The following is a 288,358-nucleotide window of genomic DNA, read 5'->3' on the forward strand; positions in this document are numbered from 1 at the left end:
ATGAACATAATTTAAGAAATGGTGGCTTTAAAGAGGAGTTAAATTAACCAAATCTGTCCCAGTTGTGCAAATCATTCTCCACAAACAAAGGTATTTCAGATTGCTTTGAATTGAACACATTTCTAAAAAATTTATTTCCTGCATTTTGATTATATACTCCCTACATCCCCTCCATTTAGTAATTTCATCGAGTTCTACTGAAGGTACAATCAGTGATCTTAAAAGTTAACAAAGGATTTGCTCCAGAGCTAAAAGCCAAAACCTTGAAAGGTCTTTCAAAATGTAGACTAAAACAAAAGTTATTATTATTTTCAGATGCTAAACATTGTTTTAAATCAGTAACGTTTGTGCCGAGTAAAACAGGTCAAATTCTATATTTCATTGTTTTATTTATTAGATTTGAAACACACATATTTCATGTTTTGTCAAAGTCTTACTGTAAATGAGTGAAACAAGGGGCAGGGAAACATCACTGACTGATGTATTTCAAAACATAAAGTTGAGTATTTACTTGGATTCGTGTTTCTCATATGCAAGTCAAATATTCACTCTACTTTGGTCTCCACCAGCTCATGAGTAGAAATATCTGGCTCTTTAGCTGCTAAATGTTTCACTGTGTTCAGCAACCAGCAGTCCCATCTGCAGCTGAACCCGTGAGACTGAACCACGACAGTAAAGCTGGGGGCCATAAAACCGAAACAACGAGCTGAAAGAGGCTAGAACGCAAGAACTAAGCTATAATCCTCTTTGTTCTTCACAACAAGTGACACCTTTCACGTTACACACAGCCATTTGACTCATTGTTAATGTTCAAATATTGATTAGTGCAGATTTAAGTTATATTTGTGAATACATCTGTATTGTGTATTATTATTTGGGCCTTAACAGTAAACAACACAATACGCTGCATTTATTCAGACGACATCAGTCAGGGAACAGATCCATCTCTCAGCAGCTCTCACACCAAACACTTTGGTGCCAGACTGTTTACACTTGTAAGATTATGTGCATAATGAGGCTGCATTGTCTCAGCAAAGTGCTGCTTTAATTCTTTGAAGCTGAACAAACTGTCCCTGGCACATTTGGGTAGGGGTGGAGAGATATCAAAGTCACTTTATTGAGATGAAAGAACTGGCCTAAACTGCAATCTGAGACATTAGTCATTCCTTCTTCTCTGTGACAGAAACATGCTCTCAATTTACGAGTCAGGTGCTTCCAGTGATTTCTGCCCTTCTTGTTCCTCCACATCATAAATTCCTCTTTATGCTCACTCATCCCACAGGCGGACCCCTATTCTCTGGCCTGCCTTGTCAGAAAATACACCCCGTGTTGGCATATTGGATGTCGTCCAGGCTGTCATTAGCAGTTACTGAGTCGCGTATACCATGGCGTACACTATGAAAGAGCACTGAATTTAAATAGACAGCAGTGATGGCGCCCCTAGGTGCACATTTGTACTTTTTTACAGGTTTTCTATCGGCACTTTAATTCATTCTTTCTATGGTGTTGACTCTGCAGAGCTCCCACTTACACTGTGTTCATTTCCTCTAAATGCTTCACGTGGAGCCACTGGCTCCCAATTTATGTAATGAAGGTTTAATAGCCAATTGGAACATCCAATATCATTAACAGCCAGTGTTAGTCTCATCCTGAATTTTTTTTTTTTTTTTTTTTTGATACCTAGAGGTGCAAATGTTTGATAGGTGGAATGTGTGATTAGCACCTGCTGTTCAATGTATGTCCTCTCTCCTCTGGAGCAAGAAACCACATTTTACCACTTCTCACGTTTTAGTACAGTGTTTGTTCTTTTTCAGCCTTTGTTAATCAGCATCTCTATGATTTCCTCTTTCACCTCTTCAAAAATCTGTTTTTTAAACCTAAAAACATTTTCAACCTTGTTTTTTTCTCATTATCTAACTCTTTTCTATAAAAATGATTATTCTAGCAAGTACAGGTAGTTATTTTTGGATAACGTTGGGGCACAGTGTGTCTGACACTTCTCACTACCGTCTGCTTGTCATGTTAGGGATGTAGGAGTTGAAATGTATTATACTGGACTTATTATAAGTTCGCAAAAATAAGAGCAGTGTCTAAACGTCTGAAATGGAAATGCAGGAGGGACAAAGCAGCAGAATTAGAGCACAGTCATGTTTGATTTTTTTTGTAAGAAGCAGTGCAGAAAAAGGATCTTCTGTATCTCTGTCATCGTGTGTGTCTTCTGCAAGTTTTATTTATTTATTGCGACATTTACTTGCCTATGTTTGATCTGACGGGAGCCCTCGGTTGTTTTAATTTACTGCGCGCCACTCGTGGTCTTAAAACTGCTAACACATAACACAGAATTAAAATAGAAGTACTTTTTTTTTCTCTTTCTTTTGTAACAATCATGACTAGATGAAGATTATTTCTGACAGCCGCAATAACATGAAAATATAGATGGACGTTATTCAGTTGTTTACCACATTCGGTTCATGCATGGACATGGACGAGATTCCAACAACAATATCAGAGAGGTATAGTCACTCTAACAATCACACTGCAGAAAACAACACCACTCAAAATATGTTTGCTTTTTCCATTATGCCCTCTAATGCATACTGACAGACTCTTCTTATTTGCATTGACATTTACGTGTTTCGCAGTGATTACCAGAGACTGATTGGAAAAGACAGAAAGCATGATTGAGATGGAAATACACTATCAACATAAACAACAAAATTAGCAGGAGAAAACATTAATAAAATTGTTTTCTGGTCTTCGTGTGGAATCCACAATATTTACATAAATACAATCAGCATATTTTTATGGTTGGCTTGAGAATTTCCTTTCGATGTAAGTAGCTATGCATATAATATGAGTATTGCAAGCCTATAAATGCTTCCATAAATGCTCTCTCATAATGACCTCGGGGCAGGTCTGTTCATTGGAGCAGTATCAGTCTTGCGACAAGGATATGTTAGCTGTAATAATGCTTGTCAACATTTCAAGTTTGAAGTGTCTTGACTCCATTTTCATTCAAATAATCTGACATCACTCAGGACCCGGCAGCCTGTCTCTGTGTCTTTTTTTTTTTTTTTTTCCCTCTTCTGGTCACACGATCACCCGGTGGGGAGGTAGGGGGTGTCACTGTGGTAGTTGTAATCTGGACAGACCTTCTGCACCAGCTTGTAGTCGGTGCTGTAGAAGGTGATGAAGATGCAGATGACTTTGAAGGGCTTGGAGCACAGCCAGGACACGTGGCTCTGGGTCTGCTCCTGCGGGCAGCTCTGCGACGGGTCATGGGCACACAGTGAGTTCCTGGTGCCCTTCTCCACCTTCTCGTACTCCACCCTGCAGTTGAACAGCTTGGTGTCTTTGGTCTCCAGAGCTGTCTGCTGCTGCTGCTGCTGGTGATGGTGGTGGTACTGCTGGTGCTGCTGGTGGACCTGGAACTCCACAGCTTTGGTCGGAGGAACAAGTCCCACGGACACGTTGCCCTGACCGGTTGAGTTATGGCGAAAGTAGACGCTGAATGTCCCATTGCCGTGATCCACGATTTTACCAGTGATGAGAAGGTTGAGCTTCACCGTCTTGATGTTAGAATGAAAGTCGCCCCAACCAAACATCTTCTTGAACTTGCCGGTCTTGACGATGGGTCTCCTTTTGGTCCGGGATCGAGGGTCATGGGGGTTTGAAGCGTTGTAAAGCCAGTTCCACTGCTCCTGTTTAGAGAAGGAGTCTGCATCATCATAGTTCAGATCCAGGGAGGTGAAGTTCTCTTTGCCATTAAGTGTCTGGGACAGCAGACGGCTGATGGAGAAGGCCTTGCTGCTTTCAGTCCAGTAGGTCTTCACTTTGGATTTTGAGCTCTCTCTTAAGTCCGAATTTCCTGAACTCGGTGAATCAGCACGGGCAGCCTGGAAGTACAACAACAACATAAAATTGTGAAAATTAGTGAAACTCTTAAGCTGCACAAAACTCAGATAGGTTGATGGTGGCTATACTTTTTTGGAGCATGTATGAATTTTTTCTTGGAATAATAGAGCATGGTGTAAGGATAAAATGTACAAAAATTTCAAGTGTGTCAGACTTATGACTACTGACGTCTGTCCATTTGAATTGGACTGTTCTCGAAGACACCTTTTGATGAGCATGGATAAACAATGTCTTCTAGTAACAAATTCTGTTGTTGAATTTGGAGTAATGGTTTATTTGAATCTATCATATTGTATTTACATAACACCAGCGAAGGTTAAAATGGCATTATAGTTTGCAGAATTGCTTCCAGTTGACATGTTCATATGCCAACGAAATCTTGTTCCAATCCCACAAAAATCGGTGGATATGGCTGAGGCACGTCTACTTTTCAAGCTAGACATTAGAAATGTGTCTTGTAGCAGTCCGACTATTAAAGGGGCTATAAGTAAATTTTCTCTGCCACCGAACATGGTTTCTTGCCCGGGGTGGGTGGTGGTAATTGTCACTTGACATGAGCTTCAGCTTTTGTTGCGTTCACAAGACAAGGAGTTATAATATGCCGTCTGAGCAGAGCTACGTCTTCAGGGCAGCCTGGAGGCTACAGTGAGTGCCTATCTGAAAGTGACGAGACCGCCTGCACTAGCTGGTTAGCTGGTTGGTCACTAAATTCAGTAGGTGTGATCAAGACGACAAATAACAGTGGCGTTGCTTTCCACTACCGGAGCCAGCTCTTGGCTAGTTAAGGAATAAAGTTTGATACTGAACTCGCAACGTTTTTACAAGACTGGTTAGTAAAGAGTTGTTAATGCTAATGCTGGCTATGTAGCAACAGCAAAATTTACAAATAGCTCCTTTAATGTTGGCTTTATTGTGTTGATTTTTGTTAGTTCATTTGCCAGAACGATGATCCTTCCCTACCCTTGACCGTACTGTAGTTGTAGTGCAGGGGTATTGTAGAAAACATAGAATTTAACAAACATTTTCATTAAATGTTATCTGGGTTTTTGTAGAATTGCACAAGGTCAGTGTGTCATTAGTGCAGTGTGGGCATAAGCTCGCTTAGTGTTCCCTCATAATCTGGTGACATCCTTCTAACCTAATCTCCTTGGTGATAGTAAAAAAACACCAAAAAAAACCCCCAACAAACACAGATGATTTATCTGTCCACAAGCATGTCAGCAAACAAACGGTGTTAATGCTGTAACTAAGACTTACAGTGTGTGGAATGTCTCGTGCAGGGCATCCTAATCAAGATTAAGGGTATTCCTGCCATACATCGAGATGAATGAAGCGCTTCTTGGGTGCAGACGTGATGCAACAGCAGACTATTACCTGCTGAATGTGCCCTGAATGGATGATTGATGATTCATTCTGTGTCTCTCCTCTAACAATCACACAGATGAGAGAGCTAAGACTCCCCCGTGCACCCCACAGAGGCTTGTGACAGTGATGTCCAAACCCCGGCCGAGGAACGTGACAGCAGATCTATCTGGTCGAAGCGTTTATATTTCGTACCTGCACGCTGCGATCAATACTCTGAAAATAAGGTCTTCTCTCATTCAGAAAGTTCACTGAATGACATTGTAGTACCGTAGACCAGAGTACAAGAGGAGCTCTCGCTAACTAAAATGTTGCAGGAGTTGTGATCTTCCTCCGACGCCTGCGTTCATTTTATGCACTTGGCTTCAGAGTGGAGGAGTTTGAAAAGATGGCCTCCAGCTGTTTTGAAGAGACCTCGATGATGAATGACCTCATGTGAACGAACCGTTAGTGGCTTTGTGGAGACTTTGGCTTAGTAGCTGTTTCATCTTCCCCCCTCTCTGAATAGAGATAGGCAGCCCGAGCCTTCTTTAAATGCAACATGATACACAGACATTGAAGCCTTTCAAAACCCAGAAAAAAGTTTTGAAACAGCCAGATCTTTGGAGCCAGTTGGTTTTATGAAAGAAAAGGGAAGCTGCGAGACCTTCACAGGGAAATGCGTGTAGTGATGAGGTGAAGAGAAATATGAATTTCAGCAGTTTCCTTGTGCAGTGGGGCAGTTAAACTGTATTAATGAACCCCTCCTTTTGTCTTCCATTGCTGGAAACAAAAGTCTGTCATGTTGCGTCTCTGGTGATGTATGGTAAAAAGATAAAGTGGGTGTGAGGATGAGGGAGGCTTCCTGTTCAGGATTTATTGGCACCATTATAGTCAAACATAAAGCTCCTTAGGAAGTAAAAGTTCAGTGAAATAGTACCTTATAGACTGTCGACCAAGGAGCTATAAAGTAGATTATCACATTATAGTTCAGTCTTTATTTTTTGGGTTTAAGAATATTTCATGTTTGATCATGTTTCAGTTCATTGTTCATTTAATGCTAGAAATTAATAAATTTTATAGCAAAATAAAGCAGCTAAGTTAAGTTGATGGGCTAACATTTTAAATCCACATATTTAAGAGGTTAAATGGTTTTATACGTAGCTATAGTGTAGTTATAAACAGATATATGTGTTTATTAATGCATTGCAATTATTGTTGCATTATAATGTTTTATTAAATGTTAAACTGCTTATTAAAGCTAAATAAGAAGACTTTGAGTTTTACACTTGTTAATGACAAAACATTAAAATAATATTAGATTTTTATACACTTTTTATGTCACAAGGTGAAAATATATGTTACGGAAAAACCTGTGAACTTATGTCCAAATGCAAGAGCAGGATTTGTTTACATGGATTCCTAACACTTGATCCTTTGTGAGTTTAAATGTGATTTCAGTTTAAGATGTTTCCAGTCATTCTAAAAAGGATCAACTGTCACTAAATGACCTTTGACCGCTAATGCAAACTCTAAGCTCCATTTATTTATCGCGAGTTTTTCTATTGTGAGTCATTTAATGACTGTAGTCTCCAGTGATCAAATGAAATATCATTTTCCTAGTGCAGTAATTACTGATGCTTCTCAGTAACTGGGTTTCAGTCTCAACGGAGTCCTGAAACCAGATCAAGGGATATTAGGAAACTGCTTTGAGCTGGTTTAAGTGACTGTCAGGCTGATAAGTGGCAGTGTGTGTCTGTGGATACAGCGTTTCGAAGTGTAAATGTGAAGAACATTTTCTAAACAGTGCAGATCCAAGCGGGTTTACGAGTCAGGTGGTTCAAGTTTTATCATTTTGTCAACCAGGAAATTAGATTGCCTACAACATTATGTTTTGAAAAGCACTATAATTTTCTGCAACTTCATGTGATGAATAATTTTGTAAGAGGAGGTGTCACTGGAATCAATTTTTCCGAGGGGATTTCTTCACTATTTTTTTCCAAGATTATCAAAATTACACAGCACATCTGAAGTGCGTGCCCAGTCATCGTCAGACCTAATTCCTTGTTGTGGAAACTCGCTCTGTTGTCACTGGCGTTATGTATGGTCCCCAAACTGTGACATGCAATTAGCTTTCATCTAAAGCACCTGACAGTCTCTGGATCAGAGCACTCGGAGGCACATTCACAGAGACCCCACTTCACGGATTAGAGCCCAACCTGTAATCCAGCCCGGGGAGATTAGGCAGATCAGAGGCAGTCCTGACTAAAGCAACGTTTATATCCAGAACACCCCGACTGACTGCACCAACACTCGGAGGGCCAAGATTTACCTCTTGCTGGCTTCAAAAACATGCAAGTGAAGCACAAAGAGAGAGTGTGAGTGTTAGATGCATGAATGTGTCTGGAGGAGATACTGCAGAGAGAGAGAGGTAGAGAGCTGCCGGATAAAGGACAGGGGAAAAAAACAAACATGGAAACGTAAAGGTCAACAGTCACACTTTGATAACTTTGGGTTTAACAGATATTGGTTTGTCAATAGTGGATTTTATTAAATATCAAATAAGGGACAAACAATATTGTCCATGGCTAAAGGTGAAATTTATTTTGCATATAATTGGCTGTCTTTAATTAAAAAATTTATTTTCTGACTTTCTTTTTTTAAAGCAGTTTCCCTCAACCTTTTGGTCCAGAAATTTCCTTAAAACTACTACTTGCTAATATTTGTCATAGATTAGGGTTATGTCTATGAATTGTGAGCGGTTCAACAGAAGAGCGAATTTCTGGTGACCAGAGAAGATACAATGATCCAGTATTTCACCAGAAGAAAGCAAAGACTAGAGAAAATGTGAAAAAATGAATTACAATTTTCTCATTAATAATCTTGCAACCCCCCAGTTGCATGTTGTGACCCACCCTCCCTACTGTCTGGTTGGGAACCACTACCTTAAGGAATCTTGCCAGTGGTTTCACTGCATTTACTATAAATCATGAATACTTTGTAAAATATCAGCAATAATGTAAAAGCCAGGAAAAAGATTAGCACACTGAACAGAGAGCTCTCAATATATTTTAACAGAACACTATTTTGATATGAGATCTCTAACGTCATTTAGAGCTTAAAACGATTGGTCAATTGACCATAAAATAATAACATGAAGCTATTTTGATAATCAGTTAATTGTTAAAATCATATGTCAAGCTTTTCTTTGTACTATGTGATAGTAACGTAAATTTTTAGGATTTAGGATTGTTGGTTGGACAGAGCAATTCATTTGAGGTTGTCAACTTGAACTTTCAGACAATATAATGTAATTTTTATGTCATAGACCAAATGTATTAATTGACAAAAAAAAAAGAAGTCTGCCAATTATTCAATAATGGAAATGGTTGTTAGGTGTAGTCCTAATTTATACATAAATATACATAATCACTCATGTGCTTCTGACCTACATAATTAAAAGTCAGTGTTGCTGACTAAAACTGTCACTCCTTAAGGGGACATAGTAACATCATATTTACACTTAAAAGAGAAACAATTTAGAAAAAAAAAAGTAGAAGTGACATGTAGAATCTACTACATCATTAAAAAAAATCAGTAAAACACAAGTCATACATTATCCAACAAAGAAAAAAAAATGATGGAAGCTACAACAAAGAAAAAAAGGGAAAAAAATAGCACTTATTTAAAATGGTATGAATTGAAAAAGTACAAACTAGCAGTTAAAACATTAAAATGACCTGCAATGTTTCACTGGGTGACATGTTCCAATACCACGAACATGGGCACTAGTTTATTTTGAATCAGTCCCACATACATTTTCCTGCAGCTGTAAATACTCAGTTGTGCACCAAATGTGTATTAATCCGCAGCTGAAAATAGTTCTGAACAAATGCAGTACTTTCTCCTTTTCGAGTTACAGTTGCTAACAACTACATCACCCAGGTGTTTTAGTAAATTATTTAGCCTTTTTTTTTTTTGGTTTGCAAAAAAAAAAAAGTACGTATTTTGAGCTATTCTTAAAGATTTACATCTTCAGTGGGAACCAGTGAACTTGGGGCTAAGACCCATATACACGGACAAGTTTTGAACCCAGTCGCTGCCAATTCAGAAATCTAAAACTGAAAATCAACAGGAAAAATATCAAATGTCTAGTTCAGGCGCTAAAATATAAGTCCTTAAAAGAGCTGCTGAACCCTGAGAACGCATTTTCTAAATCATCTTACAATGAGTGAGTTTCTATATGAACAGACCATTTCTGCCAAAGTTTGAACAATTTGGGTTAAAACACAGAAGAGATTTTATGTTTTTGCTGTTTTTTCTGAGCCATTCTCACTGGTGTAAGATGGGCAGGACTCGTTCAGAAAAAATGTGACGTCAAATACTTCATCAGTCAGGATTTAGCAACATTTGAATGGAAACATAATGACAGTTGTTGGGTTGTTTGCTCATGTCCACTGTCAGTCAAATCATGAGTTTTGTATTTTAAACTCTTAATAAATAATAAGTACATGTAAGGAAATAAATATTAAATAAATATTTCATGTTATGGAAGAAGAAATGCTTTCTAAAACGGAAAGAAAAATAAAGAAACAAAATAAATAAATACTATGAATTGAAACCGTACTTCCAGGGGCTTTAAAGATATTCCATAAAAGTAAAATATATTTGTTACCAGCAGCCTGGACTCCAGTGATTTAGTATTGCACCTCCATATAAGTTTGGCAGAGGCTGAGATATCCCGATATTTAATCCCTAGTGTCGGTGTAGACAATATTTTCGGAAAAAAACAAACAAAAACATCTTTTTGTTCGACCATAACTATCTCACTTTCAAACTCCATGCATACAGTTTGTAACACAGACCTCTGTGTGTGTGCCAGAACAACTGGTGTCTCACCTGCTTACACAAAGTCATATCGGTCGAAGCCTTTTGTGCAGCAGTATTAAAGATGTAATTTATGATGTATATTAACTATAGTTGAAGATGTGAAAGATATTCAAACGTAGCTTCTGGTCATATTAAGAGGCTTTCATTTCACACCTCAGAGTTTCTCCAACTTTTCGACCTGCAGTTTGTTAAGCAGGAGTCCCCCCCCCACCACCACCACCACCCCCCACCCCTTAAAAACCTCATTTAACTGTTTGTTAATATTGTTCCCAGGTTCGGTTTACGAGGCCGAATCCCTCGGCAAGATAACACAAACAGCATCAGTATGCAGAAGTCCTTTAGGAAACGACTCACAGATTGCCAGATGCAGCATATAGGCAGGCTGTTGGAGAAACCTAAATGCTATCTACTCTTGGCGAGACTGTGATAAGGCGCAGGCGTCGGCTCTTTGAAACAGGAAGATAAACAACCCCGGCTTCCCTCGGGAGCTCGGAGGATATTCTATGGGCTGGACCTCCAAACAGCCAACAAATTCCACCTTTAATAGAACCACCGGAGGAGCCAGATGACTCGGCGCTGGGCTGTACACAAAACCTTGCGAGGAAGAATGAAAGTGTGTGTCAGTTTTCATTTACTTGAATGCTGCAGCTGCTGTGACTTGTGTGTGGGGAGGATTTGTGAATGCGACACTTCTAGTTTAACAGAGTTGGAATGGAGAGGGACTGGGCTGATAGCAGATTTGGGCTGCCACTTTGCAGTCTTGATTGCATACTGTGTGCTCAGAGTTCAGCTGCAACATTCAGGAATTAACAGAGTTGTTTTTCTTTAATAGTTTTTGTGCATAAATGCTGCACTGTAAATATTTTGAAAAGAAGAGGAGAGTTCTGTGGATTTATTTAGTTTTAATATTTTAGGTATTAAACTGATGCTCTTATCCAGAGAGGCTTAAAGTGTGAGGGGCTGTTAGAGCTTGGATCAAGGACATGTGGCTGTTATGGGATCAAACCTGTGACCTTTGGGCGATGAAACAGTCACTAACCTCTGGCTTCATCTCACAGTAAAAGCTTATTTTAATCTAATTTGTGACTTTCGGACGGCATGAATTGAAAAAAAAAAGCTATCTATCATGGGACTTTCAACAAGAAGAGTTCAAGAAGCAAAACAAAATGTGTTGGTTTATTAAATATCATCTTTAATCGAGAGCCACGTTTCCTTTCGACAGGGAGGCTGATGCTGTCCTTCAGAGCGTCTTCTGACTGAGCACTTGGGATATGATTGTCGTCATAGTCATTTACAGAGAATTTAAGTTGTTTCGCCTTGTGAGGTCCCCCTGTAGTCGAGCTGATGGATCAACTAAGGGCATTTGACACCCACTAAGAGTTTAGGTCTATATTCTCCCAGTGATATCAAAGTGTTACCTGAGGGGGGTCAGAGATGATGACAAATCAAAAAGTGTGTCAAGACATCACAGGCAGCTGTGGATGGAGCCGAGTCCTATCACTGCAGCACCACTTTGAGAGGCCAGGGCACAATTATTACCATGACTTCTGAGGAGGATAAATACTGTGCACGGACAGACTGCAGGATATTAGAGCGGGGCAGTTTGAAGAAGAAGGAGGAGGAGGAGGGAAAAAAAACCCCTAGCCACCAGTTTTCCAACTTACCCAGAGGAAAAATGCATAATCATATTATTTCACACACGACTTGGTTCAAAGGCGGCCAAAATAAGTTTGTGAGGTTCCCATGGGTCTGTCAATCTGTTGAAGGAGCTGCAGGCGAAAGCTTAGGATGCACCGAGTACGAAACAATTATGATCATCCCATTAAAGCATAGCGAAGCAATTTGGCAGCCCAGTCTGGAAAAAAAAACATTCCCATCAAGTGATGCTATGAGATCAGCTCGCACTGCCATCATGCTATTGTACATACGACTCACATATTTAATCATGAATGTTTGTCTCTATATTGTGACAATAGGGGAAAACATGTTAGTTAATGTTATTGCTTCTAAAATCGAAGAATCCTTGTGTCCCTTCAAAGCAGGAAGGGCTTCGTAAAGTAAAAGAAAAGGGGGTGGGGGGTGGGGGGGGGGGGGGGGGGGGGGGGGGGGTGAAATGATTAGTGTGCTTAGTCAGCTGTGAAATTGAGTTTATGGTTTTCGAGACGGTGAATTCAATTCGATAATGGGTATTAAGTTGTAGAGAATAATTAATAGTAATTGACTTCTTTCCATCACTATGCAAATTAAACACAGATAACACCACGGGAGCTTTTTAAGGCCAGTCAAGTTTGTAGGGATTAAGTTTATGGAATTTTTGTTGGAGAGAGGAGTGGCTCCTGCTCGGCTTTGATTGCTTTGTTGACAGATTTATCAGTGGGTGAGGGGTTACTGTCTTTCAGAGGATTAAAGGAATTGGGTTGTCACAAACTGTCAAGGCATTGAGTTAGGAGCATTCTGGTGTGTTTGTCATAATGGGCTCAGGCTGTTCTCCACCGTACTGTCAAATACATTCTTATTGAAGCGCATCTGTAAACGGGAGAAAGGAGGGGAAAATGCAAAGGAAGGACTGAATTGATAGTGCTGAGGGAGAAATATCCAGCGGGTCTGTGTGCAGGTGGATTTGTCAAGATGCACATTTGAATTTGGAAAGCTTGCGTTCACACTGACATTCGTTAATTCATGAAGAAATTAATGAGTCATTGCATGGAGCAGTTAGAAATCTGGCTTGGGGGTGTTAAATTTATCATCACAGGTATCAAATTTTCGAAAAAACAATGTAAAAACATGCCTTTAACTCTACTACATCAGGTAAAATGACCTGGAGAAAGGAAGAAAACAGCGAAATGACATTATGCTGAACATATTTGTAGATTTTCACATCATCAGAAACAAACTTGATCTTGAAATGATACATTTCTTGCTTTTACACCATGAGGTCTTTGCACTGCCTGAAACTCTCTTGTCTAAAACGTCTCTTTGTGGACAGCCCTTCATGTTCCTGCTACCAGATGAGCGCAAACATCAATCACAGAAATCGTGGAAATATTAGAAGACATGAAAATAAAATAAAAAAAAGGTCAAATCAAAATGACATTTAACTCACCAGTGAGATAACTGACAGCAGCACAGCGGCAGCCCACAGACATGTGGTCTTCATGCCTCTTTGTTGAACGTCTCCCCTCATGTCAAACTGTCCTTGATCTTCTCAGCCGCAAAAAGAAATCTCCTCCTGACTGAACCGGTATCAGCTGCCGAACTTGAGGAGAAATAAAGAGTGAGGAAGGTGGTCCTGGGGCGAGACAGCAGAGATGAATCTTCTCAGGCTCATTCAGGAGGGTCAGATGTCTGATGTTAAAACGGTTCAAGTGACTAACTGGGGTGTTCTTGGAGGCAGTGGAAGCGCTGTGGTGAGAACGGAGGTGTTTGTAGATCTGAGTGTCAGTGTGGAGGAATGTTTTATATAGTGCGCTCTGAGGTTCAGAGAGAGAGAGAGAGAGAGAGAGTGGGGGAGAAGAGGGAGGGATGGAGAGAGAAATGGAGTGGGTGAGGAAGGGGGGAGGGAGACAGGAGAAAGGGGGGAGCAGGGAAGGAGGTTCACATTATAGACTTTTTATAGGCAACTTTTCCTTTAACGTCGTCAGGGGCTGACATCTAGTGGCCGTCGGCTGCAGTGGCTTTTCTTTTTCTCTGCATCACTTTCTCTCCATCAGGAGGCTCAGTCAGATTCATGCAGAAAATTTAGATTTGCGTCGACTGTAGTGTGTTCAAGTGTTAAAAAAACTGTCAATCATATCAATCAGAGTCAATCAATACTTATTACTCAACAGTCCAAACTTGTGGAGATAAGTGAAATTACAACATTTTAAAGTTATTTATTTTGGTTTAATGCCTAATAACAGAACATATTCGACTTTTTTAAAAGTGTGATTTTTTTTTATCAAACAAACAAAAATAAGCTACTTATTGTTTTTAAAACTATAAATACATTTGCCAGACAGTGAGATACAAGTTTAGTTCACTTTATGTCTAATGTAATGTTTTCTGTATGCTGTGCTCCAATCAGGTATTAAGCCTTTGATAATAGCATCAATAACAGGATATAATCATAATAAGATTTTAATAGTAATATTATATCAGTAATAGCTTATCGTGTTTATGAATGACTCATTACTAATAACATGGAAACGAGTGACCTGAAATCACAAAGTTTTAAAGGTTATTTAGGTTTTTATGCCAAATACAACAACAAATCTAATAGATCTGTCTTTTTCTGTCAAAATCAGATTCAAAGTTTTTTTTGCTATGCAAACAAAAAATAAACTGCTTTAATAATATCCTTGAAATATAAAGACATATTTTGCTTATTGTTTGTTGTTTTTTCTTAAAGAACAGGAAAAAAACTAGGTCTGCAGACCTTCACTGAACAGATAAAACAGGTTTTTAGTTGGTAAACAAACATCAAGTCCAATCACTAACTGACAAACATCCCTTAAAAGAGTGATTTAGTGTTTCACTCACACAAAGGTTGGGACTTTAAGAGACGGACAAAAAAAGAATAATCAAGATTGAAACAGCAGAAGCGGATACATCCTGACTTTTAAGCGGCAGCGTGGGTCAAACTCCAGAACCATTAGATCCAATAAAACAACAAGATAGCATCTTTCATCGGACCCTTCCTGTCTGCAAAATGCCCTCGTCTTTCAAACTTCATGGCTTCGTAACACAGACGTCAGTTTAAAATCTTAAAAGGCTTCAGTCCCAAACAGCGATTAATCAAGTGATGTCACTTTGGAGTAGTACAGTGACTTGTAAACTGACAGTAGTGCCCCTTTAAAACAGCTTCAAAACTACTTCATCATCTCATGAGTTCCACAGACACATCTTCATTTCGAATCTAAATCCAAAAACCTCTCAATTTAGTTCGTCAAATTAATCTTAATTTATAACCATAGTGGAATTTTTCTGAAAGAAACCTTAAAGGGCAGGTTCACAATTTAATGTAAAAACAACAAGTCCAATGTGAAACTGTTTTGTTCCTCTGGTTCATACTGGTCAACAAAACATTGCATACTAGCACATTACTGATGGAAGAGTCTTCGTCCTGAAGCTAAAATCAAATCAAGTGTGTATCTTTCACAGTTATAGGCTTCTTAGTGCAAATTTTCTTCCAGTGTTTCTGTGCTGAGCTGCAGTGGAAGGATACCAACACAAAGAGGGAATCTGGTTCTAAAAACACAGGAACTTGGAGGATCCCCAGTTGATTTGATTAACTCAGGCTGCTGAGGCCTCATTTCAGCTTCAGATAAACCTCTGAACATATTTCTGCACAGAACGAGGACTGTGGATTCTGTCATTTACATTGCAAGTGTATAAGAAAGAGATTGTTGTGATTTGGAACTATATTAATAACAGCTGACTTGACTTGATCTGTGAATGTCCAGTAGGAATGATTACAACAAGCAAAACCAAAAGATAAGCATCTGACTATTGTTTTTAAACTGACTTTAAAATTGTGGACCCAGTCTTTAAATGGTTAAAGCCCCTGACTGGCCCTGTAAGAGCAGACTGTGCTGCTTGTAGAGATTCACTTGGGTGTTTTGATTAAGTTGATTTAGTTGTTTTTCTCCTTTAAGTGACTTTTTGTTACTGTTCCATCTTTAAGTATAAATTCAGCGATATTCCATCTTTATTATTGTTAACAAAGCTCATGAAAAGACCAAAACCTGTAATGAATTGATTCTGCTAACACAGTATGATGTTTGTATCCAAAGCCTTATAAACTTCATATTTACTCCTCTGTGCCACAGAGCGCCACTGTTGCCCAAACACTGTTAAAACACGTAACTGTCCTGCTGATTATATGTAGGACACTTACTAGCTTACAACTAATGTGTATTAATCCGCAGCTGAAAATAGTCCCAAATAAATTTAATTTTTCCTCCTGTTTGAGTAACTTTGGCTAAAAACTACAGTGTCCAGCAGTTTCAGAGAATTACTCAACATTAAAGAAACAATATATGTGACCAATTTTTACAGATTTATGTTTTCATTAAGAACAAATGGACTTTGGGCTGAGAGCCACAGACAGGATAGGGAAAATATTGGCTGTTATTATCTGATTGCAGTTATATTGGTGCTTATTGTGTTAACTAAGAAGATTAAGGTATTTCAGAAAGTGTCATCGTTAGCTAGTTTGTCCACCAGACGGCGCTAACAGGTTTATTTTTTAGCCGTACTATATCTTGGTCACAATTCCTGAAGAACAAATCTAATCAAGACTGTTTACATTTAAAAAAAAAAAGACTAGTGGTCGATGTATTTTGGGGATTTTTTAGTAATGCTCAATTTTATGTGTCAGTGTATTCCAATTTATTTTAGAAGTTTCCTGTAAAAAACATATCATTAGGTCATAATTACAGGTAAAATATGAAGTGGTTAATTGCTACATTTCCAGTTATTTGTGAATGCTAAGCTAGCTAGAGCAAAATGTTAAATAAGGCTGCAAACAAACATACGAGTCAGCATAAATGAAGACTAAAGTTTCAGTAACAAATGAAAGAGTTATAAATATTCACTGATGTTTAAATGGAGAACTTTCAATCATGGAAATTCATTGGGAAGTTGATAATGAACTCAACACAACTAAGTTATTAGGGAATAATGGACCTATAAAATAAAGGGTCACCATTTTTTAAAAATGTGCAAATATTGTTATCAGTATTGGCGTCGAAGATCCAGAGGCAGACTAACAAATTCTTGGTTTTGTGCTTTTCATGCGATTTGTTGACAAAAAGAAAAATGTAAAAGAAAAAAATTAACTTATCCTTTAATGTTCTGTTCTATAGTGAACATATGAAAATAGACAAACATGGCTTCAGACTAAATAACTTTACCATTGTGTGTTTACAACCGTGTCCTCGTTTATTTTCAGTGATTCTTCCCATACATATAAACAACCTGTACAAAACGGCTGAGCCTTCGTCTTTTTCTGCTTCTTTTCTCTTTCCTTTTTTGTTCACAACATACAACTTGCATCATGATAACAACAATCAGCAATATCATACACCCACTTTGCAATAGTCAAACTAAACATTTTTTTGTGCAATACAAAATAAATGTACACATACTTTAATTTTTTTTTTTCCCAAAAAAATAAAAAAATCGCTGTTATTTACAAATCCCACAACAAAAAAAGTAAACATTCTCCACACCAGTTTTGCTTTTTACGTTGAACTCAGCAGAAGCGTGTTCTCTTATTATTAACATGTTGTATACGTTTTGTTTGTACAGATATTTTTTTTAATTATATTTCACCTCATGTAGTATGGCTGTAAAACAGAGGAGCTATGATACGGTTACGACATGAAAACAGTTTTAAAAAACTCAGAGTCATACTTTCCTCAAAAGAAAAACAAATTTAGTCTCTCTGTATGTCTATATGTACTACAGTGTATAATGTACTACAGTGTATCATGAACTGCAGTGCATAATGTATGCCCCATTCAAGTATTACAAACTGTATTACAGGACTGTTAGTATTTAGTTATTGTCAGTAAGGCAGAAATGACATTTGCATGACATGAATGGTTTAAATTTACTGATCTCTCTTTTTTCTTTAATCACTGCATTATTTCAGCTTTTCCACAATGGACTTCTGTAGATTAAAAAAAAGTAAATAATTTGAATTTAATCTGAATTTTTACGGGTCAAAAGAACTTTAAAGCAGGCGATTCATTAAAAGAAGTCACCTGCTGAGATCAGAGTTAAAATCGCATAATTGCATCTGGGCAGAAATACAGTGATAACACCAGACGAAATCTACAAACCACAAAAGGTACTTTACTACAACCAAAAGATCAGTTGTGAGAAATAAAATCTATACATATATTTACTTGAGATTCACACTTGTTTTGTAGGATGTGAGACATCTAAACATCTTTTCCTGTTGCCGTCGTTTCTCCTTCGAATGTCCTCATGTTGACCTCGGCTGTTCCTCCGCTGTATGGTTTTGTCTGTGGAAGAGGCAGTGTTTTATGGCAATAGAAGGTAGAAGTCACATGTGAATATCATGCTGCACTAATATAGTGCAATGTTGCGCCTGAAACAAAGCAAGAGTGGAGGCAGGCAGGCAGGCAGTAGTTTCCACGAACAACTGATTGCAGGCTACTCCTCCATCGGCATCGTACAGATCAGTTTATCCCACAAACTCAGGCCTGTGTGCCTCTGAATCAAGCAAAAAAAAAAAAAAAGAAAGAAAGAAGAGAAGAAATGCCTCCCTTTTGTTCATGACTGTAAAAGAGATTTGAGTCAAAACCCAGTTGAGGATTGAGAAAAAGGAGTCCAAACCTTTTTATGGAGATTTTCCTCTCCCTCCTCCTCTTCCCTGCGGTGACTTTTGGCAACATACGAGCCGTCAGAGCATCCTAAGCCTCCAGCTACTCAGCATTTTTAGGGACAAGCAGAAAAGCGTGGGGGAAGAGTTGGAGCTTGTGCTGCCATGTTCAGAGACAGCAGGAGAGAGCTGGGTCTGTCTTCTGCACCAAGCCTCTCCTGCGTCTCAAATCTTTTTGATTAAACAGATGTGGGTGTGTAGGGGGGCAGAAAGAAAAAGGCATTTCATTGAACACGGTGGAGGTCACAAAGGCTCTTGCAAAAGAAAATATTTAAAAAAAACAAAAGTGGGGCTGAATGGATCTCTACTTGAAATGGTTAAACCTCACTAGTGTCTCTGCTAAGAGGATTTTCTGTAATTTCTCTGCTCTGTGACGTGTCCATTCACGATGCAAACATCCATGTCCTTCACTGTAATGGCGTGATGAAGTTGGTTTCTATGACAGGTGAAGCATCTCCCGGAGGACTACATGTCCGTGTCCCCGTCGTAGGCGAGAGTCAGAGGTTTTAGTCGGTTGTTCTGTTGCCTCTGTCTTTGAGGTCTCTTTGGCTTTTTGCTGTGTGAAAAGATTAGAAACAGAGTCAGAGAGGAACCTGAAATCTTCTCAGAAAAAAACTCCCCTAACCACAAACTACCACACTAGTCATGCACTTACATATGTTTCAGATGAATGTGTGTTGTAATTGTGCAGAATAAAATGCAGGTGGTAAGGTTCACATCATGTGACAGTGGAGCAACAGCACATTAAAACTCAATAACTGGAAAGTAGCTTTATCTGAATGCCCAGTGAAATACATTATCTTTCTTAAATATATATTTCTCAAGACTCTGCTCTGACATGATGTTAAAACCAACTTTGGACTGAAACGTCTGCTTAGTTGACGTATGTGTTAACTGAGTAGATTGAAAAAATGAATTATCTAACTTTATAGGTATTAATAATGAAGCAACTCATTAGCCCCCATCCTGAAGGCAATGATAGCCACCACAACCCTCAAAAGAATAAGGCTGTCATTAGTGTAATTTCCTTATCGTCAACAAATCTCATGAAAAGACCAAAACTAATGCTTTAGTCTCTCTCAACACTTTTCAGCCTCTCTACTCTCTCTGCCTCTCAGCCCTACACCCAGCGGTTCAATGTAAATCTTTAAAAACAGGTCACAAGTGTTTCCTTTTTTTTTTTAAAGGGCTATATAATTCCCTGAAACAGTGGGAGCACTCTAGGTTTTAGCAAACCAGGAGTAAAAGTTAAATAGTTGGGAACTATTTTCAGCAGTGGATTAATACACATTAGACTGACCCTAAATAATCTGCCATAGGTTGGATCCACCCACCTGCTTTTATGCACATTAAGCCTCGACTGAACAGATGAAAACATCAGGTCTGTGAGGGGCGATGAGGAGACTGTAACCCTCAAATGAACACATGAAACAACCTGAATGACATATTTCCATCAGGCTTGATGGTGTGAGTGGTGGTCTTTTAATCGCATCATCTTGTTGCATCCAATTGTGGTTTAATGGCACACATCTGGAGAATTGGCTTCACCAGCTGGTTATGACAGACCAAATCCCAATATTTGCATAATACTAATGGTTGGAAATGTGCATTAATTTGGATTTTCTTCTGCCAATTTTCTCAAAATTTGGTCAAATCTGTGCTATATTTGGATTAATACCTAACTAGTGTCATTCAGTGTGACGACGTGGCTCACTGACCTGTCTTTAAAAGCTTTGGACAACAATTAAGCTTCATGGCACAGAAGCATAAGCTACAACAGGCTGTGGATACACAGACGTTTGTTAGGAAGATCAGGTCCTTGAGGGTTTTGGTCTTTTCACAGCTTTGTGGACAAAAATACAGAAGAAGAAGAAGAACTACAGTCAGTTGGCTGTTTGGAGAAATGATCAGAAACAGCCAACTGACCTTCAGACCTAAAACTAATCTAATCTTGTCAGACAATTTCTAACTAGATTATGAGAATAACAAAAACGCTTGCTTCTCCATTAAATATTATAAATCTACACAGACACAATCTGTACCGGGAGAAAACTGTCTAGAGTCTGGACCACGATCACTGCAGAGAGGGTACAATATATAAATATATTAACGACACTACAGGTTGACAGTTTCACACAGACACGGTTTGTTGTCATGAAAAAAGGACGCTACATCTAAAAGCATTAAAAAGGTATTAGTCAGTTAATTTACATGCACACTGCGCACGTGCTAGACATTTGCTACTTTGCCTCCAGGGGGGAAAGGCACCTTTAGAAGACGACGCCTGATTTCTACCTTTGTGCTTCTCAGAGCTGTCAGCGCTGCCTTTAATGCAAGATCACTCATTCATGTCTCAAAGTAATACAGTGTGTAATGCAGTATTTTATGTCCTCGAGAGAACGGCTGTGAAAGACAGAGAAGCTAATATTTAGCAGTACTATCTCTTGTATGTATATCGTCTCATATTATCTCAATCATGTATCTACATCTTCACCGATGTATCCAAGCAGAAATGTCCAATTAACTCTTCTAAACATGAAAAACTTTTCCCCAGACTTTCTCCCAAAGCAAGGCAACAGAGACGTGATGGAAAGGTCTCTGGAGAACAAGAAGAATATTCTGGAAAGAAGAGTCCTGGGGGGGGGGGCTTTCTCTGGATAGTTTCAGTGCTGAGGAGCTGAAAAAACCACAACCCGAGCAAACATTCAAACAAACTGAAAAAAAAGAAATTCTGCTGCCACAAAAATCAGCCTGGCTCTTTCATCTGTGGCTTTGGCAAAGTTATTCATGTTCACAGATATTGACTGAATACCACTCAGCCTGCAGGAAATGATTACTTTCAATTAACTGTTTTGTCTATAAATTTCAGAGAATAGTTAAAAAGCCTATCACCACTTCCCAGAGCTGAAAGTGACGGACGGACTGTATCCAGCTCGTTTCTGTCCAACCAACAGTCCATATCTCACAAATATGTTGAATATCATAAAAGTCAAAGAAAAGCAGCAAATTATCACATTTGAGAAGCTTAAACCAGCAAATGTTCAAAATTCTTGCTTAGAAAATGACTGAAATGATAAAAAAAAATAGTTGTTGATTAATGTTCATCGATTAATTGACTATTTCTGCCAGTTTACTACAGAGATACAAATATAGATCCAAGTCCAGGTAAGTCCAGTAACATTATCATTGTTCAAAGCAGAATAAAGAGAAATAACATCAATACATATATGTGAAACGGATAATGAGCTCTTAATATGAAAGGACGTGATATGGGAGGAAGGAAATGTGTTGCCCTACTTCCTTATTTGGCCACAAGAGGGCAGTGTGAGATCATGCTAGGGAAGCACAATCAGGGAGACGTCAGTGACTGTGGGTTTACGTTTGCTCTGTGAAACAGGAACAGATCCCTGCAATGAACTCATCGTCTCTGTGAGTCTGCTGTCACTATGTCATAGGGCTGTACTTTTTACAGCTTTAACACGTCTGTGTTACATTTATACTGACCCATGGAAAGTTTGAGTGAACAGCTACACAAACACACTGACAGACCCATGAGCTTGTAACAACACAATGTGAGCACAAATAATTATGTCTGGACCAACACTGTGTCATTACATCCTCGTGTGGAAACACAATGTCATGTGCTTGTAATAATTTTCCACAGGCTGATGCTCTGGATGACAGTGGCACTAAATGTTACCCAGGGATACTATGCTATGCTAATATGCTAATTCACTATGTTTACACCTCCTTTTGAAAGGGACCCATTCATGATCTTTTTGCTAACCAGTGGCGTGGATCACGGGCCCAGGAAGAACCCATTCAATTCTGAGGCAGATCCAGATCATTTACTATGAATTTGAGTTTTTTGGCCTTAGCACACTAGTTTTCATTATCAATGCTGACTATTTCCTTGATAAATTAATTCATTGTTCTCTAAATAAGATATCAAAAACAGCACAATGTGCCTGTTATAATACAGCTGATGTCTTCAGATGTCTTGTTTTATCCAACTAATGGTCCAAAACTCAAAAGATATTCAGTTTACAATCAGACACCACAAAGAAAAGCTGCAATTTTGTTGTTGCATTTTTGCTTTTAAAAACAAGACTCATAATAACTATTACTTTATCACAATAATAACCAATTAACTTTCTGTCAATCGACCAGTCAATCAATTGATGTCTTTCAGAAATATGATAAAAATTGTTATTTGCCTTTTGGAATTTTATCAAAACAGAGAGTAACTTTTATCTGAACTTGTCTGATCTTTATTTGACCTGTAAGTTAAAATAAATATGGTAAAAAACTAAAATGAACCAAGGTGCCGCAAAATTATGAATCAGTGTCAGAAAGAGATAAAAACGTTTTGCTGTAAGCAGCTGTACAATCACTTCAGTCTAAATTTATGATGTGAACTGAGATTTGTTTGTATTTCTACTATATTTCTATATTTCTTTTTACTTCACTACATTTAACTGGTATAGAATTTTCAGATTAAGATTTTATAAACAAAACCTTAAAATGTGATGCATTGTTACAGATTAAACTTCTTCTTCTCCACCTCAACCAGCTCCACATGTAAATACCACTTGTATTAATGTATCAAATTACTCAGTAAATGGAGTCATTCTGAGTACTGATAAGTTTGATATGTAAAAACTTTGAATGCAGGTCATGTAATGCAGTATTTTGCAATTGGACTATTTAAATTTGGGAAAAACGCTTTCTTGCCAAGAGTTAAATGAGAACTTGGTTAGGTTAGTTTCCAATAAAGTAGTAAAACTAGTGTAATTAGTGAACTTAAGTTGTATTGATTGTTGTATTTTAGCACTTTGCACAGTCCCAGATCAGCTGTTTACCAAGCTGAGTGCCTCCTGGGCGCAGCTTCATATTTATACCGATCTTCTCCAAAAAAAAGCAAAAAAACACTTTCCCTTAATGTTGAATGTTGATGACCTTCAGGTAAAAGACCTCAGTATTTCCTCCACCACTGTTGGTGAATACAGTAATACAATACTGAAACTAAGAATTTGTGTGTGGGCTGCACAGACTTAGTAATTTTTGTCTGTGAGGGTTGTTTTAAGTCTCTGTGACGTGACGGGATCAGATATGGGTCACTTTTAAAAGCAGTTGTAACCAAGAGGTTGGACACTCAGATATGGGCAAAAAAACTCAACTAATGATCAAAGGCCTTTCATGTAAACCGGTGTGAAATCAACAGGTTTATCAACCATCTACGTGGTTTTCACGCTCTAAAAAATCTACAAGGACTAAAAACGTGGAAAGTACTCCTGGGCGTTTGTCCTCACCTGCACCAGCAGCTTCACTCAGCTAGTCAGGCAGGACATGTGACACTTTCACAGAGGTCACAGGGAAAGGTCAAGGAGCGCAGGCACTTATACTGGAGGGTGTGTCGGGGAGTTGAACCCCTCACATCCTCATTAGCTGCTGCTTTGAGCCAGCTCTTGGCAATCGGGACAGGTGTAAATCATCTCATGTGCATTTTGGCCCATCCAGACTGGCGTCCCATTGGCGTCAGACTCTTGGGCCTTAAGAGAGCGATGCACCTTGGCACAGAGGCTGCTGCTCTCACATGGGGATGGCATGAAGGAAGCAAAAAAGAAATAAAAAAAAGGACAAAACCAAAACTGTGACGAGAGGGAGGGGATGCTTGACTCAAAGTGGGTGGGGTTAAATAAGGACGGATTGGTTTCATGAATGAGGATGACGATAAATAGGGGGAGATTAAACCGGTCAACTCACCAAGCTAGGTATATCATAGACACTATGAATATGAGGAGCACAAAGGCTCCGGCTGCTACACCATACACCCACATCTTCAGCTTCCCATCTGTGGAGGAGGAGGCTTGTCAGTTTGTCTGTTTACACATCAACATGGCACCAACCGCCATTAGAAACTGAAACAATTCATTCTGTGAAAGCTTCGCAAAACATTGACACATTGCTGCAACTGCTACTTTTTTTTGTAACACTTAATAATAATAATACAGCCCATGATTTACAGTGTAATTTCATTGTGTTACCAATGAAATGCTCACTGGTTTCTCATGGTACTTGAATAGAGGTACAGTGGAATAAAACATGACCATGGAGAACACAGCAGTACACAGTCTGGGTATTTTAGAAAAAGGAGAAATACATCTTATCTGAAGGAACCTGGTGTTTATTTTTGTAAATGATTGTATCATTATTATTACTGTGTTGTAAATATTTTGGTACTGTGTACCATAAAAGCCGGTCAGGGTTTTCCTCTATAATAACTACAGGTGTTGAAAAAATATTAGAAATATTAGGGTTGTGTGGTGCTGTGACGCCGCACAGCAAAACAATTTTAATTAATTTAGAGAATTTTAATCATTCAAATTTTCTGTTAATTGGCAGTAAAATGTTACACCATAATTATTTTTCCCAGGCTTCAGTTTTGTTTCCCAGAACTGTCTGTACCCAGCATTTACAAAAACACTTATTTATTAATGAACTCATTTATTCATTTCATTTTCCTCTAAAATGCCCAGTTGTTACTTTCCTGTTCCCCACAGCTGTTTTCTTCCACTGTACCACTGTAGGAAACGATCAGTATTTTATTGGTACCTGAATCATACACGATTCACTAATTTGTGGGCTGTATTATAAACTGTTGCCTTTGTTCTTTTTCACAAAGGCTGAAAACATGTTTTAAATCATACTGTAATTTACTCTGTAATAGCAGAGAGTGTGCTGCATAAAAAAAAGCAAACATTTGGAAGATAAACGACACACGGGTTGGTGTATGTGATGGCATATGTGGAAGTGTTTGCTCCTGACAGACGTTAACTCAATCTGTTCTGCATTCTTGGATCCTAAATGTTTATTTTGCTGTCATGCACCATCAGTCAGGACGCACTGTGCAGACACAGTTCTCAAATGTTAATGTACCAGCAGCTCAGAGGAGGCGGGGACATCCATACATTCATCTGAGAAGTCTTGCAGATGTGAAAACATGTCTGATTGTCAGTCAGTTGTATTTCATGCACAGTTGCAAGCACAAATATGTTAAACCTAATGTTAATTAAACTCTGTCAACACTAAATCTGCCTGACGTGAAGAGAAAGTAAAGCACGTTCTGCTGCCGACATGTGAAAACCTCTTGGCTTTATGTCTTAACTTCACTTCAAGGATTACGTGGTGCTCTGCAGGTTGAGAAAATTCTACTAACTCTGGGCTTCCTAAAACCTTTTCACTTTAGATAAACTTCAAAACACATTGTGGACACTCAAATAATATAGAGGCTGTTTCTCTTATCCACAAGTGCAAATATTTTAAGTACAAGTTCCTGACTTAAAACTTTCCCATAAACATGACGTTGGAGCTTTGGAAAGGATGGATGATGTTTTACTGACCTTTTCATTCTTTATCTTGATATTAATTGCATTTCTGTTTCCCGTTTACAGTCATCACTGGCTGGCTGTGTTTTATTTCTACTTTCTTGTTGCAATCTCAACCAACCATGTCTGTATTCTCCTGACTCCCTCTATGTTTCTGACTCTGAAGCATTTTCATGTGGTGGTTTTTGTAAGTACGACTTGACAACTGAAAAATAGGAGCTTCTGCAGAGAACATTAAGGCAGGGTTGGTTCCCCAAAACATGACAGTTAAGAGATTAAAGGTTTTCACTTGACAGCAACAAAACACTTCTTCAACAATTCTTCACAACTGGATGTGTGGGATCCATAATTTTTGTGAAAAGAAACTATTTTCTGGTAAAAGACCAGTGTGGATTTGAACTCATCATAAATCATCATAAAGTGCGTGATGTGGTCTGACCTGGTCCGTAGGGCTGCAGGTACCAGGTCCGTCCGCTGCGTCCGGGCTGGATGGTGCTGGGCATGGTGGGGTTAATGGCACGACTGGTCTTCACATCGCCCTTCTTGTCCCCCGCTGTGGGGATCTCCAAGACTGGGATGGGGGCGCACTGGTCCAGCTGCCCAGTGGGCGACAGCACCTCTGTGAAACCCTCCTCGCACATGCAGATACCGGCCTGCAGGGGGCAGCACACAATCATGTTCGGTTTGAGCCGCAGCTCCAGCACAGCACAAGGAGGTGATGAGCAGTGTCAGAATGGAAGTGAAATAATCTGGGGGGTGGGGGTTTTTGGAAGGTGTTAAAGTGACCAACCTGTTACTGTTTGGTCACATGTTCAACCCCCTGTATATGTACTGTTGACTCGTCTTTATCTCATTTATTCAATCTAGATAAAAGCATCAGCTTCCACAAAACCCAGAAGCATTCCAGAGCATGTTTGTGACCTGTTGGCCTCACTCCCATATATTGTATTTTCTACTAATACCTGTTTCCAATTCAGCCAGAAAACTACAAATGCCTTGCTCCAGAGCAGTCTAACAGTAGTAATGAAGGAGAGGCAAGAGCTGCTCATGGACATCCATGGCTACACTCAGTTGTCAGTTCATTGGGTACCTAATAAACTGATACAATCTAATACAAAGTTAAGTGTCTATTGAGAGGTGTTGATTGTACTCTTTGATCATTTTAGAGGATGTAGTTTATGATGCTGTTGTTCTGCCTCATACAGAGACATGTTTCTATTATTCAGCCTATAGTCATTGAAAGAAATTTGAAATACCTGTCAGCAGAAAACTGACCATTAAAATCTTCATGAAGGTGGTTTTATTACAGGACTGCATTCAGTTAAGTCAGATGTACCTAATAAACTGGCAACTCTGGTCTGGGGATGGTCCGGTGACCTCAGAGGTCATTTCTCATCAGATCCTTCTGACCTGCTTATTCTGTAGTTATAAAGTCTGTCTGCACTACAACAGAACAGCTGATAACCAGCCTTCCCTGCTAAATCCAATTGTTGTTGTTTTTTGTTTTTTTTTTTATATACAAGCCACTAAAATTGATAAATTTTGTGAGTTACCAGCTGCTGTATCTATTGAACAAAAACGTATTCTCCTCATTTGATGCAGCGCAGCTAAGTGACACTATGGAGAAATAGGTTTTACATTTCCATGCTGCCATCATTTCATTCTGTGCTGCATTCAAATTCAATTCTGGCAGCAGTGTGTCACAGTGAGTACACAGGCTGCCATTCATCCACAGGACCTGTGCTTCCAGGTTTATGTCTCTTTATTGTTTTGTTTTTTATGGGGGGTTTTATTTATGCTGTTTATTGGATTTTTATTGTACATTTTTGTCACCAAACCAAATTTTTCTCCATAGTATTTTCTTTTTGTTGTTTATATTGTCGGTTAAATTGGTGATATGAGAACAAAGAGAAGCTTACCTCACTGCAGAAGGACTTTGGCATGAGACAGGGAGGGTCACAGGAGCTGTTGTCCATCGGAGGGTTTATAGGAGGACAACCTCCTGTGGGTAAAAAGACAGTCAAAGCCACAGGGTGTTTTTAAAAGGAATACAATGAACATCACTGTGTGTCCAGGTGGATCCACTGCTCTCTGTTGCTGATGAGTGCTACTGTTATTTCTGAATCACATTTTCATATTTAAAAGTTACAACTGGGTTTTATTACACAGCTTGTACATGAATCCTTTTATGCATTTAAACTGTATCTATAAGTCGATACAGCTGATGCAGCCAGGTTTATTTCTGAAACTATTTTAGGTGAGTGGGCACATGTTCATGTTTTATGCAGCAACCAACAGCTGCATAGGCTGCTGTCGCCCACCACCTCATCTTCGTATAGAAATAAGTCCCTAGTTTTACAGAAGAGTATGTTATATTTCTGACATATTTTGTGTAAATTTTACCACCTACAGAAAACTGCCACCTATGCTTCAGGCCTACTGCTAAGCTACAGAGCTGCTGCAGCATCTCAGTCTCTCACCTTAAAGATAAATTAAGCAGCAGCGTGTTATCACTATGTCAGAACTGTAGGACGGTGTTTCCCAGATATGTTGGTGTGCGACACCCCGTCACCAGTCACATGTCTACCAGTTGTGACCAGTTCAATCAGACAGTGATTTTATTCTGTAATTCTGTTTTACCTGAATACATGTTAGAGCTGAAACCATTAGTCCATTAATAGGTGGGTTCACTGGCAGACAATGAATCAGCAATTTTCATAACTGGATAATGATTTAAGTCTTTTTTTCAAAGAATAAAATGCCAATTGCAGCCTCAGATATATGATTATTTGCTGGTTATCATTGTCCTCTATAGTATTAAACTGAGTATCTTGTATTTCTGTTTTATTGCTCAGACAGAATAAGAATCTCAATATATCAACGTGAGTTTTGGGAAGTTGGGATGATCATTCCTGCTATTTAATTGACCAAATCAATTAATCAAATAACCAGCAGAATAAATGATAATGAAAATAATTGTGAAGTCATCGGGTTATTCACAAGAAAAAAGGGAAACATTTCAGAAAAGTCTTTTTCCTCAAAAGTTGTGGGACAGAAATCCCACCAGATTTATTTCATGACCTGTGGTGAGGGTCCTGGCCCGAGTTCGGGAACCTCTGATGCACAAAAAAAAATGTTTTGTCGATTTCACAAGTAAGCCAACTCTTCCAGGAATCTGTAAATGTGCTACTGTATAACACAAGCTCCTCTGACTAAGAGTTCCTTACCAGTGACATTGAATCCATCTGAGCGCTGACACCACATAAAAGGGCGGCTGGAGTTTGGACGAGAGCTGCTGAACCATTTGTACTCATAACATTCGCCCCCTGAAAGCAAAATAAAAAACACTCAACAACCATAAAGACTGTACAGTGGGAGTCTTCAGTAAAGACCATTAATCATGTGAATGACGGATTAATAAAGCAGCTGCTAAGTTATGGTTGTATAATAGGCTGCTGTCATATAATATCACTATCAGTGTGTCTTCACACAGAAGGGTCCAGTTCAATGTTTTAATCTTCAGTAAGAGCTTTTGCTTAATGACTTCCTATCAATGCTATTATGACTTTATCAATATCTCCATCAGTGCAGTAAATGACTGTATTTCCCTACAGAGTCCTGTGTAACCAATCATCAGTCCTGCCCATTCAGTTAGCTTAAATGAACAATTTAACCTTGAACAAAGGAAAGATCTATTCCCCACAGGCCTGGTACAGTATCACTGCTCCAGTCGATGGCACAGCTCTATCTGCAGCTTTCACGGGACGATTTGTCTGCAGCTGAGACGACTTCTCCCTTTATGTTCTTTACTTTTCTCATTTCTTCCCTTTTTCTTGCTGAGGTACAGCAGAGGCCGTTTTTCAGATGTGTTACGTTATCATTGAATCACTCACTTCAGCTGGGACCCTCCACCATCCTTTACGAACAGAGTGGGGCTTTATTACTATAGATATATTTATCAGAGGAAGAGCTGCTCTGGAAGCTGAAATGATGTCAGTAGTTGTATTAACCCCCCCAAAAAATCACAGGTTTTTGAAACATGACTGAGAGTCTCTGTAAGAGATAAAAGAGGAAAAAGCTGACTTTCTATCATTATAACCATCTTATATAGCACTTTCCAGTTTGTCTGTCACATAGACCAACACAGATATCGTGGCAGAGCATGACCTAGACACAAGGAGGGGCACAGTGTCCTGCTGAAGGACACTTGGACAGGAGGTGTCAGGGATGGAATCAAATGACCCATTCTACCATTTGACGCTACGCTAGCTATTTAGCTAATTAAGCTCCAAGCCTCATGAATCAATGGCCATTCATTCATTAGCGTAGTTTGAGCTTTTAGACACACGACCATCGAGGCTCTGGAGGTTTTAACATCAGTCTGTTGGTCCCTCAGTCTCCTGCTTTAGTCCAGACTGGGTCAGACATTCATGTTCCCACAGATTGAACTGTAACATTTCAACTTTTGAATTTTCCAAAGGGATTAATTAAGTATTCTATCTATCTATCTATCTATCTATCTATCTATCTATCTATCTATCTATCTATCTATCTATCTATCTATCTATCTATCTATCTATCTAACTCCTGATTCTTCCTCTCATCTAGCGCCATCATCAGGTCAACATTTCAGTGTTCCCAACACTTTGACTTATGATCAAAAACCTGAAAACTAAACCCATTCCCACTAGCCTCAGCTCTCCATCGTTTTTGGTGCTAATTAGCAAATGTTAGCACGCTAACACGTTAAGCTAAGAGGGTGGATAGGGTGATGATTATACCTGCTTAACATCAGCTTGTTTCATTGTCGTTATGAGCATGTTGGCATAGTGATGTTAGCATGTAGTTCACAGAACCACTGTGGCTGAATAAAAGCCACATGAAGAACTGATCATATTTGTAATGATCCAAATGAGCAGAACAACTGAAATCGTGTTGATGAACTTGCCTTATATTACTGGCAAATTTTATATGAGTTTTACTTTACTATTGCTTTCTTTTAAGCTGCAGAGTAAAACAGCTTTAATGGTGAAAAAATGATGTGCAATCAATTACCAATAACATGTATGGTGTTTCTAAAAAAAAACATTTGTCCTATCGAACCCACACCTATATGATATACCTGTACTAATACCTGTGGTCTGTGTGAATGTGTTGACAATACTGTATTTTGGCGGTTAGTATTAAGGGAACTGATTTTGTACAACAAGGAAATGATGATACAGGAGTACTCCAAGAGATGCCAATCACACTGCAACCTTAGACCTGCGCTGATTGATTTTTCTTGGCAGAGTTATCATTGTTTTGTTGTGTTTCTGGCCACCTGATGAATGAGTGTTTCTCCAATATTCCCTCTTCTTTTAGCTCCGCTTTGGTCTCAACAAATATTGATTAGTGCAGCTTTAAACCACTGCCAGTTTCAAATTTGAAAACCCCATAAAAAGCATGAAGAGTGATTCATCAGGGATTTACTTTCATGGTGCTGAAGCTGCTGGAAACCATCTACAATTTCTTTCTCAGCTGTGAGCAGCTCCTTTGTTTCTCTTTTTCGGGTTGCATAGAAGTAAAATGGTGCAGAACAAAAATCTAGTAATTTTAGTCTGTGCTGCTGTTTTTTAATTGTTGCATTGTGAATGAAGCATGGTAAGAATTCATATACAGTAAAGTGTGCAACTGGGACACAGCTGTGGTTTTGTTTTTCTCAAGCGAGCCTCACATCAAACCGCTCCCTCCCTCAGTCCCCAACCTCCCTTTCTCTGTCACCGCCCTCCCTCTTCCCCTGCCTCCGTTCTCTCGCCCTCCTCCGCCTTCACTGGTCTTGGCTGGGCCACTCCTCCCCCCTGCGCCTTGAGTGATGCTGTGAAACCAGGTCAGGCTGGTGAGCAGTGCTCTGGGGCTGTGTGTAGTAGCCAGGCAGGGAGGAGAGGAAGAGTTGGAGGAGAGGGATGAGGGAGGGGATGTGAGGGGGTGGCTGCTCCACAGACTGAGCCTATGGCTACTGTAGATGTTGAGCTTTGGTGGTGGTGATTCACAACCCACGCTGCACCTAATGGGTGATTAACGCGCCTGGGAAGCTGCAGACATCACAACAGTAAATGAGCGTGTGGGTTTCCTCTGTTTGGAGACCTGACTTGAGTCAGTCCCATCTGGGGGGCACCAATTGACCCAGTGTACAGAGGGGAAAAACAAAGTGATTGTAGCAGTGTATTGCTTTAGTTCCTCTCAGTCATGTTTTAGACTGGGTGCCAAGGTGGCTCAGTGGTTTGTACTTTCACCTCGCAGCAAGAAAAATCTTCATCTGATTCCTGTCGCCAATTCCTTCTCCACAATCACAACACGTTTCGTGTCTCTCTGGGTTTCTTCTGGTGTTCCAGTTTCCTCTGACAGTCAAAACGTGCAGGTTCAGATGGATAGAGGACTAAACAGCCTACAGGGTTGACCCTGAACGTAAGTGTCTTTTTGTGTTAGCCCTCTGCAGCACTGACAAGCAGTCCATCCTGGTTCCCTGCCTTCCAGCCTATAATGTCTGAGACAGATTTCAGCTCTCTGTGAGCATGCATATCAGGGATACTTGGCTAAAGAAAATTCAAATTAATAGAAGTTTGGGGCTGTCAGCTGATTTGCATGCAGTAAAAGTTCACTTTTCAAAGGGAGTTTGTTTCTGTTAATTTGTCAAACTTTCTGGCTGTTAGAAGGTTGAAGCTGTCACTCACCTGTGCAGGGCTGAGACTCCCACGCCTGGTCCGGACAGAGCTGCAGGTTCTCAGGCTCCTGGGCCAACACAGCTCGCGAGCGAACCTGAACCGAACCAAAGTCCACACCTGCCCCTTTGACGCAGATGCTCACACATGAGCTCCAGTCTGACCACTCCATCAGGTAGCATTCACCTGCAGCAGAGAGGAAACAGATCACATGACAGGGACGTTAAGGTGAGGCCTTTCTGGTGTCAGAGTATTTGACTGACTGTCACTGAAGATATACAGCACTATATTACAGAGACGTTACTCATCATAATGTCTCAGAACAGTAATGAGCGTTATCTATCTAATGTTAAAGGTTAAACAGTAGAGCTGAAATAATTAGTCAAATAATCAATTAGTCATCAATAGAACAAAAGGCTCAAAACTATCTTGATAATTGATCAATCGTTTCTGTTCATTTCAACATCTGGTTCCAGGTTCTCTAGTGTGAAGAGTTACAGCTTTTCTCTGTTTTAAATTACAGTAACCTTCACCTTGGACTTGCACAAAGTCTTATGGTCTAAACAATTAACCCAAAAATCACTTGGCAGATTAATGGATAATGGAAATAATTAATAACTAAGTTTTTCTGTACAACAAACCATTTTATAAATTACACACAAAAAACACTATAATTTCTCTATTAAATTTTTAGATCAATGAATAAATAAATTAAATGGTGCAAAAGTATATCAAACACAAAAGATGTCACTTTAAATGTCATTTAAATGAATGAGAATTTACAATAAATTACTGTAACACACATACAAATTAACTGCGATAGCACCAAAGGTCCCAAGAGCGTTAAACTCTGAAGAGTCTGAAGTCAACCAGACCACAGGGTCAGGTGTGTTACTAGATAGATAATCAATTACTAGTCCCACCAAACTTACATATGTGCTCAAAATGGTCTAAATAAAGACGCTACAAATGAAACCATTGCAGACAAATGATGTTTCTTCACTCTGACATCTTTTCAAACGGTGCCCGCTCACGCTTGAAAATTTGAAATAACTGACAAATGGCCTGTAAAAAATTGTGAAGTCTGGCCTCGAGCCGTATCACAAATCTTTTAATTTCCTGTAAGTCAGTGTGTGGCCTCAGATCCTCAGGCAGGGTGGCCCTTCTGGCTCTGGGGTTCAAGACTAAAAGGTGACCAGGTTGTTGCCATTAGGGGCCCTGGCTGATGGGATCAGGATTATCTCAGAATTCACATCTACTAGATTAGATGTCTTTTATTTTATTATCACTGTTTTTATATTTGTGTCCTCCATATATTGTGCTACCTGTTTGTTTTCACTCATTTTCATTGCTTTTATTTGACTGTTAAAGGAGTGTTTATCCTATTCAAAGAAATACCTGTATAGCACCTTTAGTGTGAATGTTTTACCTATTTACTCATTTATCTCTGGATGAGAACAGTTGAATCTAGGTGAGATGTTAAGCTAGGCAGCAGAGATGCATACAGAATTTGTATTTACTATCTACATATCAAATCATATGATGGTTCAGAAGCTTTGAAGAGTTTCAGGCGGAGGAAGGTGTAAGTTCAAGATGCAGGGTGGGTTGGTTTTGATCACAGCTGACAACTGCAGCTCATCAAACAGCAGGGGAAATAGAACATAGGTCAAGGGTGGCAGTGCATGAAAGTGTGTGTGTGTGTGTGTGTGTGTGTGTGTGTGTGTGTGGATGCAACCTGCCAGAATTCCCAAGCTGTCCCCGGCCCTGCACAAACAGCCCTTGAATTTCCTCCCAAATCACTCTACACTACCTCCCTGCACAGAAAACAGTCTGTGCTTTTGATTGCTGTTTGATACTTCAGTGCTCCTGCAGTTTGGCAAAAGGGGTTGGACTGACTTGTTATCTGGGGCAGCGTTTCTCAGTGTTTTCCATCTCAGGGACCAGCAGACATCTGATGATTTTTTTTTTTTTTTCTCTCCAAAATGAGAAATCCGCCAGTGGAACTCATGCCACACACTCAAAATATAAAATGAATTTTAATGGTGGTACTTTGAAATGAGTTGTGGGGTGAAGAAAGGACAATATTCACCCCCCCCCCCCCACCACCCCCCCACCCCTATAGTTTAGAGATATTGAATGCTGAATGATCAACGATGAACTAAAATAGATACAGAGCACTTTGGAAATTAACTCCACATTTGTATCCTGTCTTTTGGCAGAAGTAAGGAAAAATAATTCCCCCTTCAGGGACTGCTAACACTGAAAATAACACATTTATATTTAAGCGGCACTGTGTGAAAATACACACTTGTTATCAAGCTGAATCAGACAGTAAATTGGGGGTTCAGTCTGCCATCGTTTCTTGTTGAAATGCTGCTGATATGCCCTATTTACCCAGAGGAAACACACATGTTCACTTCTGCATGTGCAGCACGATATCAAGGCTGCATCATCACAATATGAAGAGCGATGTTGTGGTTATGGGAGGGGCGGTTAACCGACCCCTTGGACAGAGTAGAGTTCACCTGTCTGCTCTGCTCTGCTCTGCCCTGCAAAGCTACATCAAAACCCAGCAGCTGACAAGCCTCCGTCACAAAACCTGACAACAACTCATCAGACCCAACCTTTGAAGTGATAATCCCATCTGTGAGATGTTTTTTTTTTTTTTTCCAGAAGGGGGTTGACATCCTTGGTGCTAAGATGATATTGTGCCGTTTTTGTGCTGCAGAGCTGTCAATCAATGTATGGTCCATAGGCGTCTTCTGCCTTACATTTTGTATTGATAAAGGCTTCAGTGGAAACAGTGATTACTGCTGTTATTGGTAAATAAAAATGCTGTCAGTGCTGCTGGAAAGGATCCATCACTGTTAAGACCTGTGATGCCCAATACTGGCTTTTAAAACAACACTATGAATGTTGTCATGAGTTATCGAATCACTGTGTTGTCAATATATCTATATAAAGTGTTTACAGTTTTTATTTGAGAGAAATTATTCTATTTGTTGCAAAATCTGAACTTCAAATATGTTATTTTTGTTTATTTATGTCGACATAAACACTTCAGCTATGGCCAACGGCAGTCTGTTTTTTTCCCTTTTTAAACCTAAATTAAAGGTTGACCTGGAGCACAGACAGTGTCCAGAGAGGTGGACAATTTATCATTTGAATGCCTCCTGCTTCATCTGCCTGCAGAAAGCTGCTGGTCTCCTGGAATCTCAAGCAGCATTTCTCTAATAGCACGTAGAGCAGAATACAAATCATGAGGGAGAGGCGATGAGAAAGTAAGCTGCTCAGCTTTGGATCGTTTATAGTTGAAATCTTTTGTTAAAAAAAAACACTGAAGTTTGTTTACTGCTAAGTGATCAATGCTCACCTTGCAGAGAACAACCCTGTAAGTGGGCCACAGGTAATTTGAATACAAGACCCCTCTCCTAAATTATTGTTGTTCAAATAATGTACGAGTTTTGTGGGTGGCATGAACAAATAAAAGTGAAGCTGCTAACAAGTGCTGGGTAAATTACCTGGGAAATTAAAATATAATCACCACTCTGCTGTTCTGAGTTCCTCTTCTATCCTCTTTCACTTCTAACTGCTTCTACTTTGCCATTTTTTTGAGTGATGTTAAGCCACCAACACTTCCTGCAGATATTTCACATTAAAAGCCCACCAGGAAAGGAAAGGACAGTGCAACGACCAAAAGAATGACAAAGTGCAACAGACTGAAATTCATCAATAAAGGCCCAGTTATCTGTATAGTAAAAGACTTTAACTTCAGCTGAATCACTGCTGTGTTGTATTAATCAATGACACGCAGCAGCTAAAACTGTCTTCATAGGAAAATGTTATAGATTGTGACTTTAAAACCAGGATGCTGTCCACAAAGATGCAGAGAGCTCAGTGGTCTCCTGAGTCTGAGGAGTGATGTTTGTGAAGGCGACCGCCGAGGACGGAGGGAAATGACGCCTGGCAGTCAACTGAAGGGAAAGCCTGATAGACTCCTGAGTTTAAGATTCTCATTCTCAAGTTATATCAGACCTTAAACTGCCAGACTGTTTGTTTACTTTGCTAATCAGACTGCAATAAACCTTCAAAGGGCTTATAGTGATTAAATAAAACTGCGCTGTGTAATACTTAAACAGAATTTGCTTTGCATGGTCACATATCATGTAAGTCACAACAGATGTCCAGCTCAGCATAACGACTGTGCCGAGACCTAAATCACTCACTGAAATAAAAAAAAAAGTCATCCTGTGCAGGTCGAGCGTTGAGTCACACTGCCAGGTTTGAGGGTTTGTTACCCACTGGGGCTACCCATGCTGAAAATGTGTGCACACATGGCGCACTAACAAGCTCTGGGTGGAACTATCGACCAAATGGTGCAAGGCATCAGTCTAGTTTTAGGTTTTTGTTCTACGCTTTATCTGAGTCTGCTTAACAATTATGAATGAATAGTTTGTTGGCATCTATCACATAAGGCTTTAAAAATAATGTTAAAAAAAAAAAAAAACCCACACAACCTACAGCTACAGTACATTCACTATTCTCTAAAGACCCTAACCTCAGAATTGACTGTTTATAGCTTTTAGCAACCATAAGTGGTCAGAGCTGACTTGTCAAGCTTTGGATTTGAGAAGCAAGTTATATATCAAAACTGTGGCTAAATAACTTACTAACTCCAGTAGCAATCCTAGCAATGTGTTATTTTCTGTAGTGAAATATGCAATTAATTAGCTAATACTATATTTTGTGGGGATACAGGTCAGGTTAGGAAGAGATCTTTCCAGGACTGTGTGGGAGCTCCTGGCTGCTACTATATCAGACTCTAGGCCAACGTCAGAAGCTCTGTCCTGCTCTGTATTGGACCTGGGGAAGTTTACACACCAGCAACGTAACACCTCAGTTAGTCGTCATCCTGAAAGTCTTTGCTGTTAAAAAGTGTAAAGACGCCGTTTGAAAACACAAACGAGCAGCTAAACTGATTTCTGTTAAAGTGCAGTAGCAGTCTTTATAATACCTGGACTAACTAGCTCTACACTACACATGTCTGAATGTAGCTTAAAGTACATATTTAAGATCCCTTTTACAGGATTCCTGTTTTAAGACAAATCAGCTTGAAACTGTGCCAGAGAGAGTGTTCAACTAATTCATGAAGCTGCAGTTAGTTTAATTATCTACTGAGACTTTCCAGTGCTTTTGAGGCTTATAAGTAGAACTTCTACCCTTTTATGTTGTGTTTTTAATGTATTAAGCTGCATTTCTCATTTAATGCTTTTATGCTGTATGTTAATCACATTGAATTGCCTTTGTGTATGAAATATACTATATTAAAGGCCTTACAGAGAGTCTGCCAAATATGGCGCTGCGTATAGTTTCACATGAGTCACGTCTATAATCAGCAGTGAAAAATACGTCCTCATTCTGTTCTCTTCTTAATCAGCATCTCTTTATTGTCATTTACAGCACAGCCGATTGTGATTCAGTGAGGTCGTGTCTTAGCTTACCACCGTGTCCTGTTTAAAAGCCCTTAGGGTTTTTGTTATCTCAACCGCACACATTATTGATTGCTGCCTTTTTCAGTTATTTTATCTCTGTGCGTCTGTGCGTGTGTGCGTTTTAATCACTTTGCTTCTGTGTTTCTTGACTGTACAAATGGAATAAATTGAATTGTGGGGGTCAGAGCTTTCATCTGGATTCGTCTCTCAGTCTATTTCACTGACAGAGCAGGTGGTCCAAATAATCTGTGCATTCCACATAAAACAGAAAACAGTTCCTGACAGCGGCGCCTCTGGCTTGGTCGGGAGCTTCGACAAACACAACTAACAATGTTCACTGGTTGGCAGGCCTGCGAGGAATCGTCTTTTGACTGCCGCACTAGTGAAAACCACAGTGGGTTTTACTTTTCTCACTGTGAGGTAAAAGGAAGTGGCTGCAGCTTCTCAGCTGCTTCATGTAAAAACCGCAGAAAGATATCAGGCAAACTGTAAGAAAATATGGAAAACTGGAACCAAAAAGACTCAAATATGAGACGCAAATCTGCAGGTACAATACAGCGGAACGTCTGTCATGATTCAGACTACTTACTACCCTGGCAGCGGAGAGGAGAGTACTCTGTGAACTGGTACAGGCGATGAAATACAGAAGCTACCACTAAATTTAATTCGCATAAAACACCACAGCTACACAAACCATCTGCCATAATGTAGTCCATTTATTCTGCCTTCAGGTAGGCTCCTACCTCTTGTTTTAGAGGTCATGAAGAGACACTGAGTGGTACTGGTTATGGATAATATGATGTACCTTGTGACAAAAGTATTTTTTAGCGTCTGCTTTTTCATGTACAGTAAATCAAACTGCTGACAAGTGTCAACTGAGTTCTCCTGGTTGAACCTGAAGCTGAAATAAATGGACATTGGGTCTTCTTGTTTGTTTCATTCAGAGGACTAACAGTGACTTAGGAGCTCAGGTAAACAACACACAGTCAGCCATTGTTTACTGTTGTTTGTGTGCCAGAGGACGTGGTTGTTTGAGTATTTCTTGTGCAGCAAAATTGAGAATATAATTGATTATTTTAGTCACATTTCTATTATGTATAAATAACAAACCCTAATTGCAGCTGAATTGCATAAGCTTTTAATATTATATTTAGTATCTTTGAGTATCATAATAGTATTTATATTGTATCACAGAGCATATATTTAAATGCAAACTGACTCATCTGAGTGGGAGACACACACACAGCCCTACTGCACACATACTTGCCAGACCTATGAAAATGATGTACAGGTCGTGAAAACATCCTTACTAAAATAATTCTGCCTCCACTCTGTCCGGTGTTCGGACATCATTTTTCAGGGTTGCTCATGCAGCACAGGAGGCTCATTTGTTGAACAGTATTATTACCTGGACAGGGAAGGATACAGGCTTCCTTCAGCCTGATCTGCTTGTCTCCATCCACAGCCAGCTCCAGGCTGCTGCACAGCTCCTCGTCCACCAGGCTGCCGTCGCCGTAGCTGGAGCCGTCTGACACGAAGCAGGACAGGTTTCTGTAGCGCATGCCGTGTCCACACACCACACTCTGACAGGACAGGAACACCACCGAAGAAGAAGAAGAAGAGGAAGGAGGAGGAGGATGAGTTACCACAGTCAGGGAGAGGACTTACATGAACCCACAGCCACTTGTGGACAGCAGAGTACTGGTTTGGCTGGACAATTTGTCTATTAGTCATTTTAATAATTAATCCAAAGTCATATTATGTTTCCAGCACTAAAGCTGCTCATATGGCAGCAGCAGCCACTGATAAAAACATATTTTTTATGTCTGAATTACAATAAACACAGTGGATGATAGATGATGAAGCAAAGAGCATTTAAATATTAACTGTCTGCGACTGACAGACGTGTCTTTCTGAACAGGCAGGAGGTTTGAGTTTCGTTCTGAAGTTTAAGGAAAAAAAGCCTGAACAAAGAAGCTCATTGTTTTTCCTCTTTCAAAATTATTCTTGGCACAGTTTCCTTCAGTTCATCAACGACAACAAAAGATTCTGCCAACTGTTTGTTGTACATTAATCACTGCTAAAGATACCTCAAATGTGTGTGTTGTGATGCTTAACACAGGCCAATTTGTCACTGACTCTGAACGTGACTGGAGGTAATAAACATAAATTAGATAAATGTTTCTGTTGAAATTGAGTTTCACTTTGAAGACAAATTAACTTGATAAGTTGATTATTTGTTACTTTGAGTTAAAGACTCTTAGAGACTTCTAAAGTTGTTAGTCCAATGATTTTCATGAAATGTGAACTTTTTTCAGCAGTAAACAATCACTGTCCATTCTGTTGATGCACAAATGTAATCCAGCATTTCTGTTCTTAAATGAATTGTATTAAGCTACTGTAAATGCAAAGCAAACACTTCCTGAAGATGCTGCTTCACATTAAAAGTATTTAACTGGTGAAACATGCGGTGCATGTTAGCGTTCATCAAGAGCGGGTCTACAAAACAAGACAAATCATTTTCACCATTTTTGAAAGGTGGTATTGAACAGGCAGGAGCAGCTGCATCAGCAAGTTAAACTTTACTGTGCAGAGGCTCGTCTGACTGTCTGTCAGGTTACAGTTACAGTTATCACTGTGACATCACTCCTGCTGTACTCTCACAATCACTCAAGGATCTGTACTGCAATAGTTACACTGCGGCCTCATTTAAACAACATGGATTTGTTTGGCAGCACTGTGAACAGATACATGTGTCTGACAAAGTAGCTGCTCAGCCAGTGTTTGCTGTAGTATTAAACCTCATATGCTGTTACCACAGTAACGACGGATGTTGCCAACGTAACTAGGATTGAAATCTGAAGGATTTCAACCTGCAGATATAGTGTATCACTATCTGAATGACAAGAGACTTCACTAGTTGCTTTGATGGTTGTGTAACATCTAAATGAAAGGACAAAAACAGGTCTGATGGTGGTTCATGTGAATCATGGGTAATGGCTGATCTCTGAGCTATCTGTTTCTGTGTCTCTCCATCATTAGTGAGATTATAAGACATCTGATGTGGTTATGTGAGAAGAACAGATTATATAAATGACTTATTAAGTTCTCCCTTTCTACCCATAAAACTACAACCATGCCTTCACGGTTTTGTTTTATGTCATAAAGCAATGTGGCAGACTTCTTTAACAATCTGACCTGGTGGCACAAAATGCAAAATGATGTACAGAGGTTGCCAAATTCCTTGGCGATGGTATTCGTTTGCAGTAATGTATCGGCATTAAAGGTGCATTAGATTGATTTTTGCCATCCATCTCTCAAAATAAGTGTATGAGCAACGATTTTATGAGGTTGTTCATCAATACTAAAGGCTCCATTATTTTTTCCAGATGCTGAGATTTCTTTCTTCCAAAATCCACTCAAACTCTTCTGTGTATTGATCTCAGCCCAGCCAGTGGCCTGTCAAAGTTGCATTCCATGTAGCTGACAGAGGTCGATATAATTATTAATATTTAATGTCCCTAGATTATGGTATAATGTTATGATTTATTGACCTACCTCCACCCGACACTCAGACCAGGGGCTGTACTGCCAGCGGTAACAGGGTCGGACGGGGCAGGGCTTCCACTGCTCCATCTGAGAGGGGCAGGGCCGGCCGTCGCCCTGAGATGCCTGAACCACCGACCGCCGCCGCCACATCTTACCTGGAGACAACACAAGAAGTGACATCATGAGTGTCATTTTTCATGCTGTACTCACACAATCAGTCAAGGATCTGTACTGCCATAGTTACACTGCATTCATTGTTTGTAAATGAGACTGTTCAATAAAACAATTATCACAACAGTTAAGACCCACTCAAGCCAGAAAAACAGTAACTAGCTCCTCTCCATCTAGTTTTTCATGTCAGTATAGAAACTGGAGTCCTGTGCTTTAGCAGCATGATATAAAATAAATGTCCAGTGATTTTTTTTGTTGCTCTGCGCCTTTAGAGGTTTGGATTTCTGTCTAAAATAATAATAAGATCTCACAGAGTGTAAAGTGGCTGTGTTTTCCTCATAATAAACTAAATGCAAACAGATGGGACACATGCAGTGACCATTGCGGTTTACCACACAGCAGTCATCCATTCCCTCTGTAAACAACTCATTTTAGAAGCATGTTTATTTGAATGCTTTGAATTAATCTGACTGTGCACAAGAGCACTTCACTTAACAGAGCAGGATTTTCTAAATAGCCTGAAATACAGCACTTTCTCTCTCCTGTCTTTGATTGGTTCTTGGTCCACTTGACTAAAATGGCTTTTTTCTCCACATCAATCAGCAAACTCACTTTAAATAAATCCAATACGTCACAGCAGCTAACACCTCAGGGACTGTTTGTTCTAAGTGCAGAATTAATGCTATGAATTAGCTAAAAAAAAAACCCCACAAATCTCTGGACACGCATGCAGACATCTCAAAATCCAACCTTCCTGTCTACCTGTTTTTTAATAGCCCACTCTCAAATCTCACAACCCTTTATTTGTTGCATATCCCACTTTCATTTTCACCCTACCAGGCCACCTCAGAGTGCCAACCTACAACATCTTTTGACACACAAAACACAAACCAGCCTTCCCACACACAAACTGCACAAGCTCATATCCTGTTCCAACAAGAGAACATCACACACACACGCATCAAATATGATCGCCTCTCGCTCTTTTAGCCATTCTTAAACTTTTATCTTATTCCTTGTGAGTTAACTATCACTGTGGCGCCTCATCTTCAATGTCCTCCCCAAAGCCCCAAGGTGCAGGAAGATGTAATGGGGCAGAATCAACTGTGTGAAGTGCTGGAATAACAGTCAGGTAAACAGGGGAACAAAATTTCACTGGCCGTTTGGTAACACTGTAATGTTATTTAAACACTTCCTCTGGCCGAATGCCTCCAGTGTGAGCAGGAAGTGTGCTACTTTTTTTAGTTACCAAAGTACATACTTCCTGCTTTACATTCATACCTGCGTGGATGGATTATGACACAATGGGCCCCTGGGTACAGACATGTAAAGGGCTCTGCTCCCCTCCAACCAGACAGCAAAACCCCCAAACCAAAAGAGGTGCAAAAGGGACATAAAATGATTATGAGCTGCATCATTTGTTGTAATTCTGTGTCTCTTTCAGTGACATTTTTCAAGGTGAATGTGAACTCTCCAGTTCTGATGTTAGTTCAAACACTGCAACTGGGTTTCTGTATTTAGTTCACAGTGGAGATGAAGGGAGGTTGTCTGACTCCTGCCAAAGCTTCCTGCCACAGCAACACTGATCTGCACAGGTATTATACTAAATACCACAGCACATTACACAAAATAATAAAGGAGTACATTAAAGACAGGCTGAGATGCAGGTTCGGTTTTTAAAGTAGAGCTATTCTGCCGCTCTGATTTAAATTGCTTAAGTTATTTGCCTATATTTTAATTAAATGTTGCTGTAGCCTCGGTATGCAGCTGGAATATGAGGGAGGAATGTAGAAACACTAATACTGGGTTGGATTCAGTTGGCAAATACTCAATATTAAATTACTCTGATAGGGATCAGGAGCAAAAAAAGTAACCACCACATCCTAACTTTCTCTGAACTCTGCGATTGCAGATAACAAACTGAAGGTAACAAAAAATGTTACCTTCATACAGAGCCTCTGGCTTTGCCTTCCAGGCCTCTGCCCTTCAGGCCTGTTCAATAATCCATCCACACACACGTTTACCTTCACAACTTGGAGCTGCCAAATACAGGTCTGGTCTTCTGGTCCCTACCACTGAGCATCATAAAGTTTTATTGACACTGTAGCTTATTTTAGCTGGAGTTTCTTGATTGTGTCTTGACTGGACTCTACTGCAGTGAAAACATATGTGCATATATGTTTAGGGGTTTAGCTGAACTCACAGCCTCTCTGTCACCAAACCAAGTGATCAGGGCTTTCTGAGCTACAGCAGCTCTCACTCAAGTAATAATTAGCTGACAACATCATCATAATGATAATAAAACTCAAGTCCTCACATTAACAATGTAATTATCATCTACTTGATGACATGCACACCTGGGTGGACGTGACCCTTGCACTTTGACACATTCACCTACACTGGTTTATTCTTGTGCGTTTAATGGAGACGAGATGACACCAGCCAAGTGATAGTTGTGTATAGACCTTTGAACCCCTTAAAATAAAGTTTCTCTCTTTTTCTCCCTTTAGTTTAAGGTTGTTAAAATCATCTTACTCCACACTGTGACAGTGTCAAATATATTATATATTCTGTAACAACTTGTTCAAGCTATCATTGAAGCTGCATGACGTTTTATGGCTGCACCATTCAATCAAATGGAAATATTCTTGATGCTGTGTGCATCATTTTATTACATATTTACCCAGAATTCATCCTGACATTTTTGGTGTCTGTGTGTAACTTTATGACCTCCATTGGAATTTACAATTCACAGTTCTGTGGGTTGGAGCAATGTTTGGCTGCACAGTGTAAGTTTGTATTGACTGAACCAACAGCAGGTCAGTGAGGTTTAAGCTGGATCACAGGACCTTGTTGCCTGTTACACTTTCAAGATTTAAAACTAGATGTGTTCGGCCATTTGCCATCAAGACTGTGAAGTGATGAAGCTCAGCCTGGCTAAAATGGCATCATCTTTTATGTCATATCTTAAAGCGCATTTATAAAGTAGCTTTTATGTAAAGATGTTTTATTATTTGTCCCTGAGCTCATATTCTAAGTGCTCGTTTTTACCTTGCCTTGCTCTGCTTTTACTGCAATTTTATCTCATCAGCATACATGAAAAGTGCAGTGTAAATACATTTCACTTTAGTCATCATTTCAAGATGGTGCTTGATTGATGATGAAAAGGTGAACAAGTGTCTTGTTAGTTAGAGGTCACAGATTTTCTTCCTGTTACCAGTGAGTCCTGTCAGTTCCTTGATAACACTGGAATGCCTCAAGATAAAAATGCTAAATGGTAAATGTCAACAATGTTCGCACAATTTCAGCTGATCACAGTGTTGAGCAGCATCTTTTAAACGATGAGTCTTACCCTCCAATCCGCAGGTCTGTGAACACTCTGACCAGGACGACCAGTCTGACAGCTGACAGTTGACGGGACACTCGACCACGCAGGAGATGTTCATCTGCCACTTCTTCTCCAAATTCAGCTGCAGCACATTTAGGAAATGATGTCGGCAATTCACGAGACATGATCGAGTCATTCACAACACAGATGAACGGTCATGGCAACAATCAATCTATGACTGCCAGACAGCAGCTTGACCTCTCAGAACAACAATTCCCAGAAGCCTTTGTTCTGGCAGGGGAAAGACTGTGCTGAGCATCATCTGGCCAGCAGAGTTGGAATATCGAAGCTGCTGTGAAAGCCATCCTGACACTGGGTTTTTGTGAATGAGCCAGATGATGAAGTGGGCCAAGGGTTAAATAGCTGTGGGGACGGCTCTGCCACAGCCCGCCGGCTACAATTACAGGGAGCCGAGACACATTATGAATGAATAAAACACTCAGCCTGAAGCAACGACAACAATCTCTGCACAGGAATACGTCTGAATATTTCATGTTGCTGTGGGCCTAGTAGCACTAGAAGGGTACAGTCATATATTGTAATGACTGATGTGATTAAGTCATTAAGAAAAATGAGTGTGTCAAACAAAAAAAGTAAAAACTAAACTGCCAAAGAAACAAAAGGGAAAGTACCAAACGAGACACTTGAGGAATTTCTGCAGGCCTCACCTCCTCGCAGAATTTTATATCGACTGATTTTCCGTCGCTGCGAACACAGTCCAGCATCCGGGTCTTGATGCCGCTCCCACACACAGCGTTGGGACTCAGCTGACATGTGCTCCAGTCTGAGGAGAAGCAAAATATATTCACATTTACATTTTTGGCAGTAATGTTCATGCAACTGCCAAAATAAAGTGAACTCAGAGTGCTTGATACAACACTACAGAGATCTGTTAGTACCAAGCATAAATACCAACACCACAGGAAATCCCCTGCGACATAGTATGGGTAATACTGTTTATAAAGGATTACTACATAATGATGTAACCACAGTCTTGTAGCGCTGGCCACTGAGCATCATTAAGATGATGCATTTTCTGAATTTGATTCCTTCCTGTCACAAGCAGCCCAGGGATTGTCAACAAAACATCACATGGAGGTTGATCGCGTCTTGGTTGGACTTGGTTGTGCTTTGGGCTGAGCTCTGTCAGCTCTCACCCAGATATTAATGAACTAGTCCACATAATTAAAATGCAGTCAACAATTAGCATCCATGTTATGTAACTAATTACATCTACTTCCTGCAAATAGTCACTCAAAATAAATGTCACTGAAAAACCCAGCACACTGTCATCAGTGGAACATTTGCTCTGAACTTCATCAGTGCAACTCTCGGAAAAGCTCATTTTCCATCAAAGCATACATCAGAGCTGTTTTGAAGTCCTTCGGGGGAAAGTCCAAATCAGATCTCAAGTCATCTGAGACGTGTCTAAAGTCAAGTCTTAAGTAAATTGCAAGTCAGGATGCAAATTTTTTCAGGTCTGAAAACTGACAACCAAAATGGCATGCTATTTGAACATTTTTCTACACTGAGACGGCGTTCTTTTTAAATGTGTCGCTGTTTGTGGCTTTTCTGACACTGTCTAATTTATTTATTCTAACAGAACAACTTGAATCTTTTTGGTTTCAGTTGCAGATGAGTCTCAGTGCTGCCAAATCCAAGATAAGTTCACTTATTTGTGACTAAAACCTACATTGACAAATTTTTTCGGCCCCTTGGTGGTGTGGGAAATGAACATTTTAGATTGAGGAATCAATGTATTGATTTGGTGTCATTGTATGGGTCTGAGTGTGAGGATGTCACGTGAGCCAGCTGAGAAGTTAACATCAAAGGTCATTGCACTGAGAATGGCGTGATTAACACCTGAACGTATGACTGACTGAGCCAACTTTGTCATGAGTCAGGAACTGTTGCTCTTTTGTTTGCCTGACAGTAGATAAGGCAGAACTCTGTGGAAGTCTTTAGAGAACAAACATGTTAAGGTCTCTTCTCCGTGCTGCATGACTTAAAGACATTTGATTCATCACAGCACATCTTTATTTCTTCAGGGGACTAACAAATCTCAACATTTGAAAAGATATGGGTAATTTGTTAGCAGTTTACACATCTAACAAAAAAGCACATTAGCATTCATTTGAAGTTGTGTTTGTGTCCATTTGATGAATTTAAGTCCAATATTTATTTTGTTTTTGGTCTCTACCAACTCCTGAGGGAAATACATGACTTGATCATCTCCTAAATGCTCCATGTTTAACCAGCTAGTCGCTAACTGCGTCTGTCTCCTACTTGATGCTGGGCAGGAAGTATACAGCAGGTTTAAGAGCCTTTACACTGAAAGCGGCTGCGTGTTGTGTCTGAAAACGACACTGATAGTGAGAGTGAACCAGCACAGTGAAGTTTCAGGCTGGAAAACTGGAATAATGAGCTGAAACATGCTAAATGTTCCATAGACCTGATGGGAACTGCAGAGTCGGGTGATAATTCTCTGGGGCATCAGCACTACAAGTGACCACAGCTATTTGATTATTGCTAAAAAATATTAATTAAAGCTTAAGTATGACTCACAGGCCAAGTCCTAACTCTTTTGTTCTGGCTAACAATGCAAGGGACAAATTAAAATTAGAATATAAATACTCTTATGATTTCTATTATTCATGAGAAATGTATGAACATGAAAACAGACATTAAAAATCAAGATGAACTGCAGTAATGGTTGAAAATGTTTCCATCTTCTCTCAGTCAGGTAGCTGTTAAATCCCCAAGTTCACTTACTACATCACAGGTTCTCCAGCTACATTTTATAGCACTATATTATCCTCACATGATAAGTGTTACCCACCAGCTTGAACAGCTCATAACTTTACCACACACAGCAAATATTTATTAGTGTTCAGCAGGTTGCTGCTGTTCATATTACCGTCCTGGGTGCAAGCAAAGTTGGAAGGCGGAAGGGAGTCATGGTTTTGACAGGAGCAGGAACAGCAGGGAGAGAAAAGCAGTCAAGGTACAAGAGAATTGCATTTCACTGGTGTTCTGCTTCTGTAGTGGGATGTATTTTGAATTGAAGCAGGATGAAGCGCCGGGGACAAAACACAAGGAGAGGCCGTTCAAAGGTGTTTAAGTGCTCGTTGAATGAATAAACCCCGGACAATGAGAAAACTGTGGTGTCTTAGCTTTTAAAGGGCAAACACACAGAAACACACTGTCGCACCATGTTGTCCTGTGTTTTATTTGGTAGGTGTTTAACTTTAGATTTGAGATGCAGATATAGAATCTGTCCCTGGATGTACAAAGACTAAAAAAATATATGTATAATCTATCAATTAATTTGTAGATTCTTGATGAGGTGCATTGACACTGTGCAACTCTGTCAAATGAATTATCAACTTCTGTGCTGGCATAAACAAAATCTTCATTCCTTCACTGCACTGTATCTGGATAGATGTTTCAGGATGGAGGTGTCATGCATACAAATGAACCACTTGATGCACGCAGATGACTCAGCAGTAAGGCGAGCATGCCTTGTACGTGCCGTACTCTAAGTTTGACTTCAGCTCATTACCTTGCATGACCCACCTCCTCCCTCTGCCATCCTTTCCTTCTGCCACAGCCTTCAAATAATCAGCCTGCGTGTGCCTTTGTTGACTGTTTGGAGTCAGACCCTTAACCAGCTTCTGGCTGGCAAAGATCACTGTCAGTGACAGATGATTACTCTGTCAGCAAAGAGGTCACTGGAGGTTTAAAACTGCTCACTTAAATCCAATAACTGTGGCTGCCATCAGTGTCCTTTTATGCTGGCATCATTAGTGAGCTGCGTGGGCAGGCGGTCAGATTTAAGTTTCCTCTTCTGAAAAGAAACCAGGATTTAAAAGCAACATCACTACAGGTTTTGCTCCATAAATCTCAGCAGAAAATTTTAGAGCTGAGGGAGGCTGAACCTTTCCACTCTCTCCTCCAAAAAATAGGATTTCTATGAAGTAAAGAGACAACGTTTTATTCCAGACATAGGGTGCAAATGCCTTTAAAACCACAGCGTGCATGCTGCTGTTAAAAAAACCCTCTGTGAAAACAGGAAGGCTGAAGTATCACTCATGAAGTGTGCCCTCCGCTGACAAAGATGAGTGGCTGTTTTTAGCTGCAGTGAGCTCGTTTGCAAGCTCAACTCGGGGAATTGTGTCTCCTTCTGCTGAGGAGCTTTGTGGCACTCTGGGGACTGAAAATAGGGAGACTGCAACAAGAAAGAGCGACAGTAAGAGACAGAGAGAAAGGCTGCAAGAAAAGGAGAGAAACACTGAAGGAAGGAGCAGCCTGGATGGTCTCGGCATCAACTATGAAAAAAAGGAAAGTGTGCTTTACCCAATAATAATCCCTGCTTCTATAATATGTAAACACATCTTGGGAAGCCTGTATGCCACTGTGAACCCAGCAGTAGGGATTATATGTCACAACTCCTGGTATAACACAAAAGGAAGGGGGGTGGGTGAGAATATGAGGCAGCAGCAATGAAGGCAACACAATAAAAATTTCAACAAGTGAAATATAGGAACATTGCCAATCTCTCTTTTTATTTTTTTTTAAATAGTTTGTTACAGTTTCCAGCATGAACTGTGAAAGAGTAACCTCTGTGACATGTGATACCCTGCAGATTAGAGAGCAGTGCCTGAGAAACCTGCAAGCTCAAATCTTCTGATTAAACTATATCAAAAATGTAGTTTCTGTTCTCGGCAGTCACCGCAGAGGTGCCACTTAACCCACAGCAGTCACAGTCAAACGTTTTCCTTGTACTTGCATTTTTCAGGCTTTAAAGGTCCCATATTTTACACTTATCTGCCGTTTTATCTGAAGTGTTGAAGTCCAGATATTTGTGGTTTTAAGAACTGAAGACCATCTCAATGTAGTTTTACATCTCCTCTCTCTGGCTTCTCTCTGGAGCTCTAGTAACAACACGTCGGCTCTGAGTCTCTCTTTTGATTGACTGACTGTTTTCTGAGTGATTGAAAAAAAATATAACAGATTTCAGGGAAACACTCAGAGAAACCATATCCTGCAAGGTTGGATGGTGGGTCCAGATGAATAGTTGTGACATCACAAAGTTACAGAAGTCCTTATGGCTGGTTTTAAGGCTCAGTTTCTGAATACAGGCTGTGTGCATTTCTCTGTGGACTGAGGCTTTGATACTTTCAGAGAATGAATATAGAACCTAGACTTGCTTTATAATCAAAAAATACATGGAAATCTCACTTTATACAATATTGGACTTTTAATGGTCGCAGTTGCAGGGATCTACAGAAAAAAAAAACAACAAAAATGTGGGCCCATTCAACATTTCCTTGAAAAGTAGAGCTACACTCAAAAACAACCAACAAACAAAAGAATTAGTCTGTAATCAGAGTGGAGCTTTGCAAAGAGCAGCTGTGAGCAAGCACTCAAAAGAGCTCCATTAGCATTACATCATCATTACACAACACAAGGTCTGATAAAACCTCGCAAGGGTTGCAATTATCTTACTTAAAGAAACAAAAGTGATGAGGCTGTTGAAAACAGAAAAGCAGATAAGTCAGTTATTGATTCCTTGTCTTGCTGTTAAAACAGATGAACATTCTCATTCTGAATGCAGCCTGTGTTCACAGAGATGTTCAGAGTGTTTTGAAAGCTCCAGTTTTAAGAGCTGTTTTCATATTAGTGATTTGATTAAAATTGAGAAACATTTAAAACAAATTTAAAAACACTTAAAAACCTGCTCTGTCCAAAAGCTTTGTCATTATGAGGCGTCAGACATCTGCCACAAACTGTTTTGATGATGTTACAGAGAAGGAAACTCCCACTGCAAAGCTATGGAGACTTTGCATTCTTTGACGTTTCCTTTACCTGTGATGTTGTAGAAGTAATTGAAACAGTTGAGGTTCAGGCTGCACGGCTCCCCATCAGACGTGTCTGGACACTGCCTCCCCACACTGGGTGACCGGAGGGTGTATGCCGTCCGCAGTCGACTGTTGGTTCTGGTACAGGGCTGAAACAAAGACTGACCATCAGAACCTGGAGCCTTTAGATGGCGGTTCATATTGCAGAATCATAAGAACTGAATACAGACATATCCCTGGACTGAAACAGAGCCATAGAGCTCCTGTCACTCTGATGCCCCCATTTATTTAACATTAAAGCTGATAACTGTGACTTTGCCTGCTTCTGGATTGTTTCCCAGCTTATTGAGCCACAATTCATTTAAGATGTCTTGTCAAGACATTCTCAAAGAGTCTGCGTAGGCCTGGTTCCTAGGGATTCCCAGTATGTGGAATTAGATTTTTTTTCCAGCGGGAAATGACAGGACGGCTGAAACGGATGTTCTGGAGGGATGGTAAACCACCAGTCTACACAGTCATTCCTTTCTCAGAAGAGAGTTGGGGGAGAAAATGACAGCCTCTGAATAACTCCATCGCTGCCACGATGAATAAAACATGTACAAGGGCCCGCTGGTGCCGCTGCAGACTCCGTGTCGAGATTGGAATTGTGGGAAGTCTTTGTGTCAAGCACTTTGAGAGAGAATGGGGTGTGATTAACAATGGCCAGAGTGATGCTGCGAGAACAGCAGGTGAAACCAGAGCAGTTAAAATGGCTTTTTACCACAAATCAGAGGTGTCAGGGATGGAGGAGCTGAACAGGACGTTCTGACACCTTACATGTTTTTTTGTTTTTTTTTAAGTGAGAATGAAGACTACGTACATGCTACAGCTTGTAGCTTGTGTGCTCTGCTGCTGTGTTGGTGTTTCTTCACAAATCTCAATTTGCAAAGTCTGAGTTGGAAAAGGATCATTGTGTATCTTAGAAATATCTTATAAATCAATATTTTTCTTAAATGTCACTAATCATTTCGACAGTCTGTAGTGGATAATCGCAAACAGCCAGATTTATGTTTGCCACTACATCACTTCCAATGTAGAGAGTGTTGTGTGTGTTTGTGTGCGTGTATATGTAAATTAGAAAACCTGCTCAGGAGTTTTGAGTCTTTATCATAAATCACCTTCCTTCCCTGCTGAACACACAGTGAATACAGGATACTATAGGTGATATATATATAAACCATTTTCTTCCTGCCTCCCAGTTCATATATCTCTTTTATTCCTCCATGGTGGACAAGAAATAGCCTGTTGACAAAGATTCAGTCACTGCTCACAATAATACAGTGCAGTTACGCTTTGAATTCCTCGAGCCTCAGAGAAAATATATCTGACAAGAAAAAGATATCATGATAAATCTCAGTGGGCTTCACAAAAGACTGAGGCTCCCATATCCCCTCTGTGTCAAACAGCTGAGCGGCTGCTTTCTGATCTGAGTTCAGCTCTCACCAGGCTGCAGCGGCTCCAGGGCCCCCAGTCGTTGAGAACGCAGTCCTCGGGGCAGGGCAGCCGGCTCTCCCTGGCCCCCAGGGGCATCTCCTCTGGGTCACATAGGTAGTCCTCCACGGGCTCTGACGGGCCATCTATGGTGTTCAGCATGCACCTGTGGGATTGGTCGACAGACACACTGAAGCTGACCTTATTTTAGCAAAGCTGATGTTGTGCTCCTGGGAACAAAGGAGAGTTGGGGTTGGTTGGTTGTGAGTGTGTTCCTCAGCGTAACAGGTCAATTTTAAGAAAAAACAAAACAAAACTAGAATTAACACCTCGTGGTTGTCGGCCACTGCCAACCACGATCTCCCCTTCCTGAGTTACAGTACTGAATAATGGCCTGAGGTGTTTTTGACCATTTGGATATAAAAAATCATCCTGTTAGACATTTGTCTTAGATTGTGTCATAATTAGCATATGCATTTGTAAATTACGGCCAAAAACGTGTGAGGTCACAATGACCTTGACCTTTGACCTTTGACCACCTAATCATGTCATCCTTGAGTCTGAATTAATATTTGTACCAGATAAAGTGAAATTCCCACTGGGCGGTCTTGAGATATCACATTCAAGAGGGCAGATGAGTTTATCCTTTAGTCTAAGTGAACTTTTTGAAAAAATATTCTCAAACCATCAGTGAGATACTAAGATTGTGTTACAACGGACAAGCTGAATTACAGTCAGTCATGAAATGAATTAGCTAAATTAGCTGAATTAGTCAGTCATAGAATTTCATTTCATGACTGACTAATTATTTCATCAGTAAATTTAATACCTATGAATACACTACTCTACAGTATAGAAATACTGTAAACATAGACAGGACAGAAGACAGGTTGATAGATACCTGACTTTTCTGGTCTGGACGCCTTCACCGCAGTTCTCTTTCAAGTCCACGTTGCTGACTTTCCACACACTCCACGGCTCAGCCACCCACACGTACTGATTGCAGTCGCTCTGACATGGCACCACCTCATACACCTGAGGACAGGACAAACTTATTCATGTGCTCAACACTTTTACATGGATCTAGTGGCAAATTTTCTTACAGCAGGATTAACCTTGATCGGTAGGTCTAAGTGACGAAGTGGCCTGGATAAGTTGTATTTTCACAGATATTTTTGCCTCAGCAATGCAAGTTTGTCAGTTAAGTTTTGCCTAATACATAGTGATTCAGCTCTCTGAGGTTTAACTCAGCCAACAAGATTATTTCTGCCCCCGGAGCAGCTCTGCCTCTGAGAAATGTCTGTAGAAATAACACTCCCATCTGCTGTAGTACGTTGTTTACTTACAGTGAGGATATTGTGACTGTGTACATCTATTTGTCAGTGACCCACTGACATCAGTGACACTTAACATCTGTGACTACATTACAAATAGCTGAGAAAAGCAGCTCTTACCTGGGCCTGCAGCAGTGAGTCATATCCAGTGAGCATTGGGTTGGATTAAAAGGAGACAGATGGATTAATGAGCACATGCCAACTGTTCATATAGTGCAGAACCTATGATTAATGCAACATTTGAGAGGACATAATCAGAAAAGCCTCTGGCATAAATACCTGTGTGAACTTAGCAGATACACACACACTGCCAGGCATACATCAGCACCACCTTAATCTGAATCTGCTGATACTCACAGGCCTGGAAAGCATTTCATTTTTGCAAATCATGGAAACCTGAAGGAGTCAACTGGCTCTCATTGCGGCATTAATATGTTGGATGGGATCCATTTATAGCAGCCATTGCTTTTTGTACTGTTGCTGCTCAGCAAAAAAAAAATGAGTGCAGCAATAATGAGAGGAAGGTAAAGCAAAGCTCTGCAGACTCAGGCTAATTATTCATTAATAATGAATTTCTTTCTCCTTCCCTCTCTCTCCTGCCTGTGTTGGATATGTATAATATGCATCAGACTTGTAATAAGTATAAATGTATTGTTGCACAGTTCATAAATATTCAAGTAACCATGGTGAGCAGAAAACCAGCCTCAATCTCCTGCTCAGGCTCCAGAAAGCTTCTGCTTCAAGTGTCTGCTTCACCTGGTTGATGTGGTCCAGTTTGGGACAAGGCCGGCCGCCGTTGTACGGCTTCTCTCTGAGCCACTTGGAGCGAACTTTGACCCCGCTGCCGCAGGACTTGCTGCAGCGTGACCAGTTGGACCATTCACTAAGTTTACAGTCTGAAGGACAGGGGATGATGCACGCCTCCTCAATATAACCTGAGAGGAGGTGAAGAAAAAAAAAAGAGGTTGTGTTAGAGAAATCAAACAGATCGTTACGGTGATGATTCTGGTTTTTAACGTGTGACCTGTGAACTGAAGGGGGTGATGATATGTGGGCCATGAGGTGCAAACACCTATCAGAGGAAAATGACTTTTCAAGCTATTTCAATTATTATTTAGACAGTGTATAATAGTCTGTTATTAAGTATTTCAGAAGGAAAGCGCATTCACTGGAAAATTGATTCATGAGAAATTACCTTTGAAATAAAACCTTTGTTCTCTCTTTATCCTACAAGCAGCCTCACAGGTTGAGAATGACTGCTTTAGAGAAAAACAACCTGGGCCGGTTCTTGAATCCCTTAGAAGAATCTTGTTTTCTTTTATGAAACTACATTTGTCCTAATTCCCAAAGCTCAATTTGTCTTTTCAATCTAACAAGAGATCATTAAAGTTCGAGAACTCTTTAAATGCTATGTCTGGAAAATACTTAGTTGTAATAGCACTCAAACTATTTACAGATAGTTCACAAACTAATCTAAATGCTCTTATTGATTTTCAGCCCAGTGGAATGAAAACAGGGCAAACAACAACTCAAAGGCCAAATTTTACGGTCTGTTATATAAAAGTCCAAAAATCTAGCAAGGCAGTGGTTAAGTCTGGCAACAAGCTTCATTATTTGAATCTATTTTCCCCAGCTCACAGGGTCATGGCACAGTCAGATAGGGTGGATTTAACCATCTCACTCTGCTTGTTCCTCTGTTTTTTTTGTTTTCCCATCTCTTGGCTGTGATTTCCTTTGTTTTTGCCAGTACACAGGTCAAATGTGTTGAAAGAGATTATTCTTCTGAATCTTTGGCTTTGTGCATTACAACATTTTTCCACATATGTTTTCACTTACTCAGAGAGAAAGTAAGAGAGATAGAGAGAGATCAGAACCCGATTCATTTTTGGGCTGTAACAGCACCGGCCTGTAAATGAGTTAATCCTTTGATTAAGAAATTCGATGAGGTGAATAGGGGGCTGCCTAAATGCCTCCTCTTTCTGATGTGGGCTCTTTTACACTGCTTTGCTTTATACTGAGAGATGTGTGTTGCTAAACTGACTGACGGGTTTGCTGTAAACACACTTCCTACGATTTTAGAGGAATCCCACATCGGCTACTCAAACCTTACAGAGTATTTTTCTCACTTTATTTAACCTGGGAAAAGTCTTGCTGAGCACATATGTTCCTGTGTAGCACCATCATGCTTCACTCTGACATACTGAGCTGCCAGGTACAACAACACATATCCAGTGCTGGCCACTGAGAGCTCTGCTGGAGCAAATGGAGGATAACTAGAGAGGAGAGTGGCAGTCGTTCATATTCTTTGTGCAGAATTCACTGTGTGAATTCATTCACTCTCAAAGCCGTGTCATGTTCAGACCCAAAATAGCGCTGCAATAAAATAGAAAAATAACCCGTGCAGCTGTGTTGATGCGGTTGTGTTGCAGGAGGTGCTAAGAGAAGATCGAATACTATCTACAAAGTAACAAATCCACATGTTTTAAGGCTCATCAGATGCCAACACATTTCACACCAGCTAACAATGCAATGGCACAGTGTCCAGTGTTGTGCCGCTCAGTGTACATGCTTGTTTTTTGGTGAACGATGAACTAAATAAAAACTTGTGTCTGTTATGGTGTCTAGTGCTGGCAACACCAACAGCACAGCGACTGGTCCTGCTGAAGTCAGTTCGTATGAACATTTGAAAGACCTTGAACAAATCAGTGCAGATACTGACGGAGAAAATCTCACCGCCAGGTCTGAATAATCAGCCACATCAGTAACGAATCTGAAACGACACATCAAGTTTAAGAACCCAAACAGTCTTTTGAAATATCTGTGAGTGAATGATGATCACAAGAAATCATTAAGAAAGGGTCAAACTATGTTCCAACAGCTGCAGAGTTCCTCCAACTGAGTCAAACTCACAGCATAGACACATAAAACATATACTCACGTTGGTTTTTCTTATCTTTTAAAAATGATCTCTGTCTGTGACAGTGTAGTTATATACAGTAATTCATGTAGTTTGAGAAGTTGCAATAATTTGAGGCTGGGATGGATGAGTAGGAAGAGCTTCTACTGAAAAACACTGAAGAAATGAACGTAAACTAGTTCATTTTTTTGGACTGTGAACTTAGTACAAATTCAAAAGTGTGAACTGTGAACATGAACTTATTCATTTTAACCTTTGTGAACTGAACTTTCAGCTTTGCTCTTGTTACGTGTGAACTTGCACAACACTGACAGGATCTTACAGCTCTGGACAGACAATAACTTTATCCTCGATGACTTAAGAAAACTAAGCCATTTATGTCGTGACATAATCCATCCAGAATGTGACATTTACTTTTGACATTTTTTCTGGATGATTTAATCTAGATTTGTGTAGACAGAGTCTCCTGATGTGCTCTGACTAAAATCGTTGGGGTGGTGATGTATTGTCAGTGTTTCTCTTCCTTTCAGTTTCAGCCCTCAGTTCAGTATGTGGAGTAATGCCTTTGGGCCCATAATAAGGAAGTGAGTGTGAAGCCCAAGAGAAAAAGCTAGGGTTTGTTTTACCAAAGCTGGAACATTTTATAAAAAAGCAAACTGAAACTGACAGCTGGATGTTTACCATTCTTCTCCAGCCACACACATTATTATAGGTGGCTTTTATGATGTAGTGCGAGTGTTGGTGTGAACCCAGCCAGAGCATTGCTTAGGACGGTAGTTGTTTGTCACTGACGACAATGTATGCATGAGACTAACCCTCTCAATCTGGTGACCAAAACCAAAAAAACCTGCATTTTCTTAACACACACTCACGCTCCTACGTGTCCTTTCATTTTTTTCTTTTCTGTTACCCTCTTTCATCTGTGGTCGACTGCTCCCATAGGTGGTAGCATCTTGCTCAAAGCCAGTTTAGCAAGATGGATGGCTGGAGCTTAAACATAGGGGTTTCAACTGGGCTGAGCTGAAGAGGACAGTTGAAGGGTGATCCTGTCGCCCACTCCACAGGCCGAGAGCTGAGCGGTAAGATGCATTGCAAGCTAATATGATTAGAAAATAAAACGTCTGCTTAATCCAGTCAAGACTGGAGTCCTGGCAGCACTTTGGCACCAACGAAATATGCAGTGACAGTGACAGATGCACACACACGCACACACACGCACACACGCACACACACACACACACACACACACACACACACTTCTGCCTGACCTCCTCACACTCTGGTGCCCCATATGTCCAGATCAACATCTCTACATCAACACCTTGCTGAGTTCAGCATAAGCTCTGAAATAGGCTTCATCACCTTTGACCGCCCACTCTAAGACCCAAAAGTTCACACAGTGCAAATGCGGCAGCACCACATCCTGCAGTCCACTTGTAGTTCAACTGATATAAACTTGTTAGGTGTCTTGCCAAGCTCTCAGGGAGGTTTTTGGGCTGAGTCCAGGTAGGAGATCACCCCTGTTGCCATTAGAAGTCAAGTTGCAACCTGGCACAAGCTCCCGCTGCACCTCCCAAAGCAGTTGTCACTGCTGTAGAAAGCTTCCCTGACTGCTGCCCCGCTTCACCTGAAATCTTAACAATTTCACTGCCCAGCCAATTCTACAACCTCCCAGTGACAAGTGGGATATGTGCCGAGACGCCTCTAGAAGTAAACAAGTTTTACACTAACAACCAAGATCAATCAACATTTTGCTTACAACACTATTTTGCAAACATCATATTAAAGTAATTGGGTGTAGGCTACCTTGTTTAAACAGATCACATTTTAACTTGATTGGTATGACACCACTATCAGTTACATGGTAACAACACTGCGTTTGTCTTTCATTCCTTATTTTCTCTTGGCACATGCAGGAACCCACTGGCATCTCTAGCATGTTGGCACAACGTTTAAACTTGAAGGGGATAAACTGATGCAGAAAAAGAAGACAACCACTTAATGTGGCAAATACAAAAAAGTGCACAAGATTGATCACTTGCACAGGGATCCATTTGCTAAATTCCCTGAAGCACCATAACTTCTTGGAATCCGTGGCATTCCTCCCAGAAACTTTCCAAACTCATATTTTTCAATTTCTTCAAATTTTGTAGAGGTTGCTTTGACGAGTAAGAAAGTAAAAGTGTGATTGCTTCAGGCACGGCTGGTTTAAGAACTGCATGGGACAACGTGAGGCACTGCAGGTTATTACACTACTGTGCATTTTTCATTTAACCCACATTTTTGTCTTGGCTTCACAACCTGTAAAACATTGATGTGTGTGGTGCTACAGAGAGCAAAATGCCTGTGTAGAATTATTACACATGTTTAAACCAATCACAAGAGAATGTCTTTATATACAGTGTACCAGTGGAAACGCACAGGTGGTTATACACTGCTGGACTGACGTTTATACCCACAGCAGTTAATAATGTGACTTCTCCAAATATTTCTTTGCTCTCTTTTTGTACTTCTGAGGACCCACTAGGATGCTGGGCCCCTAGGTGCACCCTGATGATATCCTGATTGTACATCCAGCCAGAATTTGGACTGAAAGTTTCATCCACTCGACGGGTGCTTGGCCAGTGAAGCTTTACGTGAACCTTTTGACTCCAGGAATCCAACATTACTTCCTGATTTTGACCTATTACTCCCCCTGCACAATCATCTCCATTGCAATGGGGCAGCCTATTCCCTGGGAGCTCTGAAAATAACTGTGCTGCCTCTATGCTCAGGCTGGAGCACAGAGGAAGGAGATAGAGTCACTAAAGGACAGAGGGAGCCTTTCATGTACATGACTAACCTTATCAGACACCGACCTCAGCCCTCAAACACTGAGAACACGCTGTGAACATGTGTTAATACTCAAAGCAGAATAAACTCCATTATAGGGCACAGGCTCTCAGTGTCTTTCTCTTGTTATTACAAACATCACGTACTGACACATCTGTTGCCTGCAGTTCTGCTCAAGTTCACAAGGTCCTCAGCAACATCTTTGGCTTGAAGTTTTAGCCTTTACAGCTTCACACAGTGACCGCTTTCCCTCCCCCTTCACCACATCCTGCTGAGATGAGGCTGACTTAAGTCAAGGAAAAGGTCAAGCCATTATGGCTCGCTTGCAGGCATTAATACAAGACATATATGAGTAATGTCATATATATATAGGACAGAGTAAGGGACTCCCAGGGGACTTTCCTGACTGTACTGTGGCCTTTGGCATGATGCAATGTTTGTTGTGTAGTAACATTTTGTTAAGCAGTTACATACTGTAGCTTTATTAAGTAGTTCCATTCATTTGTTGAGCAGTTACAATGTTTTGTTGAGTATTTATGTTTTTGTTCAGTAGTTACATTTTTATTGTTAAGTAGTTCCCCCTTTTGGGCAGGGCATCTCTGTAACAAAACAATGCTTCATTTATATAATGGTATGCTGTGACACGTTTTACTTTTATCAAAAAACTGCAGCTCCAACCATTTGGATAATGCACTTGGCCATATTGCAATTTCGATAATATTGTTTTAATGGTAGTTACATTATTTTGCTGAGTAAAGTTAAGTGTTAAACATTCATACATCTGGGCGGAGATGTCATTAAACCACATTCTTCATTTGATATTTTTGAAAACAAAAACCATGAATGGTGGAAACTGTGTCAGTTTAGACTCATATTATATTGGCAGACCAACACATTTTCAGTCACTGCCTTGAACCGTCTGTTGATTGGTCTTGATTCTTGACTGGTCTCAGTTGTGACTTTGCCTTGATTATATTCAACTTCTCAACACATGAACTAAATCTTCTAGTGGCTGACTGCAGTCACTTCTGGGAACTAATAGAATCAGGAATTTGTCATTCGGATGTTTGTGCTGCAGATTATTACATCACTCAAGCTTAACTTTGATCATTTAGATGGTTAAAATACATAATACACACTTTTTAAAAAAATCCTTCTTAATGTATTATTCTCTGAAGTTCACGATCCTAAAATAGTTTCTTGCTGCAAATGTGTTAACTCAGAATGGCACTCAAGAACATTCAGTGTTATCTCCCCTTATAATATTCACTCCCTCTCATAGAGGAAGGAGGCAATCTGAGAAGTGAGCAGTGCCACAAAGCTTGGATCAGTGTGCACTTTTAATGAGAATCTCCGTTTTTCTGTTGATGTCTGTGGAATACAGAGATAACAGTGGCACAGTTTGCCTGATCGACATCATTGCCGAGAGCATTGTGCCAGCAGCAGAGTCAGAGTCGTAGAAGGACCATGTCTCCTCCTTGATCGAGATTAAAAGTGATGATGGCTGCAATGGAAAGAATGGAGCCGAAAATGATGGAGGGAGTGGTAGAGCGAACGGGGGAAGAGCGACTGAATGGTGGGGATAAAAAGAGCTTTAGTATCTTTGAGATTCACATGTACTAACGCCAACCCCTCATGAATGTGTTTTTGTTTTTCTGTGCACCTCAAGGAACAATTTTTTTTTTTCTAAGCTCAATGATGCTTGAAGATGAATGCATGGGTGCACACACACATGCACTCACAAACATTCACATAGGTGTAAAAATACACAGAAGCTGACAAACGCACACAAACGCACACAACCCTGTCTTTACAATGTGCTCTTGTCACACCCACACTCAGATTAACTGACGCATATCTGAATCTGTGACTCACACAAGGAGACTAAAACCATGTTTATATATGCACAACACTGATGTTTTCATTTGAACATCTCCCGCATTCTATTTCACAGCAATTTCACAACGAGTTTCTGGGCCCGGATTCTTTGCTTGAAGTATTTTGGATCTAAGATAAGACCTTACAACGTGGAGACAAATGATTCTGACAGGAATGTGCCAGAAAAAGGCCTCCTTATGTGAAACTCGGTATTCAGAATGAGTCGCTAGCCTCCGTGGGAGGGGCTCTCATATGTGCACAAACAAAATCTTTCACTTCAGATGAATATTTAACAGAACAAAAAGTTATTCTTGCATCTGCAGCTTCCCGATGTGCTACAGTATACTTCTCACCTGAAACTGAGAAGTCAAGGCGGGAGGCTGGAGGCTGGGAAAAGATCTGTTTTGCTGCATACTGTTCTACACCTAAGAAGTCTATTTGTCTTTAGTGCAGATTTCTGTTTCCATCACCAGGGCTTACGGGCCAATCTTAAAATGTCAGTTCACCCAAATTATGAAAAATGGCATATTTGGTGACTGGCCTGGTTTTATGCAACCAGATAGTTTTGTTTTATTTGTCCAGGTTAATACCACAGCAAAATCTCTTTCCACACACAGTTTCGAAAGTGATCCAATGAAAAACTAATCACAGCAACTTTTTAATGACTTATGAAAAACTGTCTTTCAGTCTGTCTCCACCTCCTGCACACATTTGAAAATCAACCTAAGTGGGGCGGAGGAGAGGAGGGGTGTCAGAAGGCATGGCTTTGCTCAGAGATTCACCATCAGGACAGGCAAACAAGCCAAATGCTTGGGGCTCCCAAGGGGAAAAGGCCCTGATGGCCCCTCATATTGGCACATTTTGCAATGATAACTATAAACCTCCTTAAACCCCTCATAAAGACACTATACAATCCACTATTGTTGCCCCAAGACCCCCCTAAGGGCCCCTGATGCTATGTGCTGTAGCTAGTGTCTACCCATTGCCTGCATGTGAGGCAATTAGGGAACATCTGTAAATCGCAGTGTCTACTGATAGCTTGCATGTGAGGTGTTTAGGAGTCATCTGTAAATTGTATGGAGGGTGTTAAACTCCATTTTTAAGCAACGATTTATACCTATACCAAGGTGTGAGCCCCACAAACAAAAATCCATTTAGCTCCATGGTACTGCAGTGGCAGCTCAAAGGGAAATCTGTCAAAACCTGAACACATAAAAACAACCTCTGCAGTGACAAACACACAAACATGCACATGAACTCACCATGACTGTTGCAGCGCGAGGTCTCCACCAGCCTGTTGTCCTGGTCGTAACACACCATGGCCTGATAGCGGTAGCCCTGTCCACACTCCTTGATGTCCCCCTGGACCTTCATTCCCAGGATGCTCTCCACTCTGCCTCCCTCAGGCAGGATGCAGTCTGACCAGTTCCCCACCGGCTGGGCATTGTATTTGTCACAGGGACAGTACTGGGTCTCACTCAGAGGATACATTTGCGTGTTCTTGCACTTGTCTTTCTTCTTGCTCCTCCCTAAGCAGTGGAGAGGAACAGAGAGCCAAATTGCCTTTAGAGAGGTGACTCCACTTGTTTACTGGTGTCAGTGGGTTTGTGTCTCCCTCAGTCTCATCCTGATGTGCTGAGGCTCCTTTCATGGCCTTCTTTTGTGCAGTGTACTCACTGACAGCAACAGCAACTCTTGAGGACATATTATGCTCTCCAAATGGTTTCAAGCAGGGTGATTTTTTACTCAAACAACTTAACATTTCTTATCCTTAGGCATGTCAAACATCGTGGACTGAACTTTATTCTTGTGGCAGTTTATCATTAGGAGTAATTTCCCATATAAATAAGGAGATATGGCATCTTTACCTGCGGGTTCCAATCTCCATCAAACTGGTTTTCTTGTCTTCTGGTTTTTTGTATTAAATCATTCCAGCTAAGGTCTGACAAATTTATCCTGCATGGATGAGGCTCCATACTGCTGTGTAGTGTGTTACAGTATGCCTGTAAATGTCACAGTGATCAAGAGGCAGCAGAGGAGTGTGTGTTTTGCTCCTCTGACTTTGTGTTATCTTGGTATTGTTTTGGATTGAGCTAAGATTACTAAGATTAATAAAAGGACTCATTTTTTCACTAGAAAAGGGTCTGAAGGATGGGGCAACATCTAACATTGCGCTGATAACTTTTGGCAAATGTAGCTGCAGGATTCTGGATAAAACTACAAAATCCTTGCTCTCTTCTTTCTGATATAAACCATAAAACCTCTTCAAAGAGTCTAAATATACCTTACATGACCTCTGCTCCTTTATACTTAGGCGAATGGGTCAAAAGATACTCAACATTCACATCATGGGAAAACAAAATCCATTCAAATCCACTTTCTCACTGTTTAAAGTTGACATTTTAACCTCCAGGAACCTCTTGTGGAGGTGCATTAATGCATTGCAGCACTTGTCATTTTTGCTTTTATGGTTGTGATGCACAGTACAACTCTCTGGGGGGACACTGATGGATATCAAAGGCTGAGGAGTCATTTCACATTTGTTGCCTTAATCCCACTGGAGCATTTAGCTAGCAAGAACTACGTGAACAGATTTATGACCTTGTGTTTCACTTGGAGTGCTGCCCACCAACATAACCCCCGAACTGCCTTGTGCCTCATCAACACTTAAACTACAGTGCAAATAAGCTTGTCTGAAAAGGGTTCACATCAACAGCCCATTGTGCGCACTGTGCCACTCTCTGTTCTCACCTATCAATGCCCTCTTTCTGGTGCGGACCCCTACGCAGTCAGCTGTGCAGGACGAGAACTTGGACCAGTTGGTCAGCTGGCAGTCATCCTGGCAGGGGAGCTGACAGCTCTGAGTGATCGCAGGCATGGCCTTGGCGAATTTCAGACACTCGCTGATGTCGGCCTGTGTCCCGTCCAGCTGGCGACAGGACACAGCTGGAAGAATTAGAGGAAGTCGTGTCAAAAAGGCTCCATTAGAACGTGTAGGCCATTACATAGTTTAATGCTGATTGTTTCAGCAGACTGATGGATAGTCAGAGCACATACTGAAAAGTGCAAAGACAAAGATGTATGGCAATAAAGGAGGAAATGAGGTCCAGACACACCGCAAATACAGCTTTGCGGTACTTGTACTTTACTTCATCTATTGTATGTGTAATAATAATACAATATGAGTCATTCTGCATAAATGTACTTTTCCTTTCAACAGTTTTGACAGTTTAGTACGTTAAAAATAGTTTGACATTTTGAGAAATTTGCTTTCGCATTGAGAGTTAGATGAGAAGATCAAGGCCCCTCTCACATCTATCTGATAAATATGGTATTAAGTTAAAGTCAGCAGCCGGTTAGCTAAGGTCAGAAGGTCCAGCGCTGACTAATTTAATAGTCTAGCACATGTCGCTCTATGAAAGCAGGAATAGTAAGATATGACATGTTAATTATTGAGCTTTAGAGGTGCTGGTAGGTGGATTTTGGCACCTTTGCACCTTTCCCTTACCTGCAGTCTTTAAGATAGGCTTAGCCTAATCTTGTTTTTTATAAACGGATATGAAAGTACGGTAATATCAATCTTCTAATCTAACTCTTGGAAAGAAAGCAAATAAGCCCTTTTCCCCCAAATTTGGTTTTAAGAATCAAAAATCATCTCAGTGTGGTTTTACATCTCCTCTCTCAGCTTCTCTTTGGAGCTCTAGTGACAACAGGTCCATGAACCAATCAGTGGAGAGGCTCTGAACCCCTCATCTGAATGGCTGACTGTTCTCTGAGTATTTGAATAAAAATATAGCAGATTTCAGGAAAACAAATTTTCAGAGAGAAACCAAATCCTGCAAGGTTGGATGGTGGGTCCAGGTGGGCTGGATTTGAGGCATGGCTGAGAGCGGTGACTGCTTTGTTGTGACATCACAAAGTTACAGAAGTCCTGATGGCTCATTTTAAGGCTCAGTGTCTGAATACAGGCTGTGTGCATTTCTCTGTGGACTGAGGCTTTGATACTTTTACAGTATTAATATAGAACCTAGACCTGCTTTATAATCAAAAAACACATGGACATCTACTTTATACTATACTAGATGTATACCTATAAACATCTACCTTATACTTACTATACTGGGACCTTTATGGGACACTAGTAATTTAGTATTGCCCCACCATAAATCAAGTGATGACTTGAGCCCTTTTCTCAGATGAAGATGAAGCTTCTTCAGAGCCTCAAAAGACACAATACATCTGTTTCTCAGGCTTCCTAAGGCTCCCTGTGACTAATAAAATTACTTTGATATGTAAAATAAGTGTAGTGCCACTTTATGTAGACCCTAACACTTCTTCCCCCTCTAGTGAGCTACATAACATCAAATATAGATTTAAAGAGGGGAACGAAGGAGTTAATGAAAAATAGATCAGAACCGCGCTCTTCACATTAGATCTCATGAGGGCGAAATAACAATTATGAGCACAACAGACACAAATGCATTTGTTTTGAAGCCCAAGAGTCAGTTCGTCTTGGCTTGCATCATCCCAGTCTTTGTTCTATCAATTAAGGGTATTACTTGTGTTGCTGCAGTATTTCATTTTCCTCTGATGCTGACGTTGTGCAGGGCTGTACCTTCATAGAAAAATCAATCCCTAAGCACATTTTTTTGCTTAACCCCCGTGGGCGGTGCTGTTGGTTTGGAAAGCCTCCGTCTGATGGTGTGTGAGGTAAGGTCTTATCTTGTGTGAGAGTGTGTGAGCGTGTGTCTGTATGTGCAAGAGAGAGAGGGAGAAAAGCAGATGCTCCCAGTTGTTCTGTGTGCTTAATAGTGCCACTACAGTGTTTTTCTCCTTTAAGGAAACCTCTGTCCAGGTAAGCAACACAGCACACTACCAGAAAACACAGAGCAGAAAAGACAGTGTGTCTCATTTGGTTTAAGTCAATGACAAAATGATTTCTGCCATTTACAAGTGTCAGAGGTGTGAAAACAAGTGCAGGAGGGCCTGGACATCAGGTGCCACATGGTATCAAATCAGTGAAAAGCTGATCTGGAATAGTCTGGAATAGTGCGTTGAGTGGAGCCCCTTTTATACATAGATCCCCCATTAAGAAGGCCCCCCCCACTCCGTGTTCCTACCATTTATACAGAATATATGTGTGACATTCCCGCCTTGAACAGGCCTAAAGTGGACCTTGAAGCATTTTCATGAATAGACAGATTATTCTGTCCATTAATGTAAGTTAGCGAAGAAGAAAGTGAAATATAAGCACTAATAACGGCCTTCTATAGGAGCTGTAACGTAATGAAATTGATCATTCTGCGTGACCCCCTGAAATTGGATTTTTCTGAAAGCCTCCCAGGACGACATGGTTCATCCATCCTCTATAAAAAATAAAAAAAAAACAGGCAAGAGGAAATTTGCTTTTAAAGAGGGAGAACCACAACTCCTTAAAAGCACTTGTCACTTATGTGTGGAGCCCATATGAACAAGAGGTTGAGCTGCTGTATGCTATAGGAAAGGTGCAGTGTCTTCTTCCAAGTTTCTGCAAGAGACATTCGATTAAAATTGCATGACAAGAGCCTGAGGTGAAAAAAACCAGCAGTGAAACAAACCAAACTGTCAAACGAGTCTCAAGAGGCACCGTTTTGAGTAGTGAACACATTTCCTTCCACACTTAGGAGGATTACAAAAAATAAGAATGAAATAAAAATATAACCAAAAAAAAAACTCCTGGTGATGTTTTTAGGGGTGTCAGCCACAGTTTATGTAGTTTTTTGTAAGTGGAAGGATTTGATGTGTGCTCTAAGTAAATTGGCCTTTTCTCTAAACCTTGGCACATCCATCTGCTGCCTCGGGGTGAGGAACTGGTTCACAGAGGACGCAGAGACAAATGGAAGATGAAGATATTGGTTTCTTTACCTCTTGTCTGAAGTCCTTGACCACAGGTCTCCTGAGCACCGGGACTGTCCTGTCTGAGAAACCACGGGACCAGCTGGCACTTCCTCCATTTGTGGGTTTTCCACCTGGAACGAATCAGGACAGGACACAGCATCCCCTTTTTTTAGTCAGTCAGAGAAAAGTTAACTTTGATCAGTGAAGCTCACATTTATTCAGGTATTACTTTAGTATTTTACCTGACATTACTCAGTAACCTTCAAATACAATCATGACATTGAAAAGTGGCGTGGCACCTGTTATACCTGTATATAATCCCATACATATTCATAGCTTCATCCTGAGCTACGAATATGTTTATACAAGTATAATGCTCATGTCACAAAGTCACATCTAACAGTGGATCATTCTGCTGTCGACACCTGGTGATGCTGTCGACCGCTCTGCACCTGCTTTGAATCATGTGAGATAAGAGGTCTCAAACAGCTACACTATGAACCTTAAAGTCTTCAGAATTTCTCAACCCATTTACATCAATTTGCCAAAATTGGGAGAAACTTTAATCTGACATTAGTATTATGGGATTACTCCAGTGCCTTTACCTGAAACCTGGACAGACGGCGGGCACCTCGCAGTCCCTCTCCTCCTCCAGCACCTCTGGACAGTCCTGTCCCCCGTTGGATGGCAGCTGGATGATAAGACGTTTCCTTGATTGCTTTCTCTTCACAGCATTACCAGCTGCACAGACACAGACAATTCTTGAATTAAAATAAGAAATGTCTGCATGGGAAAGTGATGAGAAAAATGTCAAAATGATAAGCTAGGCTGCTCAGTTAATAGTCCTTGAAGAATGGGCTTGGAGACCACTACTGCCAAATCTAATTGACAGCCATCGTAGACAACATGCACGTCTGATTACTTAGGATATCAAGCCAGCAACGATGATGTAGAAAAATCCCATTAGAGCTTGGAATTGACTCAGATTGAATTTATGGTATTTACATGTGAGGAGATGCCCTCGAGTAGTTCATTAAGATGAAATGAGCCTCTGGGTGCTCCTGAACCCAGCTTTAAACCTTTGTATGTGGGTGGTGTCTAATTCTCTGCACAAGGTGAAGATATCAACAGCATCGCATTAAAATGCACAGTCGCTGGTGCAGCACGCTCTGAGTGAAGAGATTTATGTCGGCGTGTCAGATGAAGAGGTCATAAAAATATGGATAATAATGATTCTCAGTTGTAAATCAATGTAATGTATTTGCCAGTGTGTAACAGCTTGGGCGACGGCTGCCTGACAAAGGTGACCTCCTCTCAATTATGTTTTCTTTTCACAGCACGAAAACTACAACAACGCCACACACTTGCTGACACTTGTAGCCATGGGCGAGGCGGCTCGCCAGGTGCACTAAAGGAGGTCAGCCCAAAGATTGTTTTACATGCCAACCTGTCAAACTAATTATGTGTAACGAGATGTGAGTGCATGTGTTTGTGTGGTAGTTAATGTGCCTGGCTCTGTCCCACATCTGTAGTTTTTCTACATTAAATTAAAACTCGCTTCTGTGTCTACCTCTAGTCTGGGATAGAGTCATAGCAGTACATTATTTGATAATCATATTATAGTTCACTATTGTGACCTAAAGCAATGATACCAAATCCTGTGAGCATCAGAAACCTTTACCATATACATTAAATTAAGTAATAAGAAACAACCAAAGACAGACTGAAAACATGAAAACAACATGAAACTAATCAAAAAAACATTTCCTGTGGTCAGTATGAGGCTGTATTACTCCACATCAGCTGGGTCATCTCATCCCTGCAGGTGATTGATTTTTCTTTTCCACTGTACCTGCGTCGCAGGTAACAGGACATGGTGTCCAGTCGCTGAATGGGGTCACGATACAGTCCTTCTTGCAGGGCAGCTGACATGGTCGCACAGTGCTGGGGCGAGGGCCGTCAGGACACCTAGGGAACAAAAACACACACAGCAGGGGCTGTAGGGTCACACTGCTGGGGGCTCATGCTGGACTACACATTCACCAGAACACAACAGTGAAAGGTCTGAGGCCAAAAAAAAAAAGAATTATATTGAAGAGTCTTGCTCAGTGGATTTCTTGAAGACACTCAACCTCCAGAAAATACTGTTATTATGACTGAATCTAATCCATGGTAAAAACCACTTTAGGTAAATATTAGACTCAAATCACTGACTGCTTAACAAGAGCACTGGTTCCACCTCAGCTGCTCTTTGGCCTCAGAATTGTAGAACCAGAATTTCTGCTCATTTTCAAGCTGTAGCAGGGAGAGCCAGTAAATTCACTCTGTATATCCAAATGAAATCCCAAATGTGTCTTCTGGGCACGTTTCTATTGAGCTCTCACAGAAGGCAGCAATTTGACAGGAGAAAAAAAGCTTTGTTCGCAACTGCAAGATGATGTTTCACTGCACACTGAGCCCATATAAATATACCATCATGGACCTTTTATTAACACTGATAATATAAAATTATGAAAAGGCACTTTTTCATAGGTAAAGATCATTGAACATACAGTATATTTTTATGGGCTGAGTGTGCGGTCACTACAATATAGAAACTGCTACTGTCTCAGATCAAGAAATTTTGTCTCTTGCATTTTGGTATCTGTTGGTACAATGTTTTACTGTAATCAACTTATCTAGTAAAAGCGTGTGATATGTTTTGTTTTTTTTTACAGTCCTTTATGCTGTTGTGATTTCTGGTTACTGAAGGTCAGTATGTTAATGGGATTTTTGTCAGTTTGTCAGATGCAGCTTTAAACAAAATATAGGTATTTTCACTCAATTGTGCCCCAACTGGGACACACTGAAATGGATCTATTATAATAAATGTATCATATATTAATTTATATTGTTATTGATATTCTATATTATATGTTTGTGTATTTGGTTATGTTATGATTATTGCAGCAAATGTTTTGTCAAAATGAAGATGTTTCTGAATTTGTTTGTGTTTTTAAGTTGCAGTGTGTTGAGCTCTCAGGGCCACCGTACCCAATCCCCAGTGACTTTCTCATAGTGAGGACTCAATTGACATTTAAAATGTTGACTGCTAGAAATATAAACCATTCATTCAAGCTTTAATAAACATCTGTGTAGAGGTTTGGCACACCAGCCGTCTGGGTATTGCTTGAATGCAGAATGTAATTATTTCAGGCACAATCTAGGGCAATAAAAACTGAGGAAAACCTTCGTAATCACATCCAGTTTATGACTGATGAATGCCATCTGGCTGACAGCAGATAGAAAGAATAGATGGTCATATCCCCCAGCAGACCACTGCAGACACTACAGGCAGTTCTATAAGAGGATGCTTTACATTAATTACTCTCTGCTGAGGACGCTGTAACACACAGAGGTCCTCCAGGCTAAATGTAGCAGACTACAGCCCCAGGATAGAAACTCCCTTGTTTTAACTGGGTTCTGTTGTCAGTAAGTGATAATCCTTTTGATGGCACAGAATACAGGGTCAAGCCAAGGTTTTTCGAACAAGGGTTATGGTTAATCTGCAGTCATTTAAGCACCTACGGTCCCCTGTGCATACTACTGGACCACGATAAATAGGTCGAGATAGACCTGCTGGAAGACATCTTGTAATATGATCCCTGCAACGCTGCGTCCCCGTTTTCGCAGCTGGATGTTGCCGTTCTGTTTCCTCATCTATGGATGACACGAAGATCATCTGGGTCACGTTTAATGTTGCTAAGAATGAGCGTTCTCCTCTGGGCCTTCCATACTCGTTAGCATGGTGTTATCAGGCGAAGCGATAGGGAGCCTCACAGGCAAAATGTAATAACGTAACAGTGACACAAGGAGAGATTTATTTTTAATACCAATAGACAGAGCTAAATCCCTCTCGAGCGGAACAAATCCTCTGGTGTCTTCATACAAGTGAATGGTCCCCAGGAAAAAAAAAAAAAAAACAGCAGCTGCTGAATGCAGCAGGGGGAGGATACCTTTACATTGTCTGCATCCAGCTGATGCTCACATCTGTAAAGAAGTAAATGCACAGGTTCCTCACTCAAGGACACTTCAACAAAATGCAAGGCTGGTGAAAACCTGTGAACTGAGGCGGGAGGGACTGCTAACCAGGATTTATCAATTTGTACAGAAACCTATTTTAACCTCTTTATCAAGGCAAACCCAGTGTGAAGATGAAAATAAACAACACAAAAGAAATCTACAGGATCTAAATACAATCAAAGTTTATACAGAACAAAGAGAAAGGCAGTTTATTATGTTAGAAATCCAATAACCAGGAGGCTGATATCAAAGCTGCAGGTTCGAGAAACAAACTTATCGAAGAAAAATAAATGCAGCTTTTCATTTTGTGTCATAAGTTCATTTTTAACGGTTTTCAGTTCACAGTAATAAACCAGTTATTTCAGCCTCAAACTATTTTGCTGTGAGTTCACCAAAGTGGTTATTATTAGGATACTGAGTAAGTTTTATTGGCTGGTAAAAGGATTACACTGAGCAGATATCACAGCTGAAGGTGCTGCAACATCATTCACATCAAACACATTTTTTGTGTGTGTGTGTGTGTGTGTGTAAGCGATCCCTAAAATATCCAGCATAAAATCTTTTCAAACTTCTCTATTTCAGATTTTTTGTTTTTTTAAAACAGCAGGAATTATTTATACTTTATACAAATGTCAGATTTTTCATTAATTGGTTCTTGAGTCTGACATACAAATATCTCCTCGTGTAATGAGGAATCAGAGCACTGGTGCTATAAGATGCTCTGACTCCAAGAGCTGTTTGACGTAGCGGGGATTAAACATTTGACCTTGTTAGACTCCCTGTGCTACTCCAAAATGGTAAATGTCCGAGGATGAGCTACAATCTAAGACTCCAGTGAGATCTTGAAAGGACATGCGCAAGAAAACTATATTCCTATTTAGTTAAAACGCTGTGGTTTAAAAATGCAGCTTGACTTTTGCCTTTGAAGCAGGCAGAACATCCCCTGAATACCAAAACAAAACCTCGGGAACTGTGAAGTGTGGTTCCCTGCGTTTTAGATTTCACCTTTTCAGTGTACTTCCCCCCCCGGTCTATGTTCTGGTGAGCTGGTCTTCAACAGAGAAACAACAGCATCGATTGTTGGTTCAAACGCCTCACACAACCTGTGTTTATGTTTTTGCTGACAAGGAAAAAAAAAGTTTCTCCCGGATTCGACTGAATTATTACTGTTGTCTCTCAGAGGTGAAGGTGGAGACAGGGCGGAGGGCTGGGTAAGCAAAGTGTGTGACTGAGACTTGGGAGACCACTGTTCACATTTTGTCTTCTGCTGACAGTCAACATTGATTTTTTTTTCCAGGCATGATAACGATCTCTTACTGAACCTTAACATTTTAGTTCCTTCAACTAATGAGCCTTCAACTGCTGCTGCTGTCCCCCTCTCTCCCTCTCCCCCTCTCTCCCTCTCTCCCTCTCTCCATCTCTCCATCTCTCTGTGTAGGTTTCATTTGGGTGCTACAGTTTTCTCCCACAACTCAAAAACTTCAGATATTGTGAGCTGGAGAATCTGAATTATCCATATGTGTAAGATAAAGAGCGACAGTGTTTGTCTGTGTTGTAGCCCGACTGCACCTGAAGACAGTTTCACTGTCCTTTATGTGTAACTGTTCTTTTGTTTTGTTTGCTTTTGTACAGTTATGGTGACAGACTCTCTCTCCAGCCCCCTACACTCATATTTCATAACTCATAACACACAATAAACAAAGTTAAAGATGGATTTGACTGACTGCCTTATCTACCTTTTCATTTCTTTTCAAATTCTTTATAGATTGATGATTGATGACTTTTACTGCAAACCAAATTTACCTACGGGTACAACCCAGATAGATAAAAATAAGTCTGGCCAATACTTGGGCCACAAGCTTGTTGTCTTCTGGCCCAGTATACACCCTGGTTCCATGGCCCAGATCTGGCCCACATATAGGACGATTGTCAGATGCTGCTTCCACATCTGGTCCTGTTCTGGCGCACACAGAAAATCTTCCGGCTGTCAGTCAATACTGGAGGATAACAGCTGGAAACTGCCCAGATGTAGAAGTATATGAGCCAGACGTGGTCTGATGAAACCAGGCTTATGTGGGCCAGAAGAATCATTTAGCTATCTGGGAAATAAAGTATCCTGACCTGAGAGAAACCTCCTAAACTCCACAGCACGGACTCCTGGAGAAAACTAAAGATCGGTTAGGGTAAAAAACGACTGGCTGGATGATCACTTCCTCTGTGACGCCTACATTTAGATATGGTGAATAGGGATGGATGCTTCTCTCTTCCTTTACTGTAACATTCTCACTGAGTGCAGCATTCACTCTTACATTTGTTCTGTACACTCCACTTTGTAACCTACCTGTGTGTTTCACACACAGGGCAATGAGTTGACTCATAGCAGGTTTCGCTCCACGGAGAGAGGCTCCCCCTTTTAGTCTAATTATATTGTAGCCCCACTAATGATGGGTATTATCCAAATTTTGATGATTAAAATCCAATTAAATTCCAGTTTTCAGCGAGAGAAACCGGCCATGTTTGTTGGCAGAAACACAAAACCAGCCAGAACCACAATGCCTGGCTGGAAGACCGTCTGTGGGGGTGTGAAAGCTAGCAGTAATACTGTATTGTCATTGATGCATTTTTTATTATGTATACATTTTGTTGTTCCAGTGGTTTCCAGCTTTATTTCTCCTGTTATCATTTTTGCCTGTAATATTAAATTCTTTTATCCTTTGTTTTTATTGTTTGCTTGAAGAAAGAAAAAATGTTTATTTACAAGGAGCTTGGGGTATTTTATCCTGACTGCACAATCTTCTATTATCCATTTCTGTGTTTATCACTGTGCAAATGCTCAGCACTGAAATGAATGAAGCTCCCCTCCCCACTAATGGCATGTGGTTTTAACAGACTCGCTGGATCCAGTCAGTGTCACAATCTCATAATGATCTTTAAATGTCATGAATTGTAGCGAAGCAAAGGACATACACGACATGGCACTGGGAGCTTGTCCCAGAGCACGACATTAAGACGAGCAGCCAGGCTAATGCTTATGTTTTGCTTGCTGCTATTAGCGTGTTGAGTAATCTGTTCAGCGAGAGGCTGTTTTTTTAAAAAAAAAAGAAAGAAATGAGCAGATGGTTGAGCGGGATGAAGAGAGGAGATTCAAAGCAAAGAACTGTCAGTAGTTTTAAGAGAGTGCACGCACAAACAGGAACGAAAGTCTGGTGGGAAAAGATAAGGCCTAATTAATTTCATTATTAAAATTACGGACTACAAAACAATAACATCATTTGTTTAATTTAGCATAAAACAGTTGCAGTTCTTCAAGGACCCTTTCAGTGGTGTCTTTGGCCTCCGTCTCAGGGCCCCTCAGCTACTGTATCTATCATAGTCAAAAACAAGGAGTGAACACAGCCTCCATTAGACGACACGGCGGGGAGATGATTGACTGGGCTTAATACAGCTCCTGTCGAACATCATAACCATGAATCATTCAGTCTCCTTTTTCATAGATTCCACAGCATCAATGTGATTACACAAACACACATTTGGTACCATTCAGCACACAGACTGTCAGAATCAATAAGCAGACGTTGTTGTTTTTTCCTCACACCACAACAGCTTTCTCGATAGGATGATAGCAGCCCAACCCTGAGGCACTGACATATTTCTCTCTGTTGTGTCTGCGGTTTCTATTGGGCGCTGACAGTCAAGTGTTTATGAGCGTGTGTGTGTGTGAGTGTGTGCGTGTGTGTGAGTGTGACATGCACTCTGTGAGGTTCACTGCCTGAGGCTGCAGGAGGAAGACAGCTCAGATCCATCTGTGAATGAGACAGGGCACATCTGCATATGCAGGGTGCAGGCGGCCATGTTTGTTTGTTCTGTTGGGATCCCATGGGTGCACTGATCAAGAATACCTGCCAGTTGGATGAAGACATGCAGGGCAGAGAAAAAAACAAAAAACACCATCACAAGAAGTCACTTCTCAGTGCAGGAGAGGAAATACTGCCTCTAAGCAACAGATGGCCAAGAGACCAGACCTGTTTCTTTCTTTATTTTTTAGGTTTGTTTAATCTTGCAGCCTGAGACATGTGTCATTAAGGTCTGTCAAATCTACTGGGTAAATACAAGGTATCAAACACTTTCGTGAAAGAAGGACCATAAGCTTTACACAACTATGGACAGATGACAAAGTGAAAGAAAAACCTGAATAAATGAGTGGAGGAACATAATGAATTCAGATGCTTTCATACAGGGCACCAGGGATCAGTGGATGGTGTGATGAAAATAATAAATCATACACTATGATCTATGAGACCTCAGCCCAGCTGAACACCTCTGGGAATCTTTGAAGCAACAAGTTAGACGGCGATCTCCACTGCCATCATCAAAACACCAAATGAAGGAATATCTTTTGAAAGAAGAACACTGCCTGATATGACTTATTAAACTTTTGTTAAGTATATCTGCTGATGTTTCTCCAGGCTTTGTGCTCCTTATGAAAATGTCAGAAAGTATTGAAAAATGCTCATCAAGTCGTTTGCAGGTTGCTTGTTCTGTCCGCCCTACAGTCCACGACCAAAACATATTCAGCTTATTATCATATGGGAGAAGGAGGGTGGTGCATCCTTATATTTGAGGTGCTAAATTAGAACATTTTTTGGCTTAACTGACGACAGAATCGAGGCTGACTAATTTTTCTGTCAATCAGTGAATCGACTAATTGTCACCGTAGTCTTTTGTGTATTATCCCAGGTCAGTACTTCTGGCATATAGTACAAAGCAATTATGAGAGGCCAATTCTTCATCTTCAGTGTTTGTCGATTCATATTTAGGACCTTGATGTTTACACGAAGACAGGAATCCTCTGAGGGTGGAACTGCTCTGTACTTGCTGTTACTGATTTTCAATAAAAATATATTGCAAATAAAAACTGCCGATAATGAAGGTGTATTTGTCTGCCCTTTAGATACCATACATACCATCAGCTTCTGCTCATGTTTACAAAAGCAGTTTGGCATTTTTAGACCATTTCCCTTCACATACATGTTTAGTCTGTATCTTTTTTTTTCAAGTTAAGAACAGATGACTTGGCCTTTTTGGAGTTTTTTTAAGGTTGCTGATTAACAAGCTGAATGCAAGGTGCAAACATAGTGAGCATCAGCCTCATCCAGATGGGTTTTGATTCTGCTGACTCTGGAACATGTGCCATTGCAGTCTGTTAAATTTACAGAGTGAAACAAAACAAACACTTTTAAAGACTATAGATTTTTTATAGTGCTATTCAAGTGCGTCCCTTTAAACCATCAATTCCCCCAAATAAAATAACAAGATATCTATACCCTCTAAAATGACAAATAGAGTTGTTTTGATGCACTTATTGGCAAATCAGCATCACTTAAGTCTGTGAAGAGCCTCAGTCATCCAGGTCATGGTCATCCAAGAAAAGTTTAATCCAGGACAAATGGACTTGAAGACATTTCACCTCTCATCAAAGAGGCTTCTTTAGTTTGGACTGACTGTTGGGGAGACCCAGGTATTTAACCTCTGTGGGGTCATAATCAGGGCCACTGATGTCACTTTGTTCTTCAGCTCCTGGCTGTTGTTACAACAGTTGTTAGAGTCACCTCTTGGAGTGAGAATGGTTACTAACTCTCCTGGAAATGGATGAGAGGTCGGCGCTGTGGGTGGGGGATAAGTGGTATTGATTAAAACATCATTTAAGGTTAGAGGAAAACTGTGATTTGGGTAAATTGTCTGCTCTGTTAAGGTAAAGGGAGCTTTGTCTGACTGTGGGTTTGAAACAGGAAAAGAACAGCCGTCAGAACAGTGGGAACATCCACCCCAGTCTTCCCAATATATGGACTTTACTGGGAGGACAGAATCAATAAACTGGATATCAATAACATATATTTTCAACCCTCATATTGTGTAGGTCCCTCGTTACTGCCAGCTCTTGACTTCTGACTCGTTGCAGTTTGTGTTCATTGCATGTTGTCATTATATTTTCAAAACTGTTCCTGTCAACATATTAAAGTTTTACTTGTTTTTGTTTTGTCATGCATGTTGAGTACAGATGATTTGGCCTCTTCCAGCTCTGTTGCTTTGAAGACTTGCTTATCAAAGTGTTGATTGCCAGACATCTCTCATAGCAGACAAATGGAGCTAATTGGCAATCAACCTAATAGGACCCATCTTGGTGGCAACATTTGTCATTGCAAGTTTAAGATTCAAAGTCATTTCCATGAGGGATGTGTGTGTGTGTGTGTGTGTGTGTGTGTGTGTGTGTGTGTGATAGTTCTGGGCAACAACCAAAACACTTTTATGTGTTCACAGCTACAATAAAAGAGCAATGTTCTACGCCCAGAGACCTTTTTTTCTGTTGTGCTGGCTCACAGCCTGTTACTGGGCCCCTGCCAGTGACTGTGGCCTGATGAAAATCCACCTCAAGCCTAACAAATATCTTTGAAGAGTTGCAATCATCAGAGTGCCAGCAAAAAGATACAAGAACAGACACTGAGGCATAGCTGAGGGTGAAAACAGGCAGAATAGGAGCAGCTTCTTCAGCACCATGGACAGGACCACTGGCCCATGAAGGCAGGTGAAGAGACGCCTCACAGTCTTGGAGAGACTGTTTGACAGCAGTCACAGCATCTGTCAGTCTCTGCTTTTGCCGCCAGGCAGATGGAAACTGAGGCTGCGATGACAGATACACTTTTTTTTCTGTGATCCAAACCGTAGTGGATCATTTGACTTTGTTATGTTTTCTCTATTATTTTCTCTATTCACTTCCTAATTATGGAAGGGGAGGGGGACAGGAGCTATAAGGACCTGGGGCAGATCAGTTAACATGGACACTCTGCACAGGAAAGGGGCAGGGCTGTCTGTGTTTCCTGAGGAGGCTGGGGTCAACATCTGTACGAGATTACTGCTGATGTTGTCTCCAGCGTTCTTTTCTATGCTGTAGTGTGCTGCAGAGGCGGCAGCAAGAAAAAGGATGATGTGTGGCTACAGTAGACAGACTGGTGAGGAAGACGGGCTCTGTGGTGGGCCTGTAGCTGGACTCCTTGGTGACAGTAGCAGAGAGAAAGACTCTGGATAACCTGCTGTCCACCACCCTCTGCAGAGCACAATCACCAGGCAGAGAGTTTGTTGCTGTCCCAGTCCTGCTCCACAGACAGACTAACGGCTGTACAGCTCCTCCCAGCGATGGTGGCGGGTGGGTGGGGGTTTACTGAAACTGACTGACTGGTTAACAAATGCTCACTTGCTTAGCCTTGGGCACAACAGGCATTCGCACTTTTCTATATCTCTCTATTGTACATATCCCTTCATTGAGACAGCTCTTTCCCTCTGCACATTACATTACCTTTGCATTTTGCAGTTGATTTTTTTTTTCAGGCTATAATGACACCTTACAGTTCAACGGTGTGGTTCAATGGTGTGAATGAAATGAAGCATAAAATCAGACTACAGACTGGCATTCAGCAAACTGTCATCTAGAGATTAAGATTGTCCCAGTGTTACAAATGAAAATCCAAGGACAATTCTTTAATTTGATTAAATACTAGATGAAAAAAGGGCGACATGAATGTTTGTATTATATTTTAATGCACTGCATCCAAAAGATATTTCACTCAAAACATCAATCTGCTGGTGGCACTAGAGGAAAAGTCAGAGGATGACCAAAGTTATTAAGATAAATGATCTAACATCCATGAATATCTGCACCATTTTTTTCCCCCAATCCATGTAGTCAGTGTGCAGATATTGAACCTGCTCCTGGCACCAGATAAAAAGCCCAGAGATCACTACAGTCAGTAGGAGTCCTCCTCTGGGGACCATGACTGTCTGTGCAAAATTTGATGGCAAGTTGTTCTTGATCTGTTTCAGTCTGGACCAAATCAGTGAAGCGACCCACCAGCTCATGTTGCCATCTCTAGCACCTCGCTGCCAGTGTTGCTGAAAATCCAGTCAAAACACAACTAGAGCGAGTACAGCAGCTCAAAGGTAATTCATGAAGAAGCTCAGAACCTAACATCTTTGTAGTGAACAGTTTGGGTGACACTTTGCAGTTTTCACTTCAAATAAGTGGTTTGGAAAATATGGATTTGTTTACACCCAGTGTGATAGTCTGACTATTTGTGTTGTTTGGTCTAACAGACTCTCTTTTGATTTCCGTTACCACAGCAGTGTCTCACTGATTCATCCATTACAAGGCAAAAAAATAAAAAATAAAAATGAAACGACAATAACAACAACACAAAAGACGTTGAAGATGTTCTGTGGTAACTGCAGATCACAGAAGTGACCTTAAAAACATCCATCCATCCATCTTCTATACCACTTATCTGAAACCGGGTAGCAGGGGGGGCTGGAGCCAATCCCAGCTGACATTGGGCGAGATACAGCCTGGACAGGTTGCCAGTCCATCGCAGGGCCGACACAAAGAGACAAACAACCACAACTACTCATTTACACACCTAAGTCACCAATTAACCTAAAGCTGTGGGAGGAAGCCAGAGTACCCTGAGGGAACCCACGCAGACACGGGGAGAACATGCAAACTCCACACAGAAAGGCCCCAGGCCTGGGGTGCAAACCCAGAACCTTCTTGCTGTGGGGCGACAGCGCTAACCACTGCACCACTGTGCCGCCCCTTAAAAACATTGCATCACTAAAATGTACACAGGTTGAAAATAGCTCCTGGAGTATTTGAAGTCATTACTTTAAACCTCAGTCTGACTCAGCTCAGGTCAATAACACCTGCTGAGTGGCTGAGTGGGTGTTGATGGGGGTCCACTTTGGTAAAATATCTTTTCGCTCCTCATTAGTGATACTGTTACATGTTGTTCTTTTGCCCTTATTATAAATTATACTTTATTATATTATTATATTTATATCATCATTATTATTTGTAGTTATAGGCCAGTGAAACAAAAGATAATGGAGGTAAATAGACTGGAACCTCTTTCCTTTACGCCTCTACCACTGGTGCTCTCCAGCCCCCTGAGCTTGTGTTCGTCTCTGCTCTGTTTAAAAAGTAAAATAGAGGACATCCTGGACTTCGACCTCTCTTCTGCAACCTGATAAGTGCAGCTGCTGCGTCTGGGTCAGCTGCTGAACCAGCCACCGCTGAACTGGACATTAATCTTCATTTTATCCAGTGGTGTTCTCTGTGAATCACATTTGCCTTGTACACAACGCACTCCGACCCTTTAAATAATTTATGTTCCCGTCCTCTCCTCACTGATAACTACGCCTGGGGCGGGGGGAGAGTGTGATGAAGGAGGAAGAAGATTTTTCCTGGTGTAATGTGAGAGACTAAAGGAACACAGTCAAGGAGAGTGTACATTAGGAGCCCCTTATTTGTGAGGAATAAATCGGTCTACTCTGGGTGTCATTTGCACAGAACATGATACAAGCAGATCCACTCCTTTATCTTGTGCTGTGGAGTGAATCAGTCAAGCATAATTGACACCAGACCAGAGCTGAACTTTCCGGCGGATGTTAAAGCAAACTCGACGGCGTATTTTGAATCAGCCTCATGCAGTGTGGTCTTCAGAGCTAACCACAAACATCTTGTCTCTCATCTGCCTCATGATTAAATTGCCTTAAAGTATCAATCCCTTTTAATTACTGTCATTATCATCAATGAGAAATTACCAGAGCCCAAAATGGCAGGGTTAATTAGGCTTACAGGGACGGAGAGATTATTTATTTATCTGTGGTCGCCTGTGCAGGGAAGATATGAATTGGGAGGTAACTTCACGTAGAGTCTGCTCAGCTTACTTATCCAGCTCTGTCAGCGTCTCCTTGTTTTGTTTTTTTCACTTCCTGACTCTTCCTTTGTTTTGTAATCTCGCTCGTTCTCAATGTCACACACACACACACACACACACACACACACACACATCTGCTTGCACCATTCAGTCTTACCATGGACAGTTTACCACTGATGTCCTTTCAAATAAACAAACAAAAAATACTTGTGTTTATAGCTTTGAAAGGATTGCTCTGTTCGCTTACTCATCCTAACAGATGCTCACAGATCTCTGTTTGACCTCGCCATGTAAGAAGAGCTTTTCCTCCATTCATCAAGCAAATGATTTCACACATCAAAAAGCAGCCGAAGCTCCCCTTATCTTCTGCTCGTCCAATCACACCTCTAGATTTCCCTGATTAGTTTCTTCCATTTTGGATGAAGGTGACCAAATCAGTAAAATCAGCTGTTCTGGAGATTTGTCTGAAATGGAAGCGCACCTACTCTTTGATCTTGATGATACATGATTGAGAACTGCTGCTCAAAGCAGGTGGATTTTACTCCTAAGAGGTGACACAATATTCCAGGAGCTGATTTCACATGTATATACACCTACAAATCAGAGAGGCTAGAAATAACCACTAACTGCTGCAGGGAAAAGCAACTTGCACACATATTTATGGCACACACACATGGCTTTTAAAAGCAAACATGCACTGGTGTTAGACTGCTGAAAGAGATGGAATAATAGATAGAAAAATGTAAAAAAAATAATAAAAAATGCTTACTTCTTAGGAGGCACCTGTCCCACATTGACCCGCACGCAGATGACCTTGCGAGTCTGCAATCCCATGGAGCAGGGGCCCTGACCGTTGCTGGCACGGACGCTTGTGGAGGTGTTGAGGGACGAAGAAGACGGGTCTTCGGTGCAGGGGCCCCATAGTCCGGTCTGCCAGTGGTAAACTGTGCAGGCGTGTTCGTTACAGTTCCGCACCTCCTGCAGGGCACTGCTGTTTGGACACAGGGCACCACCTGAGAATACCAAAACACAGTGAGGGTCAAAATGTGACGGGTGATAAATCAAAGCTGTTCTCATGTATGAGAGAAACTAAAACTAAACCAATCACTATTTTTATTACCATTTATATATATTCCTATATTTTAAAATACAAGATAATAATACAAAATCTGATATATAGATGTATGTGTAGCTTATCTGATTCTACAAATGGTATTATTTAAACCCTGAACTGATCTCCAGGTTTCTTAGGTTCTGGTTCCACAACCACCAAGTGGCCACAAAAAAAACAAATCCATTAATACTGCTTTACATCACCAGCCAATTAGGTGCTTAAACGTGCTCAAGTAACAATGAACTTTAGGCGAAACAAACACCTCGGTAACTCTAGCTGACTAACTTCACCAGCACAGGACCTCCATCAACGTGTATTACAGAAACTAATAACATAAACAGCTTCATCACCTATAGGTATATTGTACGGACAACTAGGTGTTGCCAATTTGTTTTATCACATACTTGAGAAATATCATGACTCAAGACCAGAGTTATAATATGTCTGGAGTTATCTGCGACTCAGACTTGGGGCTTGAGCACATTTTCCCACCAGTAAGGGAAAAAAAAATCCAGCACAACTGGTCTGATAATTGCTGTTAACCTATTTTTCTCCCTGAAACTCCTGGATCTGTGACACATACTGAATATAACCTACACTCCCACACGATAGCACCTTTATAGTAAGAGTTTCCTGGAGTTCTATTGTTTAAGAGACTCTTTCAACAGATTTTCAGCCGTATATATGTAACTTGACAGCGCAGAGCAAAATGATAATAGCTGTGTTTGAACATCAGGATTTTATGTACGTAAGTGGGAACTAACCATATGAAAATCTAGCTTTTAATGCCCAGAAACAGCCTAAAACTCACAAGCAATTAAACCTAAAAAATAATACTGTTATGCACAACGAGGAGGGAATTGTTGAACAAACAACTCTGAAAATAAACAATAAATGAACCAGCTTGAAGTTTCAAGAGAGATGTGAGCGTTTGTTTCCCTGCGGCTACACACTGAGGCTCAGGCTGATTGATTTGTATGCAGCTGCTGCTCAATCTTACGAGCTGAACTGTGATAAAGGCCCGAGATGTCACTGCACTCTCTTTTCACTGCGCAATCTTCTTTTTTTATTTGATTGTTATCTTTATAACTGACTATCACTCAATGTCCATGCATTTTGTGCATCTTGTATTCACATATTAATTCTTGGCAGCATCAGTCCTCTTTCTCTGGTCCCCAGTGTCTCTGGGATTAAAGGTACGAATTCGTTTTGAAGGGCATATTATAAACTATTGTTCCCAGAAACTTCAACTCAAGATAATCCTGGAAACTTTGGAGGTGTGAGCTGGACACGTGTGATTTCAATATTCTGAGGGTGCTGCCAAGAAATCAATTTAAGCCCCTGAAAAGCACCAGTCTGAATACAGATAACTTTCCCCACTTTTTTTAAAAAATTTTTGTCTGTCTGAAATGTTTGTTTTAATTCACAGACTCTGAATACAGCATTCATTTACATATCAATGCATATATCTATTGTGTTTTCTACAAAAATAATCAGTTTGTACATGTTTTCACCAGCAAATGCTTTTGCCATTAATTCTGTTTGACAGAGCAGCTTCATTTATTTAACACTTTGTGCAACTCAGTTGGACTTCAAGAGGAAACCTACACACATCGATTAGCTGCTTTAAGAAAAGAAAGGCTGGAGCAGAGGTTCAGAGAGGTTTTATATATTTCAGTTTTATTTTACTTTATTGTAGATACTGGTAAAACAAAACTGAAACTATATCATAGACATATAGGTGTGTTCACATACTGGATGACCAGCTCCTCTCATGCAGGAATTTTGGGTGTCTGGAGACTTTTCATGCTCATGACAAGAGCTGCTGAATCCAGCTGCAAGTCACAGGTCAGACTTTCAGTGCATTAGTTCTTTGAGTACAACCTCCATCTATTGTTTTTCTCATTCCTCTTTACAATCTGTCTCCCTCTCTTTTCTCTTCTGAGGCGGCAGTCAGTCAGTCAGACAGCTGTTGGGTCGATGGACTGAGAGAGCCCTCTCCGGTTAAGAGTAATTGCTGACACTTAGGGCTTTCAGCAAAGATTGAGAGGCATTGCAGGACTGTGAGTCCTCCGCACCTGTATTTCGCTGCTGTAGTTGACAGAGAGCCAGCTCCGTAATGAGTGGCGGTGTGCACACAGTTGGGCCTGAATCACAGACTAGCTAATGATTACTGAGAATTAATTCCTCTCTGCTGACGGCATCGTGCCAGCTTAGCTGAGAAACAACGGGGCGATGCCAGTCCCAACACTGGCATGACGAGGTGCCTAAAATGACCATTAGCTCTTCTTAAAAACGGACCTTTAAAAGGCTGTATGTTATACAGTGGGGAAAATGTGAAGCAGCCTTAGGTAGAAGAAACATAATGGGGTAATAAACAAAGCCGGCAAGAAAGCTTCAGCCAATCAATGTTAGTAAGTGTGGTAGTTAGTAAACACAGAATCTGAGTCATTATGTCTTATTTTGAAAGTTTAAACAGGTGGTTTTGATTTGTGGTTATTACGTTCAAAATTCCACGTCAATTTTGTTACTCAGAAACTGTGAAACTGTGTTTCCAGGTAGCTCAAAGTTTGTGTAACCAAAGTCTCTTATGTCCTCAGTGGAAGCAGGTGGTTTTGCATTTGATTATTACTTTTCAAACTCCATGTGTGACTTATTTAAACGTATTTACATTTGCAGGATGGATTACAATTTACTGGAGCTGGAGCAATTTCCACTTAGGACGCATCTTGAATATGATTCAAATGATGAATGTCAAACAGTAACAGGCAGTTGGGCTTCATAAAGTCCCGCCATAATCACCAGAGGATTCAATATAAGCAGTTATGCTAAACAGGTCCTTAATTAGGCTTATTAATGTATTAATTAGTACATGAGTCTGTGCTGACATATTGCTGGTTGCATATTAATATGAACCCTGTATCTTAAAGCTTTGAGTTCCTGTAGTTTCAACAGTTTTATTTCCTCATTAACATGCAAAACAGCAGCTGCAAAATCTGCCAAGAAGCTCAAAATCTAATCAGATAATCTACTTTGCAAGGGGAACCTGTTGTGGAGAGACAAAGCTTCTCTTCAGGTATTGTTCCTGAGTACGTGTGTTCAGAAAAATGTGACCGAATAGACAGAAAAACATACTTGAATACACTTTGCTTTTCTATTTCTCCTCCTTTCTAAAGCTACTTCAAGTACAACAGCTATATTTCTGGTCTACAGTCAACAATTTACCAAGAAGTTCTGGAAACTTCGGCACCCGTGAAAGACCTTTGATAAACACAGATATTAGATATGTTAATGTGACAGGTGAGATATGCAGTACATAAACTAATACTACTGCAGAACAACAGAAAACTGCAAAGACAATCAAGCTATTTCACACATGGCCAACACGCCTTGACTAGACTGGATGAATAAGTACTGAATCAATTATAAGTTCCCCTAAAGCTGTTATGGTAATGTACATAGTTTTTATATCTCACAACAAGCTAACAATTTTCATTGTGCTACATGTAGACACATAGCTAGAGGTTTAAAACAGCTACCAGCAAAACTTTAATTACAAACGTTACCCTCCATCACTGTGATCCACGCTACAACCATCGCAGTGACTGAGAGGAAAACACACACCCAGATAAGACACGGGAAAACGTTTGGTGACATGACAAAACAGATAGACACGCAGACAAGCAGACACACACACGCACACACAGATTCAAACCAGAGAGAACAAGCATATGCAAAGAAATGATCTTAGAAACAGATTAAAAAAAGTGAGTGTCAAGCAAGGAGACAGACCAACAGCAATAATCACCGGGACAGATAAGCAGACTGTTTGAGATAAGGACAAATGCACATGCAGACAAGTGTGAAATCCAGACATTCAGTGAGTGACAGCAGAGGACAACTTGAAAGGCCATGACTAAGCCAATATCCAGGCCTCATCTGCATATATTTCCATACGTGATGGTGCGGGAGACTGTCAGCAGGTGGAGACTCACCTTCCCCAGCGTTGTAAGCCAGGATGGAGCGGGTCCTCATCTGCTTCCCCTCGATGGTCTTACTGGAGCAGGTCTGAGAGCAAGTGGACCACGGGGTCCAGTCGCTGAGCACACAGTCTCTTGAGCAAGGCACCTCACAGGGCACGGGCTCCGGAGCCGGGGAGGACGAGCAGAGGCTTCTGTCCACCACCTCTCCTGAGGAACAGAATATACAACAAGGTCAAAGCCTGAAGCTGCACTTTAACACTGTCAGCTTTGGTACAACTTGGTAATAAGAAAGTAACAGAGGGTGATTAACTTTTGTTACAAGGTGACAATGGGGAACAACATGATGGCTTAACATGTGTTAATCTGCTTACAATCATAAGGATATATTGCAGTAATGGGGGTAATATTAGGGTACTGTGGTAATGATAATCATGTAATATGATAAGTAATATAATTGCAATATTTCATTCTAGTGGGCTTATGTCAATTTTATACCATTACAATAACAAGACATTTTCAGAAAATAGAAATCAGTAATTACTAAAAATAATTCATCAATAAGGGAAGATGAATTTTAGTGTTACTTTTGGTCATTTCAGTGAGTTTTGTTGTGACAGCAAAGGTACTGTCCTGATATTGAGCAAAATTCACATCATATTACCTTTAAATAAAAGATTAGCATGATATCCTCATTAGTATTTCTACATCACTGCCTCTTTATCACCCTGCATGAATTACTGAGCTGCAATGTAAACTGCTGAAATTTCAACGTGAGGCGTCACCTTCTCCTCATTATTTTACTGGTCTATGTACCAAAATTAAATCCCAGGGTCTTTCACAATGTTCAACACTGTGTCCTTAATACATTTATGAAAATATTTAAAGACCAAAAAATAAATCTAAATCCACAAACTCTGATGAGGGAGATCATTAAAGGTGCTACTAGTTTAATGAGAGAAAAAATGAGCCCAACGTGAAACAGGTTGATTTTTATCAGTGTCAATAAAAGATCCTCAGTTATATTTTTGAGCGCAGGTTCATTTTTTTCTGATTATGTGATAAAAGTGTGCCTGCTAATTCTGGATACACTGGGTAGTAGCTTGGACGATGAGAATAAATTTTAAGGCACAAAGATTCATTGCAAGTATCAAATTATCCCCCTGAAACTACACTTCAGTACAGAGACAGCAAGAGCAGCTGGGAAAATGAACAGCTGTGTGTCTTAATTGATAGCACAATGTCAAGCACACAGCCCATTTCAAATTGCAGAGACGTGCTTGTTTTCTTAAGACGCCTGTTCTGCCCAACACAACTTGGGAGGGATATTCTCCAAACTGGCACAAGCATCGACTTGGCATTCTTCGCTCGCCTCGTGTGTCTGGTTTACAAACTAGGAGGAAATCTGCAGACAAGAGGCGCAGATTTGAAACATACAATCAATGCACAATACAAGCTGTTTCATAAACAGCAGGTAGAGGAGATTCAGTGCTGAGGAAGCGGTATTTATCCTACCAGTGAGTTATCTCAAGTGTGATCTTCTTTACTTGATTATTTCTATTTTATGCTACTTTATAGTTTTACTCCACTGAATTTCACAGGAAAATATTGTACATTTTACTTCATTACATTTATTTCACAGATGTTACTGTGACCTTTCAGAATAAAACCTATTTTTTTTGTAGCAGTTTTTCTTCATTCCTCTCCTATTAATACAATTTATGACTTCTCAGATTAACTTCTTCTTCGTCTCACTGTGCCAAAGGTTGTCAACCACTGGATTACAACCTATAAAAATAGATACAAGTAGCTCCACTGTGACCTGCTACAACAGCGAAATACTGTAAGTACTCTTACTTTTGATACTTACAGTAAATTTTGCACATAATTGTGAACAAAGGACTATTACCATAGCCTGTAAATAAAGGTGGCCATAGCCTTCCTGACGTCACCCACAGGTTTCTGAGGAGTGGTTTTGAAGAGTGGGCTGCTCCACTGTTGCCATCTTGGCAGTGCCGTACTCTGCCACATCCAAGCTTATCCAAAAATGGTCAAAGAGGTGGAGCGTGTATGGACCTGAGACTTAGGTGCATGCTGGTTTCTGGCAAGCATACGCTCACCCATCTGTTACTCATAATTATACATAATTTTAAGCCTTGATAAAAATTTAAACAGGCATGTTATATAAAAAAATCACCATTTGTACCATTCTCATGAAGGAGGAAATTAGCTATAGAGACCAAAACATATTTTTAGTACCAGGTTGTAAACATGTTTATTTCTGCTGTAAATATGGACATATTTAACATGAGAGTCTTTGGGGATTGACTCAGTTTGGAGGCAGCTTCAAGCAGTCATTAGAGGAACTGCAGTATTTAGCTCTTCAGTGTTAGCTTCATTTTTCAGCCCCGGAAGTTGCTGCTTGACTATTACTTGTAATCCAGTAATTTGAAATTGCTATAATGATATTTATATTTACAGTAGGTAAAGGATCTGAGAACTTTTTTCCACCACTGTCAGTCTTTTGACTTTCTGCTCTTTTTACATTGTTTGCAATTCTAGACCCAGCCAGGTTTTCAAACATACAGAGGCTCAGTGGGGATTACTGGTTTCTCATTTAAAGGTTTCTGGGGGATCCAAATATATTTTAATGGATTACAAAAATTGGAAAAGTTATTTCTTCGTGTCCTTTGGAGCCACCAGGCTGTAAAGCTGCACTGTGCCGCCTCAGGTCATCAAAACGTGTTGCATTGATGAGAGCAGAGGAATGGAAACCTGAACTAGGTGAAACCTTATTTGCAAAAGATGTTTAATCACAGACTGATTTGATGAATCTGGAAAGCATCAAAAATCTCTAGAATAAGCACAGCAGAGACATCGTCTGATATTTCTGGGTTGATCCAATATTCCTGGATTTACCTAAGCTGTGCTTCACCACAGAAATAATTCAAAACATTTCACTTGTGTTTTTCATATTGACGTTGACAGCTGATTATTATGAGCCTTTTTTTATGGATTATCTTTAGAATATTCATACTGATGCACTTTTGACTCCATACTAAAGTAGCACTGAACATGCTAAGAGTAAATCCACATGGGATTCCCACATTTTTTACACTACTGTTCATGTTTTATTAATGACCTCCTAGAACCAACCACATGTGAATAATATTAACCCACATATTCAGTCTATGTTGCCTCGTGTGCTGCCATGAACCAAGCAGAGAATATTTTTATTCTGTAAACGATGCACACAACCAGTAAAATGTAAATCTTTTAATGGCTGAATTGAAATTTCAAGCAGTGGAGATTCGCCTGAGCTTCACAAGTCAGACCGGGCCTGACTTTGCATTAAGATGTCACTTTGACAGATATGCAGTGAACCAATCATGACTGAACTGAGAAGGCATGGAAATAAGAAGTGACAAGGAATGCTCACAGTTTTTAGGCTCCCACAGAGAAAACATGAATGAACAGAACACCCACCACCGGAGGAAGACCTCCATGCTTAGTGTGCAGGGAAGAAACAGCTCTCTGCCTAAGTGGGCAGGCAGTCAGCATGGGGAATATCAATAGCCAGTTTCAATAACATTTGTATCGACCTTCGCCTGTTGTCTGGGGCCCGGCTTTGTGGCCTTTTCTTTTATGACTGGGACATACTCGCAGAAAATATACTGCCGACATTGCAGTGAAAAATCTCTGAGGCGAAAAAAGCAGAGCTGAGAATCCAAACAGAACAAATCAATTTTCATCAGATGAGGGAGTGAACGTGGGAGGGATCAATCACCCGGAGTCGGGGGGGTGGGTGGGGGTTAGAAAGAACAGCACAGAGTTTCTGTTACTCCAGCAGCACAGGGGGGGCGAGTATCCACTGGACAGACTTCACTGAGTACCTGCAGCTGATGCATGAACTGTGATTTGTGGGAGACGTTAGAAGGACAAATCAAGCTCTCTAGTGAGGAAAACACGAACACAGTCATCGCACTGGATCATAAAATGAAGATTTACTGAGTGCATTTGGATGTGAATGACATTCCTAGTGCTGCAGATCTGTCTAACTTTCCATGCTGAATGAATAAACATGGTATGTAATCCACAGCTTACCAGGAAAAAGAAACTGAATGAAAATCAATAACGTGTCGTACCTTATTTTGTCTAACATTTGTGCACAACCCGAAAGCAAAAGGAAAGATTGGAAAGCATCTCGGCAGGAACCAGGCCTGATATTAAAGATTTACAGTAATAAAGAGTAGCAGTAAAAATCAGGAGCAGCAAAGGGCACAAGATACCCCAAGACCCATGGAGGATTGATTTGATTTAGTGTGAGTAAGGTTTAATTGTGCGTGCTGAGAGAGGAAGACTGTAATGAGAGAGACAGCGTGAGAGAGGTGGCAACTCTGAATCGAGCAAGCGTTAAAGTAGGAGAGGTTTAACAGGGAGAGGAGAGAGGGGGAGGGAGGGACGAAGAGGAGTCTGGAGAGAACTCCTCGCAAAGTTGATGAATGGCAAACCAGGAGTCCAGCCATGGAAATTTCCTCACGTACAGAGGCGTACAGCCGGAGTCAGAGGGGTCAGTGGAGAGGTGACTTTGAAAATATAGGATTTTTCACATAAGGTCAGACCTGCACTTCCGAAAGCACAACACACTCTATAGATGAGTAAATGAGTGAATAGAAAGTAGGAGTTTGCTCGATAAGATCAATCAATAAACACGGTCTCTTTAGAAAGAATATGTTCACAAATTAACCATTTATCTGAGGTGTGAGGTGGCAGCATATTCAACTTTGGAAAAATGTCATCATCTACTTAGACGATGAGACTGAATTCTCCCGTCTCACCGTTGCTGTTGACACACTGGACCTGTGCGAGCTGAGTGCCGGGCCCACATGGCTTCTCGTCTTCAGGAACACACTGATCCAGGCTGACCAGTTGCCAGTTGTAACAAATGGGCTCGTCGCACGGCACCGCTTCCACCAGGTGTGGGCAGTTTCCAGGCCCTCCTGTTGGCTCGTTGGTGATCTGTCGTTTCCTCAGTTTAAAACCTGCAGCACGGCAAAGAAAATAAAGACAGTGCTGTGCTGCTCTCATGGAGAATTACACCAAATCTATTAAGAATAAGTTCACAGAACATCATCCTTCATATGTAGGATGAAAGCAACTAATTTAGCTAAATATATACAGTACACATACAGTATATTTTGTGGTACTTTCTACTTCCTTTCCACTACATCTCAGAGAGAAATCTTGTACTTTTTACTGCACTATATTTAAGTGACAGCTTTAGCTACTAGTAACTTTTCAGATTAAGTTTTTAAAATTCAGATTTTGTATTATTCAATATAAAAACATGATATATAATGAAGTTATAAGTCATCTCTCCAACCATTTTGACTTGTGTCTAATTGGAGCTCATTATCACAAAATAAACTGTTCAAATATGTCAAATTATCCAATATTTTATGACAATATAAAAATATAAGTTTGTATAAAAGAAATTTGTTTTTTCATCTTTTCCACCTTTGATCTTCTACCTTGTGATACTTGAAATACATTTTGCTAAAAGTACTTCTGTCCTTGATGTAGGATTTTCGATCCAGGACTTTCACTTGTGAAGGGGTAATTTTAAACTGTGGTGTTGGTACTTTTACTGAAGTAAATGATCTTCCTGCACTGATGATAGATGGTTGTGATTAGCTGGGTTTGGTTTGATGGCTGACTTGCCCAGATAACTCATTAATACTAATGGGAATATAAGGGAAAAAAATGGGATGAGCTTGAGGCTCCAAGAAATCTCACCCCGCCCATATTGTTCCGGTGAGTTTTTACCTTTAATAATGTCACAGATGAGCAGTTACAATGCACACGTGACCAATGAACCAAGTCACGCAGAAGCCAACCTGTGACATTATTTTTAAGCTTCAGTGAACACTATATATTTAATTGCTCTTTCACATATGTCACATTAGATTTATGTGTAATTTTGCATGAACATTTTACATTTCCCTTACTGCGAATGCATTGATTGGATAACTGGCAGATGCTGTTATAACAGATGTACATTTTAGAATGAAAATGTTATTCTAACGTGGCTCCACCCACACAAATCCTATGTATTTTTAAACAAGATGACCTGCTATGTCTACAATCATGAACTATTCATGAAGAGAGATGGTTAGGTTATAGCTGGTATAAAAATAATAATATTATGTTGTAAAACTGATGATGAAGACTGCAGACTGGTTCATTAATGCCTTCAGACTCAATAATAATGTTTACACAGTAGTGGATACTAATTATATTGCTCTCTTTAAAAAAAAAAAAAGTGTTGGATGGAGCATGAACAGCATTTACTACACTGTAAAATCAAATTTGTTTTATTTACCACAGTGAAAGTTACTGAAAGACTATATGCATTATAATCTACTTTATTATTTCCACATCAAATTTAATGCATTGGTATAATTACTGGAAATACAAAAAGGGAACAAAGTAAGAGTTTGTTGCTTTTTCATCACATGATAAAACTGTCAGAATTTAGCTCCGTCTAGGTCAGAAGGACGAAGGAAAAAATTTAATTACTCAATAACTTCGTAAAAATGTCCAACACTACATTGCTCTGAGCCTCTCTCCTGACTGGCTGACTGTTTTCTGAGTGATTGGATGAAAAAGAGTGATGGAAGAGAAAAATATATACCACGGTGTGGCTGAGAGCGGTGACTGCTTTGTTGTGACATCACAAAGTTACAGAAGTCCTGACAGCTCATTTTAAGGCTCAGTTTTTTAATACAGGCTGTGTGCATTTCTCTGTGGACTGAGGCTTTGATACTTTCATAGTATTAATATAGAACCTAGACCTGCTTTATAATCAAAAAGGACATGAAGTCTGATTTCTTTATCACATGGGACCTTTAAAGTAATGGCACACAATAACTCTGTTAATGTTTAAAATGTGGACATGATGATCTATTTACATATATGTCTTGGTACCTTTCTTTCCAGCCTGATCATCACAGTTTTCAAAGGTGCAGGGGCCCCAGGCGCCCCATGGCGACACCTCACAGTCGATGGGACAGGGAATGTGGCACAGTTGGGACCTGTTGGGGATCGGCCCCTCACACAGCCTGTTCTCCACCGGGCGGGAGGCTGAGAAAACGAAAGGAAAACGCCAAATGAGAAGCAGATAAAATGAATCCGCTTTACTTTGATCCTATCCCAGTTTTTCCTCTTGTGGGGTATTTTTACCAGCATTACAATCAACAGGAACAAGGGACACAAAATGCTTATTTACTTTTGTTCCTGGCATTAAAATCCCTACAGAGAGCAGACGAGAACCACTGTGAAAAAATCAAAAAACAAACAAACAGTGTCTATGTAGTAGACACTATTATCCCTTTGTTTTGTTTATCGCCTCCCTGTTAGCATGTCAGAATGATAAATTAACAGTGATTATCTTGTGCTGCGCCTTGCTAGCAACATAAAACACTGTGGAGTCCTGCCCACCGACTCTCGATGGAGACAGGAGAGAGGATTTAACAACAAAACACTGAAGGTGTGAGAGAACGGTGACGATGTCTTGGCTCAGGTTTATTCCATGAGGTGTGATTTGGCATCTACTTTCCCTCTCCATGCCACGTTGGACTTTAAAAGCCCTTACCATGATGCAACTGTTAAGTGCGTGTCTGTCTGAACTCCCACTGAGGAACTTTTTCGAAATAAAATGGAGAGATGCTATCGCCATGCATAGGCGCAGCTCTGTGACAACTGTGCAGATCACATTTCTCTGCTGAGCTGTGGCATGATAAATAAATTTGATGTGTGGATTTTCTGAAAATACTGAGTTGATGCATTTATGCATGCACATTTTGTATGTATGCTGGTGTCAGTGTCATTTCAAAGTAAAGCTACTGTATCTTCCAGCTGTGTGAACAGGTTTTTTTTTTTCAGTAGATGCTAGAAAGGAGAGATTGACAGAAAATACGAGGACAGGAAAGGAGAAGAGAAACTCTAGTATGTCTGAATCCCAAAGAGTGATTGGAATGAGTCTTTTAGGGATAGTTTGACATTTAATCTTACAGACTGGAAAGAAGGGGAAACAGCGAGCCTGGCTCTGTCAAAAGTTTAGAAATACACCTACCAGCACCATAAAAGCTGAATAATTAACATGCTGTGTCTTATTTGTTTAATGCTAACAAAAAATGTGTTAAAATGACAAGTTGTGGTTTTACAGGAGGTCTAGGCTGGGAGCAGCCATGTGTTGATGAGACAAGATCATGATAACCTGTTAATGAGTCAACTTTGGAGGCAGGAGGAAGATTCTGTCACTGCGGAGCCTGGCAAGCTGTTTCTTCCAGTTTCCAGTCTTTATGCTGAGCTCAGCTGACTGGCTGCTGACTCTCACTTCATAATTACAGAAGAGTTATGAGAATGGTTTTGATCTTCTCATCTGACTCTCATAAAGAAAGCAAATATTTCCCCAAATGTTCAAATGTTCCTTGAAACCACCAGGCCAGCAGTGCACCACTTCCATGCTTCCGGGTTGTCATTGGTGGTAAGACTTCATCCTGCAGACGGGTTCAGCTGGTTCCTGTCTGGAGCTCCACACTATGACTGACACTTCTGAGCCTCATCTGCTTTACAGCTACACACACACAGAGCGAACACGCCTGGCTGTGCATTTAAATCAGATTTTAGTCTAAAATACACATTCAGAGCTAATGAATGACTGGTATAAAACCGTGTAAAAACATGAAAATAGAAACACGGTTTCGTGCCAGGAGTGGATGAATCTTCTTCAGGGCAGATTGGAGGCTATAGTGAGTCACTACAAGAAAGCAGCAAGACAGCCTGGAGCTAGCTGCTTAGCGTTAGCATCAGAAGAAGAAAAGAGGTGATAGATAGGTGAAGAGTTAACATGGGTGTTGCTTTCCACCTCTAGAGACAGGTCTGAAGTGCTGAAGTTTGATGCTGAACTTGCAATGCTTCTTCTATACTAATAAGTAAACAGCTCTTAATTCTAACATGCAGCAGTCTATGCAGCAATAGCAACACAGGTCCTTTAAGGTTAGGTCTAATTAGACTTGAGTATCTGGAACACTTAATGACATTACAGTTAAAGTGGCCACAGCTTTACAAGGTGAAAACTTGATTGGATTTGTTGGACATTTCTGCTCAACCTAATGCTGTAAAGTTTACCAAGTAAACAGCTGTTAATGCTAATGTTGGCTATGTAGCTATAGCAAAATTTAAAATTATCTAAAAGTAAAGGTTATAGTCTATAGTTTTGTTGTAATTTAACAGAAGACACCAACCATCAGAATCATTTAACTCTCCTGAAAAAATGCTGGCAGTAAAGTTAAACTCTACAGTAAATATCAAAGATACGGCAGATGTTTTGAGACGTATCCTACAAAATATTGTAAAAGATGAGTCTTCTGTAATCAGCTCATGACACTGCAGTTACTTCATCAGCACCTGTTAGTGTAAGTAGACTTTGTTTCATTTTAATTTGATGCTACAAGAGAACGGTGTCTAAATTGGTGCCATCTGTTGTTGTGTCTGTTACTTGGTATATTACAAAATCTTTCCTGCACAAAAAGAATTTCCTCTTTGTTAAAACTGACTTTAGTCTTAAGAAGATGTAAGTGGTGGCATGAAAGTTAAATACACGTATACAAGACATCTGTAAGATTTTTCTCTACAAAGTACGAGGAAGGAGTGATCTCCACTTTTCAAGTATTGAGAGAAAAATTTCAAATAGTTTTTTTTTTTTTTTTTATAGTGGATATTTAGTGATTCATACCAAAAAAAAAATCTCTTCACATGTTCCACCTGAGGCACTTTATTTCCTGTATTCCAACTGTTTCTACAAGACATCTAAGAGCTTAAAGTCTCACATAGTCATAAGAGTTGAATCATAATTCCCTCAGAACTGTACTGGGGAAGGTAAGTGAGGCTTTTGAAATGCAAAATGGCTAATTCCTCTTACAAATACACTGCAAGTCAAATACTGAGTTTGCTGAGCCACTGTTAATCCACGTCTTATTGGGGGAACTACACTGACTTCAATCTTTTAACATCAATCCATTTGTGAATACAAAATTGGAGACCAACAAAGTTTCGGTGTCTGTGTGATGAAGACAGAAAAAAAAAACTTTCTCTATATCCCTCTTCTCTATTAGTCCATTTTATAGTGTGTTCCCCAGTGGGTTCATTTTTCTATTGTGTGGAAGTGACAGCAGAGGAATAAAAATCCCTCGTGCGAGTGAAGCTTACTGTCTGCAGCGGTGGAAAATGTCTCACGTCTCACTTTCCAAATTCTGTTTGTGAAGGGAACAAAGTTTTTCTTACAGTCCCTTCAAAGTTTCCAGTCTTCTGCCAGGCTTTTTGTGGGAGAGTACAGAACTTTGTTGTAATACCACTTATCCCTTTGTTGGATTTGGCAACAACACTGAACACTCTGAATAAAGAGCTGCAATCTGGGCTTGTAACTTTGGTTGGAAAGAACAGATTTGTATTTTTGTTACTACTACACTACACATGTCGTCATAAATCTACAGCACCACAGTGGTCGTGAGAACCTCCGAAAACGGGTTGCTAAAAATCAAAAATGATTTTGTCTTCTTTTTCCTTTTGTTATGTTTTTGTTATAAAGGAGAGGAGAGGAGAGGAAAGGAGAAGAGGAGAGGAGAGGGAACAAGGATGGAGATTATAAGAGGAGAGGGAACGAGGAGAGATTAAATTACTGGAAAAAGGAGAAGAGAGGATAGGGAGGTGAGGAAATGTGAGAGGAAACAAGGAAAGAGGAGAACAAGAGGAAATAAGGATAAAGTTGAGGAGATGAGAGGAAATATGGAGAGAGGAGAAGAAACAAGGAGAGAGGTTAGGAGAGAAGATGATAAGAAATTAGATTAGGAGAGGAGAGGAGAGGAGACAAGGAAAAATTAGAGTAGAGGAGATGAAACACAAGCAAAGAAAAGGAGAGGAGAGGAAAGGGGATAGAGGTTAAGAGAAGAAAGGAAATTAAATGAGTTGAGAGGGAAGGGAAGGAAATAATGAGAGAGGAAAGGAACCAAGGAGCAGGAAAGGGAAGAGGAGAGGAGAGAACAGGGAACAAAGATAGAGGACAGGAGAGGAAGGTAGAGCAGAGGAGGCTGACGGTGAGAAAGGAAGTGGATAAAAAGGGGACAGGGGAGTAAAAAGAGTAAGAGGAGGCCTGGGAGGCATAAAGCACGGGGAGAGGCTGGGGCTCCGTTATCAGCGTGACTAAAAACACCTACCTGTAATCTGGAAGCTGATGGAGAGGAGAGGGGGGACACTAGGCTTCTGCTGTCTTTGGGTCTGACCCGCTGCAATTACAGGGGGAGATAGCGCTTTTAGCTACGCACACACAGGGGAGACGGAGGCATTACCAAGCAAACAGGGAGAGTGAGGGGAGACCGCACACCAGAGACAAGCAGAGACTACGGCAACAGCCACAGCAGGGGAGGTCACAACCTGAGTTTGTTCACAATCAAATGCTTTAAGAACAAGGCGCTGTCTCTCGGTCTGTTTTTTTTTTTTTTGGTCTACGCGATAGGAGAAGATTTTTGTTTGTGATTCTTTTATTTTGATAGGGCCAAATCAGACTCATGGTTTATGAAGAAAAGCCACACAGACGTTTGGTCACCATGTCATCTGATCAGGTTGGAAATGTTGGTGGATCAAAAGAAATCTGATTACAGTCTTTTTAACTTCAGAGTGACAGATTTGTCTTGGTTCTTTGGCATGATTTCACTTCTTTGTTTCACGGCAGCTGATTAACTCCTGATTGTCCTGATTTTGTGTTGTCTTTTAAGACTTTTCAAGCATCCAGCCATTCTGGGAAATGTGCTTATTTGCTGTGTTTCCAAGAGAGAGATGAAAAGATCGACAGCACTCTATGTGTTAAGTACAGAGCTGCAGTCAGGACGTGTTTAGCCTAGCTTGGCATAAATACTGGAGTTAGGAGAAGCAGTTAGCTGGAGCTCTGTCCAAACTAAGCTCACTGACACATCTGAAGCTGACCAATAAAAATGATTCACCTGCACAAAAAACTGAAAAGGTAAAACAACAATTTGTTTTAAAATGCGTGAAACTACGACTAGCAGCGCAGTGACTGTGAATGGTCTCCCAAATTATTGTCATCCATTGTGACTGCACAGAGAGCACTGTTTACACCTGTGCTCGCTTAGTTTATGTAGCAACCTGCTCCATAGCTGTAAATGCTGCACAGACAGTGCTGGGTGTTCCAGCAGCTTTCTCCTACCAGGAGAACTATCGTTGTGTATTTTCTTTCTTTTTAGGAGGAAGTGTATTAGCTCTGCCTCCATCACTTCCTTGGGATTCTGATTGCTTAGCCCTGACACCTTTTTCCTCTTGTAATTGTGTCTCTGTGTATTAATTCTTGATATGTATTCTTCCATTCACTCCTTTATTTATTTAAGCCTTGAAAATCATTCAGGTGTCCCTCGTTTGCAATGATGTCGATGTCGAGATACCAAAAAACACAATTCAAAAGAGGACAAAACTCTGAGGTGAATGTGCGTTCTTTGTTCAAGATGTAATAACTGGTCACAAAGAAGAAAAAGAAATAGCTCAAACACAAAACTGAAGAATAAAATCATGAATTGTCCTTTTTTACATCTGTGTAAAAAAGACATCTTCAAAGATTTAGTTTTACTTTGGACAGAGCCAGGCTGTTTCCCATTGCTTCCTGTCTTTATGCTAAGCTCGGCCAACCATGTCGTGACTCCAGCTCTTTATGTAACATGCAGACATGAGTTTAATATTGATTTTCTTATCTGACTCTCAGAAAGACAGTGAATAACCATAGTTCCTTTAAACCTTGTGTCACTCCAGTCTCCCACACTTTGAGGTGAATTTTGGTTCCTGCTGAGTTCTCAAGATATTCTTCTAACCTGTATTGAGGGTATGTAGTTAAAATTTAAATAAACCTCTCCTGATGCACTCGGCATTAATGCACCGTAACATGACTTTAAAGTCAATCTTCTGGTCAGATACTGGGAAAGGTGACCAAAATGAGAACTCCCACAGGGTTGGAAGTAGTGCTGTAGGGTTCCATTTGCTCCAGCGCCTGAACATACCCAAACCTTCAGCTACACAGCCTTAGCTGAGGAAAGGCTAGATGAAGTTACTTATGCCATAGATACTGATCTGGGGTCAGATCGGAGCTACTCCCCTGTAAAGATTAAGGTTAAGATTTAGGAGGTGGTAAGCTGATTCCAGATCATGCCCTGAGGGTATCCTACTCCCTTTGCATGGTGATATTTATGCATGAGAACGGGGAGACAGAGAGCGCCGGTTGCAGCAAACTTTCACTTGAGCCACTGTCTGCCTCTCTGTCTCAGTGGTATGCTGGGAGATTACCCCCCAATGGAAGGAAAAGAAATCCTGCGCCAAGAAGATAAGAACTTCGTGTGCATGTGTGTGTGAGTGTGTGTGCGTGTTCGTGCAAACTCTCACACATAAGTCACGCACATTTCTGCACAGCCAGCCTTGGCAGCGCCTCTCTCAACATGGATGTTTATATGAATCTTTAACTGTATCTTAACAGAGGTTAGAGGCGCCTCAACATGTATGATCGCTCCAGGTTTTTGCAGGCACATGTACTGTATGCTCTCACTCGCCCTATAGTCCTTATAGCACTGCAACTTGAAGGGAGAAAGGAGGAGACAGACAGAGAAAGGTCTCACAGGGTATACATTATACATTCATCCATATGTTATACAATATACTTTGTCCGTCGATGAATTTAATCTTTGCTACCAGACTCATTATTCTTTAATTAGGGCAGATACTCAGAGAACCAAGGGGCCGCAGATCAATTCAAACCGAGAGAAACGTTGCTTGAGATTAGCAAAGGCACTGCCAGCTCTTCCCTCACAAGTCATTTATTATAAATGTATTCAACACGACACTTTATAGCTTTAGATTAATATTACAACCTTAAAGAAATAGTAAAATAAATGAAGTGTAATAATCTAGAACATAAATGTGTCCACCATTAATCACCGGTGGACACATGAATATGCTTTTCCTAAATCCATTCCTACTTTATGCAATTATGTTTCAAGTGATCTACTGAACATGTTTGCACTAAAATCTATTGAGTAGTAAGACAAACAATTTATTAAACTTGCCTCACAATACTTGTTATGCATTAACGTAGGTATTATGCTGGAGGAATGTGTTTTTCAGGGATAGTATGGATTTAGTTTTGAAAGTGTGGGTAATATCCAATTATCCTAACCTAGCCCTGCTAATGTTGTTCGCATAAAGATTCGTCATTTGAAAAGTATTGTGTCATTTTTCCATTATTAAACATTATTGTATCAAGTGTGAGATCAGATGTTTTCATCATATTGTTATATTACATCTGACACTCGAGTTGGTAAAGTTAGCTACAAAACTGTTACACCTGTAAGTTCCTTGGTATATTTATCTATTAACAGCTAATCTCCATGTAAGAACTAGTTTGGGTTGTGTAACCTGTTTTATTTTAATGATGCTTATATCACACTTTGCTAAATTTGAACTTACAAAGCACTGGTGCATCTGGCTCCTAACTCTTCCTCATGATCTTGCACATGATGTAATGTGTGTTACAGTGTTGTTAAGAGCACAAAGTCTCTGGATCATGAATAACCAGATAAACATATCTAGATCAGAAATTCAAAAAAATAAATAAAACATTGCTGTTGAGTGTTTCATTAACTATATAGTCTGTTTCTGAATTTTCAGAAATTAAGATAGGTCTGCTGTTGTGCTCCGAGCCACTGAGGGTTTGAAAGTAGCATGAAGAACTCTAACATCACCTTCTGGTGCTGGAACCAGAAAAATGGCGACAGAAAAATGAACGCAAAAATGGCTAAACGTATACAGCTCAATACAGCTATACAGACCTTTGTACCTAGACTTACAGAAATAACTCCCTAACTCTTTAATTGACATGTTTCATTACTCGACTTGACAAACATTAAGTCTGTTGCTCCTTGTAGCTGCTACATAAGCTTATTTGATTTTAAATTCCTTATTAAAAGTAATTTTCATCTTAATTGATGATAAACGACTATAAATGTAACATAATTATCATTTCTATTTCTATTCTATTCACTTTTTCATTTCTTGCTTCGCTGTAAAGCACTATGTGACTTTGTTTGTGAAGTATTATATAAATAAAGTCATTATCATTACTGGCGCTGGTCGGGGCAAAACTAAGAGGAGAATCTCTCCACATTTGGCAAAAGTGTCGACTGACATCTCACCTCCACTTAGACTCTGTCGCTCTCTCACGCGATCAGCACAGTTGGTTTCCATAAGCTTAGTCTCAACTAATGTCTTTAACACCCTCTTTAAGAGGGCAGCTTTGACTCTAAGCTGGCTTGACAAGTGTCAGAAATGGAGGCCTTTGCACTTGTGACCACTGACAAGTCACAGCAGGACACACGAGCAGACAAATCCCTACTCTAAATGACTCCTGATTTGGTTTAAAGGGAGCGGGTGTGCTGTTCAGACAGAAAACTTGAAGCTGACAGTGTAGCTACGGTGAGATATCTGAGGACAGAAGATCAAAAAAATACTACAGTGACTATTAATGCAGAAGCAATATTATATGTCATTGTATAATTGTAAATGAATTGAGACAACACGGAGGCTTATGTCAGCATTTGATATGCAATTATCTGCTACAAGTCCACAGAGGGACTGCAGAGGGACTCATATGCTGTGTGGGGGGGTGGGAGCATATAAGCCTTCATGTAACAGCGCTTGATCAAATTTGTGTTACACTTGAGAATTCAACTGATTTATATCAGACCAGGCTGTGTGATGCTGCTCGTATGCAAAAGTGGTGCTGGCTTCAGTTACAGTGTGGAACGACGATGACTAACTATAATGTGCAATTGACAAAAAGGGGATTCTTTAACACAACACGCCCATTTGAGGCGCAGTTATAGGAAAGCAAAATTGAAAAAGCTTCAGATGGCATATGATGATGCATTCAGAATCATATGTTCCTACCTTTCATACTGTGCACGAGGCACACAAGGGCTCTCTATGTACAGTATGACGAGCTGGAAGTCAATAACCTTGCTTCTTGTTCAGTTTTTATTTTTTCTCTGACTATACATTGGCTAGAAGTGAGAGAGTTGCTGATCATGTAACGCTTTGTAGAGAGGGTAGGTGTAATAAGCTATAGCTTAAGCTTACACCTTTTTGGCCAGTGCATTATACTTTATCTCTATGTGTATTTACTGTGTATACATATTAATAAGGGCCAAAATAAACTGAACTGAACTCCTCCTCTAGTTTCTGAAAACATTGGAATAAATGTATGGATTTGTAAACTGTGATGATTTTATTTTTTTGAGTTATTGCCCTGCATTTGGTCATTTTATTTATTTTACTTTTAAAGTGATACAGACATACTTGTCTGAAATAAAGTTTTTACCACTCATAATAATATAAAAATCACAAAGGACAGAGGGGACATAGGAGAGAGCAGTGGACACAGAAACAGAGACTGGAATAAAAACACATGAAAGGATATAAGACAGGAGTAGTGGAGTGAGTTATTTTCATTGCTTATGTCATAGTGCAGTTCAGCATTGTGAAACAGTGCGAGCATACTAAAAATTGGAAGCCAAGATTTCAGCGGCTTTAACATGGTGCATGAGCTGCAGACTAATAGACTGAACGTGTGTTCACAGTGAAATCTAAATAAATTCTATAAGTGGTGTAATTGCGTATTGCAAGTCAATGCAAGGATGTGAGTGGGTGCAAACAAATGCAAATTCACTCTGGACAAAACAAAGGGTACAAAGGGTAAATACAGATAAAAAAAAAAAACTTCTAGTTCTTCATTCTATACAACATTTATGCTGCATTTTCACTTCCTTTTTTTTTACCTTTGTCTTTTTCTCTGAGGTTGTTGAGGTATTTTAGAAGCTCCGCATTGGCTTGGACACAGTAAACTTCTCTGGTCTGCAGGCCTCCTCCGCAAAGCCCCGTCAGGTTGCTACGTCGACGGTCCTGTTGGCTTAGCAACAAGTCGACCCGGCAGTCGCTCCATTCCGTGGTTCTCCAGGTGTAACTGCAGACGAAGAGAACGTGGAGCAGCAGGGGTTGGGTGGAGGAGAGTGTGAGTTCAGTGTGGGTGGAATGCAACGGCAAATTCACAATCTTGCAGAACTAACTTTAGCACATAAAGATGTGTTGCATAGTTACAACACATAACACATAATTTTTTCTGAAAACATTCTAAACTGTGGTGCAGTATTTACTGTGTGCAGGTATATTCAGAGATGTGAAAAGTCAGCATCTTAAACAGCCTCTTTACAGTTTAATTATTTATTTACTCAACAGAAGAACGCTTGTGACGTAAGAGTTTTGTTTATTGAGGTGAATATTTGAATCATAATCACAATCAGCTGGTAGTGACGTCATGAAGTGGTTGGACAGTAATAAGTGTCAGTGGACACCAAACTCTGTGAAAATAAACTATTGTTTTTTTCAAAAAAAAAAAAAAGTCAACTAAAATAAGCAGTCTGACAGAAAATCAAACAGTCTAGGATGAGAGTGGGAATAGGTTATTTGGCAGGAGGTGTGTGAAGATGATACAGGACGAAACTGAGGGAATGAAGGCCATCTGTGAGCCTGCGTTTTGAATCTTGTGTGAGAGAGTTTGTAGGACTCAAATACCCTTACAATCTCCCTGCATTTGTCTCTACTTTGTGTCTGGCACCAGCCCAAGCACTTATACTAATCTATCTCCATATGCTGTCTCCTACACACAGACACACACACATACACACACATACTCCTCCATGGGCCACCCAGGAGAGCAAATTAACTTGGTGATATGAGTAAAGGGAAGTCAACAGGAAACGTGTGCAGCCTCAGTTAGGTTGAATACCAAGCAGTTTCATTTTACTGTATCTGAGCCCGAGCTCTGCTGGAATACAGAATGAATCCCTGCAGTGTGTTTTGTTATAGAGTGAGGTCTTGAGAATGCTGTAACCAAGAAGGAAGGTATTATCACAACTTAACATGTAATTGTATCCCTGTGAAACACGAGCCCCAGTTGGGTGCTAAGCTACAAAACCCACATCACTCAAATTCAAAAGGCCTCTGCTCACGCCCTGCTGTGCCCACCCCCCATCCTCAGAGCGAACTCACGTGGCGCAGGGCGGCACACCATCCCCCTGAGGTTCACAAGGCTCAGACTCCTCCAGCGGCGGGCAATCCGCCCCCTCACCCACAGGAAACTGGAGCACCTGTCTGCTCCGAGTGCGATTTCCTCTGGGAGACTCGGGGTCCACACAGGTTTTGGAGCAAGGGCTCCATTCGGCCCAATCGGTCAACTGGCAGTCCTTGGGGAGGACGCAGGACTGGACGGTCAGAGGCATTTCTCTGGATGTGCAGAGGCTGGGAGAGGATAGAGAGGAGAGGGGCAGGAGGAAGAGGAGGTATGGTTATGAAGATAAACTTGGAAGAATATGAAGTGCATTAATGTCACACCAAGTATTTAAAAATACACCAGTTTCCTCTGCTTGGAACCCAAACAGCACTACAAGAGAAGAATGCTCCACACGTGTAACAGGCATCTTGTAGATTGCGGAAATATCCAAGCAATAGCCGGCACGTAACCCCTCAGTAAAACCACATCTGTCCAGATTAAACAAACAAATACAACATGTTAATCCCTCAGTTCCTGTTACTTGTGGCTCTGTGTGTGGATGCGGGCGGGGTTGTTTGTATTGCTGTCATTCTGTAAAGAACTTTGTGTTACATTGTTTTATATGAAAAGTGCTATAAAAACAAAGTCTGACTGATTGATTGATTAATTGAATTAGTGAGGTTATTACTGATGAGCGGACTCTCTAAAGCTTCCTTTTTTAGTGCACAGGTATGAGAGTGGAATCAATCTCAGCATATTTCCCAAAATGTGAAATAATTTCTCTCATTTTTTTTTTAGTTGATCTGATATAAAAGACAGAAAAACAGCTGAGGCTGAAACGTGCAGTATTTCATTCTTTCTTGCCAAATGATTTAAACAATGATTCTTTTTCTCTTGATTGACTAATTATTTGACTAATTGTTTCACTACAACATTTCTCTACCTGCACTGAAGGACAAGCTAAGCTTGAGAATGAAATGTTCAAATAAGCCGTACAACTCTCCAAAAGCAGATCCTTTTATCCTTTTGTTATCCTCTGGCATCAACTGGTCCCAGACCATTTCAATGGTAAACAGAGTGAAGTTAAACCTTTCAGTTACTCTCACTGCTTTGTTAATGTCACTGTGCCGAGATGCCTCAGAGCCACACTTTCTGGTCTCTGAACACGTTGTGCGACACTGCGAGTGTCGTGCTAAGCTTCGCTCTCTGCCCTTGACTGGTGCCACATTTTTGTCATTAGCTGCTCTCATTAGCATACGCGCTGCATAATCACTTTTACATTAAGAGTAAAATAGGGGTGGTGTGGCATCCTTCAGTCTTAAGGGTTAAGACAACCAAAACAACCTCTGATCAATTGCTAACACACATCTTTTGATCATCTAAATAGCATTTAGATGTAATGAATAACCCGTCCTCTTTGGGCCCCTTTTGAATCATTAGAAATTTGTTCTAACTAAAGCCGACTGCTTTCTGCTACTAAGTCTGGATGTCTTTCCCCTCGAGGCGATGCAGCTGACGAGCTATTAGTGCTAATTACAGCTCTGCTTCATTTAGAAAACTCTCATTTAGACATTGCCACCACACTTCACCTCCAGCAACTCAGACTTTTGGTATAAATGAGGAAATGTATGAGCTGAGTATGAGCTGCATGTTTTTTTCTTAACTCCTGTGTCTTTAGCGATTAAAACACCTCTGTAGTCTTTGAAGTGGTACTGAAGCGACACTGTGAAAAATCATGGTTTTGTTTTTCTGCCAAACACGCTCTGTGTGCCGGCACTTTTTTTTTTTCCCCTTGCATCTGAGAAAAACAATGAGGAATTTAAACATTGACTGTGAGGCACTGAGGGTGATGGCTCGATTTCCTGTCTCAGATGGAACTTCTTGTGTTTTAAAAAGCCCCTAATGCAGCCAATGACCCATTTTCGCTGCAACTGGATCCTTTGAGTCTTCTCCGTTTGTTGTGTGCATGCCCGAGCATTTTTGTGGAGATTTCAAAATTGCAAAAAGAAGTCATTATTTCTTCATCTCAGTCATTGAGACAGAATGAGGACACAATCATTCTCTATTTAAATAAGTGAGATGATGTCTTAAAAAAATGTTCATTTTTAAGTCTTTAGGTGGACTCTGAGGGCTTTCAGACAAAATACAGGCAGTCAGAGTCGTCATATTCCAACACTTGCGTGCTCATTACTTGATCTGCATTCATCAAAACAGTGTGCAGTGCAGAAATGGTCTAAAAACATAATTCTATGTGGGTCAAGTGGTTATAGAGGCCTTTAAACCCTTGGAGGAAAAAAAAAAGAGAGAGAAGAAGTTGTGCCACAAAAGATGAGAAACAAAACTCAGCATTAAATGCAATGATGTAATGTGATACACCCCCTCAGTGGCAGGAAAAAAAATTGAAAGGTCATGATGCATGATGGTTAACACAGGACAGACACAAGCAGAAGACTGAGTTATAAGGACGCAGCCTGTTTGGGACGAGTGGAGCGCTGTGGAGAAAGTAAAAGCCCAATGACAGATGTTCATCAAACAAAATTGGAAATGAAGTGAGCAAGATGTTCAGAGAGTGTCTGGTTAAGATATGACTGGGTTATTGCTTCACTGGGAAGTTTGTTCCACTTTTCTGAAAGTGGCAAAAACAACTATGAATATTTCAGAACAAGAAATAAACAAGTCAAGGATTAATATTTATGCTCCTAAGGGCATGTGAGTTGTTTTCACGGTTCCTTTGAAATATTTGATCCCAGTCACTGCTGAGAGCTTGGCGCCAACAAAGCATTAATGAATAGATTTAGTACATAATTGATCAAATCTTAGAGTACAGTGGCATGTGACGGAGATGTGATGTGAATGGAGGCTTGCTCTGGTGACACTGTCACTGATTCTTTCCTGGAGATCAGAGACCTTATGAAAGCCCCTAATCCAAGTTTCTGGGGAGCGGTGCTGACATTTTAAGTTACCGTCAGTCGAGGAACAGAAAAGGAGATGAGAGATCCACAGAAACATTTCTTAAAAGACTTTCTGACTCTTACACTCATCTAATGTAGAAATCAGAGGGTTATTACGGGTAACATCACGACACGTTGTCTCGACAAATATAATTAATCTCTTAGTGTTGTAAAACTTTTTGTTGAATCTGGTCATCCAACACTCTACAACTCTCTACAGCAGCTATGGATTTGTAAGCTCTTGACACTGAACACTGAATTTTAAAATTGTACCAGACAGTAAAACAAAAGTTTGTGTATTTAGGTGATGAAACTTTCTTTGTTTCAGAAAGAATAGGGCACAGATGAAATATTGAGTTTTGTAGTTCAAATCATAGAAAATAGGATTTGTTCTACAAAATCATATTGTCTGTAAATGTTCCCAGTTGCAATAAATCCTCCACATTTATGTGTAAGTGCCATGTATATATCATTTTTTAAAAAGGGGATCAATCTGTCGAGGCTAAAAGACTTGTTTGGACAACACTTATCCTGGTTTAGGAGCCATTTAGTAGACATACTTGATATTAGGCATTTGACATATTGCATCCTTGATTTGTTTTCCTGGGCTTGATGCAAATTAGGGTCAGCCCTTCTCCAGCCCCTGAGAGTGGTGATGATGCTGAAGCTGAAGCTGTTTGGTAACTGCCTGAAAATGAAGAATATTTATAACAATGTCTACAACATTTAGTTGTCTAGCGAACAACAACTGTATCCATGAACTAGCACACACTCACACACAAAACCTGTGTGGAGGCTCTATACAGATCCCTGCTCTCACAGCCACATGAATCCGATAAATGCTAGCACATGTTAACGTCTTCTGCAAGACCATATGTCAGACGTGGGGAAAACTGACTAATTTCATTGTCATTTGGGCTGCAGTTATCACAGGAGGCACACACACGCAAAAAAAAAAAGAAACGTCTGCTGCCCTTAAATGTGTTTGGGAAAGAGATTCGGGTGCCACGTTTGATGAACAGAAGTGGGATAGAGTCTGAAGCAACTCCTGTGTAATGTCAAAAAAGTTTAGGGTAAGCCTCACACAAGTTGAAATCTTCCATCGTTACTTGTGGAACCTCAATGGTTTATTTACAGACTTGTTTTAAGAGATTCTGCAGCCTATTGGATATGTAGCGCTCACACATACACTCTGGACATGCACCAAAATCCGTCAATGGAGATGCACTGTTAGATTTTTAATTTCATAGTCATACATTTTATATTTTGCCCAAAACTTTATATTTTAGGAGATTGTGAAGGAAGGCGCTGCCTACTTTCCCGACAATCACTGAAGGACTGGACCCAGACAGCAATAGCAGTTGGATGGCAGATTATTGGGAGCTAGGAGAAGTTGCTGCATATGAAAGAAGGATGTGTGACTGGACAGAAAAATACTTGGGCATGTGTATTTCTTTTATAAATGCATAAGTGAGGGATGAGCTGGAAGCACACTGATGATGATGATGATGATGATGATTTCCTGTGCATTTTCTCATAATATTGTCCTGTTGCTTATTTTTAATCTTTCTTTGCTCTATTTCTAAGAAAGCCGCTGTATTTTGGTTAACCTCTCTTGTTTCTGAATTTAGAGACGATGGTCCTGGGTCTTTTTTTGTGATGCATAGTACTGATGTTATGTTTCAAAATGAATAAGTCATAAAAAAAGACTGTGTGCAGTTACTGTAGCTCCATGTTTACTGACATAGTTATACCATTGGAAGAATGACTGCAAATGTGTCGTGGAGAGATGGATGCATTTACACCTGCATTTCAGTCTAACACATCTTGATTGCTTGGCTTTTCTGATGTTGGATATAATCCTGCGAGATGCAAGTGTAGATGTGATAATTAAGTATAATGAATGACAACAGCATTAACAAGTAGGTGGAAATATGTTTTTCTTGACTGATTTTGTAGGAGACACTTCTGACATCAGCTCAGCTGGAACAATCAGACTTGTAGGGAATTTACCAAAGCCAGGGTTTTACGTTACTGGTGCCTTCCTCTCTGCAGGCTGGTGGCAGACTCATGTCTTGGGAGTAAATATTTAATGTGCATTTCATGCAGAGACTTCTTCTAAGAAAGAAGTGGGAATTGAGAGCCATTTGATCTCTCTTCTTATCAGTCAGAGAGTGTGACTTTGTAGCTCACAGCAATAATAAAGACAGGGCAAGAGGTTAGATCCCACTTTGGTTTACCAACACTATAAATGGAAACACTCATAAAGTTACAGCTTGTATTCTGGATACTAGTGTCCATTCAGTTACATATTCAAGCATTTGTTTGATGGATTCCAATTTTGAATTTTATGATACTACTTAAAGGGCCTGTATTGTAGAAAGTGAGATTTTCATGTCTTTTTTTATTATAAAGCAGGTCTAGGTTCTATATTAATACTGTGGAAGCATCAAAGCGCTCAGTCTGCAGAGAGATGTACACAGCCTGTCAGAGACTGAGCTTTAACACAAGCTATCAGGACTTCTGTAACTGCTCCCAGTCACACCCCAAACCCAGGCCAACCCAGACCCGTGATTCAACCGTGCAGGATTTGGTTTCTCTGAGTGTTAAGCCTGAGAGAGGAGATGTAAAACAACACTGAGATGGTTTTTGGCACTTAAAAGCACAGAAATATCTTCTTATGGATATCAACGCTTCAAATAAAACAGCACAAAAGTGTAAAATATGGGTTGCTGACTTGTTTTATCCTTCACAAGTCAGCTAAAGGATGTGTTTGCAGCGTTAGGTTGACTCCTAAACATTTTTTTACACTTACTCCTACTTTTGGTTTTGAAATATCCGTCACTCTTCATCTCAACATGTTGGCAACTCAGACGGACACTACAATACCTGCATGGCTCAGTATGTGAGAAAATATCTGTCCTGTTATTTGGGTGAACTGAACCTACATCTCTGGCAGTTGTAACCTTAAAACCTTAAAATACAGTAAACAAACCTTCCCTTTAATGTTTAGAAGATTTACTATAACAATTTGACTTTATGATTTAGCATGGTGACATTTTGAGTGACCCTTGATTTGTTCACACGACACATATCATTACACACCCATTCAAAACCCAGAGGAAAAAAAAAACAGAAAATTGCCTTATTTTAAAAAGTGCCACACAAAGTCGTGGCTGAGATTGATTTCATGTCACAAAATGAGTTTCTTTGCCACTTCCATCCTCGGAAGTTGACATCAAATACACTGTGGTAGTTGTGCCTCATTGCTCTGACAGCACGGCAGTGACAAAGACACAGCCGATAAACATCCTCCCCTACGTGTCACCTCCTGACAGCGAGAAGAAAAACTTGCAGGAAAACAAATTTGGCATCATGTTCAGCTCTTAGAAACCCAGTGACTTAAGGACCACTACACCTAAACATCACAGCTACACAGAAACAATGACAATGATAAACAGATGATAGAAATACAGATATGTAATACTTAACGAATGAATGAATAAAATAAATTAACAAATAAAATATGAAAATAGACAGACATATAGATGATACTAATACTCTGTATGAATACATCACCTCTATTAAAATGAAACAACCAACAAATCAGTTCATTTAATTTTAAGATGTAATTTTGATGGATTTTTCATCAGTGCCCCTGCAGGAAGATTAAAGGGTTATACATTGTAATAGTGCTGCAGAAAAAACCCCAAAACATATTAACTTTAATGTCACATTAACATAAAAATAGTGCCACTCACTTGCGTCCCACAGCGCTCCCATTCCTATGTATGCAGATCACATCCCGAGTCTGGAAGCCCACCTGAATGTCCCAGAAGGGACTCTCTTGCCGGTTGAGGCGGTTCCTGGTTCGTTTCTTCTGGATAAGCTCCCTGGTCTCTGGATCTTTGACTCCTGCTCGCTCCCTGAGCCCCTGCCCTTTACCTTTCCTGCGTTTGGCTTGACGTGCTGTCCGTGTCTGTGGGAGAGCGCAAGTGCTCCACGGTCCAACCCTGAGACTGTACATGCCCTCTGGACCAGTGCAAGGCCCCAGTTTACAGGACTGGAACTCAGTAAGGTTGGGGCAGACAGCGCCTCCAAAAAGAGGGGGAACCAGGACACTGCGGACCCTGTTCCTGAGGCCTGTTCCACACGTTTTGGAACAGGATGTCCATGGTGAATACTCGGAAACCACACAATCCTGGGGGCAAGGGATCAAGCAAGCCTGTTCCAGGCGAGGCTTGGGCTCAAAGTACTCACAGATGGCATCATCTGCCGGGGAGCCGTCTGACTTGAGTGTGCAGCCTACCTCCCTGGTCTGAATGCCCTCTTCGCCTCCACTGCATGTGAACGGCCGCGGGGCCCCAAAGGTCCTTGCCGACACTGGCACGCACTCGTTCCAGGCACCGAGTTTCCAGTCATAAAGGTCCTTGTGCCAGTCGCACACGCGGAAACAGTTTCTCTGGTTGGACGGGCGCTGGCCCTGGTCACAGTTGGTGTGAAGCGTCGTCCAGCCTTCCACATGGGCACACCAGACTGCCCGGCTTTGGCTGCCACCCGGGCCACAGTCACTGCCCATGCACCTTCCCCATGGACCTGGGAAACAAATGAACAGGCTGACATTACAATGAGGTAACACATGAAACAATAAACCTTGTAGCTTCAGATGTAACTCCAAGAATATCAGTCTGGTGCTCCGTTAGAAACCCCAAGTGTAAAATCCTTTATCACATAACAAACCAGAGGCAAGACAGACTGAAGGGAAAACATCTTAAAGTGATAGTTTGGTTTATTTGATGTGGGGTTGTAAGAGGTACTTATCTATAGTCAGTGTATCACCTGCAGTAGATTCAGATTCAGATTTAGAGAAGCAGCTGGGATCACCAGCGCAGAAGCTGAGTGATGTACTGGACAGGGCCATCTGCAAAAATGTGTTTTAGCCTAGGAAAAATTCCCACAGAAAAAACGTATATCAGTTTAAGTGTATGCTTTGTTTTGAGTATTTTCACTGCTTTATCTTGCCCTCAAGAAGCCCTTTCTTTTAGAACTATAATTTGTGAACTGTTGAACTATCATATTACTACGCACTGTATTATTCCACAGATCAGCTGTTTGAGTCAGACAGAGCTAACTGTACGTCCTCTCGTGCGTAATAATATGGTAGTTCAAAAAGTGAAAAAATTGAGTTTCAAAAGAAAGGGCTGTTTGATGGAAAGATAAAGCAGTGAAAATATTCCAAATAAAGCATACACTTAAATTGACGGGAGCTTTTTTCTGTGGGCATTTTTTGAAGTGACTAAAATACATTTTTTGCTGTCCTCATCCACAGCAGCACATGTCTCAGCTTCTGCGCTGGTGCTCCTGGCTGCTTCTCTAAACTGGCAGTGTGCTGATCTTAATCTACTGCAGGTGATAGACTGACAGTAGATATGTACCTCACACAGCCTCACGTCAAATAACCTGAACTATCACTTTAACCCTTAGTTCTACTTTATGGTTGGAAATCAGAGTAGTGATGCTCCTCATATTGGAAAAATTGAGAGGTTGCATTAAGGCTTGTTGTTTTGTTATGGATCATTTCAAAATAAAATATCACATAACTGCACAGAATAAAATGACTGGATATGTAGAATTTACAAACATCCTGTAGTTAAACTAGTAACGATCAATAGAGATAATGGCATTTGAAAATTCTTAGGTGCTTTTTAAACAGAGATCCATATTATGCGAGCACCAATTATTGAAACACTTAAGACTCCGAATACCAAAGCAAGACAGAAACAGTTAACTGTAGTTCGTTGTTAACTAAGGAGAAGCATATAATGCATGTTCAAGGATGACACCATAACGTCACAGATTCTTCTAATTTGGTCCTTGACGTAAAAGGTGTTGAAAAGCTGTTGGCAACCGACAGCAGATGATTTGTGAGAACAGAAAATATGTCAAAGCCAATAAAAAAAAATTCACTGCACTACAATGATACGTTACACTCAAAGTCAGACTCCACAATTCTTGAGAGCTTAGTGGTAAAAACTGTCTAAGTAGCTACATCACGGGAGCGGGGAGGGATGATCAGGCAATGCAAATACAGCGTGCAACAGTGGAGATTATATGATCAAAGAAAAGTGTCTGAAAGCCAATTTACAGGGGTCATGAGTAATCTGTGGCATGTATCAAACTCTATTGGCAACCTGCAGGAACTGCCACAAATATCAATAAAACTTATTTCTCTCTCTCTAGCAAAGCCTCCTCTCTCTAGCAAAGCCTCCTCTTATCCCCTCTTGCTCACTGCGATTTAACAAACAGACCTAAGAACAACACTGGGGTAGTAAAGAGGTGCTCATACAACCATACATCATCATAGACCATCATACATTTAAGTAGAAAAAAATACCAGCAATACTTGGCTCAAGAATGAAGCTTTTTAGCCTTAAAAGAGTGAGGCTGACAGAATTCAATATTTTTCTCATTGCCAAGAAATCCCATGAAAAGACCAAAACAATTAAGCGAACACCTTCCCTTACTACAATGAACATGGTAGTTTATTTACATTCAATCCCACATACACTGTTAATACTGCCGTAAAATACTCACTAGTGCACCAAATATGTATCCATCACTGAAAACAGTCTCCAACAAATGCGGAATTTATTCCTGTTTGACTAATATTTGCAAAAAATGACGCTAAAACAAAGCTTTTTTAAAAGGAAATCATGTTGCTTTTTTAAATATTTGGAGCAACAGCTACATATTCACAGAACTGCATCTTCATTAGAAACCAATGGGCTTTGGACTGAGTCCCACAGACTGGGTGGGGTAGTCAGGAAGTAAAGAGGAACTAAATAACATAGAGTTTCCATGGTATTTGTTGTCTATAAGAGACATATAGGACAACCCCAACTTTATCCTTTAACAGCTGAAATGTTCTGAAATGCTGGTTGCCTGCTCAGGTTATCATCCTTCAGTTATTTAATGATATATTGATCAGCTACCCTATCAACCCTGCACAGATACCCAGTATTATGTTTGCTTTGTGTTTACCTGTTGCTCCTCTACAGAAGGTAAATATCTCTTAAAGCTCAAAAACAGACAACTGCACTGCTCACTTGACTCACTCGACTGCTTCATTACATTGCTATTCAACTGCATTTAAGCTTTTTTTCATCACAGGCCTTCTGGTGGTTTACCTTCTATAACCTTTGACTGAAAGCCTGTTTGGAAAAAAAGTAGAGCAGGCAGGGCCCAGTTTTCTGTTTCTCCACAAAGAAAACTTAGCTGACACCATGAAAACTCTCTTAACCCAATCAGCTCAACTCGATAATAAAACATTAATTAACACAGGGTGGCTGCACTAACACAGTGTTATCAAAAGGCTATTGATACTACAACAGAGAAGAAATCAAACTGGGCAGCTTCACATTTCACCTCACATTAACCTCTGAGGTAATTGATTGTATTAGCATGTGGCAAGGGGCTGATTGGACCCTTAGTGGCCAGTGGGCAGGTAAGGGTGAGGGCAGCTCATGTTGACCTTCGTCCACGCAGAGCTCAAAAATCATGGCAGGCAGACATCAGGGCACATTTCTGGCAAAGAGTGTCTCTGATGAGACCGCTTGTAGCTTCGTTGCTGATCTCAGCTGCTGATAGAGCCGACAGGATCTATCTTCAATCAACAGGATGCCGCCTTCACAGGAACCTCAAAGCATAGTCTAAATGACTCACCGCTGTATCAACACAGTAGATCAATGTCCTATCATTATGTGATTTCTAGGGTTTCTGGCCATCTATAGCTCCAGATCACATCACGCTACTATATACTTACTGCTCTTTTAAAAACGGTGGTATTCAGAGGGTAAAATACATTCAGTATTCCTCAGGCAAATCCTTTCAGAGACCATTAACATGTGATGTTTATTTTTATTCCAATAATTGAAAAAGGCATCCTGGAATTCTTGCCTTGACAATACAAACTGTTAAAAACAGAAAATGTTATCTCAAGACTTTTCAGGAAAAGACAGAAAATGCAGCAGAGAAAATGCACATTCTAAATCTAAAATGCAGTAGAAGGGAGACAGGCTGTCTAGTACGAAAATAAAACACCTCCCGCCCCAAATCTAATCCATCCCAGACGGAAGTTATCTTCTGCAAGACAATTCCCTGGCACAGCTTTTACATTCAGCACCCCTCTAGCTCAGCAATGTGGAATAAAACAGGTCCTCAACAAATAAAAGGTCACAGTGCGTGACCATGTTTGACCCTGTAGTGTGTTCTCTATCCCGTCCTTTTCATCACATCTTGTTATGTCAGATCTTCACAACTGTCTACAGCCCAGCGTTTACACACAAAACTGAAACTTGGTCTTTCTTCTCCAAATGCAAAGCAATGTGAAGCCCTGGTCACCTACAGCTAACTTTTCAATATTACATGCAGTCTGACAGCACCATTTGACATCCTGAGAACAAACAATGTTGCACCTCCATTTATCATAAATGGATACATGGAATTTCAAAGAATATTAAATTACTGTCGGGTCTGTTTCTCAAAAAAAATGTAAGATAAATAATCATCTGACGTGGAAATCAAAAGTATAATGACTGTTATTAAGACAATAATTATCAAAAGTCCCCTTCATTTTGATAACAATCCAGTTCTGTCTTTCCCACTATCAGGTCAGTACTTTATCATTTGTATTCATATGTTATTTTTGGGGAAAATCAAATTGAAAACAAATGAACAAACAAAGTTGCCACATTTAAATCCTGGTGAAACTCAACATTTGCAAGCATGAGCACGATCTTGCAGGGGCTTGCATAGATTGCATATATAGAGCTTAGACCTGTGCAATCTAAATGTAAATTTAGTTTTATCATTCAGCAACAAAAAATATCCTTCTCTGTGTGTTCATTACTGTAGCTGATAGTAAATTTACTGATAACCTCTGAAGACTTTGCATTCTTGTCAGATTTCATGTTAAACAGGAAGCACGCACAACTCAATCAAAAGTGAGAAAGCTATAGAAATACTGTATAGAGACAAATAAAAATCTCAAAAGTGTATTATGCATATAAATGTAATATTTCAGAGAATATAGGGTTCCTTTGTAGACTGGCGACTTGTCTCGGGTTTGCCCTGTTGTTAAACAAAAGTGTGCTGGAATAGGCTATGGACTCCACAACCCTGTATAATGACAGGATTAGTGGTTATGAAAAATGTAATCATGTAAATGTCTCCAATTAAAAAAACAAAAAACAAAACAAAACTTCATGCATTGTTTCTAACGTCGCTTCAGAACAGAATATGCAAGTGTTTTGTGATTTGATGCCCCTACTGGCAGGACAACAGCTCTGCCTTCCAAAACTGTTACACTTAAGTTTAAATCAAAATTAGTTTTATGATGTGACAAACCCGCGGCTATGGTTCGATTAAATTTACGCACGTAAAACAACTTGGTTAGGGCTCATGAAATCAAGATCATGGTTTGTGTTAAAATAAGAACTTACTCACAATTGCAAAAACCTCTTGGTTTGGGTTAAAAGGACTGCTTTGTTAAAGAGGCCATTTCTAAGTTTTCTCTGCAGCTAAACATGGTTCGTTGCTAGGAGTGGGTGGGGTGACTGTAGCTTGACAAGAGCTTCAGCCATTGTTGCGTTTACAAGACAAGGTGTTTAAATAAGCCCTCTGAGCAGCGCTATGTCTTCAGGACAGATTGGAGGCTATTGTCAGTAGAAGATAAATAAAGTTAGGGGACCTTAATTATTACATGGGTAATCATATGGCTAAAGTGAGACATTGATATAGGTCATGGCTAAAAGAAACAAATAAGCTGTCAGTTGTCACTGACCCTTAAACTTGAATATCTAGGACACTTAATACAGTAAAGCATTAAAGTGGCTACAGTTTTACGAGGTGAAAACTTGTTGGGATTTGTTGGAATATCATATACCCTGTATATATATTTGCTTCAGAAGGCAAATTAAAAACCCAGGCATGTCTGAAGTTTCAACCTCTGTCAACGAGCTCATGTTTGTGCTGAATTTGCTGTCACCAGAGCATAGTAAGAGCAGCACTGGGGAAAAAAGAGAGGAACGCAGGACAGTAGCAAATATATAGGACATGTTAACCTGGTGACCTGCTCTGACCATACATTTATGATGAAGAAGGAAAATGAGTTTACATCACAATATAGACCAGAAAAATGTTTAATTTAGGAAACTTATAGAAATGCCAATGAAACATGCCTATAACGGTATATAACTATAGATGTTCCAGCATAGTGTAAATGAATCAGCTGTTAAGCAATCCGCACCAAACCTTCAAATTGTATTTTATCAACTGTCAAAAATGTAATTATAAACACTGGCTTCTAATTATAAACCCCAGTGGCCACAATGAATCATGTTGACATTATATTCCTACTCATACTTTTACTTTTATTTGCTCTTTCCTCTTGTGATGAGATTTTTTAAATGCATTTACTTAATATATGTTACCATAGAAAGAAAATTCTTTGTTTGAAATAAAAACAGAAGCCAAGTTCCTGGGAAACTCAAGGTCCCAATTAAGATTTAAAAAAAAAAAACTGAAAAGTGACCAAAAAGAAAAAGAAAAGTCCTGCAGGCAACTTAATTTTAATCACGATAAAATTATCTTTTGTTTTACCCGAGGTCCCATGGAGCCCTAAACAGGTCCCCTGGTAGTCCGCAGGCTCCATCCTGGGAACCTTTGCTTTGAACAATAAATGTGGAGTGTAATATCCTCACTGTCAGGGTGAGAGTCTGATCTCTGACTGGTCCTCGAGTGTCTATTTAATGAACAGCTTCTTTGTCCCAGCAGGGTCAGCTTCACTAATGAATGGGTCACTCTGTATCTCTCTCACTCTCTCTCTTGCTGCTTGTGTTTGTTTATTATTTCTCAAATCCACAGCAGCTCACTCTCACACTCGAAGACAGGAGTTTTTTCTGGATGGGGTCAGGGTTCATCTCAGGATCATCTCGTCTGTCTGGCTGGCACTTCACTGTGCTCCTATAGTCGGTAGCTGTGTCCTGACTTCAAATCATTTCTCTGTCATTTGTATGTGAAAAGGGTCAAATGAGATACAGGGTGGTTGGCTCAATCAGTAAAATGAAGTTTTGGTGAAACACTGCAGGGCCACTGCGCTGCTAAGAATAGTGTATGATGTCCTTCCACCTTTAGTGGAAACTTGGCTGCAGCACTGTCAAAACTCCCACAGTATATTGTCAGTGTGAATCTATTGCTGCACAGTAATAAGAAGCAGCAGTCTGAAGTGTTTGAGTTAATGTACACTGCCTTGCCAAAGTATCCACCCCCCTTGGTGCTTTCCTGTTGTGTTACATTACAACTTGGAATTAAAATGGATTTTTTGGGGGATTTCTACCATTTGGTTTACACAACATTGATTTACACAACTCTGAGGCTGCAAAATATATTTTTTACTATGACACAAACAATATAAAAAAAAAAGAAATCCTGAGTGTGCATTGTGTATTCACCCCCCAAAGTGAATACTTTGTAGAGCCAACTTTTGCTGCAGTTGCAGCTGCAAGTCTCTTCAGGGTGTGTCTGTATTAGCTTAGCACATCTCACCGCTGAGATTTCTGCCCAGTCTTCCAGGCAAAACTGCTCCAGCTCCATCAAGTTAGATGGGTTGTGCTGGTGCACAGCAATCTTTCAGTCATGGCACTCTTAATAGGATTGAGGTCTGGGCTTTGTTTAGGCAATTTTAAGACATTTACATGTTTCCCTTTAACCCAGTCCAGTGTAGTTATAGCAGTATGTTTTGAAGGTGAATCTCCCTCCTGGTCTCAAATCTCTGGCAGACTGAAATAGGTTCACCTCAGAAATTTTGCATTTCCTTCAATCCTAACCAGTTTCCAAGTCTCTGCTGATGAAAAGTATCCCCACAGCATGATGCTGCCACCATCGTGCTTCACTGTGGGGATGGTGTTCTTGGGGTGGTGGGGAGTGTTTGCTGTGATGGTCTAAAAGTTCAGTTTTAGTCTCATCTGAAAAGACAACCTTCCTCTGTGTGTTTGGGGATTCTGCCACATGCCGCTTGGTGAACTCCAGATTTGTTTTCTTAGTTTTTTTCTTAAATAATGGCTTTTGTCTGGCCAGTCTTCAACAAAGCGCCACTCTGCGGAGTGTTAAAAGCGTGTAAAGTGGTTGTATTGACAGATACTCCCATCTCTGCTGTAGAATCTGTGCAGCTCCGTCAGTGTTATCTTTGGTCTTTGTTGATTAATACCCTCCTTGTCAGGTCTGTTAGTTTTGGTGGTTGGCCTTCTCTTGTCAGGTTTATAGTAGTGCTGTCTTATTTCCATTTTGTTAAAATGGGTTTCATGGTGCTCTGTGGGATGTTCAAAGTGATTTTTATAACCCAATCCTGAGCTATACTTCTGGATCTGTTTGGAGAGCTCCTTGGTCTTCATCTTGCTTGTTTCTTGGTGTTTCAGACTCAGGGGCCTTTCAGAACAGGGGTATTTATCCTGACCCTAAATCAACCATTATGTGACTTCTGGACCAGATCTTATGGTGGGGTTTTATAGGAAAGGGGGTGAAAACATATGCACTCACAACTTCTCATTTATTTATTTATTCATTTTTTGTTATATTTTTTTTAAACATGATATTTTTTCATTCCATTATTTCATTAGGTCCATTGCATAAAATCCAAATCATTTAATTCCAGGTTGTAATGCAGTAAAACAGGAAAAACACCATGGGGAGTGGAGTGAATTATTTAGCAAGGCACTGTTGTGTAAGGCTTGGGTCTCTAAGGATTGGCTCTCCCACACAGTCCCAGTAAATGAGAATGAGTTCAGTCAACTTGTCAGATTAAATCAAAAGCTTAGAAACATGATTCCATAGAAGTCTGATTTTACGGATGACTATATTTATTTTATGGCTACGACTGCTAACAAACAAACCTTCTTATAGTGTTTTTATAGTATTTTAAAAATATGTAAAAAGCTGAACAAATCATCCCAACACTCGAGTGAAGCTTGTTTAATGAGTAAAAGAATATCAGTGGTGTTTTAAATCAATCTATCAGTTCCAGTTATGCTGAAAGATGCCAGCTTGATTATATAACCCTTCCTGGTTTCAAAGCCTGACTACAGCGTTTGAAACTACTGTGTTGCCGCTCTTTGAATTGTTAAAAAAAACAACTTCAAATTGAGTTTCTGAATGTTCAACTCTGTGTAGCTTCACAGTTTAGACAGAATTAACTGTATGAACCACAATGCGATAATTGCATGCTTGCATAGCCTTCGGGAGAAGTAAGTATTACCACACTGAACTTGCCATGTTGAGTCACATCAAACTCAGCACAGCATTCGCTTGCCAAGAGCTACAAAACAAATCTGTTTTACACAAGGCTAAGGCCAACTGTGCATTGTTATTGTATTTAAAGAGCACAGCCAGCCATAAATACTGTTGTCAGATGGATAATGCTGCTATTCACAACATCCTATTCCTTATAGAGCTTGGTCAAAAAGTCACTATTGCGCACCAGATGTACATTAGGCTTTTGGTCTCATTGGGCCAAAGTGTGCATCAGAAAAGAGCAGCATGGAAAAGAGCAAAAGTTAAAGGAGAAAGGAAAAGAACCAGAGGCTAATACTTAACATCTGAAGGAATACTTTGAGCAGCTTAGCATTCATGGATGATTGTTAACCCTGGCCTGCATTCAGTGTGATCGGTGCCCTGGGCTGTGCGGCACTAAGCTACATTGACTAAGGCTCTCCACTCACACTTGATCTAAATTTCATTAGCTGTAATGCCATGATTGTGCTTGCATGGCTCGAAGGAGCTTCTTTGATGACTCTTTACTCATTACATCCAGCACCTAACTGCGAGGCAGACATTTCAACAAGGCACACAATGTTAAACAGTCTTCTCCATCTTTATCTTCACTCCTCTCCACATACAGTATATTCCATATTACCATCTTACAATGACAACTGTCTGCAACAGTCACTTAGTAACTGATAGTGGTTTTTGTTAATACCCATTTGAACGAAATATTGAATCTTATATCTGTGACACTAATTTAATCAAACTGGCTTGGTTCAGTCATATCATATCAGCCATCATGTTGATCTTGATATGTTGCACTCATAAGTTAAACTGCTGTACCAGATCCCTCACCAATGCTGCTGCAGTGTGTCTTTGAAAAAATGCATTTCCACTTTTGAGTGATCATGAACATCACTTCAGCAGTCAAAACAAAGTGGTATCCTTTGTTAGAGTCTTTTCAGTACAAAGTTCACATTCACATGATGGAAAAGCAGCATCATTACATTTCTGAGCACCTGGACTTCAGCTGCAGCAAAACAAGACATGACAAGCATTGGAAGAAGCCAAAAGTGAGCAATAGAAACTGGAAGACCAGCTTGTTGTTCTGTTGTTTACAGATAGGTTGTGTTTTTCTGTTCTCAGCTCATAAACACCCCCAGTTGATGGAGGAGTGACAAGTTAAATTAGAGAGAACACGCTCCAAACCACGGAACGCCTACATGCTCGGTACTGACGATATCGCTATTGGCAGCATCAAAGAAATTCACCAAGTTTTTGGAGTCGAAGGGTCAGGACCGGGCATGGAGCCAGATTCAAACACCTGCAGCCTGCAACGCTTCTCCATTTGTCACCACAACAACAGCGACAACGAAGTGCCTGACTTCAAATGAGCCTTTCTAGCTTCACAACTTAAACTATCAGCGTCTAACACACACAGATGCCCACAAGTCAAAAACATTGGTTTGTGCAGAGGTTCTGTCAAGAAAAATGTCAGATGCTGTAACATTCAGCGGCAAATCAATGCACTCCATAATTTACCATTGTACACTTTCCTATTCCTCATCAGCCTAATAAATGACACACGCCACTGTTAAAGCGACACGCAAGTGCAGAAGTTGACACAATGCATCGCTGCACATACATGCTCCAGGAAAGACGCCTGGTTTCCCTCCAAAACAAACCAGGTAACCTTGACAATCCTGAAAACAAACAAAACAACATAACAAGAATTATCTTGGGAACATCAGTCTTCCAACATATGGATGTGTCCTCTAATCTTTCGCACTACTTCACTGAGACCACAGCCCCTAGTACTTAATTGTTCACACTCTATTGGTTTTTATTTATGAGGAACAGACAGTCATGGCTTCCACTGAAGTTTAACCTTCACAACATCCTTCTACATTTTCAGGTAGACCTTAGTTTTTTGTCAATACACAGATGGATGGATGGATGGATGGATGGATGGATGGCTATGAAGAGGAAGTATAATGTATCTCAGTGCAATCAAACCTTCAGCCTGGTGTTTGACCTGCAGTGGGTGGTGACTGATGTAGCCGCCTGCCCCAACTTTTCCCACTTGTTGAAAACTCAAAATTTCTCTTTCTTTCCTCGCCACTGAGCCGAACTGTTTTTATTACTGTGAAGCAATCGTACAAGTTTATGGATCAATCAATCAATCCATCGTTATCACCCGCTGAGATGAATCAGACATATCAAGACATATCATGTATTTTTGTAGTTTAGTCGCTGGATGACAGCGTAAATAATTTGCTCATTAATAAATCACTTAGTTTGAGAACCAAGTGAAGCAAAAAACTGGGAAAAACCCTAGGTGCATCGATTATTCAGTTTGTTCACATCTATTTTATTTCTTAGTTTTGATTGTGACAGATTCCTCATGGAATAGGATGTTGTGAATGGCAGCAAATTATTCACTGTGTGAACCTTTATTCTTGAATCTTGACCACAGGAAGCTTAGCAACTGCTAATATGGAGACTAATGTGGATACAAATAAACCAAACACTGGTCTTTTGTAAAAAGAACAGGGGTGGGAGTTTCTCATGCTGGGCCACTGTACTCAACATGCCAGGTTTGTTTAAAGAACATGATGTCTAACCAGCCTCAACAGCAACAATGCAGGTGGCTGTCATGAGGTACAGTAGCCAGTCTCACTAATGAGGGAGTATTTTTTTTCCTCCTTAAGGCTGCTTAGGCTGGTGCACAAGAAATTATTGATGCTATTGTGACAGGAAGCAGGACTGGCAAGAGTTGTCTTGTTCTCTTTGGAATAGATGTCTGTGTACCGGATTGATAAACAAATTGCTTTTATCACAACTAATAGTTTTGATGCTTCAATATGCATAAAATTCAGGGAGTTGATCTTTGTTACACAAATTAGCCAGACAATGTTTTTCCTCAAATCACCTTAATGCGTGTTAAAAGTAAAACAGACGCTGAATGCCACAGTAACATAAAAAAGAAATGTCAAGACTTATGAGTAATAAAGTCCCCAGAATAGTCTTTAAGGCTGTGGCATGGAAAAGTACCCTCTGAATTTTAAGTAGTGACACTGAAGAGAAAATAGAATAAATAACAGTGGCCGTGCCCGTCACTGTCAAGGTAAAAATAAATATGAGTGTGCTCTGTGGTGCACTGTTTTATCTTTATTTACCAATGAATTCTCTTGTTCTGCAGTGAGGTTATACAAACAATATAAATGCATTCATACCCAAGAGCTGCCCAGTACATCTCGAATCCTCCACTACTGGTCACCAAGAAGTTTCACATGTCTGATTTTGTTGTCTTCTTGACTCAAATCTGTGCTGACAGGCCTGTGGATGTCTTCCCTAAAGGGGTGTGATAGTCTGGCAAAGGCTATGTGGATCGGGGAATTGGGGTGAGGGAAGTTTCAGTGCCACACAGGGAGTGTCAGAGGCTCAGTGAATCTGCCCTGTGGATGAAAGCCTCCGGTCTGTGAGATGCTGCACTGGCAGGTTTTACAAGAGCAGCAGTGACACAGACAGTTCGAGGCGTTTTACTGTGAGCAAGAAAACCAGAGAAAGAATGAGAAGTGCACACAGCAGGGATGCTTGTTTTCCCACTGGATGATATTCTTCTAGTCTGGGTGTGGTATTTCATCTCCATCTCAGCCTCGCAAACATACAATATGTATGCGACTGGTTGCAGCCATTCGAGGGTAGATACGACAACAAAGGCATGATGACATGTTGTAGCTCTGAGCTCAAACTAGGTGTCAGCCAGGCAGCCTCCCTAAACAGACATCCAGTCTGACATCCATTTTTGTGCAGTTTATGATATCTTGTCCACCCCTGGTGTCCGTGGGTGGACACAGTATCCACACCTGTACCGTGTAAACGAATCCAACACAATGTCCCTGGAAAAAATAGCTGAGTAGGAGGAGCACTGATTCGAATATATGGTTATTTTTTGAGGTTTTTGTTTGTGGCGTGGGTCTTAATTTCCACTACACTGCACGGTGTTCTTGATATTTTATAAGCCCTGACTGCCCAACTTTACGTATGTGGAGTGGTAACGGGTCGCAAGGGCAGTTTTTCAGTGGTCAGAGTAATTACATAGAGCCACAAGCCTTGATTACATGCATTTCCAACTCAGTGCCTCTGTTGTGGTCCTGCTTAGTAGCGGGATTGACCACAGCTAACCTGAGATGGTCTCTGCTTTCAAACTAAAGCCTTGTATTACGCTAAATTACTTGACTCATCAATTATTGGCTGTGATGACAACTTGGGAACTTTTCTTTTAATAGTTTATATACGTCAGCTTTCAGTACCATTATAGTTTCTAACTGGATCTTTGTGGTTTCAGTTTAGATTCACCCCTATGTTCATGCTCCTGTTTGCACCTCAGATATAAGTCCTGCTTTACTGATCACTGACACAGCTATATCAGAGCTGTGTATGTAACCCTGTCAAACTCTTCTACTTTATCAATGTAATGACAAAATGTTGTCAATTCATGTGCTATTTGGAAAATCTTGATACTGAATGCATCAGTAAAATGTTCACCAACAACACATTTTGTTTCTTCACTGCCAAAATATCCAATCTTGCAATACAATATCCACTTGTAGTGACTACAGCAAGGTTAGAGATAGAGTGTGGTCTTGGTTTATTACAAAAAAAAGTCCAGAGTGACTTGAGGTGACTTGGTGTTCATCACCGTAAGTGCTTTTGTTGCCTAAACCTAACATCAGATGAGATGAAAATCTCAGACTCTGGTGTCAGAGTCCTGCACTGCGTAAGCCCATCATCCACCCTGACCACCTCACATGTGACTCCAGCACAGTACATAAATGTAGTGCTTCGTTCATTCACAAAAAATTCTTTGAACATAATCCAGGCAGCGATTACGTTTGCCATCACAGTGTATCTGGGAAAGCAATTTAGTAACGTCTGGGGGACAGGGTTGATATAGGAGTGGTGTTAGGTCACTCCTGATACAAAAAATCTTTATCTTTATCTTTTCCACTGGTGAACACGTAGGAGGCTTTTTATTGTGAAACAGCTACAGAAACTGCAGCCTATTTGTCACATTTGTGTTAGTGGGACTTTGTTATCAGTGCTGTGGTTAAACAGAATATGACCTACACAGCAAGATATAAAATTATTCAGAATAATTATTTTATTTTCAGAGGATATGTTTTAAATATTGCACAGAGGATCAGTGCAAGACAAAACACCCACAGTGAGCAAGTTAAATGAAAAGTGGTACACCTCCAGCATGTCATCAAGGTAAACAACACTTTTTATCTTGTTGTGGAAAACCACTGACTCCCAGTAGACCTACATATTCTGGCTAATGTGAACATAGATTGAACAAACTTAATGCTCAAACTAATGGTATCTAGCCATATAAATATTTTAGGTACACTTCACATGTCTCTGTGATTTCTGCTTTCACTCCAATCCAAAAGTGCAGGGAATTTCTCAAAATATTGAAACATTACATTTAAAAAGTTCAACTTTCTAGATACAAGGCTTCTGTTGCTCTGGGTAATCCACAGACCTCAGTGTCCCCTGATTTCACTGGAACTACTTTCAAAGTAGCTTTGAAAACTGCTGCAGAGTAACAGGGACACTCTCTCTGGGAAGACCGGTCACTGTTGAATGTTTTAAATGTAATTGTTCAATTCCATGGACCACCGATGTATTGGGGTGAAGGCAGAAATATGAGAGACACATCCATAGTACTATGATTCTAAAGTACAGGGCAAAACATGGATAGACACCACTAGTAAGTGAGAAAATCATGCTAATGAAAAACATTTAATATAAACAGATTTAGTACAGCATGTTGCAGGGTTATTGAATTATACTCTGCAGGTGCTGATGTTATTGTGTAATTTAAAGGAGCTATTTGTGAGTTTTGCTATTGCTACATAGCTGGCGTTAGCACTAACAGCTGTTTACTTACCAGCCAAGAGCTCCGCAATTGTTGCGTTTACAATAAAAGAGCTTATAATAACAGACTGGACAGTGACTCGACATCAGAAAGTGAGGAGATGGGCTGACGGGGCCAGGGTTAGCTGGTTAGCATGTGAACTTAAGAAACAGAGGGAAAACAAGAGAGTTGCTTTCCATCTGTAAAGGAATGAAGTTGATGCTGAACTTGCAAAATTAATAAGACTAGTAAGTAAATAGCTGTTAATGCTTAAGTTGGCTACGTAGCAATAGCAAACCTTACAAATAGCTCCTTTAAGGCTCCCTGTAACGTGTGTCTACATTTTCTCATATGCTGTTACAAATCCCCTTTTGACAGTAATATCCATCCATGTGTGTGAAGTAGTTGGATAATCTTTTGTATATTGAGGATTAAGCTCATGTGTGGATTTTCTTGATGGGGGATGCAAAGGAAGTTACAATCTGTGAATGAATTTACATGAAAGGAAGGAAACAAGGCTGCGGGATTTAATATTTCTGGTGTGGGATGCAGTTGTTAGAAATGGTGGGTTACAGGTTTGTTTTTCTTTCTGTGCATCTGTGCACATGTGCTGCAGTTTATCTGCATGTGTTGTGCTGTGCAGGTGCCACTGTTGCTTTTGGAAAGGGGGGGTGGGGGGGGGGCTTGATGATGTAGCTGTCACTTTATTAAGATAAATTTTCCAATCACATGGCGAGATCTCCCACCCTGAGGAGTGCCAGCATTGGGGATTAGATTATCACCTCCCACAATGCATCACGCTTTACATCACAATCCAATAGGCATGTAGTGCTCGAGTGGGGATACTGTGCAGCCTCCCCTTCTAAAACGAGGGGTTTAAAATTAGCTCCGGGGACGTGCAGTAAATCACAATAACAATGAGAATCACCATGATAACACTCTTAGGAATCAGCTAATTTAAAAACACTGAATGCAGGAGCTGTTTCAACAATATATTGCTGTGAAATCAGTGGTGTTCGTGAACTTAAAGAAACAGCTGTGTAAATATAAGCATCACAGATGAGTGTTATTTGCTGCATGCTTGGACTGTTAATAACAACTAAAAACTAATTCATTCAGACTGGTAAGGTCGCATATGAAGTACGAGATGAGAAAGTAATGAAATATGGCAATAAGAATAAGCTCACATGGGATATGCAGTGGAACATCACACCAATTGTAATTATTACTGTTCACTCAAGACTGATATTGTTAGAGAAAAGCTTACACAAGCTGCTTTTAAGAAAGTCAAACAGCAATTTCATTATTTTAGTGAACTACAGTGAGATTCAAGTATTCCCAAAGAGGCACCTCATATAAAGCCATGTGTTGGGACCGGAACATTTTCATTTTTCTGCTTCAACAAAGCTTGGAATTACACAACAATACAATTAAAATCAGCTCATAATCCTGTAGCAATGACCTATAGCATAGGAGATAGTCTGAGTAAATGGGGGAGATACCAATGAAATATTGCTCAAAGTAAAAAAATGATATTTAAATTAACAAATGAAAAATAAAAGAAAGCCCATAATAAAGTGCCTTAACAGAGCCCAGATCTGGATCAGAGAATGAGAGCTGAAATCCATAATTTCGAGCGTGCTGTTGGTAGCAATAGTTGAAATGTGTGTACTATATCAAAGACAGCAGAGCACTGAGAGCTGTGTTTCTGACAAGTATCTGGCTAGCTGAATGTCCTTGGGATGGAGTGGCACAGATTTTGTGATATAAAAAGGAATTCCCCACTAATCTACTGTATGTTTATGTCACTCTGCAGGGAAGGGCTTCATTTTTGGTGGTATTGTTAGCCAGACAGCTTGCAAGCTCCTAACCAGAGCGATGAGACTGAGCAGCAGCCCATAGATAACTACATTTCTAAATGATTGAGAGCTTCATTATGCAGATGACAAAAATGAAAAGGGAAGGCGAAGCTTTATAGCCGAACCAGAAATAATGTAATGAGATTAAAGCTGGATTTATACTGGAAACAAGGTTTTAATGAGAGTCCAATCCACAGGTTTTGATTCATACTTAACTGCAACATAAAATGTATGTTTTGCATATGATCAGTCTATATCATGCTTTATATCAGCGGTTCTCAAAGTGGGGTCCAATTTCAGGAACAATTCATTTTCATTATAATTCCATCCATAAGTAACACAATGACAGAATTTATGGCTATTTTGGTCATGGATTTCAATCATAAAACAAAAGCAAAAATCTTGTCAGATGGGGGTTCATGGTACAATTTGTGTCAGTTTAGGGGTCCTTGATGTGAAAAAGTTTGAGAACCATCGCTTTTTATTTCCCACAATAACTGTGAATTACACACATAGATTTACACCGATCAGTCACAACATACATTTAATGCCAACCCATCCAATAATTTCAGTCTGGCCTAAAGTGGTGGACTCACTGACCAACACTGCAGAGAGCTATGACACTAGCGTGGCTAAAAACAAATCCATCTAATCAGTCTAAATCATTGAAGACCATCCTTTAATTTCCAATTCATTCATTGTAGAACCCTAATTTACCCTCAATAGATTCTACTGGACACAAAAAGGAAGAAATGCATTCACCCCAAGAGCACAACATTAACACTAATAGCAGTATGAAATGCTAGCTGCCATCATTTTGGTATTCTTTCTATTCCAAAGCATCACAGTTTGACCAAAGTGTTAAATGTGAATGCTTTCATGTGAATATTTTACACAAGACTTTTTGTATTCTAGTTGGGTTTTTTTTTCTGTTGTTTTTAAATGGGGGCGTAGGAGTGGGAAGGTGGCAATAACAAGTTTGAGACTTTATTGTTGAATTTACACTGAATTTACACAGATTTTGAGCATTGTTCCCAACAGTGAGGCTTTAAAAGTGTAATAAAGTTCAAGAAATTAAGTCTGCTACATTCTCTTGTTACAGTTAATTAAACTCCTGGTGATACAACATTGATGGAAAATTACCGCCTGTCAGGTTATTAATTCAAGTAACAGTGGGGTTTTGTGTTTCACCAACCAGCCGAACTGACTGTATTTAAAAAAGTAACACTTCTAGGGCAAACTTATTGAGGGGCAGGCCCACTTTTCAGGGCCTACAGGGGATCCTTCTTGGACTCCAATTCGGCAGCAGTAGTTAGGTGGGAGGTGTTGGACAGAGAACTCTGATATCAGAGCCAAGCTTGATTCAAAGCATGTACATAAACATGCACACACAATCAAACATGCGTATGTATACGCACGTGCACACACACATACACGTGCGCACAGCAGGCCAGGGCAGACAGACTGTGATCGTACCACCACATCGACCCACCGCCTTCTGTTAGCTCTTTTCATGCTTGCCTTCATTTCGTGTCACGCTGAAGTGTATGATGAAAACAGAGAATAAGAAGGTGAAATCAGGCTGAAACCTTTGAATTTCATAATTGGGCCTCCAAATTGCAATCAGAAACATTCCATTGTTTCATCTCTGTTGCATTTGATTGTCTTTGTTTTTTCATTTGCTTTCATTTAATCTTCCTGCCAAATGAATACATTTTACTTCACTTGGCTTGAATTCCTCACAAGTAAAAATAGGTCATATGTAGAAACCAGATGCTGCGTTCACACTCCTGCATTATCAAAAACTTACAAACTAAGCAGAGGACAGATGCCTGTGCGTGCAGAAAGGGTGTGCAGCGACATGGGGGAACCTTCGCCAATCTTCTTCACCTGTTCTTTCTGCAAAAGTACACAGTGTAATTTATTCAGTTTAGAGACTAAGGTCAGGTAGAGGTAGCTGCTGATCCCTTGGGTTATTCCTTTATAATGACTTTTTTTGGGCAGGACAGTTCACACAGAGTTAACTGTGCTTCGTTGAGAACAGTTTCTGCTGCGTGTGCTCAGCAGAGTAATGAGACATTTCCAGCCATCACAGATACCAAATTGACAGCGTCACTGACTGGTAGTCCACTGGGAGGTCTTGTTAGGATGTTGAGCTATAATTGCACGATATGTTGGCAGGGTGGGGGGCAAATAAAGAGAAAGGGCAGAAGGGATACATTTTTGCATCTTGTGGCTGGGTTGCCGATATTTCTGGTATCTGCCGTGGATGGTTAACCGTGTAACTATTTATATTTTGTCATGTTATGGACAGTTATTCCTTTTCATACTTTGAAGAGGCGAACACAACTCCTGCCTTTGATACCTCTGAATAATAGGCTCCTTTTATTTTCTCTTTGTCCTCGCTCATATCAAATTCTGTAACAACCGTGGGACAAATGATTGATTACTATAAAACCTGTCAGGCTCCCTCAATCCCCCAGTTGTGTGAAGACTCCCACAGCCCAGAATAGATCTAAAGACTGACAGCTGCCTCTCCCATAGGACACCAGCCTCTTGCTTGTGCTAATTTGTGCCAGTGCCTACGCATGTGGAGGTGTGAGCATATAATACCAGAGAGGTTTGGGCACACTTGTCAGACTCAGTCAGTCTGCCTTGATCGAGTGCAGGTTTCTGGTGCAGCTGCTTCTCATACAGGTCCATGTTTACTATGCAGAATGCGTACATCTTTGTACATATATCATGTTTAATATAGCGTGCAGTGCAGAGGCCTTTGTTCTGACGCTCAGTTTTGCATACAGGAGTTAACGTAAGATGTTGCCCCTCTATCTTACAGAATACAGTAGTGCATTCTCTGCGGGGGATCCAATAGTTAAAGAGATGACACACAGCAAACTCAATGTCAACTGTGCAACTGTAGGAACTAAACGTTTGAATAATTCATGGGAGCTTGCTGCATGCATTCTATGTGCCACAGAATAAGAGCGATAGTCCCACCATGGCATCTCTGCGAGATAAAAGAGGCGCAGGGTATAGTGCATTGATGTTATTGTCTGGCTTTCACAGAAGTGGTGAATACCTGTCAAACTGTGGCGGCAGATGAAGGCCTTCTCTGAGATGGTGGTGAATTTGATCCAGTGCGTTCCTGAACGATTCTGCCAGATGAAGGCGGATTCAACAATCCAACTGTGAACATTAGCGTTTAGCAGGAAGCTTTTTCAAGCAGTCAATTCAAATTTAACTCATTTAAGGAAACTTGAGCTGTGCCCTTGGTCGATACGTTGCAGGGCGTATGCAGTGGTTAACCTCGCTAGTAAGGCTGTTTCTGTTTTTGTATCAACGCGCAGCAGCAAAGATTGAAACAGCTTAACTACAGGCAGGTGGCCAGAGCTCTGGCTATTTGTTCCACATGACACCAGACTGACAAGTGGCGCTGCACCTAATCAAATCAAGAGGCTGAGATGAACACGGAGAGAAAGATGCCACCTGGGCACCGCAGAGATAGCTGGGGTGTAGACTGGAAGTGATGACGCTGTGATCTCAGTCTCAAGCCTTTTCGTGCAGAGTATGAAGCCCAGATCCCAGTCTCTGCTCCTCTGACTCCCCTCTCACACCCTCCTCACTTGTTAATTGGCTAGATAGGGGAGATTATAGAGCCCCTGGGAGATGGTTGCTAGGATATTGATGGCACTCACAGGGCAGACACAGCTCTGGACATTTCTTGCCTCTCCTTGGCGTAAAGGTCTCTCCATTCGATTTTCCAAAGGACATTGACGGCTGTGTTTTGTTTTTTTTCATTTTCCGTCAGCTTTGAATCAGTTAAGTTGTCTAATTCTGCGCAAAATAATTTAGAGTCTGAAAAAAAAATCTATGTCCGCAATTAATACTAAAGTTCATACAACCTTTTAAAAAGTCATCCTGTGACTTGCAGTGCACTGTGAATTTTCATATTCCTTTAAAGAGGAGATTTTAAAGAGCTCACCAAAGACATAATTTGCTCTTAGGTAACGGATTGACCAGAGGGCAAATCTATAACAGCAAGCGGCTGTTTGTACACTTCAGCAGAAGCATAAATCTCTGTCCAACAACATGAACTGCCAATGTTACACAGCAGCAGGTTTAGTGCGCCTTCAGAGCTACTCAACTGCATGAGTGGTGGGGAAGCTGCCATCATTTCCATATGGCACTTACAGCCATGTGCTTGGACACATATGCTTAGTGTAAGCCAGGGTGGAGAGGACTGGCTGCGAATATGTTCGTCTACTAGTGATGTTTGCTGGAAGTAGAAAAAATAGAAACACTGCCGATGTGAAAAGGTCAACTGAACAATAAAGAGGTCTGAAGCACTGAAATTAGTGAGGAAACAAGCAGCGAAGGCTAAAAGTTCATGCAGCTTGTTCTGCATTATGTTGGTCTTGTTAATTTGCACAATTATGAACTTTCAATTTTTGCATTTAAGCAACGTCAAACTTGTTAATGATTTTATTAATCTTTCTGACAACTTGACAGATATTTACTACGTACTACTATTACCGTGGATACAAGCTTTTACAGCTGCAAAATTTATGATTGTCCTGTCTCATACCATAAACTGACATACTGCATATATTGGTGTTTCTGCATGACAGCTGTTTCAATTAAATTTCTTGCTTTCAAAACTCACTTCCCAGCCTATAATCTGCAAGATCTTTTTCAGGTTTCAAGTTTTTAAACCCTTCTTCCTGCTCACACCATCAACAGTTCAGTGCTGGAGGATGGTGCCATGAACATGCTACCGGCATTACAAGAGATTTCATTCTCAGGCAAGCAGATCAACAGAGAAAGGAGCAGACTATTTCTATTGCTCTATTTTTCATGGTAATATTCATGATTTTCTTTTTCTTCTCAAATTTAGGTTTGCAGTTTTTGTCAATTACTGTTTGTGGCCATTAAAAGGTTTGGATGTCTTTGGATTTGACCAATTTGAAACACAACATGACCTCACAGAAAAGCCAAAAGGTATTGCAGTGTGAAAATACATACGTCTGCTATTACAAATATAGAGTATACAAACCTGTAACTGTGATTTGTCTCTTTTGAAAACTCCCTGCACCATAATGTGTTTTGAGCCAAATTTGGCTTTTTACAGGGAAAGATGATATATTACTACTATATTACAACTTATTTTCCTACATACTATTGGGTACGACCTCACTGATTAAGTGCACACCTCCAAGCCTTTAAAATACATCAACAGAACATCACAAACCAAAATTGCCTATGTAGGGAATTATTAAAAGCAATTCCAAACACAAAATGAAAAAAATGTTTTCATGTCATAAAATAAAGAAAAAAATTACCAACCCAAACAGAACACTGATACTAGAAGATTAAAGAAGCTATCTGTAAGTTCTGCTGTTGCTACATTGTCAACATTAGCATTAACAGCCATTTACTTATGAGTCTAGAGGAAATTTTGCGAGTTCAGCATCAAACTTCATTCCTTTACTCACAAAGAACTGTCTCCGGTGGTGGGAAACAACCCTGATGTTTTGTTTCTGTTTCTATCACTCTTTTTCTAGTACGCTAACCAGTTAGCAATGACCAAGTCAATTTCTGATACCGAGTCACTGTCGCAGCCAGTCTGTTATTATAACCTCTTGTAAACGTAACAATGGCTGAAGCTCTTGGCAAGACTGGTAAGTAAACAGCTGTTTATGCTAATGTTGGCTATATAGCCATAGCAAAACATAAACAGGTCCTGTAAGCAACACCCTGTATGCAACATTTTTTAATGGCGATTTAACAACATTTTTTCTTACTTTCTACAATATGAATCACATCACCCCCAACTGCTGCTAAAGTATTTATTCAAGGATGTCAATAACAAAACAACTACAGGACAAAATTTGTGTGTGGTATAAGACTGTTGAAGTTATAAATATCTTCTCTGAAAATATTAACAAGTGAACTGAAAGGACTGACTAAAGACTTAATCAAATATGTCCATCAGTCTAAACCATTGTTTACAAAAAACATTTTTCCACTTGACTTCATTGTTGGGTCACCTGACCTGCAGACTTGCAGACCTGCCAGACTAATCTGGCTGAAATAGGTGACACTGCCTGCAAAATAAATAGGAAGTTGCTGAATGAAAATGAGTGACCTGGCTTAAGCATCCTACAAATGTTGTTTTAGGTTATCTTAATGTCTTACCTGTGTCCTGCAGGGTACTCTATACCGGAGTGTTTTTTGTTTTGTCTCAGTGGTATCTTGTTCTGTCTTTCAGTTGTTTTATATGTAACTTGTTCTCAAGCTGCTTTTTGTTGTTGATGAGCCAAAGACAATTTTCCACTCTGGTGGACAATAATGTATTCAGTTGTGTTCTAAGGGGAGCACTACTTTCTGTCTTGGCACTGAATGTTTGTGTTGGACACACATCTCTAGGAGAGGAATCGTCAAATACAGATGTAATTCCTCAGAGATGCTGGCCTGAAAAATTCAAACATATCAACAAGAAGGCAAAGCTGATGCTGTCTAAATAACCCTTAAAAAAGGAGCGTTTGAAGGGAATTCAATAAAAATGATAATAGCAGACTTTGTAAGATTGAGACTCTGAGATGTTAAATTTAAGACATGGGACAAGTTGTCTGGACCGTAAAGATCAAGATGGAGCAATCCAGGTAAGAAGATGTAGGACTGAACTGGATGGTGCATTTGAATACAACCAGATCTCTTTCAAAGCATCTGCTGTATATATTACAAGCTTGCTCTGGGACTTGCTATACCTGTACAGTACATGCATTTCATCATGTCACTCGCATCTGATCTTCCTCACTTACCGGCTGTCTTCTCAGTCAGTGAGATAACAAGAAGTGACATCACAAGGAATATCATTATGTATAAATGAGCCACCCACCACCTCAGTTTCCTCCATAAATTAGCAGGACGAAAAAGAACAAAGCTTTCAAGGAATAGCAACACGATATTAAAATCCTTCCTGCTCACTGCATTGTGAGAGGAGCTAATGGACAGCTCATAGTGAGCTGCAAGAAGGATACCACTGTTGGATGGATCAGATAGAGCAGGAGGTCCAAGGTGATGGAGAACACACACACACACGCACGCGCTGCACGCGCTCAGTGTTATGATCGCACCGGGGAGGGGGGTGTGAGCTGTAAAAACTGCCACACTCCATCTGAAAGCACTGAGATAAATGAGCACACGGCTCTGTGTTTCTGCCCTTTGATTCCACTGCTGCGCTGCTCCAGGTAAACATGAGAGGAGAGAGAGAGGAGATGGGGCCAATGAGCATGTGATCTCCCACACACACACACACACACACACAAGGAAAGAGGGGAGATGGGAGCTTTGACCATATGCACATACTTTAACTTTAACACACACACATTCTGCTAACATCTACCCAAAGACGAGCTGATTTGTATGAGCCTTGATATTTTGTTTCCCCCTATGGATCCAAATCTGGAGAGAACAATCAAGGAGAACACTTGAGTCTGTTCTGTATTTGCAGCCTGATACGCCACCAATAAACACATAAATCTCTCTTCCTCCTCCCTGTTTGTCGCCAGTCTTCGACAGCTGAGCGATCAAACAGTTTTCTTCGGAGTCCGTGTAAGTGGAGACAACACAATCGGATTAAACACATACAAGATAATAGCTTCTCTGTAACTGTGATTGAACAAGCTGCCTGGGGAGCCAATCGATTCGCTCAACTCGAACCGGAAAAGTCTGCTTCGACTCATCTAATGTAGACACTCTTGCCTCTTCCTCAATCCAGTCGTAACATCTGGATTATAACACAGTAAAGGTTTAATCAGGGGCAAGCATCGGGACAGGAGGAGAGAGTGTGCTGAATCCATTAAACATGGATTAGAGTGGTAATCGCCAGAGAGTGGGACAGGAGGGCAGAGGGAGTATGGGAGTACAGCCAGGTGGGCGAGCTGGTGTGACATGAACCACAACGGGGGGGAAGAGAGCAAGAGTGCAGCAGGGGTGTGGCAACAGTGTCCTGAACATGAAGACTCAATATTAGCGTGTAGAGGGCTACATGCTAACTTGTGGCTCCATCTGTTCAAGAGCAAACAAGGGAGCAAAGGAGCAGGTAAATGTGAATAAATGCAGCATCTGAGAGCTGATAGCAGCAGGAGTGAGTGGGTGTCTGGGATTTGTTTGTTTGCGTCTGTGTGCCTGCGCATGTAGCCCACAGAGGGCATTTGATGTGACAACACTGTGCAATCCGGGAATAAATGTGGGTTAATGATGCTGCAGACCAGATGTGTCTCGCTCACATGTCGGACGCTAAGCAGATGCTACTGAAAAGTGAATGGCTGCACCACCACCACTGCATAATTTCACACTGACAGCTCAATGTCTTATTTCAATCTGTAAAAACACAGGACGAGTCAGTGGCTCAGTGATTACAGACCAGGCCTGTCGTGCTGGCATGAAAACTGTGCATTGAATGTTTATTTTAAATGCAACAAATGATGCATTGAAACGGAAGCACGATGCAAGTTTCAAATGCAGATTTAAACGACATTGTTCAGATTTGTTGTTTGTATGTCTGTCTGCAGAATATATGAAAACCTCTAAATAGATTTTCATGGTACCAGGATTAAAGGTGCTACAGGATTTTAACTACAAGGTGTTACTCAGTACAAAAATAGCTCCATGTGACAGAAGGACAGAAAATTAATCGGTTACTGTTTTGATCATCAGTTAATAATGTCAATTCTTTATTGAGCACAAACTCCAAATGTTCACAAGTTCTAGCTTCTCAAATGTGAGGCTTTAATGCTTTTCTTTGTATGTGTGATGAGTTTTGAAGTGACACTGGGCTGCAACAAGTAGTCATTGTCATTTTTGTCTAATCCCTCAGTTATTTTCTCACTTAATCAATTATTTGTTTGGTCTATAAAAAAAATCAGAAAATCAGTTAATCAGTTAATCAGTTACCATTGATATAAAAATTGAGCAAAGCAGCACACCATCACAAATTATTTTTAGTTCCAGACCTTCAATGAATAATTTGTCCATAAGTTATTATTATTATCAGACATTAAAACACAGCCCAGCAGACAAAGACAAACTATCATAGTAGCAGCAGAATCATTAGATCCTCCATCATAACAATGTGAAGTTAACAGAGGAAGTACACTGTCATTGTTACAAAGCTACACACCAGGAATGTGACCTTGAACATATTGGATTGTCCAATGCTTGGGTCAAAGGCACAGCATTTCATTGCAACAAAAGTTGAGCCAGGTTCAACTTCTTTGTCTGCCAACAAGTTTTGGTTTTTTGCCAGATCCCCAGGTACCAGGAGGCTCGCCCAAAAACACAACCTTACACAAGCATCACCCTTCAGCCGCTGCTATAAATGTAACATAGACCGAGACTTGATTCACAGTTGGTAGCTATGTTTGCAGAATCAAGAAGCACATTTCATTTGAAATTCGGCTTTGGGTGAAGAAGCTTTTCAGAAGAAAGCCAACTCATATGAAATCCTCCATATCTGAGGAGGTAAAAAAAACTAAATTCCATATGAAAGAGAGTTTCTGTTGGATTTGGCAAAGAGTGTCCTGGTTTGGCCACCAGCGAATTTTGCTTCAAGCGCAGTCCTGAGCAAAATTGTATTTTGGAGACAAGACCCTTGACAGATCGTTCTTCCCTACACAGAGTCACTTTCAAAGGTGCCCCAGTAGGTGGAGGATCAAAGCAACTCAATAGCTGGACCATCATCTTACACACCGTGCTTTTTGGAAAATCAAACACTCTGCAATATTCCCCACCATACTCAGCAATGAGAGTAGGAAAAGAATTTGAAGTAGGGATTAATGGGTGATACGAGAGTCTGCTTTTGACATTGAATTTGGAGAAGACATAAAGATGAAAGACTCCATGAACTATTATTGCTCATATTCTTCATCTTATGTGCCTGTATTTACCTTAGCTTTATATCTACTGTGGAAACAAAATTCCAGATTTGAGGTCCCAGACTGAATTGACAGAGAAATGATCAAACTTGACTGGTTTGAAACAGTATTGCCTCAAAGGCCAACATGGTGTCTTTGAAGGATGTTTGATGGTGGCAACTTAAAAGTCAGCCGACTCTTTTGACAAGCAGACTTTGACAGACATATCAGGGCATAGCGGCAATATCATGGATAAATTGAACCTGACAGATGGAAATAAATTTCAGATGAAATTGAAGAGTGCTCTTCCCTCTCATCATTAAAGCCATGTAGGAAAACCCTGCTGCTGGCAATATATGATCAGTGTTAATAAAGAGAGGAGCTCTGACTTGATCAATCATAGCATTTGGCAGTAGAGTACACCAAGGGAAGTCTTATTATTTCTCTCCCTTGAGTATGCTGCTCCATCCTGAGAGGCTGCATTCATTTTCACAGTGGGTCTCTGTTGTCTCTGCTGCTCTCTTCCTCTTTCACACCCATTCCATCATCTCTATTCTCTTAGGCCTTTCCTCTCTCTCTCTCTTTCTCTCTTTCCCACCTCATATTCCTACCAGTTTCCCTTTACAAACAGATGTACCCCAGTGGGGTCGACCCATACGTGAAAGGCATTTGAAATCAACTCCGAGAATGGGAGCGTTATAGAGTCAAGCACCACTAAAGGTTAATACTGTCAATTTCCACGCTACAGACTTAAAGCCTTTGATGATAGCCTATTGCTTTTTTTTTTTTTTTTTAAAGAGATGGTCGTGTTGTTGAGAGGGACGGATGGAACCGGGAGAGGCTTGTCTAGTCTGAATCTTCCTCTTTGTCCTCATCATCATGCATTTTCAGTTCAGTTTCTCTTTCTTTGAAGAGTGATTAGCTGTGGTTTTCCTGCAGTCATGAAGGGCAAGCTGCTATGCTGCAGAACAATGTGTGAAAACCATTAAAATAACTAATTAGGATGTTCAAATTAGATAAAGAGTGCAGGGAGAGTGAGGCTACATCCACAATATTTTATACTGTTTTAGTTTTAAAACGCATCACTTTTGCTTTGTTTAAGCCTGGTGTCCACACCACTAGTTTTTGAGTGCTTCACACTGAGACGTTGCGTTGTAGACTGATCAGGCAAAAACAGAGACCTTCGGAAACGATGACATAGACATCCACAGCCACTCCCTGATTGGGTCTTATCAGTCACAACTACCACTAGCCAACTGCAGAGCAGACAATCTGCTTCCTGTTTAAACCGGCCAATGAATGGCCAGCTTGTGTGAAAGAGATCATTTCTGATACAGAGCTAAAATGGAAATCATGACAGCGTTTTAACAGCTATTTTAAAATGACAACAGAGTAGTATGGGTGTAGCCTGAATCAAGGTGGGACAAGTATAATGCTTTGCTCTTGGTACATCATTTTTAACTGCTCTTAAAAACCTTTCACAAACACTCTCTTGGGCTCATAACAGGGCTTCACCTAAATCTTCAGAAGTCAAACCAAAGCCAGGACAGTGGCAGTGCAGACGGAAGAAGAAAGCTTCAGAAAAAAAACAAGAATAAAAACATATCATACTGTGATTTATTTAACCCTGACGGAGTTTAAACTACTCCACAAAAGAGAGGCAGAAGAAGGGAGGCAGTGGTACATGAATATGTCTTTGTTACTTTAAAACAACTGACAGCAGAAATTTCCTAACTTAAAAAATAAACAATAGATGCACTTTATTAATTTTGGCAATCAGTTCTAATGTGACATTTGAAGATTGGCACCATTCATGCTAATTCATCATACCTCATTATGAGGAACCGTTTCTGTTAACATCCAGAGAAACATGGTTTTTTAATTCACCTAAATAATGCATTTTGGACTCCTCAGGCCTTCTGTTGGTCAACGGTGCAAAATGTGCATGTCATTTCAAATTTCACCAGAGTTGAAATGAACAGTAAGAATAAAGGCAGATTTACTTCATTCCAGCAAAAATGAAGTCACAAGCCATTTAAACTCAAGATTATGCATGCTGTAGCGTGTAACTTGGAAGTGTTAGTTGAAACTCCAGAGCCTCCTTGTCACTGTCAATCATGAGTTTGTTAGTAAACTGCACTGTGAAAGCTGGCATCTACAGCATCTTATTACTGTACACAGCACAGCTACCAATAAATACATCTAGTCATTTCCTTCCTGTGTTAGTGCTGCTTACAATTCACTCCTGCACATTTTTCTGTGCTGCAAAATCCCATCAGGACATTGTAACACAAAACTCTCATCTATCAGGAGGAGACACCGCGGGAACGGTCCTCGCGCAACCTTTAGTGACAACGAAAGAAGCAATACAACATATTCATAGAGTGCAGTGAAACATAAAGATGTGGAGGTCAGGGTGGTGGATGGGAGTAGATGGGTTTGTCTTTAGCATCTGTGGCCTTACTCTGTGTCCTGTGTCATACTGGCGGTGCGCATAGGTATTATTGTTATCATTCACCATGACCATGAAGTCCTCCTCCCCACGCTGGCCCTGCAGAATTTCCGTCCGAGATGGGAGACAAGATCCACAGTCCTCGGAAATGTATTCTGAAATTCAGCTGAGGCTCATATGGGTTGTGATTCTACAGACTGTTTTCAGGCTGAGCTGCAAAAAGAGACATTAACACGATAGATCTTTGTACTAATTTTGCTCTGAAAATACTATCACCCTGGAGAATCCCCACTTCATTTGGCTGATTCAGACTGCCTCAGATATGCTTCAGCAACAGGAAGAGGACTGTGGATTGTGTATCTCATCTTTTATAGGAAGGTGTGACTTTATGGCCAGAAGACTCTTATATTATACGAACACACACACTTGTTTATTTTTGTCACTTTTTGGGAAATGACATAGATTTGCATTCATTTTCTAGAGACTCTAACCCTAATCTTAACCTAACCTGAAACTTAAAGTGATAGTTCAGGTTATTTGACGTGGGGTTGTGTGAGGTAGTTATCTATAGTCGGTGTATCACCTGCAGTAGATTCAGACCAGACGGAGCAAAGTGTAGGTGCGCTTCTGCGAAGGAGTACAGTCGTTCAACGTTTGAGAAAATGTAGTTCCAAAGGAAAGGACTGTACGACGGCGCGATACAGCAGTGGAAATATTCAAACATACACTTGAACTGATATTGGCTTTTCTCTTCAGACACAAGTGGCTAAAACACGTTTTTGCAGCTGTCCCCATCCACAGCAGAACATCAGCTTCTGAGCCGATACTCCTGGCTGATTCTCTAAGCTGGCAGCTCACTGATCAGAATCTACTGCAGGTGATACGCTGACTATGTATAACTACTGCACACACAACCCCACGTCAAATAACCCAAACTATCACTTTATACACTCACCAAAAAATCTGTTTTTCCCCACTTGGGGACACAGCTTTTTTGTCCCCAGTTGGACAAGCTGTCCCCAATTAACTTGTCTTTAGTCTGAAATTTGCCCCAAAAAGTGAGATCTACACAGACACCCATGCACACACACACACACACACACACACACACACACACACACACACACACACACACACACACACACACACACACAAACTGCAGACAATCTTTTAGAAACAGAGGGCAAAAGTAATCTCCCTTCTTTCTCCCACGGCTTCGCTCAGTTTAATTCATCCATGGATCACACCAACACTACCCCTCTCTCTCATTCTCTCTCTCTCTCTCTCTCTCTCTCTCTCACTGTCTCTTTCTGTTCATCCACTCCTCCTTCATTTCCCTCCTCATCTGCCGTCTCCAATCACGTAAACAGCTGCAGGGTCTTCAGGCTGCAGTTTTACTCACTGTGGACTCGGCAGTCAACAAAAAGGCCATGAGCATGGACGAGCAGGCTCTAATGATATTAATGCTCCGTAAATTAACAGTGGACTAAGGGAAGATTTCATCAGAAATGAGCTGCTCTTAAATAGTGTTCAAGAGGCATGAAGAACTGACCCATTGCTGCTGGTGCTATTTATACAGCTTCCTACTGTGATTTAGATGTCTTATTGCCGGGCTGCACTATTTTTTTTTTCATATAGTGAAAAATTAAAAAAGCAGATGTGGAGGATCAATGGAAGTGTCCACATCAAACCATGCGTCCATGTTATGAGTGCACTCATGCCAGTTCAGATTGTCCACTGTCTGACTGGAGGGTTCACCAGCAGGCTACAACAGCAAGACTGACCTACATTTCACACACACACATAAACATACAAACAAGTATTTCAGCTACAGTTTTATTCTTTTTGGAACAGAAAAGCCTCCGAAAACAACATCTGGATCAACACAGGATGGTAAAATTCCCAGCTGTAACCTAGAGTGAGAAAATTTGTTCAGGGATGTCAGCTGGTCTGAGCAGAGAGACCAACTTCACCTATTTACTGGGTAACTCTTGCATACACAACTTCACACACGCACACACTTGATGGCATAGCGAAGACAGGTTGATGTACACAACTGAAAGCAAACCCAGCAGAACAGGACGGAGATGAGATAATTCTGAAAAACAGCCTTCCCTCAGGTTGAGAGCAAAGATTTTCAGATACTATGTAGAGTTATGAAAAGGGAAAGCAGCACTGGAATTTTGTGACATCCTTCAACTTATCTGACAACTTGAAAATCGCTCAAACTTTCACTCAAGAGTCACAATAACACTCACACCCTGAGCCTGACAACATGAAAAACAGCCAACCATAAACCTTAAAATCTCCATATTAAATTACTATGGTAGATGATTCAGCTCCATTACAGCAGTAAAACACTGTTTATAGACTAATACATCAACAAGGAAAGGATATATATATATATTTATTATATATTTCTTCTTACAGCCAATACTTAACTTTTAATTAAGAAATTATTAGAATGCAGAACTTTTAATTACTTTAAGAATAAGGCAAATGTCATTTTTTATTTTTCTCACTGTCAACAAATCTCAATATTTCACTGACATTTTCTAAATCAGAAGTCCACTCATTTCTACTGAAGACTGAAACTACAAATATGTACTTTCATTTTTAAAACAGGTGGGCACAAACTGGAGATTACTTATGGATATGCATATTACTGAGTTTTATCTAGTTTTAATAGCAAGTTTTAATATTAATAATGTTTTTGTTATGGTCACTTAGTGTAATGGTGTGGAGCTTAAAGACACAGGGGAATAAGCTACATATATAAATGGGTAAACACACAATACTCATCAGGGAGATCTAGAGTTAAAAGTAATGATTACTTTCATCATTGACTCATCTGTTAATTATTTTCTCCATTAATCGATTGGTTGTTTGGTCCAGGAAAATGTCTCATTAACACTTCAAAACCCAAAACTCAGATAGAAAATAGAGAAAAGCAGGAAATCTTCTGGGAAAAAAGTCATTAAAAAAATTCTAAATAATAGATGATGCCTCTTCTGTCCATCAACTAAACAACTAATCGATTAAGCATTGCAGCTCTGGTAAGAGTAATTTCACCATTTTTCACTGTGGTGCTTCTGCTTTTACTAGCGAGAAAACATGAGTTATTCTACCATCACTGGTATTCACTGTACAAACCTAATCTCTGTTCTGTCGCAACAGTTACAGCAAAGCGTCTTGTCAAACAATTACAATATTATGAAAAATAATGAGAAATAAGATTACCCTGAAAATGACTCTTTGTTCTCACACTGCTTCTTGATAAAAACCAGACTTCTAAACAACCATACATAATGGACTGTGGCACCTTAACATATTCCCATTAAAGAGACGTCAAATCAGCGAAGCAGGTGCGGTCACAGGTAGCAGGGCAGAGGCTTTGACATATATGCAGCCATCATGTTATCTCTGTTGCTATGGATACAGCTGTCAGCAGCTCGGATGGTGGGGTGTGGGGGCTGAGGGGGCGGCGTGGATATGAGGAGGTGGAGGGGGCAGCTTCGAGCCTTGACTGACAGCTGTGACAGCTATATAATCCTGGTGGAGGAACACACAACACACATACACACACACAATCACTGAGTGAGGCAGGTGCCCGGCCGAAGCAGGGCTGGGTCGGCCTGTTGGCTCTGCGGCCTCTGACAGCTGACGAGAACTTCAAATGACACCCTGTACTGGAGAGCTGAGGGTCCGTGTACAGAGGGATGTGGGCTGCGTTATTTCTTTACTTTTATTCCACTTGCTGCCGAGGAGCAAGACAGAGGCCTGATGAACGCATGATGTATGGTCTAATAAATAGTGAGCAAGACGCTGCTCACTGAATTCCAACCGGCTAAGTGATGAAGAATATGGCTGAGATATAAAATAAATGCTCCAACAGTCCCACTGGGAAGGTTTACCCTTACTGCTCTTTATGGCTCAATCATCACCAGCTTTATCTTCCTCTTCTCTGCAGGTTGAAGGAAAAAAATCCATCCAATAATGTAATGTGAATGTATTTGTCTTAATACATGTAATAACTGCGCCACACTACAACAATAAATGATCCCTGGAGAGTCAGGTCTAATAATAACTGCAGTGTCATTAGCATTTCTATAGCTGCAGTCATACAGAGAGAGAAACCATCAGAGAAGCCATGATACCACTTTACAAACTGACAGCAGCCACTAAAACCACTAAAAAATGCATGACATCTTGGGTTTTCAGTCAATGGTGGGGATCATGCCTTTTTTCACCTATAAAAACTCTGGCTCGGTCAACATTTTCTCTCTCTCCACCGACTAACAATCATCCTTGTTCTCTGGGGGGTTTATGAAGAGTCTATTTGGGGAACAGGAAATTGCCAACTGAAGCAGAAGAAAGGTAAAGTAAATTACGACGTTCAATCACAAATAAAATAAAGCCTCCACAAACTGATGGCACCCAAAAGTGTCAGATCATCAAGGGTTGAGTTTCTTCATTTAAAAGAAAGGAAGTTTGGAGCACACAGTGGCATGCCCTCCAAGAACTTCTGGCACAGCTGAAATTCCACAAAACGTAGTTCCCGTTCTGAGCGTGCCAGAAAATGGGTGAATGCCTGTAGAAAACTGGCAATTTTTCACTGCTTCCAGGAGGAAGCGACCCTATTCCTCCCCTTCCTCTGTGTGACCACTGGATTTTCAATAAGGGCCCTTTCAGAAAAATGAACTGGGGAGAATGTAAACATGGAGGTGATGGATGACATTTTCCAAAGCTTTGTCTTGCAATTAGTTGTGGTTCAAGTGCTCTGAGGCCCTTCAACATCTTCGGACATTTTTTCTTTGATGACAAAGATTTCCTGCTGTGGTGTTTCCAGATTAGTTTTGTCCAGCTACACACAGGTACGAATCTCCCCAAATTATTTGTGTAGCTCCAATTCTTCACCAAGATCAAAGTGCCAAAAAACATGTTTACCTAAAGATTCTGCTGACAGCCAACATCACTGGCTGACCACCACTGGACAGAGCTCTCTGTGAGCACAGGAACAAAGTCTGATGTTTAACTCCCAACATTTCTTCGAGACTGGTAAGTAAACAGCTGTTAATGCTAACAAGAGCAATAGCAAAGCTTACAAATAGCTCCTTAAAGGTTGAAATAATAGTCATACTTCTACTGAGCAAAGGTCAAAATGAACATAACACAACACTTGCGTGCAAATACTGCAGGATGCTGCTGAGAGATACACAGTATGTCCCTCCAGGAAAGGCAGGGGTCAACATAAGCATGTGCCACTTTGCATCACACAAGTCTCTAGTGACACGAAATGACGTCGTTATTGCAGTGACTGGTTGACTTCCAGCCATGAGTCATGTGTGATGTACGGAAAGATCAGCCTCAGAATAATTCTTATTACTGTACATTTATGAGATGGAAAAAATTTTCTTTTTGTCAGCATTGCTCAAAAAATAGAACAACTGATGAAAGCAAAGAGGAAGGCAAGGAGACAACATGGCTCACACGTTAGAGATAAAAGGAAACGTTAAGAAAATAAAAAGGCAGCGAACGTGATGAGGGAAACTGAACATCTCAAACCAGAGTAAATAGTGCCACAGGGTGTAAGTATCTAGTACATTCCTGTGTGTCTATGGAGGATGCAGAAGGGCAGTGTGAGAGCAGCCAGTGCAGGAGAGAGGTCACACGTGCCATGATGAATTACAGTACCCGCGGTTGTCTTGGCTGCTTGTTCATTAATGAGTCCTCTTAGGGGAGTACGCTGCGACAACACAAAAGGACACATCAACGCTGCATCACTCCTAATCTGCTCTTTACAGTGCGTCTCTTGTGTGCTGTTTGTATTGGATCTAACTGTGTGCTCTCATAATCGAGTACAGCTCTTCTAATCTTAAAATGACAAAAGCTCATTTGCATATTTTATGGATGCACTCTAATTTGCTCTCAACACTTAGGAGTGGAAAACCACTGACAGCATTACAGGCCCTATCAAACGCTGCATTATTTCCATTATATTCATGCCCATAAGTACCTCATACAAAACATGAAATACTGAATTGCTGCTAATCAATCAATCACCATGTTGGTCATATTAGTGAGATCGCATTTATGACAGCTTACAACGACTCATACTGTCCAAACAGAGAAAAGATACAGTAAGATCCGACATTAGACTGCACATCTCTCTATAAATATACTGTTTGTTTGAATTCACATGAGTTGGCTATATATTGTTGTAGAATGTGCTGAAGCTGAAGCATCAATTCCAATAAATGTTTGATGTATTTACGCAAAATAATTCAGTGCTGCATGCACATCACCCACGAGCCACCCACCGACCTGACTATGATAAATACTGTGGAAACTACAGGTTGATTCATGGGCCTACAAAACACTGCCTGACTGAACTCTCACTGTGTGATTTATGTTAAAAGAAATCACAATAGACAAACAAAAACAACAACAGAAAACAAAAAGACCATCCTCCCCTCTTTGTTTTAAGAAGTGGCTCTATCCCATCTGACTCATACTGTACATTTTCTTTTATTGATTGTGTCAGAAAGCTAACTGACTCAGCTGTAACTACAAAGTGTATGTTGACATGTGTGATGTGAGTGATATGTGTATATAAATGTGGCTCACTGTACGTGTTATTGAGCAACCTTTTAAATCGTTCTCATAGTATATATCCCTCAACTGTGACAATCATCAGACATTCTTGTCTAAGAGATTCTGATCTGGATCTGCACCAAACTGTGAAAACTCACAGATCTCAAATCCATAAATATAAGATCCATTATTTCCTGAGAAACTAGCGAAAATGTGGAAGACAGCCCTATCTCACAATGTTTAGGGAAGTGATAAAAATTTCCTAACTACTAATTTCCTAAGTACTGAACCCAAATCGGTTCAGTACTTTTTGCATAATTCTCCTGACAAACAAACAAACAACGAAACAGACACAGGTGAAAATAAGGTAATAACACCAAGAGGTTTTTAGGATCTGCATTGCTATTTGCTGTTACAAACTTGACTTGTTCTATATAGCAAACAAAAATAACCTGAAAAAAAATAGAGTTGTCTTTACATTCGTTCTTAAGAATTTGTTCTTATACTGTTTCGTCCGCGGCTGCTTGTTGATTGACAGTGCACCATGCAGCTGCCATGTGGGCGTTCTCCCTCCATTAGGGTGAGTTTAGGTGTTATCCTTGTTTGGGTTTATTCAGGTTGGGTCTGACTATGCTCACTTGCCCATCAGTTCAGATCTATCTGTTTTAAAAATTTAAGCAGGTTCACACCCGTCTATTTTCGATCAGGTCAAACGTTTTGGATTTGTGAAGATCTCTACGATTGAGATTGAGAAAGTAAGAGGGAGTTCAGGATCTAAGCACAAGGTTGAGAGTCGTGATACTTCTGGCAGTGGAGTTAATATACCTGGTTTTAAAAAGGTAGCCCAAATCAGGGCAAGTCTCAAGTCTTCTGGGAATTTGTTCCGCGGGAAGTATTTTGGTCCTTGAGATTTAGAGACAAGCAGTGGTATTTTAAACTATATTCTATAGACCTTCATTTAATATGTTTATAAAGATCCCAGAAGAAGCATTTTAAATGGCATCAAGTTGTCGGGTAGAATTTTTAAGGAGACCTGAGAAATGAATGTCAAAATAAACCAAGTTGTTAGAAATAAAAGCATGGATAAATATTTCCTGGACATGAATCTTGTGATGGTAACAGGCAGACTTTGAAATTCATATCTGAGTCCATGGTTACACTAAGATTTCTTATCTACTGTATTAGCCTCACAGAGATAAGAAAATCTGGGTGTCATCTGCATAATTATGATTGATGATTTCACTGTTTTGCATAATCTGCCCTACTGGGGACATGTAAAGTGTAAATAAAACACAAGACTCAATGACTGAGCTTTGGGGATCGCCTAGTGTCATGTTTGTTTTCTTGCAAACAGACAAGTGGTTGACAAATGAGACAAAGACGTTCCTCTCTTGTACATATGCTTGAACCACTTCAGCACTATTTCAGAAAGTCTAAGACAGTTCTCTAGTTTGTCCGTTTGTATTGTAGTATAAATTATGTTGAGGGCAGTGCTCAGATCAAATGGGTCTAGGACTAGAACCATAATGAGAGCAGTGTCTGTGCCAGAGTGGAAGTTAAAAAAGAATCCAGACTGAACATTTTCAAAGTGACACTTTGAGGTTAAGAAATTGCTTACTTCCTTACTAGGTGCAATTTAGCTCATTCTTTCCTTACACAGATTTTTCTGTCATCCTAAATGTTTGAAAGCATCATATTATCTTGCTCTCAGTGTCACTTATGCGTTTCAAATTAAAATGCTTTCAAAAAATTATTATATAAGGTAAATTGCAATTTTAAAAAAGCTTTTGATATTCTAAACTCAGAAATGATGTGGGGTAATGACAGCAAATTGCAGGAACTACCTTGATGTTTACCAGTGTTCCTTTTCCAAGTAGTTTTTATAACTCAGAAACACAATAAAGGAAAGGCAAAACAAAAATTGATTAAAGGAGTTTGTACTTCATTTTTCATTCTAATTTCACTTCCTTGTTGACAAAAAGTATTGTGCTTGAGTCAGAAATGAAAAACAAACCACAGCCAACCTAGTGAGACTGAGTGACTTCCTCTCACAGATGACATGAGTTAAGAATGGATGAGAAACAGCCTCTCCCACAATCTGTCACATACTAGCACTGAGCTACAAATAACTGGAGGTGTGACCACTAAAGAATTCTCTTCTGTAACTGCTAAAACACATAAAAAGCTCCTTGGTTATCGACATTGTGTTAAAGGGAAATGCCAACTTTATCTCTATGGATTACAAGTGTGGTCTTAGTGGGATTCACTGTGTGTATGTGTGAGTGTGTGTTGATTGGGGTAAGTGTTTGCCAGAGACCAAGCAAACGAGTGCAGGCCCACGCCAAACACCCACAGCACAATGGGTAGTGAGAGGAAAAAGCTAATGGAAGAACAGACGAATAGACATTTGAATCAATGGATGGATGAAGAGCTGGATGGAGTTCAAGATAGTAGTTTTAGTTATGCAACCATTTAAAAGCAGCAGGAATAACCTTACTGGTTAAACAACAAAGGACACAGCCAAAGAACCAGAAAGTTAACTTCCTGCCAAATTTAAATAGTGTGTATCCGACTGGATATTTGCTCAAGCCACCACTACTGTAGTCTTAAATGGGATGTTATTTATGTTCATAATACACCTTCATGCAATACGTAACCTTGCGGCAATAAACATGTCATTCTGACCTGAATATCGCACTAAGAAAGAAGAATGTCAACTGTCTTTACTGGAAAGGGAAGTAGAGCTTTGACAGTCACTGGAGGCAAAATTGAAAAAGTCATTCTATTGTGCTAGAATCAGTGTGTGTGTGTCTTTGGGAAGCGCTGGTACACAGTCGTGGCCATGTTATGCATCATTGTTAAAGCGGCTGCACATCTATACTTTTATAACACCAGTGCATCAAATGAGAATGTGAAAACAATGTGACAGTGTGAAAGGAGTTTCTCACAGCAATGAACCTCAGAGAATTATCATCTGAATCAGCAGCTCCCCTCTGCTTTACAGAGCTTTATAGTGAATTTCAGCTTTAGCTGTTGGGTGCACAACGTTACTTTTTTGTCGGCATTTTTTAGGTTCACCTTCACTGCTCTTATAGTGTCATTTTCTGCTGCAGCAGGGAGTTGTTTCCAGTGAAAAATCTCCAAAAACCCATTGGACAGTACTGTGTCAGAGACCAAAAACACAGCTAAAAGAGAGTGAACACTGGTTTTAAATTCGCCAGGTTGCCACAAACATGACTTTAAATGACAGATAATGATGCTACCGGATATATAAGTGAGCAACTGTTCAATAACAAGTTCACATTACAAACTGGTAATAATGATGAGGTGATGATATGTCAGTGATGTACTCTTACCTTCTTTCTGCTGCCCCCTAGGGCTGGTGAACACAGTCATGTTTACTATATACAGTACTTCCTGTCTGAGCTACATCAGCAGTCATTCTGTACTAAATTGATATACTATTTGCATCTTAGACAGCATACCTGCTCAAGGTGCTTCTGCCCTTTGTGGTCAGACATACAGAGTTGTATAACATCTAGTTAGCTAAAGTAGCTAGCACCCTGAAAGTGGTGGTTGTTGTATGAGTGGCAGATTAAAGTTTGTAGAGCAGAAACTATTAGTTGATTAATTGATTAAATGATCAACAATGTTGATAATCGGCGCATTGTTTAAGTGAATAATCAAGAAAAGACACCCAGAGTGCACTGCTTTTAACTGGGATTTTAACTTGATACCCCAGACTGTGGAGGCTTTCTGATGTCTGAGCTACTGTAGCTTATCGATGATAAAAATAATCATTAGTTGTGGCCCTGAATATTTGCAAACCACAGACATCTAAATCATAGTGCGTTGTGGCTGTGTCAGTAAATCAATGTACGGGTGGGCAGCGGCCACCACAACACTGGCAAATACTCCACACACGCCGTGCTTGTCTGCTGTAGGCATGAGGAGTTAGTGAGCCTTATCAACCTACTGGGATATTCATATACGGTCAGCCTTGCCCTGCCTGGGGCCATCTGCTGCCCTGCCTCTAATCCAGGGGCTTGTCACTGGTGATTAGCCAGCCACTCTATCACTCTCTCTCTCCCCCCACCATTATATATTTCTATCTTATTATGTTGATACCAGTGTTAAAGCATGCCATGGTGCACTCTCTCACCCTGAACTCTTTTGTATGGATTTTTGATGCCTACAAATCCTCTATGTTTCCCCTCTCCGTCTCTCTCTAACTCCCTCATTATTATTTCAGGCCTATTATGCTGATGTTAGGGCTTAAATGAAGTGTGCTCTCTCTCAAACTATTTTCTTTTCTATGCATTTTTAAGTCGGCAAATTAACCACCTTTTCCAATTTTCTGTTGGCATGTGCACGTTTAATAGGGCTAAGTGTTTCTTGGCACAAAAGCAACTTGTGCAGATAAATGCAGATAATGCAGATGAATTTCAGCAGCAGTTTCAAGAATAAAGCACATTCTGTACTCTGCAACAGAATTCAAAGCAGGTCCATATTATCAAGAACTGATAGGTGTATTATCAACTTGACTTTCAATATCTATTTAAAATCTTTTTCTCTCTTGAAGTAGGGCCTGTTATTGTGAAGGGTCGCTATGTGGAGAGCAGTGGGGAACTTATGTAGTAATAAGTAGGATTAATGAGGTACAAAGACAACTCTTGGAAGAACTACATCATATTACCTTGTACCTTGTGTTTACATGCACAAATTAGTATGTTGTTTTCTGTCTGTTTACAGTCACATTCACAGCATGGCACTATGTATGGCAATGTGGGTCAGTCTCCCATTCTGGTCCAGACGTATCTATCTCATCAAGTACTGAATAGAATGCCATGAAATTTTGCAGAGATATTCTTGGTGCCCAGAGGATGAATCCCAATAAGTTTTGAGATCCTCTGACTTTTCATGTAGCTCCACAGTGAGGTTTACCTTTCTCATTTTGAGTGAAACTATGTCAGCATGGATGAATGGTTCAATTATGCCCCCCAAAGGATTAACTGTAATAACTTTGGTGATGCTTTTCATGAAGCTCCATCTTCTGGACAGAAATTTAATTTGTCCAGTACTTTAGTTTATGACAAAATACCTGCAAAAATGAATCCTAACAGCATCAGCTGTACTTTAAGTTCATTGCTAATTAGCAACTATTAACATGCTGATTGATGGATAATACCATAAGCATTATCCTTACTAAACATCTGCATGTTAGTCCTAAGGGCCTTTACATGTCAAATATTATCCTGGTTATGATCTTATATTTATTATATCTTGTCCTGGTTTCAGAAACCTGGATTGGGTCTTATCCCAGTTTTTATGAATCTGGATATGCTCTCTGGAGGTCTCAGACAGACACCAGGATGTTGTGGCATGTAAGCACTGTGTGCAGTTGAGAAATCAACACACAGCTGCACACAGATGAACAAAAACCTGGATACTGTTAGAATCATGTACACAGAGACATAAATAACCTGGTTTGCCATGTTTTAAGTAAACACTATATCCCAAATATGATCAAAACCAGGATACTGGAACTCATTGCCATTGCGATCATGTCAGCATGCTGACGTTAGCATTCAGTCCAAAGCACCACTGTGCCTAATTACATCCTCACAGAGCTGCTAGCATGACCCTTAGTCTTGTTAGTTACTGTTCTTTCATCACGTCACTGCATTTTGTCATTGCACAGTGAAACTAAACAAAAGCCAAAGCTCCACATGCACAAATCAGAAAACAAAGGGCTAAACATTATCCCACAGACTGACACCATCAAATCAGGGATTGGCAAACACTGTCACAAACAATTACCTAAAGCCACTGTCCTGTCACTGTTGCTTAGGGCACTCTGAGGAATTACTGCACCATTTTTACTCAACAAGCCAAGAACCCATGGTCCAAAAACAAGCAGAAAATCATTCAGAAATGGGGTCAAAACTGAGCCTGTACAATGTGACTTTCAATAACAAAAGCTTTGTGGTTATATAAGATTCAAACCAGCAGCAGCTCAGCATCTAATGTAATATTCTCATGATATTCAGTTAGACTTAGTAGGTTTGATATACCATTCCTTAACCACACAGTATATTATAGCAGTCTGTGTTTACAGTTCATCACATGATCTAATGATGAATTAATCTTCTTGCCGCACAACAGTGAGTGCTTTCCAGAGCACCCAGTTCTCCATCAGCTTACCCACTATACACCAAAGCCACAATACTTGAACTAATGTGATACAAGAAGGCCTTATGTTCAGGAAAGACTATATAAAATATGCCCCATGACTGTTCACCACAGCTGAGTAAAAACAACTGATGGACAGTGGAAGAAATGAAGGATTAATGACAGGGCTGCTGCATGGATGGGAGGATATTTACTCCTGGGCCTCCACCATCTCTTCAGCTTTATTAGAATTGCATCGGAGGAGGCAGCAGTGGCTCTTTTCAGGTAAATGTCACGGCTTTCTTCAATGACGCCGCAATTCCTCTCAGCCCACTGAAGCCGCCTCTTTGCCTCTCGAGGGAATCGAGGGCCTGTTTTGAATGCCACTCCCTGACCACGAAAATGCTCGGGTTCCCCAGTATGGGCGAGGGATTTCTTTGTGTTTCAACTGGCGGCTGAGCACAAATTTAAGTGTGTGAGGAGACACTGTAAGGACACTACTGTGAAACAGAAAAACACAAACCCTCTCTTTTTTTTTTAGAGAAGACTGGAGAAAAATAATACATAAAACATGGAAAAGTCAGGAGCAGATGGTCTCCAGATTTGAGTTCTGAGGAAGTATGAAGAAAATCCAGGGAATGGCCTCAAAGAGCACCTCAGCAAGACACTTAATCTTTACCTTTTAGCCAACTGTTGTAGATTAACGGACAAAGTGATCTTTAAACAGTGTCCAGGTGTGAGTAAGACTAAATATGAATCGTCAAGCTGCTCAAAATTGAACTACATTAAACGGTAGGTCAGACTTTTCTATCACATACTAATCTTTTTATCAGCACGTGTCACTTTGATATATCAGGTCAAGGCTGATAATGAGAGCAAAAACATCCTTAGATAAAACAAATCTTCCACTGATCTGCTTACTCACGCCATGACCGTCCACAAAGTCCACTGCTAGGGTAGCAGAATGACACAGTGCCCCATCAAAAATATGTTATGAGCTATTTGAATATGGCAAAATAAAGCAGTGGAAATCCTCTTATGTCACTCTAAATAAAGTTTTTTGGATGAAGTGTAATCTCTAATCCTGCCATCCTTCCTATATCAGTAATAGCCAGGTCTTAGTGTAAGCTCTGCCATTTAGATTAAACAAACTCTGGCATGTCTTTGGCATCTTTCTCCGCTGGATGGATTGGCTATTTCAGAATTGTAGCCGTTTGGAGTACAGAGTGGTAGGGTAATATCTCTAAAGCCACAAAACAGATCAATCTGGGTCAAATGTGACGTATTGTGCTGCAAATGCTTTTAAAATCAAGTGCAATGTCACGGTACAATGTTGCCTGAGTCTGTATCATTTCTGCTGCAGTGACACTGACCCGCAAACCACTGGAGCTTGAGGAGGAGAGGAGCACTCTTTCTTTTTTTGTTGTTGTTTTTTGTGTCGTTTTTTTTTTCCCCACCAAGACAAAAAGTAACTTTGAAAAATAACTTCCTTCCTGTTTTCACCAGAAACTTGCTGAGGCCACATGGCTACTGCTGAGTGCTCACTTTCTGATGGTTGTAGGGCCAGACACACACACAACACAATTAGTCTCCATTTCCCACTCCAGCTGAACTACATGTGAAAACAAAAACACAGGCATGCTGAATTAAAATAAAACCCACTGGCATACTCTGTAATGAAAAATGAAAATCCCAAGGAAATTGCCTTAATTTATATGCATGGCCTAAATTTGTTGCCTGTTGCTAAGGAATTTTAACAGTGGCTAGCCAATTACCTACCAGACTCTTGCCTGCCCTCTGGTGCTATGCTAATTAGGGTCAGAAAAGGTCACATTTTAATGCACTCGCTAAAATGAGGCGGGAATCTCCAAGGGATATTCTCATTTGGGATGATGCCAGTCACATTCCCGCTGCTATCAAAACTACAGCCACTCAGTCAGACGTGTGTTTGTTTCTGGCTCAGTTCAAGACAACCGTTGGACGTAATGCAGGCACGCAGGTATTAGCACACAGTTATTTAAGGCACAGGATATTCAGGGCGCACAGAGACAGAATATTCTAATTTAAACTGGGGACCATAAGTGAGGCAGGTGCTAAGGTCAGGCGAGGACATGAATCAATCGACTATGCAGACGAAGAAATCCGTTTGTATAATGAGAAGCTATAAATGGAAACATTAAGTCAAAGTCATTCCACATAAATTTAGATGATCAGGCAAAAACACAGAAAGTGAGACTAGAGAAGCAACTTTATGCTTAATTAGTCGGAGGAACCCCTAAGAGATCAATACTGTACTATCTGTGCTACCTCCAGGCTTTATGTTTGATCTCAGCTGGTCTTGTGTTCAGTTACTACAATCTGCTTGGCTGGAGGTGTTTTGCCATATTAATGACCTTGGCTTGCTGTATTGAACTTGCGAACCCGTCACACCCACTCTCCCTCAATTTCCTGGATGGCCTCTTCAGTGGGTCCGCCGTAATAGCAGGTGATTGTGAGAGAGCCACTAACAACCCACAGCGAGGGTGACATCCTTCACTGCCGGTGCCTCCGTGAAGGGAGGAATGTATTCGGCTAACAATGGCCTGTCAGCGCTAGTCGCCCTGTCCCCGTGCATTCAAAGGTGACATCAGCGGAACGCCGTGACACACAGAGAGCGCTGAAAGCTGTGTTGGACTAAAACTCCATTGTTTCCGTGAAGCGACAGGTCATTAGAGATGCGGGGCTGACGAATGTAAAGACCCTCATGTGCAAACACACACACACACATGCACATAATGTGGATACACACTGCAACTAAATGATGAAGAATATTTTAGGGAGTTTTAAATCTAGAAATCTTTATTATTCATAAAGTCAATTAATAATGGATAGAAGTGTTCAAGTTTGTGATTCATGATTCATTTAGTTAACCATCCAGGAAGCAATGAAACAAAAGTTTAAGTGCCAGTGCTCTGTAAAAAGAGCGTAACAGGTGGCTAATTGGGAGTCTGTTTGATACAAAGCCATTGGATTGCTCTTAGCTTTCTAAACTTTGTCAGCTCAAAAGGTCTCTTGATGTAACTTGCCAACGTGGTGGCTGATCAAACGCAAATTTTGCCAGCACTTTGCTGGGTGTTAACGTCCGACACTTCATGACCTCACACACAAACACACACATGCAAGGTAAGTAAGCAAGCTGGAACAGTTGGTTGAATAGCCTGTGCTTGACTCAGGTGAATTAATAGGACTACGGCAGAGAGACACGTGCTCAGATGTGTGACTTGACCCTGTGAGACGAGACGGTAAATGAAATGAGATTGGCCAGAGCGGAGGCTCCGCACGAGTCCTGCATAATCTGAATGACAGATAATCTGGATCCCAAGAAAGATTACGGGCCCAAACTCAGGGAGGGTGGGAGTTGATAAACACTGATCATATCAGGATGTCAAATCAGACTGAGAAATGATTTAACACCTGTTGATGTACACGAAAACATTTAAAAAAAGAAAATTGTAATGTTGATTTTCACAATGGTAAAGTTTCTTTTGTTGTATATATTTCAAGATCCAGTGAAAAATCAACCTGCATGATCGTCAAACTGCAATGCTGAGTTTAAAGAAGGCTCACAGTGAAGTGAACAGAGAATGCCACAGTATGGAGATGTTATAATGTGTGTTTTCTTGAATACACCATCACCTCCTCTACCACCTGTAATTGCTTTGTCCTCAGGCAGACGTGTGAGGTCTTGACAGCTGAAACCTGGCAACCTTGTCGCTCCAACAACAGACTCTAATGAAGCCTGCACACAGAACCAGAATAGGAAAAATACACCTGCTGTGTGTGTGTGTGTGTGTGTGCGTGTGTGTGTGTGTGTGTGTGTGTGTGTGTGTGTGTATCTGCATGTGTGGCAGCTCTCTATTACACATACATTTGCAGGATGCAGCAGTATTTGTTAGATCCATTGTCATCCTGGTGTTACCTCTTGACTATTGGCAATAGAAAAGGTTCCTTTGAAATTTTACTGCTGCAGTTATTGGAAAAAATTGTGGCTCTTAAAACAGCAATGCACAACATAGTAAGAGCACCAGACAGGGAAACAGAGCGATAGAGATGCAGGGGAAGAAGTGCATAGGGGGTGCACAGTTGAGAGGAAACGACAAGAAGAAAAATGGCGTGAAAATAGCATCTGAGAGGGAGACGCATTCCAGGCAATCTCTCAAAGGCCCCGGAAAAACTGTGGCATGCCATTATCACCATCATCATCACCACCATGGTCCTCATGGTGGCTATAATCATTCTCGTTTTTTCTTCAGTTATCCTCACTGCCACCTTCAGAAATATCACTTGCAGTGTCAGGCAGAGCCTGTTGTCTCTATCTGCCTCATCTGAATAGTATTTTCAGAGCAAAAAAAAAAACAAAACACAGCACTGAACTGTCTCACCTTCCAAAACAGATACATCATATTTTCACAGAAGGCAGTAAAAGCAATGCAGGCCCAATTCCCCACAGTTTTGAAGACAGGGGCTATATTTCAGCTAGACTCATCAATATGCAAAACATCAGAGCATTGCTTGCCACAAGAATATTCTCTCCACTGCATACTCTGCAAATGTGCACAAACATCATCACATTTTGTGTTTTTTTTTTTTAAACACGCCTCGATTGGCAAGAAAAGTATGCAAATCTTGTGCAAACATAATCACATTTTGATGAAAAGCTCTGGGATTCAAAGCCCTAAATTGCCCTATGTGATTTTAATACTCTGCAGGCAATTGTCAAACCAAAGAGGCACAGAAAAAAAGAAGACTCCAGGGCTGAAATCAATGCTCTACCTTTTATTTGGGAAGAAGTGAACAAACTCCCAACACTGGATTACATTTCAAAGCAAGAGCCTAGAGCTTTTCAGTTGTGGAGCATGTATAGTGTGGGAGAAAGGTGTTGTAGCGTGGGAGAGAGGCGTAATCACTATGACCTACAGTAGGGTAGATGTAGGTTAAGTTAGTCCCTCTCTCTGCCTGCAGTGCTTGCTCTGCCTTTCTCTTCCTCAAGTCGGTTCCCTGGGCTGTCTTTCCTGGGTTGTTAAATCCCTGCTCCTTTAATCTCCTTACTCAGCTACATCCTCTTTAAAGATGCAGAACCACAGGAGAGACGTGGGATACGTCAACTGGGGACTGGTGCTGGGCGAGGCGGGGCAGGACAAGTGGAGCGGGGGTGTTTGAGTTAGGGTTAGGGAGAGAAGTTGTGTACTTGTATTGAAGAATTTTTTTTTTTTGTAAATTGTCATAATCAGGGCTCAATATACTCAACAATCTTACAGTAGTGCTCAGCATCTATTACTGGCAGTGTGCCTCCCATGCACATCAACCGTGATAAGAATATTTAGTGGATCCCCACTGTGTTCACTCCATATGATCCTTTTTCTGACAGTTTATCACAGCTACAGTCAGTGCTGAAAACGAGCATGTGCAAAAATCAGAACTACTGTAACCATCCATCTGCACATCTACAACAACATGTATGAATCTCACACACGACCCTCCCCTTTATTCACCACTGATTCTGCATCAGTATGATCAAAAATCATTCCAGTCCACTTCACAGTTGTGCAGCAATGCCTATCAATCATCCGCACGCTGTAACACACAGCAGCAACATTTCAATAATGGTGCATCACCTGAGACTCAGGGAGATGAAAGTAATTCGTTCAAAAATGGATCACGGTTGTTCTGCATGCCACATGCTGTTCAGTATGAGGAGACGGCTCTACTGTAGATTTCTGGGTCATCTTACAGCGTATGCATCTTAGAAGTTCAGCTACGTGGAGTCATATACCTCAAATAACAAATTCATGAGACAACCAAAGTGTGTCATCCGGAAGCTTTGTAGACCAGTGCAAGTCAATTAAGCATGACAATATGTCTGTGTTTGTACTAGAGCCACAAAGCTTTTATTTGCCTGATAAAAAGGCAACACTGTTGGATGCACTGATTTGAAATATTCCCTAAAATCGAAAAGTTACCACACCGTCTACATTTTCCACAAATGCTGAACTGAATCCACACGTGATTACATCTGACTGATTTAGAGAGTTCACGCACCACAGCAGCACTAACAGCATGCACTAATTCACCAGCAACTGTTATGAACGCTCCATATGTAAAAGAATGGATCAAATATAATCTCTAATTAGTGGTTTAGTGGTACCTGTTTCCCAGAAGTAGACAGACTTCCCATCATCCGTCTGCGCGTGAGCCTTCCAGAAACCACAGAACAGCAGCAATGTCACCAAAAGGTACCAGCTCCCCTCTGTCCTTTTTCGGAGGGTCCCTGCTGCACCCCTCCACCCCAGCCCCATGGTCCGCCACAGGATAAAAGTAAATCCACTCAGCTCAGAAGGTCAGCGAAGGCAGTGAGGAAAAAAAAGAAGAACAATAACAAAAAAACACACTAGTCCAAAAAGGCAACGAGAAGTGAAGTGTGCTGTGATTGAGGGCGTGAGTAAGTGTGTGGGAGTGTAAGAGAGGGAAAAATAATGAGGAGTGTGTGTAGTGTGTGTTATCAGTCCTGCAGGAGTTCAGGGTCCAGTGCTTGGTCTTGTGAAGGACAGAGAGAGTAGTTTTCTCCTTTTTTTTTTTGTCCTTTTGCTCCCAACTTGGCAGGATGGTCCCAGAGGGAGGCCGTCAGTGTCGGGGGCTGAGCTGCAGATGGATGGTACAGTCTCCCTCCTCCATCGTTTCCGCTTCCACTCTTGCCGTTGCTGCCTCTGTCCTCTGGCTGTGGAGCAGTGACAGTGGGCGAGTGTCTGCAGTGTTGTTCGCCTCCCTCCCTCTCGCTTGCTCTCGCTCACTCACTCCCTCTCTCTCTCTCTCTCTCTCTCTCTCTGTCTCCGATTTGCTCACTCATTTGCTCTTCTCCCTGTTCCACCCTGCTTTTGCTCTCTCTTTCTCTACTCTCGGTTTTTTTCTATTTTTCTCTCTTGCCCTCACCTTCTCTTTGTCGCTCTCTTTAAATCTTTATTATTACACTCTGCATCTCTCACATGCTCTCTTCTTACTTTCTCATCCTCTATCCACCCCTTTCTCTCCCTTTTTTCCCCCCTTTCTCCCGCCTAGGGCATGAGGAAAGATACTCCCCTTTCCCCCTCCTCCTCTTCCACACGTCCTCCACTTGCAGTTCTGGGAAGGCGACTGGAGACCAGCAGTGCTCACACTGGTATGAGGAGCTCCCATAAGCACTGCTTCCAGGATCAGAGAGGCAGAGAGACAAGCAGGGCTTAATGCAGAGCGGGAGAAAGTGGAGGGGGGGGTTGATGGGGGGAGGCAAAGGAGGAGCAAAATACTAAAGCAGAGAGGGAGAGAGCGCAAGAAAGAAATGAGGGAGAGGGGTGTTTATGCTGGTGAGAAAGGGGTGTGAAAGTGCAATGATGGAATGGAAGAAGTGACAGTGGGGGCTCACAGTAATGGTGTAATATATTTTCATAGAAAAATATCTAATGGCTCAGAGATTCCAGTTTAGTCGTTCCAATAACAAAACTGTGAGCCAACCTGAAGCAGGTGTGTTGACAGAAATAAGTTAAATACATTTTGGTTGTTTACCTATTTACATCTAGGAATGAGCTTAATAGTCTTGGTGAGTAGCTGACATGTCCCTTAATCCAGCATCAATCTCTGATCTCCAGTAATTAATCCATCTAAAAACCCTGTGTAGAACAGGATGTGAGGTATATCCACCAACGTGGGATAGATAAAGAAAAGAGTGCCACTGTGAGGAACAACTTCAACAAAAACAAAAATCCAGGAAAAGATATACCTTGATATACTCTCTGACTGAAATGCCATATTTTTAACAGAGCTGAAATTGCGACAGACTTGGCTGCATAGTGCCAAATATGTCAGTGGATCTCATAGGTTACCACTTCGAAGAACGTCAGTGGCAGTCTGGATTGCTGATTTAAAGGATAAGGCTGCCATTATAATTTTCCAACCTCCCTCACCCATCTGTGGCACTCAACCCCAAGCCCATTAGTTCCTACTGAGGATGTAAATCTTTAAAGACAGTTCACAAATAGATCTTTAGTTTTACCTTTCAAAAAAACCCTTTTTTCACAAATTACATGTGCACCATAGTTTTTCGCACCATTACCAAAACCATTACTGAAGACTATTTTCTGTCATAGATTAATGCATATACGGTGCACTGGCGTGTACTTGCAGCAGCCTGATGGTGTATGTCAGACTAACAAACAATAGTACTCGTGTTTATAGTAATGAGTGGTAAATGGACTGCAGTTATGTAGCGCTTCTCTAGTCTTATCAACTACTGACAGTGCTTGACACTACAAGCCACATTCACCCATTCACTCACACTGAGCTATACAGGGTTTTTTCTATATAAGTAGCCCTTCTCTATGACACACAACACTCACGCTAATAATAAATTGGTGGCGATTTTGGGGTTCAGGATATTGTCCAAGGACATTTCGACATGTGGACTGGAGGAGCCAGGAATCAAACCACTTACCCTCTGATTTGTGGAAGACTTACTCTACCCACTGCCCAACGTCAATGAAGGAACGTCACCCAGTGTGACCATTTGGTTAACTGGTGTTTGCATGGGATTTGCTGGCAATAATGAATAATATAGAGTACCACCAGCCTTACTCTTATGGCAATATTGGGTCTAATGCATTAAACCGATAGCTGAGTGTGTGACAGTGCAAGTTTAGAGTGACACTAAATGCTGAATGAGATTGCCGTTAAATCTCGAGCACACAACCTTCAATCAAGGAGACAGCTAGATTAGAGGAGGGACAGTGCAGGTGGAATTCATTTGCCTGAGTTTAATGTTCCTGTGTTGTCTCAGCTGTTCTGTCTGCAGTCCTCACCGACCAGCCAGGCTGAGGTCGTGCGGGGACATCTGACTGGCAGGCTTTGAGGTTGGCAGAGTCAGCCTGTCATACCTAGTTTTAGTTTGACTTCACTTGGAGAAGGCAGTGGAAGGGATGCAGAAGCCTGGTTAATGCCAGATTTACACAAGACTGAAGGAAGCCAACTGTTACGATACTTACACTCATTTGCTTTGAAGCAAATTGATACAAACAAGTGAAGATAACAAAGCCAGTGTCCCATCCTGGTTGATATGTTAATGCTGGCCGTAAGAACACTCTCTAAAGTCACTGTCAAGAGTCACAGTGATCAGATCAACATGCGACTTCTCTCTTGTCATACAAACTATTTCATTCCACATGATGTTGAGACATGAATAGTTTGTGCATCTTGATGGCGGTGTTGACAATTATTGTTTCATTGAGACGATCATCAAACTGAGCAGCAAAATCATTGGACTGGAACATTAACCATTAAGCAGCATCTACAGCAGACAGACTGAAATGAAAGGACTACAAATAGCTTCGGATGCCACACACACACACACACACACACACACACACACACACACACACACACACACACACACACTACACAACCAACACAGGGTCCGACATTCAGGCTGCAGATACAAGTCACTCTCATTCAGGACCAAGTGGGGCATGACAAGCTTTTTGCCTTCATCTATAAGACTTATTAATGTCTGAGTTGAGGCTTGACCTTCTTGACCTTATAATGTTCTTATCCGACATTTTTAAGGACACTTAACCTTATTATCTTAAACTGTTTCAAGCTGGCTGGGCTATACTTGTTTGTTCTACGTTGTGTTTTTCGTTTGGCCGCCTATGTGTTGTGAATGCACTGATGGTGTTACACAAATTAAGTTCTTAACAGATAAATAAAGTTATTCTGTTATTCTATCTTTGCCCACATTTGAAACTATACCTCCAGTAAGAGTTTATTGGAGAGCAGTAAACCCCAATGAAGACTTAAGTAAATCCTCTTTAGGAACTTACAGTAACATCACTAACACTGTCTCCATATTGTTTGCACCATCAATACTAAGAATTGTTGTCAGGTAATTGCTCACGGCACAGAGTCTATTAACCCAGCCGGTCTGTTCTACTTTGCAGCAATGAACATTAAAGTATTGGTTATTCATATTTTTAGTGGTGTAAGCCTTTCTGGGAAAGCTTATACAAGGAGGCACTGACAATAATGGGCGATGGGAGTCTGTGTGTCCAAACTACTTGTGTTTTGTGGATTTGCAGGAAAATGGGATACTGGGCCTTTTCTACAACAGCCTCCAAGAGCTGTGTCTTGTATTTTAAGTGTTTTTTTTTCTTTGGATTTTAGGCTCGGCCAAGGTTGTGCCTGGACACAAATTTCATGATTTTCATGGACAGGATGTTTAGGCATAGCTACGTAGCTAAATACCTAATTATTGCAACTCTGCTTTTAGCCAGTGATCTAAATCAGTTGATTTCATCCAAATATAACCTCAAGAGCGCACTAGGGCTGTTGTGAGCTGGGATGTGGGTCAGCACCTGCAAATCTGAGGCCTCAGTCACCTGCCAGAAAATGATTTGATAGGTCACGAGTTGCTGCCTCAACTGAGGGAGCATAAGGATCACTTTATGCTCAATCAAAACTAGTTTGCATTTATAATGTTCTGCTCCGTACAGAAAGGTGGGGTGAAAAGCCGGCTATCATCAAGAGTGGAGAATATTTGGGGATAGAAGCGCACATTTTCTTACAGTGTCTCCTGGAAAACGGTCACATAGCTGTTCACATGAAAACTAAGAAAGACAGTTTGAGAGAGAAGTTAAAATCCTGGCTCCTTTCTCACCCGCACACAGCTGATCAATCAATACCTGTGTGAAGGAGGTATGTATGTCGCCTCAGAAATGAGTGGTCACAGCTTCTCATAATCCAATATTGGAAAGGTTTTGGGGGAGGGGGGTTCTGAATCAATTCCAGCATCTGCCAGGCAGTACTGACGGAGTGTACTGGCCCCTTAAGTATGTCAGAGTCTTGTTCACAAATGATTGTAAGATAATATTGATAGGCTGAGTGGTGCAGAATCTTTCATCGCATGGTTTAGAAAAAGCTGAGCCATTCAAAGCCAGTTGATCTGCGTTCTTACCCTCCCCTGTGGTCCTGAGTTCTAGAGAGTGACAGAAAGAATGTGATCATGGATACAAGCATCTGAATTTACCTTCCCTTGCAGAGTGTCTGGGTGCAGAGGACAAAGAAAGATCTGTGCAAGATCTCTGGCATTTGGAAGAAGCTTGGAATAGAATGATTGAAAAAAGCATGTTGAGACAGTTCAGGTTCCACAATCTATCCTTTTCCAGATGTCTCCTTTTTCTGTGGTGGTATACCAGGCATATCCAACTTGGAGAGGACCCAGAGCAATCCTGGAAGATGCTGGAGGGACGACATATCTAACCTGGCTTGGCAGGAACACCTTAGGATCTCTAAGGTGAAGCTGGAGGATGTAGGTGAGAAGATGGAACTTAAGGCTAACTTAGCCTGCTGCCACAACCAGAGGTGTTGTGTTATTTGTTTAAGTAACAGTGCACAACTATGATGCTTCAATGTGCACGTACACACCAGTGCACCGTGAAGATGTGGCTCATTTCCAAAGTCATGCAACCACTTTGCCTACGGTGGTGAGTTCATGTTGTTAACTACAACTGACAACATGATCAAATCTTAGACAGACTTCATGAACACTTTGATCATGTTGGGAATATTACACAGCAGTCAGCCAAATATCCAGCTAAATAGTATTAGACAATGCCAGGGATGTTGTAGGTTGGAATTGGGAAATGAAGCCACATTGGCCACATCCTCAATTCTGAGGAAAGGTCACAGTGTAGGCAGATTTCAAGCTCATCTAATAGGCTAGGCTATGAAAACGAAGCTTAGGCTAGCTTTCATTTCTAGCAGGCACTGTGGTCGCTGCACAAGCTGTCCAAGTTTAATAGGCAGACTCTGTAGTGTTTCTTTGCAAATGCATCACAAATCAAGAAACCGCAAGAACCGGCAGCTACTGACAGCTTTTAAGGTAGAATGTTTTCTTGTTTGTTACACAATGCACAATTTGATGTGAATCAATCAATACACCTTAAATGTCAATATGACAACTTTGACAATTGTGGGTATTTATTACAGGCGTGTTTATTAGCTCTCTTGCATGATGTAGGTACAATGACTTGGAGAGAAAAGGTGGCAGAGCATCGTTCTGGCATCGGTGCACTGTGGCAGCACTACACACCAATGGCCAAAACTTCTGTGGTACCACCATCTTTGCTGTCTAGTACAGTTATGAACTGTGCTGTGCAGTCATCAGTAATCAGCAGTAATTAATGTTCAACCTGTGACCAATTAAAATCAGGTATACTTTGCATAAGTTGTACAGAAATTGTATCACAGGGATGAAAGGCAAAAAGATCTTACAAGAGTCTATAACTGATGATATCATGTCTATAACTTGTGATTTAGACTGAAACAGCCTGGACTTGTTTGACTAAAGGATGTATCCACACAACAGCTGTTTCTCATTGGGAACACTTATTCACATTATTATATAATGTAAAGATATGGTAAGATTCGGAGCAGAAAATAGTTTAGTCAACTGACAGTATGAAGTTCTTTCAGTTCAAGAATTAAAACTTTGATATTGTGCGCTGTTTTAAGTGTAGAGACATTCATTGTACTCAGCTTATTTTAAAAACCAAAAAAGTCCTTCATCCTTCAGTCAGTCCATATGACTTGACAGCTTAACAATAGCGTTAAAGTGTCAGCTAATGACGTAGTGTCTGGATGTCACTGTCTTTGCCATTAAATGTCAACTGTGAGGTGCGCACTGGATTCAGTTAGACAGACAGAGAAAAGCAGATAAGACGGGGCACATGTGGGTGGAACTGGCAGGATGAAAAGTCAACACCAGCCACCAACTAAATACTGCTAGGCTTATCTTTATCAGTAAATGAAAAAATTGTCTACCCTACAAATCAGCTTTGCCAGTTATCTAATCGCAAAATGAATATCCTTCAATCAAAAAATTCTAATTTGTAAAATAGTTAAAGAAGCAGCCACTATCTCCGATGGAGAAAAACCTTGTCCTTAGAAAGGAGTCACATACAGCAGCTGAGCAGCCTGACGACACCTATCCCTGATCAGTATTACAACACAATCCTGACTTGGCATCAGTGCGGTGGCAACAACAGATTTGAATGATTAGGGATGTCAGACTATTATCTGGCTGCCTGCTTGAAGTGAGGTTTTCTTAAAAAAATAAAAAAAATCTCCATTCATTAATATTGGTTGTCCTTCTGTAATGATTGATTCACATTTAAATAAATCACATTGTGTGTCCTTAGTTCATTAGCAATTAGTTTTTCGATCATGAGTAATTACTGGAAATTACATGTCAATATTTGTTGGTCTCCTAATACCCAGATGTCATTATACTGTGGGAAACTGTTCTGAGATGTTAAGTTACAACACAGATTAAAAAAAAATTCAACAGGCAGACTGGGCCACAATTTCTTTTAGTCGCTCCTTTAAAAGGTACTCAGTGTAAGAATGTGAAGCAATTTACACATATTAATCACATTTTTATTGCCAATGTGTGAACGGATTGTAACGTAAAAATGAGACCGTCCCCAGCTTTCTCTGTTGCCTATAACAGCCGTGGACTGATTTCTCTGTGAAACACTCCAACCAAATTTTCCGGGTAAATCCAAAGGATATGACGTTAATGCTCACTACCAAGTGCTGTGTCCCAGTGCCAACAGCGCTGACAGTGTGCAACACTAGCTAAAGTTAGCCAGTCGTTTGCTAATGTCAGTGGGCTCCATCACTGATGTCCACAAACAACTGGCTCTGCAGTTCACCTAACAGCCACTATTGTTTTTAATAACAATGGTTTTCTGCATGTTATGTACAGTGCCTTTAATTTTACAAGGATAATTTAGCATGAGACAGAATTTGACACTAGAAGGCTTTTTTCACAGTACACAGGATGAAAGTTTTTCTGTGTTAACCTTAAATTACAATGATCTGATCAATGACAATTGTTAATTGTAAAATTATTTATATTTAATTTAAGTTAATTGATTTTTGTGGAAAAACCACAACAGATCAAAAATCTTCTAAGCAGAGTGTTTTTATGTCTTAAAATATGGTTGGAGGGAATCTTTAACCTACTGTTAACTCTGTTGCTGCAATTAGAATTTTTATGAATAGTATTTCTATGAATTCTAAAGTAATTACTTTTCTTTCTCCTTGTCCTAGTCCTATATCATACTTGTCTATCATACTGTCTGTTCACTTTCATTCTGAAAGAATAAGGAACATTATGCTCCCAGAGTGGTTTGAGCTGTTACTATGGACATGACAATATTTTTTTGGCTCATCAGCATTGTACCAGACTGCTCTCTGTGTGTTCTTCAAACTTTAAAAAAATGCAAACTCATTGTTATAAACCCTACTAATTACTTAGCACAAACAGCACTTTCTCCATTCAGTAAAATATCATCTGCTGTGATAATGACATAGTGAACAGTAATTTACACAAACCTGTTTTTAGTTACAAGATAACTACAGCTTTTAAGTGCACATACAAACCAAATTCAGCTTCTTCTGCACATATGGCTGCATCTGTGTCTGAATATGTTAAAACAGTATTTTTATAACGCTAACCCACACACAACAATGACTTCGTGTGTTATATATTCTATGCACGGCCATACGTAGGCTCATATAAAACTCATGCTTTCACAAGATGTACTTTGCTGCAAATTTACATCAGCTGATGTGTGCAGACTGCATATACACAACAGCTTTTATGAAGCTTCCAACATTTTGTACAGCGACTGTGTTGACGGTCCTGTTTTTTCTACCGTGGCTTATGTTTCTTTTGTTTTTTTGTGTGTGTGTTGTATGTTGCTGCATTATATATAATTTCTCTATGTTTCCTTATTGATTCAGTTTTAGTCACAGTCTATGTGGTCCTTTGAGACATGCCTGTAATGACGGTTCATATAGAACAATCACCTTAAATCTATAAATGTAAATAATTTAGACTCATCCATGTCAAACATTGTTAATCTGTGGGGTTTTTTGTTCTTCTCCCCTGGGTTTCATTCATGCTTCATTGTACCTTATCTCAGGCGCTGTAAGTTACTGTTGTTCAATTCATCATTAACCCACAGCTTGTTAGGGTTATGTTTAATTATTCTAAAGTATTGCCCTATGCTGCTGTGTTCCTCTGAGTGGTTGCTTATCAGCGAGTTGGGGTTTCTTGACTAATAATTAAAGAAAAAGCAAGGTTAAATTTGCCCATTGCTGCAAAGCTGTAGAATCTGCATGTGTATATGGCTTAGCCAGCAGTTTGATGAAAAGCAGACTCAGTAGCTGTGGAGAAAATAGAAGATGATTGAGATAATGACAGAGGAACACAATCACTCAACAAGAGATTGCAACTATTAAAACTGATTAATCAAACGCAATGAATCAACAAAAAAACATTACTGCACTCCATGTAGTGAATTATAAATCAGCACTCAAGGAGTCCCTGCAGCATGTCATTTGGTAATCACAGCAGAGCAACACCAAGGCCAGGTTCCTAAAGCAGCATGAAGATGGCTGCCATTTTCAGATACGGCTTTTACAGTTTTATGCCTCTGCAGAAGCCAGGGCCAGAGTTTCCAGGTTGTAGGTCTCATTAGTGCCTTGAGGGAACTTCTTCACATTTGGCACAAACATTCACTTGGAATCAGTGAACTGATTAAATTATGGTCAAAGGTCAAAGTCCAAGGTTGTGGTGACCTCACAAAACACAGTTTTGGCTTTGTGGATGTAATGTCTCACTAACACCTTGAGGTACCCTCTTCAAATTTGGCACTGTCCACTTGGACTCAAGGATGAACTGATTGATGGTCAAAGGTTAAAGGTCACTCTGACCTCACAAAACATGTTTTTGGCTATAACTCATGAATATATACACGAAGTATGACACAATTTCAAATGTCTATAAGGATAAAATGAAGTGATGATATTTTATATTCAAAAGTTCAACTTCACTGTGGCATCATAATGTTCTGCAAAAAGAAAATCTGGCCATTATTCAAGGTTGTTACCCAGGAAGGAGAGATTCTGATCATACTTCCTGAAACTTGACTGATGAGCGGAGCCATACAACCACAAGGCAGTAAATCTAGTTTGCATATAAATAAAACCTAATTTTGTGATTAATTTGTTTCTAAATTAAAAATACACTATTAAATAAACCTGACACTGTTGCACTTGGATATTGCCCAAAGTGACTAGTTCAGATCCCTGAGTTTATCTGACCATCATTCCAAACCCATAAGATATTCTTTTTTATTATCATTTATGAAAAAATAAATCTATAAATTGAGTAGCTGAAACCTTTATTTGATAATTTGGCATGAAATGATGATATATTAATCAAAACAGTTGACAATTAACAAATTAAAGCCTAAATCTACAATAAATTAAAACCTCATGTTGTAATTACTTTGATTATAAAATTAATAATCCACCATGTGATAAATCTGACACTGTCATGGTTTGAAAATGATTGATGGCAACACATTATGAAAAATTACACTCATTTTAAAATGACAGCAGATGAAAGGTAATGCCCTCAAGCCTTTGTTGTCTAAGAGATACTGAAGATCAAAAATGTCACGAGTTGATATTAGAGATATTAATATCACTGTGTGATATTTTTCTAAAATAAGTAAGCCTTTTAGAACTGATGATTAAAGCTGACTCTCAGGTTCAGTTGCTTGAAGGTTACTGGCTTAATACACGTGCTCTGCAACTCTGCAGATGACTGGCATCAGAACATGATTATTGTGAATTTGGTGTGGTTTATATGCACAGGCAGTTACTGGCTAATAAAAATTGTATTCATGAAGTACAAATAAGACTTCCAACTGCTATTTCGCAGAATTGTCCTGTCTCTCAGAGACGTTTCATCCACAGACTCAACAGTTAACAGTTGTGAAAGCAGCCAGCACCATGGTGTTTCTAAAAGTATAGCAAGTACTGCTCATCTCCATGATTTGCTGACAGTAAAATGTGCCTGTAATGCTGTGCTAAGCAAGTGTCCACAGACCTGTGGTCAGCCATCAAGTCTTTGTTTTATTGTCATTATACTTAAGTCAGAATTGTGTATCACAAGCGGTGAGACACAGCTGAACACGATGACAAAGTCTGCAGCAAAGCAAAGAGCTGGTTTTTTGGACAAGTTGTCAGACATCGGCTGACTGACGATTTGTGATGTTTCTTCAGAAGGTGATGTTTTTCAGTTTTGTCTTTACCTTGCATCCCTTGAAATGCAACTCATGGAGTTCAAAATTGTTCCTCCTAAACTACATGACTACTGCATAGATCAATAAACCATCCAGTTTAGTTTGTCAGATTTTTTTATGCTAATGATATAGTTATTTATGGTTAGCTCAATGTAGTACCATAATAATCAGTCAAGGCTGCAAAAAAAGGTTACTGTCATCACATTATGCTTATTGTTTCCTCCATTAATTAATTAATCATTTCATCAATACAATATCTGAAAATAGTCATAATTTCCCAGAGCGGTGGTGGCTTGTTCAGAGCCATTATTATATTTGACCATTGGTCCAACACCCAAAGATATTTAGTTTACTGTCATACACAGAAATGAAAAGAAACAAATCATTTAATTTGAGTAGCTAAAAGTGCATTTCTGGAAATTTGTTCATATCTGCATTTTTCATTTAAGTATTAACAAACCCTGAGTGAAAATACAGAAAATACACTTAAAAAAATGCTTGAAGTCTAAGTTTTTACATATGACTGAAGTGGAAAAAGAAAAAAACATCTGAAAAAGTGCAATGAAAACAGACTTGATAAATCATGATGTATAAGAAACATCAGAACTGTGAGGAACATTTGAGGAGACTGTAACAGACAAAAGCATCTTGTTTCATCATTATTATTCTACATTGTGTCCATTGTTTGAGGTTCGACTAGTTTTCCTTTAATAAGTCATCTTTTTGCACACTCGTCTTCGGCAGTGGTTTAATTGCACCAGCTCTTCACCTCGATGAACTAACTCCTAATATTCACATAATAGCAGTGGATGGAAAATGATATACAGTATGTCTGTGTTGCATCGTACATGTCCAATTAAAAAAAAATCATTTGTATAATTAAAGAAATTGTGCTGAAAGTAAAAAAAAAAAAACAAGACAAGCAAGAGCACATGTTACCATTGCTCATTTTATGCTGGTTTAAGTGAAGCATCTTCATTAGGTTTGTTACAATGAACATATCAGTTTCTCCTCAATTTTCAAAACAAGTAATGGCATTTATACTCACTGACTCAAAGCCAAGTTTAGCACAGAGGAAATTTAGAACAGCTTTCTCTGTGCGTGTAATCATAACCACAGACTTCAAATGACTTTTCTGTCTAGAATGAAACTCAAAAAAATTGCAATGAGATGGTCACTTAGCCAAAACATTACCCACATTGCACCATGGATGTTTTGTACTGAGGTGTAACATGTCACACATAACAAATTTGTCACGCTCATGTCTGCTACTTTGAACAAACAATATCAGCCCTAATTGCTAATTGTTTGAGTTAATTAGCTGTCTGAATCAGTGCCACACATGTTTGAAGTCGATAGTGCTGTATCACAGTATCAGTGAGACTAAATGAGAGCGAGTGGCTGCCAGCCCCCACACCAGGTGCAACTGTCCTATTCTGCTCCATTGATTAGAGCAGTAGAGGAGAATTAAAGAGTGAAGTCATCACAGTAATGTCACAGAAGGCCAAACACCATTTCAAGGTAAACTGATCATAATCACATTGTTGGAAAAACATATACAACTTGTTTTTCACACAACAAATAGGCTGAAACTCCCTGTTATAAGATGACAAATGGCAGAGCTCTCAGTAAAAAAAAATCTATTTGTGGAATTAGCACAGTGTTCTTGAATGACTGCAGTGCAATTTTAGGAAAACAAATGATGGTTTTAATCAAGCACCAACTTTCAGGACTGAAAAATGAAGCCAACACTGAAGTGCCAAAAACTGCAGTTCCTCAAATCATCACTTAAGTCTGGCTCTAAAAGTGAGTCAATCCCCACATGTTAAAATGTCCAACTTCACAGCAGAAATAAACGTGTTTACAGCCTGGTAAACAGACTCTTTACAGTCTCTATAGCTAATTTTCCTCCTCCATGATGGGGGGTGAATTTTTATATAACCACCCCATTTAAATCTTATTCAGGCATAAAGGTGTGTATAATTGATCGCATGGCTGCTTTGAGTGACAGGTTGGTGAGCATATGCGGAGTCAACCATGCCAAGATGGCAACAGTGAAGCAGCACACACTTCAAAACTGCTCTTCTGAAACCTATGGGTGATGTCAGGGAGGCTTCGTCCATCTTTATTTACAGTCTCTGGTTTTAATCCACAGTAACTGATTAATTGGCCACTTGGGGGCAGTGGAAATAAGTTATGAACATCACACTGACATAGCATCACTTTTTAAATTATTATGGTGAATTTGTGATCATTCCTTTGAATTCATTATCATTTATTTAGAGTCCTGTTTCTGATAACCTGGTGAATTTAACTGTCCTTGGTCTCTACCAACTGCTGAGAAAAGTATCTGGCTCTTTAGTTGCTAAATGCTCCAATACGTTCACAAGCTGGTCTCTGTTTGTCTGCTGTTTGGTGCTGAGCAGGTAGTGTACACTGGGTTTTCAGAGCTTTTTCTCTGACAGCGTTTCCCTGCTGCAGCTGAAAACGCCACCGTGAGAGCAGCGAGAGGGAACCAAAGTAATAAAGTAGCAGTAAAGCTCCATACAGATGCAGATTACGGTGATAATTCTCCATAGGTTCATCAATACAAAGGCCCCTTTTGATGTTTTTATAGTGATAATTTTATAATAACAATGTATGAAAATGACTATTATACCCACAAATTAAAGTTAAACTGTTGACGCACTTGGAAAATAGTGAGCTACCATAGCACAAAGATACATTATAGCAAAGATTAATACTGTTCATACTGTTCTTCTTGTTATTTTTACGTATTATAGTTCAGGGATGATTTCCTGCAGGTGACAACATGACTCACAAAGCAAAGGACAATGACAGTGACATCAATGCTCAAGTCAAGCAGAGCAGCAAGCCCAGGATTCCCTACAGTCTCTGCTTGAAACTGGGTCTCTGGAGGATGACTCATGTGGTGGTGAGGGGGCATGATGCTGCAACAGCACTTTGAGGACTCAAGTCAAAACATACCCTTACACTGGTGCCTTATAGAATTGGTGACCGTGCTCCAGTATATGCTGCAGAGCATGACTGCACCTCCTGTGACACAATGAGATCAGTGGGTTTCACCACAGTGAAAAAGAGAAAAGAGCCCTGGGATCTGTGCAAGAAGATTCCCCTTGACTATCCTAAACTTAGTTTTCTTGAGCTGATTTACTTTGCAAAGTGATAAGATGTTGAGGTGGAACGATACAAACGCAATAATGAAATATAATAACAAAGAAATATATGAGCGTTTATATCACATACAACCTCTGGCAGTGTACTGCACACAACCACTGTATTCTCCCCCTCCACAAAACCTGCTGTAATATGATTAACAGCTGAATGAGCTTGTCTCTCTTGGCAAGTTTAAACAAATAATGAATTTCATAGCAGACGCAATAAAAAAAAACACGTCTTTGCTTTCTTTAGTCAAGATTTAATGGGTTTGTGAATCTGCTGGTTTGGTAGAAGACTGGAGCATATATTTACCATTCATTATTCTGTTCTCGATAGTATGTGAGTTTCATTGTGTTTATATAGGTGATGATCTCACTTCTACACTGAGGTACTTCCACACTACAAATACAGTTACAGTGGGGTCCATAGGTATGAGTCCACATTCCCGTTTACTTCAATGTGAATTGAAATAAATGTTGTCAGACTTTAGGACCCCACTAAATGTTAAGAGACATTACAGGGAGGAGACAAACCACTTAAAGAATATTGATAGAAAAGTCTGTAAAGTCCATAATGGAGGTTGTATGACACATGCCCCGGCCCTCTCCTGAAACAGCCAATCATGCTTTATAACAGAGGATATCAAGCCCATCACGTTGCACTGAGTTGAGGTTTACAACAGTTTCGACCTGGTTTTGGATTAAGCCTTAAAAGAAGTTGGTGTCGTGAAACCCTGCACATACGTAGTACAGGTATAACCTTTGTTGTTTTAAACCTTATTTTGGGGCAAGGTCACCAAACTTTTAAAGGGTTTTTATCACAGTTGACAGTGATTCAATACATGCTGTTTTTATGTTCCAGTGACTATTTAAAGTGCAGTTATGGCTTTCTCCCTATTCATTTAGATTGGGGCCTGGTCTTGTTAGCCCAAAATTTGCCAAGATTGCTGCCGAGCGGCGAGACTTGCCTATAAGGGCTTTGTTATGTCCCCAAGAGATGAGATGATTACCTCTGTGAGCCTCCAACTTGCACAGGGAAAAAATCCATTGTGTGTTGGCATTTAGGGCAAAATGCCATTTGCTGGGACAGTGGTTTGGGTGCCAGTGGGGTCTTGATAATTGGGTTTATTTCCATCATATTTGAAGTGACATTCACTGGACTGGACTGGGCTTGTTGTGAGATGTGTTATGCTATCATCTTAATCACATCAAACATCATTGGGGTAACCCTGAAGATGTTGTGAGGGTATTTGGGTAATTAAGACTCCAGTACTTACCCAAAGACTGCAAGCCTCAAGTTTGTTAGCTATGAACATACATAATTCTGTACATTCATGTACACTTCTAATTTATTTTTCCCATTATTATTTTGTCTTTTGTCTGCTTCTTATTAGTCATTGTTGCTTGTTATTATTCTAGTCTTTGTTTGCATGTTGTTAGATATTATTTCCTTTTTGCTGCCTTAGTTGTAATTGCTTCAGTTGTTTGGTATGCACTGGTTTTTATAGTCTCAACAAAATGAGTTACTGGATGCGTCTGTCTGTCTGTCTCTCTGTCTGTGTCTATAGGGATGGGGGTGTAGGTTTGAGGTGGGCCCAGTTCAGAAATCTGTCAGAGATATGGCTGTCTGGAGCAGTAGACGAACTGTTTGTTGTCTGTCATACTGATAAATAAAAGTCACTGGAGTTTGTTCAAAACATGAAAAGAAGACTGTCGAGGTGGAAAGGAGATTGTGTTAAAAACTCAGATTAAAAAAAGAGAGTGAGTTAACTTCAGGCATTTTCTTGCAGATTATAATGTGAATGAATAATATCTACAGAGTTATTTGGCACGTAGGCACTGATCTTGTCACTTCCCACAAACATGCACCATTACTGGGGAGTGATGATAATGTCCCCACAGGGGAACTTAAACTCAGAGCCTACAGATAGAAGTGGGGATACAGGCGGGGCTTATAAAATGCTAGACGAACAGCAGCGATGGCAATAACAGTACGAAGTGATTGCAGCAGATACAGCACAGTTTTACTTGAACCCTAAACAGCACATGTTCAGCATTGTCAACAAGGACTGAGCTACATTTATTAGTGTGCAGTTCTTATGCATTTTAGTCTCAGCAAATAAAAAAAAATCTCCAAATTTCTTATTTAATGCCTTTTATTTATCTATCTGACCTTCAAAGTAGACCATGATCAGAAACGATCGTTCTACTAATTCTATAAGAGTACTCCTCAACCAAAGCTTATTAGCAGGAAAACAATCCCATCTTGAGTAAGAATTGCAAGACACTAAGTGGAGGGTGTAATTCTGCTCTTGGGTTTGTAGAGTAGTTACAGATCTCAGATCCAACCATGTAGGCTGACAAACAATAACCGAGCACAGCTGAGCAACAATTAATTCCAGAAACCCTATGATACTGACTTTTTTAAGGATTGTTGGAAGTGAGTGCTTCATAGCAGCATCACCTGTAAGTCTTGCAGGCTGCCTGGAGCTCTGTTGTCAGCATGATCCTGACCTGGATAATCAACAGGAATATGGATAGATAGTTGAATAATACTACATTTCATTTATACAGCCCTTTAGGGAAATTACTGTATGCAAGTCAACAAAACATGAAATTAAGATGTACTCTGAATTCCAGCTCTGTACATTGAGCGGTTAAAACTAAACACAGAGAGCATAGCGTGTATGCAGAAGCTGAACAACAGTGCTACATACAGGAATGAATCTGGACAAGAAACAGAAGGCTCAACATCAATCATCACACATCCCACATTTCAACACAAAGACTGCAGTTAATGTACAGTTACAGCTGCAACCCCCCTTCCAGTAACAGTGAAAAAGATTCAGGCTACACACACCAATGGCCCATCAAATGGATCTAATACTGCAGTGATCAGGAGGAGGGAGAAAGCTGCGTCTGATTCGTTGACCACAATGTTATGAAACTGATTAAATGCTGCATTCTGTGAAATGGTCCTCATACATCTTTGCTCACGCAAGGCTGCTGTACTGACTGCCTGGGGTAAAAGTAAGCACCAAATTCACTAGGGACAGTTTCACAGCAAAGTACCCCACATTAAGATTAGCACAAACTGCAGTATTATCCAATGAGCCGGAGATGATTCAGCAGACCTGGGCTGACTAATATTTGCAAGTAAAGCATAATTTTGTGTGCTCGGAGGACTAAAGATGGAGGATTAGAGACTCAAGATGAATCTGAAATCTATTGTAACTATGCTCTATCTTTTTGATCTCCAGAGATGTGTCTTACAGCCCTGCAAGTAAAGGTACAACTCCAAAGTGTAACTCTGCACCTTGTTTTCTCAAAACGGTATTTAAGGAAGTTAAGCCACACGCTGCCCTGACTGCTTGCAGATGCTTACCAGTTCTCCTGCTCTATGTCTCATTCTCATTTCAAACAGCCAAAAATGAACGGACTTGCAGTAAATACACTTCATCTCAGCTTATCAACTTTATCCATATTTGGTTCACTTAAGCTGTGATCTGATTAACAAACATTTGGATGCCAAACTCTCCTTGCGAGCCTCATCAAAGTAATCCAATCTCTGAGTGTGTGACTTCTAATCCATCCTAAAGAATCTTTAGGGAAGCACAAGGTGGGTAATGGCTTAATGAGATCAAGCCTGGGGTCGGAGCACTCCTGTGTCTTTACAGGAGCCTTCTGCAACGCGCCTCACAGACCCTGGCATGTCAACAGGGAAAAGAACTGCAGACATTTCAAAACATTTGACTAAAAGCCATATGGCAAGATAAATATTTACTCTGAGTCAAAATGCATATACAAAACATCAGAATCTGCTGCGATATGCATGAGAGAGCAGGATGATGGGACCTCTAATTCTCTCTTGCTCAGACTGCAATATGTATGCTATGCTATGGCAGCTAATGTTTACCCATTCTCTCACACACACACACACACACCCTTCTGATCCTTCTTAGGCAGGAACTCAGACAGGTATGTGTGTGTGTGTGTGTGTGTGTGTGTGTGTGTGTGTGTGCGTGTATGAACAATATTCATATCATATTCTGAGAGCAGTGAAGGCGATTGTACTGTGTGTTGGAACCATTTGTACCAATATATATGAAAAAGTGCTTCGACTTAAATGGACTGTGTATTGTACTTCAATATATTTGAGGGACTCATAGGAGATTGGTTACAAGTCTATAACCTCATCGCAAAAAAAAGAAAAAAGAAAAAAAACTACTATCAAACAAACTGAAATTTTCACCTAATGATGGTTTTCAGTAGAAAGTCAGAAGTTCTGCACCAAATTTCATGGCAATCTATCTGAGAGTTGTCAAGACATTTCACTGTCAACCACAAATGGTAATCACCAAAGTAATTATCATTCAGTCTCTCCACATATCTGTTCATGGCAACAGCATGCCCAAAAAGAATGGCCAAAACCGACGCACAGAGGCCATGATATCCTGGGACTGTGGCCCCATCCCAATGTCTCCACTAAGGTCTAAGCCCTGAACCCTCACAGACTGGTAAGTGATTGAGTGTTAGAGGTTACAAGGGCTCAAAATGGTATAACGAGGAATGAGACAGCACTTTGTGACATATTGTGTTACCTTGACTTCAGTCCTCTCTGTCCTGCTGGTATCACAGACACATTTGAACTAGCCATGGCTAGCTGAGGTGTGGCACAGAGGCCACACCTTATAGGAAACGGTGTTAAGAAAAGTTGGATAAAAACAGATATATTGAAAGAATTATTGTCGCAACCTAGACATATGGAGCCGACCACATGACGTACTGTTGAGTAACGGTATACTGCAAGATGGAATTTTTAATTATTTGTGTTATTCCAAATGTCAATGTTTGAATGTGGTTTTCTCAGTTCTGGAACATAATCCAGAAGCTCTCTATACAACACAGGCTCTCGTTGGCTGATGAACTGACCTTTATTTGTTAGATCAATGGAGTCCGCTATTTGATACTGGAAAGAGAGTTTCACAAAACTGGTCCTTGACGGATGATATCGTCGGATATCATCCCGTCTAGGGCTCGTTTTTACCATTTGTTTAAATATTAATGCAGACTGCCATATCCACATGTATTAAACATCAGAATGCTTCCTGAGTCCATCTCAAGTGTGGTCTGTTTCATGCACACACAGGACACCCGAGCTGTGCCCCAACTATATACTACATACTATTTATAACCATGTTTTAACTACATAATATATTAGATTGGGAAAAAAGAAGTACAGAATGAAGTATACTTAAACATGCCAGCATAAAAGCACTTGAATTTTGAGTGAGATGTTGATGGACACTGTGGACCCAAAAAAACAACCCACAATGGAAATGATGGAGCTACTTATGCTTGTAAAAATGTGCAAAAAGCTCTGGAGACAACTGAGAAAATGAGAAATTACATTAATAAATCCATGCAAAAACATTTTACATGCACAAACACGCACTTCATGACATTTTCAAATTGGCAGTAGAAATCCAACTTTTAGTTTTACATGGTTCATATCATATTATTTTGGATTAGTACATGACTGTGAATTACATCCATTTCCAGCGTACTAATTGGCTCAGGAATCGCTATCAAAATGATCCCACAGTGCATCTTTAAAAGTCTTAGCATGTAGTAAAGGCTAGTATAAAATTAGGACATGGATCTAGAACCTCGTAGAGGAGAGAAATCCTTAAGATAAAGGGTTTACTCTATCCAACTGACCACTCCTATTCGACCTCATCAAGTGGTCACCAGCCAAAGCCAATTAGTGTGATGACACACAGGAACATCATCCATTAGCATCCCCCGGTTTCGTCAGGGAAAAAGCCTTCTACTCTATTTAGCTTACCACTGATTAATTGTAGTGTTCCACCCAGACTTGACTTTTCAGCCTCCACGATGGGATACAGCAGATTAATCAATTGATGAACTCCTTGATTAATATGTTAAAATGTGCGTTAAAGCCTCTCTGGATATTAATACAGTCATTAATTTGAAGACATTTAGTTAATGCTCTTTTCTGAAAACCAAGCACATTACTTTATATGGACTGAAATATAAACATGAGACAAGCCAGGCTAAAACGGTTTTATGCATTATGTATGTAATTTCTGTGGGACTAGGCCATGAATTTCCAGTATCTTTCTCTGCTAGTCAAAATTAAATATGTGAGCACTATAATTCACAGCTTATTGTCATGACAATAACAATAACAAGGTTGCTAGAGATGCCTCTGTAAAGGCACAGGACAGACCTCTACCTTTCCTTTCCACCACAACAGACCCTTCACTCACCACCAGGGAGATCTGGGTTTGTTACATGATGCCAACGTCAAGAATGCAATTGCAACAAACAATATGCACCAGAACCAATGACAAATGTATCATGTGACTAGAGAACACCTTGCAATTAGATCACTCCGGCTGCATCGCTCGTCAACATGTTGATGAAAATTGCAGTGATATTGCAGTTAAATGTTTCATTTTCATCATCGTTCATTGTCATGTAACAAGGTTTATTTTTCAACTCTCCTCCCTGATGCTACTTTTATCGGTGCTGGGCTGACGGGAGGAGCCCTGGACACAGTAAAGAAGGAAAATTTAGTCGAGTCTTACCCTCGGTGCCTTGCTGCTGTTAAGCAATAAAATAACAAATGCTTTATTGAGTTACTTTTCACTGCAATCAATGACTGTGCGAAGCTGGCAAGTGCAGCTTTAAACTCATCTCGGTATTAGAAATATCTCCTGCAATTAATCAGATTATATTTAAAGGTGCATCTTATTCTGCTGTGTTGATATTGTGCGATTGATTTGTAAACAAGATTTTCTGACACTCCAAAACTGCTTCATGTAGGTGTAAAATAAACCCACATCGACTGCCATCAAGCACAGTGCTGTCTCTGACAATCACCAAGCACATCTAATCAATTTCAACAGTTACCTGCCTCCTGAAATTACAGCCTGCAAGCTGTTAGATTTTTCCCATTTCACTAGTCAAATGATTTTCAAAAGCTTGACATCAATTTCCTTGTTTTCAACACCAAACAAGCAGCTCTAAAAGAACATGTTTTAGTGTATCAAGCCAAGTTTTCTACAATTACGAGTTGTTTTCATAAGTAATGGTGTGGAAAATTTGCTTGTATAATTAAAAATATGCACAGGTAAATGAGGTAAAAGGTTCATGAGGAAAAAAGAGACACTGACAAACAGACAAACTGAAATCTCCCAATCTCCCAAGTTTTTACCAGTGCAACATTTGGGCCTGCAAGATCTTAATCAGGCAAAACCACCATGAGAACATATCACAGGCTGTACCACAGAGAAAGAAAAAACAGCTCCACCTACAATTAGGAGATCACAACATACTCACAACAACATATATCATGTGTTTTTTGCAGGCTACACTGCACATAGCAAATTAATCGGAGGGATTTTTTTGTATCATGTGGTCTCCCATTGTAGGTGGAACTGCCATTTCCAATCAAAACTTGGGAGCTTGTTCATTTCAGTGTGTGGACATAGTCTCTTCTTCTCAGGCTGGGTGTGCACACTATTCACATTTTTTGCCTAAAAATGGTTAATAAAACTATAGTTTTACCTCCAGCTTGAAATTTATTGGTATGCATGTATGTGTGCGTGGTGGCATATTTTTCTTTAATCTCATTTCGTTCCCTCTGGACACATTCAGATTTTAAAAAATCCATTTTGGAAACAAACAAACTTAACTTAAGCCTAAACAAAACTGTCCATGAATAGTCACAGCGAATATGGGTCAGTGTCATTATCACAAGCGACCAAAAAGGGGCTGAAGCAGAACGAGGTCAGATAGGGCTGCTTTTTTAATGGCCACTTTGCCAAGCCACTGAAAATAAGAGGAAAGAGGAAAAAAAAAAAACTCGACCCAAAAGCCAAATCTCTGCCACCACATCATGCCAGCATACACAGCACCTTCCTGGCTGCTGACAGGACAGCTTCTATAGCTCAGTTAGAAACACACCTATTGTGAGATACATACAAAACAGAGTGACAACTGTGAGGAAGAGGGGTTATATGCACTTACACGCTAAAGGTTGCCACTACCTGGGATATGTGGAACACTTGTTTACAGGATCCTGTTGACAGCAGCAGCTCTAACACGCAATACGCATTTTTTTTTACTTGAATGATTGAAGGGATTTTAGTTTCTGTCTCTGTAAACATCTCTTGCTTCCAGGGTATGATAAAAGTCTTGGCACACAGCAGTTCAATTCACAGCAAAAAAAAAAAAAAAAAAAGAAAGAAATTGGCGTCGTGAGTTTGTCTTTAACATTATTGGCATATTTTGACCCAGATAGATAGTCACGATTTTGAATTCTGCCAGATGAAACTAATGTAATTACACTGGAGGATTCCTGAGGGCATGTTTTAGAAACAGGGCAATATGTGTGACTTTAGATGACTTTAGAAAGTTAGCAGGAAACAACTGATTTTTATTGATTGGAGCAAAAAGTAAAGAAATTAGCATGTGTTTAGTTATTGTTGTGCAAGTGTGGATTATTACTACCTGATCATCTTCTAAAAGCATTTTTATATCCAATTTAATGAGAAAAATTATTTTAACAATTAACCCATCCAACCTTGTAGGATTTAGTGTTTAGTGTTTATCTGAAATCTGCTATATTTTTAGTCAATCACTCAGAAAACAGTCAGCCAATCAGAAGAGAGGCTCTGAGTCTTCTGACTGGCTGACTGAACCTGTTGTTGCTAAAGCTCCAGACAGAAGCCTAAGAAAGGAGATGTAAAACTACATTGAGCTGGTTTTTGGTACTTAAAACCACAAATATATCTTCTTATGGATATCAACACTTCAAATAAAATACTGAACAACTGTAAAATATGGGACCTTTAATGTACCTAAACTTCACAGCTGAGATGTTTTAACATCAAATTTGGTGCTTTATGCAATCACCTAGACAATCTCAGTGAGATATATTAACAGAATAAATTTTATTCTGGGCTTTTACAATACTGTTAATGGATAGCTGTGGTGGCCTGAAAGGTTTTGACCCCTTTTTATGATGACAAATTGTAGTCATTTCGTATATATCCACAATACTTCAGTTATTCACACATCTCTGAGTCACACTCTTACATTGCAGCGGTGGGGAGCAACCTCTCGTAGTTACACCAGTCTTACTGCTGCAGCCCTGTTGTTTGCCTGTAGGAACGGCCCATAGACGGCCATTTTTCTCTCGCTGCTGCCATAGCAACAAGCTCAAAAAAAGCAGCCCGACCCTGATGTTAATATGATTTGACAAGCAAGAATGTGCATGTGTGTGTGTGTGTGTGTGTGTGTGGGTGGGTGTTCTATTGAGAGAATATACTTTTCTTGTGCATGCATGTTCTCAGCTACAGTCTGTCCGTATCAGTGTGCATGCGTGTCTGTGGTTGTATGTAAAGCTCATTAACTCCTCAATGTGCTGTTGCTATGCTTCTTAACTGAGACTCAAACAAAAATGAGAGTGGAGACAGACCTTAGTCCCCGCACTCACCCACAAGGTTATAAGGATTGTGTGTGCGTGTGCTACTTAAACTAATCTCTGCTCTCGTGGAAAAACCTCATCACTGCAATTTAGGATATTTTCACATTTTTTCATTGTGTAAAGGAATTTTATTTAGCCCCAAAGCACAAAGTGAAACCAATAGATCTGTGGGGGATTTATCAATTATTATAATAATAAACCCACTCATGCCCTCTCTTTTTTTTGCCTCTGATTAAATGAGAACAAACAAGTGGCAAGTGTTAGAATACATCATAGGGCCTGTATTATAGTATCAAATTAGTCATGCTGTCTTTAAGCTATCTGGTTTCATTCATTCATTTTCCTCATATTTGTGATCATTCTGACAATGGGTAATGCTAACTTTGCACCCAATATCTCTGCTGTAGAGATTCAGGAAACATTCAGGAAACACCCCAGCCTCTTATATTTTTTCCGATCCTCCAGGAGTATATTCCTATACAGTTAACTACAATAACTAATCAAAACAACATTTATTACTTGGGGTCTGGGCCGTGTTTACTTTCAATCTGACTCAGAGACAAGCAATATAATTCTGTAAAACTGAAGTTTATTTGGGAAGTTTGAAGGGGCTTGCACTGCTTGCCCCAATAAATGTCGTTTTGCTGGAGTTGAATTTTCATAATCTTTACAATGGAGGTGGCAGGTGAAAAGTAAGTATGACCCACAGTCACAAAAGACAAAATTATGAAAACTGTAGACAGGTTAGAAAATACCATAATTTTCCTTTAACTAGCTATGGTAACCCCATTTTTCCCAATCTTTTCATAAGCTTGTTGCAGACATAATGAGGCTTGTCACAATTAGCCATCTGCATTTATAAGAACAGATCACAAGCAGTGACAGAGAAGAATAATTATCCATTAAAAGAAACTGGGTTTCTCCTTTACATAATGTATAACCAGTAACCAGATGAACCAAATACGCTGTGTGTTTGAGAGACCATTCAGACGTCTTCTGACCAAGACTTCTCTGGGACCAGGTCGAATTGATAATTACCCAGCCAGCTCTGCATTGATGCTGTGCCCTGTTTTGTCCTGCTCCTGTCCTCCCCTGTTGCCTGATCAGGCTGCAATTTTGTAAATTAAAAAGGTGATCAAGGGGATTAGAGTAACTGCAGACTGTCACATCCCATTTGCCATGCTAACACCAAAATAGCCTCTCAGACAGAATAAAGAGCCTTTTATTGAATGTTACCAGTGGCTGCAGGAGCTGTCAACAACAGTAATTTAAGATCAGAACCTCTTACAACTTAATCTTAAAGCTCTTTTCTCTTGTATGTTCTGCACATCTGAACACTGCTCACAAAATGGGCCCAATTTCATTTGCAATTTGGATGAAATTGCTCTCCAAAACCCGAGTTGTGTCAAAACATCTGCAGAGATGTTACCACTACCTGTGTGATAATCAAGATGGTATTTTCTCAAGTTTAACAGCAGTAACCTGCAAGATTTTTTAAAAACCAAAATAAAAGCAACATGATTTTGTTTTTTGTTTTTAAAAAGATTTTGCTCAGTTCAAGAGAAGGAAAAGACTACAGTAAATAAAAATCTTTCATGATTGAGCTTGTTTTAATTATGATTTAGCTATATCAACAAATGGCAGACAGTAGCAAATATACATATAATTAATAATAGAAATATCTTTTCTATTCTATTTCCTTACCTATGGTCCTGAACTTTGGGTAATGACCAATAAAATGAGTTAGCAGATACAAGCAACCGAAATGAGTTTCCTCTGTACGGTGGCCCGGCTGAGCCTTATAGACAGGGTGAGGAGCTCCGACATTCGGTGGGAGCTCGTAGTTGAGCCGCTACTCCCTCTCATCAAAAGGAGCCAATTCAGGTGGTGTGGACATCTGATCAGGATGCCTCCTGGGCACCTCCCAGCGGAGGTCTTCCAGGCTCACTCAACTGGTAGAAAACCCAAGGGTAGGCCCAGAACACGCTGAAGAGATTATATATCTCATCTGGCCTGGGATTGCCTCAGGACCCCCCAGGAAGAGCTTGAAAATGTTGCTGGGGAGAGGGACGTCTGGACTACCTTGCTTGACCTGCTGCCACTGCGACCCAACCCTGGATTAAGCGGATGAAAATGGATGGATTGTTGATGCCAAGGTTTTCCAAGACATCTGCCTCACAACTTTGCCAATTTTTGGGCTGTCTACACTGCATCCTAATGTCCTCTATCCTTGATTTGAATACCACTAATGACTAGAAGATAATGAAGTCTTTTCCCAGTGTCTTGCTCCTCTGTGGGTATTATTTCAATGAATAATGAACTTTCACGGATGCCACATATTCTGAGTTTTACAACATGGTTCAAACTTTGGGTGCTTATTGTGATTTTCTCTGCAATTTGCAGTGTAGTTTAAATTAAGACTTTCATGTATCGTTCCTCCAGTGGTAAGCATAGCCTCCAATGCTCCAAAGCAAGATTGATGCAATGCAGTCTAGATGACTGGATAGGTAATTGACCCTGACCTATGTGGGAGCCCAATTAGACGAACAGACTGCACACCGCTGAGGATTTAAGACAAGAAAGTGATCTACACAACTGACGGCTTCCAAGTGTTCTGACAAACAGCTTAAGACAGAGGAATCATATCATATGATAGCCAGTGCAGCCCTATACTGACTTCTAGCTGCTAATATAAAAACAGCTCCATATACATAAATAATTTCTTATACTACATTATGGCCTTTTTATTTTACTAGAGCATTAACTAATAGACATAAGAATATATGAGCTGAACTGCTGGAATACTTCTTCCATCTTCCCCTTCCTTATCTATTATCTAACCCTCTTTGTAAATCCCTCTGATTTTTTTTTTTTTTTTTTTGCTGTTCCAACCAGAGTGCTCTCTTTTAAAATAGAGCATCAGATTGGATTCCAGCAGGAGTTAATCAGAAATGCTGCATGGTGCACAAAGATGACATGCTTTATAAGCAGGGTGGAAAATAACCATCAGCCTCCAGCCTCCAGTCAAAATACTGGCAAATTCTGACAGAAACTGGTACGTGCATCAACCACCCACTTGGGCAGGAACCCAACTATTGTGTGATCCAATTTTTGATTATGAAAATCTAGTGGAAGTGCGCAGTCACTTCTACACTACATTAATGGTCAAAGGTGTTATCTGCTCATGAGCTATTAGTCACAATGTGTTTTTAAATTGCCAGCCACAAACATGCAGCTAACACCAAACCCTGCCCCTTCAGTGGGTGTAAGGAGGATGTTTCTTTGGACAGAGGTAGACAGATGTGAACACCACTGGCTGAGATGACCGGAGTTGAATCACAGGTCAGCCGCACAAGACAGAAATAACCAAAGGATACTGTAAACTGCCCGAGCATGGTAGATCTGCTTGGAATTATTTGACAGACTCCCTGCTGGGATCTATCCGGTCTCTAAAGTGTCACAGCACTGCCAGTGATGAGTGTTGGTTATGTGCCTGGAAGCATACAGTAGCCCTGCTGGATCCCGTCCCTCTGATTCTTTTCTGCTGCATCTAACATATGTTGGGTTTTTTTTTAAATATACTTTTTTTTTCTCCCATCTCATGATAAAGAAATTATTTAAGGAATGTTCTTGTTTTGAAAGGAAAAAGTGTTGTTGAAGCTCTTGTTCTCTAAACTACTATGAATTTCTGTTTTCTTATGTCTAAAGAAAGGCAGTTATTCCATCTAATGACACATAATCACAAAACAACAAGTGAAAGCATCAGCAGTGGAACAAATTGAAAGCAGCAAACATCTTTTTAACTGTAGTAAAATTTGACTTTCAAGTTTTAAGATTAGCTCTGTAACCATTTCTTCACAAATAGAAGCAATGTGAATGTGCTTGTAATGGGAAATAAGCCATCAAATTTCTCAAAACTCAAAAATTGGAAACATTCTTATGATGATTTTTTCTTCTAATTTCATTCACTTAACAACACACATCACTCATTTTGCAAATTGATTTAATTTGTTCTACATGTTTAGCACAATCAGGAATTATGTGCAGTGGCATGGACGATTGTTTTGATCCTTTTCTCTACGCTTGCTTCTTCTTTCTACTGTGTGAAATGTTTGGTGAGTCCTATGCAAAATAAATCCTTCTACTGCTGGGTCAGACCATGATGAATCCCTCTTAAATTTTCTTCAATATGCTATTTTTCCATGCTGCAGTTTTTTTAATGCTGTCTTATGTATTGGTGTGCAGTAACCCTACTGAGAATCCATTTCAAAACAGCAAGATTTTGTGTCTTTTAATCCCACTTTATGATAATTACTGGGATGATTCCACTCTGACTGTATACTTGAACACAGACAAATACCCATGATGAATGACATTTATGCCATCACCAGCCTAGACACACTGATTCTTATCTATTTATTTCTATATAAGATTATTATTATGACTTTTTTATGAGATCAGAAAACCACATGAACTAGCTCCATCCCTCTTAAATGCATTTCAGCAGTTTTACAAAGCAATTAAGGCCAAGTGCAATTCACTTAAGAGGTTGTTAATGCTGTATTTAAGAGCTGAGTCATTGCTGTTTATTTGCACTGTCACTGCTCAGTTCACAGCTTACAACCAGGACTGATATGTGTACACCTCTTAACGATGCTCAGTAATTTCTAATTTCATCCAACAGGCTTTGTGTTATATGCTATCATATGTTTGATCATGTCTAATAACTCAAGTGGCCTTACATTGCAATGCTGTAAATTGTTTTAATATACCATGAGAGGCTTGTCAATTAAATATGAAGTGTATGCTCTCGCCGTGCCACTGTAGGAAGAAAACAGGGGCAGAAAGCTTTCAAGAGCAGAAATCCAGCGAGTCACCACTCCCAGGATTCAATTTTTTTTTTTTTTTTTTTTCAGGTTAAGAACAAGTTGACACCAGACATGAAATATTACAAACTCAGAATATCCTCCACTTCACCTCTGCAATAAGGAGTTTTACACATTCACTCTGAAGCTGTGCTTCTGGTTTGAAGTGCTGACACCTGAAGTAGGCTGACGTGTCCTCACCACTCGCTCCCTCTTATCGGGGACACACAGGCACCTTCCTCACACAGCAGACTGGACCAGCACTGCCACTTTTAACCTGCCTCCTCAGACTGGTGCTGAGGTGTTTTCACATGTCTCACAGTGATTCAAAATGAATTAGTTCTCTCTGTGTACTACACAACTGTATTTGTACTGTGAATTGCAGTGACAGGGGAGGATTCTGAGATTAGGGAAGACAGACTACTGCATGAATAAACAGGGCAGGAAGCTAACCAATTTGCCCATTGGCAAGCATTAGGTTTATAACAAGCATCTTGACAGCACATTTTCTTCTTTGGTTAGATTGTTTGGCAGCTGGTGGTATCTCCTCACCATGACGCCTGAAACTACAGATGTCAGTCTTCTCTCGAGCAAACTGCAGTGTGATTTGTTAGAAGCCAGAATGTGATGCAAACTAACTGCAAGAAACCACAACACACACAGTTTTATGGCTTCAAGGTGAGAAATGTTGACATCTGAAAGCCACGAGTTACCCATTCTTGGAAAGCAGAGTATAACAAAATGAATCAACAGAAAAGCACAGTGTGTACTAGGCCTCAATTTTAGCTATTTTTTAAGAGTTCTTAACTGGAATGAACATCAGAGAACGTAGGAGTTTAGTCTATTATGTTCGGTTCAAAAATCAGGGAATGGAAATCAAAATTTAAAAATCTGTGACCAGGTGGGAGGATAGACTACCAAAACAAGAAAACTTCTCCACAATGGTTCAGATCAGAGAAAACTAAATGCAGTGATGGCCTCCTATACTTGCAACTGGAACTCTGAACAATGGCTGGTTTCTTTCCAAAGTGCTTTGTGAGTTGACAAATCTACCACCAACTACATGGACATAGCTGGTGGTAATTTCCAACCCAGTAAATAATAGAAGAAGGAAGTACCCTGATCCCAAACTCTTGTATCAGCGGCAGCAGATCTGCACTCTAAATCTTTTTCAGGATATGTGTTCCGGTCCTCCAGGTTCAGCAGCAAGTTCATGTTGTTACTTGTTGTATATTCACCATTTAATTATGTGAAACTTAAGGAAATTAACAGTGTAGATGGTTCATAAAACATTTAGAAAATACTGTGTACGCACATAATTAAAAACATATTTTCTCTAAAGTAGCAAATCCGTATTTAGGGGGATATTCAGGGACACTGTTGAGGCTGGTTTCTGCCATTTAGCACTGGCATTATGACAAACTTGTTGACGATGCCAAGTAGGTCATTGTTAAAGCCAACCTGTGTCAAATAGCATTTGCTATTTATTTTTAGTGCATTTTTAATGTGACTAGCAGATGGTTGCTGCGCAGAGCACTGTACAATGACTCATAGGTGTCCCTGACTTTAACAATCACAGGAAAGTGTAAAAAAAAAAAAAACTAAACAGAAAATCTATTGTCCTAAATCATTAAACCGGATCCATCTGGTACGCAAAACAAACACTAATTGATATTTGCAAATATTATCTCAACCTAGGTCAGTTTTCAGGCATTACGGGTTATTAGTTTATTAGCTATTTTCTAAGTGTGATTTTCCCTCAGATTGCCAGGTTATGCATTATTCAGAGTGGTTGCTCTGAAGTCATGGAGAGATTAAACAGATTAAAATAAATCTATTGTCACTATAATTTGATGTTTGCTCATGGGCATTAATGACCATGTTATTGTTGTCGAGAGGATTCACTGGCTCAGTGCTGCTGAGTGACACATTCACACATGGCAGCACACTGCCATCATCTGGCTGATGGAGAGCACATCAAGACACCCCCAGTAACCAAGTACAACAAGAAGAAATACTGTGGATATAACTCTGACGTTTCACAGTCTGTTCTTTGGGATCTGGCGCTGTTATACTTGAGGCTTCTGTAGTTTTACTTGGGTTAATCTGGAACAACAGTACACTAAGAAAAGGGGGGCTTTTAATTTTGCACTACTCTCTTAGTTCCTCAGCTAGTTATCTAAACAAATGTGTATAGTTCAACTGCCTTGGATAAATTCTAATTCAAATAATCTCGAACAAACTTTTACATGCAGTCAGTTTTGATTTGTGTGAGAACTGCTACAATGAGTACTCACATATATAGACTGTTGGTTTAAAATAGCACGGGCAAAACAAAATACTGTCAAAATGAAATATTAACTATATATAAACCCCTCGCCATCTGTTTTTCAATCTTCTGAGATGGAGTTTCCACTGAGAAACATCTGCTTTAAGCAGCTTAATGGAATAATATGGCAAATTCTTGCTGATTAGTAGTGACAATGGTGGTGCTTGTAGTAAAACTTGCTCACACCAAGAATGTCTTTGAAATGTTTCTGTCAGCTGACAAGATTTTCCAGGAAGTGCAGCTAGCCTACATCGTGGATGTTGTCTGGATCACAGTATGTGGGACAGTGTTTCCACACACTGACTGTGGTGACTTCAAGTCTGAGGATAAGGCTAATTTTGGACTCCATACTGTTTTAACAGTCTATTGAAAATCCTGACCTACTGTCCACACCGTTGTATCTTGTTTATGATGCTATTCTGATTCGTGTCACTTTAAAATGAAATTTTCTACCTTAATTCTGTCAACTAATGGAATTTAGATCTGTATCTATTTTTTATTTCATTTCAAAAGTAATCAGTCTTCTCACAGAAGTAAAGCTGTGTTTTATGTTTCGGGGGTTTTTTTTAGGTTCCAGTGATGGATTTTTCCATTCGTGCTGATTAAAAACAATATACAAATATTCCTACACTGTAATGATCCTATAAACTTAACATATGTCTGTATTTACCATTTTTCAGTCTTGGCATCAGGACACCTCATGAAGCGGGTTCATAAGCAGACAGGGTCAAGGTGGACTGTTCAGTCAACAAACAAAAACACATGTACCTACTGTGTATGATAACAGGCCTAATTTTCTTCTTTTCTGTGGCTGATAGTGATCTGAGTTAAGGTTGACTGATTTCCTGAGAGGTACATAATTATTCAATATTTCTTACAGTGGGTCTGCACCAGTGGGTCTGTGATACATAATTGTACATTTACAGTGACATGATTGCATTTTATGTTCATTTGTGCCTTCAATGGAATCACTGTAACTTTCCTATGATATACAGACTTGTATTTTATTAAATATTTATAATTTCCTCAAGTTATTTTGTAAGGCATGGTGTTAATAGTATTTTACTCTATTTTATTCTACTTTACACTTACACTTCATTGCATTTCAGAGGCAAATGCTGTACTGTCTAAGGATTTTTACTTCAGTAAATCCGGGTACTTGTTGATGTAATACTCTGAAAGAGGTGACAAGTACTTCTACTTCTCTCACCACTGGCGTTTCTGTTGCGCTTTTTGTTCACACTGAAGGTTTATGGTGATACTTTAGAATATTTTGCACATCGGTTTGTTGTTTTTTTTTTGGAGCCTGTGTCGCTGCACGACAGATGTAGTGTGTGTGTGTGTGTGTGTGTGTGTGTGTGTGTGTCCATCGGTGTTGTTTTGGTTCGGTCTGCAAGGTGGAAACGGTTATAACACCCAACATGCGTCTGACCAATGGGGAGAGGAGGGAGAGGAGGGGGCGGCGCCGTCGGCTTCATTTCTCATCGGTGTGTGAACCACAACAAAACAGCGACGACACAACGAATGGCAAACAAGTCAGAATAAAACACGACACAGGTAAGAGGTTAGCCAGCATGACGGATAATAATGCGCGGCTCACTGTCTGAGGGGTGTTCACCGGCCCTGGGTATGCTCTTACGCGTTTGTGGGGCCGGTCTGCTGAGTAACCACTGTTTCGTGCGATTCATCAAATAAATATCAAATTCACACGACGACGTTTAAGTACCGTTTTTCCGATTATGTTCATTAAAAAAAATGCAAAACCCACATGTGAGTTCCGGTGGTCGGACTGAAGGCGCAGGGGTGGTTTTCCCCCGGTCGGTACGCTGTGTTCTCGGCTGAGCCGCAGCAGCTAAGCGGCTCAGCAGCATGGCGGACCGGCCTGTGTTTGCGATGTCGACACAGCAGACATCCTGAGCGGTGTGTCTGAGCCTCAGGCTGAGGTTTGACTGAGGCATCTAATCTGATCTTCATCCTGCTCTGTTGTCCTTACATCGTGTAAGGTTAGCAGTTATCACCAATGGCTGCTGTGGCCTAACGCCACCGGTGGAAGAAGGGCTTAGATCCAACAATACCATTACCACAGTTCAAAAAAAAAAAAAAAAAAACACTATCCTACTCGAGTAAAAGTACTTAAGTATTATCGGTAAAATATACTGAAAGTGTCAAAAGTAAAGGTGTTTTTGCATCAACCAAATGAGAAGCGGAGCTGTCAGCAGCTCGCAGACATCTATGACAGGCCCAAACACTGTTTGTTGTAACTCAAATGTCAACATAGTTTGAAACCTCTTACTTAATCTTCAACAATGTTGTGTTGTGTTTTATTAGCTCATCTTCTTATGTAAAATTTTATCCTCGAAGTCTTAGTAAATCAAAATGTAAAATAAATCTAATGGGGGAAAAAAGAATATTTCAAAAAGACATGTTGTCAAGCACATATATATTTATATAGTGATTGACAACATGTATATATGATTATATATGATATAATTTGGAAGAGACCTACTTAACAATTATCGGCAAATAACTATGATCTAGACACACAGTAATATTAAGCTTTAGAAATACTACTACTATATGTACTACTATCAGGGGTGGAAGCCCTGCTCACAATACAGAAATAAGTCCTGCATTCAAAATTTTACCAAAGTACAAATATTAGTATCAAAATTGGGGCAGCTACTAATGATTATTTTCATTAAATGTACTTAGATACACTAGTTAAATGTTTTAGCTAGTGAAGGTGGGGATAAGATGCGTATATAGTGTTGGGAAGGTAAATCAATGACAATGTGTTATATTTCCAAAGCTGATCATATCTTTTATCATTTACAAATAAATAACCAAACCTGTCAGATAAATGCAGCTGAGTAAAAAGTATTTCCTTCTGAAATGTACTGAAGTATGAAGAAACAGGAAAAATGTATGTAAAGTCAAAGTACTTTAAAACTGTCCTTACATACAGTACATGGGTAAATGTGCTTAGTCACTTTGCACCATCTAGGAAATATGATTGACACGATAAGATAAACAAAACAACAGTACTCAACAGATACTCTGCATATAAGCCATCTACTGTAGTTTCCCGCTATCCGCTACTCTTGAAAAGTACTTATATAAATAAAGACTTCTCACTACCACAGAAAACAGAAGGTCACCAAAAGCTCATGTTTAGACAGCTGCTAAATTAAGAAAAATAAAACAACTGTACTAAAGAAAATATTTAGGTCTGCTCTAAAATGATTTTTGACAAAAAAATTTAAAATCTACTTTCTATCCATTATTGTCTTTGCACAGATGGATACATAGACAAAGAAGAGTCTTTTAAAACCTTGCACTTACTAAAGACTTATATTTATGAATATTATAGTGATGCCATAGATACAACCATTATTTTGCAGTATTCACCACTGACTAACTGCTCATTCTGCATTTAAAGACAAACAGTGTCTATCAGTTAAGGCTTCAATGACCAAGAGGTCGTCTGATTGCTGAGGCAACAGCTCTAGAGAACATACAATGGTAGAAAAATAATATAAAGTCTCATTGTAATAATGTTAAAAGAAAGGCTACTGTACAAGCATGAGTATAAAACTGTAAGCTTAATAATAACGAAGCTAAATATGCCTTATACAACTTTGAAAGTTAGAGAAATCATCTATTGACCGCACTTCCAATTCCCAACAGAATTATTCCTGATGTATTAAAAGCGATTTTTTTTTTCTATCATGGACAGTGCACCATTTGAAGTCTCTTCTCTAGGGAAATGTTTGCTGGAATCTGTCCAGGTCCAATTTCACGTTCAAATGGCTATGTGGCATGTGGTTAGTCAGCACATCCTGCTGCATCTGTATGGCAGTTCCTCTCTCCTCCCCCATAATCATGGTATCTTTTGTGTTGTGTACAGACAGCTGCAGCTATGGGCAAGTCCCAGTCACACTTGGCCAAGCACAAAGACGAGAGTCAGGATGCACTGACAACTGCTAGCGAGTACAACAACAGTCAGACAGAAGAGGATGGAAAAAATGGAGATGTATCTCAGTTTCCCTATGTGGAGTTTACCGGACGGGACAGCGTAACATGCCCCACATGTCAGGGTACCGGCAGAATCCCACGAGGTACAACTTTCTAGATATTAGTCATTATTACTCAATGACCATTATTAATATAAATTGTAAGTCTGTGTGAATGTATGAAGAATACTACACTCAAAGACCCTGAAAACTTAGTTTCTCTATAATATAAAATATTCATGACTAAATAAGCAACAATCAACATTCATGACAGTGACAGCAATATAAACAAACAACAACAACGGAAATATGTTTTTAGGGCCTTGGAAGCTGCAGGAAGCACCTCGATCAAACAGTCAAGTGAAAGCTTTTTTTTTTTTTTTTTTAATTCAACAGGTCAAGAGAATCAGCTTGTGGCTCTGATTCCATACAGTGACCAAAGGCTCAGGCCAAGCAGGACGTGAGTCAGCACTCAGTGCTCTTTTTACAGATTAACTGTGTTAGCTGTCCGTATGATCCAACAGAATTAACACAAATGGGCATGGCAGAAGTTTGAAGTCATCAGTTGGTTTCAAGGTCTCACTTCTGTTTTCCCTGTCCTGCAGAAAACTGTATGTCACAATATCAGTGGCTCTGTGCCTGCTGCTGTCTGGCCTGGCTGTTTTCTTCCTATTCCCCCGCTCCATTGATGTGTCCTATGTGGGGGTGAAGTCTGCCTATGTCTCCTATGACCAGGACAAACGCATTGTCTATCTCAACATTACAGTAAGATTGTGGAGCTTTGCACTCCAATCATCTCAAATAAAACTGTAATAATACACTACAGGAGCATTTCAATGTGAATATTGTGAAGCATTTAGCATCTAAAGAGCCGGATGTTTCCTTCAGAGGTTTGTGTAGACCAAAAGCAGAGCTAAAAGAGAGTGAATGTTGGACTTTGATTCACTACATGGCCAGAGACATTACTGCAAATGCATGCTAATGTTGCTCCATGTCTCTTGGATGTATATGTGGACCACTGTTGGCTAATATGGTTGTATAATGGTTATATAAAAATGCTACATCTTTGTAAATTTGGAATTACCAAAAGCACTCAATTGCAGCAATCTCACACCTTTTCTCCTCTTCCATGTAGAACACTCTGAACATCACCAATAATAACTACTACGCCATATCCGTGACCAACATCACAGCGCAAGTACAGTTCTCCAAGACGGTGATAGGCAAGGCCAAGTTTAACAACAGCACCGTGATCATACCACTGGATGAAGAGCAGGTAGGTCGAAATACTTCTCACTGCACACACACAAAGAAAAAAACGGCTAAATTCATTACTACTCTACTGTAACAGAAGTGAATGCACCGAAATTTCTGATCCTTTTTGACAGCATTTTGCACAACCCACACAACAGCTCATTGTTACACCCACAGTCACAATACCAAGCAACCTCATCCGACTTAACTCACAGATTTTTCTTGTGACCACTCAAAAATAATATCGATCATATTTCTGCAAAATCCACACTTTAAACAGACGTTCTAAGCACCATTACAAATCTTGGTACGGCTTCTCACTACTGGCCGTTGTTTAATAAGGAATTTAGGGCAAAGCTGCACCAAAGTAAACTAGGTTCTGTTTTAATTTGCAGAAATGTGTAATATGTTGATATAAATTGTGTTGTTGCAGATTGACTACACAGTTCCCACCACCATTGCTGACGAGATGAGTTATATGTTGTAAGTATCTCACTCAAAGTCCTAAAGATGCACTATTGACACTTGGATTGTAATAATTATATAATATTTAATCTAAAATCACTTCTTTTGTTACAGTGACTACTGCACTTTGCCAACCATTAAAGTTCACAACATAGTGGTCATGATGCAGTAAGTATGGCTGGATGTACAGTATTTTTTTAACATTAGTAACTGTGATTTTCATCCTTCAGTTTATCATGAGACACATGACTGATCACCAGGCTGTTTTCTCTCAGCATCTCTCTCCTCCACACTCATAGTTTCACCCACACAAGCCGAAGAGCTGCCCAGAACAGGCCCAGCCTTCTGCTGTGGAGATACATGGGCCTTTGGGTGCCTTGCTCATTTACACGTCAACAATGGCATTAAACGATGACATTAAAGCAGACTGTAAATTTAGCCAACATTTCTCAAAGGCAGAAATGAGTTTTATTAGTTGATTTAATCCTCTGTGGTAAAAGCTAAATAAAAGCCAAGTATCATGAGACTAAATTCCAGTGGAAAGGGGAATGAAAAGTAGTAATTTAAATACCAGTTGTGTCTGTTGCAGGCTTCACTTTGATGCTTTTAACAAGATAAAACTATGCTTATCCCAAAAAAGTAGCTAAACAGTGATGACAGGTGTTCATTTTACAAATCAGTTCAGTTTGTGTCTAGATATTCTGGGAGGTAAGGCAAACCAGGAGAACAGAAATAAAACGGACTATAACTATCCCATGACTAATTTTAGAAATTATGTAAGTAAGCCTGTGAATATTCTCATTTGTCCAGGTCATAGTATCTCAAAGGAATTTTAAATTGAAAGCAACTGGACTTGGTTATTTGTCTAGGAAGACGTTTCGCCTCTCATCCAAGAGGCTTCATCAGTTCATGCTCTGACCAGTCCCAGCCTGGTCAGATGCTTCAGATGCGAGCATGAACTGATGAAGCCTCTTGGATGAGAGGCGAAACGTCTTCCTAGACAAATAACCAAGTCCAGTTGCTTTCAATTTAAAATTCCTTTGAGATATGTAAGTAAGTAATAGGTCATTAAAATTGTCAGTAATTATTTTGCTGTGGGCAGACTAATGGTTTCAGTAATACTTAGAGCAAGCCACTGCAAAGTATTGTAATCAATGAAAATGCATTGTCATTGGCAAAGAACACTTTCCAAGTTCAAACCAACCATACTCAGCAGTTAGTGTCTGCTGACTACTTGAGGTATTTATACATTCCCTGTGGTTGTTATCTACCTATTTAGATTTAAGTCAATAGCAAGTTCTGCCCTGGAGAAATATTGATAAACTTCTGAAGTTCAAATCTTAACCTGTCAAGGTGGAGGGGAGTTTCTCATCTGCTTTTCCACACCATCATAGGATTCAGAGCTGGCAGCAGCTTGTCTCACCTTGTTGTTTGATGTACAGTACTTGACTCCGCGGTTATTTTCCCAGGGTGACGGTGACAACATCGTACTTCGGGCACACAGAGCAGGTCTCCCAGGAGATGTACCAGTATGTGGACTGTGGGGGGAACACCACCTCCTTGCATGGGCATGTGCAGGTCTACCAATAAGGCAAGCAGAAGACCCTGGGTATCAGATACTGCTGTAACTGAGGTTCTCACTGAGGTTGACTGGGCTGACTCCCATGCAGGAAGCCCTCAGCAATGAAAAGATTGACAGCAATAGTTTCAGATATGATGCACTTTAGCCCGATCCTTATCTGCAGAAAGTATTAAGGATGTTGGATGAGTACAGCGGGAACGCGGTGACTGCTGCCGCCCCCTACTATTCTATACCACTTTTAAATACTTTTAATAAAAAATAAAATAACTAAGCTAAGAGAGGTACTTGATTTTCTTTTTGATTTTTTTTTTTTTTGTCTTAGTGAAAACCACTGAGCAGTTCCTAACCACTTCTGCCCTCTTTTCATTCCTTCCTACTGCAGCCTTTCTCTTTTTTGTTTCATAAAATATCATTCTTAATATTGTGTAGTGCAATATGTATGCTGTATTATCTTATGTCATTTTTTTTAGGACGGGCTCAGAGTTCTTTATTTTCACCTTTAGTAGAGGTTTGTAGTATCAGTCTTTCCTTATATTTATCATCAGCAAATGTGACTAATGTGAAGACTTTGACATCAGCATATTTTTTAATGACTAATCGAAACCATTTTTGCCATTTAAGAAAAAAAACAACTTTTTAAAAGGGAGAATATTTTCAATTTCATAGCAAATGTGGGAGTATCACAGTGGGCTATTAAATACGGGAATATGTAAATGTAAATATTAAATATGTACTTTCCTTCTGGTTTGCTTCAAAGCATTATATCTAGAATAACACCTGGTCTGGAAGTAACTTTTTTCCCTTCAATGAGGCTGTCCTATTTGTGGGTTATGGTGTCAGTGCTATATTAATCCACTCTGCATCTTCACCTTGTGTTTTGAGTTGATTACTACTCTTTAATTTTTGAGATTATAATGATTCACTTTAATCACATGGTATCATTTTGGATTGGCTGGCGATCACCAGAAGTTAATCACTGTGTATGCTGTGATAATATTTTAGTTTTACAACAACATAGATTGTGTAAGTAACCAAATGACTTTAGTTTTGTATGACAATGCCCATGAAACATAAATGCCCGATACATGATTTCAAAGTTCAAAATTTCTGATCTCAGTTAATTTTCCGTCGCAGATGTTCTGCAATTCCCAGTCATTATGAGAAAACTATAAGATCCAACCCTTCCTGACATTTGATGACACGCAGTGTAGATGTAAAACCTTTCTGTTTCTGCCTAACATCTCCACAATGTTTTTGTGTTTCTAATGCATGAAGCTGAAAATAAAATCATGGTTCACTTCAAAAGTTTTTTCAGTTCCTTGTTTGTGTTTGTAAATTTCTGTCTACACACTGGGTGGTGCTGAGTGTTGTGCGCTTCTGGTCTGGTTCTGTTACACATATGTGTTTATTTTTGGATTTTTGTGAAATATTTCATCATTTCAACACTTGAGCCTTTAATATTTTTATTTAATGTCTTAAATACAGTACAATATTTCCCTCTGAAATGTGGTAAAGTAATATAAACCACAAATACGAGTACCTGAAAATTTTACTCCAATGCAGTACTTGAGTAAATGTACTTAGTTACTTTCCATAACTGCCAGACAGTGGTAGAAGACAAATAAAAAGGGGGAAAGAAGGACAATGTTGGCAGTTATTGTCCAGATTGGCTGCCCTGAACCAAACTGTTGGTGGACAGACCAGCTGAGTGACCCACAACAATCAGCACTGTCCCCACCACTAGGGGGCTAGACAAAAAGCCTGGCTCCAATGCAGAGGAACAGAGCCCACCACTACCCACCTATGTAGTCCAGAAAAAATGCAAAAAGCAATAACAAACAATAAGCCGTATCTTTTTGGTTTAGGCTTTTTGGTCAGATTATATTTAAAACTACAGTTGGACAGTCTGTTTCAAACTTATTGTACATAGACATCAATAAAAAAAGAACAAGTTGGCAAACATATGGAAACATTGTTCAGATATAACAAACATAACTTTTTTTCCCAAATCTATCTTATTTATCATTTACATTTTCCATACATTGTTATGGTTGTATTGTACTGTATGTCACTGTGTTACTCAGTCCAGGCTTCTCACTGGAACTAAAAACACACAACGTCCCCAGTGATCACAGTATGTTCACATCTGCTGCACTCATTAAAGCACCACTTCACTTCCTCTCTAAGATCCAGGTCAGTGGTTTGGAATACATGTGGCCAAAGAAATACAAGAAAAACACTCATACAACCACTAAGCACCATCAGTCTCCTCTTTGCCTCTATGGTATTTTGCTTTGCTGTATTTTTGTGTTTCACTCAATGCACATTTTGCAGATATAAATGTTACTGTATGACAAAAAATATGATATAATGTAAGTTGACAGTGTATTTATGTAATGTAATTGGTGACATTATTGGCTTATTGGTGTCAGTTTGTATGTTGGCAGTTACGTAAAAGGAATTGTAGCACACAGATGTTTCACATGTTGCATTTCAACAATTGATATTTTTTTCTAAATTATTTCCAGTGAAGTTTCTTGTTGAAAATGTACTGTTGTGTTATCTTTTACTGTTACTGTCATCTTTGACAATAGATTTAATGTTCAAATGTGGAGTAAATACTCAGTATATATCTTTGTAACAACTCAAGATTTAAGGGATCCTTGCCTAAAACATGTCTTCACTGTCTCTAAAAACTAACATAACATAAACAAACCTCAGCATTAGTCATCAAAACTCCTCTATTTGTCATGTATCTTCCCTTATGCTCTGTTTTGGCAGTTTTGCCCTGTTATTTTCTTTTGTCTTTGTTCTTTGGCTTGAGACTAAAGCAATTGTTTGCTTCTTTTATATCAACATGCTTTATCATTAAACCATATTATGATGGACTTGTGATCAGGGTGTTTCCCTGCTTTCGTCTACATGCTGGGCATTAAGCCAGCCCGTCCTCGACCATTGCTAATGATGAGCGGGCCAAGTAATGCAGATATCACAATGTGTTATCACACTGTGCAAAAAACTAAACAGTCAAGATAAGGATGTGCTTGTAATTCTGCGCTAATTCAGCATCACCACCCAGTCTAAAGTTCACCATGTGTTTGGATCGAAACTGAAAAGTCACAAAGTAGGACTATCTCAGTCCAAGCTGTCTGGAAAATGAGAATCACTGAGTTTCAAGGCTTTGTCTCTCTGCCCAGATTGGACTCAGCAATGTACGACAAACCAAGTCTTCAATCCGTTTGCTGCTTATCCAGAGTGACTGACAATGAATGAGCAGTAGAGGTGATTCAAAGCTGTGCCGATGGAAATTTATCCTGCAGCTTTAAAGCTACAAGATGATCTGTCTGACTACTGTGCAGCCTGGTAGCCAACAAACAGAACGTTGTCACAGTTGATTATGGCACATCAGCAGCTACAATGTGCTGGATTTTTATGAAAAAATTGCAAAAGCTGCCATTCAACAGTTTTAACTGTACAGAGGCCCAGTAGTAGACAGCAACATCCGCTATTGATTTGGCTGTGTTATTTCCATTACAACAGACCTTCCCCTCACCCCGTAGTTCATATAGGCCCAGCTCTTCCACTCACCAGGTGAAAGGAAATGGCTTTTCCACATGTGCTCTACATGAGCACACATCTTAAACCAGGTCTCACTGGCTGGAAATAATATTCTGTCAGAGTCCACTGGATGTGGTTTCCCATCACAAGAATGCAAACATACAGTACGTCCACTAGAGGCGAACAGCAGGGACAGAAATCTCACACCCAAACTGTCTGCAGGGCTACATACCTCTAAAGTTGAATGACAATGTTGTTTTGTTTTCTTAATTTAAATGAACCTATAAAATTATGTCATATAATTAATATTAATATTTTAACATATTTAAAGGCTGTTACCATGTATTCTGTTTTCTTGTTTTTTGGACTGAGTCTTCAGCAGTGAACAGAAAAGGGTACAGTAAGTTAACATAATACAACCATAACACAACCATATATACACATTAAGAATTTGAGCTGAATGTTTGTTGTACATTTGTTGTTTATATATCCATCTATCTGTTCTCCTAACAAGTTGCCTGTACATGATGGGTTTGTGTTCATTTTTGTTTGCTTTTTGTTTTTGCTTTAGCTCTACATATACAGAACTGTGCAAAAGTTTTAGGCATCGTCATCATCATGATCATTTCATGTCATACAATCTGCAGTAAAGAGGAAAAAAACCTAATTCATATCAATGCTTGGTGGAACCAACCATTTCCTTTGAAACAGCACCAGTTCTCTTGGCAGGTAGGTTGTTCTTGGAGAACTTGCCACAGTTTTTCTGTGGATCTAGGCTGTTTCTGCATGTGTGGGCCTGTCACACACCTCCCTGATGGCACTGCATGATGGATAAGAATCTAAATATGTTAAGTGTCTTAAAACCTTGCACAGTACTGTTTATGTGACTGCTACTGAAAACCAGTCTCCTTCACATCCTAAATAATTTTCCCCTTTTTACCCCTTTAGAGGTTTTAGGATAATTAAAATCCTCTTATTTCTCAGGGTCTGACAGTATCATATATAATCTGTAAAATGGTTTTTCAGATATTGAGTAAGATTTTCCAGCCCAAGACTCCATATGTTAATGTTTACGCTCTTCTAGGCGTCAAACCTGATGTGTTTAGTGTGTCTGAAAACTTTGGGATCCCCACTGGAATTAAAAATCTTTGAGTTTTAACAAAGTGTGGCAGCACAGCATAGGTTTGCACTGACTGACCCACCAACAAGCTTTTCACAGTCGGGTACAGCAGGCCTGTAAATCCTACAGTGATGACAGTGGTGATGTTCAGTTTCTTCAGCCACTGATATAAACGGGGTGGACAAAATAATAGAAACACCTGACAATGCAACAGCAACACAGACTGCAGCCTCCAAAATGATCACAGTTTAATCAACACATCTCTGAAACACTAGCTCTGTGACAGAGGGGTAATTTATTGCAGGACTGTTGTGTTAGGCCGCATCAGCTTTAGCTAGGTACACCTGATAAACTGCTAACCGAGAGAGTTTAGCCACTAGCTAATTCACGTTTTGAAGTACTGTCAGATCAAGGAAAGCTCTTCATTTAGAATGATGTTTGCAAAAAAATTACACAAATGCTTTCTAAACCTCACTGGAAAAGCCTGGAGTGATTTGGCAGCATTTATTGCTTAATTAGTTAATTTAAATTAAGCAATAAATCTGTTGGACGAAGAGAAAACTGTTTGCTAGCTAACGTAGCTAGTTAGCAACGTTACGTTAGCTAGTTTTAAAAGTTTAACTTTCCGCTCTGAGTTTGAATTTCTGAGACATTTGTTTTGAGAAACTCTAATGTGTTGTTTTTAAATTGTGTCCGATTAATGTCGCTTTGTGTTCACATATCCAGCTTCTCACAGCCCCCGGACCTGGACACTCTTCCCGCCCCGCCCCCTCCGCTCCCCCCCGGCACCAACCTGCAGCAGCGGGGGCGACGTGGAGAAGTCTCGGTGCTTTGCAAAGGGACTTTCCTCCTCCATCTCCATCCGATCCCGCCGCCTGTTCGTCCCCTCCTTCCGCTCTCTCCGGTTCGGACAGCAACCATGGGCTCAGCGGTTCTCCTCCTCGCCTCTTCGCTCTTCCTCGTCGGGCTTTGCTCGGCGGGCTCCGACGCGCCTCGGGGAGTCGCGGTCGGGTTCGTCTTCGACCCCCAAGCGAAGTGCGAGCCGGCGTGCGAACACGCAGGAGTCTGCATCCGCAACAATACCTGCTTCTGCTCCAGGGGCTATGAAGGAGAGACCTGCCAGTATGGTGATGTTACAAACCTTTTGTCCGCCTTTATTTGAAGGTGCATTGAGTGTGGAGCATTTCCCCCCCTGTGTTAGAGAATATACCAGAAAAGGACCTTTCAGCACAATATTAGGTGTAAAGCTCCTCTCCTGCAGAAGAGCCTAACTCTTATGGAGATAATACAGTAAAGACTAATCATTCAGCATTTTTTTTTTTTAATTAATCGATTAATCGTTATGTCTAGAAAACTGCACAAAAAAAAGCCCCACATAATTTCCCAGAACATGTGCAAAATGCTGAAAATATCTTCAATTTGAAATGATATAAGACAAAAAAAAGCATCAAAGTCAGCAAGTATTTGGCATTTTTGCTTGAAAAATGACTGCAACAATTAATCACTTATCAAAGTAGTAGTAATTTTTTATCGATCAGTTGTTGGACTATTGCAGATCTATATTTTTATGCTTCCCCTTGTGTGTGTTTTCTTGTAACTTACATGGGTATATTGCAGAACCAGTGTGTCTCTTTACAGTTCCATATGTGCAAGTTATTGTGCCTCTGATTTTCTTTAAATGTCTAACATAAACACTGTGGTTGAAACTTTTGAAACCAGCAAATTTGAATATCTTGTATGTGTGTGTGTGTGTGTGTGTGTGAATGCAGCTAACTGTTATCCCAAATGTAAGAATGGAGGGGCGTGTCTTCGCCCTGGAAAATGCAGATGTCCTCCTGGATTTGGAGGAAGATACTGTCACAAAGGTAAGCAGGTTTATGTGGAGTGAACTGTAAATGAAATCTCTGGTTGATCCAGCAGTCGTTGACGGGATCCGTGGCTGCGTGATTTGGAAGATCTGGATGATTTGGAAAGCTTTTTTTTTTTTTTCCTGTGCACTTAATGTCATTTACATTTAGCTGAGCAGGATCCATACATTCCAATACGCAGCTGTCCCTCTGTACCATACATACATCAGATTCCTCCTGACCTCCAGTCAGAAAGGAGAGCAGCTAGATTTCAAGCTAGAAAGCAGTGCAGTGAATTTGCAGTGGAAGCATTTCCACTGGCTCAACCTTTATGTGCTGTTGTCAGTGAATCTATCAGGGCCATATCTACCAGTGAAGACGCTCATGTCATTTCCTGGGTATTTTTTTATTTTTTCTGTTATTTTGGGAATTTCACCAACCTGATGAACAGTTTACATTATACAAAAACAGTCAAAGACATATGGTGAGTTTTTAAAAAAAGATTCATGTGTGACTTTTCACACTAGGATTATGTCCCTGGTAGAGTAGAGAATTCTTCATAACCAACCTGAGGATAAATCTGAGGAGGTCACAAGAAAATGAACAGGACATAAACCAGAAAAAATCTTATAGGTTTTCTTAAATCCTTGGCTTTTTAGGAAATTTTCTAAAATAATTGTAGGTGACAAGGGTCTGTAAGTAGGCATTACTTCATTAAAAGGGTCAAAGTAACAAAAAAGACACTGATTTAGACAGGAATCATGACCAAGGTCTACGCTAAAATCAGTGTAACCCACAGGTTTAACTCTGTCATCAGCGTCCCTGCTGACAGGTGTGATCTGTGTCTTTTGGCAGTGACGTGTGACGGAGGATGTTGGAACGGAGGTGAATGCACCGCTGTCAACGGAGTGGCCAAGTGCATCTGCCCGTCAAGCTGGACCGGCTCGAAATGCCAAGAGGGTCTGTTTATAGCCGTATCTAATTACCCTATTAACACCAAGGGTCAAAGGCACCAAATGGAGCCGGTCTCCCATCTGGAGCTTCATCAGCAGTCGACCACTAAAACTATTTCTGAGGCCTTTGACAGTGGGAAGCAACATTCAGGCTGTCCCCGCAAAAATCAAATCTTAGTGGTTATGAAAGATATTTAAATTTCTCAGTATGTTCATGATGATTCTTGGCCATAAAATATTATTTCAGCTTTACAAATATTTTTAAAGGGGATGAGCCGCTTTGGAGGAAACATTATCTTGTAACATGCACTGAAGTTCAATGAACAAAGCCCACACAGTGATTCTAAGAAGGTCCCAAGTGTGTATGTAGTGTGTTCACACTGGAAAAGTAAAAAAAAAAAAAAAAAAAATTACTCAAGACACAGCATACAGACACAGCATGGTTTTTATGGTTACCACTGATGCACACTATTAACCCATGATGGATAAATGACATGAAGTAGCTGCTCAAAGTTAACTGTCATGTGGTGGGGATACAGCTCAAAAATAATATTGGAAAACAAACTGATGTCTGTTTTTAGCAGTGATGCTTCAGAGTTACAGTTTGACAACTGACGTGCTTCTGTTCGTATGTTGATCTTTTTGTACACTAACATCTATACTATAGCAAGTATAGTATGGATTTAGGACATGGCTTAATTATAGTCTACAGCCATGTTAGCTCAACTCATAGTGCTACTGTGAGCTAAATGCTAACATCAGCATGCTAATATGCTCATGATAGCACCGCAAACATGCTGATATTTACCAGGTATATTCACTAAGTTCACTGTCTTAATTTAGCATGTTAGCATTGCTACCATTTGCATACTAGCACTAAACACAAAGTGCAGCTGGTGGGAATGTTAGTTAATTAGTTTTGCATGTTGTTGGTCATAACCCAAAGTATTTGCCACACTAAAATCATGACCTGATGATGGCACTACAGGAGAAGTTAAGGGATCACTAAAATGATTTACAGTTATTGTGAAGGGGACATGAATGTCTGTATCAAATTTCATCACAGTCCATTCAATAGTTGTTGAGAGATGCATCAGTCTGGACTAAAGTGGTGAGCCAACCAGAGCCATGGCTAAAAATGTTCGATTTAAAACTAAATCAACGTATTTCATGTTGTCTTATGTGAGCAAGTCTGTAGAGCAGCTCTGCCTTCATCAAGCATGTGTGACTAATCTCAAGCTCAGCTCTGCTTCCTGACACGCTGAGAATGTGTCTCTGCGGTTTGTTCCCCATGCAGCAATTTGTCCTCAAGGCTGCAGAAACGGGGGAATCTGCGTGGCTCCAGGAATCTGCAGCTGTCCAGAGGGATGGCTGGGCGGGGCCTGCCACACTGGTGAGTTCACACTGGTCCCAAAGACCAAGCATTTTTCAATGCATCAATGCACTTTACAAGCATGATTTCTTTTGTCTCTCTTTGTCCCCTCCCCCTCGTTCAGACTCTTCTCAGTTTGGTCTTAAATCCCTGTAAACTGCCTACATCTCACTGAGAGGAAGAATGGTTCAGAAATCAGTCCACGAGAATGATATAAATTCTATGGAGGCATTTATTGAAGAAAATTTTACAACTCAGTGTTTTTCCAGATGTGACCAAACCCAGACAAGGAAACACTTCTCACCTCTGTGGCCAGTTGCTGGATTTGTGGTGTTAGGATTTACAACGTCATCAGTTGTAAATCCTTCCACATTCTCAGGTTTTAAGATTTATTATTAACACCTTTTGTTGTTGTTGTTTCCGTTGTCTGTAGCTGTGTGCACTCAGCCCTGCCTGAACGGAGGGAAATGTATTTCTCCCAACAAATGCCGCTGTCGTCCCCCTTATTCTGGCCCTCGCTGCGAGGAGAGGAAAAAGTCTCACTAGTGTGACCCAGCCGGGGTCACAGGTCAGTGGGGCCCAATCAGGGACTGAGGACACTCGCATTTTTTTGCTGAACATTGGTAGTTTTTACATTTTTTTTATCATGTGATATGTAACGCTTTTTTAAAGAAACATCGGACCTGTTTGATGTTCTCATTTGACTGTACAAACATGTTATGTTCTATATTGTAATTTGTGTCATTAAATGAATAAAACATTGAATTGCATGCATAATCAAGGCTTATTTAACAAAACAAAAGCACAGAAATAGGACATTTCCTTGATTTTGTCTCATGTTATTTGTACCACAGTGTAATCTGCTGCTGATAAAACAGTTTTAAGAAAACATAAACTCTAAAAGACGGCTGTTAATTAAATACACATGTTCAGTATCAGTGTAAAAGTATAACAGTCCATAACTTCAATGGGCCTGATCAAAGAATATATTAAAGAAGGCAATAAAGAAAAAAAACTAATGACATTTTTGTTAAACTGCAACACATTCATATCAATGTCTTTAGTCTAAAACCAATTACTGATGTGAACCATCTAAGTTAGGCAGCATTAATAAGGTAGACTTTAAAATTTTTATTTTACACTATTTTATTTTTCTCTTAAGTGAGCAACAAACAGTGCACATCAGTTTGCTAAAAGTTCAACCAGGCTATAATTTGGCTAAATTGCAAAAAGCCTAAAACTAAAAGCTCGCTGGTAATAACCTACACCTTCTAAACGAACCGTCTCTGAAACTGATCCATTTGTCATTTACTGACTTGACATGGTACTGTGCAGTAACACTCGCACATCTGTATAAAACCTCTGCTGATGAATTGAACAGATGTGTTGCTTGTAGCCTTGAGGTAGTGATATACAGGGACAAAAAGACAAGTGCAATACATCAAGTCCCTTTGTTAGCATTCAAATGTGCACAGAGCCACATGTGTCACCAACACAAAACACACACACACACACACACACTCATACATACAACTTATGGTGCTCTCTTCTTGCTTTGTGCATTTTGTAGCTTCTTTTTCTCCATTTCTCATCCGTCCTCCATCATGCTTGTGATGCCTGTGAAGGTGTAAAATAATTTCAGTTCACATACCACAATTTATCAACATATTCAAGGTGATGGAAGCCTTTCCTCAGTATATTGCAGTACCTATCAGTGCTGCATTCAGCCGAGCATCCGTTTCTTTGAGATAAATACCCAGCGATGTTTGAAAAACCCAGAAGCTTGTTTAACATCACTGATCACTGTTCTGAAGGTATTTTCTGAATCCTCAAAGACTCCTCTCACATTCTGGATGAAAAAACACTTCATCTGTTGCACGATGAAAAATACTTGTTTCCCAAGATGCAGCTCTGTTAAACAAGTGTCTGGGTCTTTCAAACACCACCAAGTATTTATCTTTAAAAGAATCTGATGCTTGGATACAGATGTAAAGCTAATTCATGAGAGGCACCAGTGGGGGTGCAGAGAGCCTCAGAGATAGTACAGCCTTCAACCCTGTTTAGCAGTTCTCCCACTGAGCTACTCAGAGCCATGTAGTGTATATGACGTGTCACCCCAGTGCTGACCTTTACTGTGCAGGTGGGGCCCTTGTAGCCTTTCCGACAGTGGCAGTAGTCAGGGAGGACACACCTGCCTCCGTTCAGGCAACGCTGTTTACACACAGCTGAGGAGGGAATCAATATTAAAGGATCCTGTGATTATGTATTCAAAAATAAATCAAAGCTGTGAATATCCTGGTAAAAGTTTGTTTGTGCAATCCCGACAACAAAATGGAAAAAATAGCAATAACAACGGTAAAAACGTCAAGTAACTACTGTAACTTAACTCAAGAGCCTCTATATTTCTGCATTGCTTTATCATGAATACACTCACGTGTTTGACATTGAAGGCCTTCCCAGCCAACGGGACAGTGGCAGGTGTTTGGTCCGACGCACTCGCCGCCGTTTTTGCACTTTTGAAGACAGACAGCTGCAGTCAGATCAGAGAGGAAGACGTTAATGCAGTCTGCAGCAGCTGGGGTAGTGAAGTTAACACAAAAACTACCACACTGCATCTTTGCCTCGGCTGCAGGGGCATCCAAAGCCAAAGATGTTGTAAATGATGACAGAAGTCCGTTGTAACAACAGAAAATAGTGAAACAATACAAGCTTTCAGAAGCTCAACATCTTTTCACTGGTACACTCCTGCAATCCCAGGGCGGGAGAGTGGCGACAACATTCAGCGGTTACTGAATGTGACAGAGAAAGGAGGAATCATTCAGAAGTGTAAAGCAATAGGACATGTAATCTCTTATATTAGGGCTGGACAGTAAATTAAAATATCATCAAAATCACATCCTGACAAAGTGCAACATCCAAACTGCAGGAGCTATAATTTTTTTGTTAAACATCAAATGTGTCAGAACAGACCATAAATGAAGCATTTTGGTGCTGCAGACACCCCCAGACTACAAATCATATTCTCAGGACATAGAGGAACATGTTTGTTTGGTACACACCCCAACAGTGGAAAGACATTTTCAGAGAAAATGACCATTCCAATAATAAATAAAGACTGAATAACTTAATAAAACTAGAATCCTTAATACCTCAGATCTATATCTAAATCACTATATAACAGATAGGCAGTAGTCAACAATAAATAAGACTAAAATAACATAATAAAAACAAAAAAAACTTAATACCTAAGATCTATATCTAAATCACCAAATAAAGAAAGTGACATAGTTTAAAAACAGAGCAGCAGTTAATTTATTTATTTGCACCGGCGATGCAAGGAATAATAAGACAATCACTATAGACACGATTGCATGAATGCAATGCAAGTATGACATATTTTGTTAAATAAATATATGTACATTTATGACATGCAAACTGTCACACTGACAAAAAATTATTCTTTTTTTATTATTTGAGTTACTAAAAAAATCTTAAGATGTGGCAGCTTAAGAGGTCTGGAACCAGGCTAATAATGGCCAACTCTAAGCCTGAACAAGTCTGTGCAGGTTTATTACTTGATTTTAAAGCTAAACATGCCACTATACTCTAACATATACAGTCTGTGATTTTTATATCACCTGTGATACATTTAGTGTGTATAAAAACATGGAGTCACTCACGTATGTTACACCTCCTCCCTCTCCATCCTGACGCACAGGAGCATGTGTTGGGTCCCACACACTTGCCTCTGTTCATGCACATCGGCTCACACACACCTGGAAAACATTATTTTTTTTTCCAACTTATTTGGATTGTGAGCTGCCAGTGGCACAGATTACTTCAACGAGCCAGCGCTCATCTATGCAGCCAGTGAACTCACTTACTCTTTTGACACCTTTTTCCTGTGTAGCCTTCGGGGCAGGAGCACACGTTGTTCCTCATACACTGACCCCCGTTCTTACAGGGAGGACTGCACACAGCTGAAACACAACAAGATTCTACTGTGGGCATTTCGAGAGGCATTGAACGCATGGAAAATAGACAGTTAAATCTGACATACAAAACACTGACCACATTTTTAAAGAAACACTCCACATGTCGAATGGAAGGAATACAACAGTGATTGCAATGAAAAAGCATCACATCTCTCCTCTCAGCCATCCCACCCTGATGCTGGTGTTTTAAACGGAAAGCAAGCCCTTTAGCTGGGTCTGTGTGAACTTGAACTCTGACCACTTTTTGTAGAGGGGAAATGAAGTAAATCAGCCTGCAGGGATCAGTGAATGATCACAATATTATAAGTGAAAATAAACCTTCCACACTGCAGCCTGTTTTAAAGAGAGAGAGCTGGCAACATTTACTCTTTAAATCTGGTATTTTTATACTAAACACAACAAGAATTCACTTTCCCTATGATTTCATTCTCTTCTTTGAAACAGCCAACTGATCATCATGAGATACTCTCCATAAACCCTTCATTTAAACCCAGAAATGCCCCAAGGCTGGGCAGCTATTTCAGTCTCAGTGGCGTAACTTACTATCAAATGTAAAACATGATGCGCACAAAGGAATAATTAATTTACCAAAGAATGATGAAGTAAAAAAGATAAAATACAATCAGAAAGGGACCTTCCTCATATCAGAGGTAAAGAGAGTCAATCAGAGTTTCAGTAAAAAGTCAGTAACAGCAAATCAATAAATGTTGAGCCTCATCAACCACCTCAAAGATCCTGCTCTGATCTTATATCGGCTGAAATGGAAACAGGTTCAATTTAAAATTCACATGTCCTCTCAGAGGTGGAAGAGCAGAGCAGTGAAATGTGTCCCTGTGATATTCATTCAGGACAGTCTCACCAATCTGACACTGAGAGCCATAGAAGCCGCTGGGACAGGCGCAGATGTTGGGCTTCAAGCACGTTCCTCCATTCAGACAGACGGGGTTACAGACAGCTGCAGGGGGAACAACAAGCTGCATTCAGATCCAACACATCTGGACTCGTGTGCTTTAAGATCCGACTGGAAGTGCGGTCTGAGAAAACCTCCAAATGGAGACACTGTGTTGTACCTGAGTTGCATGTTGGTCCGTACCAGCCGGGTTTGCATCTACAGACGTCAGGGGAAACACACTCGCCTCCATTTTCACAGTGCCTGTTACACACCACTGAGACAGACACGTGATTACACACACTCCTTAGTGAAACAACAGAAACTTCATTAAATGAAGGAGAGAGATGGCAGCAAAGCATCAGCAGGGGAGACACAGAGTGTCTGCTGAGCTCTGTTGGTTTGAGACTTCAGACAAACACTGACTGCACAATATGAAATATGTGGACTTACTGTATCTTAATTACATGTGGACCTCTGAAACTGGATTATGCACATGTTTGGCCACCCCCTGGACAAATTATATATTTTGTAGACTTTTGAAGTGAATAGAAGTAAATACAGCCCCTGCAGCATAAACAGATGTTTTCTATTTTTCATTTGATGAAATGAAAACAGTGCATTAACATTTGAAGAAAGGCTCGTCTTTCGTGTCTGTTTCCTGCAGGGTGCTGCATACAGCTGCAGATGAGACTATAAGTTCTACAGGGCTCCTCTTATGTGCATGTGAATGCTCCCAAACTAAAGGAATCACACAGTTTGGGAAACACTTGTTTCTCGCAGAAAGTTAGATGAGGAGATTATATAAAGCTACAACCAGCAGCTGATTAGTTTAGCTCCACATTAAGATTGGAAACAGGGAAACACCTAACCTGGCTCTGCCTAAAAATAACCACCACCAGCACCTCTAAAGCTCACTAATAAACACGTCACATCTCGTTTGTTTAATCTACAAAAACCAACTACAATTACCGCCTCATGGTTTTATGACTCCACCACCATTACATCCTTGTTTATCCAGAGTCATGTAAAATATTAACCATTTGTGTGAAATTTTGCTTTGTGAAGTTTTGAGTATTGGCTAAAAATAGTTTTGTGTGGTCACACCGACCTTGACCTTTGACCTTTGACCTTTGACTAAAGTCTAATCACTACGTCCCTGAGCCCAAGTGAATGTTTGTACCAAATTTTAGTCGAGGCATTACTGAAATATTATGGCCACGAGAATGGGACGGACGTATGTATGTACAGATGTACAGATGGACAACCTGAAAACAACAGGCCTCCAGTTCTGGCTGTCGCCGGCACAGAGCCATAAAAATCCACAGGTTTTCTATCAACTTTGCCATGGCAACATGACTCTAGAAAGTCACTGCTCCCTGATGAGAAATGGCAGAAAACAAAAAGCAAAAAGTTGCCAATTGTGTCTGCCGAGCTCTGCAGGACACTTTAGACACTCACTACAAAATTATGAGCTTCAGAGGTCATGGTGGCCAGATTTTATTTATTGGACAGAGCCAGGATAGCTCTTTCCCCCTGATTTCAGTCTTTATGCTAAGCTAAGCTAATTAGCTGCTGGCTGTAGCCTCATATGTTATCATTCTAACTCTCATTCCTTTAAACTCAGCACTTTCAACTCACAGTCGCTGTTTAATCTCAGTTATTCTGGCAGACAGAATCACTGTCAGCCTCTTCACAGACTCCACTGCTGCAAACACATCACAAACTGCTTCACCATGTCAAAGTCACTTAATAACATCTCACTGATTTCACATCTGGGTCCCACGTAGCCGTAGGGGCAGGTGCACAGGTTTCTGGCCAGACAGGTGCCTCCGTGCCGACAGGGCGGCTCGCAGCTCGCTACGCGCCGACACAGGGTTGTAAACAACGCACAGACAAGACACTCGTCAGTATTTAGTGAGCAAAGTGTGTGTGTGTGTCAGCATGTTAGACAGGTGTGAATGTGAGCTCGGATTACCTTCCTCGCAGGTGGGCCCGCTGTAGCCCGCAGGACACTCACACACATTAGGTTTCACACACTTCCCCTGGTTCCTGCAGTCGGGTCGACACACGGCTGAGAGAGAAGAGAAGCGACAGCCCTGATGAACATTATGAGCCGCTGAGGGTAATGAGACGAGCCCTCAGACGTGGTTTAATGGTAATGTGTCGAGACAGTGTGCAGAGCACTCCACGATCTCCTCTGCTGAAACTGTGTGCGGGCTGCAGAGGTTCACTGAAGTGTAATACGATTTAATGAGCTGGGTTTCATTAAACAAATCGCACTCCGTCAACCTCCCGCCCTCCCTCTCACCTATGTGACAGTTGTATCCAGTGTAACCCTCTTTGCAGGTGCAGGTGTTGGGCAGAGAGCACTCCATGTTCCTCCCACACTGATACCTGCACACAGCTGCAATAAATCACAGGCTTATTTGAAGGTTTCCATCCATCACAGTATGACGTTATACTGCTTAAATGATCACAGCAACTGCACAGAACACTAAGCTGAGATTAATGCTGAAATAATTACTCAATTAATATCAATTAGTACAACGGGGGGGGGCGCTGATTTCACAACATAACACATTATTCATTTTGAGAATTGTGGGATGAAACGTTATTTGGAAATTTAACTTTAGTTCAGTACTGAATTCCTGGAGCCTTTAATTAAAGACAATGACAATGTTTTAGTCACTGAACCTGAAGTTAATATACCAAAGATTTAAAGGTTACAAATTCACAAATTTAAGGATCTCCCATTTTCATGTTTCATATCACTGTAAATTTTGTACCTTGTACATATATAAGCAGATTGAAGGAATCATTTGATTCCATGGAGCCTGCAGACTTGCAGTAAGCATTTGCAATTTATTAATTTTAGTTATTAATTTTAGTTTGTTTTTTTTATTTAAAACCATATGATTAACTGATTCACTGAAACAACAATCACCAGATTGTTTGAAAATAAAAAAACAATTAGCTGAACCACTGATCAAGATCCTGTAATAGTAACACACTGAGGAAAATGTGTGTATATATAGTGTGTGAGCTGATTGAGTCGTCGTATTGCTTTAATTAGAGCTTCATGTAACTGAGGCTCTGATGCAAACAAAAACATCACTGTGCACAAAAATGACTCTCACAGATGTGCTAATTACAAAGTCAGCTTATTGCAGCAACATTATGTTCTTCCTGTCTGCCAAACATAGATAATTATTTGTTTTATTTTGTTAAAAGTAGGTTTTAAAATTGCCAAAACACACTATATTATATCAAGATAATTTTAAGTGAAGTGTATATTATACAGATCTGAGACTCTAGGACAGGAAACCTTTGTGTTTGTTGGTGTGATGTGCAGCCAAAAGCAGCCAAACCCTTTTCAAAAAGTCTTAGTGCCGCCAAATCAGCAGGATCTGATTTACACCGAGATAACTTCAAAGAGCTGCTGTTGGGAATTGTTGGGAACAGTCATGATAAAAAAAGGCTTTACTTACTAATAATATTGTGTAGATGAAATGATGAGATTTGTATTTAATTTACATACAAGTGACACAAAGAACTATTATTTTTTGCCTCCATTTATGGGCATCTTACCAGCTATTTTACACAATAAAAATTCTGGTTTTTGTTGCCATGTATTTCTTTGCGTGGACACACAGAGAGTTATTATGAGTAGTTCTTTTTCTTGTGGTTTACCTGTCACTGCTTCTTCGTTCTATATTGAATGTAAATAAGTTCATTTGTATAATTTGTACATCACTCTTGAACATTTGCTTTGCTGCCAGTGTCACTACCTTTACATGTGATTCCGTCCCCGGTGTAACCGTACAGGCAGCGTCCACACCTAAAGGACCCGGTGGCGGTGGGCTCACAGGGGACACCGGGGAAGCAGGGAGAGTCGGCACAAGTTATTGGGTGAGATGGCGACCCCCATTTGACGCCAGTGATGAGGTCGGGGGTCAGCTCCACCTCACTGGGCTGACCTCTGGGGACGATGGGAGCAAACACCCTGTCTGCAGTTTGATTCTGCGGGGTCGCTGAGGGAACTCTCCTGATGGTAGAGGTGGTGGCCTCTGGTCTCGTCCTCCTGTCAGAGGTTCGTCTGGGTGATGTGGGAGACGACGAAGAAGAGGAGGAGGAAGAGGAGGAGGTGGTGGGAGTCATTTCCTTGCTGGAATTTGATGTGGTAACGTAATTATGACCATCTGCTCCGTTGGCGACTGTTCCCTGACCTGTAAAACACTGGAAGTTAGAGGATATGACTTAAAAAATAACACTAATATATAGTTGTGATTTATCAGCAATAAAACATTCAACACTCAATCAGGCTGAAATGACATAGAACTTTAGTTTTATTTAGATTTTACTTGTTTTAACACACAAGTAATAAAACTACTTCATTAAGAAATATTTTTTAAGCAGCCTGTACAGCCTGATACTGCATCACAGCAATGGTACTCAACTAAATATATGTGTGTGTGTGTGTGTGTGTGTGTGTGTGTTTGTGTGTATGTAAATATTGTGCATCCACACACTAGATGTAAAATGAATACAGGAACGAAAAACAAGAACGGATCCTACATTGAAGCTCACATTTAATCTATTTTCACACTTTGTTTTGATGTTTAAAATAATATGGTGAAAATTGATGCAACACTTTTCACTTATCAACAGAATTTTCTACTAAAGAATAAACCTTTGTTTTCTTTGGTTTAAGAAACATCTACAAGATGAGGTTTGAGGCATTTTCTTTTCTTTAAAATATAAATAAATGTATATGTGGTATTATTGTGTGTCCGGTGATGAAATCTGTGATTCATGATTCATTCAAGCTGCAAACAAAACCTGTCACATCAGAACAAGTGTCCAAATAGTCTGTCCTTTTAGTTTACATGCAGTTTTTTCAAATTCAACATTTCATAACTGTATAGCGCAACACAGCACAGAACGTAGTCACTGCTGTCTTTTCACCAACATCCTCACCTGTTGTTGTGCATGTTCGTCCGTTTCCATGGAGACCGGGAGGACAGGGTCCACAGACAAAGCCTGCAGATACATGGATGCTCTCAAAACACTGAACCCCAGGGTGACACGGCCTTCTGCTGCACGCTGACGCGCCCGAGGGTTTGGGCCTCGATGAAATCTGCGGTACTCTCGACAGTGTGGTCTCCACTTTGGCAGTAGAGTCTGTGTTACCTTGGAGACAGAAGGACAAGAGCAACCTTTAACTGGACAACAAGAACTTTCATATCTATGTAGGGAGCAATCAATCCCAGAGATCACCACCTTTACTTTAGCAAGTGAAAGAACTGATTTTCAAAATAAAATCTGAGGAAGACGACTTACGAGTGCATTGTTTTCCATCACCGCTGTACCCGTGTGGACAAACTCCGCAGGTGAAGGAGCCCAGTGTGTTGTCACAGCTCACACCAGGGAAACAAGGCTGAGAGACGCACTCATCTATATCTTCTCTACATGTACGGCCTGAAAACACAGCAAACGCCAAGTGGTAAACATGGGAAAACTCCACAACTTACAAATAAATAAATAAATAAATTTGCAAATATATATACACCTGTCATTCCAGGTGGGCAGATACAAGAGAAGGAGTTAGGGCCGTCAATACAGCGGCCCAGTCTGCAGGGGTTGGGTTTACAGTCATCAATGTCCACCTCACACCTTTCCCCTTTAAATCCATCCAGACACACACACAGGTATTCCCCGCTGCCAACAGGGAGGTTGACGTTGGTTGCACAGGAAGCTCCGTTCAGACACTCACAGGAGCGCACAGACACCTGGGAGAAACAAATTTTTGTCATTCGTTATTTGGACGACAGTCACTGAGGGTTGTGACCTAAAACAATGTTTTGGCAGATCAGCGTTTACAGTTAGACTTCCTTTATCCCACAATAACCCCTGATGGAGATACATGGACATACTTATACATGTTAGAAAAAAGCAAAAGAAACAACCGTTATATTTTTGGTACTGAACAAATCCTTTAGTATTAGTTAAGTAATCAGTTTCTATCATTATAAAGACGAAGAGAAAACTAATTTACACCACAATGATTCCTGTCGTGCAGAAACTTCACGGATTAGAGGACAAAACTATCTCTTTGAAATTGGCAGACAACAGCCCCCACACTTCAATTTCCACAGATCTGTTCTTCACGTAAAGCTAAAACATTTTTTTTTTAAATGTTCATTTAACGAGATCTAAAACAGAGAGGATCAACTCTGATATAGAATTAATAATTTGTTAAACCTGGTCCAGTCCCCAAAGCACTGTCCCAGTTCAACATACTGCTACTGTAAAGTATGTGCTGTGTTCTAATTTTTATTGTATAATTCTGCAAAGTTTTTGCAGTTCGTAGTATACAAGAGGTCAGTGCACTTCACCACTTTCTGCAAACAGGAGATGATACAAGATGATGGTGCGTGTCAATCAAACTGCTGCTAAAAATAAACTCCATGAAGAAAAAGGAAATCCACATTTTGTGTTTTCCGTTCCTGTGGTTGTTTTGCCATCACTGATAATTATTTTAAATGTTATGCAGCTTTGAGCAGTTCCTCTATTTCCTGCCTGCATTGCATTATGGGATCATTGTGTCCATCAACAAAAAAAATTAAAATTTTTAAACATCAGGCAGACTTATTTATGCATACAGACATCTTTGACCTTGACTGTACTGACTTTTGTCATGTTTTCAGTGTGAACACACTTCATACTCAAAACCTGCTTAAACTGAATCTGCAACTTTGGTAGAAAAGAAGGCGTTGTTAGCTCCCTCTGGTGGGAGGAAACTGCAAAGCCGTATCAACTGAGAACCAAAGGTCATGCTTGTCTCAGAAGTTTGCTGCTTTTGGACCCCCCTCCACCCCACCGCAAGAATTTACTGACCTGCCAGAAATAACTGACACTTAACCTTCTCTCAAAATACACAAGTTGATGAACAAATACTTAACTCCCACTGCTGCAGTGGAGCTGCTCAGTGATTGTGGTTGTACAAGGTCATAAATGTGTGGGAACAAACCCATCCTGGGTATCCAATGCATTTTTAGCTAGAATGAATAATTTTAGGCTTTTAAAATGTCCTCTCAAGGAACAACATTTATTTTATGATAAACGCCTCATTCATAACATCTGATTAAACTTATATATGATTTTTTGCATTGTCACATGCATCACTACATTTATCACACCTGTATAAATTATCACAAAACTAACCAAAGATCTATTCGGGCTGATGTTTTTATGATATTGTATTTATTTTGTTTGTTTTTTTTCTGCTCCTCAAACCTACTGATACTTTATACTACATGTACGTATGAAAGCTTTAAATGTGTTCAGGTCACAACTTGACACATAGAAGAAAACCCCACCCAGCACTACCTGAACAGAGGCTGTGGTCTCTGCGTCACAGTCGTCCGTCACGGTGAAGTGGAACGTGTGTGTGTCTGTGGACTCAGCCGTGGCCTTCCACGTCAGCAGGCCAGCCGCAGACAGAGATGCTTCTTCAGGACCTGATATCAGGGTGAAGAGAACCGCCGAGCCCTCGGGGTCCACGGCTTGTAGCTGGTAGATGAAGTTCTCCCCCTGGAAAGACCGGAGACCAAGTGGCAGTGACTGCAGCACCGGGGGCGTGTTCTCTGATGGGGAGCACCAAGGAGGGAATAAAGTAAATATGTGAATGAGTGACAGACTGGGTGGAAATGTGGGAATCAGAGGGTCTGAAAGGACTAAAACCGAACCTGTGGGTAAAAAAATTTTGATGATTTGGTGGTTTCTAAAAACTGTTGTTGACATTGTTTCATGTGATATAAACCAGACTCTCAGACAAGCAGAACAAATCCATGTTGTCTGTCTCTGGGCTGTTGTGTTACAAGCTCTGCCTCGTAGACACTTTGACAGAGCTCAGACATCACATCGTCTATTCTTACTATGAAAAATTCACTTGATGTTCATTCTGCAGTCTTATCTGCACAGCACAGAACTTAATTTGCCATTTATTATAATTATTTTATAATATGTCTAATCTTTTTTTTCTTTATCAGCTGCATTTTTTACACATTTGAATCTTATATGTCTAGTCTCAACTTTATTTTTCTAGTCTCAACTTTTTTATTTTTGTTTTTATTGACGGTGTTTTTGGGGGCAATTTGCCTTTACTCAGTGCAGAGGTTACAGGAAATGATATGAGAGAGAGAGGGAGTGACAGGCAACAGTATATTACATGAGTCTTAGTGGCCTAGCCCACCATCACACCCTGGTTGTTGATATTATTTTTGTTTCCAGCAAAATTAACTGTTTGTTCATTTACAATATTTGCTGTTCACTTTTTCAAATGTGAGATGTCCCGCTCAGTACTAATCTTAGTTTTTCTTATGTCAGCTGTTAATGTTTTTAAAAAATGGCTCATAAATTGTTGCTGTTGTCATATTTCTTTTAACACTCAAATATCAGAATTAGCCTCATATGAATTAGCCTCAAATTAAAATATGGAAAGGTCAAATATTTATGAGGAGATATAATCAGCCTAATCAACAGTCACCACCCTGTCCTGTCATCATTATCCTTTCACTGCTGTCAAGTTAAGGCTCTGTATTTTGTCCCTTTCCTCTGCACCATCTGACCTACTTTAAGCTGAAGAAGTAAAGTTGGTCAGAAAGTGTGACAGTGAGGTAAGCGCTCCTCATGTCAGCGCCGGGGGACTGAAGCAACTTCAGTGGCTCCAATCTGCACAGAGCTGCTGACAAATTATCCAAACAGCCCTGAGCGACTACCAGCCACAAAACTCAGAGATGTCTATCCAGCCTCAGCTCCACCGAGGCAGCAACAGTGAAAAACCTTTTCAGTCTTGTACAGTGGTCGGTGCAGTTCAGACTTTCTCTGTGCTGTTTAATGTGAACAAGCTGTGAGACAAACCAGGTTAGAGACACTGACATTTTTGTGTACATACTCTCTGCTATGGACCACGTGTGCTTGGATGAGTCTGGACGGCATGTGAGGCAAGGGCTGCTGGGATTGGACTCTCCCTCACTGTAACACAGGCCGTCGATGTTGCAGGTTTTCTCCTGGCAAGCAAAGAAAATACATTACAGAAAAATAAATAAGTTCAGTGTTTATTCCGCTCTGAAACAAACTGACTCTCAGGACATGAATCATGCTGTTTGGTGACCTGCCGCAGCGAGACACATGTTTAGGTAAAGCTCAGACAGAACACGGCACCAAGAGAACAAGGGAGCTTTTGTTAAAACATTCAACACATTTGGTTTTAAGGAAAACAAACCTAATTGTTTCCTGTGTTTCAGGACACCTCACACATTCAGAAGTTTACAGTGACATGATGAATGTTCACTCTCCTGCAGAAAAAATCACTGGAATTGTTCAAAAAATATACACGTGTACAAATACAGTTTACGATACAAAATAATAAAAACCTAAGTCATCTAATCATAAATATCTGGTTGATATGAGTTGAATTCAACACTAATCACGTTATAAATATTCAGTTAACATTCAGTTTTTAATGCCGCCTTTCAAATTAGTTTCTAAATTAGATTTTTTTTCTAACCAATACAGAGAATTTAAAGCAGTACCCGATACCGATTTCTTTCCAACATATTTTTTTCGTGTAAGTCTGTCTGAGTTACACGTCCTGAAACAAACGTGCATCTCTCTGTTGGACGTTACCACTCACTGCGTCTGTCAGTGAATATCTCTTTTAAAATTCAGTCAAATCAGGTTTAAGAATCAGAAACACACAGTTAAATGCTTTATTAGTAGCAATCAAAGCAAGTCACATTGTTGAACTTGTTTCTTCATTTTCAACAGCATGGGAAAATGCTGGGGGTGTCCATGTACTTTACAGGGAGATAAAAAAATAGATTTCAAAAAATGCAGTTATACATAAAGATTACACAGACCAAAGCTTCTCCATGTCATCAGTGGACGGTTTGGGGCTTGTGTTTGCACCTGCTCAGCCCATCTGTTACAGCAAAGACCAGTACTGAGATAAACTGTTATGGTTTGTTGGCAGAGACACACAGTCAGACTCCAGAAAAATACTTCAATCAGATTAGATTTAGTTGATAAATGAATGCTAAACATTTGTTGTTTCCAGCTTGAGTTTCTGGGAATTTAAAATCATTGGATATTGCACTTCAAAAAATATTATGTAATTTTTTTATTTTCTGACATTTTTAGACTAAGCTTGTGATTTACTGTGAAAATGCTGTATTGAATACTGAAAACAGCTGGCTGTTGCAGCCCTACTCTGACACATGTTTGAGGGCATTTGAGTGCAGATCTAAAAGCACATTTGAATGCCTTTGAGGCCAAGTTTGTGCTGGCTTAATTGTGTTAACTGTAAATGTCTGACTCCTACCAATATAACAACTGTGTAACAAGTAATTTTTATTATTTTTCCCTTGATTTTTTAATTCACCAAGCACAGACGACAACAAAGCTCTAAAACCAGATGCAGAGGTTTGAGGCTGAGATTTCGGTTAAAGATGTTGCAGTTAAAGGATGAAGGATTGCAGGCAGAGAGGAGAATTTACCTTTGGAGATATTACTACTTTTTGATCCATGTATTAAAGTCAAATCACTTTCAAGGAGGATGTCTCACCCTCAGGGTACAGAGGACTTCAGTGTTGAGGCTGCAGATCTGGCAGGCTCCATCGTACAGAGTCAGGATCTTGGCGTTGCTGTAGCTGTAGCCATCGTTGGACACCTGCCATCAGAGGAGAGGAGATTACTGCGGATCACTGAGGAAAGGCGTTAAACAAATACACCAAACAAAGTGAACTATAGCCGTTCACAATGGGTCATTTTCGACTACTCCAATATTTAAAAGGAGCAATATATTGAGGTCCTGGAAAGTCGTCCTCTGTGATAAATGTTCTTATATTTACCAAATCTTGCTGCAGGGAGAAAGTGTTGCGACACACTAATTTATTTTATACACCTTGCTGTCGGGTAAATCAGCCAATCTGAACTTTTTCAAAGTGCCGAGTCCATTTTCCTCCTAAACCCAGCTGAAACAGGAAAACCTGCAGCTTTCCACTCCTGTAGCCAAAGACTAACTTTCACATCTGTCTGCTTCCAATTACTCCAGTGCAGATTTACTGTGGGAGCATTCTGACATCTTGCAAAATAAGAATAGAGTTTCATATCTATCCTCAGTTTTGAGTTTTGACTCGAGGAGCAGACAACGGTAGGAGGAAGAAAAGACGAATAAAAGTGAGAATTGATTATTTATTATATTAGTAGATCTATCGTGTGCGTTACAGAAATGACGACGTGACTAACTTTGATCTGCCAGCGGGCCAGTGGTCTGTTTGTCAATGTTTCCAGGTCCAGGCCTGAAGGAGTCTGGCTGTCCTCCAGGGGGAGCTGGCACTCCAGAGCCGTCACATCCAGAAAGGTGGCGAGGACAAACTGGGGCTCGTCCAGGACCCAGTCCCCGTCCACAAACTTGACAAGAGACACAGAAGGAGAGGGAGGGAGAGAAGACAGAGAGACATTAGAGATGAGAACAGCAAAGGTCAGAGAAAAGGGGTTAAGTAGGGAACAGTTGCAAGGCAGAGAATGACGGAGGAGAAAGTAGAGACGTCAACAGGGAATAAAGCAGAAATCACATCCTGACATTGGAGGAAAGTTAACTGTAATTCAGGTTTATACAGTAAACACAAGGTCATCAGATCAGGCAACACTGAGGATTGATCCAGGGATACTGAACGCATGAATAAATAAAGCTGCAAAAAAAGTTGTCGCTCATAGCAAATTCACAGCAACACTTCACAGAGCTTCACATCTTTCAGCTCATTGTTTTGGTTTTCTTGCCTTCACGTTGGCACCGTCTCACCACTCTCTGTTTCGTTTTCGGTTGACAGACAAAGTTAGCGTACAGCTGGTGAACATCGTGGAGCATTTAGCAGCTAAAGAGCCACAAGGAGATTAAAAATATTGGACTTACATTAGTCGGTTTCGACAGAAACACAACTTCAGATGAATGCTAATGTTGCTCTACGTCTGCTGCATGTGTCAGTGTTGTGTCTGTTTTTGTTGCGCTGCTGCTGTGAGTTAATACCGTTTTGGTGTAAGTTATTAACATAGAAGTGTGATAATTAGCAGGACTTCTGGTGTCAAACTATTTGTTCTAAAAAATTAAAAAATACAAACTAAACATTTAAAGATTGTGACATTGATTGATTAATTGAACTAATTGAACCTGCTTCTGCTCCAGTTGAGCAATCAGAACGTTCAGAGCTACAGCAGCTCTGACACACAGGATATTTAGAGATGGGGTTTAAATTAAAACATCAACTAGATCTGAATATTCATAACAATTATGACAATAAACATGAAGCATGAATCTCTACATTATCTACAAAATTGCTGTCTGCATGTTGGCATTTCTTCTCTTCAGATGTGATGTGGGTGGAGCAATCTGGGTAAGGAGGCTCGTTGAACAGCTGTAGGTATGACATCATTTTATTTCATGAGGATGCACCAGAGAGAAGACCATGCAGAACAGATCAGGGAAAAAAAGAAACAGAGACCAGAGAAAGATGCAGAAAAACAAAGTACCTTTTCTTTAACAAACTCACACTTGAGCTCGTAGGAGTCCTTGAAGCCTTGACCATAGACCTGGACGGTGGAGCAGTCTCCCTGCCGGACGTCACACAGACCCTGCTTCTCCAGCTCGGTGATCTCTGGGATCTGGTCTTCACAACATCAAGAGGAAAAAGTGCAGACGAGCACGGGCCGTTAAACTTGGGAATTCAGTCGAAATCACAAACCATATGTCTCTCAGTCATACATCTGTCATCACAGAGGTCCAACTGCTAAATGTATTACAACTGGGCTAGAAACAGACATACCTTAAACTGTTGTTGTGGTGAGGGTGCCACTATCAATCCACTATGATCTGTATCTTTAACCTGCTGCTCTATGAACCTACAAACAGCTGCTTTTTGGTTTTGTAAGATATTTTTCTAGCAAGTTGTCAAGTTTAATCTAGTGGTGTGTTAGTGTTGGTCTGTGTTTAGTATGTTACCAGACAGCACACTGCAGTCATAGGACCCAAATCCTGGGAAGCACACGCAACCCCACTCTGAGCACTGGCCGTTCCCGTTGCACAGACTGGGACACTTGAGGACGGCCAGAACGTCCTGATGCTCTTCCTCTCTCCTCCTCTCCTCCACCAGCCTCCTCTCACACTCGTTCTCCAGCAGCGGCAGCGTCGCATTTAGCCACGACTGCTCATCCTTCAGCTGCAGGTCCGTAACACACATAGTCACAGCGTGGCTCACTAGTGACTCTTCCAGGAGGCGTCTGCAACCGACTGCAATGCCGGAGTGTGCCACAGCCTGCAGGCACTGAGCCCGGGCCTGCTGCTCGGTGAGGCCAGAGGGTGTGGGCCATGTTCGGGAGGAGTCTGGTTGAACTGCTGGTTCGTGGTCCTCTGGGAAGAAGTAGGTAAAACCCTCTAAGTCAGACTGACTGAGGCTTTGGGGCGGGGAGTTAGAAATGTAACGGTGGGTCTGCCGCCTCCCCCTGCGCCGCTGGTGCTGGGCTGAGGTCAAAGCTTCATCTCTGGAGGCTCGCGAGCTGAAGCCTTTTTCACGCGGCTGAGCGTCAACACCTTGATCCTGGGTGTTTTGGGTGGAGAGCCCTGGAGGTAGCGACTGTCTTTCATTTCCTCTGAGTAGCTCCACTGAGCCGATGTACTCAGCTGTGACATCCAAAGTGGGGATGACGCTGAGGAGATGCATGTTGCCATAGTGAGAGCAGTTGGAGTCAGAGGAGGTGACTGGTCGAGCTCGCGCTCTTGGAGATGCGAGGCGGGGCTCTGTCTGACAGGTACAGTACTTGCGGGGGCTCATTGTACTCAGATGGGATGGCATGGTGTCAAACAGGCTGCTGCCTGGAGAGAGTCTGACAGAGGAAGAAAAAGAAAAAGATGTCAGTGGCAAGAAACCTGCAAATAATCAAATCATATACATCGAGTGTTTTCTCCTGCTTGCACAAAAACCCCCTGACCTCCATTCAGAGATAAAAGCGTGCAGATCCTCCAGAGTGGCGCCCCCTGCTGAGTGGAAGTCATTTTCTTTCTGTCCGTCGTAGGTCCCACACAGACCCTGTGTGTGACTCCAGTCTGAACTGGGGGCTCTTAGCGTCAGACTCATTCCCCAGTTGGACACGTCTGCACGGACAAAGGCTCCAGATGAGAAGGTCATCTGCAGACAAATGAGTTTGTCACAGTTTGAAACCGAGGCAATGACAACCGATGACTATGAAAGATGCTGATGATGATAATGTAAAAAAGAAATGGAGCCATTTAATAAACTGAATGATACTGTATGTGTGTGTATGATACTGTACTCTATTGTGTTTTTGATTTGTGTCGGACTCGTCCTCACTCACAGTGACTTTGCGTCCCTGGTAGGACTCAGTGATCCGAATGCCGCTCTTGCTCAAGTCCCTGTTCTTCACAGACAGATGAGGCTTAGTTTCACCCATTTCTCCACTGCACATGTCAAAAGCGACAACATCGCCGCCGTCCCTCGCCACGAAGCCGCACACGCACGAGGCAGCATGCACCACGCTGCCGCACTCCCACTGACGAACGTGGACCTCAAACGGCCAGAAATTGCTCTTATACAGAACAAAGGTGCCTATTTGGTAGCTCTCATAGTGCCTGTAAATAAACAGAGAAAAATATGAATACAATTTTTTGCCTTCTGGTTCCTGTGATTAGATCTTCAAAAATTTGCTGTTATAGTGCAAAAAAAAGAGAAAAGCCATTATTCACTATGGACAATTTAAAATTTGCACATGTAATAATATCTGTTACACTGCAAATAAATATAGTAGAGATTATGGTGCATGTTTTCTGATGAACTGAAAGAGAGACTGAAGTACCTGCCATCAAATGTGATGATGTGAGGGTCAGTGAAGGAGTAGCAGTAGGCTGAGGGAACGTCCTTTACTGTTATCTGAAAATGAGATTGTTTAAAATAAAACTCTCAGGATACAGGATTACACTACAGGCATGTACAGCCAACAAAAACGATGCATCAACTGCTAATATATAACAATTGAAACCTCATTAATTAATAAAGCATCAACAAAATATCAGTTGTTAAAATCCCCCAGGACAGTTTGACCTGTTTACCTCAAAAGGTTCCGGCGAGTATCCGTTCCAGAGAAAATTTTGTGTGACGATGGGTTTGACAGAGACCTGAGTCGTCCTGTTGCCATCTTTGACAAAGTCAGTGATGGGGCTGAAGTGGATCTGAGCTCGACTACAAACCCCGTCCCTGCAGGGGCTCCGGGACAGATCCACCACACAGGAGGACAGAGACAGATCTGCACCCAGCACACCCTCGTCTGCAACGCAACAAGGATTTAGGTTTAATTTATTCACATGATAATAAAACAGAAAGCTAGAAAAGACAGCTCTGAGCATATATTAGGTTCCTTCCCTGGTTTCTCAGTTTCAAGATATACCAGTGCATGAATTTCAAGAGCTCAACCTTACTGTAAGTTCTCACCTTGACTGCTTGTGCTGAGCTGCAGGGACAGAGTGCACTGTTCTGAAGAGGACGAGGACTCTTCCAGACATGGGACAGGAACCGTGCTCTCAACCACCAACTCATACAGTCTCCCATCCTCAGATACACTGCTCACCTCGGGTCGTAGCTGCACATAACAGTTATGTAAAAGAGGACTGGTCAGCCCCTACATACACAAAAACTTTTCACCCACACAAAGCTGACGGAGAGTTTTTGAGAAAGCATCTGGAGACAGGTTTAAACGACAAAGAGGAAACTTGTCAAAACCTAAACTGTAGTTTGAGTAGAATTTATTTGAAAGAAATCTGGGGTTTCAAACATTTCAAACACATTCTTTCATCCATGATGATGGTCAGCAAGATAGTGTCTTTTCCTACATTTTCCTACATTTTGGGAAATATGAATTTTTTTTTTTTTTTTTTTTTTTTTTTTTACTTTGGGTAAAGGCAAGCTTTTCCCTCTGCTTCCACTCTTTATACAAAATTAAGTTATTTGCCACATAGTTTTAGCAAATGCCTAATGCACAGACATGAGATCTGTATCAATCTTCTAATCTAAACATCAGCATTATTTAAATATTTTATATTTATCCACATACTTTCTTGTACAGAAATATAGTGAAAATCTTCACATAGAACCACACAAACATACATGCAAAAACAAATAAATGATCTTTCTTTGCTCCAAAAATATACCCATGGTCATTCACATATTGTTTATCAAGATATACCACACACACAAAGTTGTAAAACTTCAGATTACTGTGATATACCCTGATCCCAGCAAAAAACTCCTGGCTTTCAACTGAAGCACCACGGACATCGGGCGAGTCCAGGAAGAAACTGGAGCTGGAACAGTAAATCTGACAGAGGAAGGGAGAGAGGTGACTTTTTTTTTTTTTTTAAATAATATACTATGCAGTAATGTGCATGCCATTCATTCTCTTATCTTTATCATTATCATTATACATTCGACACAAATTCGATAAAAAGTTTAATAGGTAGGGTTATAGTTCCAGGTCACGCACAAGACCAGCAGACAGTAAAACAAAACGACATGTTGACATATTTCAATAATAGCCTCTGTCTCTGCTGCCGCATATTTGATTTACAGTATGTCTTATTTCCAAAAGAATGGAAAGTCAATTATTGTAGGAATGCTTCACTGACTGTCAGAAAAAAAACTCACTAAAATTAGACCTTATCCATTTGTTCATTTTTTTCCAGACCTCAATTTATCCTGGAATGACCTTCACTTCTACATTTTGACTGTTCTCTTCCACCAACAGCTTTCAAATATCACGTGTCCATCCATCTGTTTTTAGTCCAGGAACAGTTAGACGTAACACCCCTTATCTGTCCAGGATGTGGGTAAAAAAAATATTAAAGCATGGCAGAAAATTACACTGGTCACTGTGGCTGCAAGTGATAACAGGATACTGGTAAATGCTAAAACATGGCTTTACAGTAGGACAAGCAGAGAAGGAGTCACACAATTTATGATCCGACCACCACAGCCAACTTAATCTCATGTTAAGATAGCCCTAACTGTAAATTAGTCCTGGCTGTTTTATTATCTTAAGGTTTATTTTGGTCCATTGTTAAGAAACACCACAGCCTGATAATGTGTCATCAATAAAATGCTGAAGAATAGGGCACCCACTGAAATCTCTATTAAAATTCAATTATCTCTTTTATGTTTGAAAGAAATGTATTAGCCGTTTTCTCATCTTTTCCTCTTTTGTTCTTCCTCTTGTTTTGGGCTCATCGCTCTTTAAAAGTTAAACCAGAACTCATCTTGAAACTAAACAAAGCAGCCCTGCATCAGACCTTGTCCCCCAGACGGAGGTTGAAGCCATCCAGCTCGATGAAGGCGGAGGTCTGGATGGTGGTCTCCTGTTTGAGCTCCTCCTTCCTGCCCTCAGGTGAGAGACGAGACCACGCCACCACGTAACCCAGGGAGCTGTTGGAGCTGCTGTCAAAGCTGCACCTCAGGTAGATGCTGTTACCTGTCACCTCTGAGACAATCACTGGTACAGAGGGACTGGGAGGCTGCTTGGCTGACAGGGAGGAAGCAGACGCAGTAGGTAGATTAGATCAGTGAGGAAGAGCAGATGAGATTTACGCACTTTTTTCTGCATCTTGGTAGTGTAAACTACAACAGAGGTGGAAAAGGAAGCCAATACAGATTGATTAAAAAATCAAGACTATGTCCTTATAGCAGATGTGCATCAGTGTCTTGTGTCTTAAGTGAAATAACAGTCTGCACAATTTCATCAACCCCCTCGTTAAAGGGTTTTGTTAGCATGAAAATGCTACCTCTACAATCTCATTCATGATATGAGTATATACTATAGGGCCAAAAGTATGTGGACATCCACAAAGTATTTTTCTGTTTGTGGAGCCCACAGCCATGTCCATAAAGAAATTATTTTCCCAGTTCGGTGTGGAAGAGCTCGACTGGCCTCGACTAAGCCAGGCCTTATTACACAACATCAGTGTTGGACCTCACTAATGCTCTTATCACTGACCTGGAGCAAATCACTGCAGCCAGGTAACACTCTTATTAGAAGAGTGGAGGCTGTTATAGCCGCATGTTGATCGCCAACGAGATGTTCAACAATCCCAGACTCTATAGGTCTGACATTTAGGTTTAGGGTGTGGCAGAGACATCTTCCAACTTGCAAAGCTTCAATTCAATTTATTGTGTAAACATTATCTATGTTGATCAGCTCATCTAGTTTGCTTTCAATTATTCCTGCATTCACAACAGTTTAGCTTTGCAAGCAGTAGTAAATGCTTTGCTGACTTAATAGGCTGCATGATTTGCTCTCAGGCTACAAAGAGGCTGCTAACCCACCCTCTGATAGGTGGATGTTTGAACCTGCAGACTGAGAGGAAGACAACAAGAAAAAAAAATCTTGAAACTTCTCTGCACTTTTTTCAAGGGAAAACAACTGAGTGACAAAAGCTGCTAGAATCTAAAATCATTCAAACTTGAGGCAGTGCAGGACTGTGCTTTTGCTTGATGCATATATAGAATTTATAAAGTATGAGCTCTTTATGAAGGAATAATATTTGGACACTGGTGCAAATTTCCATTCTGGGAAAAAAAAAGGTCCCTCTCTGGTAAAGTAATACAACGGCTACTTCTAAATAAATTCTGTCATAACTGACAATTGCAGCAAATGGAAACAGAGGAAAGTAACTGAAGTTGAGGAACATTAATTAATTTATATCAGCAGCTCAGGCCAGAAAATATTCAGTACGGTCTGAAAGCTGAACAGTGAGCTCGGGAATAACAGCAACTTGGACTCCATTATTTAAACCAAGTTAATGAACACGCCCGGTGATCTTTCATCTATCTCTAATTAAACCTCCCTCCTCCGTCTTTCCACCTCTGCCAGCTTCCGAAAACCTGCCTTGGCATAATTCAAGTCCTGGCCGAGGGCCGTCACCATGGAGACGAGGCCCAGCGGACACCGGAGCACATGCTCAGCTCATTAAGAGGAGCGGTGAGGGGGCCGACGGTGCATTCCTGACCGCATGGCAACTCCCTGACCTCCTGATTGTTTCGCTGTTTGACCTAACATGAGGAGACAAGCGTAGGCCACAAACACGGCAGCAGGATCCTCACTTTTACATGTTCCATCGACGTCCACCTCGTCAGGGCCGCAGCTCGTTGTGGGTAAAGCGTCCGACATCTCTGGTAGGGAGACAGAGCAGTAACAACAGTCAACTGTAAATCAACATTAATTAACATACTCAAGTGTTCATGGTCGAGAGGAGACTGAGTTTGGTGCCACCATGCACTTTGCTTTAAAGATCTTATCTGGGAAGCAGTTCTGTTTAAGGGCGCGGTTTTGTTTTCACTTTAAATCTGTCTCTCAACATTTTGAGTTGGCTCTGCTGCCAGGATAAACAAATGGTTTGATGTTGTATCCTAGAAAGGAAGGGAAACCCTCACACTCATAATTCCAATGTAATCTATTTTTATACTGAATCCATTTACAAAACGTTCCCAAGCAACATATTTCATTTGTCTTCCCTCGAACATCTGCCTGATTAATATTTTTATGGTTGTGTTCAGGCCCTCACAGCAGCTGGTTACATTTAGGGAGAGACTGTCATATTCTGGACAGGATGTGTTTACTTTGTAAGATTTGACCAAAACCTCAATCTTTCCTTTACCTTAACCAAAGTGGATTTGTTGCCTTAATCTAACCACACACAGAAACTCAGGAAGCAAACCCTGTTTCCAGTGTCAAAATGTCCGTTTAATAGACTTTATGTCCTCATTTATACTGAACAAAAACATATATGCAACGTCTTTGTTATTGCTCCCATTTTTCATCAGCTGAAAAAAAAGACCAATGACTTTTTCTAAGACGTCTTTCTCTCAAATCTAGTTCACAAATGTGTTTAAAGTCGTGTTAGTGAGCATTTCTCCTTTGCTGAGACAATCCATCCATCTGACAGGTGTGACACATCCAGGTGCTGATTACAGAGCGTGATCATTGCACAGGTGTGCCCTGGGCTGGTCACAATAACAGCACTCTAAAATGTGGAGTTTTATTTTGAAATAAGACATTTATTAGGCACTGAGCTATGGATTTCTAATGACTTAGGCACTAAATACATAGTTCAGTGTCATTTTTCAAAATAAAATGAAGGCAGTGAACAGGATATTCCACAAATGTCAGGTGAATGGGTCATTTTGGGAAGGGAGAAGTGCTCATTAACATGAGTTTAATCACATTTATGAACCAGATTTGAGAGAAAGAAGCCTTTTGTGTGCTTAAAGAAAATCTTTTATTTCAACTATTGAAAATGGGAGCAAAAACAAAAGGGTTACATTTATATTTTTGCTCAGTATAGAAAGTTATGGACTAGGGATATGTATAATGCCTCGCTGCTGTTGTTACCAAAAATCACACCACATTATCAAAGCCTACAGCAATATTTGAGACTGTGCATGAAGCATGTGTAATGATGATTTATGTAAGTACATAATGCTGTACAGATACAGGCTTCAATGAAAGTGTTCACTTGTGAGTTGTTTGTTTTTTTCCATAGTGGGAAATAGGCTCAGAAACAAGCAGCCTGATTCTCTGAGGAGAACCAGGTCAATCAGCCCGACAAAATGTTTACACTGAATTTACTCACATGGGATCTGAATTTGGAGGAACTGCCAGTCCAATTAGACCTCACAGGTTGCAGTAGTCAGGGCTCAGAGAGATGTTATAGCTCCGTCCCACAGAGTCAAAAACATACTTCATACTCTCTAAAACTATTTTTCACTGACCAGCACAGTGACTGATAAACCTGAAGGTCAAAGCTACAGAGAAGAAAGTCTTTAATACGCTTTAACAAATACAAGCACATATAAAACTGGTTGTTTTATCTTTCAGTGTTTGAATAACATATTAGGAGCATCATGTGACAAACACAGATCAGAGCAGATCCTCTGCACAGACGTACCCTGAGCGCAGTATCCCATGCATCCCTGTGTGGGCTGGAGCAGGTAAACATAGAAGTCTCCACAGTTACGAACTGTGACCGGGATGCGGAACAAGCAGCAGTCTTTGCTGCTGCTCGGGAACAACTGCCACGCAGCGCAGGCCGTCAGCTGCCTGACCTCCAGCGGCCCAGGCAAGGACTCACCTTCACCCAGAGACAGCCACACAGGGGCCTGGGTCCCGCAGTGGTTCACCTGGATGTTTAGCGAGAGACAGAGGGGAGAACGTTCATTCAGTCTGATAAAAGTGCTCATATTTTGACTGTCTTAGCTGAAATATGACAAATTAATGAAAGCTGTTATATTTCTGTTTTTAATAATAATGTTTTAAGTTGTTTTTTTCCCTAAATAAATTCTCTTGAGCACAGGAAGTTTCATGTTTTGTCTCAAAAACAAAAACTGGTTTGGTATAATAGAGAGAAACAATATATTGCCATCATGACTGAACAAAGAAATGTATGTAAGTACATTGAAAGATGCAAACAACCAGGAGGTCAAATTCAGATTCTGAAAACAGCAACATGCTCATAAATTTCAGCAAAACTAAATTAACCTAATATTTGACTTTCAAAAAAAAACACAAAGAGATTTTGCAGCAAAGATGTCACCAAAATACACAACCACGTTGCATTAATATAGAATTAATCTGAAAATGCTAAAAAAAAAATCTGCACATGTACGAGACAAAGTTAGTTTGTTACAGTTAAAAAAAAAAAAAAAAAGTCCTCTGCCTGACAAATCTGTCCATTTATCCGCCATCATCATAAAGACATCGCCTTATTATGTAACACATGTTCACAGCGACCCCTTCCTCCGCCCACTCCTGTGGATATCCATCACCCGGGGTGGAGAGCAGCGATGCCCTGTGAAGGCAGAGAGAGGCTGACACTTCAGATGGATCCTGCAGGCTCCTCACAGCAGGACGCCCGCAGGAAATGAGACACATTCCAGCTCTCCTTGCACTCTCCTTCACAAATATGTACACACACACACACACACACAGATAAAGTCTATGTGTGTCCACGCTTGCACAATCAAACACACACATTTTCTGGTTTGACACACACTCAGGTGACAACAGAGAGGCCACGACAGAGTTTCTCCACACGAGGTCACAGATGGGGCCTCGGCAGATCTCACAACCTGACGTGTTGATGTTTTTTAATTAAAAGAAACATATTTCATCACATCTATATAACACATCTGAACCTCACCACATGCCACTAAAAAGTGACTGACACGATGAAATGAAAAACTAATTTCAGGGGTCATGTGAATTTTACGACCTACGATTAAGGTCACAGCCGTCGAATAGTGAAGAAACCCTGAGCTACCTGACGTATGACTTAAATTATATGAGACCAGCTGCAATATCAAGTGACTGTGGTTTGTAAAGCTGTACCAAAACTTTAACTGTAAACTAAAATCTGGCCATTTTTCTGTCAGTATCTATCTACCAACATAAAGAGCTGGGATCTCCTGAACTACACATCATGTAGCTTAAACATTTTTAGATTATTGGGTGTAATTTATTTCTGTAGTGCTGCAGGCAGCTGTTGATTTCAACTTTCTGTTCAATACAAAAATCAATTAGCAGATCTCTGCAGACTGTTGTTAAGAGCCCACGGTGCATTACATCATAACCCTGATGTAACTTTGACAAACGCTGCAAGACATCCATATAAATACACACTTGTGTTCACTGTGATGGTTTAAACAACTCAAGCAATGTTAAGAGTTTGCTAATTGAGTTTCATAACGTTATAGCTGAAATGATCTCTTGATTAACTGATTATTTGAAAACTTAATTGGCAACTATTTAGATAATCGATTAATGAGTGCAGTTATTGAATTGAGCAAATATACCAAAGATTCACTCGAAACACCCTGTTGGGTCCAACTGCGAACATTTGCTGTTTTTCTGACTGGTTTTGGGCTTTTCATCAAACAAAAGAAGACGTTTGAAGACGTCACCTTGAACCCATGAAAACTGTCAGGAACGTTTCTCAGACATCAATCGAACAATTAATCGAGAAAATAGTTGGTAGATGAGTTAATAATGAAGAAAGTCATGAGTTGCAGCCCTACATAAGATGATACAATGAATGGAAATGATAATGCACAGCAAAGATCAGATACAGTAAAATACTGTTCCTCCAGTCTGTGTCTTTGTGAGATGTCTTACAGAAAAGGTGATTTACCTCCACACACTGAGTGGGCATGCTGGCTGGCTTGTCAAAAATCTGAAACTGGTACCAGCCTGGAGTGAGGGAATGGTCGCAGATGAAGTCCTGCAGGGCCGACTGCTGCAGCCAGCTGGAGCTGAAGGTGGTGCTGCGGTAGGGGTTCTGGAGGACAGAGTGGCCGCCCGGTGCACATTCAGGAGGGAGCACTGCGAGTACAGCCAGCCAGAGACAACATAAGCACTGGATGTTCACCAAAACTGTCAATACCAATGATCAAATATATGGAAAGCTTCCTGCAAGCCAAACATAGGATTGTGGATGTTCAACGTCCAGCTGGTGTATAGTCAAGGTAAATATTTCCAGTTAAATTTCCAAGCTGATAAATAGGTACAGTGCTGCCCAGTGCGGATGTCTGCACACACAGCCATGAGGGAGAAAGCATGATGTCATCAGTGAGGATACAAATACATTTACTGGATGATTCAGTCATATGAGAAACATCTCTGCAAAACTTGACTTGTAGCAAAGAATAACAGTACACAACAAAGAAAAATGTGGTGCAGAAAACATGATGCAAACAGCAAGACATAATATGAAAAAAGTGGAACTCATGTCAGGAGCTGTAAATCTCCACACAGGCACATAACAGCTAATTTATTATTTATAAATCATTAAAACACCAACATTTCAGCCTTGATCAGAGCGTCTGATGAATCCCTACTTTGCATATATGGATTTCATCATACACTAATGACTTCCTCCAAAAAAATAATAAATACACAAACACTGCATATTTGTTGTTTCAAGCTTCTGGTTTTACTTTAAAACAGGAAACAGAACAACAGCTACTTCAGGTGAGCTTACTTGTATTAATTGGACTGATTATGTCACAGGCCTAAACTGTACGATTATACATCTACATACATAAACAAGTTCAGTTCTTTAAAAGCTTTAAACCACTGGCTCACATCTGGTCACAGCTTGAGTTTGAGGAAGGACGTTCTGGTATTTACTGATCAGTTGTTTGTCCTTTTTCTGCATCTAATTAAAATGAAGATACTGTACAGGCTGATGACCATGGATAGATTATTCAAGGAGCCTAGCAGGCAAAGGCCCAGGTGACCCGAGCACAAAGCCTCTGTGTATGGATGACCTGACTCCAAACTAGCCTGTGACCAAGGTCCCATCATCCATCCACTCTGGTGACAGTGAAGTAAACAAATGAAAGAAGTGCGATGAAACTTGGCGCTAAAGTCCATCTGGCCAACCGAAAAAAAAAACATCACTATTCATGAAATCTCTCATCAAATATAAAGTTCAAGAAAGTTGTGATGACGTTCCTCCACTAAATCGCCGCCAACATCCCCGGTAACGAACCTCCTGTTGACGCGACCGTAAACGTTTGGTACAACAGTGTCCTAAAGAAATGTCCAAATCTCAACATTTTACATCATGGAAAAGGGAAGAAGGTCCAGGAAAGATCAGTCTGGGTCATAAAACTAAGGATGGATCATCTCAAGTATGCTACATCCTCAGAGAGAAGACTACCCTGACCGTCATACACACATCTACTAGGTACAGTGAGCCTTTGTAGCATGTGGAGGGTTAAAGCCAATGACAAATGACATGACGCTTGACAAGAGCTTAGGCCACTGTTGCATTTACAAGACAGGAGTTTAGAATACGTCCTCTGAGCAGCACTTCGTCTTCAGGTCAAATTGGAAGCTACAGTGAGTCGCTATCAGACAGTGACGAGGCGGGCTGGGGCTAGCTGGTCAGTGTGCTAACATCAGTGGAAGAAAGGACGTGATAAGAGAAAAGAGTTAACATTGGTGTAGCTTTCCACCACCAGAGATATGTACGTTTCCTCTAGACTGGGTAATACTAACCTTGGCTATGTAGCAATAGCAAAACTCACAAATCACTCCTTTAAAGGATGAAGAGAGGCTTGAATCTTATGGTGTTTGACCATAAAAGTGTAAATATGACAAAAGAGAAAGAAACTGATCCAAGCTATGATGAGGAAGTACCAGCCTCAGCCTCCGTCCACTACAGCGGAGCCCTCTGGCCCTGACCCACGAGGTCAAGTGAAAGGTGATATCCTGACTCAGTGGTGGCAGGCAGACGAGTCACTGAGGGAGACGACAGGAGCTGTCAGAGCCGCCCAGGCATCCTTCATTCATCCATCCTTCAGCACCTGGTCTCTTCAGTCCTCATCACCTGAACACGGACTCTCAGAGCCCACATCCTGTCATGGTTCAAACAACCATATGGGTGAAAAGAAAGTGAACCGCTTCGTCTTTGCTTCCATGACAGCACAATATATTACACTCTGACCCTGGGACAAGGAGCTATGTGGCCTTGGATGACACCACATGATGGGTGAGAGGGTCAGCTTCTTTTTGGCATCGGGACAAAAACCACCTGAGGAATCATGGAGCTCTTTGATAAGAGGCCTGTGGTGATTAAATCTGAATTTTCTGGTTTGTAACCTGTGAGTTTTCTTCCTGAAGAAAACGACATCATCATCATCATCATCATCATCATCATCATCATCAGAAGTGATTTACCAAGATGGTTTAAACAGTGCGCAGACAACTGTGTCGCATTTACCAGTGAAACTCGGACTCTCTGAAAGACTTCGAGCAGCGGTCTTACCTGTCTGAGCCAGCATCGCGTCGGGAAGCAAAAACACCACGCAGGGCAGAAGTTTCAGGAGAGTTTCTAGTCTCATGGTCCCACAGGTCCGGATTGCTCAAGCACCTTCACCGATTTACCGAAAGTTTTTCTGACCGCCCGGAGGAAGAGGAGCGCGGCCGCCTTCTCCGTGTTCCGACCCGCAACAGAAGCAGCAGGCGACGGGCTGGGATCCGCAGCAGCTGTCGGTGCGCAGCGGCTGACCTCAGACTGCTGCAGGCTGCAGCATCAGTGTGTTAGGAGGGGCGTCGGCGGCGCGACACCTTCCCCCGAGCCGGACCTCCAAACCTCTGCACACATCTGCCTGTGAGCCGCACGGCTCCTCAGTCAGGCCAAACTAATCCTCCACATTCAGTTATCAAAGATCAGAGAGGTTATTCTAGTCCGTGTAAGAGAAAATACCTCAAAAAAAGTCACACATTTAAATTAGTTTTCCCTACAAGTGTGTCATCTGTAGCTATATTTACATTTTTATGCATGTAGCCTACACCATGCACTTTTTAAATGTTAAGAGTAATGTTTATCTTCTGTATTTCTGTTTTTAATTGCTATTTTTAAGGTGAATTATAATCATGAGTCTTCACTGCACATTTGGGTTTTTTATAGCACATCTTCAAGATCATGTCATGAGTAGTTTTTATTCACCAGTTAACTTCAGTTAAAGTAAATCAGACTAATATTTGCTGTGATAACTTTGTCTCTCAAACAGTACCAGTTCTCTCTGTTTTTCAGGTACTTGGCAGGTAGTTTGTTCTGAGCTCGGGGACCTGGCCACATTCTTCTGTCTCTTCGTGTGATCCCAGACTGACTCCATGATGTTGAAATCAGGGCTCTGTGGAGGGCAAGATAGTTCATTTTGACTCTGGCTGTGTGTTTGGGCTTGTTTTCGATGCTACAGAGCCAATCAGACACCTCCCTGATCGTACTGAATGATGGATAAGAAGATAAACAAGTATCACCAATGATTTACCAAGATCTTGAATGACAAATGACACTTTTGAATCTTGGAATAAATATTGGCCATTCATGGTGTTCTGCTGACATCCTGATTTGTTGTTGGCAGTTAAAAGTACATTTCACTGTATATTAATCAGGGTTAAGTGTCATAAACCTAATGACAATCCAAACAGTAGGAGCGTCCAAAATATGACTTATTTATCCAAGCTCTTAGGACACAGCTTCATCATTCTAATTACACTGGCTGATCTGTTAGTCAGAGAAAATTAAAATATGTGATACAACATAAATAACATGAATCAGCTTAAGCGTGTAAAACTTTGTGAAACAGAATTTGTTTCCTCTTTGTAAAGAGGGAAAAAAAAGTCAACTGAAGGTCTAATCATGGAGGTTCACTACTGGGCAGCCAGTGATATTTCATTAGTCACCACTCCAAACCACTAAAACAGATGGCCCGCATGCTGCATTTTTCAGGGAAGCGGCCTCAGCCAAAGAGTGGGAATTTGGATAAGTCAGATATCACATTCACGTCCTTCCAAGCTGCTCCTTTCCATTCTCACGCTCTAACTGCTGCTCAGATATGGAGTTTCACTGGCAGGAGCTGAGGAGCTGGAGCTCATCGCTCTGTCTAAGACCTGGAACTGATCTCTTTAGAGCAGGAAATGTGATATGAAGGAAGTGATGGCTCCTTTCTAATTGTAAAAGATAGTACCTGCAGGGGGCGTTTTGAAAAAAAGTGACTGAAGATTATAAGATGCACAGAATTGAATTTGTGTTATATTTGATCAGCTATAAATCCATATGTTAATAGCTACTGGAATAGATTAGATGCTGCAATTCTTCATTCATGCATTCATCAAATTATTACCAATACACAGACAATTATAAACAGAAATCCACATTTCTTTTTTTATTCTAGGTTTATTTTAAGTTTTTACAATTTAGGGCTGCATCTATCGACATTATTGATTGATGTTTTTGCCCATTAAGCACAAAAAAAGATGAAAAATTTCCATCACTGTGATATTCAATTCACTCTGACATAAAAGACAAACAAAACAGAAAATATTCGTATTTAAGAGGCTGATAGCAGCAAATATTTGGTTTGAAAAGTGATACAAACAACAAAGAAATTATTAAAACTGTTGATTTTCTGTCATTGTTTCAAATCTACAACAATTTTATGATCTGAGAGCTGTTTGAGGTGAACATGCTCTGCAGGACTGCTGCAGAAGTACAAACCCAGACTGATGATTTTGTTAAATATCAGCAGGAGGATTATTTTTTAAAAGTGCGTGGTTCAAGTAAACTGAAGTTTCTATAAAGTCAGTAAGACAATCTTCTGTGATTAATGATGAGTAAACCTTCTGCACGTCTAAAGGGAACCAATGGGAAGCTGACAGCTGTGCAGCTCGTAGACTGTCCTCTCCCTGTGCAACATGAAGGTGCCTGACTGTCTTGTTGAGACGCTCATGTGTTTGACTCCCAGGCGGAGGAGGGATACAAACCCTCCCTCGTAAATCTCCTGGACCGTCAACCTGGTAAGAGCCTGGAATAGCCATCAGGTACAAACCCACTTTCTTCCTGTCTGCCCACTCTTTGTCTTACACAACCAGTAATTAAATCTCTATCGACCTCGTAGATGGAAAACATGAATCTATCTCAAGCGAACATATACGTACATGACATGTATGAGTTTGTACCTTTCGGGTTAAATCCAGAGAGTAAAAAAAGTGGTAAACAAAGGGGGATAATTGCCTCATTTAATACTTTAATCTACACACATGAGCTCATTTTGTGTAATTTTCTCCCATTATAATCAGTTATGCAGATGTGGGAGAAGTGGCAGCACTGCAGTGTCCCCTGGGAAATGTGAATATCAGCTAAATCATGCAGGGAATGCAAACTGTATATAATTACCATAACCTCCACCCCTGACAGGGAAACTGATTACACAACTTAAACGTCTTTAAGTGTACAAGAGTAGAAAAATACAGGAGAATGAGTTAAATCTCCAGTCCAAAACCATGTTCTAAGGGTCTAACACTAACACACCTTCAAAGTTTTATCTCCGTCTTCCTCACTGTTGTTTCTCTCTCCGTCACCTGCATGGAAATCAGAGCCCACTTTCAGTAAAGGGTCAAAAGTGCTTATTCAAGTCCCAGGCACACTGGGGCGATGGATTTCTTACTGCCGTTACTGGGCCCCTGTGGAGAAATTTTTGGTCAACAGTATGCAATGATTTGTCAGCTTGTGTCCTGTCTGACAAGTGCAGGATGTTTAGGCAACAACAGCGGTGGAAGAAGTTCTCAAAATGTATCCAGGTTGTAAGATGTGTAGAGGGAGTTAAACTCAAATCGCTCTGATTCTGACTCTAACATTTTAGTTTGTTCAAAGTACATTAATGGAGTCTGAATTATACAATGACAGTCACGGGGGTCAAGCCAGTACATCGCAGGCTTCAATGAACTTAGGTGTTACAGTCCTTACAGTATCTTGCTTGTTTAATTAAAGCTGTCAAATAAATGTTGAAAAATACTTCCTCTCATGTGGCATTTGGCTGAGCGATGGTGTAAATATGATCACTCAGTCAGTCAGTGACATTCGCCATTATAAGGCTGGTAAAAGACTAACCAACCCACCACAGCCACACAAAAGACTACATAAAAAAACAAACTCTATATTTAGGTCAAAATATATCTCCACAACCACTAATCCTCCATCGTCTCACTGCTCATGACTGAGCACCAGTATTTGTTTGAGAGGCTATGATATTTTATATATATATATATATATATATATATACATACAATTACAGGTAAGTTAGATATAAAAATGTTTCAGTGCCCTGAACTGTTGTTTTTACCTGTTCTGGGGGGTGGGTTTCCAAGTCTTAATCAGGGGGGCCAGACCCAGGAAATGGGTGGAAATGACATACAAAGCCTTGCAACTGGACTTGAAAGAGATGTATTGTAAATACACGGCCACCAAAAGGCTCCTGCTCTCAGATGGGTTGAAAAAGGAAAGAAGTTAGAACAAAAGGAGGGAAGAAGGAAGAACAGAAAAAAACTAAAATGATATTACACATTTTTTTTATTATTTATTTCATGTTTTGAATGTAAAATTAGATTTTGTAATTACAGCTGTCGGATAAATATAGAAGACAGTATATTTTCTTCTCAAATGTTGAAGGGAGGAAGTAGATAGTCTCAGGATGCTTAGGTGCAAACTTGCTTTACTTTTCATCTCTGGAGAGAAAACAGCACGTCAGACCTGCTGAATGTGGGTTTTATTTTGTAGCTGATCCATGCTGCAGAGAGGACGGCTCTGTGTTTTGTTACTGTAGAGGACAAATGTGACCTCAGAGCAGCTGGGTCATGACTCGAGCTATTCCTGCCTCCACCCCCGACATCCAGCCTCCATCACATACCAGACCACCAGTCAACGCAAATGTGGCAACAATGCAAACAACGTCTTTACAGTCACTCTGATCCTGCAACAAACCAAATCAACAAATTTAACAAGTGGCAAATAAAAGTGAAGACTGTAACAGTCATGAAATAAGTTATAGCTGAGGTACCTGGTAGTTCTGTGTGAGTTACAGTAATTTACTATATTATATATTTTAATATAGTTCACATCTCCTGTGCAGACACCATGAAATTTGAAGCTATAAAAAATAAAAAAAACATGTTTGGTCTTTCTGTTTTGGTCCTAATGAAACATTGGAAGGACAACATCTAATATCCAACATTTGTTTTTGAGGATTTTTCCTTCCATTGACATTTCATTGAAATGCACTGAATTCCAATCAGCTTGACAGCAGCATCTGCTTTCAGAAACAATGCATCTCAGGTTGCTGATAGTGTTTTGTATAGTGTGCTGTAGTTATGATACTGTGCAGAGAAGTGTCTTTGTGGATCTGTTGTGGTGGGGAGCTCTGGACAGGCGTCAGACAGCCTCACCTCATCGCCAGTGTGAACGTAATACTGAAGTTCAGCTGCAGTATTTTAAACCAGCAGCACTGGAGAGATCTGGTTCTCCTGCAGAATGTCACTGAAAAGAGATGCTGTTTGTAGTCGTTTTGCAAATCTTTGCAGTCTGGGGTTCAAACTTAAAGACACGCTATTGTCTCCGACAACTTCTTTACAATTCTATTTTTATATTTTACATTAAGTTGATGTGGCAGTTGTGGTTTGGCTGGTTTGGCTAAAATAGTAAATGTTGGAAGTGAATGCAGTCAGCATCATAAATTCATAACTGACTTCAGTGTATCCCTATTAATCACATTTCATTTGACATGTTTTTATATAGAGGTTTGCCTTGATTTACAGCGTACCCCTTCCTCCATCTGAGTCAGGATGAAAGAAAAGAAGAAAGGGAAGGAAGAGCGTCTGATCGGATGGGACAGGCGGTGATTGCAGAAATCGAAAATCCTCTCTTCCCTCTGTGACGATGCTTAAAAGACAGTAAAAACAGATGGAGGTCCTAACATGCAGTCAGACATTGGCAAGGAATATAAGAAAGTCCAGAAATGAGACCAGTAGTTTCCTGAGTTCAGCCTTGGATAATGTTTCAGCTTGTTTCTGTTTCCTCCAGCAGTTACAGAACCATCATTTACAAGCTGCTCTGTGTTACAGCATGATTTATGTGCAGTACTTTTCTTTTAGTGTTCAGACAACAATGCAATTAGGCTCCATCATGGTGTCAGAGTGACATGGAGCCGTCTCTGAAGCCACTGAAAAGCAGGGTCAGCAGCAGCATCTCTGGCTGACACGTCTGACAAAAGGCTCCTGTAATTGTTTCAGTTGAGCCACTGATTGCACGGTGGCTGTAAATGTCACTGAATACAATGGTGGAGGCTTTTCAGACGCAGAGCTCAGGGGCCAGAGGTTGAGAGGAGCCTCTGAAGGTGGCGGCTCCCGGTTTTACAGGGGCAACAAGGTCATCTCCTTCACAGGCGCTGTTTGGTCCCAGCTCAGGTTTCCTGTTGCCTTTGCCCCCTCGTGTCAGCTGTCTGAGTTGGTCCAAACAAAGATCTCCTCTCCTTACTGTGTGTCTGTTGTAAATCACAGCTCTGACCTCTGATGTCACTGTTTTTCTACCATTGTGACCTTAAAACTTAAAAGGATTCCTTACCTAAGTTGATAGTGGATGACGTACTGATGAAACAAAAAGCAAGTTTGACGTTTTATCTTCAGTCCTTGGAGCAGAGGAACAAGCCAAACAAAGCAAACACAAATATTACATATTATCACCTTGTCAATTTGATATGTCCACAAATAGCTGCCTTTTTTTTTCTTTTTCCATCTGACAGGATCTTTATGAGTGACCCCTTTCACATTACAGCCACTGATTTCATTCATTGTTAAGACAAACCTATTGATAAGTAGGCTGTAGCTTTAAACTGATTGACATACCGAAGACAAGTGACCTCTTTTGCCGGAGTGCAAAAAACAACCATGAAACAATATGGTATAATGTTGGAAATTGAATAATTTAAAAACTGAGTCATAAACAGCATCCAGAGACATGTCACATATCCCCTTGTACAAGAAGAAAGGAAGTTTGCTTCAACACCAGCTTGAAAGTAAAGGAACTTGAGATTAAGGCACTAAAGCGCTCGGCACTGAGGAGAAACAGCAGCCTCCTTTTTGCTACCAGCTCATTTCTGGGAGGTTCACTCTGTAAAAACATCTTATGTAGCGGCAGCAGACATTAAACAGCTTTCTCATCTGGAGGAGACATCATCTCTGCGCGCCTGCTTCCCACAACTCTCGACATTCTGGAAGAATTGATGATGTTTATATGTATGTCTGAATTCATTTACAGTCATGTCCTCAACCATTATTCCTCACTGACTCCTATCACCTCTCGTTGACTGATTCGTACTTTTTCTTCCTCAGTCTGAACTTCACAACTTGAGTATAGAAAAGAAAATTATTGGGAAGAGTGAACTGTCTGCACCTGCTAAAAAAAATGTAAATAGCACTTCATGCTGTCATGTACTGTATCAGCTGTAGGATGCAGGACCCCAGTGTCTGCCGCCATCTAGTGGAGTCACATCCTCACACATGCAATTATATTTCGATATGAAGTGGTGAGCTCTGTATTGAGAAGGAGATCTGAATCATAACCATTAAAAAATCCCAGTGACACATCTCTTAAATGCATGCAGTCATGTACTGCTGGCTAGCTAAATCTACAGTAATACATCAGAATGTATTTGTTGATTATATCTTAATAAGTAAAAATAATCTGAATCTGCAAAGTAACTAATGTCTACAGATCAACTGTGGTGGCCTGAAGTACATTATTTTCCCCCAGAATGTAGTTATGTAAAATCATGAAATAGAATAAAATGGAAATACTCAATACAGTACAAGTGCAATACAATTGTACCTCAGCACAGCACTTGAATAAATGTACTTTGCTAACACTTCCACCACTGCTGTTGTCTTCTTCATAAATATTGAACACTGTGAACCTCTTCCTTCAAGAAAGAAAACTTTTATAAATACACATAATCTACAATAACTGTAAATGAAAGGTCTTCCTGCTACAGTATGTCTTTGAATGGACTGATAAAAAGACCAGAAGGTGCCGTGATTTCTGCTGTTCAGAGGGCACTTTGTCTGCAGTGTTGCTAAGTTTCTGTTTTCTGTTTTCGTTGAATGTCCTGCTGAGCTCAGCCCACTCCACTTAATTCTTTTTGTTCAGAAGACTAAAGGCGCTCGTTACCAAGCAGCACTTTTTATGTGTTGTGTCTGTAATCAACACTTGTGCCACTGTCTGCTTCTTTCTTCAGGGACTGCCACTGTGCTCTTGTGATACAAACAGTATGTCAACTTCTAACTCTGTGGATTTAAACTTGTAAGTCTTGAGACGCTGACAGGCCGGGCATTGAAATTCAAGGTAAGCAGATACCTTATTTGTCCGTCAACAGATCAAAATGGCTCCAGATAGTTTGTTGCATCCACTGCCCTCAGTCTGCTTTGAAGGAAAAATCCAATTCTCTGCGAGGCAAGACCTCTGCCTTGCAAGAAGCAAATGTTTTAAGCTTCCAGAGACTGAAAGCCGAGGCGACGTGTGGAGCATCAAACCACCGGATTTCTCTGTGAAACTCTACAGATCTGTATCAGTTCCTCAAAAGAAAGAGAGAAAGACACGTGGAGATCCAACAGCCCCAAAAACCACTGAAACAGAGAGGAGACCTAGAATATTCCTACCAAATGTTTTCAATGAAAGTTATAAGAGGAAAGACCCTCCAAAGTTCATCACATTGTACAGGCCTCCTGATGCTCTGGAGACTGAGCTGATGTTTGTCAAGACGGGAAAGTATCCCTCTGAATCTTACAAGAACCCCAAACCTCATAACTTCAGACCGGTAAGTCCCTGTAAACTCAGTATCATAACAGTGATCAGCACACACACTCGATACAAGAAAGGCCAACAGGGTCTTACACATTTTACCTCGTTTTAAATAAGGTTGTAATATTTGATTTGACCACAAGATGGTGATAAACACATAAAGACAAACCAGAGGGAAATTTAACATTGAACTTTTTGCTTGTAATCACCCACTTCAGCTCGATGAGGACCTTCCAGACATAGTAACTACATATGAGAGAGATCCTGGTAACCTGAATTTAAAATTAAAGCACTTGGACACGAGTAAGTAGGTTAAATGATCTTTTTTACTTCATTCATTTTGGCTTCGTCTCAGAATTTACTCTGTAGTCTGTATGATTAATGTGTTTCTTTTTCAGTGCAGACCATCAGATCTGACGTATATTTCAGGTCAAGGGACACCGAGACAGGGATGGACACATATAAACCTACAGAGCCCAAATGGGATGCGAGGCTCATACTCCCTCAGCCGCCCTGGCCTCCAAAATCAGCCTCCTATACTGTGAGCAGTGTTTAAATATCATATACAGAATATGCACAAGTGATTGTACATTAAGCAGTTAATATAACCTCTACCTCAACCAGCTTTAATACGTAAACACCATCTACATATTAATTCATCAATAAAAATGACCCAGTCTACTTTGCTAATGTTACAAATGCAGGACTTGCTTACAGTTCTCGGAGTCTACCAAATGGAACCAGTGATATTTATCATTTACAGCAGTTTAGACAGCTCGGATTTACACCCGCATTAATACTGCACATATTCATACTGACAGTGTGCGTTTCACAGAGACACCGGCGAAGAAGAGGAGCGTACAGTGCGTTCTTGGAGCGGGTGGAAGAGAAACTCTCAAGATCCTGGACCAATAGCTCATAACTCTCTGTTTTTACATCTATTTTTCAATTCAATTTTATTTGTGCAGCACCAAATCATAGCACACATTATCTCAAGGCACTTTACAGGGTTGGGCCAAGACCTTACAGTCTTATCATTAGTTTTTATATGTGTATATTTGCATTCTTTGTGTAATCTGGTAAATTAAATCAATGTGTGTGTTGGTATCAACTTCCAACACAAAGTGTGTTTGATGTTATTGTTTGGTTGTGGTGATAAGCTGAAAAGGTCTTGCAGAGATGGCACGAAACTTGCAGTGACTGGCGTCATGAAGGTGTCACCGACAGCTGCTCATTCGGGAACCCCAAGAATTATAAACATGTGAGGCCTGCACATGTTTGAAGCATATCTGTAATAGCTGCACATGTGTGTTTAATGGGTCATGTGTGACTCTGTGCATAACTCATGGACTAAATATAAAATGAAAGGAATATCACTCACAGCATTAAACCATATGGCCCAGGGGCTGCCATGTGTTCCACTTATTATAATCCTCTGGTATTCTTTCCAATACCAAAGACTCTTTTCAAATTTTCCATTTCATGTATTTTAGCATGAATAAGAGATTGTGTTTACATTGAGTCATTGTTCTTTACAGTATGGCATGAGCTTGGACAGGGAAAACAAAACAAAAGTAACCCAAATATGAGGTATTTATTATACCCCAGGGAATTAGTGTGACAATCTTAAAACAGTGAGTTGTTGTTGAGCAGATGGTTGTGTCTTCATAACATCAGTCAAACGCTTTCCTAAAAGAGTTAATTCATTTTTTGAACAGTGTTTTGTAAGTTTATCTGTGCCATATTTCCTGCCTCCAGCAGGGGCGCTAATTCGACAAAGTGAACTTGTTGGTCACTGTCTGTTACTTCTCATTTTATGTTTCTGTGGTTTTTATCTAATTTTAAGAAATGATCAGCGGCCAATTTGGGTTCAAAACCGATCACATGTAACCTTATTGATAAGACACACAGCAGAAATACAAACATGGAAAATATGGCACCTTCACGAATGGATGGATGGATGGGATATAATTAAAACTCAAGTTTTATTTTATTGTATCATTGTATCATTGTTTCTATATATGTTTTGAGTTTTAATAATCATTGTGGCACAGCCATTAAAGTGGCTAGGGGACAGTGATATGTGGCATCGATCCATGCATTAAAAAAAATAAAAAAAATAAAATAATATTCAATAATACACATTATTAATTGCACTACAATTAAATAACCAATACTTGCTTAAATTACCACTTGCTATCATTAACTATGTGATCTCTTGACCATGCATGGTGGTTCTTCCTGTGTGCAAACTCATGATGTGGCAGGGTTAAAAAAAAATAACTAACCCAATCAAAAAACCTGATGTGACCCGAAACAGTTGAGACACAGCAGCAGGTTATGTAAGGAGCCAGTCAGGGTTTGTTATCCTGCATGCATGAGGGGCTGCAGGGAGTGTGTGTGCTGCCTCTCCTGCCTCTGACCAATCATTTTAAAGCAAAACACACGGTGGGACTGGGCGGCGCTGTTGCTGCACACACACACACACACTGAGGATGAACACACACCCTCTTTATCTCTCCTAACACACACAAACACACACAAACGGACAGAGGGGCATGTAAACGGTGAGTTGAATCTGAATTTACTGACATTTCTATCTGTCTCTGTGCATCCTGAAGCTCAGGTTGTGGTTGAATATGAGCGGGAAACCTCGGACTGGAAAAAGGAAAAAGATTTAGAAACGTATTTATGGCTCTGAAACGACATTTTCCCTTAAAGCCCTAAATCTGAAACGTGTCGTGTTAAAAAAAAAATGTTGTCATGAAAATGCAAATAAATAATAAACGGCAGATTAATCCATCAAAGTAAAAATAAATAAATAAATATATTTTAAAAATGTATATAAAAGCAGTAAACAGCCTCATACAACACAGTGGCTCCACCCCAACCAACAATCCTTATTTTATATTAATGCATATGTAATAATAAATAATCTTACGATTTAAAATAGTATAATAGTAGTAGTACTTTAAAAAAACCTACTTTAAGCACTTTTTCCACATTATCTTTACATACCTATATAGCAAGGATCAGTCAATTAATGGTCCATTAAAATTAATCAGTACCTGTTTTGATAATAGTTTAATAATTTTACAAGCAAAAATGCCAAATGTTTGCTGCGTTTCTTCAACATAATGCCATTTTCTATTTTTAAATCTATTTATCTATTTCGATAAACCGGTGTAATAATTGTCAGATTCGTTGATAATAAAAATAATAGTTGCAGCCCAATGCGTCCACTTGTACTTGCGGTATTTTCAGTGAGGAGTTGACACTTTGCTGAGGAAAACTGGCTCTAAGAGGATAAAATAAAAAGCAGAATGGCGTGACAGCGTCGGAGCAACAGGTGACCCTGGTTCCCTGATGGACAGCCGTGTTAGCCAATCAGCTGAGAGAGACCCGAGGCTGTGCGCCAATCACAGGCGCCCGCAGCGGCAGCGTGGGCGTCGATCCACGCTGGGCTCACGCTCGTCCTCAGCCGTGGAGCCACACGGGACACCGAGGAGCGACGGGCAGGGCGCCTCCGTCTCTCCGTCCGCGCCGGGATAAGAAGCGGGGAGATCAGGCGGGGGCTGAAGTTAAGGCGCTGCAGAGGAGCGTGACTGTGTCCACGGAGGCTCAGGGTGAGCCCTCCCTCCACAGATACCTCACACTGGTAGGTGACCAGTTTTATCTGCACTGGGAATGAAAATGCATTTGTCCACCTGTCGGTCCCCGGTGAAATTAGAGGAGTCAGATCCAAACAAAACTCTCAAGTAATAATAATAATAATAATAATAATACTAAGATGCCAGTAATACAGCAGGTCTTATAGAGATATAATATAACACAATACCGGATATATTCATTATATTTTGTACTAATTGATTTGGACTTCTTTGTTAAAATCAGCACAATAAGGTGTAAAATGAAGTAAATGAAACTCATTTTCTGACACGATACTTTGGATGATGGACACTTTGACACCAGACTAGATGCAGTGTAACTCAGATGTCTTCCTCTGGTCTTTGTGGACTCTGCTCTGGGTGAAATGAGAGCTAAAGGCCTCCATTTCCCACATTTCTCAGAGTCACTGTGTGTGAATATCTTCAGATAGGCACCTGTGGTCGTCCGTGAAACGTCCAAAAATACTCCGATGTTTGTGTTTTGCGTGATGGTGTGATGATAAGCGACTGCTCACTGCTCAGGTGAACCAGCTGGAAACACCACATCTGATGTATTATTATGTTGTGAAGTTGTTATGGTGAATGTGTCAGCAAACATTCGCCTGTTTACACACCCAGCAGTCACAGAGTCACACATTAGCATTCATGTGGAGCGGCGTCTCTGGCCACATGACGAATGAAAATCTAATATTCACTCTTCCCTGCCTCTTTAGATTCGCCCTGTTCACAATCCAGCCACTAGCTTTATCTGCCGGCCTCTCGGTGCTGTGATGGTATCATTCCTTCAGCGGCTTTATCATCGTGCTTTTGAGACCACATTACATTGTTTACACAATCTCCCTCTTACAAATGTAAAGTTGAATTCATAAGTAATGAAATGCACCTTTGGTCAACTCAGTGCACTTGAGGATTTTGCTGCTACAGCCTGACTTGGTCTGGTGTGACCACAGCCTCATAGCGTCCAATGCTAACTTTACATTTATACTGTGTATCTTACATCATTCAGTTTGTCAATCTTTTAAATCTTCTCTACATCTTACTACAGTTTTGATGCGTTTTAGCTCATTCAGATCTCTCTTTAAAACAATTGACCCCGGGAATCTTGCCTTGATTCTGTACTGGTTGCCACAGTGGCTGTTGTTCAGTAAAAGCTGCACTGTTTTGGTTTAAGAGCTGCTGCTGCTTCTGTAATCAGTGTTTCACAAACAGTAACACGTATAATATGCTTTCAGGTAACTGCTGCAGTCATTTTGGAATATAAGCAACTCCCAGGCTTATTTGCTGCGCAGTCGGATCGAACCTCTCACATCTCAAATCCTTCCCCATGAGGAAAGATGGGGAATGGATTGTCGGAACAACCCAGCTTCCTGTCAAGCATCCCGTTCTTCCAGTCGTTCCACATCGCCATCCTCGGGCTGGACTCTGCAGGGAAGACCACCGTTTTGTACCGACTGCAGTTCAATGAGTTCGTGAACACGGTGCCAACCAAAGGTTTCAATGCGGAGAAGGTCAAAGTGTCTCTGGGCGGCCACAGGACTGTGACGTTCCACTTCTGGGACGTCGGTGGTCAGGAGAAGCTACGCCCCCTGTGGAAGTCGTACACGCGATGCACGGATGGCATCATATTCGTGGTGGACTCTGTGGATGCGGAGCGCATGGAGGAGGCCAAAACGGAGCTCCATAAAATCGCCAAGACCTCTGAGAACCAGGGGGTGCCCCTCCTGGTGGTGGCCAACAAACAGGACTTGAGACACTCTCTGGGATTGGCTGAAATAGAGCAATTGTTGGCGCTGAAAGAACTGGGCCCTGCCACTCCTTGGCATCTGCAGCCAGCCTGCGCCATCATAGGAGACGGACTCAGGGATGGCCTGGAAAGACTCCACGACATGATCCTGAAAAGGAGGAAGGTGCTGCGGCAGCAGAGGAAAAAGAGATAAACTTGTCACGAGATAGACTTGTGTCCTGTTTTATATGTGAAGGAAACAAAGGATTTTCTCCTGCTTCCACTGCAGGTCCAGAGTCAACACGCTGAGTTTTATCAGTCCAAAACTGAGCTTTAGGATTCCTGCTCTCGAGCTTGTGATGATGCTGTTGATCAGGAAGTGACACAGAGGAATACAGTATGAAGATGAGAAAGTTTCAGACATGTGCGGATACGCTATAAAGAGTATATATGGATTTAAATGCACAGAGGGTTCGGGGTCTGGAAGGGTGATAGAAGTTGTTTTAAGGGTGCTGTACGTTTCACGAATGGCTCCTGGCTGTTCCAAACAATATTACCAAAAATAATTTAAGAAAAGGCTTTGACTCGTTGAAGGGTTATTTGGTAAATGATGGAACATTGTTACACCAGAGAGGGCAATGACATGAACATCACTTTTATTTACTGTTTTATATGTTGTCTTCATAACGTGTTCTTTTTTATTTTACACTGGACTTTCTCTGTGAAAGAAAAGTATTATCATGCATTCTTGCATTATTATGGATTTGCTTGCTGTCTTATATCTTGATTTTTAAAAGCACTTTAGAGTAACACTTCCTGTGAAGTTTACAGTTTTTAAATAGAGCATATTGTGTTGGATTTTACAAATATACATCAGATTCTGCTGTACAGTAGGGTGGTCCTCGTCGGCCTCGTTGTCATTAAACAGGTATATGCATTATGTTTTGCTAAATAAAACATTTAGTTGACAATGGTATGGTAGCTATTATTATGTCCACTGTGCTGTTCAAGAACTTGTATTTAAAAAGCAAAGATGTGCAGGATTGTAACCTTCAGTCCATTCGGGCGAGAGCAGAAAAGGAGTTTGTTTGGTATGTGCAGACGGAGACCATTATTTAAACAAGCAACATATAAAAACACCTCTTTTAACGAGGCACCAAACCACGAGTTCCCCCAGTGGAGCTGCTGAGTTGCTGACATTGCAGGACTAGTTGTTGTGTTACATGTGAATGTGAGGGGAGTTTCTGAAAAACAAACGACACGCTCAGTCAACCTACCCTCTAATTATCACTTCAAAAAAAAATCGTCCCCTGTTTCATTTTAGGCAACTTGCGCAATGAATGTGTTGACACGGGAGCACACCCAACACTTGACGGTCCATTTGAATGATTACACACTTTTTGACATGCCTTCTCTGTGGTAGATTTTCTTACCAAACACAAATGCTGTGCTCCGCTATTTACGGCCGCAGGTAGAAGAGCTCAAAAGCAGCGTTGGTGCATGTCATCTAGGACCTGAAAAACAATCCAAAGCTCTCCACAGTAAAAGAGCTGGAATGTCTTTGCACTATTGGCTGCTGCAGTGTAAAGGGTTAAGAGGTGCACTGATGCGTTACAGCACAGACAGGCTCTCCTGGCGACTAGAAAATGTTGTTTGGGCAGTCTGGAAGCCAGACCCAGCCCAACAGGCTGGGGCAGGAGACTGTGATTCCCGGGCCTTACTGAGTATTTTTGGACTGAGCTGGCCGGGTGTGTGTATTAACACCATTTGCTCTCCCCATTCCATTGAAACAATTAATGAGTGTGAGCCCAGCCGGTCAATGCAGCTGCTGCATTTCTAAAATAAGTGCGTGATGCAGATTGGTCGCTCCCGGGCTGAATCACCAAACATCCTCGCCCATACAAATATCTGCTGCGGCTCAGTGTGATGATTATGAGCTTGACGTGGTTTTTTTGGTGCTGAATCTCATGGGATCTACTGCAATTAAAAATAGAAGAAAAATGTGTCATTAGTGCTAGATTTCACACATTTGTATGACTTCAGGGCTACAGCAGAAATGAAACACTTTCTGATTAATGCAAGTTTTTTTTTTTTTTACGGCTTTATCAGAGCAGAGGAGATCAGGAATTATAGCAAGAGACTGAGAAATGAGATGCAACAGGGGTCCTGGCGGGATTTCAACCCAGAGTGTTGTGGTCACATGGTTACTAAGCTCCCAGAATGCCCTGTTTATGTCAGATGGTGATGAATCATGTTTTTGTGCCGGGAAGCCCAGGTGCCTCTTCCCAACTTGTTTGCCAAGGAAGGAAACTTAAAGGGGCAAAGGGATACTCACACTTTTCCTGATTCTACTTCCTGCTCTGTGCAAGCCAGTCAGATGTCAGTGTGTGTGTGTGTGTGTGTGTGTGTGTGTGTGTGTGTGTGTGTGTGTGTGTGTGTGTGTGTAAGTCAAGTCATGTGTCCTGGTCTGTTGTTGCATGCACCTCAGGTCATTTCCTTTCATCTGTTTAAGTACTCCCCGGGGGATTACTGTTCGTTATTGGCTCTGTAAGTCATAAAGCTTATTCCCTCTCTTGTGCTTTACTTTTGCTGACTCAGTTTCAAGAATCTAACACATACAGAGAGGCTATCACGACAATAGTCACTTTCCTTGTTAATATATCTCTTTCCTGTGTGTGTGTGTGTGTGTCTGTCTCGTCCTGTCTCCTTCCTCGTTCTTGTGAAACCCTCAGTTAAAGGTGGATCAGAGTGAATAAAGCTCTTGTCCAGGGGCCATCCATTAACCCATTAACCTCAGATGATGTGTTTGGCACAGAAATGCTCCCACCAATGTGAAATAAAAGGACACTGTACGGCATGTGTTATTTGGAGTAGCTCATCCATACAAGAATCCCAACCCATTATTGCTTTTATACTGAGCCGGAGCCATCTCAGCTGCTCTTGCTGAGAGAGTTATTTTTTCAGGTTGGGCGGTATACAGCTGCGGACTGTACAAAATGTTCTGTTGTGTGTGTGTCTGGTGAGGATGTGTGTAAAGCGGTGAGTTTTTTCTGCAACATATGATAAAGCTGCAAAGTGGGAGGAACTTCTTGTTCAAGGAGGACTGTGAATTCCTGTCAGAGTTCTCTTTGAATGATACACTCAGTGTTTCTCAACATAAACACGCTCTCAACATACTGTAGGAACAAGTTATCAAGGAGGCTCATGGATAAATATAAATCTATAGCTTTATATTATAGTCATCACAAGTTCATAACCCTTTATTGTTGTAATTAAGAACAAAATGCTGCACCATAGTTGCTAAATTTACCTAACAATGACTAAGTTTCCCAAACGGCTAAATATGCAGGTTTCTACAAAGTACAACCTTTGTCTTTCATATGCTGTTGGCAGAGCATGAAAAATAATATTAGGTTCTGGAACTGGATGTTTTTCTTTGAAATGCTCTTTGGGAATTAGAAGTGGACTGCACTGGCTTATACCTTTGACTTTTTAATCAAAGAACGCTGATATTTCATAACATGCTTTGTTCTGGTGGCTCAACCAGGAGAGTTTCCTGTTCATCCAAGCCTTGGAAGAGCTCCAGCCGCTACCTCCCTATTATTATTATTGTCTATACAGAAGATGAACTTCACCTCAAGGCATCCAGGATGGTGCCAAGCCACGCCTTCTGTGTTTTTTTTTTTGAGGTTTTTTTTGTTATTATTATTATGACCACACATATACCTACTTTTTCCAGTTACAATGACACTATAGACAGCTGTTACCTGAACTGTAGCCTAATGAATGCTAAACAAATAAGACTGATGTAACATATGGGTCATTTAAGCCTTAATATCAGTATAAAGCAACATAATGGGTTATTTCCAGTCACTCAGAAAAAAGAGGTTTGAGGCTCTTGAACAAGGAAAACAGTGAATGAAATTAAGTATGATGATAGGTGAAATCAGCTTTTATTGAATTATTATTATTCTCTCTGCCATCAAATGTGGCTTCATACCAGCGGGTGGTGGTGATTGTTGCTTGACAAGTGCTTCGGCCATCGTTGACATAATAGAAAAAAGAGTAAATATTGACGTTTCCACCGCTGGAGACAGCTCTTGGTGAGTATAGGAATGAAGTTTGAGGCTGAACTCAAACACAATGCTTCCTCTAGAATGGTAAGTAAACAGCTATCAGTGGTAACGTTAGCTATGTAGCGATAGCAAACCTTACACCCACTGACTTTATGCAAGTTGAAGGCATTTGGTGGGGCTGCAGAGACATCAAGGAGGATTTCTGATTTATTATGTCTTATTTATCATGTGTGCCAGGGTAGAGAAAGCCAGCTCGCACAGATACAATGTTGGGAGCAGCCACTAATTGAGAAGCAGAGGGGAACAATGTGGACCTTTGTGTCACACTGGTTGCCAAAATCCAGACACACCTCCTTTTTAAACTAGCGGCTGTTCAACCAGCCTTCCTCAAGAGTATAAAAGAATACCTTTATTCTTGTTGTTGTCTTTTGTTAGCTTACAAAAACAACATATCTCATGAGTCTTGGCCGCAGAGGCGCTATCAAACACTGTCAAGGGCTGTAGCTGTTGAATGCTAACAAGATTTGTCTTTTAATTTGCCTTCCTTTGATAAGAGTACGGAAAGATGCCCACTGAGTAATTACATGGAGAATCAAATAAACTTGGGTGCATGCATATAGGGGTGTGAAAACAACATGTAAATGCCTTTTTTGACCTTGAACTGTGGGGTACTGCTCATGTACCCTCACACACAACCTCACATCCCTGTAGGGATACATGCATGTTTTAGTGTAATGAAACTGTTAGAGGAAGGAGCCATATTTTAAAATGCACATCATAAGGCAATTGTTCTGCATGGCTGTGACACAGTAATGTCAAACTGCACAACTGCACTTTCCCATAAACCCACCTCCAGAGGGTTCTCCTGTTCTGCTGAGCTCTGAGGTTTATCCCGTTGTGTACTTAAAAAAGGGGACGCTGCGATTTATGCATACTCCAAGCCTGCTTATTATGCAAGGTTATCATGACGGGATTCATTTTTCTTCCCCCAGTCTATTGAGAGCGAGTGGCCTATTTACATGTGAATTCCTCCCGCAGCCCTGCAGCCTCGCTCAAAGTAGCGAACGGGGCCACCTGCAAGGGGAGAGGGGGGTGGAGGAGGGAGGCGCTGTTTGAGGAGCTGGAGAAGTGCACTCCTGTTTTCTTTGGTGCAGAGGAGAGAAGCTGGTTTCATTAATCCCTGGAGCAAGGAGACAGACAGGGCTTGCTGTGCCAAAGCGAACGGAGACAAAACAGACACAGGTTGTGTTTTATTACCTGTGTTAAGATATTTATTTAGTTTCATATTTCATATTAATATTTTGTCTCATATCAGTATGTTTCAGTTTGTGCATAAAAAAACTTAGTAGTAGAACCATTTCACACAAAAAAAAGCCAGAAAAGTGAATGTATGATGGAATGTGCAATGGAAACAAACTTGTCGATTAAGAGTAGACAGTCATCTGCATACATGTTTTTGCTGTATTTGCAAAATCGTGCCACAATTATTGAGTGAGGCTCAAAATAAGTGTATGGAAGATCAAACTGCGGGTGTCCATGCAGCTCAAACATCAACATAAGCCCACAACTGACTGGATGAATTCTTCACTCACGTCCCCCGGGTTTCACATCAGGCTTTCACTCTTGAAAACATGGTAGCTTTAATCTTACTTAAACTATTCCATTAAATTCATGAAAGCACTGTAGTGTCCCAATCAGCTTCATGCACACCTTGTAAACAGGTGCATAGAACAATAATATGATGCAAAAGAAAACAATTTCCTTCACACTGTCAACACTGGGTTTAGATCCTCTTAAGGCATCAAGCACTTTGATGCAGGGTAAGGTGGTGTCATCCTGCAAAATTTTATCTTCCTGAAATCTGCGACATTGTCCACTTTGACTTTTTTGATGTTAATAATGTAAACTGTAGCACCTGCACCAAAATCTGATGAACTGTACCTTCAAGCACAACCAAAATTAGCAGTTACTCAGATTACATGCACGGTTAAATTCTGTTTGGAACTAGTTGTGTGCAGCTGCATCGGTGTCTTTAGCTATGACACAGTTCATGGGATGACATTCCTCCGTTCAGCCTGGGTGAAAGGCTCATTGTCGAGGTGATGATTGCTCTTTCACCTCTCGGTCTCTGTCTGAGCGAGCATGACTGTCGACAGCTGGAACGGGAAAGGGGGAAATCTGTATGTGCATGGGTGCGATGGGCGAATGACTTTTTCATTCTCTCTTCCATTTTAACCTTGAACCTCAGGCTACGCAGATTCCACCACCCCCCACCCCTCCAACATCCACAACGCACCAGAGTCCAGACACAAATTGGGTCCATAAAGAGCCGTGTCCCCTCCAGTCTGGGTATTGTGAAGCACAAGCCTGTGAAATCTGTCTTTGGTCTTGTTTGGGCATGAGGGATTATGGGGGGTTTAGGCTTTGGTCTCCAAAGCTTTATGTCCGCACACCGACCGATGTGAAAATTCACGGTGAGCAGTGGATTCAGAGTTGTTCAGTAGTGTTTCATCATTCGACATATGAGAGGCCCCAGAAGAGTTTAAAGAGTTAAGATTCAAGATTCAGAGGTTTGTCCAACCAGGAAGTGTCCTGTGCTTTGCAGAACAAGATCCTAAAAGCTCAACAAAAAGGAATAAAATAACACAACTTGCAGGAAAGACAGACTTAAACACACAAACAACCATGAGAAGAAATACTCAAATCTTTTAAACATTGCAATACCACAATAATGATATATAAATAGGGGAACAACTACATTGTGTTGAATGGAGACATTTGGGAAAATTACATTTTAAATAAATGTAATGCAAGATTTGTGGTTGAAATGTCACTGTTGTCTGTTGTCATTTCCTCCTAAATTATTTAGTGCATCTGATGCAGGTTTTGACAGAAGGCTTTTTGTGAAAAAACACCCAAGACTGTTGTTTGGTCTAGACGCTCTGCCCTCTGTGTGATAATTGAAATTCAAATCAGATACTGTCTGTGATTCACCTAAACGCCTCTTAGTGGTGTCAGCCCTGAAATGAATTCCCAGGCCAGAGAAAGAAGCCTTTGCACTGGTTCACACAGAGGTCACACACTGGTCCTCTCTCTTCAGATTTCTTATTTGTAAGATAGTGTACAGTGTACAGACAGGATGGGACTGGGTTACACCACCTCTTCACAAAAACATCACTAATTTTGTGTTTGATATAACAAGATAGTTTCAAATGAGTGATTTACAAAATCGTGCCGTTTAGAATGAGTGGAAAATATTCAATTATGGTAACTTAATATACCTACACTCATCAAGCTCTTTATTAGGAACACCTGTTCAACCTCATGCAATTATCTCATCAGCCAATCACGTGGCAGCAGTGCAGATAGAGATTGAAAGTTTCAGTTAATAATAACTAGGCTGGTTTGAATATTTCTAAAACTGCTCATCTCCTGGGATTTTCACACACAACAGTCTCTAAAGATTTTCTAGTGAGCAGCAGCTCTGTGGAGGAGTCAACAGCATGAATCCATGGACCCAACCTGCCTTGTACCAACAGTCCAGGCTGCTGGTGGTGGAGTGGTGGTGTGGGGAAATGTTTTCTTGTTGAGCACCTTAATCCAAATCAGACATTATTTGAATGCCACAGCCTCTCTGAGTATTGTTGCTGACCATGTGCATCCCTTTATGGCCACAGTTTGCTATCTTCTATTTGCTTCTTCCAGCAGGATGATAAAACAAAAGTCTCAAACTGGTTTCAGGAACATGATGAGTTCAGTGAACTTCAGCGGCCTCCACAGTCACCAGATCCGAATCCAGTAGAACACCTTTGGGATGTGGTAGAACAGGAGATTGGCAGCTAGAATGAGCAGCCGACAAATCTGTAGAAAGGATGTGAAGCTATCAAGTCAACATGAAGAATCTCAAAGAAAAACAGCCAACATCCTGTGGAATCAATGCCATGAAGAACTGAGGCGGTTTTGAGGGCGAAGGGAGTCCCTACCCAGTTTTAGTATGGTGTTTCCATTAAATTGCTTGGTGAGTTTAATTTGATCCTGTATTGTAATGTTATGGCCGAATTAAAATTATAATCTGACATAAATTGTGTTATTTTGTAAAAGTTCACATCTTTTTCTACGGGATGCAACAGCTAAAAATAGACTTCATACATCAGAACCTGATATAACTTCCAAAAATAACAGTTTAAAAGGCCAAACAATAATGTTTGTTCATTATATATGTGTGTGTGTGTGTGTGTGTGTGTGTGTGTGTGTGTGTGTGTGTGTGTGTGTGTGTAGAGAAATGTGTGTAGCTTTGTTGTATCCATGCAGTTTCGAAGGAGTGGAAAATATCCAATTATTCTAACTTAATCTGGCCTTTTAGTCTAACGTTGTTGGTATATCATTTTGTAATCTGAGGCACACTGTGTCATTATATAATAATAATAATTGTGATTTAAAATCTTAGTTTGCTTTGTTAATTTCCTACTTTGTAGGACTTTGTATTAGTATGAGTATGAGTTGTTTCTTTTATATATGCATGTGGGGAGTAATGTGTGAGGAGTTAATAGTATTCATGCAGTTCAGAATAAGTGGGAAATGTCCAGTTTTTCTAACCTAGTGGTTATTGGAGATATGTTTTGTAATTTGAGGTACATTGTGTTTGTAAAACATAATTTAAAGTCTTCCCTGTTCACGTCATCAATGAAAAAGAATTTTAAGGGTCAAGTCTGACGTGTCGAACCTACGTGCTGATATGATTTCTTGTTCTGTCCTCTCGAGCATTTTTGTAAGACCAAATATAACTGCACACAATGACCTGCTTCACATTAGCTCACAATCAAATTGTTCTTATTGAAATCACATTGGACCATAATCTAATCTGCAGTGAAACCTAAACGCCACCATTTCATTCCACCTCTAAATGGAAGGCGCTGATGTCTCAACTAGTTTGTTGTTTTTCCTCTCTCCTCGTGTAATGAAGCTGGCCACCGCTGACCTCCTCTTAGTATAAACAGCATGACTCCCCTGATATAAGCAATAACACTGACGGGGGGATTTAAACAGCCACAACATGAGGAGTCTCTACTCGGAGTTCATTAACTGCCAAGAAAGGAAAGGCTGAATAATGAACTGGGCCCTTTTTAGCAGGGATGAGGAAGGGGCGGGGGTTCTTATATTGATGTTCCACAATGATTAACACTCCCGACGTGCAGGCCAGAACTTCTCAATCTGCCTCGATTTCCATGGCAATCAGAGCTGGGCTTTTACTGCAAGAGTATAAAGCTGCACTTTTCTGCCTGGCTACACTGATCAGAGATATTTTGAAGGGTCGTGCTCTTGTGGACCATCTGCCCCACAGCCAAGCAAAGGCAGCAGATAAGAGAGGATTGATTTGGTTTTTACGGAGTCTGGCTTTCACGGTCGTCTGTGTGCAGGCATGCCTCTTATCTGCATCACAGTCTCTGGGATGCCTGGGGATACCTGTCTCCTTCTGAGCTCACCACTGAAGGTGGAGAGGCTGCACTTTGTCTCGTCAGCTGCAGGGTGTCAGGACATGTGACTTAGATTAAGCCAGTATCTTTCAAAAGCACTAAAAAGTCAACATTTTGACTTCATCACAAATCTTATCATTTGTCCCCTGCTGCTGTGTCAGAGGCTGGGTGTGGAGTGGAACAATCAGGTTGCAGGTTTTCTATGAGAGCCAGACTCCCAACTCCTACACAGAGCGAACCGTCTGGGGGGGGAGGGGGAGAGGGACTGGTTTACGTCCCTTCACCCCTAGAGCCATAAATCAAAATAAATTAAAGTCAGGCTCCCCCAGCACATATGGCGCCCTCAGTAACACAACTTTCATAAAGCAGGACTGGATTGAACCAGCTATTGTAAACTCAGTTTGTGTGTAAAGTCTTAGTAACTACCTGCTAGTTTCAAACTTACTAAATCTAATCAAAATATTTAAATTGAAGGATTCATTTTAAGCTAATTAAAACTTAAGTGATGTGTAAATCTAGTCTAATAAAAGCAAATGTAAAAACAGGAACTGCAGCATCACAAACTGTAACAAAACTCCCAAAAAGTGACAACTTATCTCCATGTAAAAACTAGTTTGCATAATGTTACCTGTCTTACTGTATAACTAGGTTAAGTTAGAAACTGATGGTACAACCAGCTGGTCGATCTGATTTAGGAAACTCTGTTGTGCACAAATTTAGATAAGCAGTTACTGTGGTCAGAGGTCAGTAAGTGGAGATTTTATCCAGTTCTGTCTCTATTTAAAGTTAAAATGCAATTAGCAGCTACAAGTTACCTAATTTATAAATACTGTGCACTGTAGACATGTTTTTTTCATTTTTTAAAATCACGTTAAAATAGATATATATACACCCATGGTCTTAATCAGTCACTTTGTGGAGCACTCAGTCATCTGGTGCAACTAAACAGGGACACAGCTAATGCAAATGTAACCATTTTTGGAAAGTGTTTGCTTCATGCACCACTTCTGAGTTTCTACATTATTCTGGTTCTTAAAGGATAATAGATGTCTGTATGTATGCTGTTTATTTTCAAAATAAAATCAGAGCACACTTATTTGATTTTCTCAACAAAAAGTACCCTTCTTCTAGTAGAAAACCAAGTACTCAGAATAGTTCATTCTTTAGTTTGCTTTGGAGCAGTTTACTATTTTTTGACAGCAGCTGATGCTTATCAGAGTAAAGTACAGTAAGAATTCACTGCACCACCTCCTCTTTTTTTTTCTCCTCTGCCACATATGGCTGTAAATTCACTGCACTGAGTGTGCACTGTCACTGAGCCAATGTTAAGCCTCTTATCACTCTGACTCCCACAGTCGTCTTTTGTTCCTGCTCCTTTTACTCTCAGTTAAGCCTAGGACGTCGGATTTTTTGGAGTAATTTCCCTGCTTGAGGTGAAGACAATGTTCATGTGTAAAGAACCTATCTACATTTTTGGAACACAGCACAGGACAAAGCATGGAAAGTATTGTCAGACATGTTTTTTTTTTCGCTCACAGTTGAGCCTTTTAATATCATTAATTAATCTGTCACATGATTGGAGCATTCAGATTCCTGACCCGAACTGACCCTTCTCCATTAATCTGGGACCACTCAGTGAGCCTGTGGCTTAGCTGAAGGGTCCTCCTCATAAACTCATCTGATCTTCTTAGAAAAGGCCGACAGTCCAGTCAAAGCAGAGTAATCTTCTGTCCTTCACGTGTAATTAGCTCCGTCCTTCATACTGCTGAGTGACCCACATGGAACTGTCACCACCTCCATTTGGCACCGACTGCCTTAATGAGTCCATTTATAACGCTTTGTGACGAAAATACTTGTCTGATGAGGAATAGTTACAATGGTGGGTGCGGTTCGCAGATAACTATGTCACTAGCCATATTGTTGGGTATCAGGAACCATTTACTGTTCTAAATTTGGAACAGGTTCCCATTTATAAGGACTGGAAATTTATTAACAAACTTGCTTTTTGTTTCTGCATATCAACTCCTGAGTTCTAAGATTTGACATTTGCCCGTTTTCATCTATACAGATGCATGAAAGGAGCTATTTGTAAGTTTTGCTATTGCTATATAGCCAACATTAGCATTAACAGCTGTTTACTTGCCAAATGCTTCCGTTGTTATTGTATTTGAAAGTCCAGAGGTTATAACACACCCTCTACTTCTTCAGAGCAGACTGGACACTACAGTGACTCGGTATCGGAAAGTGACGAGACTGTCCGGACAGACTGGGGCTAGCTGGTTAGCATGCTAACTTCAGTAGAAGAAAAGAAATGATGAAATAGAAGCAAAACAAGACAGTTGCTTTCCACTGCTGGAATGAAGTTTTCAATGTCACTCTTGACTGGTAAGTACCGGTAAATGGCCCCTTTAGCACACATTTGTTAAAACGCTAAAAAATGTGGTTGCAATTCAGAATTTAAGTTCGAGGTTGTAAAGCAAAGACTAACCACTCTGTAAAAACCATTTGTACAGACGGATGGTGGATCATCTCCTGCAGCCTGGATAGTGTATAGTGCTTGATGTCACAACAATGAGTTCCAATGCAGGGTTTTCCCATAAGACATTATAAGACTTGGCACGGCGCCTAAGCTGAATGAACAGAAAAGCCCATGCTGAGAGTTGTCATTAGACATTGTAACTATGTAACTATGGTCTTTCACAGTGTTGTCTTCTGGGTTGTTTGTAGCTTTAATGTTGCTAGGCTAGTGAGTGTTTTCAAGTCAGTCAATTGTGAGTCTTGCAGAGTTAGTCAGCCGTACAAGTGTTTCGTTAGTCCAGTTTAACCTGCAGAGTTTTCCGATGGCTGGTGTTTTGTTGTCAAACAAGATCATATCGCTTCTCTGCGTCTCTAAACGGAAATGAACCAGGGAGAAAACGTGACTGGATCCATGAACTACTAAATATTTGAAAGCATAGTAGTAGCTATGAGATGGCTACATACATATTTCTTTTAACATAAGTGTATAAACAGTCCTGGCTTCATTTGTTCTTACAACACAATCAAATACAGTTTTAACAGCATGAACACCTTAATAATATGCAACACAAACCAACAGTTTTAAAAGAAATCTATCATTTAAGGAGCTTATTATGTACAGTTTAGTTTAGATTGTTTCCACAGAGTTTATTCGACACTGTAAATGCCCAAATTACAGAACTAATATTTTACTGCAGCAGCATTAGGTTGATTGTGTTTTACTGTTCAGATATCCACAGTATTATGTCCAGCTCTTGTAATGTGAGTTCACTATTCTGTAAAAGAATGTCTGAGTCATGACAGCTCAAACAAGCTGATCACCCCTGTTTGCATTTACAGACACATTTCCTCCAAGATTAAATAGTTTTGTCTTGTTGTGAGTCACAAACCATGGGACTAATCCTATTTTTGTAGATCAACAGGTTGATCCGGTGTTGTTTTTTTTGTTTTTTTTTGTTGTTGTTCCTGTATCAGGCAAACATATTAAAATGTACATATATAAATCTTCAGTCAGATAAATCATTATGACTGTTCATGGTAATACTATAGAATAGTAATGACATTTTTTCTGAATTGGAAAATGAAACATCATCAGCCATCTATAATAAGTGAACAATTAACACCAGCATCAATATTCAGAACTCAAATTTGACTCCCAACAGAGAAATTTAAAATCATATTCCAACATGATTGTAAAAACAAACCAAAACATTTAAATAGACATTTATGAAACACATTTTTTTGAACATACATTTTTTGTTTGAATGTAATGTGCACAAACAAAGTTGAGTTAATTAGAAAAAGATCAAATTCAGCTTCTCTTTACATATACTCTGAGAAAACCATAAACTGCTCAAAAAGAGATTTAAAAATCCCTTTGAGCTGCACTTGAGTTGCAGAAACGAGAGCAGACTGATAAAGTCTTTTTTTTTTTTTTTTTGCAATGTGAGCTGAAACCTGAGAAAAGAGTCCCAAAGCCAGATCTGAGCTCAGAGACTTGAGGCTCATTAGCAATCTAACTTTGTGGCCGTGAAAAAACCCCCCCAAAAAAACAAAGTAGCTTTGTCTTTGGGCAGCGTTTGATATGCTGCAGCGGGGCCTCTGAGCTCAGAGACACCGCAGGGACTGAAAGCAGAGACTTCAAAAGTAGCCAGTGTCCACCTCCACCTGCCTCCGAAGCCACAGAAAAAAAACAGATGATGCTTTGTTCAGCAGGACGAGCAAGCAGTACCTATCAGTGGCGCCTCCAGATCACTACGGCGATCACCCTGAAAGCCACAAAAAGCATTATGTTGAAAAATCTAATATTTATGTGATGATTGGCAGGAGTCCAGATTCTAAAAGCTTTTTATTTGCTTGTCAAACATGCGACAGGAACTTCAGTCTGGGGATTTCAGGGGAAGTTTTTCTTTCACACAGCTGCAGGTTCAGTGTCTGTTATGCATGTTGATGGTGGAAAATCTTGAATGGAAGGAAAAGTTGATGACGCAAAAAAAGGAAGTTAAATCAGGAGGAAAGAAAGAAGAGTGTGTTCGGTGATAAAGATAGCTCACACATATTTTTTGCAGCACTATTGCTAATTAGCAACGCTGTCATTTGAGCACGATTTCCATTTTAAAAGGTGATATTTTCAAGCATTTTTTAAGGAATGATATTTCAAAATACACCCTGCTAGAAAGAGTCCAGACATCTCTGATTTGTCCAATGATTCAAAAAGGTGTGGTGTTCAACCAATCAGACTTATGGGGATGTCATCTTCCTGCATAGCTAACTGGCTACATTTATGAAAAGTAGTGTCACAAAAACTGCAACAGACTTGGAAGAAATTGTTGCAGCTGTAGCAGTCGCTGTTGGTCAGCAGTCAAACATTACCTGCTTCAAAATGATGTTGATGGGACAGATGTGTCATTTGCTACTGATCCCAATCAAAATCATCTATCATGAACAAGCAGGAGTGAATGAAGTGAAACAAAATAGTAATTTTAGCCATTACCATGCTATACTAAAGACCCTCCTTCTGTTTTGTATCAATGACACCTTTTCAGGTAAATCTGACCCTGTGGCACACTGACAGTGAAGTGGTCATTTTAATCATGCAAATTGCACGATGTAATCTAAATATGTAATACTAAATACTTGTGTGTATCAGTATTTACCCCCTTTTATGAGACACACCTAATTTCACTCATGAACACATAATTAAATTTGTTTGACAGATCACCTGTCAGTGTATCTTTAATGTAAACTGTGACTGTAATGCAAATAAAGACATAAAACAGGCACTGAAAGTATTTCCAAATACGTCTCTGACAAATAAAAATGAAATAATCTGCTCTTTTTGCTTCAGGACCTTTGTCAGTGATCTGCTTCTCATGACCTCCCACACAAAGACAGAAAAATAAACATTGCAACAAAAAAGAACAGCCTGTGTTTCTTGACAACTGGATAGTGTTCTACAAGTTCAGCAGCTTTTTGCACAATAGGCCCCCCCACGGGGAACGGTCATGACGTGTTTGGTGCGGTGCAGACCTGTTCAGCCGGAGCAGGTGCATCCTGCAGGGAAGTCTCTGCTGCAGGCCCTGCACACTCTCTGATGGACAAACACGTGGGCAGAAGCAGTTCTGGGCAGGAAAACATAGTAGTGAACAATCCCACATCACCTATTGTCAACATCTGCATTTCAGCATTTTTTTTTCTCTTTTACCTTAACTCAATGATACTGCCTGGAGAATTTCACACAACATGTTGTGGCACGACACAGATTGTGACATTTTGAGGCCTTTCTTTGTATTCCCAGTGTGTTCCAGTGCTTTAAACCCCAATCTGGGAACGCTGACAAAACATCTCCTCTGGTTTGAATTCTTTTGTCTCGTAGCATGTTGGCATTTCTGCGAGTGCTTGGGTTGATAAGACTATTTTAAATTCACTGTGTAGCTCTTTATGACATCTACATTTGACAGCTGACAACACATTTTCTGCTTAAAAAACCCTGAGGACAACTTGTGCACTGCCATGATAACCTGAGATACGATAATATGAACTTCATGGAATCTCAAGAGGAAATTCAGTCACCTAATAGGAATAGGCTGTAAAACAGAGAGTTAGAAACAATAAAGGCTGTAAACATATTGCTTCCTGATGGATACTGTGTAATGAGGGCACTGGCACGTACACCATATTAGATTTCCTGCATGTTTACAGCTTATTTACAGAGCTCACCTGTGTCGGGAGGTGATGTCAGTGTTTACTCTAGTAGTTGCAAATGAGGATTGTGAGATCATGTCCTCACTTTGTTTTGGTGGAATTATTTTTTAGAGCCACCTTTACAATAAAGAAAAAAAAAAAACAAACTTAGATGGGGTGGTTAGTTCATAGGCTCATTCCAGTGCTATTTTTAGAGGCAGTGTTAAATGAATTTGACTACTTTCAATACATGAATCAGTGTGTCTTTACCAGAATCAGAATTTACTCTTGGTAGTGTGGAGGATGTTTCGAAACAGTATTTAGAAACAAAACAGACAACTTAACCAATGGGCAAATCAGGAAAAATCCAAGTCGTGTACTTCAGTAATTTAGAGGTTTCATATGGTCAAGGCTACAGTAGAGGCTAAGTAGTCAACTGTTAATACTAATGTTGGCTATGTCACTTGAAGACTGGCGGTGATCTGGCCTTCCAGTCAGCAGCTCCTAAGCTCTGGAGCTCTTCCACTAAGTTTGAGAACCTTGAATTCAGTGGACTCTTTTAAAAAGCAACAGAAAACCCATCCGTTCAGACAAGCTTTTAGTTAGCATGTGGTATTTTATGCTCTTAACCTGTGTCTTTTATCTATTTTCCTCTTATATATTTTCTTGTATATCTATATTGTTTTAATTTTTGCTCTTATTTGTTGTATTTTGATTTTTGCTTGCTATGTCACAATAGCAAAACTTATAATGGTGGCAAAAAGCTTAATAGAGCTGCAGAGTTTGGTGAGCAAATGTTTTACATGCTTTTTCAGCTGCTGGATGCCACCAATTTGGTGAATATACACATAGATGATGAGTGATTTTCCCATGAGGGTTTCTTGTGTGACTCTATAAGTTGTTTTGAGCCTGTAAAGTGAGAGGAATTGCAGCAGCATCTTGCCTCTCAGCTTCAGTTGGCAGCACATGCCTTCGTGGATGCTGCTGTTCTATTTCTGCAGCGGGAGCAGTGAGAATATGTGGGTTTGTTTTCCTGCCACACAGTTGCCCTCAGCTGTCCCATCACTCAGCAGGGGAGGGTGCATACCCCAGTTCCTCCCTTTTTCCCCCTCTCCTCTACCCCCCTTTTTTCTCTTTCATTCTCAAACAATCAGAGAGACGAGTGTAGGCTAAACAACTAGGTCAACCTCCAGCTATTAAACTCCTGCATCCCTGTTGAGACAGCGGGACAAATGGGTCCTACTTCAACTCACACACAGACAAAGGCCTTCATATCCATCGGAGACCTCAGCCCCACTTGCATCATAATGAGGCGGGAGGGAAATCCACTCTTTCCCTCTTAGTTAGTATGCTCGCTGACCAGGAAACACAATGGGTTACACAATTACATAATGGTGCTCCTGGTTGTGATAACGATGCAAAGACATTTAAATCAGGGCTACTTTGTTTTAGTGGGTTGGTGCTCTCAGTAATCCTGTTACCAAACACGCCATACCTGTTCACAATACACACAAAATCACACACCAGTCAAATCAAATGAAGAATTTGCATTTCATAATAGGGATGTCCCTTCTCTCCTGCTGCTGATTGAGTGGAAGTGGTCTCCCCAAATGAAAGCCTGAATTATTCAGGCACAGTATGGCAGGTTGGACTATATTCATTTCCTGTTAAATCAGACACTTTGATGGGGATTAAGGAACCAGTGAATATATCAGCAAAGAGTAATGGGAAACTATCTTTGAAAAGTATCCCACTAAAAATAGATAGCTGTCTTCAAGAGAAAAGGGCTGCATTAGTTTTATAATATTTTGTTCTATATATATCTGAAGTTTCAAATTATTGGATAAATTAAAGTTTTGACATGATGATGGTACTAGAGGAAAATTTAAGGGATCACCAAAGTAAGAGAAACATAAATATCTATATCAAATTTGATCACAATGCATTTAATAGTTGAGACATTTCAGTCTGACCAACAAATGTGAACCTCGTGGTGGCACGAGAGCAAAAGTCAGAAAATCACCAGTATCAGTTGGGTTTGGACTCTGATCACAATCAATGTCTGTACAAAGTTTTATTGCAATACATCCAATCATTGTTGAGATATTTCAGTCTGGATCAAAGTCTCACCAACTGACTGACATTACCATGCAGAAAACTGTGCCACTGGCTAAAAGACAAAGATGACAGAGAAAGCTACCAGGCATAAAAGCCAAACCTTCTTTCTTTCTGCTGACGTCCTTGGTACACCCTCTCAGCAAACAAACCTCCATTACTCACTTTATAACCTAGCATGATGTCACTGAGCAAACACAGTAACAAAAGCCAGCAGGTTAATAATAAAGTACTTCCTGCTCCACAGTTTGTTGATGTTGTCCCCAACAGGTGGTGTGAGCTCAGTGTGTGGGGACAAAAGTGTAACTCAAACCCAAAATTATGGGCTGTGAGGTCGAGCAGCAACAACAGGCATTATGCTCTGTTTGTCTGGCGGCCCGTCGCAGGAAAATGCATGATGCATGTATGTTGTTTTTGATGTAAACTGAAAGAGTAGAGAGAGCAGCAGTGCCAACGACCTCCCAGTGTTCATGTTCAGACCATGAGAGCTTTTATCTCTGTTATCACTTTGAGGTGGGTCTGAACTTTTCTCCTCTTTTCGCCTTTCAGTTTTCTCTAATTGACACAAAATGAGATATAATCTTGACCTTGTGTGTCCTTTTTATCTGTTTTGTTAACCTGATAATTAGACTGAATCTGCTTTATTATAGAAGTCTGAAACCAAACTGAGCAATTAAAAAAACCATAGATAAATGAGTATATATTTGCAGTAGGTGTAGTATAATGAGGACAGGTTATTCTGTTGTCCTTGCTACCTTTTTCCTGTGCTTAGTTTATACTCTTCTCTCCACCAGTATTTTCATTGGTGTGCAGTGCTAGTCATTGTATGTATTGACCTTTTTTCTGCATCTGAAGCCATCTGGAGAATTTTAGAGCAAAACCACCTACACATTTGTTTTTATGCCAGCAATACAACTAATTTTAAGAGAGAGAGAGAGAGAGAGAGAGAGAGAGAGAGAGAGAGAGAGAGAGAGAGAGAGAGAGAGAGAGAGAGAGAGAGATGACAAGCTACAGGTTTTTTGCAATTACACAATATGCGTCTTAGCATGACCTATATTACACGTGTTTATTGTAGGTGTAGCGCTCTTTATAGCACTGTTAGTGTGTTAGTCAAAACCGACCCACCAAACCCTCTCTGTAAGATATGACGTATTGCATAAGAAATAGGAGACTGAAGATGTGGTTGAGGGTCCCCAAGTGTTTTTAGTTGCTCTGTGTTTTGGGTCCCTGCTCAAAAAGAAAGGAGCACTGCGGGCTCAGCAAACCTCCCCTGAATAAATAACAGTTTGCTGAGAAAAACCTTCCACATCACAACACAACGATCTTTTGGCAAGAAGAGGGAAATAAGTTCTTCTGTGATCAGCATTCACTGCTGACGGTTGTTTTAGTTGATGTTAATGTGTCAGTTCAGCAGTGAAAAGGGAAACGTGATCCACACACACACATACACACACACCATCATCATTAAGGATCTGAAAACCAGCATCACCTAAATATATTTTTAAACACTGCTATGGTCTCCCTTGCCAAAACAGTCATTGTGTGCCATTACACATGACTGTGCAACACCATAATTTCTGTCTTTTCAGCAGATGGCTGGGCTGCTGGGTCAGTTTGACTCAGATGCTTTTTCTCTCTTTTTCTTATAAAAAAGACTTTTGACTTTTTGAGGGACCCTCTGGGTTTTTTTTTTTTTTTTAATATCTAATCCAAAACTGCAAGCGAACCACAATTTCTGTGTACAAATGACAGACAAATGAGAAGGAATAAACTGACAATAGAAATTCATGTGAAGCCTTCAGACAAAGAAGTCAAGTCAGATAATGTCACTGTAGCTGGTGTGTGAGTGTGTGTGGTCAATGAGTTTATCTGCAAACAGACAGACATATGCAGTGACACAGCATTTCATATATGTGCGAATAAAGCTTTCAGAGTTTATTATTTCTGTACACTCCTATAAATGCTCTTTTGTTATTGGTTATAGTGCTTATAGGTCCCACCTGAACATATATTATGTCTCTCAGCTTTGCTCTATGTGTTTTATCACCACTCACCATGCACACACGCACCAACCTATGCAGCAGGTTTTATCTTTTTTTTTTTTTAAATAAATGAGGCCCCTGGTTTTCCTATGAAGTAACTTGCCCATGTCTTTCTGTGTGACTTAAAGGCTCTTTGGCTGTGAGAAGCCTGATAAACTCGGTTTATCAGTGATCGTTCAAATGTGAGGACTTCCCATGACCTCATGAGTAATTGGTTTAACAGTAAATCCCAATCCGACCTGACATTCCCCACATTCACTGAGAGAAAAAGAGAGGTGGAGGAGCCGGGATGGTAACACGCTGTGGCTGGTACGGTACAGTCTGCAGTCAGGTGGGACTGGAAGTACATTTTTACTGTGAAAGGGGGGCACTGAGAAAACTGTGACCTTTTTTAAAGTCTAGCGAAAGGCAGGAGTTACATGTTTATCTTTCCTTTCACAATAAAATGTTTAATTTACTTGTTATTCTCAAGTGAAATGTAAGTGAAGGTGTTTTTTTCCCATCCTGACTGATTGTCCGTATCTACTCCAAGACTGAAGGCAAGAATTGGGTTTGAATCAGAATTTCAATCATAATCAGCTTCTCATGCTTTTTCTAATGCTCATGTTGTTGTAGTAAAAATCTTACTGCCCCTTTAATGACAGAAAACTTTAATTGGTGCAGACATGTCAGCTCTGATTGTTCCATATAAACTCAAACGCCTCAGTAATAAACTCACTGTTACAGACCACAGACTCTTCACTTGAGAAAAATGCAACTTAGCCGTGCAGCAGACCATTAAGTTAATGAGTGAGAAAGTTTCATTCGGCCGTTCAGTTTGAAACCATCACAGCTGAGAGCAAACAAATGCCAGCTGAGGTCGGCCTTTAGTGCGATTGCACTTGAACCGATTGTTCCAACTGCATAAAGAGAGTTTTTTGGCCATTTCACTGCAGGGGAACAAGCTGTAAACAAAACACTGTTACATTTGATGCTTAATGTGTTAGCTTAAACAGTTGCCTATTTGCACACCAAGCAGACGCCAAGCAACATTTGGAGATGTGTTTCAGGCGACGTGTGAGTCCAATATTCACTTTCCTTTAAGCTCTGGTTTGGTTTCTACCAAACATTCTTTAGCAGAGTTGAAGGCTGTGAGACCAAAACAATGAGCTGAAAGACGCTAAAACGCTCTGAGAGCTCAGGGGAACTGCTGAGTTGGGTGATAACAAGAATTTGAAAATGTAAAACTTCTGGTGCCCCCCAGTGGTAGTCTCAGTAAAGACACTAAGTAAAGACAGTAATACCACTTGTGGGTTCAAATCTTGTTTGCATCCTTTTCTAATTTGCTTCATGTTTTTGTCAGACTGTGGAGGAGGATGTTTTTTAAGACTGTGTTCAGAACCATGTTTATATCCAATAGAATTATTAACATTTATTTACTTACTCGTTTATACACTGAAATCTATTAACAGTTACATAATACCTTTCTTTTTAAACAGTTAACCGCTCCCACTGTAATCAGCTAACATGCCACTTTCCCAACACAGTGTTCATGTCAGGACTTGGCTCAGTTTATTGTCTGTTTGCCACAGATAGGACGCTCCTGGGGCCACCCATGCTGTAACGTAAGCACACAGTGTACTGTAAAATGCTTTTGGCTTAAGATATTAGTGATGAATAAGCCTCATATGGGTGAGTTAGCAGGCACCTTTCCAACAGAAATATGACTATGAGCCTTAAAACCTGAGTCGTGATCAAGGCGGGAAAACAGCTTTTTCTCCCATCAGCCTCAACTAGTGATGCCATTAATACAGCTTTGCTTTTTTTTTTTTTTTTTTTTTAAACAGCCAGATATTTTTACTACACAATAGGTCTTCCACATAATTGTTGGTCTCCTGCCAACAGTAGGCTGGTAAAGTAGAACAACTTGCCACAGCCAATATTTAACAGCATTTAGCCTGTGGTTATTTCTCAACCCTGCCTGTGAAGCAACATTTAAAATGTGTGTGTATGTGTGTGTGGCTGCACGTTGGTAAGCAGGTTGCTTCCTGAATCTTAAAGGCAAGTAACAGAGCATTGAGTGTTGTTGTGTGACTTCAGCTCTGTAACCGCTGACTGGCTGGACGGAGCGACAGTCTTATTCTTATCTGAATGAAACTGAAATTACCTCCTAATCAGAAATAGCACGACTTCATTCGCCAAGCGCAGTGAATGTGTAAGAAATAATCACATATGCAGGAACATATTGATGTCTAAGCACATGCTGACACATAAAAGTGGGAAAGGAAAATGTCACACTGCTTATTTTTCATTTAATGATCACGAGGACACAGTAAAAGTAACCACATACGATTTTAATGAACACATATGCAGACCCAAGGTATATGTGTTATATTTTTTCTGCTGATTCCCCACAGAGTTTTTCAAACCCTTGCAGTTTTCATATCAGCAGGGGCCACAAACCCCGACCATTAAGTTCATGCATAATTTATCGCTGTGTAAAAGGACCCAATTATAATATGTGTGTATTTCACCAGACTCGGGGCTGCAGGACTCACATTAAACTGTGGTTTTTCACCAAAAGGCTACAAATAGAGGCCTTTGAAATGAATACGCTGGGGGATCAGAGATGGCAATGTCAACAGTGCCACAGTGTGTAGGAATTTATAATCTGCCAATTACAGCGCATGCATACATTCAACTCCCTGGTTGTTTAATACATGAGTGTCTGGAGGGAATTCTCATAATGTGAGAAGAGTTAAAGGAGCAGAGCTGCACATCGCTCTGTGAGTCTGATTATATATATGTGTGTGTGTGTGTGTGTGTGTGTGTGTGTGTGTGTGTGTGTGTGTGTGTGTGTGTGTGTGTGTGTGTGTGTGTGTGTAGGGAGGAGAGTAAAATGGAGACTGGTGTCTCAGCTTTCTGATCCACGGGGGGCTAAAAGCACTGAGCTCCGGGGGGATGTAGATAGTGGAGACATTTGTGTTGGTGAGAGCTGGAGCAAAAAGGGACTCCCTCCGATGCTTCGCTGTGTCTCAGTGCTCCTGCCCTCTGAACACGCTGTGTGGAGAGTAGCTGACACTTTAATTCATGCAGAATCAGCCAGTGGGACTGTGTGTAAACCCAACTCAGGCTCCAGTGGATCATCAAACAGCAAATATATTTGTCTGAAACTTCTGGGTGATTCAGCTGGAAGTGTTTCGGTGGCTGCTTCAAAGATATCAATTTCATTTTAAATCTGCGCTGATCTAATATATAATCTAATGTAAGGTGCAATAGGTGACATAGTGACAAACCCCAGGGACAATTATGACACATCTCTGCAGTTCTACAGAGACCTTTAGTGTCTTTAAGCTCTTTTTTTTTTGGTTTATGGTGCACAACCTTGCTGTTCTGGTTCACTCTTACTGCTCCCGTCAGCAATTCAGCACAGAGACAAAGTTAGCGACTAACTGGTGAATACAGAGAGGGATTTACAGTCGCTGCTACACAGTCAGATGTGTCCCTCAAGATAAAGGTACAAAAGTGCAATAGCAAACCAAAGCTAACAATAATTCCTTTTCTGCTGTCAGTCGCTGTTATAATCACGGTGGCAACTGTTATTGCTATGTTTCATTGTTGCTGTTGCAACAGTAAGGCTTATTGGGTCATAGTAGTAATAGCAAAAGTGATAATAGCAGCAATAAGAGGAACATCCTTAAACTGTGTATTGATGATGTACCAATAGGAGCAGTGAAAATGGTACTGGTAGCTGTCGCAGCAATGACAGCAGTAACCAAACAGTTGTACCTGGAGTTATTGAAGGAATGAAATAAGTATTAATATGAATAGTACCAACAAAACCAGAGCAGAAAGATTTAATGTGACATACAGGTAAGATGTTGTATTTACTTTGTGTTTTACAGTAGAGGCTTTCACCTGTACTACAGTGTTGATTTCAGCTGACATGCTGTTATTTGCTGCCCCCTGGTGTTCAAAAGTGTTGACCTGCTCTCTTCATGATTTATACCCATTTCTGTATAAACAGTATTTTATTACTGTATCAGGCTGATTAATACCAGATGAACCAGACTTCTACAAATATTTGCTTATTGCCACACAATTCACTTTCCTCTCTAATGCTGTTTTAAACAGTCCCACACAAACACACACAGCCCCGCCTGCCTGCCTCCCACACACACACACACACACACACACACACACACACACATCCGTCTCATTGTCATATGATCAGTAATGCAGCTGGCTGGTGCTTCATTTCAGTCAAGATACTGTGGTGTTAATGAGGGCATCAGGGACAGTGAGGCGTGCACACAGCCACAGTTATATTTGCACAAACAGATACTGTACATGTAGGTGTTTGTACAGGTGTTCGCAGTGCACTGCAGAGTCAAACAAAACCAGCTCCCCATACACAGTGCATTCATTTACTGCCATTTATCTTTTACTTTATTATACCTTCGATGTTGTGCCTTCACAAAAATGACAAACATGTATTCCCTTGTAATGTTTTGAATACTGTGACATCCACTCACTTCATTTCTGTAAAATAAACAGAAAAATCCACATAATTGTAAGCTACTGGTTTGGGTTTGTCCAAATAAAGAACGCAAAGAAACACAAAGAGACAGATTCATCCCAACATGAACATGCAGAGAAACATAAACTATAAACAGTATATAAAACAATGTGTTGCACATAAAACCGAAGCATAAAACAGGCTAAAAATAACAAGTTAGTAGTTTATACATTTACTGTAAAGCCTCAGTAACAATCATACTAAATCTCCATTATAGAAATGACAATAAAAGTACAAAGGTAATGACAGAAATAATCACTTACAGTCAGATTTATATTTACACAATGCACATAAAACTAAAAGTTTTGCAAGTCTCATTCTTCATTATTTTGGACACATTTGTTAGAAAATGTTAGCTCTTCAAAAAAGATGAAGACTGTCTGTGTTGTTGGACTCCTTCTCTCCTGTTTCACCACAAACCCTGAAGAGGGAGCCATTGTAGCTCTGATGAACACACACAGCCCAAACACTGTGTCACGTCTTCACTGTCCATTAAATCTGAAATTAAAGTTTATTTAACGCATCTCTTCATGTTCTTTTCATCATATGGGCAAAGTTTGGGGCAAGCAGCTTTTGCAGGTCCCTGGTTTTATTTGAAGTTTCACAGTCATTGTACTGTCACTTATGGCAAACCTTGTTTTTTATGAGACCAAGTATGAGGTGTCTAATGTCATATTATACTTCAGCCTACTCAACTGGATGTCTTTAACAGAACAGCACAGGAACAGACCGAGACCTTACCCAAGTGAGTAGTCTTATTTTGAAAAGTTGTGAAATTTAAGAGATTAAAGCTGCGCTAATTAAGATTTTGAAGTTAACAATCAGTCAAATGGCTATGTTTAATGTGAAAGGGTTCACTGTTATAGAAAACTAACATAAATATCACCTGGCTCTAGTTCCTCTTACCTCTACAGAGCGTTTTTCAGCTCACTGTTTTGGTTTTAGGACTCACAACTTTACTGTTTTTTTAGTTAAGTCTAACCACACTCACTAACCTGTTGGAAAATGGAAAAACTTGTGGATAAAGGTAGTGGAGCATCTCCATCAGGAGCAGGTGAAGACAAGAACAGCTTAAAATAGTGCAAATATTGGACTTTATCAGTAATTCCTCAGGTGGATGAAATAAAAAAATAAAACAAAAATCAGTAACTGTAGCTTGATATAAGAACTTGGTGCATTTCACTAATCTGATGGTTAATCAAGGTTTCAATTAAATTTCACCTATATGTGCACAGTGTTTGATGTATGGTTGACACAGTAGCTATATGTGTATAAATATATCAATATACTATATATATCAGTGGAATTTACATGATTCAATGGCCATGTTTTTAGGATTGATAAAAAAAATCCATCTTTATTAGTGGATCTATTTCAAAACTTTACTTTTTCATCAAGACCAATTAAAAGGCTTCAATCACACCCTTTTTAATTAGCTTGTCTATAAGCTCCCTGTGATCACACAGTTGTTTCACTGCTTTCTATGTTTACTTTAAGTCATTTGTTCCTCAGCATATACAGTAACCCTTTCTGTGCCGTGTTCACCCACAAACACCACACGAGCGTAACGCCTCTATGGCAGCAGCGTGCGTTCACCGCTGCTTTGTCTGCAGTTACATGCCAGGCCGTTTCTGTCTGTGATTAATTAGCATCCAGTTCATAACCCCCCTGAATTAGCAGCAGAGCACTTGGGCTAATGAGCTGACTGTGAACCTGGAGGTTACAGTAACCAGCACAACTCATCTGTCAAGACCGGTGGACTCGCAGGCCTCGGATCAGCTGGACGACCTGTTCATGTGTGAGAGGACGTGAGAGACGCGTCAGCAGCCACTGACCGATCCACCTGTGATGTGTGTTCACCTCATTTACTGGTAATTTTGTAGATGTATTAATACTGAATGTGGTGTCCAAACATGGCGGCTGATTGACTCTGTGACTCTATGGAAGTTAGTTTAATGGCTGAAGTCAAATAAAAACATAAGGTTCAAACAGACGATAAATAATGAACTAAGATCATTTGAACTATGTTCACATTTTACATGGATGAGTTGGATCTTCTCGCGGTGTTATATCCCACAGATTGATTTAGACATCGGTTTAGTTCAAAATACCATATGTCTTATATTTGCTTCATTTGTACTCTTTATTATCTGTTCTGTCAGTAAAGTGAATGACCATTAGTGTCCTTCTCTAGCTTCACTGGACCTTGTTTGCTTAATGTAAAAACAGCAGCTACAGCTACAGCTACAAGCTCCAGAGCAGCTCCTTTATGAACCTTGTAGAGAGTGTGTTTTCTCAGCTGCTGTTTCCAAGGTCAAGAATGAACTTTGAACCTCAGCTTTTAACCCAACATGGATGACAGCACCTTAAAATCTAGTGGTCAAGTGTGGAAAATAAAGTTCTACTCAGACTGGTTAAACTCCATGTGCTGATGCAGATCCTGTGATACTGAGTGCACACAGCTCTGCAGAGGTCCAGTTACACATCCTCCAACTCAGGTACCTGTGGCTAACATCAGCCAAAACACACACAGTTTGAATGAGACAACTTCTCTCCTGTTTTGGTGGAGGCTACCACCTACCCCACACCTCAAATATGTCCTGGACCAGTCGGCCCAGTTAAAACAGACCAAACCTATGTCAACAAATATTTTTTCCACCAGAGGCCCCCCAGTAATGCCCCGTGCTCAACAGCAACAACAACAACAGGCCTCACGGTTGACTGCCTCTACGCCCTCAGTGAGGTCTGACCCACTTGGCCAGTGCCGGCCACATGGTCCGGTCCAGAGCCGCCAGCTGCTGTTGCCGCGGGTGATGATGAAGATGTTGGCACAGGCGTCGACTCAGGTGCCGTCTCCAAGGGAACCAGCGGGACTGTGACAATCTGATCATCTCCGCAGCGACTGACACCTGACTGCACCCCCAACCTGGAGCGGCTCACACCGTCAGCTGTCCTCAACGGGCCCGGATGACAGAGATACAGGAGGCGCGACCTGACGTGACTCATTAGGAGAGGACTCTGAGGAGGGTGTACAGCGTTTAAAACCAGCAGCGAGTTGAATGACAAATAATCAATATTTTAAATAAGATAAAAAAGCTAATGAATATGTTTTTTTCCACTGCAGGATGAAGATGTGTCACAAAGTTTTTCCAGGTCAGAACAGAAATATGAAATGTTTAGCTCTTGGGTAGCTCGATCAAGCTAATTAGACTGCAATCAAGGCTTTATCATTATTTAACATTTTGCCTCTTTGATGTTGATGTTTTGGGTTCATTGCTCTGAGCATAGTACACACACACACACACACACACACACACACACACACACACACACACACACACTCTAAGCTCTTAGTATTTAGGTGATGTTGCCTCACAGGATCTGCTCGACAGATCTCATGTAAACACAATAAACTTTTTATTTGTTAATCTGTTTATACAATTTATTGATTTTGTAATTTGAGCAAAGGTTAAAATGTCTTCGCTGTGGATTGAAGTGTCGTGTGACAGCCTGAAATATTAAACATAAAATAAAAGGAATCCAGATTTCAAAATGTCAAAAGTTCAAATGCGTGGCCACCTCCCCTCCAGTGCTCGTTTGCAAACGTGTCCCCTTTGATTTGTCATTGGCTTGTGTGATAACTGGCCTGATTTTAATTGGACGGGGCATTCATCAGGGGTGCTCTCATTGGTTCGCAGGCCAGTCAGCGCTCCCCTCCCTTTGACCACCTTACTTCCTGTCCCCCAGGACACCATTAAGCGCTGCCAGGTCCGAGCCTGTTCGTTAAAACTTGTCACGCTGCGCCGCTGCCACACATAACAACAGCAGCGCGAGGGAGAAAATGATTCAAAGCTCCCTCCTTAAAAACTGTAATGCTATATTTATAAGCCAGTATTTATAAACACATTTGCATATATCAAGATGAAAAAGTTGTTTGAATTGGGGGCAATTTGCATTTGGTGAAACATATGGCAGAGCCACGGAAGCCATGGGCCATGCCTTCATTACCCGATCTTCGTTTCATCAGCTCCTTGCTCCCCCGCTGAGCCTCCCCACGGCGGAGCCTTCTGTCCCCGAGGTTTCAGTGACAGGGGACAATATGTCCCCAAGGTGAGGAGCAGGGGGAAAGCTGCACGCACACCGCTCCTCCAATGATTATTTAATCAGACTCTTCACTCTGGATCTGAAAGAGGAGAGAGGTACAAAGTGGCGCTTATTACCCATTTGTTCAGCGCAGGGAAAGGAGAGCAGAGAGAGAGGGAGAGAAGGAGAGGAGAGCAGAGGGGAGAGAGGAGTGAGTGCTCGAAATGGCAGATCGGTTAACACAGCTGACGAGTGGGAAGAGAAAAGGTCCAGGGGAGAGGAAGAGGAGACATGAGGAGAAAATAAAGGGACAAGTGGAAAAGGAGATTGGACAGAAAAAGGTCAGGACGAAAAAGAGAAAAGGAGAGATCTGAGGACAAACAATGAGAGGGGCCGGTGACTGAACAAGTGACTGAGTGAAAGAAAAGAAGTGTTGTCACGGGAAAAAAAACCAGCAGGATTTAAAAACTTTTTGCATCAAAGTAGGAGGATAATGTAGGATTTTAGCCTCCTGTCTTAGATTAGAAATGACATGCAACCCAGATATTAATCTTATGAACTGCAGTCACTGGAGTCCTGTACTGGAGTCCAGGTCTGAGGACTTGTACCTTTGAGTATTTCCATTTTATTCTCCACCACAAGCGGAGGGAAACGCGTCACCTCAATATTCTCAGATATATTTCAGATACAGATGTGATCAGATGAAGAATATGATGAATTGTTATAAATTAATTACCCAAGAGTAGACTAAATAGTTGAAATGATCTAAACCTCAACCAAACTACAACATTAAAATGCTTTTTCCACATTAAAAAATCAGTCATAGTAACTTATTAATATATCACTCTGAAAGGGGGCGTTCTGCATAATGAGTACATTACTTTTGACTCTGACAGCACTAATGTGCTTTTGCTTGAAAATTTGAGAACATGAATTTTACTTGTAACAGATTATTCTAATGTCATATTTACTTTTACTCACACCAGGAGTCTGATACTTCCTCCACCACTGACGCTAAGCGAAATGAGCCCCCAAACCAAACACAGAGCAACAAAAGAGCGGAAAAGAGAATAAAAGGAGAACAGAGTGGATGTGTGTTGAGGTCTGGCGTTGTTTGGGTGGAGGTCCTGCAGGTGAGGGTTCAGCCAGGCGCGCGCTCTCTCCCTCTCTCTCTCTGCCTGGCTGCAGCTTGGCGTGCCACTCACACCAGCGCCACATTTGCATGTGCAAAAAAGCCCTGTGTTGAAGTGCTGCAGCATCTCCCCCTCCTGCTCCAGCGTGTGTGGTCGACCTGTTTGCGATTTGTTTAAGTGCTTATGAAAGCTCCTCATCCACAGCCACAGACCTGATATTTGGTTTTGACATGTAATACCTGCTTTTTCCAGGCTTCTGGGTTATTTCCAGGAGATATCTCTGCGCAGGAAGGGGTTAGGATCGCAGGTCACAGTTGTCCATCACGGTTTCTGCCCTCAGTGTTTGCCTTTCTATTTCCATACTCTGATCCCATTGGGACGGAGCTGGATTTAGAGCCACATGGTTGTTTTTGAAGGTCACTCAGGGTATTTCAGGAGCACCTGTCCGCAAACGTACACCTGGGAGCCTAAAGTTAGGCAAAACTTTAAGACCTGGAAAGATGTCTGTTTTCATCCATTTCACATATTGTAAATCTGACACAAATCATTCAGTCACAGGGTTTTGAAAGGAGGGGGTTTGCGGGTAATTAAATTAAAGTTAGCATTTATGAAGATGTATTTTTACCCTGCAACTTTTACAAGTCTGTTTTCAACACTGATGGTGAAATGTGGACAAAATAAGGAGAGGGAAAGTTAGTGGTAATTTTTTTCAACACCGACGTGTCTCTTTTAAATGATTATGGTGGAGAATACACTGCAAGTCATCATGACATTTTACAAATGTGTTTCTGTCCATTTTAAATACAACGTGATTCTTCAGTTTTGTCTTTGTTGTTTGTCATATGGAGAGTTTGTTATGTATTATGAAATGTACAGAGTACTGACACCTAGTGAGTGATTTGTAGTATCTATTTTAACTTCATTGCTCTTTTTTTTTTTTTCTCCACCAAATATTACTTTGTTCTTGTACTTTAAACAGTGGTTCCCCACTCATGTTCTAAATATGTTCTTTTGAATGAATTTTGAAACAGGATATTACTTTACCATTAATAGTATGAAAGTGGTTGTAATAGTGAAAGTTAAAACAATACAATATGTTTTTCAGTGTTTGGTTCAGTTTGCATGCAAACTGCTACTTGGAATGACAGAAACTTAACGTTTCAACTAGTCATCCTCTGCTTTGAGCTGTTTTGTCTGTTACATTTAGCTACATATTTCACCGGTTTCACCTAGTTTTAGCTAACGAATTCTACTGTTTGTGTATTAGACATATAGCTGTTTATCCATGTGCTACTTCAACTGCTTATCCACAACCTTTAGCTAATGAATTCTACTGTTTATCCATCATTTTTTGTTAACTATGTCAAAACTCTTAGCCATAACATGTGGTGTTCAGGTGTTACAGCTGACTCAAGATGTGGATATATTTCTTAAATAACATCAGAATTTTGTATTTTATCATTACTCTTGCTACTCTTCCATATTTGCATAGTAAAGGCAGGAGTACTGAACCCTGTGCGGTACAAACACTACTGGTTGGGAGTCACTGCTGCTTTTTACCACTAGAGAAATGATGGATGAACTCTTTCTGTACTAAATCTGTGGCAGCGCTTACTGCCGACTTCATATTGTGGAGATACAGGGTTTTCACCGGACCTCAGCATAATGCAAGTTAATGCACTGGTTCATATTGTAATCTGGTATCTCCCTGAAGAAATGGTGCCATTAAATCTCAGCTGAACCCAGACGAAAACCACTCCTCGGCTATGTAAACAGTCGATTGAAAATACTAGTTTAATTAATTTCCCTTTATGATAATGATTTCATCTGGGCCAATAAATAGTCATTTTTGCTTTGCTTTTTCCCCCCTTAGTGTAACCCCAATATTATTTCTGCCGTTTAGTTGGAGCTAAAACGGGGGCAAACAGGATGAGCGCGTCATTACCGCCACACGTCGACATGCGGCAACTGGGGGAAAAGCATCCAGTCTGTTAATAAGTAATGACTGCCCAAGATCACAGGAACCTTACACTACAACAAAACAAGTTAAGCACAAGCTTTGATAATGACTGTTAATAATTCAATATGTGTAATTATCGCTTTACAGGAAAGCACAATGGTGGCGGCTTGCTGTAGGGATGGTGGTAGCAATTAAAGAGGAGAAAGATCGGGGTCAGCGGATCGAGGGGAGGCAACACCAGGTTGTTGTGTTGACGAGTGCTGACCTTACAGGTGCTGTTATGAGAAAAACGCTGAAAATAAAGGCCCTGTTTTTGCTCTCTCCCCTTTCAACTGAACATGTGGAACGTCCTCACGTCTTAAAATACATTTCTTGATTAATGGGAAACCCTCTCAGCCTCTGTTGTGACATACATGGCTTTCCTTTCCAGCGACTCGTGCTGCTGTCTGTGTGTGCGTGTGTGTGTGTGTGTGTGTGTGTGTGGCATCTGCGACCTACCACTTCCTCAAATTTGCTTCCCCATTGTCCCTTGATTCGCACTAGCCAAATGTCGAGGTTGCACATTTGCAACTCAAAACTAGCCAGATCAATGGTAAACGTAATCACTCTATTTGTCATGCCCAGATTTGAATTTCACAATGAGTGTGTGGAGAAGAGGAGAAGGGAGGGATGAAAAAAAAAAAAACTGGAAAGATGTCTGACTTCTCTCAAAATCAATGTCTTTCAACAGCCCTCCGCTCCTCTTTGACGGGAAAGGGCATTCACACGCATTTGGCGGCCATTGTCGGCAGCAAAATGACTAATCATAACATCATTGATGTGTTTTTAAAAAAAAAAACGACTACAGATGACAGTACCATTGACAACCTTTGCTCCCATCCAGCGAGAAAGAGTTAATTTGATCATGATGACACCAGTCTCTTTCAAGCCCCTTTTCAGGCCAGCAGCAGCTGGGGCTGGAAGAGCAAGAGATGGGATGAATCCTCCGCAGAGGGAGAGGTGGGGGGGGGAGAAAAATAACAAGAAGAGTCGTTATTACGTCTCCATTTTGGGACTGAGAGGGGTTTCTGAATTGCCCTGGATTGCGATCCTGCGTTCGTTCATTCCTACATAGGCCCTCGGAGCAGCAAATGGGCCTTGGGCCAGTGTGAGGCGCTGGAGCTGGAACAAGAATAAGATCACAATTGCATTTAGAGCCCAGAGAGGGAAAGAGGGAAAAAGGAGGAGAGACAGAAAGAGGGAGCCTATGAGCCCTAATTGCCAGATGGTGAATATTTTCGCTCCCTTTCAACGGCGCATTAATTGCAGGGCTGCCCGGGGGTTGAGACGTACTGATCAGTGTGGCAGAGGATCCTGACCCTGATTATCCCCCCTCAGACTCCCCTCACTGGAGAGACAGTGAGCAGTAGGGGTGGGGGGGTGAAGGGGGTCTGAGAAGGGAGAGGAGGGGAGGTAAGGGGTTTCGCAACAGTTACTCACCCAATCATTTGCCTATCGAGCCACCTGGGCCTCGACACTTTTGGGTTTCAAGTTGGAAAGGAGGTGATGGTGATCAGGCTGGGTGGAGGGTCTTGTGGGGACAAGAGAGGGGAAAGCTTAGAGGGGTGTGACGAGGATAGGTGGTATGGTGAGGGGAGGGGAGGGGAGGACAGACCACCCTCCTGTCCTCATCTCTCCTCCCCATCACCCACCTTTCCCTCCTGCTCCTCCTCCTCCTCCTCCCCCCCTGCTCTCCCACCCCTCAGCTCCTCGTTTACATATCTCCAAAAGATGTAATTGAATTAAATAAAGCTTTCCTTCGGGGCAGCTGCCACAGCTGCTGTTTGTGGCATGTCAAAAGGCCCGCCACTTTAAGAGCACTTACATATGCTCCAAATTAGCAGGTCAGATAGGCGGACGCACGATGACAGGGCCGAGGCTGCCAGCGCGACAAGGGGCCCACAGCTGTGAGCAATTCACTGGCAGAGTGGGGGCTCTTTCAGACCCCTGATTATGAAGGGCAGCGGTGCACGTGCTCATACACACACATTCACAGACGTGTAGGTGCACGCATGTAGACACACACGCACACACACACACACCTATTCACAGATGTAGACACAGGGGTCACTGCGATATTTAGGAAGGATTACAGTTTTATTAGGGGGATGATGTGTAGGATGACCCTGAGGACTCCTTTAAAAACACTAATTACTCAAAAAGGAAATAATGAAAAACAAACCACCTGTCAAAAAAAAAAAAGTGAAAAATCTCACATATTTGGTGTCAGCCAACACAAAACTCTGCTTTTTATATCAGTGTTCATATCAGCCAGACTGATCCAGACTAATTAAACGGGTGGGTTTCATTAAACTTTACTGCATATATCATGTATGTTTATATAGTATTTCCCGCACATATTTTTGTTGCTTTACTTCCCACTGTATTTTTATGTGACATTTGATTCAATTTTTAAAATCATAGTATAACAGGACATATTCAAATTAAGTTCATTCAAGCTAAATCAATGCTTTCAAGTCAATTTCATTGAAAGATCTACATAGAAAGATTCATTACAAATTAACCAGAAAATTCACCTAAAAAAGAACCAGAGACCAAAAGTCAATGTTTGTTGCTTTTGAATGTGAAGATGAAATTCCTGAGCTGAATAAATTATGGTTACAGTGGAGTTAAGGTTAGGGTTTGACTAGTGGTGGTTATGAAGCCAAAACATTAAGAAGAAAAACCCAACAACCTCATGTAGCAACTGAAATACAAACAAACTTATGATCCATTTCAAGAGTGACATCGCTCATGTGTCATATGAGCCAAAGAATGAGAATCTATGAAGTATAAATGTGTATACACCTGCATGTGTATCAGTGTATGTGTGTGTGTGTATACTGTGCTATGTTTTTATGTATTCATGTAGACAAACATTTACATATTGATAGGGCTACATGCATGATGATATAGGACACGCATGCATTTTTAAAAGTGTGTTTCTATAAATGTGAATATGCATAACTACAGTTATCGGGAGTTGCTCATAATTTGTTTTTATTCTGAGAACAGTTTTCAGTCAATGCTATAGTCTGTGTTTACACCGATTCATTATTTTGTGGTTGTATGTTGTGCCAACATATGGGTACATTTCCGTTTTCACTTTTCCTACCATTAACTTTAATACCTGTCAATCAGTTGATCAACGCGGCCAGTGGTGTGAAATCATGCATGACACACTACAGTTACTGTAAAGGCACAGTGTGTACTATATACACTGGGACACTTGAACACAGTGGAGCTTTGTTAATGTCATTAGTAACATCTGTGCTTTTCTTACTATGCTAAGTCAAATCTGCTGTGAAGCTGTGAAGAAAAGCCTTTTGTCAGCTTTAATTTGAGGGTGCTTCGATAACTTCACACCAGATGATTGCAGGAGCTCTAGATGTTTTTAGACACAGTCCACATGTTAGGGCACAGAAAGTAACTAGACAAGTTAAATCAAGTCATTTCATATTTGGTGTCACAGTCGATGGCGGTTTTAAGTCTCTGACAATCCACAGCAGACATGTACCTGATGCTCCACCTTTACCTTTTTTTTACTTTTTTCATTTAGTCTCGTCTTACATGACAAGGACATTTCCCATCGACCATAAAAGCTCCTTGTTGCCTCATTTGCAGGACCATTGTCCCGCTACCATTGTCCTTAAATTTGAGAGACTAGTACGAATGTGATCACACTCAAAACACATCATAGTGTGCTACTCCCACGAGCAAAAGTTACAGAAATAATACACAACAACAACAACAACAACAACAACAACAACAACAACAACAACAACAACAACAAGCCAATATTTGTGCTGTAGCGATGTATCTGTTTATTGAGGGTTTGGATGTGATGAGCAGAGGCCTCTTAAAATGATGTCAACACTTTACTTCAGTTAAGTATCCAGTGAGACACGCCTGTCATATCGTAATCAACCGTTGTGAACAATCATCTAATGACTTGTCACTCAAGGTCTGCTGGGCAATTATGATGCATTTGCATGGCAGCGAATGGTGTTTATGACAAATAATCCGTGTCCTAATTGCTTGTCTGTTTTCCTTAAGACGTGTACTGCTGATAGGATGTGATTAGCTGGAGGGAGTAAAGAGTAAAGCAAAGTTGACACAGATCAGACAGGTTGAGTTTATGTGTCTAACGTGTTGGGAACTGCTTTTTGTGAAATACAGGATAATGATTCGGACATCAGGGAAAAGGTTTCACAGTATCACAAAATAAATTCATCATCATGATTATGGGAATAAATCATCTCAATCCAAGTTCTGTAGTTTTTTGCGTCATGACATTTGAATCTTAACCTCAGGTATCTACTGTAAAACCACTGCAGTGGAAGAGTTGTTCAAAAGTGTTAAAGTCATTTGAGGAAACAAATTCTGGATCAATTTGAATTCAGTACATTTCAATCACCTTCTGTTTGTGTACTAAAAAGTAAACTGCATTTTCAGTGATGTGCCTAAAAATCAAGTCAAGGGTTCAAGTCTGTGATGGGAGAGTTGGGGCAGGAATTATCAAACATATATATATTTATGATGGAGCCGATTATCATGTGTGCAATTAAGGAAACCAGAGGAGAATGAGCCAATATGTGAACAGAGCCAGCTTCCATGTATTCACCTTTGTTTGATAGATGTATAATGATAAACTTTTTCTTAGATTTTCTACAAATCCGGTTGAGGACTGGTGCTTTCTGCCCTTTCAGCGACTTCCAGCTGTCTTGTTGCCGTGGTGATGGATGTGCTGCTTGATTTCTTAACTCAAAACCACATTTTGAAATTTAATACCATTAAAAAAAAAAAATCTGTTTTGGCAGCATGAAAGCATGATGGTCTCATCTGCATGTTTCTCTAATTCAGCTTCCCTCTTCTCCACAGAGGTCGACAACACACGGACAAATATCTGAATGACAGCCATCAATCCACCGCACACCCTGCCCTGAATTCATTTTGTCATGTTATTGTAGGCTTGTCAATACGAGGAAGTGCCACCTATCAGACGTCGGCATCGTTCTTCGTATCCCCACAGATTTGTTTGTTTTTTGGGTTGTTTCCTGTTGTAGACTGACAGAAGAGGACTGAGACCCAGATTCT

The 288,358-nt window shown here is 40.4% G+C and overlaps 7 protein-coding genes across 11 annotated transcripts; 4 read left to right on the forward strand and 3 right to left on the reverse strand.

Moving 5' to 3' along the window:
• Positions 1–2,207: 2,207 nt before the first annotated feature.
• On the reverse strand, positions 2,208–13,578 carry LOC139613611 (neurexophilin-1). The gene is made up of 2 exons (XM_071470404.1): positions 13,250–13,578; positions 2,208–3,896 (listed from the first exon to the last, which is right to left on the reverse strand). Exons 1-2 carry the CDS (start codon positions 13,328–13,330, stop codon positions 3,099–3,101), a joined length of 879 nt encoding a protein of 292 aa, XP_071326505.1. The 5' UTR covers positions 13,331–13,578; the 3' UTR covers positions 2,208–3,098.
• A 3,363-nt stretch (positions 13,579–16,941) lies between these two features.
• Positions 16,942–198,122, reverse strand: thsd7ab (thrombospondin, type I, domain containing 7Ab). Its single transcript, XM_071470376.1, has 30 exons — positions 197,985–198,122; positions 159,899–176,629; positions 111,243–112,077; positions 104,530–104,778; positions 103,260–103,444; positions 97,593–97,661; positions 93,304–93,459; positions 91,155–91,358; positions 86,332–86,526; positions 81,992–82,235; positions 69,249–69,364; positions 68,002–68,137; positions 67,424–67,527; positions 64,271–64,465; positions 62,782–63,048; positions 54,649–54,827; positions 54,013–54,018; positions 53,460–53,593; positions 52,571–52,724; positions 51,096–51,237; positions 45,896–46,011; positions 45,192–45,309; positions 41,678–41,823; positions 39,528–39,702; positions 32,640–32,813; positions 29,154–29,252; positions 27,846–27,928; positions 26,366–26,579; positions 24,305–24,392; positions 16,942–19,094 (listed from the first exon to the last, which is right to left on the reverse strand). The coding sequence occupies exons 2-30, from the start codon at positions 160,047–160,049 to the stop codon at positions 19,004–19,006; spliced, it is 5,025 nt and encodes a 1,674-aa protein (XP_071326477.1). The 5' UTR covers positions 160,050–176,629; positions 197,985–198,122; the 3' UTR covers positions 16,942–19,003.
• tmem106ba (transmembrane protein 106Ba) lies at positions 192,240–199,448 on the forward strand. Of its 2 annotated transcripts, none has more exons than XR_011686783.1 (8): positions 192,240–192,386; positions 194,737–194,947; positions 195,239–195,302; positions 195,448–195,607; positions 195,978–196,118; positions 196,530–196,579; positions 196,676–197,544; positions 197,872–199,448. XR_011686783.1 is itself a non-coding variant. In XM_071470374.1 (8 exons), exons 2-8 carry the CDS (start codon positions 194,749–194,751, stop codon positions 198,149–198,151), a joined length of 789 nt encoding a protein of 262 aa, XP_071326475.1. In that variant the 5' UTR covers positions 192,240–192,386; positions 194,737–194,748; the 3' UTR covers positions 198,152–199,448. The 2 variants fall into 2 exon arrangements, 1 of the variants encoding a protein (XP_071326475.1); XM_071470374.1 differs by having other exon boundaries at positions 196,676–196,729; positions 198,031–199,448.
• Positions 199,449–202,963: 3,515 nt separating this feature from the next.
• seraf (Schwann cell-specific EGF-like repeat autocrine factor) lies at positions 202,964–207,809 on the forward strand. The gene is made up of 6 exons (XM_071470375.1): positions 202,964–203,111; positions 203,548–203,948; positions 204,591–204,686; positions 205,524–205,628; positions 206,919–207,014; positions 207,427–207,809. Exons 2-6 carry the CDS (start codon positions 203,741–203,743, stop codon positions 207,537–207,539), a joined length of 618 nt encoding a protein of 205 aa, XP_071326476.1. The 5' UTR covers positions 202,964–203,111; positions 203,548–203,740; the 3' UTR covers positions 207,540–207,809.
• Positions 207,810–208,120: 311 nt separating this feature from the next.
• vwde (von Willebrand factor D and EGF domains) lies at positions 208,121–238,179 on the reverse strand. Of its 2 annotated transcripts, XM_071470372.1 has the most exons (31): positions 237,823–238,179; positions 235,180–235,370; positions 232,942–233,173; positions 231,098–231,166; positions 229,291–229,520; positions 228,234–228,323; positions 227,441–227,588; positions 227,062–227,276; positions 226,809–226,882; positions 226,311–226,584; positions 225,927–226,123; positions 224,941–225,821; positions 224,472–224,608; positions 223,191–223,355; positions 222,508–222,612; positions 220,837–220,951; positions 219,270–219,526; positions 217,450–217,669; positions 217,221–217,358; positions 216,858–217,070; positions 215,669–216,106; positions 214,189–214,284; positions 213,856–213,951; positions 213,642–213,737; positions 212,059–212,154; positions 211,848–211,943; positions 210,878–210,973; positions 210,674–210,769; positions 209,428–209,523; positions 209,121–209,218; positions 208,121–208,610 (listed from the first exon to the last, which is right to left on the reverse strand). In XM_071470372.1, the coding sequence occupies exons 1-31, from the start codon at positions 237,896–237,898 to the stop codon at positions 208,596–208,598; spliced, it is 5,346 nt and encodes a 1,781-aa protein (XP_071326473.1). In that variant the 5' UTR covers positions 237,899–238,179; the 3' UTR covers positions 208,121–208,595. The 2 variants fall into 2 exon arrangements, with proteins under 2 accessions (XP_071326473.1, XP_071326474.1); XM_071470373.1 differs by lacking the exons at positions 232,942–233,173; positions 235,180–235,370; positions 237,823–238,179 and adding an exon at positions 231,652–231,891.
• A 7,430-nt stretch (positions 238,180–245,609) lies between these two features.
• On the forward strand, positions 245,610–248,369 carry cunh7orf78 (chromosome unknown C7orf78 homolog). Its single transcript, XM_071470331.1, has 4 exons — positions 245,610–246,205; positions 246,408–246,492; positions 246,588–246,730; positions 247,025–248,369. The coding sequence occupies exons 1-4, from the start codon at positions 245,771–245,773 to the stop codon at positions 247,109–247,111; spliced, it is 750 nt and encodes a 249-aa protein (XP_071326432.1). The 5' UTR covers positions 245,610–245,770; the 3' UTR covers positions 247,112–248,369.
• A 261-nt stretch (positions 248,370–248,630) lies between these two features.
• On the forward strand, positions 248,631–252,554 carry arl4aa (ADP-ribosylation factor-like 4aa). Of its 3 annotated transcripts, XM_071469182.1 has the most exons (3): positions 248,644–248,756; positions 249,454–249,847; positions 251,090–252,554. In XM_071469182.1, exon 3 carries the CDS (start codon positions 251,192–251,194, stop codon positions 251,792–251,794), a length of 603 nt encoding a protein of 200 aa, XP_071325283.1. In that variant the 5' UTR covers positions 248,644–248,756; positions 249,454–249,847; positions 251,090–251,191; the 3' UTR covers positions 251,795–252,554. The 3 variants fall into 3 exon arrangements, with proteins under 3 accessions (XP_071325286.1, XP_071325283.1, XP_071325287.1); XM_071469185.1 differs by lacking the exon at positions 249,454–249,847 and having other exon boundaries at positions 248,631–248,756; XM_071469186.1 differs by lacking the exon at positions 248,644–248,756 and having other exon boundaries at positions 248,799–249,815.
• The last annotated feature ends 35,804 nt before the right edge of the window (positions 252,555–288,358 follow it).

The sequence above is a fragment of the Trachinotus anak genome, unplaced genomic scaffold (assembly GCF_046630095.1).
Source record: "Trachinotus anak isolate AG129_WGS33_773 ecotype Australia unplaced genomic scaffold, CSIRO_AGI_Tana_v1 ptg000032l, whole genome shotgun sequence".
Classification (NCBI taxonomy): Eukaryota; Metazoa; Chordata; class Actinopteri; order Carangiformes; family Carangidae; genus Trachinotus; species Trachinotus anak.

Excerpts from the sequence above, each read along its gene's own strand:
- LOC139613611 (XM_071470404.1), bottom strand. The coding sequence starts at position 13,330 with ATGAGGGGAGACGTTCAACAAAGAGGCATGAAGACCACATGTCTGTGG. Across the intron at positions 3,897-13,249 it reads TGCTGTCAGTTATCTCACTG|GCTGCCCGTGCTGATTCACC; the intron begins GTGAGTTAAATG and ends TTGTACTTCCAG.
- thsd7ab (XM_071470376.1), bottom strand. The coding sequence starts at position 160,049 with ATGGGGCTGGGGTGGAGGGGTGCAGCAGGGACCCTCCGAAAAAGGACA. Across the intron at positions 82,236-86,331 it reads GGCTTACAACGCTGGGGAAG|GTGGTGCCCTGTGTCCAAAC; the intron begins GTGAGTCTCCAC and ends TGGTATTCTCAG. Across the intron at positions 26,580-27,845 it reads CAAAGTCCTTCTGCAGTGAG|GCCGGTATCTGCATGTGCGA; the intron begins GTAAGCTTCTCT and ends TGCCCCCTGCAG.
- tmem106ba (XM_071470374.1), top strand. The coding sequence starts at position 194,749 with ATGGGCAAGTCCCAGTCACACTTGGCCAAGCACAAAGACGAGAGTCAG. Across the intron at positions 194,948-195,238 it reads TACCGGCAGAATCCCACGAG|GTCAAGAGAATCAGCTTGTG; the intron begins GTACAACTTTCT and ends TTAATTCAACAG. Across the intron at positions 196,580-196,675 it reads GACGAGATGAGTTATATGTT|TGACTACTGCACTTTGCCAA; the intron begins GTAAGTATCTCA and ends CTTTTGTTACAG.
- seraf (XM_071470375.1), top strand. The coding sequence starts at position 203,741 with ATGGGCTCAGCGGTTCTCCTCCTCGCCTCTTCGCTCTTCCTCGTCGGG. Across the intron at positions 205,629-206,918 it reads CGGCTCGAAATGCCAAGAGG|CAATTTGTCCTCAAGGCTGC; the intron begins GTCTGTTTATAG and ends TTCCCCATGCAG. Across the intron at positions 207,015-207,426 it reads GGGCGGGGCCTGCCACACTG|CTGTGTGCACTCAGCCCTGC; the intron begins GTGAGTTCACAC and ends CGTTGTCTGTAG.
- vwde (XM_071470372.1), bottom strand. The coding sequence starts at position 237,898 with ATGAGACTAGAAACTCTCCTGAAACTTCTGCCCTGCGTGGTGTTTTTG. Across the intron at positions 220,952-222,507 it reads AAGTCCTCTGTACCCTGAGG|GAGAAAACCTGCAACATCGA; the intron begins GTGAGACATCCT and ends TTTGCTTGCCAG. Across the intron at positions 213,952-214,188 it reads TGGATACAACTGTCACATAG|CCGTGTGTCGACCCGACTGC; the intron begins GTGAGAGGGAGG and ends CTTCTCTCTCAG.
- cunh7orf78 (XM_071470331.1), top strand. The coding sequence starts at position 245,771 with ATGGCTCCAGATAGTTTGTTGCATCCACTGCCCTCAGTCTGCTTTGAA. Across the intron at positions 246,206-246,407 it reads AACCTCATAACTTCAGACCG|CTCGATGAGGACCTTCCAGA; the intron begins GTAAGTCCCTGT and ends CACCCACTTCAG. Across the intron at positions 246,493-246,587 it reads ATTAAAGCACTTGGACACGA|TGCAGACCATCAGATCTGAC; the intron begins GTAAGTAGGTTA and ends TTTCTTTTTCAG.
- arl4aa (XM_071469185.1), top strand. The coding sequence starts at position 251,192 with ATGGGGAATGGATTGTCGGAACAACCCAGCTTCCTGTCAAGCATCCCG.